The sequence below is a fragment of the Ochotona curzoniae genome, unplaced genomic scaffold (assembly GCF_017591425.1).
Source record: "Ochotona curzoniae isolate NIBS_2020 unplaced genomic scaffold, NIBS_Ocur_1.0 contig_1302, whole genome shotgun sequence".
Taxonomy (NCBI): Eukaryota; Metazoa; Chordata; class Mammalia; order Lagomorpha; family Ochotonidae; genus Ochotona; species Ochotona curzoniae.
Genome location: NW_024465035.1, coordinates 9562576 through 9850933, shown reverse-complemented (window position 1 = coordinate 9850933; position 288358 = coordinate 9562576). Strand labels below are relative to the sequence as shown.

The window sequence follows — 288358 nt, the reverse complement described above, 5'->3', positions numbered from 1 at the left end:
TTGCTGAAATACAGCTGGGATTCAGCCAAGGCTGGAAAAGGCAACTGGAGGAAAAACATCAGCGGTAAGTCAAGAACCAGAAAGGACACCATTTACTAATGGAAAGAAAGCTGTGGCATTTGGTCCAAAAAGAGGGGAAACCTTGAGTGTGTTTTTTGGGCTCACAGAATGTCACCAAAACCAGGTGCTGTGTGCTTTCTGCTCTGTTATTGTGGGGACCACAGCAAGAAAAGATGAGGCCCTCTCCAAATAGCGAATGGACATGTTGACTCTTTTCCCAGGAAGAAAAGCAAACATGGTAATTTTTCTGCTCTTTTCATTAAAGCATGGCCTGAAGGACAGGCACTAAACTGAAGAAAGTAGCTAAAGAGGTTGGCATGAGGCCAGGTAAAAAGGAACATGGTAGCTAGTGCCTTCACTCGATCAGGAGTGACCCCACCAGAAGTCATGGACCAGAGCTGTTCCTGGTTCTTTTGGTCTCCCTGATGGGCCCCAGATTTTTTTTTTTTCATCATTCAGTTATTAAGCATGGTCTTTCAAGAACAACACCTGGACCTAAGACATGTGGAATCCATTGCTTTTCTCCTAGAACTTCAATCAAGTCATTGGTTTTTGACTTCTTGGAGCTATTTCTGGCAGGATAACAACCACTCTATAGTTTCTGAAAGGGCAATTTGAGTTGGGTCCTTAGGGCTTTTTCTACTTCTACTTTTGGATTAGCAACCTAGGTATGGGGTCCTGATGGTGTCTCAGATTTGTGCCTGTGGTTTTTGTGCCTGGATCAGCTCTGTTGCGGGGGCACAGTTCAGAGAACCGTCCACATCTGGAAAGAATGGGGTTATAGCTCACGAGTGCAGTTGGTTACAGACACTTCTGAATGTTCCCATACTAGGATTTCTATTGGGAATTCAGAGAACGCCCACTTGGTCTGACTTTTCTTTTTATGTAAGGAAGTGGTTCTCCAAGAGAGGCCTCTGGTGGTTGTGAGCTAATTGCAAAATGTACCTCCTCTCATCAGCTTTCATTTTTATGTACCTCTCACTAGTAATTCATAAACTTACAATTAGCACCAAGCTCTAGCAGACAGAGAACTTCATTTCCTCTTCTCCTAAGAGACCCAGCCATGATGCTATTTGGCCTTTCTCCTTTGATTTATTTTTCCCCCTAGTGAATAGATTGCGTGACTTAGATTGCACTGTGGTTCAAGTATGAATTAACCACAGCTGCCACCAAATACATTCTGTACATCTCCATGTAAATATCCAATTCCTGTTGTAACCTAGTTTGTCTTCCATTGGAAAGCTGAACTGAGTGGGACATCAGTCTTATGTCTCAACCAATGGTCTGGAACTAGAAGGGTTAGGAGGCACTAGCCCAAAAATAATGGAATGTAGGCAAGCTAACAAGGTTTAGGGCTCAAAACCAGCTAGGGCCAAGTCTTGCTCAGGGCTTCTGTGGACTGGTCTACAGGCAACTGCTGCACCAGGGGACTTCTAAATTTTGAAGTCCAGTCTGTACCTGGAACCACAGAGTCAGCAGCAGCCCCTAGATTGCATCTGCATGGCAGGTGATGGCAGTTGCCCACCCTTGCTGTAGCTCAGGCAACAGATAATCCCTGCCTTTGCGAGACCATTGTTGCAGGAATTGGATCCCGCGTGTGTAAACTTCCTAGTGTGTGGTGACAGATACTCCGTAATGTGAGCTTGCTCAAGGTCCCCATTCAGCCCCAGGCCTGAACTTAAACATGTGGGAGGGAAGTGACATTCTCCTGATAGGAAGTGTCAGTGTTCCAATGAGCTGGTCTGGCCTAGCTCAACACGTTGCCGTTTTTATGGCAAAATAGTGCTCAAAGTCTCTGGGGACAGTCAAACTTAGGTGTCTCTCCTTTTTTTCTATCTCCTCCAGTTCCCCATCCTGCCGTCCCCCAAAGGTACCACAGGATTTCACGCAGGTGACTGACTCCTCTGGGCTCCCTGTTGCCTCATGTGTAAAACAGGAACACAGAAATGCTGATTTTCAAGTGCTACTGAGGAGGTTAAGGAGTTAACTGATGCCCAGCTCATGCCTGGCACCATTGCAGGTGCTGGGCAAACTTGAGTTCTTTTTTCCCACACCCACCTCATTCTAGTCTGGTTCCTTGTTTCATTTAGCACTTACTAAGCTCCATCTAAAGACAAGTGCAGTCCCCACCTTCATCAGGACCCTTTCTGAAATAAAACATTCACAGGTTTTCATGTAAATTTGTGATAACTACTTTTTGGACTTCCTGGACTGTGGTGATGGACTAGATGAAAATAGGTAGAAGAGTAGGGACATGATCCAAGAACTGTGGCACTGAACAAAGGGCCTATATCCCACAAAAGACATGTTGGGGATCTGGGACTGGAAGAACTCAGAAGTGGTCTTACACATCAGGATATCAGAACAACTGTCTGCCTGGACAGGAAACGTGAAATGAGACCTCCTTGCCCACCACATAGAAATACATTCCTGATGGGAGTGAAGATGTGTCTGTGAAAAGTGAACTTTACAGTACTTTTATAACCCTAGGTACAGACCTGATTTCTTAGACACGGCAAAAGGAGAGCTGAACTCAAATGAGAAGATGAGTACATTTGAGTTTCTCAACATGGAAAACATCTGCAAATGCCATAAAAGGATTCAGAGAATAATGACAGGTGAGGAAAGTGTGTTTTTGGCAGTTCTAACAGATGAAAGGTTACATTCAAAATATATAAGGGATGATGCATTCAGAAGAACAAAGCAAACCACCCAATCAGAAAAACAAAACAAACAAACAAACAAAACAACCCAGCAAACGACACATACAGGTAGGATACCCAGAAGGTTGGCTCAACAGTCAACAGAGAAAGGAAAGTCAAACCCCAGAGAATTCCTGTAGCATTAGTGGAATCAAAATGGCAGACAAGACTGAATAGTTAAGACTGTGGCTGAATGGAGCATGCCTGCAGGAGTGCCTGCAGGATTGGTGGGGGCAGTTCCCCATCAGTCGCAGCTCTGTTACTGATGATCTGAGCGACACCTGCAGAAGTTATCGCCACAAGCACTCCAGAAAGATGCAGCATCATCTTTGGATGATGGAACAAGTTGGAAGCAACTTGAAGGGTCATCGAGAGGGGAATAAATCCACTGAGGAATGTCCACAGGGGGAGACATAACAGGGCAGTTCAAGGAATGAATGGGGCCTCTATGTGCCCACACGACTTAAACTCAGTGCTGAGTGAAAAGGACAAATTACAGAAAGATGAGTGTTCGCGTAAGATGCAAAATAATCACCCAGCCACACTGGCCACTATTGATTACACATATGCATGCAGTAGATGTATGGACTAAGAACTAAAAGGATGCGTGAAGTTCAAAGTCATGCTTCTGGGGCCAAGGATGAGGTTAAGTTAGAAACAAAAGAGCCGTTCAGTGTATCTATGATAGAAATGTCAACCTTTGTTCATTTCAGGTGTGGGTATACTGCTGTGTTTTTTTTTTTTTAGCCTATTTTGTTTAAAAAAAAAAACCAGTTTTTTAAAGCAAATAGTATCAGAGCAGGTGAGATTTTAAAGTTATTTTAAAAAAAACTGCTTGGGAGCAAAAAAAAAAAAAAAAAAAAAAAAAAAAAAAAAAAAAAAAAAAAGAGGGAGGAAAGAGAAGGAAAAGGGACTTGTTCTGCCAATCCCTTGAACACCCAGAGCTGCAAGGTCGTGGGCGAGGACTCGGCCCCCTCGGCCACTGCAGGCTGTGGCCTGCTGCCACCCCACACGGGCTTAAGATTAGCAACCAGAACCAGGAACTGCTTCCATTCCTCTGATCTCTTAGCAGCTGACAGCATTATCTAGCTTTGCTGCTTCTCTCTTTTCCATTTAGTAACTGAATCCATGCCAAAACTTGCTTTTCCTTATCTCTAGAAGTTTGCAAAAGGATTTTTATTACGGCTCACATAAAATTACCTTGCTATTTATTTTTGCTTTAGACTTTTTAAAAATGTCATTGATTTATACTAAAAATCCTGACTAGCGTGGGTGAATTCAATTTTGCCCCTTCTCTAAAAATTCCATTGTCAACACTGGTGTCCCTTAAGTGCCCACTGCACACCTGCCCTGAGGTTGTAAGACACACTGACAGGCCTACTCATACAATTTTATTGTGTTATCTCAATTTATAGGAAGCGGCTCTCCTTTAAAGCACACTGCGATCTAATTACATGGTCACAGCCAAGGACTTAAATATATAATAGGACCAATAATTCGTTAGTAAGTGCATGGATATGCTAATCACTTGCATAGATTAGAATTGCTACGGAGTTAAAGTTAAAGGCAATGAAAATGGACCCATCAAGGTGCAGGCATCTTTAGAAACCACATTTGAATAACCATAGCCTTAATAAAGTATTTTACGCTCCAGTACATTTGCGACTGGCCAGCGATTTGCTTCTATGGGGTATAATGCTCAATAATAAAGCCCAAAGATGAGAAACTTTATCACATAATTAAAATATTCTTAGTTCCATTACAGATTGTTCATGGAGGGGTTTGTTTGGGGAGGGGATGTGAACTTAATTTTAATTTCTCACTTTTTTTTTCATATTATTTAACATAAGCAACGTCACAGTCCTCATTTGCTGTCCTTCCTGCAAGAAAGCATGAAGTGGGACAGTGGGACACCTTTTTCTATGCCCAGCACTTAGCAGCATTCTCTACATCACCCATGCAAAATTTTGCATTCTATTTACTGTTTAAGAAGATGAAACTTGACTTCAAGGATGTGCTTTTATTTCATCTTTTTGCTCATACCTGATGTTTTCAAAGAAAAAAAAAATCCAGGAAAGAACAATTAAAGCTACCCAAGGGAACATGCTCCTTTGCGCCATCTCTCCAATTCAGTGTTAGAAAACGTTTGGCTGAATGGTTTTTAACTTCCGGGGCAGCCGTGTCATGCAGAATACAGCTATGGCTTGGCTGCTTTAAGGTAAGATGCTGCATTGCTACTAAGGAGCTCAATCCCAACCCCGCACTGAGCACCAAGGAGCCTCACAGATACCTTGCAGCTGAAAAGCAGAATGTTCCCATTACCTTTCCCGCAACCCTCAGCTCCTGGGTACCTTCTCTTTCCAAGTGGCAAATCCTTAGGGTTTGTGGGGACTTCTTGCTGGCACAGTCACCATTCCTGTACGCTCCAGGGGAGATGGAGCCAGTGGTTCCTGCTCTTCTGCGTGCAGTGTTCTGGCTGGCTGAGGAACTGAGCTTTGCCCAGGCTGTGCCAACGTGAGTGGGGCAGAGATCAGGGTCCCCTTCGCTAACAGGAGGCCACCCATACCACATGCCTTGCCAGGCTGAGTCACCACAGAAGAGACTGGGGCAAGCCTGAGATTCCAGAGCACACTGGCTTTTACACCTGCTGCCTGTGCAGCCGCCCTAGTTGAAGTGCAGAGCACCCATCCTTGAGCAGGCTCACTGACTGTGGCTGGCATTGCAGACCCGAGAGGGACTGAACTGGGTCTCAGGCCCAGAGCTCTGACTCCAAGCCTACTCTTTCTACCAGCTGATCCTTCACCTCATTATACAGCTCTGCCAACCATGGGAAGTCCCTAGCTACAGACCATGACTGGCTGACTGCCACTTGCTTCGCAGATCACACCTGCTGGAGTGCTGCCTCCTGCGCACAGCCTTTGTAAGGATGCTGAGCTGCAGCTCCTTTCTCACAGATTTCTGCATCATCCAGCGGATGACACACACAGTCGGGCGGATGGCAGACAAGGATTTCCAGTTCTAAAACTGCTATCTACCAACAACTAACTGTGTGTGTTTGGGAACCCTGTGTGTTTCTGCTTGCCCTTAGTAAAAATGCAGCATAAATACCTGCTTAGAGTTGATGTGATGATTGCAGCAGTTGGTGGAAGTGAGTTGCTGGTATATGGCAGAGTGGTCATAGGTTCCCCCCATTTCCTTCCCCTGCCACACTCTTCTGAAAACTTACATTGCAGATCCGGCATGATGGTTCAGTAGCTAAATCCTTGTCTTGCATGTGCTGGGATCCTATATGGGCACCAGTTCATGTCCTGGCTGCTCTGCTTCCCATCCAGCTCCTGGCAGTCAAGGATGGCTCAAAGCCTTGGGATCCTGCATCCATATAGGATACCTGGAAGAAGCTCCTGGGTTCTGGCTTCAAATTGGCTCAGCTCCAGTAATTGCAGCCACTTGGGGAGAGAACCAGTGGATAGATGATCTTTCTGTCTCTGTTTCTCTCTATAAATCTGACTTTCCAATAAGAAAAAATACATCTAAACAAACAAATAAACGAACAAACTTACATTGCTTTTCCAGGTCCTGAGGGAAAAATACTGAATATTAGTAGCTGGCTAGTGCCCATTGCTTTTGCTTTCTAAATTGCAAACCTTTATTGATTTGGATTCCATTCAGCCTTAGATGGAAATGGAGACAGGAATGTGTCCTTGTATCTGTACTTGTCTGGTCTGTCCTCCATCCCATTAGGCTCTCATATGCACCAATGGGTGCTGCAGCCTAGCTCAACACAAGTGAAAGCACTATGCTGGTGGGTGCTGCCACCTGCCTAGCCAGGCCCACCCCTAGCCCTGGTTCTCATGCTCACTGATGGAAGCTGTATCCATCAAAGGGGTGTCTATATTTTCCCTACTGGGCCCATTCCCAGTCCCAAATCTTACACTTTCCAGGTAGTACCATAGTCTAGCCTGACAGGACTTGCCCCCACTCCCAGAACTTGCCAGCTAATGCTACCAGTTCTACCTGCCTGCTTCCAGCAGTCTTCAGAGGGCCACTGATGCTGCCCTCCTAATGGAGGTTACTGGGATTGCTTCAACTGGGCTGCAGTTCCCACTGGTGTATGTGAGGGTTAAGTGTGTAATGGGCAGGATTTAGCTGGTCTCCAGCACCTTTTGGTTTGTATATGAGATGGGGCTGGGGACAGAATTGATTAAGTGACTGCAACTACCAATGTGTATGTGTAGGCTAATGTGGGTGATAAACTGAGCTGGACCATGCACTGGCTGGCATACACAGGATTCAGGTCTGGGGTCATCTCAGATGAGTTTTGTTTGGGTCCTTCCAAATGGACTGCTGAACTCAAAGCTCCTACCATGGGAATGATCATAGGATCTGTTGTCTGCTTATGGAGTCATTCACTTTCCCCTAGCTCTCAATCCTTCCTACCCTATGTAATCCTTCTTACCCTATGTAAATATCATTAGAAAAATTGGCTCTGGTTGGCATTGTGGTGCATAGTGTTGTAATAGCAGCAGCACATTTGGGTGTCCTGACTATTCTGCTTCAGAACTAGTTCCCTGCTATTGGCCTTGGAAGAGCAATGGGGAATGGCCCAAGTGTTTGTGCCCCTGCTACCACATGGGACATACAGATGGAATTCTGGGTTGTTGGATTCCTTCTGGTCCAGCCTTGGCAGATGAGGCCATCTGGGGAGTGGAAGATCTCTCTTTCTTTCTCAGTCTCTCTCTCTCTTTCAATCTCCAGCTCTGACTTTCAAATAAAGAAATAAAAAAAAACCCCCAAAAACCAAAAACCAAAAAACAATTGGCTTGACTTTGCAGCAGCCTCCTTTCTGCTCAGGCACCAATGTCTCTAGCATCCGTGGCCAGCACAGCGGAGGAGGGCAGCCTCAGTGGCCCTCTGAAGACTGCTGGAAGCAGGCAGGTGGAACTGGCAGGCTTCTCTCCTGCCTTGTTCTTTCTCACCAGCAACACCCACTCAAAGCAAATACACAGCGGTTTATGAATCACTGAGCTATGGCTCCCTGCAGGGAAGAGCATTTGAACAGAATACAGTAGAGGGCTGTTGTCAGACATGAAAAGCCAAGTGCAGCCACATACTTCTCACACAGCTCCCCACCCAGGCAGAGGCTGTTGAGGGCTTTCTTTGACTGTCTTAGATCCAATTGTCTTTTTTTCGTCTCTTTATTTTGTCTGCTCTGTGTCATTTTCACACTTTCTTTAAAAAAAAAATTAAAGATTTTTTTTTTTTTGGAAGGGCAGATTTACAGAGAGAAGGAAAGACAGAGAGAAAGATCTTCAACTGCTGGTTCACTCCCCACGTGGCTGCAATGGCCAGAGCTGAGCTGATCTGAAGCTAGGAAATTCTTGCAGATCTCCCACGTGGATGCAAGGTCCCAAGGCTTTAGGGCATCCTCTACTGATTTCTCAGGCTACAAGTAAGGAGCTGGATGGGAAGTGGAATAGCCAGGACGTGAACTGGCACCCATATGGTACCCATTGTCATATGGGATCCTTGTGCAAAAATTTAGCCCCTGGGCTATTGTGGTAGGTCCAATAGTCACACTTCCACCTTCTCAGGAAGGAAAGCAATCCTGTGGCCTCAGGAGCTGGGTCTGCCTTGGCCCCTGCAGGTGCCAAGCATCCCCACAAACAACACTCTCCCCTCTTGGTCTGGGCCCTCCATGGAAGGCTTGGGAAGGCCCCCTTAGCTCTCTGTTAGTGAGGCTCATTTATAGCTCTCTATACTTCCTGGATTTTATTTCATGCCTCAGCTTACAGCAAGGTTAACACTGTCATAAAATGTAAATACTGAAAGGTGACTCAACCAAAAATTGTGATGCAATTATGTTGGGAAATGGGAGGGGAGAGTTTGGGAGTGATGGCAGAATGGAGGGAAGGGAAGACGAGGTGAAAAAAATGCCAGGTTGTCATTTTCCTATTTTAGGAAGTAGCTGGATGATATCTACAATGGAAAAAATCAAGAAATCAAGGCTTTCAATTTATTATTTAGAAATGTAAGTGTAGGGACTGGAGTGATGCTTCAGTTGGTTAATTCTCTACCTACAGGCTCCTCCACTTCCCATCCAGCTCCCTGTTTTTGGCCTGCTAGAGCAAAGGATGGCTCAAAGCTTTGGGACTCAGTACCTGCGTGGGAGAACAGGAATAAACTCTTGGGTCTTGACTTTGGATTGGCCCAGCTCCAGCTGTTGCAGCCATTTGGAGATTAAACCAATGGACAGGCTATCTTTGTCTCATATCTCCTTCTCTCTGTAAATATGCCTTCCAAATAAAAATAAATGAATCTTCAAAAAAAAAAATAAAAGAAATGTAAGTACAGAGACCAGAAGACATAGCTGGAAGCTTTACAAATGGTTATCTCCAGACAGCAAGATGGAAAGGGAGAGCCCGGTAGGACACGAATGTCTCCCATGATTAATTCTCAGGCACTTCTTTTGTTCTTGCTTAACATTTATTTGGACTTGAAAGAGAGAGGGAGCTATATCATCCATCCCCTGGTTCATGCCCTAAATGCTCACAACAGCTAGGACTGGGTCAGGCTGAAGCCAAGAGGAGCTCAGAACTCAAACCAGGCATCCCATGTGAATGGCAGAGACTCCAACACCGCAGTCACCATCCGCTGCCTCCCAGAGTGTTCCCCGGCAGGAAGATGGATGGGAAGTAGAGAAGCAGCAGCAGGTACTCTGATACGGGGTGCAGGTGCTCCCAGCACCAAAGGCCCATCCCCAGAACATGTTCTTCAGAGTAGAGCACAGGAAGACAAGCTTGTCACTGTCGGTCCCCAAAGAGCAATGATTTTGCAACAAAATGTACATAGGAAGACAATGTGATTTGATGGACTTCCTGCAGCACCTGCTGCCCCACGCCTGACATGTTCAAGGGAAAGCTGGGTGACCTGCAGCAATATTCTAGAAGGAGGCAGAGGGAGATTAGACAAGCTTCCCTCCAAACTCTGTCCAATGATGAGTTTAAGTGGCTCTGAAAGGTCCTAGACCTGGGTTCATTGCACTGCTGCTTTACAATCCTTATGCCCCAGACTGAAAGAAAGTGTATGACCACTCCATGCACCTCCTCAGTCACAAGGGACAGGACATTTGTCAACTGTGATCAGAGAAAATTGGTGGGTACTGCCTGGTATATATTAGCTTTTCACTCTGTCATCATTACTGCCTACTTGTTAAAGATTGAGAAAAAGTATGACTCTCACCCTGACACCAGGGAATACACCTGCCTGGCTCGGCGCACTGAGATTTGTGAGCTCTTTTGATGCTCAGGAAATCCCTGTTTCACAGGAAGTGGCCTGGCTCTGAACTCACGGAGGAAGTGTGAAAAGTCCAATACAGGTTTCTCAATGAGCTAACCATGTGTAAGGCTTGCTTACGATCTTGAAATACATGTCCAGCCAGAGGGCTGGCATGGTGTGTAGCTAGCACTCAGCCCTTGGCTCTGAGCCTGGCTCAGCTGCATCTCTCTCTGGATTGGGTTCTTCATCACCAAGATGGGGCCAACCCCAGCAGCACCCAGCACGCTTCCAGGGCGGCAGGATTCAACGTGACTGGTCTGTACGATGAGGACACCACCAGGCTCCGGAAGCTGGGCGACTGCAAATGGTGAGGGCACTGGTGATCTCGCCAGCCCCTCATGACGTCTTCAGGTGCCCAGGGACAGGACAGTTGTCAACTGTGGGCCATGCTCTGAGGCTGCTATGACAGTGCCGGCTTCACTCTATCCCAGGCTTCCCTGGGGGCCAGGAGATGGCAGCCAGAAGCAATATAGTGTCCGGTTTTCTTGGTTATCTCTGCAGAAGAAAGCTATGAACTCTTCTGGCGGCTGTTTCTCCAGCCCAAAAGTGTCTCAGGAGCCCGAGCCACCTGCCCCTTGGTCTCATGGAGCCCTGTTAGCCAGGACCACAGTTCTGCACCAGTGTCTGCCAAGAGGATGAGAGTCCTCTGACTGGCTTAATCAAGACCACGTAATGGACACACCCCAAAGCCCATGGTTGCCTTAGAGAGGGAAGAAGAACCACAGAGGACACCTCAATGGCTGCAACAGCATTCACACACACACACACACACACACACACACACACACACACGATCACTGGGCAGATCCGACAAGCAGACACAAATGCAAGCCCCTGGCATGGCAGAGAGCCACAGCAAAAGTCACTTTCCTTCCAATTACGTAGTTTCTGTCTTACACAGGAAGTTTAAACACTTTTCTGAGAGCAGAAAAATTGACTTTAATCACATTCCATGGACAGAGGTACACTGTGACACTGCTTGATTGTGTCGTCTTGCAAACATCACAGCACGTGCTTTTCCCCACCGGGATGGTGTGGGTCAGCCTTTCGAGGTGGCCTCTTGATGCAATCACCAGACGCAGTCAACACAGGATGAACTGTGCTGCTGGCGTGACTCAGCACACTGTGTCACAGGGCGCTTTCTTTTTAAATGAGGAATACTCTCTAAAATGATGAGAAAAGGTGTACTTTTGAGGACACATGAGCTTCTACCTACTCATTTACATACTATTGAGTGTCACGCACTGTACGTAATTGTGCTGCTGTATAACTGGCAGGGCGGTAAGTGTGTTCAAATCAGCACCACCACACATATGCAACAGTTTGCATTATTTCTGTATTGGTCAGTGATTGAGCACAGGCTAAGGGCCAAAGCAGGCACTTGTGTGACACACTGATCCTCCAGGGGCAATCCTGGACCACTGACTCCTTGCTAGTCTTTCTCAGACCCCCACTGCACTCTGAGCCACAGTATTCCTTTCTTTCTCTTTTCTTCACAGGGCTCAGACCATCACCATGGGCTGAAGGCTTCCTTCTCCTGGCCCAGTCCCTTCCCCTGCATCCTTCACCAGAAAGGTATCCATCTATCACTAACATGACTAATTCTGTTCTTCCTTCACTTCATCCTTGGTTACTCAGGATGCCAAATCTTCCTAACTGATAATGTTGGGCCTTGGCTGGGGCTATTCCAAGTTCTTGGATCCAAGCATGAGAGAATCCCAACCATGGAGTAGTGGGATTTGTTTCAAGGGATAACACACACTCAACCTGAGTGCAGGTTGGAGTGGTTTGTTTGGAGCAAGCAGTGATGCCCTGACTCAATACTCGAGCCTTGGCTGGGGCTTGTTTCTATGTCTCCTTGTGTTGGGAAGCCCAGAAATCTCATGGTGTCTCTGCATAGGGCTGCAGTACACACATGGCCATCATGGCATCCTGCACTCGGTGGGGAACAGGTGCCGAGCCTTAGGTTGGACCTGCAGGGATGGGGTGGAGCATGGAAGGGGCTGGGTTTGTGGGTGCAGGGCTGCCACCCTCAGGCTGCCAGCGGTGACTCTGTCTGTTTGCTCACTAACTTCTTGCCTGCTCACAGAAATGTGGCCTTGGACCTTTGTTTTAATGAAAGAAATGCTTATGATAGAGTAAATCATTAGTTCAGATTTTAAAGTGTCAGAAAAAAAAAACATATACTTTCCTTCCAGATTGGAAACTAGTTAAGAACTAGATCTAAACATTAACTTTGTAGACAATGGTTCCCCGATTTTCCACTGAATGGATCTTACCCATCTGTGCTCACTTGGAATAGCCCCCTATCTTCCTCATTCTGTTCCTCTCCCCCACCACCAAGGGCGGCTCCCTCTGGGAGGAGAGCCCAAGAGCATGCTGCAGTACAGCAAGGCAAGGCCAAGTGCCAACCCTTTCCTGCAGATAAACACTGGCCAGTGGGGCAGCTGTGCCTCGCCTTGCAATGATGAGTCACTCCTCCTGCCCCCGGGTGGATGGCAAGGGGGTGTGGAGGAGGTGGAACCTATCCAGGGCTTCAGAGAAGGAGACATTCCTGTTCCCTGAGCCTGCGGGACAGAGACAGAGCAGACACAGCCTCTTTCATTATTGAAATCACGTGATCAACATTTGTTACATGTCAGATGGGGAGAAGGCAAAAATGCTGACGGCTTCCCTTGGCCCGAAGTGAGCTGATAACCAGACAGAGCCGTAACTTTATGGCCATGGCTCATGCATAATGCCAGTGGATCCACTTGCCGTCTCACCCTCTTTCTTGATGCCCTGATTTGTCCTGTTGACTTAAAATTTTATCGTTACGTACTTCTATGAACCACTGTAAATCCCTTCTGGATTTACATAACAAGGTGTGTATTCCTATAAGGCAGCATCTAAACAATTCATATTAATACGTGTAAGACTTTCGCTCGTCAGCCTGGGTTCAACAACTACTTTCATTATTTTCCAATCTGCAACCTGGAAGCAAGTGTGTGCCTCGATTTCTTAATCTGTAACTTGGACGTAATGTAGAGGTACTCTCCAGCATCATGCCTGGCATGGTGAGGCCAGGGGTGGTTTCATGACTGGAGACACACCTGCTGGTCCCACCACTGGCAGCAGGGAAAGGGCAGTACTTGAACTGTAGTGGTAGTCACAGCTTTGGTGCCTCGGGGCTTCCACTGGCGGGGAGGAGAAAAGCCAGTCTGGAGAGAAGGATTGTGGGACTCAGGGAGAGTAGTGGATCCAGGATGAGCTCTAGTCTTCCTTTGGCAACAGCTGAAGAGCAGTGGGGGTAGGAGCCCAGGGGCGCAGCGTGGCTGCACAAAGGATTGGGGGTGCAGGAAAACAAAGGTTCTGTGTTCCCCCAAGTCGGGGTGGGGGAGGAGTTGTTTTTGTGTCCTCGGGAGGTTCAGGTGTGGACAGGTGGGCTCCAGTGCTTCTCCAGCACAGCTGCCTGTGGTGAAGACGAAGTGCCTGGAGCCCAGAGTGTCTAATTTAACGGGGGGGGGGGTGTGCAGGGAGAATCCTCCCTAAAATATGCAAACTGCCTGGGAAGAAAGAACAGCAAGCCAGAGCTGAAGTGTAATTCTGCTGCTAATCCTGTCTATTATGTGTAAAGAATATGAACCACTGGGAGTGTTGTGAGTTTCTTAAAAGCCCAGAAATTCAATCGAAACTCCCCCCGCAAGAGTACCTGGGCCCCTCTTGTTTGATGTTCAAATCATAATGAGATTTTTCCATTACCCTGAAGTAGGCACCTACAGGTTGCTGCGGAATATTCCAGAACATCAAGTGAGAAGCCACCTGAACACACAGGTCCACTTAAAGCTATTTCCAATGTCTTCTGGAAATAGAAACACCCATAAAAATGTAGCCAGAGACCACAAGCACCCTTGAAAAGCCCTGCCTGGGATACTGAAGGTCTCCACCTCCTCTGGATGCTGCTAATTATGTAACTTCCTTCACCGTCAATCACAATGAACAGGCTGAGAGATGAATCACTCCTTTTACTGTAATGACAAAGCATGAATTACCATAAAGACTTTCAATCTCCCAATTTCAAAGCACTGCAATTTGATGGAATGTGCTTGTCTTTTTCCACCTGTTACAACACTGTGTTTTGGAAACTTGCTGGGGTGGATGCTCAGGTGAAAACCTAGGTCCCAGCCCAGGGCAAGGGAGGCTCGTATGCCACCGCAGCTGCAGCTTCTCACTCCCTCGGATGAGCTGGCGAGCTTCATTTTTTATATTGGACTTCACAACCATTCCTATGAGATATAGTGGGGTCAACAAGACACGGCAAGGGCTGGGTCCCAGGTGTGTGACTCTGGTGGGCTGCAGGCAAGGCGGCTATACATTGCCTGGACACCTGGGCACCTGTACGTTGCCCACACTCTCCTGGAGGGGGCGGATTGGGCTGTGAAATTCATCCTGTTCTGCAGCGTCTGTCTGGGATCTACCGTTCTGTCTCTGCTCCTGGTCAAATCAAACAGGCCAGCAGGATGGGCAGTTCTTTGGGTTTATTTCCTGAGCTCCCAGTGAACTCCCCTTCCTACTTTGTTGCTGGTGCAGTTCAGACTGCTGCTTGCTGAACGCCACTGGGGTATCAGTCACTGCAACACCACACTGTTGTGTCCGCTGTTTTCCTGTGTCTGGCAGTCTCCAGGTCCTCTCTACTGTTGTTCTGTCCTCTCCTATTTCCTGGAATGTGTCCTCTCTGCTTCACACTGGCTAATGTGTCTCCATCCTTATCCTATTCTGTCATCTTGATTCTCACATTAGACACATTATTAGAACTATATTGATTATTGCTATTTTTTTAGAAAATGAACTCATAAGACTCAGGCATTATTGTCCCACTTTCTTAAAAAATGTAGCTTTGCTATCCTCAAAGAAATATTTCCTAAATATAATTAGTTCATTTTAACAGAATTGACAAAACAGTTTTTGAGTAGAGAATGATGCTTCTGTTTGAAAATGCTACATTTGAGTGCCTTTCGATTTCAAGTTGCATTGTAACCAAACTTGTGCTGATGTGAGGGAATGTCTTAATTCAACTCTTTGTTGCAGTTGGCGACAGGAAGGACAAAGCATTCTTGGGAGAATTAATAAAGCTTGCGGTGATGCTCCTAAGTTACAAATCATTGGTGCTATCCAGCAAAGTACTCAGCTTGAAAATTCCATTTTAAAGACATCATTTCTTGTTTGTTTACCATTTCCTATTTCATGCAAACATTGGAAAACCAGCATAGGAAGCCCCATCCTCCTGGGACTTGCCTTCTTGCTTGTTTCATATCTCCTCCCAGCTTGGAAACACTTGTCATGTATTTGTGATATAAAGTGGCAGTGAGCTGCCTACATTCTGTTCTGATAACCCTGTGGGGTGGTGAGGAGGAAATATGTGATGTTATTGGAAATGCTAAGAGGCAACCAGAGCTGGCATGGCACAAGTGCTTCTTTCTCTAGGGAGATCCTCAAGTCATCTCTTTTCTTCCTGTAACCAGCCCCTAACGGGTTTCTTAGCTTTCAATACTCTGCAACCATTGGACATCAATTCAGTTAAATGTTGAAATGGAAAACAAAAGTGTGTGTAGGACAGGACTTCCAGGGTGGTGAAATTAGAAAGTAACTGACAGTCCCTGAGAATTATTCAAAGGACATACAGGAAATGGAGAAAAGGCCACTGAGGAAAATCTGGTAAACCTTAGTGAGAAGAGTGAGAGTCTGTGGCGTTTGAGCCACATCCTGCTTCTTTACCTGCTGCCTCTGGAGCCTTCTCTGCAGTCTGATAGCATTACCTACCTCAGGTTTTCTGTTCTGGGCAGGGGTGGCCAAGAACATGAGACTTCCTCTGCCCCTAACTTCCCACCCGAGGCTACATGTTCACCCCAGGGAGGCAGGTGCATGTCCCGGTGCTGTGGTGGCAGAATACCTATCGCAGGCAGGGCAACCTAGAGGTGCAAGCTGAACTCCAGTGAAGCAGGCTGTGAACACCGGGGCCCTTGTTGGTCCCACCATACCCCAGTTCACTGGCTCCTGGCACCATACCCCAGTTCATTGGCTCCCTGCAGTCGTGCAAAGGTGCTGTGGCAGGGAAGTGCCGGTTGTAAGGATAGAGAGCCCAGCACAGAGGCCATGCTGAGGGAGTTGTCAGAAACCAGGCAAATCTCTGCAGCAGTCATGAAGAGGAACTGATAACTCTGAAACTAGGACAGTAGTGTAGGAGCCAGAGCTGCAGAAGCAAGAAAGGGACAGCCAAGAAGCTGGTTCTCTCTGGGAGGAGGGCTGTGCACTGGGCTGTATCCACTGGGGCTTGACCTAGCATTCTGCAGGTCTCAAGAGACTCTGAACGCAAGGACGCTCCACTAACCCTAGGGGCTCAAACACAGCCTCCAACAAAACACTGAGAGGAGGAAGCCAGGCTCACAGGCAATCCTTCATGCGTCCCTTCCAGCCTAGAAGACTGCACACGTCAGATTTGTGCCCTGCCAGGAAGCACTCACTTAGAGAGAAGCACTCATAGAACTTTAAGACCAAGGGACAAAGAAAGCACCTCCTATCCAATCATGCTAGGGACCCCTGAGCCCCCGGCATCTAACAATGAGGGGCTGAGGGTACTCAAAATGCAACCTTTGCCCACTAAGTGGCTTATATTAGAGAATCAGGTCAGAGCAACCTGAGGCTGGATGTCGGAGTACACAAAGAAAACACGTCACAGATGGTTTTTGTCAACTCGCTGAACAAGCATGGGAATCCCAGTGGTTCCTAGGAGCAGCACTCCCGAGGGCCGGAATGGTGTTGGTATCTACGGTTGCTATAAAATGTGAAGCACTGAGACATGCAAAAGTATGACTCATACACAAGAAAAAAGCAAGCAACAGAAACAATCTTAGAATGAGTCTAGACAGAGGACCCAGAAGACAAGACTTCAAAAACAGCTATTAATCAGAATATTCATGGAACTAAAGCGAATCATGGTCAAAGGAAGTTGAGATGTCAGCACTCCACATCAGAGTGTCTGAGTTTGATGCCCAGCTGCAACACCTGCCATTGCAGACTGGGATGCAGCAAGGCAGACCCAAGCAGTTGGGTTCCTCCCACCCATGTAAGAAGCTTGAATTGAGTCCCTGGCTTCTAGACTCGGTTCCAGTCCAGCTGCAGCTGTTGCAGGCTTTTTGGGAGTGAACCAGAAGATGGAAGCACTCTCTCTCTCTCTGTCTATAAAATGAATATATTAGTTAACTAAAAAAGAAAAAAATTGAGAGAGATATCCCTTATGAATATAGACATAAAAATTCTGCCAGCTTTTTAGTCTCCCTGTGGTGGTGGGAGCACAAGCTGGTAGGTATGCTAGCAACTTGAATTACATATATTAAATACGTAAATCGCATGGCACATTAATCATATCTCATTAAGGCTGTGTTTTTTAAAAAAATCAATGAATATTTTAAGAAAGAACTAATGGTCGATCTTCAAAATAATATCAAATGTTAATATTCCTTACTCAGAAATGATTATAACTGGTATGAGCACAGTATTTATGGTTCCAGATGAAAACTTTCAAGGGAAAAGATGACAAGTGGGCACAGGTGGCATGAATTTAGTCCCACTGACTGCTACCAGACAAACTACAGAAAGCGTTTCTGGAAAACGACAAATTAAGAAAAAAAAATCTTATTTGTCTTAAAAATAACACAATTACCAGGAAGCTGTGGGTTTATATTTGGAGAGATCATTTTACGTTACCAGTTCTTGCTATGAAACGAAATCTCTTTCAACTAAAAATTCTGGCAGATTTTTTTTCTCCCTCGTGGGGATTTTAAAATTTTATTCACATGCCTTTTTAAAAGAAGAGAAACTTCTTTGTAAACATGATCTGTTTCTCATACTTTCCAGGGGCTGATTATATCCACATTTTTAAGCAGATGGTGGCCGGGGATACTAACAAAAAGAAAACACATTTTAATTTCCTTTATTAAATCGAGGTAGGAAGATAATCTTGGGATGATTAAATTACAGAACTTAAATAACTCGTTCCTTAGGAAAGTTCTGGCCAAACCCACAAAGCTATTTATGTAGTGACAATGGAAACTAAGCGGCCACAGGAAATGGGGAGAAGGCGCATCTTCTGCACAGCGCCACCTCTGCTCACTTTGTGAACAGCTCCGGATAAGACAGCAACTGCAGTGTTCCGGACGCACACAGCCGGCTGGAAACCTCACAGGCAGTGTTCTCCAGCTCCGCGCACTTAGCACCTTCTCGGTGACCACGGAAGGAAACACCGAGGGTTTCCTCCATTTCCCAGCACTGTGTCCGAAGAGCAACTGATCCCTTCTTCCAAAGGTTCCTCCACTTGATGAGGTTTCCTCGCTCACTTCTGGGCCGTAGCTCTTCTCTAACAGGACTAGCTGTTTGAGTCTGTCAGGTAGGACAGTGCCTTCATGTCTTCACGGGATCAATGACATCTCCCTCGTTGCAGGACTGTAAATACTGTTTCCTGTCCACACGCATAGGAAGGATGGAATATCCCCTGACCTTTGTCCAATCTGCTCTGAGTCACAGGATTTTTTGATGCAACTGTGGATGAAGCCCAGCCCCATACATCTGAGGCTCTTGCTGCCCTGCAGGTTGCAGGTTCACAGGACGGATGGAAGTAACTGAAGAAACAGACCCATGCCACAGGAGAGAAAAACGTTCTGGAATAGAAACTGAGACTTGCCTAGATTTTTAAGACCGCTTGTCTATTCAGTGTTTTGGGAATTTATAATATTCGAATGGGTGAAGGAGAAGGCATGGTACCAGTTGTGCAGTAAAGCGTAATGTTGGTTCTGTTTAATAGGAGCACACTGATCAAGCCTATTCTTGTAGATTCTAGTAAGATCCGGTTGCTAAAAGAATCACTCTCCTTCAGGACAGAAAGTTTCCATTCTATTGTCCGGTCTTCTGGACCTGTGGTAGAGGGCATGGATATCTCAGGTTGCCTGCTTATGCTTGTGATGTGAACTGACATGACTGCTTCGTGAAGCAGGATTTTTATTCCTCCCTCCCCCTCAAGTCCAGGCAGACCTTTGCAACTTCCCTGACAGGAAGAGGTGGAAGAGATTCCATGTGATTTCTGAGGTCACAGAAGGCAACCCAGGTAACATCTGACTCCCTGGTTTTCCAGCATCAGCATCAGCTGTCAAGTACTTGAGTCCCTGCCATCCTGGTGGAGACCCAGAAGAAACTCTTGTTTTTCGACTTTGGCCTGGCCCAGCCCTAGCCATCTGAGCCACCAGGGGAATAAATCAGCAGTGGGAGATGTCTGTTTATCTGTCCTCCTTTCTCCATGTAACTCTTTTAAATAAATAAATCCATAATAAAGTCAATAGAAAAATTGTGACCTTTTTATGGCTTGGGTCACTTCATAAAAATGATTTGCATGTCTCATTGAGACTGACTCTCCCAGTACCTGGATCAGACATGCACTGATTTACAGACTAATTAGTTTATTCATTCTTTTTTTAAGATTTATTTATTTATTATTGGAAAGGCAGATTTACAGAGAGGAGGAGAGACAGAGAGGAAGATCTTCCATCTGATGGTTCACTCCCCAAGTGGCTGCAACAGCTGGAGCTGAGCCAATCTGAAGGCAGGAGCTCTTGTGGGTCTCCCATGTGGGTGCAGAGTCCCAAGTCTTTGGGCCATCCTTGACTGCTTTTCCAGACCACAGGCATGGAGCTGGATGGGAAGCGAGGCCACTGGGATTAGAACCGGCACCCATATGGGATCTTGGCGCGTCACATTCAAGGCGAGAACTTTCACCATTATGCTATCAGGCCAGGTCCAGTTTATTCATTCTTTAACCAGATGACTGTTGGGCAATTGTACTGTAAGTGTAAGAACAGAATATGACACCAAAACTTCATCTAGTTTAATCAGCCTGTCTTCAAATTTAGCCTCTAACAGTCATTAGACTGTGCGAGTTGATGAAAATCATTTAATAGCTTTGTGTGCCAGACTACTTGTCTGTAACTGGGAAGAATAATAACTATTTAACATGCTTCGGGAGGTTTGAAGGTGCTAACACAAAGAAGCATTCAGCTTGTATATTCATCATTCTTCAGCCCTATGTAACATTACTAATATGTAACAGTGTTTCTTAAATCTCAAAGCAAATATAGTAAAGCACTAATATTTGTTAGCTTCTTCTGCTGCATTATGGTTGATATCTAGCTATATGTTAGAAATAATTGATAATTGATAAGAAAGGTATGGTGTCAGTTCTAGAGCAGTTCACTTCAGGCAGGTAGAACAGCAACAAATGTAAAGTGTGTCTGCACGCAGATGCCCTTCAGTGAGCTTCCTCTAGAAGGGAGAATAGTGTTTGCTTTGGGAAAACAACCTGATAAGCTCTTTGGACTTGGGGTTGAAGGTTGGACCTTAAAGGCTGGGAGCTGGAAGCAGTTCAAGGATCAAAGACACAGAATTAAGCTGCCCTGCAACAGAAAGTGAAGGGAGAAAAAGAGGAGGAAGAGATATGGAGGGAGGCTGGACTTCTGCTAAGGTGAAGAGGTGTGTTTTTTGGAAGGCATTCAGCAACAAGTTACAGAAAATGAGCAAGGGCATAGATAATTCAGTAGCAAGTTCTCTCTTCCACGGGAAGTTGGGTTTTGGTGATGGTTCAATAACGCAGATGTGGCCATGGGAACATGCCTTATAGGCCTCCAGCCACAGAGAAGGTAACTGACCAAGACCTCAACTCTTTAAAGCCTGTTGTAAAGTTGGTGCTGAAGCTAGTCTTCCAAGGGGCAGCTCCGAGCAATGGGTTAAAGCAGTGGGTGTACAAGGCAGACTGGCTCCTGGGAGACCAAATTTGGTCTAAAGACTTTGTGAAGGTTCTGAGGAATTTTGCTTAGACTGTAGAGCACTCTCAGATGCTTCTCTCATCCTCTCCTCTCTTCCTCACTTGGAGTCACACTTGCTCGTAATCAGCCAGCTTTTCAGTCTCCAGCTCGCTCCCTGTTTTACCTCACATATAGTCATATCCCTTAATAAAAATCCTTGCCATCTTAAATCCCATCTAGGCATCTGCTTCTTGAAGTACTTAAACTGGTACAGTTGGTAATGCTAAGATTCCTTTGGGCTTTACCCCATGGAAAATGTATATTCATGGGCTGGCTCAGGGGAGAGAAACCTAGGGTACAACATGATCTGATCGTCTATGTGGTGAAAGTGGACCCTGATGGACCCAAAAGAAAGCAGGAAGCCACCAGTGGGTGACGACAGTGGACTTAGAAAGAAGCCAGTGAATTTGCTCCCTTCAAGCTGTAAAAATGAACCTAAGAACCAACACTCTACTCTGTTTACTATACCTTCAGTAACAAACTGTTCTTTGTCTCTGGTCTAGGAGGTTTTTTTTTTTTAAAATCTTCTGCCAGAATTCAAAGAAACAGTGGCAGGCTAACTTGCATCTAAGGTAAAAATTTCAGACCCTTCCCATTATCAACAATCAAGTAACCTGTTTCAATTACAATCTAGATAGTCTTTTCCCTTAGTCCTACACATGAATCTCACTGCTGAGCCAGTCCTTCCTATCGGTACACAGCATTGCCATCCACCTGCTTGCACAATCCTGAAACCTGAGACTTGCTATTAATTTCCACCCACATGCCCAAGCCTCAGCAAGTCGTGTTGGCTCTTCTTCCAAGAACAAAAGGGCAAACCCACAAGAGCTCATCGGGCCTTTAGAAGCAATGCTAATATTACCACAGTCAAAGTAAGTCAGTTGCCTGACCTAAGTTAAAGGGGCGGGGAGGGAGATTCACTTCTTAGTGAACAGAAGTGACACAACAAGGGTATAGGTACACAGGGAAAGTGATCAATCTAGGCATTCATTGGACCTATCGCAAGCACTTCTTTTCCCCCCTAAGGAAGGATTTGTTGTTCAAAATATTCCACAGATACATGTCATCTACTCAGACTTCCAAAGGGCTTTTATGGTGAAACTTTCCAGAAGAGGGTTATTTGGTCCCTGGAGTTGTCAGCAGAGCTGGAAATAAAGCTTTTCCTGGGGCCTGTGTGCAGGAAACACATTTTTGCGGCAGTCAAAACCTGATTGTATAAGATGCATCTCACCATAAACCCTCTCCCCTCTGCCTGGAGACTGGCCCAGGCACAGACATTGCCAGCAGGAGTGGACACTGAGTCAGTGTTTCTCAAAGCCTGCTTAGCTCATCACTGGTTGTACGTGAAGCACGTGCCGATTTGACTCAAAAGGAAAAATAAACGTCATTTTCCATCCTTCATTTTGTGTATTTATTCCAAAGGCAGAATTGCATAGAAAGCCAGAGAGTTAGAAAGGGAGACAGACAGATAGCTCTTCCATTTGCTGATTCACTTCCCAAATGGCTGCAACTGCTAGGGCTGAGCCACCTCAAAGCCAGGAGCCCAGAACTTGACTTGGATCTCCCAGGTAGTCCAGCCATCATCTGCTGCTTTTCCAGAGGCGATAGGAAGGAGCCAGATTGGAAGAATAGCCAGGACTTGAACTGTGCTCTGACATGGGATGCCAGCATTGCAACCTGCCCTGCTATAGGACCTGACGCAATGGCCTAGTGACTAAATGCTCACTGTGCATGTGCTAGAATCTCATATATGTTAGGAATTTTCACCACAAACCCAAGATGCCAGACACAGCAAGTCACGCAAGAGGTCTTTATGCCAGCGGGAGAGCCGACCACAGGGAAGGGAGAGAAGCAGAGGGCAGGAGGCAGGGGTGGAGGGGAGAGAGAGAGAGAGAGAGAGAGAGAGAGAGAGAGAGAGAGAGAGAGAGAGAGAGAGAAAGGTCGGGGGCTGTGAGACCTATAGCAAGGTGGTGGTATTGGGAATACAGGGCCAGGAGGGATTGGTTTATTTCTTGACGGACTTGCCAGAGCTCTTCTGACATACTCTGAAGAATTCTAACAGTTCTCCCCAAATTTTATAAAATTGTTCACCTTGCTGCTTGTGTACATGCAACAACTGCGAGACTGATTTTTCAGTACTGCTATAAATGCTGTTGTCAGATAGGGCTACTTGTTGCTATCCTAACATGACCTAGTTTCTCCAGGTTCTGTGCTATCGGGCTCCTAGCTTCCGTTTCCAGGCAGACCTTTTCAAGAGACCCTTTCACGGGGAACTGAACCACTGGACACAGTTTCTCACTGAGTCTTCGTCATGGGTGTCTGTCATCCCCATTCACTGGATGAGCCATCTGTTTCCCCTTCCATGACTTTGGGCTTGGCCATGTGACTTGTTTTGGTCAATGGAAGTTAGCAGAAGTGATACTAGAGAGGTCAGCAATGAGTTTGTGCCCTGGGTTTGTCCTCTCCTGACTTAGACCCACCATGGGGAGAACTTCCCCAGAGGAACCAAGTACAACAGACTTGGGCCCAGTGCGGTGAGGACCCAGGAGCAGGGAACTACTGTCCAGCCAGGCCAGTCTGACTCACCAGTAGACACACAAGTGCGTTTTGGGTGGTAAGTAACAGCTAACAACGCTTCCCTTGAAGCCTACCCTTGCTCTCTGCTTTCCCCCTCCCAACCCTTACAGGTTTCATCATGAGTTCTTCTCAGTACACAGCAAGCACCTCTTTTACAGTTCTTCTCTCAACACCCCCTCCCTCTGGTGTCTGCTCTTTCCCCCGGACTTTGCTACAGCTTCCTGAGGACAGGAACTGTGTCTTGGTCCTCTTTGCATTCTCTACATAGTTAGTGCTGCCTTGAATTCTACTTACAGTCTATTTCATAATTTTGGCTTTGTGGGCTCTGATAAGAAATCAGTGTTTCATACTGCTGTAGTAAAGACAAACAGAAAAAAAAAAAGCACACACACACTCCAAAAATAAAAAAAAGCAAAACCCAAAACCACTCTTTTTATTGAGTGAGGTTTGTATTTTCTCTGGCAGATAACCTCCTTGGTTTATTGCCTTTCACAAGAGAAGCTGACACCACCCAGGGAGAGGACCAAGCCTTGAACACAGGCGGGGCAGCCATTCTCTTACAAGCTCCACTTCTGCCAGGAATTGCATCTTTACACAAATACTTTTTTTTTTATGTCTCCCTTCTGACTTCAGGGGTTCAACTGTCAGTTTTGAAAAGACCTGATGGGAAAGCAGGACAGTAAAAATAGAAACAAAATGAAGAATGCTCTTCCGAGGAGTCACAGCAGCCACAATCCCTGGTTTCCCCAGGCAGCACAAGACAAATAAGTTGCTTTATTTTTATTTTAAAGGGATAATGTGGAAGATGGCTCACTGGCCTTCCATAGCCTACCTTCTCAAAACGACATGCTACAATCTTCTTCCATGGGCTCAGTGACACTTTCGGGGCTGGCAACAGTTGCTAGGTCCCTCTGGTGCACCTTGTAAAGGGGTCTTGTTGGTTTTCCAGGTGGCTGCCACAATTTGTGTGGTCTATACCTCTTCCTGCATCCCAGTCTTTGCTAAACATGCTAGATCAGAGATCACTAATGCATTTGTCAGCTGTGGAGACAATTCCTGCGGCATTCACAGCCCTGGACATCATAAAAGCAGCAAATCGCAGCAAGTTCTTAAAATGGGCAATGAAAGTGGGAAAGAGTAAATGAGCGTGAGCCAGAAGTCCTTGCCTTCTGCCTGCCCAAGGAAGAGGCACTCAGCTGTGTTCTGTTCCTGTCCTGACGCTGTGTTGGATTTAAATGCCACCTTCTGTAGGCGCCTTGTTGAGCAGACACATTCTCTCGTGACAGCGTCAAAGCTTAGCCACATCCAAGGAACACCTGGGCCTGGGACAGACATGCATTCAGTGGCAGTTCATTTACAGAGCTGGCTGGAGAAGACTTTAGTCATTACTGGCATGTGAGATGACGTGCACGTCAAGGTTTTGCATGCAGAATTGGGGACTGTGATGATACAAGTCAGACGGAGGTCAAGGAGCCCAGGGCTGCCAGCTCCCCGCCCCGCTCCCCCTCATCTCTCTTGCCGGTAGCTGGTCGAGACCACCACTGCCGACCACAGGGATGTTTGGCAAAAATAAACACAGAGTATAAAATCAATCCTAATTACAACAGAAAAGGAGTGACTGCACACAGCAGCAGTTGGCAAACTTTTCCTGTTCAAGTTTGGATTATATGTATTGTATAGGCTAGTGCGCCCTTGTCACAGCCATTCAGTGTTGTCACTATTTTCTGAGGGCAGATTCAAAGGCCAAATAGGCATGCTCATGTTCCAGCAAAACTGCCCACACAAACATGCAGCAGGTTCTAGTTCGGGGCCCCTTACAGAGTGTGGCCTGAGTACAGAGTCATTCATGCGGGGAGCACACAGGGATATAGGATTTCCTCTGCTGCTGGCACAGAGTGCAGAGACAGGAGCGCTGAACTGCTCCTGCTTCAAACTTCCCATGGACTCTGAGCAGCTTTGGGCAACAGCCTGCCCTCCTCTAGGGCTTCAGGAGGCCTGAGGTGCGACCAGGAGCACCAAGCTCCCTGGGTGCTGTGTGGCTGCCACTGCCAACACCTGGAGCGGCAGGACCTCAGTGTCCTGCCAAGTCCTTAGGTCCCCTGTCTGCTTCTGCACCTGCGCCAGAGTGGTGAGTGCGTTCTGCTAATGGCACACTCCTGTAACCAATTTCAGGGCCCTGCTCCTGGTCTCTGGTCCCTGGGTCCCATCACCCCCGACCCCTGCAGCTTCACACAACAGCCACTGTATGTCAGGGTCCCAGGCACTTCTGCCCTGGCAGTGGTGGAGTGCTGCTGGGCTGGCACTGTGCAGGAGAGGGCTCTGGTGGGGCCATTAGAGTGCACACTTTTGCTGGCTTCTTCCTTGGCCAGTTCCTGCTTTCCTGATTTCCTTCCTGGGACTCTCTTGGTGGTGCCCCTCGCCCAAGGCCTGCTGGGCGGTGGTGGAGGGGCGTGAGAGCTAAGCTTAGCCAATCCGAAGCCAGGAGCTTTCTACGGATCTCCCACATGAGTACAGGGTCCCAAGGCTTTGAGCCATCCTCTACTACATTCCCAGGCCACAAGCAGGGAGCTGGATGTAAAGTGGAGTAGCTGGGACACGAACCGGTGCTCATATGGGATCCCAGTGCATGCAACGTAAGGATTTAGCCACTGAGCCATCGTGCTGGCGCTGGCACCACCGCTCTCTCTCTTTTCTTTTTGTTAAATAAACTTATTTAATTCTGTCTCCCCCTCACACTTCCACTATTTTAAGCGAGAGAGACTGACGGCCTACCTTCTGGCTCACTCAGGGCTTGGGAACCCACAACTCACACCAAGTCTCCCTCGGATGATGGAGGCATGCCCCACCTGAGCCCACCCCTGCTGCCCCCACCCCAGGGTTTGTCATAGGAGGGAGCTCCCTGCGTCCCATACAGGCCTCCATTGAAATGCCAGTGGATCTCACCATGGCCAGGCTCCCTACATGGTTAGTGAACTTCCGTGTGAGCTTTTGCCTGGCACATTGGCCACTAAGCGTTCTCAGTTATAATCCAGGCAAGAATTTCTCAGGGCCTTGAGTTCAGGGTCAGGATGGCTGCCAGCATCCCATATGGACACCAGTTGGGAGTCCTGGATGTTCTACTTCCAATCTAGCTCTTTGCTTGTGGCCTGGGGAGGCAGGGGAGAGGGCTCAAGTTGTGGGTGCCCCCTGCACCCACATGGGAAGCCTGGAGGAAGCTTCTGGCTCCCAGCTATGCCTGACAGTAGCCATTTGGAGAGTGAATCAGTGAAGGGAAATTCCTTTTCTCTCTGTAATTCTGTCTTTCCAATAAGCTCAGTCTTTAAAACAAAACAAAACAAAGCAAAACAAGACAAACAAAACCCCAACCAAGTGTGAACTGATCCTCAGCTGAGTCAGAACAGTCTGGGGGCTGTGACAGGCAGATGCTGCCACTCCCAGGACTTGGGAGCAGCTCTGGGGTGGAGATTCTGCCCCAGTGCTGCAGCCGGTGGTCCCGAGGGCACAGTTAGAGAACCACTGGTCTAAAATATGGGAGTGGCCAAAGAACACACCTCTACTTTCTTCTCAAGATGGTGAGGAAGTCAGAGAGGGAGGAAAGCTGGCAGGGGACATGTCTAGAGCTTCGGTGGGGAGTCCTTGTACCTGAGATTCTTGCCAGAGCATGTTGCACGTGGAGAGGGCAGCAACTGTAATGGCCTGGTTCTCTAGGGCACAGCCCAGGCTACCTTGCCCTCCACCAAATTCTCTGACAACCCCAGCAGTTAATTAGCACTGTTTGGGGGCCTAGGTTTAGAAACCTGGCAAGCAGCAGTGGCCTCAAGGCTGAGACGTGGGTAAGGAGGGAATGAGCCTAACTCCTGCAGGTGAGAACATGCAAATCAGGTGTGCTTGGCCATCATGCACATCCTCCCAGCAGCCCAGAGCATGCGAGGAGGGGTTCCCACAGAGAACATGCTCCTGCCTGCACTTGACCAGCTGTTTTGCATTGGGTAGATTGTGCTTTCTACATTCCACAGGAAGGGCTGCATGAGAGCTCAGAAGATTTTACGTAGGGTTAAGAAATTTCCATCTTCACCAGTTTGCATTTGCTCTTACTGAGGTGATTCAACTCCAGGCCTGTTAGAAGAGAACTGAATGGACCCTGCTGTGGGCTGGGACTAGCACATCTTCAGGAATGAGTTCCCATCTTGGAAGTTTGGGGGAAGATTTGGGAGCTCTAAAAAGGAGAAAGTGCTCCTACCTCACACACACACACAAAAATCCAAGAGATAAGAAAACTCATTCCCTCATTTTGATGTGGGTAAAAGAATTCTGGGGGATTTGAACTATACTTGTGTCTCTACGGCATCTCACAGAAGTAAGAAACCCAACACAAGAATAGCTGATGCTGAGCCAAGCCAGGCAGCATGATGTGTGTGTGTGTGCACGTGTGTGTGTTGTGACCTCACTCTGGCCCTCACCAGCCAAAGGGACAGTTCTGGGACGGGTGGTGCAGCTGTTGCTGTCATTCTGTGAGCAGGTAGATGCCGTTGGGAGCTGCGCTTGGGGTGGGAACAAAGTGGATGGTATCTGAGAGGAAGTCATCTTTGGAATCCAGTAGTCCTGAATCGGCCATCCCATGTTCATCTCCCTTAGACAGTCATTAGTCACATTGTAAACACACAGAAGACACAGCTTGCTCTGCTAAAATGGGGATTTAGAAACAAAATGCAGAAACACAAGTAAGTGGTAGGTGTTTGAGCCAGGGGTAGGGAGGTGGGCAAACAAGACATCTCATTTTCGAACCTCTATTGATGATCTTAGTGGCCACCCTCTTTACACCCCCAGATGTCACTTCATGCTCACTGGCACTGCTAGCGTGGACGTGACAAGGGGTGACAAGGTTGTATACGAATTGGAAGCTTTATACGTTGCTGACATGGATGCGAAAAAGTTTAACTGCTTGGAAAATGATTTGGAAGTTCCCCCAGAGTTAAACACAGTTACCACATGACCCAGCAACTCTACTGCTGGGTATTCGCCCAGGAGAACTGAAGACATGTCCACACAAAGCTCGCACGTGACTGTCCTTTCAGATTTATTCATTGTAGCCCTAAAATAGAAAGCAGCACAAACGTCGACCCACTAAGGAGCAGATTACTAAGACACGGGGTGTCCCGTCAGGAATGTTTCTCAGCACACAAACAGCACGGAAACATGCTTGGTGAGAGGAGCTGAACACAGAACTGTGGCTTGGTGCCAGTTAAGTGGCATGTCCAGAAGAGGTGAGCCCAGGGAAGAGGAAAGAGATGAATGGCTGTCAGGGGTTGGCAGAGGCAACAGGAAGTAAATGGCTTCTTTCTGGATGATGGGGTGTTCTGGAACAAGGTAGGGGTGGACCTAGAGGCCACCGAATTGTACCTTCTTGAGAAGGTGCATATTATGATGTAGTTTAAAAGAACACGTTTATGCTGGCGGTTTCAAAACCCCAGTCATTCATCATTGTGACAACAGCAAGTTCTAGTAATGCTTTTCTTTTTCTTCTAGTGAAATCCATAACAGAAAAATGCTATACCTATCTACACTGGAATGCCTGCAATAGTAGTTTGTGTCTGTCTGTCTGTCTATCTATCTAAATATATAATGAAGAAGCGAGATGTTTCCCTTTTAGTTGAGTTCATCTCTTGAAGAAGGGTTTGCTGCATAATCAAGTTCCTATCTTAAAGATGGACTTCAACATTTCCTCTGATTTTTAAATATTCCAAATGCTCATTTTAAAGATTTATTTTTATTATTTTTTCATTGGAAAGGCGGAGAGACAGAGAGGAAGATCTTCCATCTGATGATTCACTCCCCAAGTGAGCGCAACGGGCCGATACTATGCCGATCCGAAGCCAGGAGCCTCTTCCGGGTCTCCCACGCGGGTGCAGGGTCCCAAAGCTTTGGGCCGTCCTCGACTGCTTTCCCAGGCCACAGGCAGGGAGCTGGAAGGGAAGTGGGGCTGCCGGGATTAGAACCGGCACCCATATGGGATCCCGGGCGTGCTAGGCGAGGACCTTTAACCACTTGCGCCACCGCGCCGGGCCCCAAATGCTCATTTTAGAAATTAATGTTCAAGTGGAGAAAGTATAAGCTTATGGCTTTAGAGTTGAAACTCCTGAAGTCCTGTAGAAGTCTGTAAAACAGTATCACATAACTGAATTGGTGCTCTGAACAAATAGGAGGAAATTCTTCAGTGATTAAAAGAATTTCTGGGTCAGGGTGGTGGGGAGGGAATGCTAGTGCTTTGCAGTAAAGTGGCAGGTTAGGGGGGCTGGTGCTGTGGCATAAGCAACTGCCTGCTGCACCAGCATCCCATAGAGTTACTGGTTACTAGAACTAATACTATTACTACTCTACCTCTGATCCAGCTCCCTGCTAATAAGCCACAGGAGGCAGCAGAAGCTGGCCCGAGTGTTTGGACCCTTGGAGCCCTGTGGGAGACCCAGAAGAAGCTCCTGGCTCATGGTTTCGGCGTGGTTGCTGTGGGTATTTAGGGGAATGAATTAACAAATGAACAACTTTTTTCTCTCTGTGTGCCTCTGCCTCTGCCTCTTCCTCTTCGTAACTTTACCTTTCAAGTAAGTCAATAAATCTAAAGCTAAAACAAAACAAAACAAAAAACAGACCAAAAAAGGTGCAGGTTAGGATGCCCACATCCCACCTCTGCATGGCTGGGTCCCCTGTTTGATTCCAGCTGTTTGTCAACGCAGAGCCTAGGAGGCAATGACTCCGTTGGGTCCCTCCACTCAGGTGCAAAGCCCAGATTGAGTTTCTAGTTCCCAACTTTGGCCCTGGTCAGCTCTGGCTGTTGTGGATTTGTGACTTGTAGATAGTGTGTGTGTGTGTGTGTGTTTGCCTCTTTATTTCTTTTTAAAACTTCTTGCCGCATTCACATGTATTTCAGCAAGTGAGAGCAATATAAAAATATTCTGACATTTTGTGTGTAGGGTTTTTGGTAGGTATTATTTTAAAGAATGATTTTACATTCTGTGTCTTCCAAGCAATAAAATATTGTGCTTTACTGTCTCTAAAGAGATGTGCCACATACATACATTCAAAACATGGTTATCTGAAATCAATAAACATTTATGGAAATGATATAAAATCACCCAGTGAATGCGAGTTTGTGCTCACATTACCTACACAAAACGTTTTTCATTTACACCCTAAGACGGTTATAGCTCTGCTTCTTTTCATTTATGTGAACTTGACATGAAATAAACCCACTTGCCAGCAAGCAGGAGTTGCGTGGAGCGACCATGGGAGCAGATGCGTGTGTACCGGGAGAGCTGACACCCACACACTCCTGAAAGAGGGCGCTCCTCCCTCCCATGCTACACTGCAGTGAGCAGTCCTTCCTTTTTTTTTTTTTAATCCCACCTTTCTGCTTGAAAAGTTTTATTGCTAACATTTTAAAAAAGCTCAGGAGCAAATTGTCCCAGGTTTCTCTCTCTCTTCCTCTTTCATGCACAGAACTTGTTCATGGTGCTTGTTGCTGCCTTAGGACAATTTGGAAGGAAGGGGTGGGAGTCTCCCTTGCCTTCGTGCTGGCTCTGATGAGAGGCAGCCTGTGCTGGGTTTAGGGCCCTGAAATCATCTCTGAGCAAACTAGCTTGGCTAAGCCTCTGCCAGTGACTTCCTCCTAGGTTGTAGTATCTAAAATAATAATAATAAAGACAAGCGGGTCACCCTAGAAATGCCAGTTCTCCCAGATCACAAGAGTCTAATCAGGCAAGGGGAGGCTGACTCCCCGGGGTCCTTTGATCTGCTTTACATGGACCCCCCCACCTTCTGCCAGATGCAGGCTCTGCAGCTGTGTTGCACCTGCAGCTTTGCACATATCTGCTGGACCCTCCAGCTGCCTGTAGGCAGGCCCACCCTACTGCACCCACCCTGGCATGCGGGGGGCAACAGTGCTGTGGCTGCGACATGGTTGGAGGATGTCCCTCAAGGTCCATATGCTCAAAATTTTGTTCCTGTTGTGGGGATGTCAAAAGTAAAGCCTACTGCAGGGTGATTAGGCGATGAGGGGCTGTGCCCAGCAAAGATTCGTGGAGTTCTCATGGGAGCCCATTGAACTCTCACAAGCAGGCACTGTAGCAAAAGAGTGAATCTGGGGCAGGCATTGTGGCACAGTGGGTAAAGCTGCCTCCTCTGATGCCTGCATCTCACCGGAGCTGGTTTGAGTCCCAGCTGCCGTGCTCTAATCCAGCTTCCTGCTGATGTGCCTGGGAAGGCAATGGGTGATGAATGGCCCAAGTCCTTGGGTCCTTGCCTCTCCTGCAACAGGGAGATAATGATGAGGCTTTTGGCTTTGGCCTCGTCAGACGTGGCGGATGCAACGATCTGAGGAGTGAATCAGCAGATGGAATAATATACATGTACACACACACGTAGATTTTAAAGAGAGTCTGTCATGTGGATCCCAGCTTCCTGTCTTGCTGCATGCTCTCTCGCTCTCACCTGCTCTCTCTCCCCAGTGACATCAACATAAGGCAAGGCTGCCAGAAGGCCTTGCACGCCACTGGTGCCATGCTCCGGAATCCTCAGACCGTGAGCTCAAGAAGCTGTTTTGCTGTATAAAGCACCCAGCCCCGGCCACTTTGTCAGAGCAGCTCACCTGGGGTGGCCCTCAGCTGACACAGCTGCCCACCGCCTAGGTGAAAAAAAAATCCGCAGATGCTCCTGAGTGGTGCACATGATACAATAGCACATGAGCGGCCTACAGAGAAGGGGATAGGCATTTGCTCTGGCAGGTGGGCTGCCTGTTAAGATGCCCCCGTTCCACACGGGAGCACCTGGGTTCAAGTCCCAGCTCTGCCTCTAGACTCCAGCTTCCTGCTTATATAGACCCTGCGAAGCAGCAACTGATAGATAGTTCAAGTACTTTGGTTCTGGCCACCTATATAAGCGACCTAGACTGAATTTTAGGTTCCTGTGTTTGGTCTGGCGACTGTGAGTAGCAGATGGGAACTCTAGGTCTCTGTGTCTGAAATGAATCAAAACAACAGAATAGAAAGTATCCTACGAAAATTGGCACATCCCCTCTCCTTGCCCCCTGGCTGGACGTTTCTCGCTTACTCCCTTGGCCCTGAAATGAACTTCCTCTCTCTCTCAGCTACAGGACCACCTGCTCATTCTGGAATCCTTTATGGGACCTCCCCAGCCCTCTGCCAGCAGCTGGGGAAAGCAGCTGTGCACACAGCGGGCTGTCCATCAGCAGTGTGTGCGGCTGGTGCTGGGCTGGGACCTTACTGGGAGCCAACAACATCAAAGGCACAGCATCTGCAGGCTGGAACTGGGAGGGGGAGGGCGGGCAGTGGCTGGTATGCAGCTGGGGAGCAATTTTTTCAGGTCTGTTGAGTATAGGTTCCCTTACTGGACTGCAGGAGCTGGTTCCTTCTCTGCCTATGAAACTCATTCAGAGTTTGTACTAGAATTGTGTTTTATGCTTATACAAGAAGAAAAACGCAGGCAATGACAGACAGCAATGAATAATAATAACAACAGTAGATCTTATTTACTCAGTGATCCCTGGGTGCCCAATGCTGGACTTAGTATTGAAGCCAAATTTTCTCCTTTAATCCTCATAAACTCATTGAAATTGAATAACCTCCCTAAATCTAGACCAGCCAGGAATTTTCATCTTGACAAAACTTATCTCCGAGTCTGCTCTTCCATCAGATGGCCTTGATGGAAGAGCAGGATGGGGGATGGGGCCACCAGGATGAAGATCCTGGCTTTTGACTTTGGCCTGGTCTCACTCCAGCCACTGTGGTCATTTGGGGAGTGAGCCAGTGGATGGAATCTTTCTCTTGTTAACTGCGCCTTTCAAATAAATAGCATGGAATCTTAGAATAAAAGAGACCTCCTGCATCAGACGTCCTGGGTTAGAGCCCTGGCTCTGGCAGCTCCTGCCCCAGCTTCCTGCTGATGGAGACACTGGGAGGCAGTGGTGGTGCAGCACGCGGCTGCGTTCTGGAGAACTCGGTCATGTTCTTGGCTCCTGCTTTGCCTCTAGTCCAGCCCTGGCCAATGCGGCATTTGGGGAATGAACCATCCATGGGAACTCATGTGCCTGTCTGTCTTTCTATGTTTCTCCAATCTATAAAGATTTATATGAAAGAAATGTTAGCCATCAAGTAGCAGTAAATTATTGTATCAGGATTGGAATATTTATTGAGATTTAAAATCTATACATTGGCCAATAAAACTTACAAATTGCCATTAGCAGAGTCCTCGCTTATTTTTCTTATAGAAACAGCGAATGAATTCAAAACGTAAATAGTAAAGACCTCACAGGACAGCCTTTCATCAGAATTTGTTGCTTTAGATGATTTTGAACTTATTTTCATTGTATTAGAAAGGTAGAGTGAGAGAAAGAAAGATAAAGACAGAGAGAGTATCCATCCTCTGGTTCACTCACCAAGTGCTCACAGTGGCCGGGGCTGTAGCCAGGAGCCTGGAATTTCATCCAGCTTCCACAGAGGAGAAGGGGCCTCAGGACACGGGCCAGCACCTGCTGCCTTCAGGGCGCACATGAGCAGGAAGCACCTGTCCCCAAGTTAATTTTAGAGCAGAACAAATGCGTCAGATGTTCACGCGGGTGCTTTTGTTCCCCCCACCCTGGCTCTGGCTGTGTGCCCTGCTGTGGTTAGCCACAGCCTTCAGCTCCAGTGTGCAGTCAGCAGTGAAGTCAGCGGCCTCCATCCCAGCCCTGCCTGCAAGTTCGAGTCTCCCTGCCAAGAATGCTTCCTCGCGGGGCCTCCATTTCCCTTCATGCTTTGTGACCTCTCTTTCCTTTCTCTGGCTCTGTTTTACTCTGAATGGTTCAGTAGGTACAGGAAATTTAGACCAAACTGCTGCCTGAATTTGGTGTGTTCCCCATGCTGGCCTGCAGCTCACATCTGACAACCTGGCTGGTACCCACCCAGCTGCTGGATGGTGTCAACCTTCTCCGGAGCCTAAGGCTGCTCCTATAACCCAGAGCTGGCTAGAGTCCATCCAAAGCCCTCCACCACGAGGCCCCGGTCCACTCCCAGCCTGGGATCCTGTGATGCCCAGCCTCTGCTCCACCCCAAATAAGCTGACCTCTTCACGTGCCTGCATCCTCTGCTGAGCTGGAAAGTCCACCATGCCTTGCACTGTGCTGCCATGTTGCTGGGTTTACAAGGCTGCCCTTACCTCTCCTGGGTTTCCATTTGCTCCCTTCTCCTTTCTGTACTCCTTCATTGTGGGAAACCTGCTTTGTGTTTGAACACCAAGGCTTCTTTGCTCCTGAAGAACCCACTGTACAGGAGGACAACGCGACTCACCCAGCGCTGCCTGCTGCTAGATCGTTTGGAAGCAAATCCAGATTTCATCACAAACATTTCTAACAGATCTCTGAGGATCCTTTTTGAAAGGCAATCACAAATGCTGTTTTCACGCAGAGTATCACACAATTAACCATTCTTTAAGCTCGTTGCTTTTTCTAATTAGCTAAGAAATTTATTTTTACTTTAAAAATGCTATCTAAAGGGAACAAATGTATTTTATGCATATAGTTTTAAGAGCATGATACTTCCCATCCTCCCTCTTCAATCTTTTTCCATTTAATTTGTGTGACACACTTCAGTTTATTTCATAGCAACAAACCTAACTCACTACTAAATAAAGAATTCAGTAAGTATCAATTCACTGCTCAAGAGTACAGACAAGAACTATAAACAATAACCACATCTCCAAGTGTCAATGTCACTTTTGCATGTTACATTTTATTTGTGCTCTATATTGGCACAAATCAGGGAAAACGTGTTTGTTGTTTGAGGACCAGCTTGTTTCATGAAGCAGAATGGTTTGCAGATGTACCCATTTAGTTGCACAAGGCAGGATTCATTCTTTTTCTTGGCTGAGTAGTATTCCACTGTGTGTGTGTGTGTGTGTGTGTGTGTGTGTGTGTGTGTGTGTGTGTGTGTGTTTTGCTCTCAAGGGCAGATAAATGGCCTAAAACACAGTGAATTCTCCTGGGTATCTAACCCAGAGGCAGGTGCTTCAGGTAAGGTCTTCCCCTTCTAGCCCCTTGGGGTCCATGGCAGCTGTGGTTGGGACTAAGCCTTCAAAGCCCAATAGTACTCCTGCCTGCAGCAGAAGACCACTCTGCTTCTGCCAGTATGGGCCCAGGCTCACAAGGTCCGGTCAGGCTCCCATTCTGTGCAGAATCTGAGGGAGCTGGCCAAGTTAGACACAAGGCCCCCTGACTTCTGGCCTGGCTTAGTTTCCTCCAGTGTGGCTGATGCCCGGGATGGCATGGGACAGCCAGTGTTCCAGCTCTGCCCCTCTGCCTGGTGTTGCCCTCCTGCCAGGCTCCGGTCTGGGAAGGGAAGTTGTCCCTTCCCACCTGTGATCAGGCAGTTCTGCTTCTCTTTCATCCTGGATTGCTTTTTGCGCAACTCTCTCCTGCTGCTGACAGGCTACACAAGTGACATAAGGGCTTAAATGACCCAAGATAACCTTTGTGCTACAAAACCCAGTTTTACAAAAAAAGTTTACTCTAAAGTTGGAGGGAGAGAGGCTGGGCAAAGGTCTTCTAACCAATGGTTCACTCCTCCAAGTGGCCCATCTGAAGGCAGGAGCTTTTTTTTTTTTTTTTCGGAAGGGGCTGCCCACACAGGTAGCCCGAGAACTTGGGCCATTGCTTTCCCAGGTCATTAGCAGGGAGTGGGTTGGAAGAGGAGTAACTAGTATCAACCTGTGCCCACATGGAATGCTGGCATTGCAGGTGGGAGCTTACCTGTCGTACCACAATGCCGTGACCACTGCTTCCCAGGGACTTCATTATCAGGCGGCTGGAATCTGGAGCCAGGTCTCAAATCTAGACTATCTGGGGGTACTGAGTATGGGGTACTGTGTCTGAATCAGCATCATGAACACCATGTTTAACCACCTAATTCACTCCCCCAAAATCTTGCTGCTAGGGGTAACGTCACCTAGCATTTTTTTTCATATTATATTTTAGTGGGAAAAAATTACAGTGCATTCTCTCTTAGCTCAAGGTACTCAATTTTTACCAAATTCTTTTAGAAAATTAAACAATAAAAGTATGTTCATTACAGCTAATAAATAACACCACAAGGGTAGATAAGTCTAATTCACATATATAAGGGACTATGACAATGATTTAAAAAAAATAATAAGCTTAGGGCCCGGTGCCATGGCCTAGCAGCTAAAGTCCTTGCCTTGAACACGCCGGGATCCCATATGGGCACTGGTTCTAATCCCAGCATCCCCGCTTTCCATCCAGTTCCCTGCTTGTGGCCTGGGAAAGCAGTCAAGGACGGCCCAAAGCCTTGGGACCCTGCACCCGCGGGGGAGACCTGGAAGAGGATCTGGGCTCCTGGCTTCAGATTGGTGCAGCACCAGTTGTTGCGCTCACTTGGGGAGTGAATCGTTGGATGGAAGTTCTTCCTCTCTGTCTCTCCTTCTCTCTGTATATCTGACTTTGCAATAAAAAAGTTGTTAAGTTTACTTATCTGAAAGGCAAAGCAACAGAGCAGGATCTCTCTTTCTCTCTCTCACTCTAACACACACACACACACACACACACACACACTCACACACAGAAATAGAGACAGAAACAGAGGCAAGCAGCCATCTTCCATTGGTTCCTTCATTCCTGCTTGTGCAGGCTGGGACTAGGCTCTTCATTTCTCCTGCCTGATTGACACCCACAAGGCAACTAGGGCTCCTGTGAATGCGGCACACAGCTCAGCTCTGCCCTATGTGATAACCTGCCAAGACACAGTTGTGGCCATTAAATTTCCAAGTATGTTTTTACCTATCTGATGTTCAGGTATCATTTCTGATAGGATTTTAATATAAAGTGTTTTCGGATTAAAGGTTGTTGCACTGGAATGGGATAAAACCATTATTCAAAATTTAGTTCAGGGGCCATTCTGCTGAAAAACGAATCCAGCGCTCATCATGTGAGGACAGTGTGGAGCGTGGTGCTCTGTCTCTGGCTGTCAATCCCAGCTTCCTCCCAGGCGAGCGCATGTGTCAGGTGCAGTAGCGTGAAGGTTAGGCTTTCAGAAAGCAAAATAGCACAGCCCATTGTATTTTAAAAACATTCCCAACATTATGCTGACCTGCCCCTTAGGGCATAAGCTAATAATTCTTCAAATTGTTGATGCATGCAGTGACATGCTGAGTGAAGAGGCTAGACATAACAGGGCACATTGATATGACATCCAGGACAGACAGACCAAGCCAAGGAGACAGAATCAGCACATGTTCCTGAGGTCAGGGAGGGGCCTCGACAGCAGAGAAGTGCGGAGGAACTTTGAGTGAAATGTTCTCTGTCTCGTTCTGGGTGTTGTTTACACAGGTGTATGCAACTGTCCGAGTTCATTTCACTCAACATCTGCGATTTGTGCATCTTATTGTCAGTTTAAACAGCTTGAAATCAACAACAAAAAAAAGTCAAGAGTCTCTTAAATTGTTATGAAATGTGTCCTTGGATAAGCCAGGGGGTTGGAAGGTCTGGGTTTGGATTCTATTTCCACAACTCCCTTGGGCAAGTTAATTGACTTTTCGTAGCTTTAGGTTTCTCACCTGTAAACAGTGGTGACCAGCTCGTGAGGGTGTACATCTGGGCATGTTAAGAGAGGGGTCAGCGTTGTGGTATGGTAGGGTAAGCTTCTGCCTTCATGGGAGGTATCCCATATGGGAATGGGTTCAAGTCCTGGCTACTCCACTTCTGATCCAGCTCTGTAACTCTGCCTTTCAAATTTAAATAAATAAATAGCTGTTGCTCATGGACATTTGCTGAAGTCCTTCCACTGACCTCATGTGGGCACTATTTCCCCCTGCCCTGTGACCCCAGCTTTAGGTTGTCCATTCTGTTCTCAGTTCCATTAGTGACTAACAATGGCCTTTCCCTGTCCCTGTCTTTTATCTCCCTGCACAGCTCCTGCCTCAAAAATCTTTGGTGTTTGCTTAGTTGGGTCCTCTGCCTGCAGGTTCTCTGCTGGAGCTGGCTGCCCTCAGACTGTTGTGGTACCCCCACCTGGCCTTCTTGCTCATTGAAGCTCACCTGAAACTCTCTAACATGTGGTTCCAGAATGGCCCTCACCCTGGGCAGTCCTGTGTCTTTGCTCATGGCAACTTTTCCTGGAAAGACTGTTGCTTCCACCATCTTCACAGTCAGGAAGCCTTCTCCGTGCTCCCTTCAGCGGGCAGTGACTCCCCCGTCCAAACTCTTCTACTTCCCAGCTATTTCAATTGTCTTTTTCCATCTATCAAGATCATCATCTGGTGGCTGATTGTGGTAAGTGTGATCTTTGTGTAGTACATAAGGACTCTCCTTCCAATGGGGTTGCCCTCGTGGCCACGCACCTGGCGTGTCCTCAGCAAGCAGCCAGTGTGATGTTTCTCCAAACTCCGAGGTTCTCCCGGGCAGGTCGTCCTCAGAGACCATCAGGGGGCACTCCTCAGAGCCCAGGGCAGACCCTATCACCTGCTAGTGACAGACAGGAAACCCAGTGGGAGGGGTGCTCATCAACTTGTCCTTGCCACAGCAGAGGAAGGAGCTAACAATGCTGGAGGCTTGCAATCCCAGACTAGGTCGTCCCTTGTGAGCTGTTTGGTGACAGTGATGGACCGGAACTGGAGAAGGGATGTCTGATTGGAGCTCACAGCACAGGCAGGGCTGCTCCCTCTGGATGAGCTGGGGAAGGGTCTGCTGTGTGTCTGCTCCAGGTGCAGGAGGTTGCTTGGCTGTGGTAGCGCAGCTCCTACCTCCCTGTGCCATTCTCTGTGTGCAAGTCCCCACTTTTATGAGGACATGAGTCACATCGGATTAGGAACCTTACTCCAGTATGAACTCTTCTTAAGTGATTATATCTGCAAACCTCACCAATTCCAAATAAGGCTGTGTACTGCAGTTCTGGGATTGAAGACTTCAGTACCATTTAATCTGCAACTCTAGGAATTCCTTATAACTCAGTCATTTATACAACAGACTTTGTGATTGTTTTCCTGAGTAAGAGACCACCATACTACTATTTGCTAGTAGTTCTTACTATTTCTTACTTAATACCATAGTACTCTTTACCATAAATGGAAAAATCAGTATCGTGTGGCATAAGAAAGTTCATGGTAAATATAGCATGTAACACAGAAATAGCATAATGCACAGGACCTTTCGAGTAAGGGCTGGGCAGTGAACCACCCCTGGGTTTGTGTGGTCTTTGTTCTGAAGCCTCTCGGGAGCACCGATCCTGCCTAATGCGCTCAATTCAAGTGAATCCACGGGAAAGGAGCAGGGGAGTGATCGTGTAATTTGATCCTGCCTGAAACACCACTGTGTGCCAGGAATGTGCCTGCGCGGGAGTTATCAATGTATCAATGCCTCATTTTATGCAACAGAAATGTGTGCAGGCCAAATTGGCTGTGAAGTAAATAAACATTCCTTTTCCATGGAGTTTAGCCATAAAATGACTGGGAACCTTTTCACGGGAATTGGAAAAGAAAAAAGAACGAACAAAGAAGAAAGCTCGTGCCAGGAGCCTGTCGGGAATGGCCACTGCCTCCCACCACTGCTCAGCAGCGCAGGCAGCCTTCAGCCTCTGCAGGCTGCCTCCTTCCAGCCACCTGGATTGCAAGGACTGCTCTCACTCCCTCCTGCCGGGCGCTTCCAGCGTCCTTTGCAGGGACGATCAGTCAGAGCAGCTGCATGCTGCACTTTGCTCGACCTGAGGTCTCCATGGCTCGAGGCTTACCATGCTGTAGGTGCAAGTCCGGGATCTCTACAGCTTCCTGGTTCAGCCACCAGCACATTCACAGCAATATGTGACCTGGTCAACTCGGGCTAGGAGATGGCCCAGCGTAGCAGTGGTTTGCTTGGAAAGAACCTGGATCTTAGGCCTGGCTTGGTCACTCAGGAGCTACAGGGCTTGCCTCTAACACAACCTCTGGGGTTCAGTTTGCACATCTGTGTGATCCAGGTGACCACCCTCACCTTGGGGCAGTCACAGGAAGGATTAAAGCCAATTCTGTGTACACAGATACACATGTGTGCATACATAATCTTAAAAGGTGCAAAGAAAGAAGGTCTTATGAAAAAACTATACATGAATTTCAAATTTCTTGCACAAAAATACAACGATCCTTTAAACTGTTTCCATGAATGGTGTATATGTATAAACATACACACACTCCATGCTTTGTGCTGTTTGCTGAGTAAATCTTCAGCAGGTGTAGTCATTGTGATAGTAATAATAGCACAAATATGTAATCTTATCTTTTTAGTTTATGTAGGTTACCTTTTTACTTTATTATGAAAATGAAATAAAATGAAAATGAATCAACGAATGAAAAATGAAGCCCTAAATGTTCTGTCATGGAAAGCGTGTGTGTGTGTGTGTGTGAGAAAGAGAGAGAGAGAATACCTCACCCAGGGACCAGTGCAGTAACCTAGTGGCTAAGGTCCTTGCCTTGCACGCACTAGGATCCCATATGGGTGCCTGATACTGTTCTGGTGGCTCAGCTTCCCATTCAGCTCCCTGTTTGTGACCTGGGAAAGCAACTGAGGATGACTCAAAGCCTTGGGACTCTGCAACCACGTGGTTGACTCAGAAGAGGTTCCTGGCTCCTGTTTAGGATCAGCTCAGCTCTGGCTGTTGTGGCCACTTGGGGAGTGAATCATCGGGTGGAAGATCTTCCTCTCTGCTTCTCCTCTCTGTATATCTGATATTAAAAAAAATACCCAATTCTGCTGAATGGCAGGTCCAGGTTGTATTTCTAATCTACAGATAATGAACATCCCCATATGCTGAAAACCTCTTTTTGAGCACATAACATCACCACCCAGGAATGTTCAGCCCAGGATGTCTTGTTACTTTGTTAGTGACACAGAATGTGGTTGGGGCTGTGGAAGGCGTGTCCTGGCTCTGCTGCACCTGTTTGTACAGTGATGAGCAACTAAGTTTGTCTTCTCTCGGAGTGGCAGGAAGGTGTAAAAGAAAAGATCTGGGATCCCAAGGTCCTTCCTCGTAGTTGGGTGGTCTTTTGCGTTTGTTTTCTTCATGCCTCTCTCCAGGGCTTACCCTAGGATTGGAGCAGGAAGTAGATACGGAGAGGCTGGCATGTGCCAGCATGTGGGCGGTTCTTGGCCTTCTCTCCCAGTCCTCAGTGTTATCTTTACCAGCACTTCACACTACAGAATTCTCCCCATTTTCAACACCAGCTGAGAGCAACAGAGGTGTAACCCTGGAATCACGTAGCAAGGATCCCTTCTGCTCAAACTGGAAGTTGATCTGTCCTGGTGACTTGACTGACCCTATCATCAATAAGTGAACCTCCACAATGAAGTGTGCTGTGCAGTGTACTCATGCCAGGCCACCCATTGCTGACTTTGTCATTCCCTTGTCTGTGGACTGCTCCCTACCATCCCCTACCCCTCTGGATGGATTTATAGGTCTGCTACTTCAACAGTTCCTCAGCAGTATCCTTGATTCTCTTGTCTGCTTTGGCTGCTCTCCACCCATGTAGCCAGCAGTATCCATTCTTGGTGGCCTTGTAATTTACATGTGTCCTGGGTAGCTGACTATATTGGCAGAGACACACAGCTGGCTATTTCAACTTCCTTCAGTTCAAGAGCTCAGACTTCCATGCGGACACTCAACCCTGGCCGGCTGTTCTACCAAGTTTCTATGAAGTCTCTGCAGAGATGACCAGTTGATACTGTCTTCTCAAGCATCCCGTTCCCTTCCTGTCTTAGCAGGTGATCTTGTTTCATTTTTATTCAAGAAAGGCAGAAGCTGTCATCTGTGACTCTTTCATCTTTCCATCTCCAAATCTCGAATCAACAATGCTTGCTAGCATCTGTACCAGCCCACTATAGCCTTCTTCCTGCTGTGACGGAGAAGCCATTCTTCCTGCCACAGCTCACTGCCTGGTGTGCTTCATCTTGGCAGCTTCCAACTTTAACGTGTGAGGGAACTGCCTGGGGAGAGGACATGCCCATCCCATCTTCTGTTTCCAGGTCATCTCATCATTATAGGAAGACTCTAGCATCTTTTTATCACTTTATTGTAACATTTTATTTGAAAGGCAAAGAGACAGAGAAAGACTGATGTTCCACTCATTGGGACAGTGAGGGCTAGGCCAGACTGACCCTAGGAGCTGGGAATTCAGTCCTTGCCTTCAATGTGGGAGGCAGAGGTTCAGCCACTTGAGCCACCACTATTGTCTCCAGGACTGCATCAACAGGAGCCTAGACTGAGAGCAGAGCTGGGAATGAGACTCAGGCTCCCTGTGTTCTGTGGGCGTCCTGAATGGAGCCTCAACCGTCGCACCAAGCGCTCACCCCTCTTCCATTTTCAAAGCCCCTCGCTTAATCAAGCCTCTTTCAAACTACCACTCCAACTTCTCTATCTCCTATTCAAACAATTCCCAATTGAAAGAACTTTCTGCTTATGCTACTTAGACCATAGTCTTATATTTGCTTTTCCTTGATTACTAGTCATACATTATTACATTACATTACATTATACTGCACACGTTACATAATGTTATATCCAGCGATGGCAAGTTCACTTTCATTGCCAAAATTTTAAGCTTACTAACATGTCACACAGAAACTACATTCTTTTTCCTTTTTATGTAAGGCTTACTCACAGTTACATTTAAAAGTTTCCTTTTTTTTAAATTTGGAAAATTATTTTCCTATAGAAAAGCAGAGATGACAGCTGTGTATTCAGCCACACAGTATGTTACTATTTGTCATACTCATTGGTTATGTGGTCATTAAAAATACACAAAGTGTTAGTGATAAAACGGAAAGATCTTCTCTGTGCATCCTTAATGGAGTTGCCTCCTTTTCTCAAAGGCCACAGTCATCGTGAAGCTGGGTCAAGCATGTGTCAGGCTAAGATCAGCTGCCAGGGTCAAGAACTTGAACCAAGCAGTGGCTGAAAGAGAGTGAAAGTAGACTTTGTCTCCTGTGCACAGACCTGCGTGGTGCAGCATGCAAGGCTGGTGCTGCAGGGTTCTGGGACCTGGCATCCAGACTCCTGCCTCGAAGCTCTAGCATCCAGTTAGCTCAAGGCAGCAGTGTCAGTTCCCACACCTCAGTTCCCAGGAGGAGACTTCACTCAGGAACAGCCTGTGACCCTGCAGTTTCCTTGGTACACATTTCTGTTGGGGACATGTTCAACAATTCCAGCTCTATCTTTCCGTAATTACCTATATCTTACCTACTGATGACATTCTTCTGGCACCAATGGTCCATTGCTTTGAAAAGACATATTTCCAAGTATGCTAGAATGTCATCTGTGGACTTTTGCAGAGGACAGAGGTGAGTCATGTCATTCACTCACAAGGTTGGTTGTGATTTCTTTATCTTATTTATCATTCAAACTCTCCAAGTGATTTTATACTCTGATGATTCCCAACTTCCCATCTCTGAAATCCTGCACACTGAGCTTTGCTGAACAAGAAACCAATCCCCTCAATGGCTAGACGGTTCTGTTTGGGTGTCCTCAAGGTATTTCAAGCTCAACATGTTCCAGACTTAACTTTGCTCTGCTGCATTCGCTTCGGGTTGTCCCCATCAGTATAGTCAAAAGTGGCTCAGCAGCATCACGCCTATATTCCAGACCACTGGGATGTGTAAAGCGGCAGTTGGGGGTGAGCGGCCTAATTTTACAAGATGACATTGGGCTTGGCTCCTGTCACCCCCATTTGTTTCTGTACGCCAGGCAGTTGTTCTATGGCTGTGTCTGGCTCCAAGGTAATGTTAGTTACTGTTGTGTGACTAACCACACTTTCTGTTTTAAGTCAACGCTTTTTGGGTTGCTTGGTAATTAGAATTGGTTGGACAATGTGTCTGGTCTTGGTTGGATTGATGGATGCATCTGCCATCAGCTGCACATTGGGTAGGAGGTTCTATTGATTTTGGCTGGGTGCCCTCTTACGCTGGGGGATTGGTCTAGGACTTGGATGTCTTTATTACATGGCCTTTTGTATTTTAGCAGGCTAGCCTGATGCTTACTTGTGAGATGTGGAAGGGTTCCGAGAAAGTGGGCAAGAACACAAGGCTTACAGAGGCCAACACTTGAAACTGGAAAGATTCTTCTACCAAACTTTACTGAACAAGACAAGTCACGAGGTCACTCAGTTCACAGAGTGCGGAAAATAAGGATCTACCTTTTCATGGAGGAAGCTGTAAGGAACATGGGGCTTGGGAGGAAGGACTGGTAATCTGAGTCATTTGTTAGGGAGACTGACCAATGTGGTTTCCAGCTGGGTGGCCATGTTCCCTGCTACAACTCCAATGGTTTTATTTATAAAGGGAGGAAAATGGGGATGGATGTTAAGGATAATTTATAAAGTCCGGCTTAGAAGGAATTATAGTTCCCTATTCATCTTTCCTAAATGGAAGATTACTCTAAATCTCTGGCCATAAATAATAAAATTACCACTCTGACAAATTTTCTGAGCTTCTTAACCAGTGCACTTGAAAAAAAATTTTTTTTTCTTGATTTTATCTGCCCAGCAATTTACTCTTTGACTTCTTAACCCATCAAATAAATCAAGTATAAATTGCTCACACATTCTGGGGACTTAATAATACAGTCTTTGAGATATTTTACAGGATCTAACAGAGCAGTACCTTTACATAAAAATCCATTTTAAAATATATACTCATTTAATAAAGATTTTCTATGAAACCCCATAATTTTTATACTTACTGTTTCACTCAGTTTTTAAAAAATTCTAGACATTTACTATGCATTATTATTTTCCCTACATCCAGCAGCCCAAATCTGGTCTGACAAGTACATCCTGCTATTTTATTACACACCACGAGGAACACATGGGAATTTGAGGATTCTTTAATACAGACATATGTTTTACATTGAAACAGAAATGCACAATCATGCTTGCATTTAGAATAATTTCCTCATTTACTGCTTAAAATGACTGGGGCTCCTCGGGGATTAATAGTAGCTTCTGGCATTTCTCATCATGTTTCTAGTAACTGTCCATAAACATTTCTTTTTAAGTCACAGGACGTGGGATCTGTTTGGTGTGAACATAAAGTTAATTGTTGGCCTAACGGAAGGAGACAAAACTGATGAAGTTCATGACAGTGGCCACCTTCCTTTATTTGTCTGTCAGTAGTTTCAGTTTTAGAGTGAACAGACAGGGAGGAACCAATAGCTTCTTTTGGGCATTTCAGCACAGGGCAGGCTGTGCCAGGCGTGTGACCTCGCACTGCCCCTTTGTGCTGGGCTTGCCTAGAGGTTGGGGTAGAAGGTGCCTGCCTAGGGGGGTCTTCCTTATGCTGAGTCGCTTGTAAAGCATGTTACTGCTCTCTCTCATGAGCTTGACAGGATTTCCCAGGAGGTCCGAATGTACTGGAAAGCAGCAGTGATTGTCATTCTGAACTCTGACCTCTGGATTAGATTTTTAAAAAGATGAATGGGAGAGAGAGATGCTGAGTGAGAGCATGGGACTAGAGGAGAGTGGATTCAGGGGTCAGCTTCCCGGGCAGGGTTTCTTATGTAACCAGATGGAAAGTCCTGACACAAGCAGTTCTGGAGCAGCAAGGGTTGGCCCTGTTTTGACTTTGTGAATTTATAAGCAGGTAAAAGGTATCAGGGGTAATGTATCTTCTTCCTTTCTCCAATGGGGGAGCGGCACAACAGTTTGAAAGATTCAGAAATGCGACCCTCTCTCCATAGACCACTCATTCAAGCCCCTCTCGGAGCTGCACAGGACGCCCCAGGCTTGACATGCCCCATGCACACAGACCCAGAGGATGGGCGAATGCGCTGGCTCTGCATCTCTGAGGGAAGTGGTGGGTCTCCCGGTTGCTCAGTGTACTTCTGCTCCAAAGCGTCAATGTGCTTCAAGGAAAACACCGTCCTCAAGGAAAATGTTTCTTTGGGCCAAACTGCCCACTGTGTAGTTCTCAGGACTGCTGAAATTCAGTCCAGCACAAAAGCTGGATTTCCAGGGTTGAGGGGGTGCCCGAGCCACGGGCCTTCTTCGTTGTAAGGTAATTTCAATGGCAGTATCAGTGCTCATGTGAAAGGGCCAAGTAAAAGGTTGTTTAATACAGAAGGAATGTTCCAGGGTGAAGGAACCAGACAGCTTTGCATGGAGTAGCATGGAGGTGTGGGACAGAGAAGAGGCCCAGCTGTATTTGGTCCCTTGCTGGTTTTTCTTTTATTTGAGCGAATATATTTGAGAGGCAGGGAGAGAGGTGGAGAGAGATGCAGACAGACTCAGGGGTCCCTGAGTGATGTTTTCCCAGGGCTGGTCCAGGCTCTGTGCAGCACTTCCAAAATGAGAAAGCTGCTTCCTGCTACTCAGTCTCCAATTTGATTGCAGTTCCACATGTGGATGCTTTGTCTGTTTACTGAACACAGCAAAACCTCACCACACAGAGACTATAAGGGCATCAAGACTAAGTTATGCCAACATGTTTACAGGATGGCCTTGTAGGTAGGAAAGAAATGTTTGTGATCTCCTCCCCAGCCACCCATATATGGGAGAGAACATTGAATAATTATATAACAGATACATACTTTTTTCTCAATTGGAAAATGGGGCGCAGGGTAACACTCCTCTTAGATTTCGCCCCAAGAATCTCAGTGTCATCTGTCCTTCGGAGGACCCAGTTTTTCCAGTAATGATAATGTCTATGAGGATACCAATGGTACCTAATAAATAAGAACATTTTGCTAAATTGTTCTATCATGGGCCCTTACTCCAAGTGTTCACCTTCTTCCTTTGTTTTCAGGATCTGGGCACGTGCTTTTTCATTGAGAAGCCCAGGATCTGCTTTTCAGGATAGGCTCTGTGGGTTCACATGGAATGCACACAGAAGAGTGATGGCATATTCTTTTTTCTGCCATCTGATGCCAAGCTCTGCTTTGCAATTGTAGTCACCTGTGATTTATGGCAATCACATTTTGGATTGGAAACAAATGTTTCAGGAGCGTTTGCTTTGATACATTCAATTCACTGCTCCCATCACCAAGGTGTATCAAGATGCTGCTTAGCAGGTAGGATGAAATATGTTTTAAAGAAAATTGCTTTTTGGGCCCGGTGCAATAGCGTAGCGGTTAAGGTCCTCGCCTTGAACGCTCTGGGATCCTATATAGGTGCCAGTTCTAATCCCAGCGGCCCTACTTCCCATTCAGCTCCCTGCCTGTAGCCTGGGAAAGCAGTCGAGGACGGCCCAAGACTTTTGGACCCTGCACCTGCGTGGGAGTCCTGGAGGAGGCTCCTGGCTTCAGATTGGCTCAGCACCAACCATTGCGGCCACTTGGGGAGTGAACCATAGGACGGAAAATCTTCCTCTTTGTCTCTCCGTTCTGTGTATCCACCTTTCCAATAAAAAAATACATAAATCTTAAAAAAAACCCTGCTTTTAAAGTCTGCTTCTGCATGAGAACTGGTTGGAGTTCTTAGGGGTTGCCCTAATAAGGCCACAGTAACTGGTGGTATGTGTGAGGACTGGTCTGTGGTGGGCTGGCTGGGCTGAGTCGCAGCTTCCATAGCTTTGGGTGAGATATGGGGCTGAGGCAGAACTGACAGAGCTGCACTCATCAGCATGTGCATTTGCCGGTGCAGGTGAGACTGCACCTATCCCTGTACCGGCTGGAGCACAGAAGAATCAAGTCTGAACTCGTCCCAAGTGAGTGTTTTGGAGGGACTCTGACTGCAATGCTGAACTCAGACCCAGCCAGGGAAAATCTACAGGATGAGTGGTCTGATCTTTTGGAGTGCACGTGTTGGGGCTGAGCCTCCTCAGCTGCTGATGCCTGCGTGGTGGACAGCATGCACAGATGCACATGGGGGACATGACAGCCAGCTTATGTAGGCCAGCAGAAGACATCAAGTGCCTCGCCAGAGGATGGAAAGCAGAGCAGGTTGGACTACTCTCCTGATCAAGCTTTGCAGCATGTTCCTGGGTCTGTGGATGCACTAAGGTAGACACTGTCAGCCAGGAGATCTTGGAAAGATTTTTCTCAACCCTGGAGTGATGAAACTGATAGTGTCTCAGGGCTATCAAAACCACTAAAGTTAATACTCTTGAAACACTCTTCCCCACATCAGGGTCTCTAGGGCATCATCAAAGGACGGCCCCCTATCCCCATGAACTGATGTAATTTGGCAGCAAGGAACAGGCCTCTCCCTTTCTTCCCCTGCAGATACAGGAGAAAAAATGTGTCCCACCCACCTTCCTTCATACTTGGCACACCTAACCGTAATCAGAGGCCCACATGAGCATGCATTCCTTTCACCTATGTAAACAATATCAGAAATAAAACTAAAAAGTAACAAAAAAAGACAAATATACTTTTACTTATGCCTATTATTATTTTTTTTTGTTGTTCTGCTTGCTGACATCTTATCTTTGTGTATGCGCCTTTATTTTACTTTAAGTTCAAAGTAACAGAGAGAGAGATCTTTGATCCACTGTTCCACTCCCTAAATGGCTGCAATGACCAGAATGGGGCCAGTCCAAAGCTGGGAACTAGAAGCTTCTTCCAGGTCACCCACATGGATACAGGGTCCCAAGGACATGGGCCATCTTTCACTGCTTTCCAAGGCTATTAGCAGGAAGCTAGACTGGAAGTGGAACAGCTGGGGTTAGGAAGCTGTTGGTGGAGGATGTGCCTACTATACTACTGTGCCAGCCCCAACAGCAAGGGCTGTTGCTGTCACACACATGAATGGTAATCTCATTTGACATTTGTTAACTTCATGTGACTGAGGACCACCTATATACTCTTTACTTTTTAAAAAAAGATTTAGTCTTTTTTTATTGGAAATTCAGATATACAGAGAGGAGAGACAGAAAGATCTTCCATCCACTGGTTCACTCCACAAGTGGCTGCAATGGCTGGAGCTAAGCCGATCTGAATCCAGGAACCAGGAGCTTTTTCTGGGTTTCCCATATGGGTACAGGGTCCCAAGACTTTAGGCTGTCCTCAACTGCTCTCCCAGGTCACAAGCAGGGAGCTGGATGGGAAGCAGGGCCACTGGGACACAAACTGGTACTCATATGGGATCCCAGCACATGTAAGGTAAGGACTTTGACTACTAGGTTACCGTGCCAGGCCCCTATATACCCTTTAAAGGCTAGGGTGAGGTAAGTTATTATGGCTGGCTACACTATATATTGTGAATAAATAATGCCTTTCTTCCTAATCCCCAAACTAGTGTTGTATAACACCTCTGTGCTTACTTTCTGTCGGAGTGCGTTTGGTGTTACTGTAACAGACTATCCAAGATTATATACTTTATGAAGAAAAGAATTTCTTACAGCTCTTCAGGGAGGCAAATCCAAGGTCAAGGGGCCTGCATTTGGTGAGGGGTTGCTGCTGCATCATCTCATGATAGAGGGCGGCGGGGCCACAGAGCATGTGAGAAGGACAGAGACCGATGAAAGGGGGCCTAAAGCCTTTCTTTTTCTTTTACATTAGGAACCCATCCCTGCAGCAATAGCATTAATCCATTATGACGGCACAGCCCCGGTGACTGAATCAGTTCTTTTTCTTAATTTTTGCTTATTTATTCCTGTTTCTTAGCACTGTGGCCCTGGGGATCAAGTTTTCCACACAGGAATGTTAGGGAACACATTCAAGTCACACCACTTGGCTTTGCAATACAACGAAAAAGCTTACTACTTCTGGGACCGCTGTCTTCAATGCACTCCTGCAGATGAATGGAGGGAGCATATCTGTTTATTGCAGTCTGGCAACATATGAGAGCCACAATCTTTCTGAATGATTCAAGGTCAGTAAATACCGCCAACTCCTTTCTCCATGATGAACTGTTTAGCTTTAGTAAAAAAAAAATCTGCCAACATTTGTTCAACATGGCTACAAAATGCTATAATGTCCAAACGTTGTGAAAAATTTAGGGATATTAAGGTAAGAAAATTATTCCTTGAGAAATGTCATCTCATGAGTTCTAGCAAAACTATTTATGGATTTTTGGGTGTCAGATTGCTTCTAAATATTATTTTATAGGCATGTTCAAAAACATACTGGAGTTATATTGTCTGCTAAAATCAAAGATTTCAAGTAAAATTACCGTGTTATCTGGAATCTCTCCTAAGAGATGCTCTCCTGAGCGTTTAAATTTTGAGAGCAGGATACCTTTATTTGTCATGAAACATTCAGAGATCATGAAGAGAAGTTTTATAGCTACTTTGGATCACAGACATGAGAGCTAACATGCCTTGTGCTAAGGCGTGCACAGCTTTGTGACAGCATTCCTTCTGGAGTTGGTGTAATCTCTGGTCCTCAGTTACCACACACGATCTGAAGTAGAGCAGATACGAAATGCAGACCATAATACAGCTGACAAGCTATTTAAAATAAGTGTCCAACAGTGGTTCTGGTATGCTGGAAAACGTTTTCAAATACAGCAAATGGTAAAATTATTAAATAGAGAAACATATCTGTAGACACTTTGGTTTAAAAGTAGTATTCACACTTCTTACAATATTTTTCTTTAGGATTTATTTTAAAACACTTAACAACAAAAGTATATATTTTGAATCGGATATCTAAAATTATCACATATTCAGAAGTGACTGACTTATGTACCTGCAAATCTCACTGTCTAGCAGTGAAGGCATTGATGGTTCCATAGCTGAGACCAGGCCTTCAGATACAATGTGTCAGGTGAGAGCAGAAGTTTGAGTGTTCCAGTATATGAAAATGGTTCCACTTGGCTTCCCAGGCCTTTTGATGACAGGGGACCTCTAATGAAGGCAGAAGGGGCGTTGCTAAATGTAACTATGAATTGGGCTCAGAAGGCACTCCGATTTGCATAGGGCCACATTTTCACTGTTTGTAACCAGAGTACAGCACTTGGCTCACTGCATTAAAAAATAAAATCAATAAGATCATAGGAAAAAGAAACAACAACAACAAAAACAATAAAACTAGAAGTTTCTAGTATGCTGTGTACCACAAGGAACATAGACTTCTGAAAACAGGTTGGCATTTTGACAACTGCTCCACTCAGACCTCGCCTCTGCCTGTTGGAGTCACACAGCCAGACAGACATTCTCTTCCCACTGCACATGCTGGCTGGGCTCGACACAGTTGCTTACTTCTTCCATTAAAATTATCGAAGAAAACAAAACAAAGCTCAAAAGTCAGTCATTTGCAATAATTCTAAAGGAAAAAAAAGAGAAACCTGAAAGTGACAGAACATAATGGTCAATGTAGACTTTCACTAGATGCTATTTTTAGAGTCAAATCTTTTAATTGTTGAGTAAAGTGGGTTGTAACAGCCGATAGTTGAAACAATGGTGATCTACTGAACTAACCACAGAATTGTCAGGATCCTCACAACTGGAGGAATCCCACAGGCCAAGCAATTCAGCTGTAAAGAAATATCAAGGGTATGAATGAAAAATGTGCTTGATCTTGTAATTGAGACAAGACAAGCCTCGTTTTATGAGCAGGTGCTGTTTGGTCACCAGGACACAAAGCCAGAGTGCATTTATCGGCCACAGTGATTTATTGAGTGCTTTAATAATACAAGTGTACATCAACTGATCCACAGTCAAAAGTGGCAGGTCCCTAAGAAATTTACAAGCACTTTAAGTAAATCAAAATACATATTATTTTGTTCAATCCAACAGTCTTCTGTGTGGGGGGACAGAAGGCTAGTGATAAACAGGGTCTCAGTAATGCACAGTGATTCTCATTGAAGCTTTTGTACAAAAACTTGTTCCCAGTAGCATGCACCCACCAATAAAGACTTCAGTACAAAAAATCAACCCTAAGCACTACATTGAAGTAGAAACGAGATATAATTCTGAATTTGTTTTCCCAAAGATCACATAAAAGAAAAAAAATTCATAACAAAACAAACAACAACAACAAAAAAACAAAACCACACAGTAATACAAAGCTTCGTAAGAAAGCTCTTACTATTACAGATCCAACATTGTTTGCACTGAAAACAGAAGTTCCCATCCATGTTGAGGTGGGGGAAAAAATCCCAAACCTTTCAAGTTAATAGAAATCAAAAAGGGAACAGAACGAGAGAAGAGAGAGATGGGGAAAGAAAAGGAAGAAAGGAGAGGGTGGGAGGAGAGGAAGGAGAGATGGATGACATACCATCACAAAACAGTTCAAAATTTAATAAAAACAGGGAAGTAAGAACCAAGGTCTGGAGGGGCGGGTGGGCAGGGCTATTGATGCACTTGGTGAATGTGCTTGCACAGGTCCGGCAGGGGCGGAAGGTAGCAGGCCCCTAGGTGGCGTACCGCTTGGTCCACTGTCTGGCCATCCGGTCATGCTCTGCTCTGTTGGTCATGTACTGTGTGGCAATGCTGCCCACCAGAGGGTCGGCTGCAAGAGAAGCAGAGTCAGGAGTCAGCAAATACCAGTCATGGCAGGAGTGTCCAGAAAGCTGATCTTTCATAAAGGGGCAGTTAAGGAAGAGGTGAGAAGCTGCTGTTCCAATGAGGGTCAAGGCCTACAGCAGCAGAGCCAGCGATTGGCTGCTGAGAGCTCACTGCATGCCAGCTGCTTGAGAGTCACTATTCTATTCCTTGACAAGTCTTTCTGTCCCCACCATACACATCTCATTCTGCTGCCATTATCTTCAAGTCCACTATTTTTTTGAGAAAAGGCGCGTGGGTTGCGGTAGGGGGTCTCCAGGTCCTAGATGAGATCTCAAGGTAAGAGCTGGGGGTGGTTTGGGCAGTCTCTCTATGTGGGGTAAAGGGTGGGTGGGGGGCAGGACTCATGCCCCTTGTCACCTGCTCTGAGCCTAAGCTGAAACCAAACAGCAACTGTTAAGAGCAAATGAGATTGGGAAGGGATGGTCTACTGCTTTGTCAACATTTGGTAATATAAAAACTCTTACAGGTCATTACAAAAATACCGACGACAGATGTTAACAATAGATGACACTCATCACAGTGAAACATGCCCAGGAATGTTCGCAGAAGACACAGAAGGAGTTGACACAGGAGCATACTGGTGCTCAGGCTGAGTAAGGCACCTGCGCTGGGTGCGGCTGGGCAGGGGGCCAGGTTCTCTATGCAAACATGGTCAGGATCAGTGATTAGTGAAAAAAAAAAAAAAGAAATTAAACAAAGTAACGGGTTCCTGGAGGTCTCAGACTCTGCTTCATTTCCCTCCAATTCTCTAATTTCATTTTTCTCTCTTGTTTTTATTCGTCCTAGGGATCAAGACTGAAAAGGAAAAGCAGCAGTTGATCGTTACAAGGAAAGTGGAGAATAGACCGGCAGGTTGCTGCGCTATTTTTAAAGACTTATTTACTTGAAAAGCAGACTGACAAAGAGATAGGGAGAAAGAAAGAGGATCTTCCATCAGCTGGTTCACTCTGGTTCACTCCGCAAAAAGGCTGCGTGAGCTGGGTCTGGGCGAGGCTGAAACCAGCAGCCAGTAACTTCATCCCAAGTGAGTAGCAGAGACTCAAGAACTTGAGCCATCACATGCTGCTTCTCTGATGGACTGGTAAAGATTCTGATCAGAAACACAGCAGCCTGGATTCTAACTGGTCCTGGAGTATGAGATGCAGGTTTCCCAAAATCCATGGTTTAACTACTGTGCCACAATGCCTGCTCCTGAACTATTTATAAGGACAAAGAATATTCTGCTTTGGTTGGTAGGTGGCATGAAAAGAAATTACATTGATTCCTGGCACTGTTTCTTTCTTTCTTTCTTTCTTTTTTTTTTTAAGAAACACAAATAGAAATGGCACAGTATGATGGAAAGGCGGCATGGGCTTTGATCCAGGCTGGAGTTTTACTTCTGCTTCTCCACCAGCTGAACTAAGTTACCTTAGGTTAATTAGCCTCTGTGTATGTATCTCAGTGTTGCCAAATGCAAAACAGGACAGTATAGGAACCATAGCTGGTTACAAGAATTAAATGGATTAATCCTTGCAATGCATGTAAGAATTGTTTTTTTTTTTTCCCCAAAATGAAGACAAATAAGCATTTGGGTACATCTTTCAAAAACATAAGCCTGATTGTCATCTTTGAGACATTCTCTTTAGATAAAACACAGTAAACATGGCTGCCAAGGTCTCCCCTCGTCTAGATCTGCTCTTTCTAATCTCCTCCACCCATTCTTTAACTGTCACAGTCCACCGCCAGCTTTCTAAAGAAAGCTCATGCTAGCTCCCCCAACTCAGATAACCTTTCTCAACCTCTCTGCCTGGCACCTTCTGCACATTTTTCAACACTCACTGTGAGTACAGCCTCCTGGGAGTGTCTCTCAGGAGTTTTGGGACTCTGTTTCTTTCTTGTCAGTCCATACCATCATCATCCCGCTGCTAATATCATTCCTGAGCCATCTGTCTACTTCTCTCTCTCACTGGACTAAAGCCTACACTGCACCTCAGCCTAGGCAATAGAGACCAATGCCAATCAAGGCCCTTCCCTCTGTCATCTGTGTGTCCCTCTTGCTAACCCTATGTTGGCTGTCTGGACGCATGGCTGGACGGACAGAATACACAAGGCACACCAGGACACAACGGCTATAAACAGCACAGTAACTGAGCTGCTCAGGCGTGTTCTTCTGTAGCACTAGCATTATAAAGAGATTTCATCCTCCACATGGATTATTTGCCAGTTAGTGACAGACAGCAGGGGTTCTGGATGGCTTTCTTTTACTTTTCTGCTTTTTTAAAAAAGTTAATTATTTCAGTGCTGGAATTTGTTGTTTACATTTTTATCACTTGGATTTTTCAAGGTTATACTCCACTGCTTCTCCAGATGTCTATTACATCTGTGATTAATATTCCCCTTTAGCCATTCACCAAGTCACTGGCATTTCCCAGGATTAGACTTGCAGTGAGAAGCAGTGGCTTATTTTTCTCTCTTTTATAACACTTTTCTTACCTGGTTTGACCTAGCTTAAATCTTTGAGTACATGTTGGAGTGTTTGTGGTCCAGTGCTAGTCAACAGAGTGTGTATTTTATACTTTTGGTAAACATTGCCAAATGTCTCTCCAATAAAAAGATGGACCATTTACTTTGTGGATATTTGCAATCAAAACTGTATCATTAGTTTTTAAAAACTTGGCCAAGATAACAGAAAAAGACAATCTGACACTACTACATGTATGTCATTTGATGCTTCCTGAGGCTTAGGCTTCTTGGGATGTTGGTTTGCCATTTATGTTTCCTCTGTGAGTTATGCTCTTGTCCATTTCTTTCCCTACAAATATGAAGGAGCACCTTATATAAGGTCAGCTTTAGCCTCAGTGTTCAGTCAAAATCTTTAGAAAACTCAGTAGTCAAATAGCCCCATCCATGTCGGTCTAGTTTTACTGAACTTGTAGAGACAAAGACCATGTAGGCCAACAGTATATCCAGTAAGTGTCACATCAAAACGAGCAGGTATTTAAGTGCTCAAAATGTGTGCAGAAGCCACCTCACAGCTGGCATGCTAGAGACACCACACTGCAGCATCTTAGGGCCATCCTTATAAAAATTCACTTTTAATAATACAACTACAATGTTAAATTCTTAAAAATAAAATGCGGCAGTCTTAATTGTATTCATTTCATGTTAAGATGTAACTTTACCTTACGCTTTTCACTGTTCAGTGTTCCAACAGAACAAATTCAGTGCCCCTTGAAGGATAGCACCATTCATCTGTATGTGGAGAAAGATTTTGTCCCAGAATATCATCTGTGCTTTAACCCAGTTTATGATGTTCTTTGCCACGTGTAAGTTTGAAGTTCTTAAGTAATCCAAGCAGTCAATCTTTTGCTTTATTCTTTGCTCCCCCACCCCTCTTTTTGGTCTATAAAAAATCACTATAGCTCTGTCAGAGGTTGTGACACGCTGTCACATTAGTCCTCACTGCATCTCATTCTTTTTCTTCACTAAAATTTGTGCTTGGAGAACTTTAGTCACACGTGGAACAACTAAAGCTCTTTCAGTCCAGGGATGTTCAGGCTCATCTGAAGAATGTTATCAAGATTTAAAACTATTGAAAGAATCAGAATTCCTCAGCGTCTACTAATTAAAAATCAAGTAGTCAGGACAAAGTCGGAATTTTACATTTTGAAATGTGGGAGAGCCAGAATACTAATTACATTTCTAATCCAACCAGAAAGACGAAGGCCTTTGAAAACACGTTGGTGTGTCTGCATTTGACTCAGAGCGATTCAGAAAGAAGACGCTCATTTGCACAATTTAATCAAATGGTGGATGTTATTAGGCTAGATCTAAAATTGAGAATGCTAAATAAAGCTGCACACAAGTCCAGCAAGATGTGTTGTTACTCCAGGGTTAGTAACACGGGAGGCAAGAAGTAGCCCAAATTCTAAGCAGACATGGATACTTCCCTCAGGAATTCTTCAGAGGAAGAGGTTGCAGCCAGCTCTGGCAGTCTATCACAAATTGTGCAAAAGGAGAGAGGAAGGCTGAACAGGAAAACTGTGCTACCACTTGCAGTGTGCTGCGGTGGAGTGGGCCAGAAAACTCGAGGAGCAGATGATGGTTCCTCCCTCTCAAAGTCCTAGGAGGAGAGTGCCAGCAGAGCTGACGGTGTAGACTCAGGGCAACTGCATGGAGTGCCAGCAGAGCTGACGGTGTAGACTCAGGGTAACTGCATGGAGTGCCAGCAGAGCTGACGGTGTAGACTCACGGCAGCTGCGAGGGGGGAGAGTGCCAGGAGTCATCGCCGGCTGGAGATTCACATCGGGTGTGAGTGGTTGGGTGGCTCTTCCCTGCTTTGTCCCGTGACTGAGTAGAGACAGGCAGTGGCAAGGAGAAACCTGGCCTTTCCTTGCTATCCTGTTAGTGTCCTCTGGAGAAGGTAGCTTGCAGAGTAAGGGTGGGTGGGTCCCAGCAGCAGCAGCAAAAAAGACTTGCAGGAAGGTGCTGTGTGAGAGGGGCAGCATGCTCTGTGGTCTGTATGCCAGGCCATTATTAAGAATTAAGTCGCACAAATGTGTGGTTAAATAAGTGACACTAAAAATAAAGGTAACATTTAACATACATCCATTCCTAAAAACACTGCAAATTTTTATTAACACCATCATGTATGCTCTTAGTGATGTCAGGAAGAAAACAGTGCGCTACTATAGATATTGCTAATTATACATTCAGTAAGAAACGTGATGGAATGACAAATACTACAAATCAGAACTTGATTTATTGTCTTGCCGACAGTCTAGATTTAAGGATGTGATGAGAAAAATGTTGACAAGGTATATTAAAAATCATATCACATAAGAGTCCTAACTTTGAGAATTGTACAGAAGTTGAAGTACACTCCAACACTAACACTAAAACCATCGTAGTCCCCGCCACCCTTACCTGCCAGCTGTATGCTTCAAAGGCCTGGCAGTGGACGTCTGAAGTCAGACAGCACTGAGCCCTAGGAATTCTGTTTGTTTCAAGGCCCCGCAACAATGCCACATAATACCAGAGTTAATCCGTCTATGTTTTATGCCCTGGTAGCTCCTTTCCTTTCCATCACTATTCTATGCTTTTGGATCATTAATAAAATAGGAGTTACCTGAGCACAAGCACTGAGACACCATGATAATCCAATAACCAAGACAACTATGAAAGAACTATGGTAGGTAGTGCATTTGATCTAGATCTGCTGGACAAAGAATGATTCACATCTTGGTGGGGGTTGGGGGGACACAGGGGAACACTATGAGAGTCCACCATAGTACTTGGAATAACACTCTTTAAGATGTATGAATTGCTTATCTTTGGAATTTTATTTTTGTATATGAAAAGATTTACTTATTCTCATTGGAAAGTTGGATTTACAGAGAGAAGGAGAGACAGAAAGATCTTCCATCTGCTGGTTCACCCCTCAAGTGGCTGCAGTGGCTGCAGCTGAGCTGATCCGAAGCCAGGTCCCAAGCAGGGAGCTGGATGGGAAGTGGAACAGCTGGAACACGAACCAGTGCCCATAAGGGATTTTGGTGTATGCAAGGTGAGGACTTTACCACTAGGCTATTACACTGGGCCCTAGAATTTTATTTTTTGATGGAATTTGGCATTGAACACTTTCAGATCACAATGGGCTAGATGTTAATGGAAACCATCAACTCCACCATTGGGGTGGACCATTGTGTCTGATTTGGTAAAGTTGCTGTTACAACACTGATTAACAAGTCAAGTTTTGACAATCTTTGTTTCACTTTCGCGACTCGGTTGGTTAAGCTACTGCTCGGGATGGTTCCATCCCATTCTGGGGGCCTGGGGGGCCTGGGGGGCCTGGGGTCAGGAGCTGTCTCTGCTTTCGATCGGTTTTCTGAGAATCACGTGTCTAGGAGGCAGCAGGTGAGTTTCTGACACACACACACGAGACTGGGATGGAGCTCCTGGCTCCTGGTTTTGGCCTGGAGGACTCCTAACGCACAGAAGGAAGGAAGAAAAGAGCACCAGCTCTTGCCACAGTAAGGCCTTTAAAATGATACTGTATAGGGTCGAGTGCTGGGCTCACTTTCCGGCTCAGTGCCTGAATCCAGCTTCCTACCGGGCAGCGACGGCTCCTGTACTTCCATCCCTGCCGCCCACACTGAAGACCCGGGTTGAGTTCCCGGCTCCTGGCTTTGGCCTGGATCAGCGGTTCTAGGCGTTTGGGGGAGTGGGCCAGCAGCTGGGAGCGCTTTCTTTCTGTTTCTCTCTTGGCCTCTTGAATAAATAATAATTGCAAAGTGCTGAGTTATTTAAGCAGAGACATTTTGTCCGCTATGTGACAGAGAAAAAAATAAGCTGCTTACTGTGAGATTTTCTAATTCTCATTTTAAACTGAATTTGAAATCTTTTCTGAGCTAAGCTGGACTTCTTTAGCCAGATGGCCCCTGCAAGCTCCCCAAAGTGGATGTAGGTCTTTGATTACAAATCAGGCCTGTGGCACTGGCCTCAGTAACCTGCTGATCTCTCTTACCTGCACAGGCTGGCTGTACAACCCCCATACTCCTCCCTCTCCCCCCCAACTTTTAAAAAGATGCTAGATATTTATTTCTGACAAAGACATACATTTCACAACAGTATAGTAATTCAAAATTGGTCTTCTTTCTAAAGGATTGCATGGTGAGGTGAAACCAGCTTGTGTGGAGTTGACCTCTGCCCTTCCCATTTGACTAACCCCTGGCCTATTTCCTCTTCCCACCCTCAGCTCCTCCTCTCCAAGTCGAAATGTTTACATGCCTTGAGTCATATCAAAAAGTCACAATCACCTTAAGTGTCATCTTTTCCACAGGGATACACACTTTCCAAAAACTATAAAGAGAGGACAGGTTAAACAGAAAGAAATGAAATTACTGCAACATAATGAAAACAAAAGAGAAAATGTGCACATGCAGGTACTTCAAAAAGTTCATGGAGAAATCAAATTAAAAGTTTATTTTGCTAAAATAAAAGATTTGAAATCATTCAGTATTTTCTCCATGCATAACTCTTCCATGAGCTCTCTGAAAATCAAAGCTGGCACTCTGCACTGTCAAGACTCAAGACTGTGTCTGCTATATAAACGAACCTTTCCAATTCTTGTCAACCTGGTTTTGACCACTGCTTCTCATGTCACTAACTGTGCCATTCTTCATGGGAATTTGATACTCGTTGGTGTTTTCACTTTCTATTTTAGCCTTCACTTTATACTACCTTAATTCTTTCTCCAAAATTCATTAAAGGCAAGCACATGGGCTGAAGAAACACGGCCTGACTGTGATCATGACCATGATTAAGTGGACAGGACCATATTCTCAGACCCATGAATGATGCTGACAGAATTGTACCCCTGCGGGCATTAACTCACCATTAGTTCAAGACTGTTCAAACCACAGAAACTCAAGGGTTACTCTTAATTCTGCATGAGATGGAACGTGCTGAGGCCCTGCTTTAAAAAAATGTGGGAACAGAGTCACACGTTTCCAAATGTAATGCTCCATTTAGAGTACTTTTGAGAGGTTGAATTTTGGTGTTAAAATTGAATGTGTAACAAGCAATAAGTTATATGGATACAACCATTTAAAAATTTTCAAAATAGTTATTTTTATAGCAGCTTTATAGAGTTTAATTCATTCCCTTGCCCTGGGAGATTTAATGAATGCTTAAATCAGCTCCACCTATCTTTCTATAACTGGCTACATTTGTTCTCAGTGTAAATACACTGACTAGATTTGCATAGTGATTACATGTCTGGAGCTGTATTTGGGGGGTGGGGAGGAGGCAGTGAATAGACCCTCTGCCCCTAAATGGGAATGCTTCACGTTTGTAAGTACAATTCTATTTCACTTGCAAATTAGGTATCATTTGTTCTGCAATGTTTTCCTTATTTAAATAACCATTCTTCACACATAAACACAATGATTGCTCTTAGGAACAATGGAAAACCCTATATTTTTGCAATGTTGGATCAAACCTCTAAATTTATAAGTTTTGCTCCATATGTCAGAGGTCATAAGAATAAGCTTTTGGTATTTATATATGTTATATTGTCTCACCTAGGTCTTCGAAAAAAACAAAGCAGCAGCCCTATGGACACTATTTCGATTATGGCTTGTGGTAAATTTATTACAATGGAAACCTGTTTTATTTTTGCATATTTGCCAATGTTTCACTTATAAAATACTTGTGCTGCAATTTCCTGCATACAATGTTAAACTGCCAATTTTAAATTTATTAACTTCTGGGAGGGATGCAATCCAAATAAAACAGGTTAAGCACTTCACTGAGAAAAACATCACATAATATGATCTGCTGAGTACATCTGGTTCAACAGCAATAAACATATAAGGGGATGGGCCTGGTGCAGTATCTTAGTGGCTAAAGTCCTCGCCTTGCACACATGGGATCCCATACAGGTGCCAGTTCTAATCTTGGCAGCCCCACTTCCCATTCAGCTCCCTGCTTGTGGCCTGAGAAAGCAGCTGAGTACAGCCCAATGTCTTGGGACCCGGCACCCATGTGGGAGACTGGGAAGAGGCTCCAGACTCCTGGCTTTGGATTGGTTCCGCTCCGGCCATTGCAGCTGCTTGGGGAGTGAATCAGTGGACAGAAGATCCTCCTCTCTCTATATCTGACTTTCTAATAAAAATAAAATAAATATTAAAAAACATATAAGGGGAGGTGTTTCTCATAACAGGTGCAGACTAGCCTTTTGGCTTCTAAATCAAAACACACCCACTGTGTGAATAGCAGTGACTCTATTTTAACTTGCAGATTAGGTTCAGTTCATACCTACTGGACTTTACATATTTAAACTACCAAGTTTAGCACAGTCATAAAATTCAGTTATAAACCAAAACAACACCGGACAGCTACTCTTATAAACATAACAAAAGAGTAAACATTAGTATTAATATAAGTAAGGTTTTTTTTTTCTAATGTGAATCAAGTGCTAAGCCACTCTGGTTCTCAGTCCATGTTAAATATTTCATCTAGATTAATTCTAATTGGTATGACAAGCAGATATTTATGTACTTAATTCAACACTGTACAGAAGGTTAGAATAATAAATAAAAATTGAAAAGAGAAAAGGGATGTACAGACTGCTCATGACATAGCAGGCAGGGTTGCTGAGATTAAACATGATTATCTTATGTTTCTGGAGACAAGTATTTAAAGTTTGATTAAAATGGAAATGAAAATTAGCTTAGTAGTATAAATGTACGCCTCATTTGTATTAAGCTCCAGTCTCTAGTACAGTTATTCTGACTCAGGGCGGGCACCTCAGAGCTCTAGTGTGGAGGGTAACAGGCCATGGTTAAAGTTGAGTACATGGCAGAAAAAACAGACATTTAGTTCTTTCCATGCCCAACTGTTCTCTAGTCTTTCCTGCCCTTGGGAATAATGTTAAATGCTTAATGAGATGCTCTTGGATTCCTTAAAAGGTGTATGACTATACGAACAAGTCAATCTTCAATTTATAATGAAGTTATAAAACAAAATAAAAGTGAGCAATTGTTTCTCTAGGGATAACATAATAAAACTTCAGTGCTTAACTTCATTAGCTGGCTACTTTTATCCTGTCAAAATCAAAGTCCAGGAGGCTGTAGTACATTCAGCACTTACCTGCAGCAAACCACCACTTTACGTTTGTGCTGACACCTGTTTTACACTGGCTTATTTTTCTGGTCTCCTCAGGATTTCTCAGATGACACTAGTACTTACCACACAGGATGGTGTGTAATTCCTGCTATTAACCTCCCATCTACCACCAGTTAAAATCATACTGATGTCCTAAAGATTAATCACCAACAGAACTGTGCTATAAAAAAAATCTGTTGATAAGCGGATCACCTTGAACTCTCTTTTCTTGGAGACCGATTTCACGATGGTCCAAATATCAGAGTCTGGATGTGCTGGACAGATCTGCTTTTACTAAGTCTGAGATGGAGGCGTTAAAGTAAAAAGACACATATATAACTGTAGATTTGCTTATGTGTGTATGTTTTTCGTTAACTGTATATCTTCAAAAGCTTAGGGAAAATGTGCATTAGGAAAAATATGCATGAATTTCCAAAACTTTCTGTACCAAGTGAAACATCTTAGTTTCATGCTTCTATGAATTTTTGGATGGGCATAAAAGCAGCAGTAAAGGGGCAGTATCACTCTGTATTTACAGAATAACATGCAGAACAGAAACGGTTAAGTTTGAGATGAGCTTGCAGTCACGGTGAAATATTTAGGCAGTCAGGTTTTGTTAGGGCATCCAGGTACTGGGGCTTTCAGAGCACACATCTCATTAGCTGGAACTAACCCTTGCCCAGCTACTACGACTGCCATGCCTTTGATTAAACGATGTATGGTACGACCTTCAGAGGGTATCACTGTAGGGAATGACAACGGGAAATGCGGCAAGTCAGCCAGTTGACATGCATCTCTAGACACAGGCTGACCTACTGTGTTGATGTCAATATTGACAAAAAACTAGATTGCCTTTCTAATGAAATCTGTCAGAACCCATAAATTCCAAGGTAGGCTACTTAAGTGTGCCTAGTACACAAGACAGTAGAGAAATACATTGACAGAATGACTTGTTAGAGATATTGTTACCTTTGAAAAAGTTATAGGTGCATTTGCTAAGTTCCTTATGTTTGTAAAACTGTACGAACGACTGGAAATTTGAATCTCATCAAATGTATTAAAGGACTGGTAAATAAAGGAAGGAATAATGCTAAAACTAACATAAGAACCCAGACCTGGAACTTGCTGGAAGGAGTGGTATGAGTGACTGCAAACAAAGAACCAGGTACTAAACAAAACCAGTAAAATTGAATTGTAGACTTGTGATTGACACAGCTTAGAAACCTGCCCCAAGGAGAAATATCTGCTAACCAGAAGTACAATGACCAAGAGCAAAAGAATAGACAGAGGCACAATGAATATGACTGAAGACTCCCCTGCAAAGGAGCAAAAGTCTTTGCCAACCTCAGAGTTACCTGAGGAATACATTGGGAAAATTGGGGAATACAGAATTCAGAAAACTCATTATAAATTTTCTTACTAACAACGAGAAGCACACATAGGAGTTCAAGGAATTTAAGAAATATGTCAGACAGGAAACAGTAACATTGAAACAAAATCAAGCCAGACTATTTAACAGATTTAAGTGATTAAATCTGTTATCTTAAAGTAACTTTAGATTAGTTTCTCCCTGAGATACTCTTCAGCTTTCATCTTTGAAACGCCAGCATGGTTATGATCAAGGGGATTAAAGTCAAGACAATGTTCATGAAACTTTAGAAAATAATGGAATTTAAATGTAAGAATTTCATATAGAAAATATTACTAATATATACTGCAGGATTAATTTTGATATAAATGCTCTGGTAGTTAGAAGACTACCGAGAGGTGAACATTTCTGTGGATGAGCTGCTGCATGCTCACAGCCTGGAAGGAGCATCACACACTGTGTCCAGACACACTGGCATTCATGCACCTGGGCACTTACAGTCATGTCTGCTTTGTGCCCTTTCCTAATGACAGATTTTTTTGGAATTGTAGAGTTACAAAACTTCTTGGTGCATATCCTTTTCTTAGGCCTTCTTTACCTGGTACTTGCAGGAGAGCAATGATCTTAATTCGGTTAAGCATACTTATGCATACTTATGAAATCCAGGTCCAGGTCATGTCAATCCCCCGGTCTCCTGGGTGTTGGCACACGACTTTCAGTGCTCTTACTGACTCAAAATTTAAGTATATTTTTGTATTAGTGTGCTGATGATGGCATATAAAATATCAAACACTGAGTAGTTTAAGGGACAGAAATTTACTTCTCATAGTTCTGTAGCCTGGGAAATATGAGTTCAAGGTAAAGGCCAATGCAGTTTTCAGTGAGGGCTCTCTCGAGCTGCCTCTAGGTAACATGGCTGAGACAGCTCTCTCTGGAGTCCCTCCTTATCCTCTTGGATCAGTGCTCCACCTTACCCTTAGTTAGTGCTCCACCATTTAACCTTAGTTACCTCTTCATAGGTTTTACCTACAAATAGTTACAGCCATATCAGAGGTTAAGACTTCCACACGGTAACTTTAGAGGGACACAGAATTCAGTTCACACCCTTAATGGGTGCCCCCTCTGATCCTAGGATGACCTACAGGGAATCAGGCTTAATGTTTTTATTAACCTCTCCTGCCACTCAAGACATCTTTGTCAGTCGTCCTTTGCAATCTCCCATCCCTCCCTGATGATCACTTCCCAGTGGCTTCTATTCTCTATAGCCACACACTCATCAAAATCCAATGAAGCAACATACTATCTTTGCATTTTCTCTGTCTCCCATTCACTCTCTATTATAAATGGCTGGAGAAGCAACTCCTACAATAGCAGTGATAGTAGCCATTGTAGAATATCCTATTGTGCCTGTTATAGTTCCTGTCAACTAAAAATATATTTTGAGTTGACTGCCTGCAGAATATTCCAAAATTACAGTAATTAATAATTGTGATGGTTATCTACTAATAAGACAATTTTAGCAGACTAACAGTGAACAGGAAAATCATTTTTATGTTCAGAGACCTTTAAGAAATCTGTGTGAGGGAATGTAAGTGAAAAACTGCTAAATAAATGGGTTAGATAAGATTAATTTGAAGAGATTTCTTCCATCAGACACTCTTTCACAGACTTGCAGAGTCCTGTTAAAGTACTAAGAGTAAGATACCCAAGAGCTAGAAATATTTTGAACATCTTGGAAAAAAAAAAGCAAGAACCCTGGAAGTAGATCCCATACCAGCAGTTATATGACAATACAGGAAAAAATCTCCTCCCCAAGTGCAGGAACCTAAGGCTCTATAATCATAAGAACTATTTCTTTCATCCAACCATAAGCTTGCCAATCTTAAAACTGGTTCCCAGAGAAGGCTGTGAGTCTATAATATGCATGACACTGTATGCTACCAAAGACTGTGTGATGAAAGAATCAGTTAAGAACAATTGTACATATGTGTGAGAGAAATGTGCTCTAAAGCAGCTTCTGGAACCTTCCCCACTGTTGACATGAACTTGGGAAGGTGAAGTTATCAAGTTCTCACACCTTCTGTCCTTGCTCTCTTATCTCTGTGCTCCCATATCTCTGAGCTTCAATGGTAACTGGTATCTTGGTAACTGGCAAGTCCACCTGTCTCAGCTAGCTCCCACTGTCACGTTATGTAACGGTTTGGCTCTGGGTTACTTTTCTTTGTTAACAAACTCTTATTAGCTACTGGGGGCCATGGTTCGATGCGGTTGCTTGTGGAGTTGTGGCTGCATGTGGTTACTGGTGAATGTGGCTATGTGTTAAGTATGTAGATCTCTCTCTCACGTATCTGACCTTTGCCATGGATTCAAAGGAGGGTTTCTTCTGTGCTCTGACCACCACGGGGGGAAGTACCTGTCCCTTGTGCATGTCTCACCTTCACTGTGAGAAAAGGAGAAATGAACCCACAGGCAGTTCTGAGTTATTCTCAGACCTGATGGAATCTGAATCTGCTTGTGCTGGGCCCTAAGCCCTAGCAACACACTCACACAGAGCTTTGCTCTTTCTCTTCTTTCTACCTCTGAGCAGACTACTAGGGTCCTCTGAAAAGGTGAGTTCAAGGTGACAAGACATCTGTGTATGGGGCAGGTGGAAGGGTGGTAGAATATACCGTGTGGGTTCACTTATTGAGCCGTATATGTCCGCTACTAAGGACCCATTCTGGCAATGGGAAAGGATGAATCAAAAAAAGGGCTTTACTGCTCTAATTTGTCCCTACCCTGTGCCTCCATATTCTGAATAAACCCTGTTGTGAGTATACACTTCTCGGCTGAAGGGACAGAGACCACAAAAATGTTGATGAAACTACTCATGGTTCTCTAACAGGGTGGTCAGTGGTTTCTAATTGCAGCATACACATCCTGGCAGAACAGGTATCCCCAGGCAAAGGGCTTTAATCTGGGTTAGCTTGGCCTTCATGGTGAGCCTAAATACTAACACTTTAATTTCCTCATGAACAGGACCTTAGGGGGTGTGTGTGTGTGTGTGTGTGTGTGTGTGTGTGTGTGTGTGTTTTAATTTGAACCTACCCCTCTTCTCTTTTTCCCTGGTTCTGGGACCAAATGAGAGTTTGGCTGTTTGTTCAACAACCAGGTGATCATGCTTAAGGCATGCACGTGGTGGCCGTGTGCAGGCTGCGCCTCAGCAGTTTCACACAGAGACCACGGGTGAGTGGGACGATCTGACTGTCAAACAGCTCAGCTGAGTCAGACTCCTGAAGTTTAAATCCCAGGTCTGACCCTTACCTGGACAAGCTACTTAACCTCTCTAAACCATTTCCTCATTTGAAAATTGCAGATAATATTTCTGCCTGCCTCACAGGGTGGCTGAGCAGATTAAATGAGAAAATTAATGAGAGCTGCTAAACACAGCACCTGGTACACAGTGGGCTCAAAATGGCCAACTGTCACTGCTGTTGTTATTATCACTTGGTGCTTATCATCATAGCCACCTGAGTATTAACACTGTGCTTCATCCCATTTCTGTTTCAGTGGCAGAGCGGGTGTGCTTCTCCACTCTCCTGGGACAACCCATGAACCCAACAGATTCCTTTGCAGGAAAAGCTGATTGGTGTCCCTGGGGGAGATGTTTACAGAAAGTACACATGGAGATTACTACTGTCCAGAACACATTTTGCCATTTGACAGATATTAAGCATACAGTTCAGTGGCATTAAGTACATTCAAATTGGTGTTGGATGGTGAGTTTTGAAAGGCAACATTTTATGGCTTTACCAGGAATAATCTCTAGGCCATTTCTCATCCCCTGAGTCTAACGATGATCCTGGGTACGGCCAGGAGCTGCCTTGGTGATGTCTAAGGAACTATGTGCAATGTGGTATGACACCAAATAGGCTCCACATCTTGGTACCAATATTTAACTAAGACTTTGGTTTAGGTTTCTTCTTATGACAAACGGTGACTGGTGGGAACCCAACAGTGGTCATGGGGATATATCCTCAAGACATGAAGTCAGATCTAATTTTCCTCTCCAGAATCACAAATAGAAAATGCACACTGACATATTTTCAGGGGGTGGCATGCCAGCACAGGGATAATAATGTTGTCACTTATTTGACTACTCAAATGGCACAACGCCCACTGCCTCTGCATCTATTTAAGGAATGTTAGGCAATGAGGATTTAAGAAGAAATTATCACAGTCATCTTTTTAGAAGACTTAGAACTTCCTTCTCACAACACACACACACACACACACACACACACACACACACACACACACACACACACACACACACACACCCTCGCCCACTGATTACTATAATGGCAATGAACATCACAGGGATGATCCTTTAAAATACATAGTACACATTAAAAATAAAAGTTACCACTTCTCCAAAGGCATTCCAGTTATCTGGCAGGAGGATCACAAAGCAGCCAGAAGCTACAGCTCCTCCTCAGGCTCTTGCCATGGAGGAGCCTGCTGGCCCATGTTCACTCTTTCTTATCTGGGCATCTTCAGGAACGCCCTTGCTGGCAGCGAGGAGGAACTGAAGCAGCACTTTTCAACTCCCTCAAGAAAGTAGAAATGAATTCTTTGTTCATTTTGAAATGTGTTAGCAGTGATTTCCTACCAAGCTTCTAATTCTTTGTAAATTTAACATCGCACCAGAAAACAATAAATACACATTTTACTAATTACTGGTGAAAGAGAAATAATTTTGAAAAGTCAAATGGAAATTCCTTATGTTTACTTAATGAGTTATTGGTGACTGAAGTGAAAGGAAAAGAATTGATGCTTTAAAAGCATAGAGGGGCTCAGAGAATGTTTATAAAGCACAACCAAGGTAATAACTACGTAGGCAGATTGAGATAGCACAGCAGCTTGCACATTACAACAGCCTACATAGTTTTTCTTTCCTCCTTAACATTTAATGTTTTTGCTCTTGTTAAGCAAAAGAAAGACACACTTTCTAATTCTTAAAGGATCCACACTGCATGAAATTAAAAACGGAATAAACTAGTTCATATTTATTTTAAACTATTTCAGTAATGTACTTAATGTACTGAAGTTTAATTTTCATCTTCCATTTTCACTTGTTTAGGGGTTATGAATTCTATTTTCCTGCTTTTAAAATGTCTGGTAATACCTTATTAGATGTTGAACATTATAAATGTTGCAGTGTTGCATGACAGAATTTTTTTGTGTTCCCTAAAGAAAGTTGCACTTTATTCTAACATGTTGCTTAGTTATTAGGAACTATTTGATTATTAAGGCTTGTTTTTTCAATTCTCTAGAACAGGTCCACTGTAGCTTTCAGTCTATAGCTCATTTATTAGCATGTTATGGGAAAGGCATTCCAGGGAATCCCTGTTGAGATCTCTGGAGCTTTTCTCTGGGTTTCTGTCCCACAAGCACCAATCTTAGACTCTTCTCTGCATCATCAGCTCAGCTGGAATGCCAGGGCTCTCTCCCATTTCTCTTTGATTCTGCTGTGGTCTGGAAACTGCCTCCAGGCTATGAGGTGGGGTAACTGTTAGACTCATCTCATCATTTCTCTTCTCCTAGGGAATGAAGTCTAGACTGTCTGTTTTCCAGTATCTACTTTTCTAGTTGCTAAGGGCAGGTGTTTTAGTCTGGTTCCTCATGGCCAAAAGGAGAAGTCTATTTTGAAGTGTTTTGGAGTCACTAAAAATAATCTAGAAATAATGTGTATCTAGGACGTATGACTGCTTATGAAAGACTATACTATTGCAATGATATGGGGGAAATAAGTTGGGGGAAGGGTATTTGGAGAGGCAATAGCAAAATCCCAGAGCCTATGGAACTGTACCATAAAATTAACGGTAAAATAGAGGGGGAATATAATGTGTATCTAGTCTAGTAATTAAATCCACTTACAGCTAGCTATAAACACAACTAGGTTTCACTCTTCCATCTTAACTACACTGCACCTCAGGAGTTTCCTATCCAGTAGCTCTCCTGACATCCTATTGACTTTTTTGGCCTGATACTTACCTCTTTCTAAAGAGGTAAGAGCTAAGGTACACCAAAGGTGGGGATTTTTTTTTTTTAAATTTTAAACAGGTTTGAACTTGAAATAGGCATTTACACTTGATCTTAGCCAAAAGGCCGAGAAGCGATGAAATAGGCATTTACTTTGGGAGTTCTTCAGCCAGACAGGGATGCATAAGGGGAAATAGTTTGCACATTAATGGGCACCAGGAATTAAGCAGTGGACTTACAACAACTCATTTTATAAATGATACAGGATAATCCTAAGTGTTCAAATTATCTGGAATTTAAAGATAGATGCCTGAAGCAAAATGAAATCATTAAGTCAAATTTGAGTTAGTATTCATTCTTATTGGCTTTATTTACTGAAAAGAAATTCATCACAATGGAAGCGCTAAACTCACAAATTATGAAGACGCCACCTAAGGATGTCATCCAGGTACTGAAGGTCACCACGACTTCCTCCGGACCTTCAGCTCAGTGCACCCCATACAATGCTGTCCTTGTCTTCCACATGGTTACAAAGGTTGATGCACATTTTTTCCCCTCACAATAATGCAGCAAGCTAGGGCCACAGTACAGCTTTCAATATACAAATGAGAGCACTGTCTAAGATCACCAGCTACTTGGTATGAGAGCTGGGTCAAGACTCCAGCTTTCCTGATGGCATCAAAACTTGGTCTGATTTGGTCTCCTTTTTAAAGTACATTTTAAAATGTTAAGATTAAAACTTCATGCTGTGCATATGATCTGTCTGGCAGGTGAGTTTAGCAAAAGGCATCATAAGGTTTGCTGAAAAGAGGCACGCTAGGGCATGTCACTATGACTTTGAGGAATCATACATAAATGCAGGAAGGTCAGGGTCACAGCTTGGAGCTTAACAATATAAAACCCACACTATGTAACACCTCTAACATTTTTATTTGAGTCCTTGCCATACATACACAGAACAAAAGAGCTTAGAACATCAAAATGAAGTCATGTGTGTGACACTGCTTTGGCAATGTTATTTACAAAAAGTACAGGACTTCATATTTAATTCATTCAGCAAACTGGTTAAAAAAAAATTTAGCTGGAGAAAGAGGCCATGGTGTTAAGAAAGTATGTAATGACAGACCAGCAAGAACACCAACACTATTCATAGTGTTCAGACATACTTCCAGGGTTGACACTTTAGTCTTTTTCAAGAACTAATGGGGACATTCTCTAAACTGAGGGCCATTAAATTGGCACAGGAAATGAAAGGAGATACATTAAGGTTATACTGGGGTAACTTAAGTCACATGGGTATAGAGACAACAAATAAGTCATTTTCAAATACAAAGATTAGAAAATGCAGCTTGGGTTTTCTATTTTGAAAAAAAATTACACTGGATGTAAGAAAGGTTAAAAGTAAAGAGCTGAGAGCAACAGGTGACAAAATAAGGGTAAGACAAGAGAAGATGCAGAAGAAACAGCAGGAAGCTGGAAAAACAGACAAAGGGTTAGAGAATGAGAAAAGAGACCAGAAGGGAGGGCTGTTGAGGCAGACAGCAGACAGCTCTGCCCTGAAGACGTAACTGCACCCTGCCATGGGTTCTGGCTCTTACAGAACACAGGGACACTTTGGCAGCTCAAAGGTGGAGTTTGTAAACATTTACTCTGAAAACACAGATCAATTGTGTGCACACTACAAACTACAGGAATTGGAGCAAAAGGCAACAGAGTACCCTGGGCCAATGGGACAGCACAGAGATGAGCCAGAAATGACTGGTAGAGGGTGGGGATCCCCAAAGGTTGAGAAACACAGCTCCCTGTGCTGCTGTGGTCTCTGCTGTGAATGTTGACCTAGGTTATACTATTTATTCTATAATCTCTGTAGAGGCTCTCTTTCTTCTGATCGCTTTTGTATTATAAGCCCAAGAACAGCTGCTTTTTTTTTTTAATTTTTAAAGATTTCTTTTATTTTTACTGCAAAGTCAGATATATAGAGACAAGAGGCAGAGAGGAAGGTCTTTCGTCCAATTATTCACTCCCCAAATGATTGCAAAGGCTGGAACTGTGCCTATCTGAAGTCAGAAGCCAGGCATTTCTTCCAGGTCCTCTATGTGGGTGCAGGATCCCAAGGCTTTGGGGCGTCCTCCACTGCTTTCCCCGGCTACAAGCAGGGAGCTGAATGGGAAGCAGGCTGCCAGGATTAGAATTGGTGCTTATATGGGATTCCGGTGTGTTCAAGGCGAGGCTCACCCAGAACAGATTCTATAGAAAGTAGCATGAGCAAGCTCCTGTGAGAGTTTGAGAGAAAGCCTGAGGTTCCCATTACTTTGGTCCTTTCTATTTGCGAACAGGGCACAGCTTAAGACTTAAAAACAAAAAACAGGTATTGCTCTTTCCCGTCTAACAAAAGCAAAAAACAGCCTCATTAACCAATTCTCTAAGCAAAACAATTCTTGAGAGTCCATGTCTTCACAAAAGGGCCTCCTCAGTACTGGGAAGCTGATGTCAGGGGTCCCAGAAAGTGGTGTTCTCTGCAAGATCAGCTGAGAGGGGAACCTGTTAGACACAGGGGAGGTGAACTGACATAGACTATCATGTCTCTATCCGGCAGAAAAGAAATCATGGCTCCAAGCTTTGGACCCCTTTGGAGGGCATGGTGGGCGATCAACACTTGGGAAAGGTGTTTGAGACGATCAAACTCTAATATAAACACATAAAGGAAACTACATGGTATGTTAGTTACAAATCAGGCACAGGTGTTTCTGGCAATAAATTCCAGTAGGGTAATTCTATTCATTAACAACAAGCTTGCTGTATCAACATCTAAAATCACATTACAGATGTGGGCTGAATAGGGACAGAAATCTAGATCACAAAACAAATGAACCAACAAATAGCACTAAAGTTGCAAGTGGTGAAGGCAATTACCACAACCAGCTACGTAGTCATTTTAGCTCCTCTCACAAGGTATTTTCAATGGCAGAAGAATCACACCTAACATCTCTGTGTGTGTGTGGTGACCAAGAATCTACTGGTTAGCAGGGCAATAGGAACAGGCACAAGAAGTCTCGCTGGAACCAAGCTGCTCAGCCAGGCCTGGCACAGTGTAAGGCAAGGGCCGGGCAGCGAGTGCCAGTGCTTTTACTTAATGAGCAGTTCATTTTTCCACACAAGAGCCACATAATTTGCAATACATTATATAATAATACATGTTATTTTAAATATATTTATATACTTAATAAAATTATTGTACTAGAAACAGAATCCAGATTGTTTTTAAAAAAGCACAAATAAAACTAAAGAAGCAAAAATTTAGCACACATTAATTATAAGGGTAAATATAAAGACTGTGACTGAGTACTAATTTACTGTGCTACTTCACAGCAAAAGAAAAGTGAGGGGGCTAATTTTAAAGAGTGGCAAACATTTTACTTTTCTGAAACTGTAATAGAGCTGTGTATGAAGTTATTAGGGGTACAGGAAAGATGTCTGACCTGAGGGATACAAATGTTTTTTTCCCCCATCATTTTGAAGAAAGTCCTTTTATTCTAAAATATGAAGAATTAATAATTTGAGCTTTAACACTATAATTATCTTCATTTTCATTGCAGGTACTATTTTCTTTTAAAGTGCTGCATGTTAGTTAGGGAGGAATCCTGGAAGGAAGGCGTTACATACTACTTCTTAAGATAGAACTAAACCAAACATCACTTTACCCAAAGGACTGTATAACATAGCAACACATACTGTACCTTACACTAACACATCATTAATGTGACCCCTGCCACTTTAGTATTAGTAGCAACCGTGGAGCAACACTCTGTCCTGAAGTTTACTACCATGCCATATTTAAAAGGGGTTGCCATGAAAATTAAGGGTATAAAACACTATTATACGGGCATGAGATTATTACATGAGGATTATATGAAAATATCTAGCCTATTTAAAAAATCCTCAATAATCTAAAAAACACTTAAGCCCTAACCCCATTTTAACTGTATGCAAGTTTTAAGACTAGGTGAGAAATACAGCAAAATACAGCAAAGTTTCTTATCACTGTTTTCTCTACATTTTGAAATTAAAAAGGTTAACATTTATTTCTGTGAAAATCAGAGAGAAAGAAAGAAAGAGAAAGAAAGATTGATTCCCCACACACTGACTCATTCTTTAAATGACTGCAATAGCTGGGACTCAATCAGGATGAAGGAAAGAATGAGGAATTCAATCCAGGTATTCCCCAGGGGTGACAGGGATCCAGCGTTTGAGTCATCAACCTGCTGCCCTTGGAGGCGCACATCAGCAGGAAGCTGGAGGTACCAGTGAGGCCAGGACTCAGACCCCAGGCACCCAGACAAGGCAGGCAGGCTTCCCAAGCGGTTTCTTAACTGAAATGTGTGAAAAGTCACTCAGGACACTAGTTTAAATGTTTTGCCAACATTTCCTGTATGTTCTACACAGTTCTTCATTCATTCAAACAATTTATTACAAAACGACTAATTCAGCTGACCTCTTAGTTATACTGAATTGGTGAGACTTTATTACCCAGACCGTAGGACATTCCAATCAGAACCCTAAAAAAATGACAACTCTGTAAATGGCCAAAAATATTCAGGAAAGAATCACACCCTAGGGCTTTGTCTTCCTGTTGTGAGAATGCTGGTAGCACTTTACAGCTCAAACCAAGCTGACAGCTGCTAGCTGCTCCCTTAGTCAAGGGTAAGGAAACAGAAGTGAGAAGAAAATGATAAACACAACACTTTATTTTCTTCTCTACTAAATGAGAGCAGTCTCTGCAAAGGCCTTTTTCTTCAGATAACATAGGAGGGCCAAGCTTCAAAGGCATGCTTTTAATGCATCTCATGTACCAGTAAATAAAGTCAAGTTCAGTTTTTTTTTTTTTTAAATCATCTTAAAAAGTTTTTGTAGGTCCGCATTTCTGGGCAATGATCCACAAAGCAGTAATAAAAGCTAATGCTCTTTCACTTGGGCAAATCAGATGTTCAAGGGAGTGACCGGAGAAGGACCATAAAGGACACCCTTGCTGTGCTCATTCTTCATTTATACTTTGAAGCCACCACTCTGTTCCTTTCTTTCTCCTGGAAATTCTGAATAAAAGAATCCTTCACACATCCCACAACTTGGCCATGCAAGGTCTAAACCAACGATGAGGTAACTTCACTCCCCCCCCCGGCCCCCAGTATGTCTTAGAAGACCATCCTTTGATAAAGTTCTGCAAACAACTGGGCCTTTTGGTTTCCACTATTATACTCAGTATCAGTTGCTAGCTTTTTGGGCCACAAACCTCCTCCACATGCCAGGAAATGCACCGGAGATGGATTGTTGGTAGCCAGGGCCCAGCAGCAAGGCTGTCTTTTGGATTGGAAGAGAGCAGCAGCCAACTGCTGAAGAATGAAAACAATTTGAAGGCAGTTGAGAGAAAGAAAGTCTTTTAGTTTAGATAAGGTTCATCAGTAGAGTCTGATGAACTGCTCCCCGTGGGAGACAGCCCAGGACTACTTCCACATGGTAGGGTGAGCACTTGAGGGACATGACACCCAGGGTACACAGCACTGGGCCTTTATATATCATAGGTGTGGGGGTGGGGGAGGGCAGCAGCTCCTCAGTTTTGCACATGCTTGTGGCATGTCACCTTGGTGAGTGTTGACCTGCTGCACAGACTTGGGCATTTCAAACATTTGTGGATGGGAGTGTCTGCTTGACCTTGCAAAGATAGCACTGAGGCCAGGGATGCTTTCTTCTGTTGTTCATGACTCAGGGAGGCAGAAAGGGAAGACAGCACTGGGCCTTGGTCACCTGCTTGGTGTTCCAAGGTTACCAGGTGTTCCTGGCTTGTGATTAGCTTCTTTAGCCTGTGATGCATTCAGCTCCTTCAGGAGGCACTTCTGCTTGGCCCAATGCCAGTTTCCTTTTTCAAAATTCCTAACAACTTTTATCATTGTGGAACTAACCAAGTGGGGAAGTCATCCTTTCACTAGCACTTACAACTCACATTTATAGACAGGAAGGCTAAAAAACGAACGTGCAATTACAGAATGAATTCTGTGAAGGCAGAAAGTCATCTCTTTACAATGTTAATTACTTGGTTTTACTTATCCCTCTCAATTAATTCTCAATTTTTTCTAGTAGCTCCAAAGCATTAATGATATTTTGACTGAACTTATGTTACCTACAGGAATCAATGGAATGAAAGGGGGTAGAATCCCAGGACTGTGCAAGATAATACTGAGTTAGAACCCAAAATCGCTCACAAAAATTTTTAACGTTAACTTACTCTTTTGGGATTAAAAATGCCATGTAGACTAACATTGGCTATTTAGTGTTTATTTACCAACAAGGAACAAAGCATTAATCTTGTATAAGTAAAGCTTCATTTTATCTGGATAGGATGTCATGGGAAGTTAAATGACCCTAAGTGATAACTTATGTCCATAGATGGAAGCGCTGGTTATGAGTGATCTTTTTGGAATTTGGCTTAATTATTCACATGAGATGCTAATTCTTCACAAAGAAAGAAACAGCTTGAAAATGGTAATATGCTGTACCATGAATTTCTATTCTATAAATCTCTCACTTTAGAAGCTGTAGTGGCTACTCTAGAAACTTGATTTTGCATTCCTGTTAAGATAGTTTTGCTTTGAAAACAGGGAGGCTCATCATCTTCACAAATTTACTTGAATTTCAGTTAAATAAACGGTTCTTGGCCAGTTTGTAAGAGTAACAGAATGGGATATGTAGATGCAAGGTTTGCATAGGTAAGAGAGCAGTGGAATCCTTTCACAGTGTTTTTTCAGAAATCTAAGAGTTCAAAGTAGTTATGTTTAATATATATGTAAGTTATGCAAAATGTGCTGATAATGAACTATATGGTCCCTACTCATCAGTAGTCATTATCAATAAGATTTCAGTATTTAGCTACACGATTTACTATCACATCATAACCAGGCCAACGAAAAGAAATCAGAATTAACGCTGAGATACTGCAGACAATTTGCAGAAAAGGATTGTACCAGTTGTTTAAAAAGCAAGTCGTAAGTGATGTGAAGTAGGGATATGGTATTGGAGAATGAGTCATTCTCCTGATGTCACCATAAAGAGCCACTGGGAGCAAATTCCTCTTTTCATCTGCTCCACCGGTTTAAGGAGAATAAAGTAAGCTCTTACCTAGGAAGCTACAGCTGTGCTTACCTTCAGCTTAACGACTGTGTGAGGCTGAAGGTTAATTAGCTGCCATTCTTGGGTCTATTTGTTGCTCTAACAAGGTTTTACTTGAAAGGTGATGTGGGCAGGGAAGCAGCACATCCGTCCAGACCGTCCACATCTGCCTGTGTGCTGTGAGCTTTCTCACCTGAGCTGGCCTGTCCAGCGCTCTGAATGTCTGAAGAGTGGTGGACAAACAAGGACCTCAGGGATGCTTCTGCGGGCCACGTTTTAACACATTCTCTGGTTGCAAAGCTATTAGGATGCCAAAAAGGTTATATCTGAATGGGGCTGCCTGGTTGTTATCAGATTTTAATAGGCCACATTTCTCAAATTAACATCTTTTGGTACATGTGTAATTAAAGATTAAGCTATTCAATTTTAATTTTTATTATTATGTGGCAGGAGAATTTAGTGCAGTCTTTAAATGTACTTTCCCATCTAAAACGATTTTTCATCAATTGTCATCACAATGTTTTTTTCTGTTCTAACAAAAAAAAGGCTCAAAAAGAAAACAGGTACATGCTTTGGGAATAGAAAAAGGAGCAACAGTACTGGTGTTAGTGGTGGTCGACTCAGCAAGTTAGGAAGGGGTGATGTTGGAGTCTTAGCAAGCTCTCATTTGAGGATGGACGTGAGGTGCCTTACCAGGGTTGCAGTCCGTGAGCAGCGAGCAGATGGAGAGGAGGACTTTAGAGATGGTGAGGGCCGGACTCCAGTTGTCCTTCAGGATGTCCAGGCAAATCACACCCTGGCTGTTAATGTTACAGTGATAGATTCTCGTCCGGAAGGTAACCTAGAAGAACAAGGAAAGCTTTCGTGAGCACATAAAAAAGAAAAAATCAGGTAAAATATTACAGGCTACTAGCCAGAATATATTTGCTTTCCCCCTATGCACAGGAGACTCAATCATTGTGTAAAAGCAGTAAATAATACATAAATAATAATCATTTTGGCACAGAGAATGAAATGGCAACAGCAAAAAACTAGACATTGTGTTTCAGATAAAGCACGCTGCTATTTCATGTTCTGACATGGAATTTACTCTCGATGCAGTTACGGGAGTCTTTCCAAGTAGAACACTGACTGTACCTCTGAAAAGTTTCAAAAAACATCTTTGTTGGATTCCACTTGTCATAAGAACTTTGCCTATTAACAATCTTACACTCAAAAAAGCACATGAATACTTACAGAGAGAAAACATTGTACCATAACATAGTTTTAGCACATGTAGTACAGGATATGTAGATAACACTTCTTTTTTATAGAACTCTATTTGTTATTAACTGTATTGGTCACAATCTATCATAGAGTTATGATTTATAAACCATTCCCTGCTTAAATTAAGAAAAAGGCTTCATGGGGATAGACAGTGAGCGACAGTGAACAGGAGTGAGTCAGAGAGTGCGTGCACAGCCATTCACTGATTCAGCTCCCAGATACTCACAACAGCCAAGCATGAGCTAGACTGAAGCTCAGTCACCCATGTGGCTGGCAGGGACCCAAATGCTGCTTCCCATGGTGAACATTACCGTGAAGTTGCAAGTGACAGTGCAGTTAAGATTCCAATCTGGACACTTGAGATATGGGAATCAGGCATCTGAACTAGTATCCCAACCATGACGCCGAATCCCTGCCCCTTTTAATGTGTTATTTTAGAGGCAGTGGTTAACTGGTTGGCCTACTACTCAAATGCTCAAAACAATACTAGGAAACCTGGGAGCTGAAAACTCAACCCAAGCTGTTGACATGCTCAGCAGAGACTTCAAAAATTTATTTGGAAGTCTGAGTTACAGAGAGCAAGGATTTCCATCTGCTGGTTTACTCCCCATTTGGCTCTACATTCAGGGGGCCAGGACAAAACTACCAAGTCAGGAGCTTCATCTGGCTGTCCTATGTGGGTGGCATGGACCCAAATACTTTGGCCATCTTCTGCTGCTTTTCCCAGGCCATCAGCATGGGGTTGGATCAGAAGTGGAGCAGTCAGGATCTGAACTGGCATTCTAGGTGGTGCCTTTACTAGCTAGCCCTAGAAAGTGCCATAATCTTTCCCAGAGAGATTATTCCATTTCTTACTCTCCCCAAATATCGGTAATGCCCAAGACTGTGCTGGGTTTGAAGCTGGCAGTGCAATCCACATCTCCCACGAGTGCAAAGAATCCCATTACTCAAGCCATCACCACTTCCTGCCAAGGTCTGCTTCAGTGGGAAGCTAGAGTCAGGAGTCAGAACTTGGAATCAAAGCCAGACACTCTGATGTGTCTTAGCAGGCTAAACACCTGCTCCTAATTACTTTATTTTTAATACGATACTATTTAGTAAAGTCATCTAAAACTAGTTTAATCAAAACCTGGTTGGCATAAAATAGATTTCCTTCTTTTAATTAATAAAGAAAAATGAAATGACTCAGAAATTTACAATAAATGAGGAGTTAAAAAAAACTAAATATATGCGTTTTCGACAAATGGGTTTTTGTGGTTTGAGACAGATTTTCCAGTAGCATATTCATACATGGATTAAAAAAACCCTGCTGATTCCAAAACACCACAGCTGGAAACGAAAATGACTTGGTGTCTAAACTTAAGAGACACACAGAATCATGTAACTATTCCCACTGTTTTAATTGAGCACATTGCAATGTGTGTATCCAAGTCACAACATAAGCTCCCTTGGTTTAATCCTCTCACAGAGGCATAAGTCTCCCCAAAATCAGATAACTGGTAACAGTTGCTCTTGAACTTCGAATTTAAAATGATTTGAAATTTTAAACTCTGTTTATCTAATAACACATACTCATTAATTAATGCCTTACAGAGGAGACAATTTAACAAATGTCCAGTAAGCCCTCATCTCTTAGAGAAATGATTAATTTCTGCTTTATAGTTGCAGAAGTATCTCATACAGAATGACAATTAATGAGGAAGAACAGCTGACATACCTAATGGAATCCATGTAGAGTATGTAATAAATGCCTGTTTGTAGGACACACACTGTTAGAGGCTGATATAAACACAAACAGAAGGACAATGTTCTTTTGGTGCTTATGATTTTCATAGATCTTTTACTACCTAAGGCCCTTCTATAAGAGGAAACATATTTATAGATTTGCTAAATGTAAAATGGAATGATAATTACAAGATTCCTTGATTTTTCAGGAAAGAAGTAATACATTGTTTGTAGACATACGATTATTTCTTCAGAGATAAATAATCTAATACACATGCAACACAATGCAAAGGATTTGTCATAAGCACCTAGAAGTGCCAACTGATTTTTTTGCACAGCTCACAATAATGCAGAAGTAAAATATTGTAACACAATGTAAAATAAAATAATGACTAATTCTGTTAATGATAGGGTAAATTTTCAGCAATTATGGAGTTGGCTGAATGCCTACTCTCTCGGTGAATGCTATGTAACACACACAAGACATTCTTGGGAAATGGTAGTTCATAAGTAACACAGAAATTTCCAAACTTCCTGGCATATCAGTGAGGGTAATGATATTTCTTCCTTATGCTTAAATCATAAAATTTAAAAATATTTCATGTCTATCACAAGAATAAAAATGAAAAAGATGACTAACATTTATGTGTTTGCCTGACAAGAACCATGATTTTCTTTCATTACATAATTGAACTTCCATATTCACTCTGTGAGTCAAAAGTTTGACTCTAGACTGCAAAGCTAACGAAATAGGGTTTCAACAGCCACCTCAGACTGTGTTCTGGTAAAGTGGGAATGCACATAAAGTGTTTGCTAGAAAGCAATAATTTTTATTATCCCAAACTACCAATCATCTCTCTGAGATTATTGCAGACAAAAAAAAACCAAGTCAGTCAAAACTAAAAAAAGCAACAGCAACAACAAAGACAAAAAACAAACATCTGAGACACCAATACTATGTAACTTTTACATAATCGTTGAGTAATTTAAACATCAGCATTTAGAATATTTAGTGAATGCTCCTTAAACATATGTGGAGAATAAATGTAACAGGAGTGATAGTCATAGCATCAGATAGCTTAGACAGACAGCTAACCAGGAAGCCTGCCTGAAAATTGAAACAAGACCTTTCAAATTTTATTATATTCAAAGGCTTCAGTTTTGTAATAATGCTTGACAGATATTCATAGTATGTGATGATATGAATTCAATTCTTCTTAAAATTGTTTTTTGATACAGTTAAGTTGGCACTGGGGTCTCTCTTCCCCCTCCCCCAAGTTCCTTCCCTCCTGTCTGTTCTCCCCTCCCGTACCACAATGGGTATCTTTTGTGAATTTTCCCAAGTCCATCTTGCTGCCGCTGGAGTGTCTCCCAACCATGATAGAATTCAATTCTAAAATATGAATGGAAACCAAATACATCTTCTCTATAAACAGACACATTTGCAAAAATAACAATTTAGTAAAGTGCAAGATAAGCATAAGCAGATGCCGAGTCTTAAATTCACACAATGACTTTTATATAGCCAACACTGTGAAGTCTTATCTTTGTATACTGTAATAGCCTGACTAGCCCAAAAGGTATGAATACAAGTGAAATTGAAAAAAATTGATATGGAGGCATGAGGGACCAAGTATTGTAGGCAAAGAACCACCAAGACAGATGGAAAAGCCAATTCTGATCTTGGCCTTCATTCCTGGAACCCTGAGGAGAAGAAGATCAGAAAGAAGGAAACACGTGAAAAGACAGAGTGAGCATTCTAGCTCATTGATTTTAGGCAACTTTATAAAGACGGACATGTTTCCCTTTTCACAAACAAACAGGTAAACTTAAACTGGCTCTCAAACTCAAGACTGCAGCCAACTTATTATTTTTTGCTGTGTTGGCAAAGTATTCAAGAGTTTGCTGCCAGTTTTGAAGGAAAATTCAATTTCATGAGGGTATTTTAAGTTTTATTTTTATCTAATTATATCCACATGAGGGTTTGCTTTCCACTGTTTTCAGCTAATTTTCTTGTACCTCAGGCAATCTCCTCCCCCTGGCCTTTCTCATTCTCCATTTTTTTCACGATATAATTTAAGCTACAATTGTGGCTTCCTACAGAATTTCTCTAGTCTCTGTTTCCATCACCTAGGTTTTCTTGCTTCATTCACACACCCGGAGTTTTGGAGCCATACTTTTGGATTTATACTTTTCCCTCTTGAATTCTCTGTAAAACTACTGTCCTTTAAAAAAAAAAAAAAGAGGTTACTTTTTCCTAGGGCTGTATGGAAATATACCTGAAAGAACCACTACAGAAGTCAGTATGGAGAATGCTAAGAAAACTTAAAATTGATCTGCCATACTATCTCATACTATCTTTCTGCCCAGCTATCTCACTTCTGCGAATATATCCAAAGAAAATGAAATCTGCATATGAGAAAGGGATCTGTAATCCTATATTTATAGGAGACATGGAGACAACTCAGGTGCCCACTTCAAAGAGGACTGGATAAAGAAGCTATGTTACAACTACTCCATGAAATACTACTCAGCTATTAAAAAGAATGAGATTCTACCATTTACAACCAAGCTGTCCCAACTTGAGACCATTATGCTCAGTGTCATTTCTCAAAGGACAAATGCCATATGCTCTCTCTAATAAGCAAACTTCATGCAAAATACAAGATCAACAGATACATGCATGTCACCTAGAGGAACCCTGTAATGGAGACTAGTACACTGAGACGCGAAGACACAATGCAGTATGCATCTCTGCTTCCAAATCAAAGATGGATTCCCAATGAAACTGTTATATACATCTTGACAACAGGATGCTGGATTTTGCCATTGTTCATACCTACAATGTCAGGATACACTTAAAACAATGCATTGTTTTCTGAAGGACTATATGATAGCGCCAAAATAAAGGAAAATAAAGGGGAAGTGGGAGAGGAAGTCCCAGAGCCTATGAAGCTGCACCATGCAATGAAGAATTTAATTAGAAAATGGGGGTGTAGGGAAAAATAGCAACAACTCAGAATTGTGTTGGGACAAAATATTTTCCCACCTTTTAATGTTCTATATTGGCTGCCTAAATTGCCTATCCCTAAAGGAAGTCTGAAGTAGTAAAATAAATAAACACTCTATGCTGGCTTTCCTGTTGTCACTGTAATTTGCAACATTCTTTGCATTATAGAAAATTGCTGCAGAATAACAGTGTTCATTTTTTTTTAAAGATTAATTTATTTTTACTGGAAAGTTAGATACACAGAGAGAAGAGACAGAGAGGAAGATCTTTTACATGATGATTCACTCACAAAGCAGCCACAGTGGCCAAAGCTGTGTTGATGTGAAGCCAGGAGCCAGGAACCCCCTCCAGGCCTCCTACATGGGTGCAAGGTCCCAAGGCTTTGGGCCGACCTCAATTGCTTTGCAGGGCCACAAACATGGAGCTGGATGGGAAGTGGGACTGTTGAGATTAGAACCGGCACCCATACGGATCCCTGGCATGTTCAAGAATAGGACTTTAGTCGCTAGGCTACTGCGCCGGGCCCAATGGTGTTAGTTTTTTTAAAAAAAACAATTGTACCACATGTGGGTTTTTCAAAATAGTACTGATGGGGTCTCAGGATGGAGCGTCTCATGCTTGGATCCCAGATGACAGCCACCATGTGCACATGGTGAGTTGTCCCTGGGCCTGACTTGGCTCTTGGGGGCTGCTCCCTTCTGGGTGAGTACACCGAAGGGGGAGGTCTCCGTGACTGGGCAGGCCTGGGGTCCACCCGCCGCCCTCATTGGGCGGTGAATGGGATTGGGGAGGGGTGTGACCTTGGGCCTGGGAGTTTAAACTTCCAGCAGCCTCCTGGCTGCTGGTGGGTCTCAGGACGGGGTGTCTCATGCCTGGATCCCACACGACAGCCATCATGTGCACGTAGTGAGCTGTCCCCGGGCGCCAGGGTGTCATTTGGTGCCAGGCTCTGCCTGCTGGCCACCCAGCCAGGGAGCTTTAGGGTTTTGGTTCACATTCCAGGTGCTCCACTTTGATCCAGCTCCCTACTAATGACCCAAGAAAGACCTAAGATCTTGGGCTCCTGTACCCATGTGAGAGACGTGGATCAAACTCATGGCTCCTGATCTGCTCAGCTCTGGCCATTGTGTCTGTTTATGGAGTGAACCAGCAGATGTAAGATCTTTCTCTCAATCTGCCTTTCAAATAAATAAATAAACAATTTTTTTAAGACAATGTTAGAGTGTAATAACATTCTGGCTGAAGATAAACCAGCTTTTTTTTAAAGATTTATTTTACTGGAAAGGCAGATTTACAGAGAGAAGGAGAGACAGAAAATCTTCCATCTGCCTGTTCACTCCCCAAGTGGCCATAATGGCCAGAGCTGAGCTGATCCCAAGCCAGGAGCTTCTTTTGGGACTCCCAAGTGGGTGCAGGGTACTAAGCCATAGGCTGTCCTCAAAACTGCTTTCCCAGAAGCAGGGAGCTGGATGAGAAGTGGAACAGCCGGGACATGAACTGGTGCCCGTGTGGGACCCTGGTGCATGCAAGGCACTAAGCTACCACGCCAGGCCCAAACTAGCTTATTTTGACTTCTTATTTACTTATTGCTTTGTGCAGTGTAAGCTGCATTGCAATGGTTATGTACATAAGCCTCACCAGTGTTGTACACACACTTGACAGACCTCTTTATCCTGTCCTTTTGGCCAGGATTCCTGGGGTTCTGCTACTATCCTCTGTAGACCTTGGCTCTTCATCATTTGCCTGAAGACCTTGCTGAGTCCTCTGAACTTTCTCAGAAGTTCTTTCTCCATTTTTTGAAGTAAATGCTAGTGAAATGTTACAAATAGTAAAGAAAAGCCCAAGTTTTCCCATTCTACTCAATTTTTAAAATTTCTGTTTCCTTTGCTAACAAAGAAAAAAGATAACTTTAAACAAAGTTCTAAAATGGATTATTAGGCAGACGTTTTCTTAGTATTTCAAGTGATGTTGTGATCAGTAGAATTAAGCAAGGACACAACAAAAACAAATGGCAGCATATGTAACTCCAGTTCCTTTTCAATATAAACTTTGGAGTTAGACTGGCGTGGACATTGTGGCATAGTTGGCTAAGCCACAGCTTACAGCACCAGCATTCTGTGTTGGGAAGGCTGGTTTGAGTCCCAGCTACTCCAGGTCTCCAATTCAACATGCTGGTAATGTGCCTGGGAGGCAGGACATAGGGTCCAACTGGTTGGGTTCCTGCCACCCACATGGGAAACTCAGATGGAGTTCCTGTTTTCTGGCCTCATGCTGGCCTATGCCTGGCTGCTTTAGCATTGACAGTGAACTAGCAGCTGGGAAATCTCTTTGAATCTGTCTTTCTCTCTCCCTGTTGCTTTGCCTTTTACATAAACAAAGGTCTTAAAAGAAACAAAATTACAGACTAGGGTAGTAAAACAGATATAGTACATCTGAACACAGTGTATGATAATGTCTTTTAAAAGTCAAGAGTCTTCAGTAATACAGAATAAGTGTCACATGCAGGTTTTTCACGACTGTTGCTACTGTGTCAGTTAAGATCTCTGATGTGATCACATCATTCTGTGTTTACACACACACACTAACAGTTTCTTCCTGTTCTGGTAGGGAAATACACACAAAAGTCTCAGAAGTCCTCTTTATTACTGTCAATGGCACTGGCCTAATGCCAAAATAAATGTACCAGCTTAGCAGTCATAATTTTTATGTACGTGCAGAAGTTATCATATATGACCAAAGAGATTGTAAACAGTAGGTCCAGAAGCAAATCAGGCTATTGCAAACTTCACTTTGAGTGCATCCTGTGGACAAGAGAGAGAAAATGACTAACTGAATGACAATCAGTTTGTTAGCTGCAGAATGGGCTCAATACACCATTGCTATTTGGTAGATTTAGTAGAATGCTGACATGTCAGTCCACTCTGTCGCTACAACAAAATACCTGAGATTTGGCAATTCATAAAGCAGAGTCATTTTGCTCATGAGTCTGGAGGCTCAGAGGTTTGGATAAATAGTCCTAGCTTGGAACTTTCTTTCTGTACTAAAACATCAGTTCTATTGGATTTGCATACCATTCATATAGCCTCATTTAACCTTACTTATGTCACAAAGGCCCATTTCCAAACATCATAGTTGCATTATATTTCTCAATTTAATTTGAGAGCACACACACACACAGAGAAAGAGAGAGAGAGAGAGAGAGAGAGAGAATTGGTTCAATTCCCAAATGCCCACAACAACCAGATTAGGGCCAGCCTGACACTGAAACTCAGATTTCAAACACATGCTTCACCACTGCTACCTTCCAGAGCGCACAGTAACAGTAAGCTGGAATCAAAAGGGTTGGGACTCAGATCCAGGCAAGAAGTGGGGATTCTATGTGGTGTCTTAATGGTTGTGCCAAATGCCAATCCCAAATTTTTACCCGTTTAATACCTCAACATGGAGACTAAATTCCAATACAAGTACCATTCCAATTTTAGTATATGTGCCGCTGAAGCTAGCACTCAATGTCAGTATCTTAGGAACGCTAAAATCCTAGCACTGGGGAGGATGGAGGGAGGGGCAGGTACAGCTATCTCAGGAGTACAAAGTGGTCAGAGATCGAAGCGATATCTATTAAAACTCATTACTTTTATATTTGCTCTGGCAATTCTCGTGCTTGGATTATGTCAAAAGTATCTATGCACAAGTACACAAAGACAATACTATATTCAGTGAAACGTTATTTATGATAATAAACACTGTTTATGTTTATTGACATTAGGAAATTATAGAGGGATCAGTGAAAGATACTCAGTGAAGTATTTATTATGGCAAAATGCTGACAATAACTTCTATGACTATTATAGGGAGCCACATATGGTACATTACTTCAATGAAATCAAGGTACTTACACAAATTTGTGAAAATAATGCAATTAAAAGTATATCTTTCAGGAACTTTTTGCAGTTATGCTCTGTTGTGGGATAATCTTGAGGAAAGTAAATGCAAAGAGTAAATACAGAAAAAACCAAAACAGGTATTTTGTGTAAAGTAACAGGATTTTAGGAAAGGAAGACTTGACTGTGTATTGTTTAAATGGTTGAATGCTTATTGCATATGTAAGTTAATATTTGAAACTGTTTTTAAAAACTGAATAGTTTCATTTACAAATTAAATCAGTCACAAAAATAATAATGTTTTAAAGAAAGGAAGGAAGATAAGAAACAAAGGAAACATGAAATTAACTAGGAATAAATTGAAATAAACATGTTGGTTTGTGTATTATTTTCCTACTGCACAAACTTTTACTTTATATAGTCTTTGGGGACAGAGTTTCAAATAAATTAGTGGCTCAAGCACAGAGGACATAAATATACAGAATACTGCATGGGGATACATTTGTACTTTGGTAAATACCAAGACAAATAATCATAATTGCCCTTAATTTTGGTAGGAACAGAAACAAAGAGGACTTTGCTTTCTTCACATCAGAAAAGAATGCACAGAGCCATCTGACCAGTGGCAATGACGTGGATTACTGTGTGCTTAGCAAGACCACTTCTGAGCTTAGCTGGTTCAGGGGTAAAGATTCAGGGTTACTGGACTTGGAGATCAGGAGGCCAGGAGTTCTAATCCTAGCCCTGGCACCTATTAGCCATGTGATATTAAACACCTCACTTCATCTCTTTACTAGGTAGTTTCCTGTGGTGCCAGAAGTCTACTCCCAACACAGCTCATTATTTTTGACTAGTTCTGGGCCTGAATTAGTTTGATTGGTTCAGTTGTTCATGTTTTCAGGATTTGTTAAGAAAAAGTAAGTTTTTCTCCTCCTCTTGATAAAAATGGTGTTTTGAAAAGTATTATTGTGTAGGTTTTCCAATATGAACACTCTACATGAAAATACCAAGAACACAATGAAAAGAGGAAACTGTCACTCATGTTAAGTCTTTTAAATTATCAGTTTTTTTTTCATTTGGGAAACCAATTTTGAAAATTGATGGCTCCAAAATTTCAATTTAGGTTGAAAAGTATACATCTGCATGCATGTATCTGCTTAACTCTCAAATCTGGGTCTCTGGCTCCCGTTGTTCTCTCAAGCTCCAGATGTGCAAAGCTGCCAACTGAACCTTTCTGAACACTGGACACTAAGCATCCTCTGTGTTCCTTGCAGGCCACACGTCTACCCGGCCATTCAGATTACAAACTAGAGTCCTCCTGGAAGACTCAATCAACCAACAGCAGATACGGAGGCTGCTGTTCCCAAAGCCACAAGCAGACACTGTTGCTGCTGCTAAGCAGAGGTTGTCAACCAGGACTTATCTCCCGCCACCACCAGGGACCTGTGGCAGTATCTAGAGACACGTTCTGTTTGTCACACTGAGGGTGAGGAGAGAATGTCCTTGATGTCCAGCAGGTAGAAGCCGGGAATGCTAACTGTCAACAAGGCAACAGCTAGCTCTCTAGGACAATGATGAGCGTGCTTCAAATGTCAACTGTGTATACTCTTGGAGGGATGCCCTGTTGGTCATTTCTGGATGTTTAATAGCTGGACTGCTAGGTGGCACATATGTATTTCCTGAATAAAGGAAAGCAAAAGAATTCACGTATTAGTTCCCTTGTTTTAATCCTCACAGCTTAGCCTCAGTGCTTTTCTGGCCTGGGCTACTCTATTCGTTCCTAATTGTTTTTCCTTGTCCTCTATGCTTCCTGCAGCTGCATCTTACTCATTTTATATATCAAAGGCCTGGAAAATAGTAGGGACTCAGTCAATATCTACTTTATAAATAGCCTTAAAATAACAATTTCAAAGGTAATCACTTATAAGAATTGTTGGCAGGGCTCTGCTCCAATAACTGCCAACACGTGGATACTAACAGAAAATTGTTATGAATAGCTTAGGATATTATGATTTTCTTACACACAGAATATTTCTCCATCCTATTCATCATGTGGGAGATAAAATATTTGCTTTCATATGAACCCAAGGTTCACTTTATTTGGTGTTTTCTGTGCATATCCTTATTTCCTACAGGGCAAGGTTTACACAATACCTGCAAAAGGCCGGTTGGTCACATCTTCTCCCTGACTCAGTGACTAGTCAGGATTGCATACTGACTGATGTTGGCCAGCTGGGAATAGAGAACATTCCTTTCTCCCTGGGCCTGCTGGAGCAAGTTTCTAAGGGGCTGCTACTTTTTCAAGATATCATGCTTCAACTACAAGGAGAAAAGAAATCAAGGAAACTTGATCACTTGCCAAAAAGGACTGACGTTTGGTGGGAAGTCTTAAAAATGAACTCAGACCTGCCTACTGTGATCAACCTTGAACAAAATAACATTTCAAATAGCTTTAAAAAGGCACACATTGATGAAAGTAACAAAAGGAGAACACTGCCATTTTCTTCCATATAGAATACAATTTTTCTATCCATTCATCAAGCAGCAAAAAAAATTTGTTTTTGAATGTGCAGCCAATCAATAAAGTGTGCTGTTCATGTCCTTTATTTCCACTCTTTTTTTTTCCTGTTCCATATCTTCATCCTTTCCTCCCCACAAGATTAGGAAAATGGCAAGCCTGAAGTTTCTTCCCACCCAAGTGTCACAGAAGGCTATTCCTTTCAATGCCATCTTAGCGTCTTACTTTCTGGGCTCTATGTTTCTTTCCAGGTTCCCATTCTCTGGTTCCTAGGATGACTGAACAGTACTCTTTGATGTTTTTGTCACACTTGGAGGGTTACCTCATACTTCTCTCTTAGAAAATCTCAGTGAGGACAAACTATCCATTGTACAGACAAGTGAAACTTTCCTTGAAAAAATCACCCTGGTAAGGGGCCGCTGCCTCCTAGGCTGGGCTTAGATACGATCAAGCACATTTAATTTTTTTTTAAAAATTTAAACATTTAAATGTTCAGTACAGTCTCCTTTGTCCACATAACTTCCTTGTGGAAGAAAATTCTTTGTGAAGGAATTTAGGCCCATGTATCCCTCCAGGTTAAGCTGACAGTGATATCAAGCAACACCAATTCCAATCTGGAGTGAGGTCACACCACACAGGGAGGGAATTCCAGCGCTTGGAGGAGAATAACTAAACACTGTCTTAGAACCCCATCTCGACAGCAGGGCACTGATGGGGTGGGCAAGTAGAAAGCAGAAAAGCCGACTATGCACCACCTCCACCAGGACTCAAAGTTTAGGTGGCTGGGCGGATTCAGACTGCTCAGCTTAAGCTGGTTTGCGTTAACAAGCATCTCTAAGGAGACAATGATATAGGTCCCTTCTCCAAAATTAGTGAACTGAATTAGGCTACAGAAAACAGGGAGACAGGGATGCTTCCAAAATACAACTAAAATGAACCTTTCGCAGCCCAATTACTGATTAAATTATAGGAACAGATGACTTGCTTTATAATGTAGTTGGTATTCCTTACCCTGAGCACACAGAATACAATCCTACTTTTCAGTAACTCCTAAACTGAGAGTGGTGGTTAGACACACGATGTATGTCATTTCAAAAGTCTAAAGGCATTGTTTTCATTTGTTTTTAATCATCACATCCTTTGTGGAATTTCGTACAAATTAAAGGAGTGTGAATTCACGTGATATTAACAATACCATAGGCCGGTCATTATACTGAGAATACAATGCTGTTTTGTCATCAGTAAAATAATTTAGAAAAAATTTCTCCTTTAGTTTAGGTCTGGCAACATCCAGCAGTTAGCATTTACTAATCATCACAGATTCAGAGAAAAGCCCCCAGTGCCTCAGAAAGAGATCCTTTGGTAGCAGGGGAGAAGCAGACACTTAGAATCTCTTCTAATGTTCTTTACTCATTGTATCACCACTTTTCTCCCAGCTGTGTTGGAGACTAGTCTGATATATTTATTTTATACCAGAATGTATGGTCTAAAAGCAAGCACAGTTTAAATCCTCTCTGTAACGTGAGGAATAGAGCAAGGATTCTGCTATCCACACCCATTTAACCCCTCTGGGCCACACTAACAGGGATAACCAACAGTTTTTTTGTGGCCCTTGTATGGATTAAAGTAATGTGGCTGCTGCATTGCCAGGCATTGCTCTACATGCTAAGAATTCAGAAATGACATCAAAATAGATAAAGTTCTTTGTGCTTGTAGGGATTAGATATTAACTGGGGAAAAGGAAACATAACAAAGAAATAGATAATGTTAGGAAGAAGTCCACAGCAAAAAATCAAGGATGGTGGTGCTGGTAAGCTTATTGGAAATACAGATTTGTCACATATGAGTCTCTCTAGACAGGAAGTTTGAGTGGAGGCCAGAAGGGAGGAAAGGAATGAACTTTATAAATTTCTGGGGAAATATTAATGTGAGCCAAAGGAAGAGTGAGTGCAAAAGCTAGTGGAAGGAACACGTGTAGAGTATATCAACAAAGGGTGATGATGGTTGGTGACTTGAGAACAACAGTACTTTGTGAACAGAGGGATTTTATAAGGAGCCAGGAATCACTGAAGGTTTTAGGCAAACCAACTGACACCATCTGATTTACATTATGAATGGGTCACTTAACATAGTGGTAAGTGACAAGACAGGAAACTCCCACAACAACCAGGGAAGCTAAATGATGGGGATCTCTAGGAGAGATGATGAGTCATGGCTAGATTCTGGATGTTTTTGCAGACCAAGCTAATGGGGACTAGGCTTGGTTAGGCTATGTGACAAGAGTCAAGGATGACTGTAAGATTTTCAGCCTTAAAAGATTAAAAAAAAAATGGAGGTGCCATTCACTGAGATAGGGAAGACTGGAGGAGCTGGTCTGGCTAGAGATAGTGGGGGTATTTAATCAACAGTGCTATTGGACTTAAGTTGGAGTAGGCAATTGGATGCTCCACTGCAGATATCAAACAGGCAACTCCTTGTATGGAAAGATTTGACCCCGGCCAACCTTGATATTAGTGTATGAACTCAGGTGTTAAAAACGAATTACTTCGTTACTGTGAAAACTCTATGTTCTTTAACCAAAGCCAGAGTAAGTGAGTAGGCTGTTGGATCTCTAAGCGTAAACCACTGCTCTCCCTGAAAATGGTGTGAGGGATATTCACTCATTTTTGGAAGCGACAGCAGCAAGGACAGTAAATATAAGTGCACAACAATAATTCAGTAAGTGTGAAACTACAGACCTCACTGTTGACAAAGACCTATAGATCTCTGGATTTCAAATGGTTGATGTAATTGTTTCTTATTGTAACTAATTAGCTACTTAATTAATGAAATAGCCTTGACCTGTCAATTTAATATAATGAGGAAAATCAAAGGAAGATTTAAAAAAACTAAAGGATCTAAGTTAAACTATTTTACTGTATGAAAGTAGTTAAAACTTAACCTATTAGCTGATGTTTCATTAGAAAAAAGGTTCCTAAGACATATGGATATGCTCTAAACTGATCTCTAAAATGTACTTTAAAATATATTTGATATAATCTGTAATAAGGTTTAAAATTTTTCACAATGATTAATTTCATTCATAGTGATAGATGTATCATGTTCCAGTCTTGCATATAATTTTTATTTTAATTTTTAAAACACTGTAGGCACAAATTTTATGATTCCTTTTTTGGACAATGTCCCCTGTCAGGTAAATGACAAATTTGGATTTGCGCATGGATGGGTTGACTTAGCTGTAATAAATACACAAACATGTTAAATTGTCTGACCTACATTATCCTTGAAATTTTTTTGAAAGACAAGACAAGAGAAAAAGACTGACAGTATTTCCACTGGTCAGTTCACTTCCCCAATGTCCTCAACAGCCAGGGCTGCTCAGAGCCACAGCTAGAAGCTGTCTCTGTGGATTTTTGCCTTAAAACCAACATGTAACCTGATATGTCTGTGGAATCTCTGAGACAAAACATGAAGCACGGAGTGTAACAGTATTTTCAAAATGCTTTTGGTATGAAAAAATTAGGAACATAACACAATCTGTTATTTTTCTTCTAAGTTCCTTAAGTATCCTTGTTCACTTTATTTAGTGTGGAACTTAACAAAGTTGGAATTTTTTCATAAGAAGAGAAATAACTGGAAAATAATATATAAATGTATTCCAATTTCATTAGTGGTCAAATAATGCGGGTTAAAGCACAATGTGATAAAACTTCTCATTTACTGGTTGGAAGAGATAAAAAACGATTCAGAGTTCTCAAAGTTGAGGAAGGTATCATAATAATGTAAATGGAAATGATTCTAGAGGAAAATTTGTTAATCTTTATGAGAAACTTCACAAACAGTGCAAACTCTTTTACCCAGAAATATGCCAATTTATCACCAACAGAAAATATTTACTTATGTACACAAAACATGCAATTTCAAGGTTTTTGCCACATTACTGGTTATAATAGAAATACCGACAACAACATAAGTGTCTGACCACAGGAAAATGATTACTTTTTGGTGTATTTATACAATGGAACAGCACATACCTCTTATAATTGAAATGTAATTATATGTTTGTGGGAAGTAAGTATATTACTGCATAAAAATCTAACAAAAATTAGATAAAAAGCAATTTTGGAGTCATGAAGAATATGGTCCAGTCTCGTAAACTAGATGAGAGTATCCATACATATTTATGAATATGCATATATATTTACATGTGTATATATATATATACATACAAAGCACAAAAATCTCATAAAAAGAGTTTTTTGAATAGGAGCACATATAAAGTTGTCTCCTTTTGTATATCTGTAATTGCTTTTCATTCTATAATGAATATGCAAATTGCAAATTTTAAAACTTCCAATACACTTTAAAGTTTTAAAATACAAAGGTATAGATTTTGAGGACAGGAGTAATTTACCCACAATAAGAATGGGAAAAAATTCTTAATAGAATACATAAAGCAACTTTTACTTGACAAATAGGTATCTGAATTGTAATATAAACATTTATCTACACTAAAAAAATAAGTTTTAAGAAATGTTTAGCTATATTAGTAGCTCACTACACTTTCCTTTTTGGTCATAATATGATTCCTAGTTAGGATCCCATTAAACAGCCAACTTTCCAGAGAAACAATATCATTAGTGGATAAAATTCAACTGTAGCCATGACATCAAGCATAACTAACAATATAAGTAAAGATATAGTATAGAGTATGTCAAACACCCTGAAAAAGCCCAAGGATGTTGCAGATTTAGTAAAAGACACATTATTTATAATGATTACAGAAGAAATCTAATAGGCTAAAAATTATACTGAAAAACAGCCTTGATATTAGAAAATTCAACTTATTTGAAACAAGAATATTAAGTCTCATGAACATCAGGTAAAAATAATTTTGCTTTTCATACTAGCATTTTGACAAAGTCTGAAAAAGATATTATTAAAGTAGCTAATATCTGGTGAAAAAAAAGAAAGAAAAAACAACCAACCAACCAACCAAACGGGTACTGGAGTGTAAGGTGTCCAGACTATAAGCCTGCATTCTCCAAAGGTTCCTTTGGCTAGAAGAGGCTTTCCAAATCCCTGTTCTGCTCTGTAAGCTCTATTTGAGCTCCACAGCATTTACCAGTCCTCACTAGGAGTTCTACATATAAGAATATGGCTGTGTATGAAGAACTATACTATAACAATGATATAGGGGAATTCAGTGAGGGAGGAGGGGATTGGGGAGGGGATAAGGGAAATCCCGGGACCTATGGAACTGTATCATAAAATGATAATAATAAAAAGAGGTAGTAAAAAAAAAAGAAGACATTGAGGAAAACAAATCTCAAGCACAGTCATGCTACAGACTAATCTTGTGGCATGGATATCTACACGAATAACCAATGGCATTGGCATTTGTGAGGTCCAGCTCTAACAACAATTTTCCCTGATATCTACTGATTCCTTGGTTCATTTCTTTGGAGTACTGGGAAGTGTTGCAAGAATAACAACACATGGATAATGTGGAAAAAGAGCAAAGGTGACGATAGCAGAGAAAATAAAAAATAATCAAGACAATCTTAAATGTGAAGCATTAAAAGTATGTTTATTGGAAAGGCATATCTACGGAGAGAAGGAGAGACAAAAATCTTCTAGCCACTAGTTCACTCCCCAAGTGGCCGCAATAGCCGGAGATGAGTCAATCGGAAGCCAGGCACTTCTTCTGGGTCTCCCAAATGGGTGCAGGGCCAAGGCTTAGGGCCATTTTCTACTGCTTTCCCAGGCCACAAGCAGGGGGCTGGATGGGAAGTGGAGCATCTGGGACATGAACCAGTGTCCATACGGTATCCTGGTGGTTGCAGGACGAGGATTTAACTATTAGGCATTCTACCAGGCTCTTAGTCTTGTTTTTAAACATTTACTCCAACCTATAACTCAGAAAAATTGTAATTCCCCCTACATTGAGAAGTTAAGTCAGGGCTGGATGAGCATTCTTTCTTTAGAACAACTCAGAGTCCATATTCTCAGAGTTTCCTCTGCCAGATTAGGAAGAGATATGTTAACAGAGAAGATATCTAAAAATCAGATGTCTGACTTACAGGTAGTAGAAAGGAATATGAAGATGTCCTAAAGTGTGTCATACAGGTGATTTCTCAATGATAATCAGTATGATCAGCAGAGTACCAAAAGGACACTTGACTGAGCTTTTATGATGTGTTTTTACGGTCTCTGTGAGATACACTTTTTGTTTCAGTGCAAGTGAGTAGTGAACCTGGGAGGTGACAAAACTCAAAGCTCTGAGACTGAGGCTAGAAATGCTAGTCTGGTGAGGATTCCTCCCTGTTTGGTCTGAATCTTGTCTCCAGTTAGTCTTGGTTCTTTGGTACCTGGGGCTTGTTCTTGCCCAATATCATTCCCCTCATTACTACCCATAAAATGTGAAGTTTTATGCTATTTTATGATATACACCACAGAAAGAAGGCAACGAAAAAGTATGAGAAAAAGTAGTAAAATGTGAGTAAAAAGCGTGGGCATTGGGATAACCCATGATTTTCTGTATTACCTTTCTTTTTATGTGCTACCAGTTCTGGGAAGCTGTCTATGCTAACAGAATAGACATGCATTTTGAGAGATGTTTATTTAAGAATATAATACACATAAAATAAATATAACTAAAAATGGATGAACACTTCATACTGACCTTAGGGGGTTTAAACGGATAGTCTGGTGAAAAGGTTATGTCAAGAAAGAACACCCCTCCTTCATAGACAGATCCTGGGGGTCCCAATATAGTTGACCTCCATTCATAAATGTTGTCTCCTTTGGGTCCAGCACTGAAATAAGACATACAAATGAAATGTGCTTAGAAATTATATAAAGTTTGGAATTCTTTAAAAAAGTCTATGTATGGTAATAATAAACTTAACAATTACATAAAACACAATAAAATTGTTTATTATGATTCATGTCAGCATCACCATTATTTTGAAGTGAAGTATGTTGTAATTTCTTAATAAAACAGATTTATTTTGCCATTCACAACCATAAGCAAATGGAACAAAACATTCCAAGGTCAATGAGTCAGAGTTAGGAGTACAAATGTTTAGCTAAGCATGAAATTACTTATGAATTCCTGAAAAGGTTGATATGGCCCTGGGCCAAAGAGGTAAAATTTCAGGCCCAGTGTTGTGGCATAAGAGGTAAAGCTGCCACCTGCAATGCCAGCTGGTTCAGTCCCAGGTACTCTACTTTTGATCCAGCTCCCTGCTAATGAATCTGGAAAAGCAGTGGAAGATGTCCTAACAAATTGGGTCCCTGAAACCCAAAAGGGAGACCTGGATGAAGCTCCTGGCTCCTGGCTTTGGCCAAGCTCTAACAGTACAGCCATCTTGTGAGTGAACCACTGGATGGAAGGTCTCATTGTCTCCCTCGTTCTAACTTTGACTTTCAAAAGAAATAGATATTTCTTTAAGGAAAAAAAGAGAGAAAATTTCAAAGCTAGAAGGGCCTTTGGGGAACAGCTGGCCTAATCCCTTTGCTAGTAACTGGGAACACAGGTAAGGCTGGTGGAGAGAGTGAATGTGCATGATGCAGAAGACTCAGCTCAAATACCCTATCCCATGTGAATCTGCCAGTGTCCTTCTCGTGCACTCTGAGAACTCTCCTGGCAAGCAGTGTCTCATTACTGCATTTTTAAAAACTATGACATCTTCTGTCCCTCCACAGAAGTTTCTGGAGGAGTAGATTTGTTTTTCTTTGTCCTTGGGTGTCTAGTAGGTAAGTACTTGTTGGACCATGGCAGAATATTAGCAAAAGCAAGTGAAGCCATATGAACGTTAGCATCAATCACATGTCTCTTAGTTTCAGAGATATTTCACTGAGGAAAAAAATTAGGCTCCCAATAGTCAGCTATTATATTGGCTCTCTCATGTGAACAGAAGGGATTAAAGTAAGGTTAGGATTTAGCTTTCCAATGTTCTTTTTGCTTCATAAAACTATCATCTACACCCAATACCCATAACTAAAATCTAATAAATTCTCATACCCTTCAGCAAAGTGGGCCCCCCTATTAAGGTACTTGGGAAAGATTTTATTTCTTATATTTTGAAATTAGGATTTTATCTACAAAAATGTATTGTTGAGCAGTATATCCGAAAAAGCACCTACAATAATCAAATTTGGATTATTCCTGGAATGAAAAGATGGTTTAATAGAAAATCATTAATGTGATCTGCTTCATTAATAGATTAAAACAAAATAAGAATTCCAATAGGTGCAGCAAAAGGACTCAACTGGGTGTAATAGCTGTTCATGGTGAAAATAAGCAGTAACTGAATTATAATAAAAGGAAATGTCTTTAACTCGATAATGCCCCTCTGCCAAAACCTCACAGTGATGACGATACTCACTGCTAGACTACTACAAGCACTCCCTTCACACCGATCCTCAAAATCAAGATGCTCACCATCTCCAGTTCCAGACAGTATAAGCTAGAGATCACATTCATTAAAGTATGAAAACCACAAAACTGGAAGTCACACGGGTTAGGATGGAAGAAATAAACTACAATATTTACAGTATTTATGTTTACAGAACTCCCCACATCCACTGAACTTTAATGAGTTCAACAAAGTGGTTGATAAAGATGAAGTATCAGTCTTATTTCAGCAAGACAACAACATGACTTATAAAACTGTTACAAATATAATGGGACCTATAGATAAATTTCATGAAAGATAAATGTCTTTGTGGATAAAATGACTTAATTTATCAAGATAGGCACGAGAGTTAAATAAACAGAGAGTATATACAGGGAAACCCAAAATTCCACAATTTCAGTTTTCCCAATATTGAATCAGTCCTTTTTAGAAAATTAAACTTAAGCTGGTTCAAAGAAACTCCTAAAATTTGGATGCACATATTGAAATGAGAGCTGATAGGTGTAGGACACCATTTTTATTTGAAAGTAGAGACTCTGAATTTCTACTATCATAAGCATATAAACTGCTGCAAACTGATACAACATATAAATGCAGAAATTGAAATTTCAGAGTCAGAGTGCAAAGAGTGACATGTCAAGCTGCAAAACAGGAAATAACACTTGGATCATAAACTAAATGACCAACCCTAAGTGTCTATATCATGAGAATAAAGATAAATAATCCATTAGAAAAGACATTTCTGAAAAGAGGAAACACATGTAAAAATTGCTAAATTTCATCAAAATGAAGAAAATGAAATTTAACCTCACAATAATATAGTATTTAATAAAATATGCAGGCAAAAATAAAATATGATACAACCACGTATTGACGAGGATGTGGAAAAATTAGGTTTGTGTTTCCTTACTTTTGATAAGGAACGTGGACTTGCTTAGCTGAATATAATTTTGTTTTACACTGCAACAATTGCACTCCTATATACACCCCAGGCCAGAGAAGCTTTTGTACATATGGGCCTTCTGGAAATTTCCATGGAAGCACTACATAAAATAACAAAACTGGAAACAACACGAATGCTCATTGACAGAAAAATAAATCTACCTAAAGGATTATTTGCAGAAATAAAAATATACACAGTAATAAGCAAGTTTAAAAAATAATACAGCAAGTCTAAAGGGAACATACATACTATTAAACTATTTTAAATGAAGTTTAAAAGCAAGCAAACAGAAAAAGATATTTCTGAGGGACATATAAATGTGGGAAGAGGCAAGAAATGGAGAAGGTAAATTCAAAGGGTGGTTTCCTTGGCGGAAACAGCGAAGTAGCAAGGAGAAGCATCCTGAGATTGGAGCAAGTTCTACCATCCAGACTGTGAACGGATTCAGAGTGTTATCTGCTTCAGCACTAGGTTTCATAATCCACTTAGGAGCTAAACAGGCTCTTATGTATGTTTCACATTTTTGTGTTAAGCAAAAGTATACCGTAAGTCAACAAAATGTCATGTGAAAAAAGCAAGCTGCAATGTGTTGTATGAAGGGTAAAAGATCCTGTATATAAACACCCAGCACTGTTAATGGAGATACATCAAAGTCTTTTTTAAGGAATGGTCTGAAAGGATATACTTAATTTCATGATAGGAGTTCTGTAGGAAAAGGCAGTTAGCTGGACTGGATAAGATGGAGGGGGATAGCGCTACAGAGAGCAAATAAAGCAGAATACAGTTTTATTTCTAGTGTCTGATTTATTTTGTTTCAAAAACAATCAGTCATCACAGTTTGCTAATATATGAAATACATTAATCTAGAACACACACATTCCTGCTCCATCTTCCCTCTCACCTACAGTTCCTGAAACTGGCAGTGAGGCACAGCCACAATATAGCCAACCCAGACAACAGCAAAGCTTTGACAACAGCCTCTTGTTGCCAGGAAAGATGGCTTTCACAAATGAATAATCCACACGCCTATATGTAGAGCTGTAAGTAGACACGATATAAACAGATAAGTTTATCAGAAGGAAGATCTTAAAAAAAAATAAATAATGGGTTTGAAGTTACACATTACTTCAAAGTGGATGGAAAATCAGTTTACAAAAACACACAGAGAATACAGCCATGAAAAATGTGCACAAAACGATTTCTCAAAAACATCTTCCCTGAGTGATGCTGGGAAACCTTAGATGTTCTTTCAAGAATGGTACCCAGTCAGCTACCTAGCACAGGCTAGAGAAGGAGTCATCAAATGATGCTGTCAAAAAAGGGATTCAGAGGAGGAAGACAGGAGCTCTTTTAGCAAGGAGGGCAAAGTCTGCGAATAAACTCATTTGGTGCTCATTCCAAATATTATCTGGCTCTCTCACAATTTCAAGTTTTATTGGTTCTTTGAAGTCAGTCAGCTGTCTATGTGGTTATTAACAGTGAACTAAAATAACACAGCTAATGTATTATCACTATGACGTGTTCATGGTGCCAAAGTATGTCTTTTTAGGAAATACGTAGCCAGAAGCAACTATCTTGGAAACAGATGGATTTTTTTTAAGTACAGTATTTCCCTAATACGCAGACTGAATCTCAGCAATCTGGCCTTCTCTTTCTTAGAAATGCTGTGTCTGTCACTCTCTATCCTGTCACATTTTATGGCAGTGGGTCTCAAATTACACAGCACTCCACTCTGCTCCCATTCGGATATTTCCCAACTGAGACTCCCTGGTGTGAAACTCAAGAATGATACTACATTCTATGCCTTGCTGAGTGGTAATTGGACACTTGTGGCTATGGCAAACTAAGACTGATAGAAATGGAAAATTTATTCCAAATTTTTGAAAACTATGCAAGGGAAAGTAAAATATTTCACTAGTAGCTTAAATGTTCAACTTTAACAGTTATGATGAAATAGTAACATTTGATACACTGGGCTTAAAATATATTAAAATGAATCACCTACTTCTAATTACAAAATCTAAAAAATTATTTAGAAGGCATAGAGATGGATCTCTGACCTGGTGGGTCACTGCTCAAGTTCCTAGAGCAGCTAGTGATTGAGTCAGACCAAAGCCAAGGGTAAGAAATTCAATCTGGGACTCTAATGTGGGTCGCAGGATCTACTTGAGCCTTCACCTACTGCCTTACGTGGAGTACAAAAATAGGAAGCTTGAATTTGAAACAGAGATGATATAGATATGATAGATAAATAGATGGTACATATTTTATATGTATGATATAGAATATTTGCATCATAATTGGTGTCTTAATTGCTACACTGAAGCTTCTCCTGTTCTACCTTTTTTCCCCTCCCCAAAGATTTATTTTATTTTTATTGGAAAGCCAGATAAACAGAGAGGAAGATCTTTTGTCCATTAATTCACTCCTCAAGTGGCTGCAATGGCTGGAGCTGAGCCAATTTGAAGCCAGGAGCCAGGAGCTTCCTTCTTTGGGTCTCCCATGCAGGTGCAGGGTCCTCAACTACTTTCCCAGGCCACAAGCAGGGAGCTGGATGGGAAGCAGGACTGCCAGGACACAAACTGGCACCCATATGGGATCCTGGCATGTGTAAGGTGAGCAATTTAGCCTCTAGGTTACTGTTCCAGGCCCTGTTTTCTTTTAAAATGTGGTTGCTAGGGATCTGAACTTATACCATGTGATTTGCATGACATTTCTACCACACAGAACTTCTCTCGAAAAGAAGCAAAACTTGCTTGTTAATGGTGATGTTTTATTTGTGCTTAACCACATACAATAAGGTATTTTAGACATTAACAAGTACATGAAAAGCCATATACTATCATTTCATTTTATTTTTCATAAATTGTTTGCAGTACCCTTTTTTGGCAGCCACTAGCAATTAAGATGAGAATGAGATTGGAGTTAAATTTTTTGGTTTCATTTGATTTTAACAAATGTAAATCTAAATAAGTAATGCTGGTTAGTAGCTACTATACTGGACAGGAGCAGTCCAGAGGCTCTAGTAACTCATACTGATCACAGCAGTTGTTAACACGTCAGATTTATGTGGATCTATACAAAATGAAAGAATGGGCTTGTATGTACTTTAACAAGATTAAAGATGCTATACACTGTTTTGATGTTTTTAATGATGACTTTTCCCTTAGGTTGACCAAGTAATAGCTGAAGATGCTTGCAAGATACAGTAATGGAGCAAAACATGAATAAGCTCTGGAGTCAGGCGGACTCTGAAACCCAGTTCTGCTATTGAAAACCTGCACAGTCCTGAGAAAGCATGTGGTAGCCCTGTGTTTTATGTTCCTTACCTGAAACGTGGAACCGTTCTAGTAGCAACTTCACAGAACAACTGTAAAATTTTAGCAGAATTATGCGCACATTATTTTCTAAATTGTGCAAAGCTTATGATAGCCCATGGTAAGGCCCCAAAGAGCAGCGGTTTTGGTAGTTGTTCTGTTACTGCAGGTGACACAGGAGTTCACACACACACACATATTCAAAAAGCTATTTGGTGACTTTTTTAAATAGAAAGTTTCAGGATTCTAAGATCAGAAAACAGGCTATTGAGACATGGGTGTTAAGAAAGTAGTAATGACCATGCAATCTAGGCTTATGATATGTAATCATGCAGGACCAAACTTGGGCAATCATCAGAATCCATATCTGCCTCTCAGGAAATCAGACTGTCAGTAAACAGAACATCTATATTTAAACATTAGCATCTTCAGATTTACTTGCAGTATGGATTCCTAAAATTATCAATTCCTTATATTTGTATTTTTAGATTTGAATGTCAGCACTGCAGGGAGAGCGAAGAGGAAGCAGAGGGACAGAGATGTTCCATTGCTGGCTCAGTCCCTACATAGTAGCAACAGAGGGGCAGGGCCAGGTAGAAAGCAAAGCCAGAAGATTCTTCCAGGTTTTCCATGTGAGTGTCAGGGGTCCAACAACCTGGGTTGTCTTCTGAGGTTCTTTCCCAGGAGGCTAGCAGGGAGCTGGATTGGAATGGAGCAGCTGGGACATAAACCAGTTCTCATACGATATGCTAGCACTGGGGTACTGCAGGCAATGGTTTTACTTGCTATACCACAATGCTAGCCCTCCAGATTTTATTCTTAAGAGAAAGAAACACTGCTAACACTCACAGTTAAATTATAAAATAAAAGTACAGCTATGTAAAATCTAGTAAGAGGCAAGTATCAGAAAATAATGAATTGGTAGGGTGTCCAAGGTTGCTGGTAGTAGAAACTCTTGGAGAATCTATGTTGTAAGCTGTGCACAGCTTTCCATACACTTGCCTATGGTAGGCAAGCACAGCTGAAATATTACACATGATAAAAACGAACAACAGGACTAGGCACTCACTGTCCCTAAGATCATTAAATGTTCAAAGTGTACTAAATGTTCTTCGGTGTGCTATGTCACATCTGTGATTTAAGATGAAGAGGTCGTAGGTGTGTTTGCTGCCTCATAAGGCTGACTGTTGAGACAGGTAAAGAGGATGAGTGCCTGGGTCGCACTGGTTCTGGCACCACAGGAAAAAGTCTCCAATGTATTATCACTGTTCCCTTAGCTTTTATGCACCTCAATTCCTTCATAGGTAAATAAGACAATAATAGTATCTGTTTTGAAGGGTTATAAAACGTTTAGAACCCAGACCGAACATGGTAAATACTGAATAAACATTAACTATTTGCATTATTAGTCTAAATTTTGACTGTAAAAGATCAGAATGGCCCTTCTGAAAACTAATATTATAATGGAACAGGTGAACACAAAACGAAATTTTAATGGCAATGAATATTTATCTCATATTATTTAGAAACTCAAGCTTACTTAGAGCAAATGGAGTTGTCTGCTGAATCTTTTGGCCCAGTGAGACTTTTTCCAAGATAAGATAGGGAGGTACAACTGGTTCTCAGTACCCTTGGGGCATCTGTTCAAGGAATTTGAGATTTGAAAATCTGTGGATGCTCAGGTCCCTCACAAAAATGACAGATGTACAACTTCTAAATGCTTTGGGTGACGTCTTTATAATACAATGTAAATAGTGTACAGGTAATTGTTAAACGAGATTGATCAGGAAATAAGGGCAAAAAGTCTATGCTGAATACAGACCCATTTTTTCTCCCCAAATAGTCCTGATCTTCCACTGGATGGCTTCATTCAAGAAGAACCTGAAGATACAGACAGCCAACTATCTTATCTGAAGAACAGTACATAGTTCACATAGGTCCAAACTTCCCAACTTATCCACAGGGCAGGGGGATGACTCAGAGCGGACTGGGAGGGATGGTGGGAGTGGTGAGGAGGTATTATGGGGGGATTTCTCAGGAACCCTAGTAATCCCTTTTTAAACATCAGACTCTATTTGAATTTATACCTTCAAGAGGGGAGGCACAGTGTTGACATATGAATGATGCAGATATACTAAACCTATGTCCAAAGTCCTTTTGGAAGTTAGCCATGAGGATATTGAGTTTCTGGATTACAACAGAATCATGAATGTTTCTCTAATATCAAACTGGAAGGAAAGGACAGGTGCCACTTTTTAAAAAGGAAACATGAAAGGTCATTTAACAAAGATAACTTTTTATTAGAACTCTATAGCTTGTATACACTTTTCTTGCTCTCTTTCGAACAGTTTCCTTCTAATTTAGGGCACTGCTCTAAATTCTTCGTTCTCTTGGATGACACATTATTGTCTGCCTGTCTACCCTCAGCCACTTTAGCTTTTCACTATCCACACGTGAGGCCACCCCTATCAACAACACTGATGGCATCATCAGAAACCTGACAATCATCTTCGATATCTTCTCCAAGTTTCCAAATCCCGTTCAAGCTTGTTTCAGAATTATTTCTATATTCAAATAAATAAATAGGATGTAGTAATTTTGATAGAAAAAAAATCTATTTATATTCTAAGCTCCAAGTAGAATCAGACTGTTAAACTTTTCTTTTTCATAAGGATTATTTCTAGCCCTATTTTATATATATATAGTCTCAATTCCCTAAATTCTTTGATTCTTAAGTGTATTAACTAGCTACAGTGAAATGTCTAAGAAAGTAACTTTACCAGGTGAAAAGGTTTATTTAGCTGAGTTTTGGAGGTTCAAGTTTAAAACATGGGAGCCCTGCTGCTTGGCAGCTGGATGGCGGTGACAGAGCATGTGTGGAGGTAGGGTCACAAGGCAAGCCAGGAAGCAGAGACAGAAACTGGAGGCAAACTCAGGCTGCTCTAACAACTTCTGCTTGAGAAATATTCATTTTGAAGGCAAACCACCAACGACCAAACAATCTACTATTCATGAGGCCCCGTCTCTTAATGGTTCCAATAGCACCACACATATGTATCAATGAATGTTTAATAGACAAGAATGGGATTTGTCACCTTCATCATAGTTTTCAGATTTGATAAAAGATAAAAAAGACATTTAATGAAAGATAAAAGGAATGATCTTGGTTAATTCTATTTGATTTCATGACATCTTATTTTAACGTCTCTACTTCTGCACCTTTTTGTTAACAACATTAACTATTTAGAGAGGAAGAAATGGGAAAAAATATTTTAAACAAATAAAAAATCTATTGTTTACTATAATCCATAATACTTTATTTTCCCACAGCAAGCAGTGCTCATCAAGATGGCACGCTTGGTGAAAAAGCTAGCCTTCTGTAGGTCACTGAGAAAGGAAATCTCTTCTTCTAAGTCCATGAGGACCCTATGCTTCTTTGCTTCTCTTTGTGTGTGTGTGCGTTCAATTTTCCCTGTGTAATTGAAGGCAGTCAGTACATAACAGACTTCAAATGTTAGCAGACATAACTGTATGCAGTCATGAACAGCAGAAGGTAGGGAAACTGGGAAGCAAGCAGGAAGACAACAGGACAAAATGCACATTCTTCCTTTTGAACCTACATTTTTGTAAGACAAATTCATTCACGTGTGCAAAACAAGTTGTAGAATATAAAGAACCAAACTTTATGTGTATTATTAGAAATAAGATTACAATGATAGACTCTGGAACAACATGTAGTTTAGCTTTTAGACAATGCAAAAACAAGCATTAGAACTAAATGAGGTCTTTGGGTTGGAATATTAAGCATAAAATCTACCACTTAAAATACGGAATTATAGGTTTCTTACTCCTTATCCTAGCTGAAAAGGCCTCAGAAATTAGTGAACTGAATGATTCTCCACTCTGTCTTTTCTTATCCTCTCCCATCCTTTTTAAAAAAAGAAATGACCAACGTCAGCAGTGAGCCTCAGCTCTTAAACAGGAAGATGGGGGAAAGAAGGATAATGAGAATAAATGAAACTGCACCTTTTCTACTAAGAATCACTTCTGCCTTTTCCTTTCTTTCTAAGAATCATTTGTTTGAAAAGCAGAATTACAGACAAAGACACAGAGACAAGGAGAGACATTTGGCCTGCTGTAAACTCCCCAAGTGGTAGCAATAACAAGAGTTGGGCGAGGCAGAGGTCAGGAACCAGGAGCTTTACTCGGCTCCCGTGAGGGTGTAGGGACATACGCATTTGATTCATCTTATGCTGCTCTCCCAGGTGCATTAGCAGGGAGCTGTCCTGGGATTCTAACTGGCATTTACACGTGATGCAACATTGCAGGTAGTAGCTTACCCAGTTGCTGTGACATGCCAGCCTAAGAAACATTTCTATTCAAAGCCTTCTTTCAAAGATGATGCAGTAACATGCAAAGCAAAATGTTGTGCCCAAGGACACACTGCATAAGAAAAACCAAGGGCTCTAACACACAGTGGAGGTTCTTACTTTGTCACAACTCGTGCCAATTTAAATACAAAGACTCAGTGAACAGAACCGTGTGATTACGTGTGATTACTGCTTTGATCGATAGCTCTGCTTTAGACATGGGGCTAGCAGCTGGTGTCACAGCGCGGCACGTTAACTTGTTACACACGATACCTGCGTTCCACGTAAGTACTAGTTCAAGGTTCTGACTTCCACTTACCCAGCCCCAACTACTGCAGCCATTTGGGGGACTGAACGAATAAAGGATTTATCTCTCTGCCTTCTAAGTAACTCTACTTTTCAACGAATAAGTAAGTACATAAATTTTGAAACAAACAAAAATTATAAGACCAGAGTCCATGAACAAACAGACCCACTGGCTTGATTTCTTTGAGGGTGTTGGGTGGCAAAGGTGTGTGTGTGTGTGAAAGAAGGTGCTGGGTGGGGCGTATGTGTAAGGAGGATCTGCATGTAGAGCCAGGAAGCCGATTAAGGATTCTGGATTTGGATGATGGCAATGCATATGACAAGAGTCATATGACAAGAAATCTGAGGGATTTCCCAGTGATTGCTGGTGTCACCGCCTAAGCATCTTAACTGGATTCAGTTTCTACCCCTTTAGTTCCTTTAATTTATGAATTTGGATTCATATGTTTGTATGAGTTCAGGAATCAGATGATGCCCAAATCATAGCATTAAATGTAATCTGAAATTATTATTTTTATTATTATTTGAGAGGCAAAGAGAGTGAAAGTTCTAGTATCCACTGGTTCACTTTCCAAATGCCCAAGTCAGTAAGGACTGGCTCAGGTCAAAGTCAAGGTCCAATAACTGAGCTCAAATCTCCCTTAATGCATGGCAGAGATCTGGCTAGCAGAAGTATCACTTGCTACCTTCTAGTGTCTGCAAACTCAACCACTCCAGTTTGTCTTAACTGGCAGCCTAACCACTAGGACAAACATTCACACCTGTAATCTGAAGGTAAAAGTCAAAGAACTGCTATTTCTTGGACTGGCTGTGCAGTCAAGGATGAGCCTGATTTTCACACCTTCATAAGTAATCTGGTAACATGGCTGAGTGCACACTGGAAGCAGAGAAATAAAACACCATGGCGGCACTGATAAATAAATTAGATGGCCTCAGCAGTGATTTCTTTATATTTTGTTTAAGACACTTGCAATTGGCTAAAATTACAAATGTCAATCAAAAAGCAGATTATAAACTGTATAGTCTGTAGAAGACACACATATCCTAACACCATCTAAGCACCTAGCAGTTTAGCTAGCAAGATTCCTATAATATTCAGATGGTTTAATATAGCAGTTTATTTATCAGTACTCTAACTCTGACAGAGCACTTTCACATGTGTCATCTCTAACCTTCACCACACTGTGAGGTAGGATTATTGCTCTCAACTGAAGATGCTCCACTTAACATTCTTCCTACTGAAACCCCTATTGAGTGTTCTAAACTTGGATTTCCTAGTATCTTCCAGGGGCTTTCATGAAGAAATCAATATTTGCTGTAAAAACAAACAAAGCAAAAAAATCCAGGTTTCCAGCAATGTCCACATTGATTTTTACCTCCTGACTTTCCTTCTTGGAGGCTGACACTTAGCTACTGTTAGACTTACGTCATCGGTGTCCCAGCTCCTTCTCTGCCCCCATAATTGTGCTGGTGTTTCTATCATCCTCTAAAAAATTCCTGGTTCTGTAGCTATTTAGAATACATATTTTCAAATGATCAAAGAACATTTTGTTCCTCCCAATGCCCACAAGAGCGGAGTCATGACAGTACTTCTGTGGTCTGTCAGAGTCCACTTAATCAACTCCTGAATTATCTAAGGCTGCCCCTTTGTGCTCCAGGTTCCATGAGAGATTCTGCGGTCTGTCCTGTTAAAACACGAACAGAAGTGACTTCTACACCCAACTTGGTCATTTGCTATTATTCAAAATCCATCAGTCATGGAATCTGCATCAATTTCCTACTGTTCAGATTTCGGCCCCTTCCTTACGAACACAGATTCCACAGAAGATCTGCTATTTAACCACCACAGATTCATAGTAGCCTTTAAAAATCCCTGTCAAAGAAGGGTAGTTTTGAGGGATTTAGCTGTTTTCACTTTTGGTGGAAGTAACTTACACTGCCTGGCCGCACTTTAGAGCCTGTTAATAGCAGGGCTTTTGGTTGCCAAGCAGATTTCATTTATTCACTTCTCAGCTTGCATTAACCTTTGAATAATACAGCAAGCTGAGGCTGCGCTAAGAAACAAACTGAGGAATGAATAATTAAAAATACCTTCTCAGCTTTGGCCATGCCAACCCCTAGCCATCAGGGAGACTTTAATTGTGACTGAACTGAGCATTAAAAAGGCTAATTGTACTCTTTATAAACGGAAACAAATGCTAAGAGCATAGTGTGACTACAAAATAGGTAGTATATGAAAAGCCAAGCTCTGAAAGCACCAAGTAATCAGTTCAAACGAAAAAGGGAAGCCTCGTTCTTGAAAAAACTTACTTCTAATGATGGGCACTCTTAAAGTCTAAGCACAGAAAAAAACGACTTCTATTTATAAAAAGCTATTATTCACTTGATGCAGGTGGACTGCTCGAGCAGCATTTGGAAAGATAGAAATGTTACAGCTAAAACAAAGAGTTGAGCACAGAATACATTACAGGAAAACCCTATCTCTTTTGAAGCCATGAAGCGCTTGTGCCAGCTGGAATTTTTTGCTTTGATGGATTTAATTTTCCTTTGGGAAGATCAAAACCCAAATCCAAATCTGTCATATTCATGTGGTAAGATCACAGAACAGTCATTTCATATACTTGTTAAATGTTGTTAGCATCGGATGTAATTTTCAAACCAAAGAGCACCCTACTTATCTGAATAGTTGGAAACAATCAATTATCTGTCTTTAGACCTGCAACAAAGCCAGGCCTCCTCTGTCCCAGCTCCCCACCTACTGATTCTAAAGGATTTGTTTTTCTTGTTCTAGAAAGTTTTTCCTTAGGCTTAGTTTTATGTTATTTTGCTAAACGTAAGGTTCCTCATTTCTATTCCTAACATTATTTTGCCACTGTCCTTCTGATAATTACTGTTAAAAACCACTTTTTGAAGAGTAAGCCCCAAACGCCTTCTTCCTGTTATTCCTGCCTTTTCAATGTCTCCCAGTGAGGATCAGCCTAGCAGAGAAACTAGTAAGAATGCCAGGGTTTAAGAGATTCAGAAAAAGTGGGCCTGACCAGGCAACAATTATTCCAGAACTGCATAGGCAACCAGTTATCTCTTCAATAAGGTTTGAGCACATATAAGCACAAGAAAATAAAGGAAGAGAAAGATGCAGGAAAGAAAGTAGCAGTGTATTTTAGCTAACTGCCACTAAAATGTAGTGGGACAGATTTAAAGTGTATTGTTAAATATTAAAAGCTGTAGAACTGAATTTTCCTAATGTGCTCTAGTTTAGGCTTTTGAACACAAAGGCTAACTCTGTTTAGATAAAATGCACTGTAGAACATACAGAAAGGGAGAGCAGCTATTCGACACTAACTCTCTGGAGGTGGGTAGGGCTGCAGGGTCGAGGGCAAACTACTCAACTGTAGGATTCTTATCTTACTCGGTGGATACCAAATTGAAGAACAGTAGCTTCACATGTTTCTGAAAATACACATGAGCAAACGACCAGCTAAAGTAATAGGAAAACAGGATACCGATGATGCCATTTAGTCGTTACATTAGATTTTCTCTAACTGCCCTCCACCAAAGGGGTCAGAGGCTCTTGTCTCAACTGCATCCTCAGTTCTGAGTCTAACTATCTACCAAGCGAACATGCTGCTCCACGTGGGGTGCTGACTGCACACTGCCTTCCACACTAGTTACAAAGAGGGTGCCTAGAAGTACTACAGTGATATTGAATTTCCTTTAGTTTCAATAGGATTTTTCCCAGTGAGCAGCATCTGAATGAATTTGAGAGAATAAAGTACACTATAAAGCTTTGGTCCTTTATTAACAGTCTCTCCTCTCAAGAAAAGAGGTGGATTACAGTACAGGCTTTACAAACTGTCATTTACAATCTCACTTTAACAAGCACAGAGGTACTAAAATATCTTCATCAGATTCGATTTACATTTAAATGTAAACCCATGCTTTAGTGTTCTTCGAATTCTTTTCTAAAAGGCATTTTATTTTTACCCACATGAAGACATTCTTAAAAGATCCAAAATGAAATTAATTTTGTCTACTTTTTTCATATTTTTGCTATGTGTCAGATATTATGTCCAGAAAATTCAGCTGTGAATAATTCCAAAATTTTATTCCATGAGATTAACATCCTAGTGAGTTGAAAATAACAGTAAATAAATACTCAAGTTTTTATATATTATTTCTAATAGCGAAAAAGAAGTTGGTGAAGGTAGCGTTTCCAAATTATATTTAAACCCAACAAATCAAAAAACCTCTAAAACACATCATGTACAACTCTGGGGTATTGCTATGTGAAATTTATTCCACAAGTTGTATTTTTTTCTTCTAAAACCTAATACAAAACTCCTGAAGATGTGTTAATGTATGATAAATTGCTTGCTCTGTGTAGTATTATTTTGCTGTATATTCACAGCTGGTTGAGAATTTGCAAACTATTAAGAAAAAACTGTCCCAATTCACGTAAGAGTTCTTTCTATTTCAGGCTAATAATTTATTCCATGCAAATATTTACACTGTGACCAGAGCATGCTAACCATTCACAATATAATTTTTAAATGTTAGGGATCATATCTTTGTTTGGGATAATATCTCTTCTGTTCAGCAGAAGTTTTTAAAACACAGTAGTCTTAATAAAGGAAGCAGTAAGAAATTTAACAAAAAGTTCTAGAGTTAAGTCAAAATTGCAACTGAACATTTCAAATACAGAAATGAGTCAGTTAAAATGTTCTTCCAATTCCATTAGGTGATTCTTGTAAATTTATGCACAGTGTAGGTCTCATCATAATGTTCAAGAAAGAAGTGACAAAACTGGTTTATTAAACAATGAGCATGGCAAGGTTGAAAATCAAACCATGTAGCTTCATTCATTTAAGTATGCCTGGTTTTTAAAGTACATAATTTCTCGCATCTGTTACCACCTAATGAGAATTAGCATCTTAAGCTCCTCACAGGTGACCTACACAGAAACAGCAGTCTGAAAGGACTATCTGTCTTTCAAAAAGGTGAGAGGTGTTTCTGAAATCAGCCGCATACTACTAATGGTACACAAATACACTGCTAATGGTATACAGACTTCAAAGTTCCTAGCAATACAGAATAAACATCTCGGGGCTGGTATTATGGCATAGCCGGTAAAGCTGCTCTTGGCAATGCTGAAATCTCATGTGGGCATCGGTTTGTGTTCCAGCTGCTTCAGCTCTGACCCAGATCTCTGCTAATGGTCTGGGAAAAGCAGCAGAAGATGGCCCAAGTGTTTGGGTTCCTGCCAATCCTGGGTGAGCCCCACACCAGGCTCCTGACCCTGGTCGGTCCAGTGCTGGCCATTGCAACCATCTGGGCAGCAAACCAGTGAACAGAACATCTCTCTGCCCCTCCCTTTCTCTAACTCTTTCAAAATAAATAAATCTTAAAAACAATAAGCAGCACATAAAGTGCAGAAATGACAATGAAGACATTAAGTTAAAATTAATACAAGAGAATGACAGCATCAGGGAAACATTTTTGAATTATGATGCATGTCAATATAATACTTCATATTGAAGGATGCTAATATTGTGTTATTAAAAATGAAAAACACATTACAATGCATTCCAAATAAATTCTGTAGTGAAATATTTATGAAGAACCACTGCTGTTCACGCCTGAATTTACAATACAAATAGCACTGGATGAAAGTACAGTTTGTTATAATTTCAGAAAACTGTATCAGTGGATGAAAATCACATTTAATATAAATGTCACATCATACAGTCATATTACTGTTGAAGTAACCATATTATTGAAATACTTTGAGATTTCAGAATATGCAATTCAATCAAGACATTTCAAGTGTACTTTGTTTACTTTCTATTCAAAATCTAACAAATATGCAATATCATAATTTTGGGAAATATACTATATTAGTGTATCATCACAGATATTTATCTTGGAGATCTGCTGAAAAAACATGAGGTTTTGTGGCTTATTACACCAAATAAAAAGTTTATTTTAAATACTAGGCATGACATTTTTATCTCTAATAGAGAATTTTTACAAAAATTTCTCATAGAGACCAAATTTACTAAAAGGAAATTACATTAATAGCAGACTGCTCAGAGTTCTGTTGTCAATGAGTAGGTATCTATTTCAATGACAACTATTATGAATTAATGACAACTATTATAAACAATTTCCTAATATAAGTACATAAGAATCTTTACTTTTTCAAATTTCTTTGAATCAAGAGTTGAGAACACAATGTCCCTATCATATTACAGGAAAGTTAAGAGATGATGACTCATTTTGGTCAGGCTCAATTTAATATGTATCTTCAGAAAGTTCATGATAAATAAGAATAAAAGATAGACATTTAAAACTATGCATTTTTTTTCATGATAAGCATCTTCCACAAACTTTTAAAAGATTCCCTCATAAGTTAAAGCCAATGATACTTGAATTAAATTACCAAGCAATCTTCAGTCAAGAAATGGGCCAAATCATGCAAAATGGAGCAAAAAACTAGCATGGCACTAATAAAATACTTGTTTGGTAGCTGCATTTTAAGTACTGTCACTAATTACTTGTGGGGTTGAAGGTACATTACAGCAGTGGTTCTGGACTTCTATGAGGTCACCGACAACCTCTCCATCCATTCTGAATATGGCCCACATTTAAGAAGCATCCTTGGGCGAAGGATACAGTGGATGGCCTTAAAAGTACTTCAAGATAACAGAGGCAATGTAGTGTTATTTGAAGTTCAGTATTTGTATACCCTAGTTCTTCCCTTCTGTCAGTCACTGCTATAACAGCCTCAGTATCCTTAAATATAAAATGGAAATAATGAAATGATTTAAATGGCCTCCTATGGAAATTACAAGTACTATCATGAATTACAAGGCATTATAAAACTTCCAAACATATGGTTAAAAGATTGATTCAATACATGCAGTTTAAAAATTAGTAGAGTAATTTAGCAATAAAGGATTTTGTTCATGTATTTGCTCCTCCTTGGAATGTGCATTGCCACATGTACTTCCTCCAGTCTCAGCATGTGCAAGCCTGTATTATCCCTTAAGGCCATCCTCAGAAACAACCTCCTTAGAGAACATTCCCACAGCACCACGGATTTCTGTATTTACCAAAGAATTTTCCATTATTCTTATCAAATCGATAGCCACTACTGATGATCCTTTTCATTGTTTATTATATACCGTAAACCATGCTAAGAGCCTCACGTACAATCCATAAAGTGGGTATCATGAACATTTTACAGAGGAGTAAAACAGTAACAGAGGAAGTAGAGCTAGGATACTGAACTGTGCCACATTTGTGATAATGTTTGAGCTTGTATCTCTAGCTTTCATTTTGACTCCAACCAAGTCAGAGGAAACTGCCATTGAGTCACACCTGACCCAAATAAAAACAGCAACTCTGGGAATGTCGCCCACTGCCCTGCTCCCTAGCACTGACATGTACTGCGACAGCTTAGTCCTTATCTCTCCTTCAGCGAGTACTCATCTGGAAAAATAGAGAAATGTATTACAACCACCTAACCTGACAGGATTTGAAACTAAGAAAAAGAGGGGCAAATTTTAAACTACTCAGAAGAAAATTATCTGGCATAACGTCAACTTTGTTAGGCTCTTTTCTTCTTCCTGCTGTAGGCATTTAAAGCTCAAGGGCGTGCTGAGAAGTGGGAGTTCCATTCTGGGCATCCCATTCTGAGATGAAGAAGTCCTGCATTGCAGGAACTCCACAGAATACACAAGTTAAGCAAAATAATCCCAGCAGCAGGTGGACCTTTATAATTTCTCTCCAACACTTTCTTTGGCCCAAGACCCAGATGATTTGCTCAAAATCAGTTCCTGTGAGAGATTTCAGAGCCACAGTGGGGCTTCTGAGGAGGTCGGGGGGAGGGGTGTCTCCTCAGCAATCCTTCTCCAAGCAACACACTTGCTGCCTCCTCGCTTCCTAGTGTGAATAGTTTAAATGTTTAATAAAGGTATGTATATACTTGCAAAAGCATTACAGTACTGTTACCATTGTCTCATGATTACTAGTTGGACTGAAGATAGTACTGGAGTCCTAGCAAGAGCAGCTAGTCAAGGAAAAGAAATAAAAGACATTCAAATAAGAAAGGAATTAGCCAAAAACTTAGTTTGTAGACAACAGAATTATAATATATTGCAAATCTCAAAAATTTTGCCAAAAAGCTATCAGAAAGCTAGAATAGTAAGCTAATGTATCAATGGTAAGATAGAGTCAACACGCAAAATCCAGCAGCATTTCGATACACCTATAGCAAACTAGCTAGATAGAAATAATGGAAGCAATTGCATTTCTGATCATTATAAAAAAAAATGCTAGGACTCTAACCAAAGAGGTGAAAAAGCTCTACAAGAAAATTAAAAATCACTGATGAAAGAAATGGAGGAGGACACAAAGAAAGGGAAAGGCAACCATATTCATAAACAGGAAGAATCACTGCTGCCAAAAATCAATGATATCCTGCCAGACTAAAAGAACTTCTACACAACATAAGAAACATTCAACAGAATGAAGACATCACCTACAAAACTGGAGAAAATGCAAGTTGTAAATCTGACAAGTTGATTGATTGATATTTAGGACATGTAAAGAATTCATCCAGTAGCAAAACAATAAGAAACAGCAACAAAGCCTAAATAATCTAATTAAAAATAAGCCATTGAATCAAGCATTTATGATTACCAAGTACAATACAAAATGCTGACTATCACTAATTATCTGGGAAATGCAAATCAGAATCACAAGAGGAGATCATTTCACACTGGGTATCATTAAAAAAAAAAAAAACCCTGAAAATAGAACTATCATACACCATACACCCAGCAATTCCACAACTCTTCATGTATCCAAGGCAAATTAAACCCGAGGAGATATCTGCATTGTCATGCTACTGTAGCATTACTGTAAGCAAAAAGTTAAGACAAACTGTCACCCAGTGTGAATACAACGCATATGATACAATGAACTACTACTCAATCATAAAGAATCAATGCTATCATCTGCAACAACATAGATGGAACAAGAGGCTATTACGTTAAGTGAAATACTCTGCGTACAGAAAGACAAGTACACCATCATCTCACTCCTCTGCGGAGTTGATAAAGTGATCTCAAATAACTAAAGGGATTAATGGTATGACAGTTGTTATCAAAGGCTGGGAAAAGGTTAATTAGCAGATACTACTTTGTAGTCAGACAGGATTAAGCACCTCACAGGTTCTGCTGTAAAGAAGGGTGCCTATAATATATCCCGTATTTCTCCATTAACAAAAAAACCACTAGAAAACACATCTTTTCTTTTAAAACACATCTGAACAATTTCACCAGAAAGAATGTCAACTGTTTGAAGAGATAAACATGTTGTTAGTTACCTTTATAGAACATTACAGAATGCATACATGTACCAAAATGTTATATAATACTCTCTATAACGTATGCACAATTTTCACACATGTCAACATTTCAAAAACAATCTCACCACCAAACTTTCCCAAATTTAAATTTTAACAATCAAATGCATAAATTTTAACATTCAGTAAAATAATACAAGGAATTGGCAAAACAAGATAATAATTCCATAAAATATTATTCCTCCACATTGTCTAAATAATGATCTCCATGAGATAAGCAATCACTTCACTTTTGTCATTCTTGGCCATTTCCTTAAAGAAACAAAAAAATATATTAAAAAAAACCCCATTAATATGGCTGAATTAATTAATAATCCATATGATGGCAAGACAAGATGTGATGTAGTTTTTTTTTTAATTTATTATATTTTTATTGGAAAGTCAGATACACAGAGAGAAGGAGAGACAGAGAGGAAGATCTTCCATCTGCTGATTCACTCCCCAAGTAGCCTCAAAGGCTGGAGCCGAGCCAATCCAAAGTCAGGAGCCCAGAGCCTCTTCTGGATCTGCCATGCAGGTGCAGGGTCCCAAGGTTTTGGGCCATCCTTGACTGCTTTCCCAGGCTACGACCAGGGAGCTAAATGGGAAGTGGGGCCACTGGAATTAGAACCTGTGCCCATATGGGATCCTGGCATTTGCAAGGCAAGGACTTGAGCTGCTAGGCTACTGCACTGGGCCCTGTGATGTAGTTTTTAAAATAAACTTTAAAAACGTTAAAATAGTTTTATATGTACAGAAAAACTTGTAGATAGTACAAGATATCCCCATATACTTTACAAGGCTTCCTTCACTAACACTGTATAATGAAAGCAACTTTTAATGACATCCCAATAGTGGAAGGACATTTACTCTCAGCAGGTTAAAAACTATAAATGTAATTAATTTGTAATTTCAGTAACCTACTTACCAGAACTTTGAAACTTCTAAGTACCATCTCATAATTAGTGAGTGCTAAATTTAATGTTTCTGTAATTGTGCTGCACACACTATACTAATGTAGGAAATTTTATAGTCTCATTAAAAAGGACTAATAAAATCAGTTATCTGAATGTGTATAACTACCTTTATTTATATCTATGTATATAGAAGTTACAAATTAAAATATGCAAAGTAAAAAAAGCTACGGTTTTAAATATGACTTGAATACATTTCCTAATATTGTAAACTAATTAAAAGTATATAAAGAAAATATAAAGAATAGACTTAGAAATGAGAATTTCTAGTATGACTGATTTCTTACTATTAGAGTTAGATTTATATGAACTATTGTGATGCAAGGTAAATTTTCTAAGATGTTGCAGAAGTAGAGGTAAGGCACTTTATCTGTAGAAATACTTTGAGACTAGATATTTCAGTTATACTACAGCCGGATTTCAAGTTCTTAGGAGCCACGTGCGGTCAGTACTTACTGTCCTGGAAAGCACGGTTTTGGCATCCTTCCAACACTGCAGGAAGTTGTACTTAATAGCACAGACCTAGACAGCAAGATTGCTCCACTAATTGCATCTTACAGAGTCTTAAATAATAGTTCTAAGTTTTTACCCCAAAAAACTTATTAAATTGAACTTCAAAAATGAAGCAAGGGGATAAAAGAAAACTCATATCTTTTTCTGAAATGTTTAAGAGGATGGAAGGCAGAAGGGCCCAGCCAGGTCTCTCACCAGACAAATGGCTATCAAGAAATGGAAAAAGTGTTGAGGTCCCCAACGCCCTTGCTGCACTCATGGGGCAGGGTGGCAGTGTGCCCAGCGGCCTGGAGGACTCAACTCCAGGGCTCCGTCTCCTCACTGGGAGGGGCCTGTGTGTGGGGCCTGCACACTGGTGGGACCTTCTCCTTACATGGCTGGGGTTCCTGCCAGTGAAAAATGGGAACTTTCATTGTTAGCTAGCTTTGAAACTTTGCCCTTTTGAGATTTTAAAAACTGCTTACTGGATTAATTAAAACAGAGTTATAGGAGATAAACTCTTAGAACTGATCAACCATGATGTGTGACCGATCCTGTCTGCTCCTTAGTCCCCAGGGAAGACAACAGGCAGCTTTCCTGGAACTATCAGCAGCATCTTAGATTTAGTTAAAGGGTGAAAATGTCACATTGAATCATGTGATATTTTTTCTGATTAAGAAAAAACCAAAGACAATTATCTTTTTAAGTGTCAGTAATGGGCAGCGGTGAAAAGAGCAAATATATTCAGATAAAACAAACATCTCTCACCTCATCTATGCTTTTAACATGAGCTTGAAAAATGAGAAGCAAATGTTTGAACTTCATCCACTCACCTTTTCCCTGACCATCCTGCAGTTTGGTACCAAATAGCAATAATGACATAGTCAATAAAAACAATCTGTGGTTGTTACTTTTTTGGTCCAATTTTTAAGAAACCCATGTAAGAAGTTTGTTGATATTTAAAACTGTGACTAACAATAAAAACTTCCCATGATCCCTTTCATTTACAAATGCTTTCTAATCCCATAAAATGTACATTTATTTTTAATTGCTTTAGCTACAACACATAGTTACAATGGAAAATGGTGTATGTGTTCTATTGATGTTCTGAAATTCCACAATGGTTATTCTAACTTTCTCAGCTTAAACTCTGGTAGCCTACTTTATGATGGCAGACCACGACATACTTTTTGGGCAGTTAGGTAAAAGTCCAATTTAGCAGCATCCTATGGATATTTCTGAATGATGGGTAACAACTGGATGATTCCTTAACAACTAAAGCTAAGCTTGTGGCAAATGCTGAGGGGAGATTTCAGCAGAAGTAAACAGAGGGAGCTGTACCCCAAAACCCAGGACATGATTTTCCCCACTAGGTCCTGCAGTTCCTGGATCTTTGCCTGACTTCATACTTCTCATCTCTTGAGTTAAGCTTTCTCCTCTGATCTTGTGCAGTTATGATCCTGGACACGATTTAAGAGATTAGGTTGCTACAAATGTATTTTTCAGTTTATGCAACACTGTCGTTTGGCATAGAGAAAGGAATCCTATGCAGGAAAAATTAGATGATACATTTGAATTTAAATTCTGTCCTTTGAAATTGAAAAAAGAAATTTATATTAGATAAGAATTATCTAGAATTCAAGTACTTATTATCTCAGTAACCTTAAATGTTTTCACAATAGAAGCTAAAATCATTCCTGATTAGATTGCTATCAGATTCTTATGTTAGATCATGCATTAAAAAAAAAAAACTAATTCAGTAGATATTACTAATTGCATTTAAAATTTCCATTATATGAATAAATTTGGCTTGTTGAAAGCTGAGAAAATTAATTTTTGACATCAATATGAAAATTGAAGAGTATATAGTTATACAAAAACACAGTCCAAGACTTAAAATAAGTCCTACAGCAAACATCAAAGACAGGCATTCCTTTCAGGAGTTGACCTAAGTACCTAGGTGTGGGAGTGGAATGTTTCCTGGCCAAAACTTCATTCTCAAAAGATTATGAGGTCACTGACCTCGCAGATCCATTTAAAATTAAATTTTTCTAGACTTCCTGTCTATCATATATTCTCTGACATCCACAGATAAAAACTTCACAATAGATATATCCATTGGGGGGTTGGGAAAGTGGAGAGAAGTGGTTTAGATGAAAGAGAATGATTCTCAAAAATGGAAACTTTGGACCCTGATTTGATATTCACTTTGCTATGTAGTCAGTTTTCCTATAACATCTAAGTCTTATTATTGAAAGACAGGCCAACTATACATAATGATGTTTTAAAGTCTTTTAAAAAAATTAGCTTGAAATATTTGAGAGGGAGGCAGGAAATCAGAGCAAGCACTTTCTGCTGCTTTACTCTCTAAACGCCCAGTGGTCCAGGTTGGGCCAAAGCCAGAACACAGTCTAGGTCTTCCAATTGGATGGCAGTAACCAAGTCAATCAGGTCATCACCACTGCATCAGCAGTTGTTGAAACTTGGCATCATGAGACCAGAGCCAGGAACTGAGCCCATGTCTTCTCATGTGGGGAAAAAACTGCTAATTTTAGTCATCATACAGCTTCTTGCCATATAAAAATATTTTATACCTATTTAAAAAGACTATGTTAGGTCTAAAAGTGATTCTTGATGGTATAAATGATTATTTACTAAAATGTCTTCACATGAGACTTCAACTTTTCTGAATCCCATTCCCAGTCAGTAAATGCAGAACATGCTTCCCTATGTTTCCTCTGAGTTAGGGACAGGACAGATGCAGCAAGCAGGCCTACCTCAGGGCAGGTCAGAGTACTACGAGGAAGAGACGAGAGAGGAGAAAGAGGACTGAATACTTGGCTTTTTCACTAACAGCTGTACACAGCCGTTATACAGGAGAGGCAAGCATTCATAAAAGTCCTTTACATTGGCCCAACATTGTGGCACCGTAGACTGAGCTGCCACCCACAGCATCAGCATCCCATCTGGTGGTCGTTCCAATCCATTTCCAATCCAGCTCCCTGCTGGTGAGCCTGGAAGGGTTGCAGAGGATGGTCTAACACCTTGGGGCTTGTGGGACATTCAGATGGAGCTCCTGGCTCATGGGCCAATAAAAGTCCAAATTATGTTAATAAATACCAGTCAACTTCCAAAAGTTTGTGGCAAAATGCAAATATGTGCTTAAGTGTTTGTTTATTATGGTGCAAAAAGTTTGTTTGAAATTTATGTACATTTTTTCATAATATGTATTTCGCCACACACACAAAAAAATTACACTAACCTTTGCACCAAAATAAACGTACACATTCAATTTAATTTTTCATGTATTTTTTGTAATAGTTGTTTAAAAGTCTTAGAACTAAATTCTAAATAAATGCATAACCAATAATATGAATGCTGAAGAATTTAATTAAAATAATAAGGCAAAGCATCATTAAATTACTTTAAATCAATATGAAATTTTCCTGAACATGAATGTCACATCAATAGTAAACATAAGTGTTTCAAAAGACTTAAGTGGAGAGTTTTATCTTGACACTGTCATTGGTAATTATAAAACATGATATATTGAAAATCAGCTCATAATATTGCCTCCAGTGTAGTACAATTAACAACTGACTTTAAAAATAATAGCTTTCAGTTGTTGCAAATCTACTGCCTTAAAAACAGAATTAGCAACACTGAATTAGCCTCTAACAAGAGGCTTTAAGCCAAGTCAATGGTTTCTTTGTACACAACTAGTGGTATTTCTAAACAGATGGTAGCACATCCTCTGGCCATCAATTTCTTCTTTGATTATTTATCCACCCTCAAGCAAATGGATTCCGCCGATTAAAAAAATATTTATTTATTTATCATTGGAATTACAGAGAGAGGGAGATAACAAAAAGATCTTCCATCTGCTGGCTCACTTCCAAAGCAGCCGCAATGTTCGGAGCTGAGCTGATCCGAAGCCAGGAGCCAGGAGCCAAGAGCCAGGAGCCAGGAACTTATTCCAGGTCTCCCACATGGGCCCAGGTTCTCAAAGCTTGGGGCCGTCCTCTACTGCTTTCCCAGGCTACAAGCAGGGAGCTGGATGGGAAGTAGAACAGCTGGGATATGAAGCAGCACCCACATGGGATCCCAGCATGTGCAAGGTGAGGACTTCAGCTACTAGGCTACCTTGCAGGGCCCAGATTCCAACAATTTTAACAATTCTGCAGCACAATGCTGCCTGTCAACACCAGGACAGGTATTAGTTTTCATTTCAAGCTTCTGAGTACCCAAATGGAACAACACCAGGTCAAATGACTTCAGTGCTTGGAAAGCAGGTCTGAAACCACAGCATTTTTTACAATAGAATTCAGAATCCAGTCTGTTATTTCTTTAGAATGTTAACCAAAGTGTCAATGGAAGGGGTTTTTCAAATAGGCTGTAGGTGATTCAGATTCCTATGCTTAAATCCAGCGGACAGCTCTCTTAGGATTTAAAAATTTAGCTACACTGCTGGGATTCAAGAAGAGCCAGTTTCAGGAAGAAAAGAAAAAAAAATTGTGGAGAGAGAGAGGACAAAGTGGCAGGGAAAACCTTCAGGGCACCCTTCTTTTTTTCCTCCCTCCCTCCCTCCCTCTCTCCCTCCCTCCCTTCCTTCCTTCCTTCCTTCCTTCCTTCCTTCCTTCCTTCCTTCCTTCCTTCCTTCGTTCCTTCCTTCCTTCCTTCCTTCCTTCCTTCCTTCCTTCCTTCCTTCCTTCCTTCCTTATATCCATGTCAAGTAATAACTCTCTTACTTTACACTTACTGAAATTCTGCAAAATAGTCCTTAAAAGTGAAATTTCTAGGCAGTATAAATTCACCTTAAACAGAATGAAACATTTAGGCTGATTTCATCTTTTATCTAAGTCTCACCTTATTTCAAAGTGCTAACAGATTAGTTTGGCTAGTATGATCAATGAACACTTCCTTTCTATCAAGATATACAATTTTCTTCTTTGATGCTAAAAGACTTGTGTTTATACAGTATCAGCCTGGGTCTGTAACTCTCAGAATTTGTTTTGAGCCTCCAGCAAGGTAACATTGGCACAGGATTTTCCTACTCTGGCACTCAGTGGCTCAAAGGTTTCTGTTCCTCTGCTATGGGGTTCTCAGCACCTGCCTGTTCAACTGAGGGGCAGCAGTTCACTCTGTTAACCGGAAACACGAAGTCTTACTTTCTAAGAAGATGAGCTTTCTAAGAAAAAAATTTAATTGAATCTATTAATTTAAAGATGAAAGAGCATGAGAAGTTAAATGATGCCTAAATAGCCAGATCTACTTAATGTCATTAGAATCTGTTTATATCCTCTGCCCCACTTTCTCTCCAAAAAGCAGCTATTTTAATGGCACTACAGTTATGTTTAAAGAAAAAAGAGTCCTTAGTTGGGTATATAGCATGAATACATATACAAAAAAGGAAGTGAGTGTGTGGGTAAGTGTGATGCTAGATGAGAAAACGGTCCTTACTGAATTTCTCTGGTGTATGTGATTTTAATTTTTCCATAGTGAAATGTTACAAATATGGGAAAGTAGGAAAGAATGAAACAATTTTTTATTTTGATTCCAACTACTAGACAGCTTGTTAAGCAACAGGGATTGAAAGCTGATACCAACTTAAAAAATTATTGGTGGCTGAGCACCTCTGCAAAACTACTTTCATTTGTGTAAAATTCAGTCATATTATTTGAACATCTCGGTTATCAGAATACCTTAGCTTTATTTGAGATCAAATTGACAACATTTTATAAATTTAAATGTGAGCCTCAAAAATGCATTAGCTCAATTTGCTTTTTTATTCTTAGATGAAACATTCTGCCTGCAGAAGATTTTTCATTAGTGTTACAATTTGCACACAATTCTTAAAATAATATTTATTGACCCCCCCAGCAACATGCTTAAATTATCTTTTACTATAGAAAGACTAAGTGAAAGCCATAAAATTTAGTATCAGTTATGGTACCTACAGAAAAATAAAAAATATGACTTCAGTTGCTCTCCAACTGGAAGGCTACCCACTCTGTCAGCAGAGAAGACACCCCAGTTAACTGTTTCTTTAAGTGGCTGACCACAGATAAATAAATTCAGTTAGGAAGTCATTTGTACCTTAATATGATAACTGCAATCCTCTATTCTCTTTTCATTAATATTCTACGAGGAACTGTGTAATTTCTCTTTTATTTCTTTGGCTTCTCTGGTTGAATAAAGACATTCCTAAAAGATTTATGTCTTATTCAACTTGGTATTTTCTGTAGAGTCTGGCAGATTAATTGTAGAATTAAAGATGATCAAACATTACTTATCCTTCCAAATTAATCAGGGAACAGAAACAAAAGGGAAATCATTAAAGTATTCATTCATTCACAGCACTCGAAGTATCCCCTCCCACTACAACACATCAGGTCAAACCCTAGACTCAGTCCCTAGGGAAGTGTGACAATTACAAAATGAAGAGTTTTTTTTTTTTTTTTCAGGAAAGATGGAGAGACATACTGCTTTCCACACCCAACATTAAATCAGGCAAAAGCAGAAGCATTAGATTATTCTTGACTTTCTCAAAACAGGCTCCAAAAGCTCTCCAAAAGGATTCGAAAAGGCAGCATCCCAGGAAAACCAGACAGATGATACACAGCCAGTTCAATGCTAGCCTTGGAAGTCACCTCCCCAATTTGTATTTAAGGAGAAGGCAATTAGACATCACTTTTTCTTAAGATTTATTTATTTTTACTAGAAAGGCAGCTTTACAGAGAGAAGGAAATATAGACAGAAAGATCTTCTGTCCGTTGGTTCACTCACCAAGTGGTCGTAATGGCTAGAGCTGAGCCAATCTGAAGTCAAGAGTCAAGAGCTTCCTCCAGGTCTAACCCTAACTTTAAATAACATGTACCTGTAGGTTTAGCCACATGACCCAAGTCTTGCCATGTGGATATGCTTGCCTGTGTCAGTGTTTTCATGGCTACCTACCATCTGATGAGCAGATTTATCATAATTTACTGCTCTAAGTTCCATTGCTAAACATTTATGCTACTGTTATGCAAGGTATTACATGATAAGCCATGGACAAATTTCTTTGCAAGTTCAGATTCACAGAATACACAATAACCAATCACCAGACAGAAAGACTAACAATTCCTTCACAAGCTAGGTTTTATCCCTGTTAAAAATAGATTTATTTGAAAGGCATAATGACAATGTGTGTGAGACAGAGACACAGATAGAGACAGAGATAGAGATGGAGGAGAGGAGAGGAGAGAAGAGGAGAAGAGAGGAGAGGAGAGGAGAGGAGAGGAGAGGAGAGGAGAGAAGAGAAGAGAGGAGAGGAGAGGACAGGAGAGGAGAAGAGAGGAGAGGAGAGGAGAAGAGAGGAGAGGAGAGGAGAGGAGAGGAGAGGAGAGGAGAGGAGAGGAGAGGAGAAGAGAAGAGAGGAGAGGAGAGGACAGGAGAGGAGAAGAGAGGAGAGGAGAGGAGAGGAGAGGAGAGGAGAGGAGAGGAGAGGAGAGGAGAGGAGAAGAGAGGAGAGGAGAAGAGAGGAGAGGAGAGGAGAGGAGAGGAGAAGAGAAGAGAGGAGAGGAGAGGACAGGAGAGGAGAAGAGAGGAGAGGAGAGGAGAGGAGAGGAGAGGAGAGGAGAGGAGAGGAGAGGAGAGGAGAGGAGAGGAGAGGAGAAGAGAAGAGAGGAGAGGAGAGGACAGGAGAGGAGAGGAGAGGAGAGGAGAGGAGAGGAGAGGAGAGGAGAGGAGAGGAGAGGAGAGGAGAGGAGAAGAGAAGAGAGGAGAGGAGAGGACAGGAGAGGAGAAGAGAGGAGAGGAGAGGAGAGGAGAGGAGAGGAGAGGAGAGGAGAGGAGAGGAGAGGAGAGGAGAGGAGAGGAGAGGAGAGGAGAGGAGAGGAGAGGAGAAGACCTCTAACTGGCCATTAATAATCAGGGCTGAGCCAGGCAACAAGCCAGTAATTCCATCTAGGTCTCTCACACCGGCATCAGGATCTCAAGTATTTCATTATCTGCTGCTTTACAGGTGCATTTCAGAGATCTGGGCTGGAAGCTAGCATAGGAATAAACTCTGGTAGACTCCACTACAATAATAACGGGGAGTCTTAATACACCATTAACATTCACGGACAGATCAATAAGTCAGAAACGTAGCAAGGGGGCCCTGCGGCATGGCCTAGCAGCTAAAGTCCTCGCCTTGAACGCCCGGGATCCCATATGGGTGCCGGTTCTAGTCCCGGCAGCCCCACTTCCCATCCTGCTCCCTGCTTGTGGCCTGGGAAAGCAGTCGAGGACGGCCCAAAGCTTTGGGACTCTGCACCCGTGTGGGATACCTCTAAGGACGTCCTTTTGAGAAAATATTTCACAAGCTGAAGAAAAAAATGTCCTCGGAATCCTCGGAACAGTTGGGAAATATAGGAAGCAAACAGTTCATAAGTTAAGAATGCCACTGACTATGGTTCCCTCGAGATCTGGAATGAGCTTTTCTCCTGACGGTCAGCCTCCATGCCGGTCCCACCAGGGCCCAGGCCTTATGGAGGAGCTCTGCCAGGAGAGGGAAGGGAATTAAATTAAATACTCTGGCACAGCTTAGCCAGCAGTTCATCATCAGGGAGACTCAAGCACTGCTGGCTGAATTCTAAAGCAGTTTTCCCAATAAGCTGGACATGCATGCCTCTGGGCAGACACATTTTAAGTTGGCAAGATAATTATTTCCTCTTTTCATCTTCTTTACAGTCAACTCAATTATCATGGTCACAGAAGGTGGGGTTAGAAAGGATTCAAGGGTTAAATGGAATACCCCCATGGATAATCTTTCAGAAAATTCAACTATCAATTTAAATCTCTCTTTCTAACCAATAACTTTTACCCTAGCAGCTCATAAATGACCAAATTCATTTAATCCAAGCTTTACTAGATAGTGTTACTTTGACAGTTTCAACTGGATGCATAATAAAAATCTTAAAATCTCGTACACACTAAGAAAACCTTAAAAATGTGTTCTCATTTTCTTACCCAAAACTCCGTAAGGCAGGCTTTATTCTGTTTAGTACTAGGGAAACTGCAGTTTACACACAGATTTAAGCAGAAATGGTGTGTAATAGCCACAAACTACACCTATGTGGGTCTTCCCTGCTCTCTGCAGTGTTTTTACAAACAGAAGGACTTCAGAAAGGAAATCACAACAAGGAAGGCAGGAAAAGAAAGAAGGGAACTAGAAAATCCACTGAGAAACCTTTACAGATCAAGAGTTCCTTGGAAAGACAGAGCCTGCCTTTTAAATTTTGATTTTACCTTTCAGGCCATCAATATAAAACAGCAGTCCAGTATTTTTAAGGGACCTGGTTTTGCATTCAGACAACTGTCTTATTTCTTATTTTTAAATTAACAAACGCTTGTACTTAGATTTTTACTGAGGCAGGTATAACACTTGTATTGTTTAACAATAACACGATGGTCCAAAGGATTAGACACTTTATCCAAAATTAAAATGCTAACAGATTTAGAATTCAAAAACCAAATCAGTACAAAGACTAAGTTGGTGGATAGGAAGCTTTTATTAAATGAACTGATTATAGTACCATTAATCATCTTTAAGTCCTGGCTTTGTCATTTGAGGCAAATAGATATAAGCTAGATTTCATAATGTTAACCAAGTGGCTGATTAAAACAGCTTGGTGGGAAATGGGCTGTGGTAACTGCCAACTAAAATTTCACTGTATTTAATATATCTGCCACTGTCCCATATAACTTGATAGCACAGAAAAATGACTGCAATTTATAGGTGAATCTTTCCTTGTTGTCACAGGAGTACAAAATATAAACATATCTAGCCTGTCAAATATCTGAAAGCTACAGTTGGCAATTACCTTAGCTACAGAGCATTAAAAAAGAAAAAGCTTTTTAAATTGCAAAAAGATGCCAGTTTCAAAAACAACAAAAAAATCTATACAATAGGTTATCTGGGACTATTATATATTATAAACACACATATAAAACATAACTTAAATATAAAAACAGTAGTAAGCCTTAAATCTTTATTTACATAATTTCAAATGCTATACCTCTATAACAGTCACCCAGGAGACATATTCACCAAACAAAAACAAAAATAGTAAGAAAACACAGCTCTCAATCTCTACTGATACATCAAAAAGTAGATCATTTGCTAAAGAATTAGGATTAAGATTCTGTGGGTTACAGGTTAGAAGTCGAAACTGATCGCTCCCTAATACAGAAATACTCCACTGATGATGGGGCATTCACTCATCTTTGGGAGACAGAGATCACCAATCCATTGGTTTATTTCCACATGTCCAGAAACACCAAAGCCTGGCTGGACAAAAGCCAACTTTAGAGTTCCCCTTGTACGTGACAAGGACTCAACTATCGAAGACATCTGCTGTCACACAGGATGCAAGTTAATAGGAAGTCTTTAGGCTGAAGTGGAGTCAGGACTGAGCCCAAGCCACTCCAAAATGGGATGAGTATGCCCCAAGTGGCATTTTAACCACAAAACCACAGCACAGACCCAACGCAAAGTTTCTGATTGCAAGATGCCACACTATAGAGCTCAAGGAGGGAGAAAGCTATGGAGGACCAATTCAAAACACTGCCAACAACTCTTATTGTAGTCATAAAACACCAATGTTTAATAATCACTCACAGATCTTTTTCATCCTGATACTACAACATGTATTGCTACTGAGTTAATATACAAACTGACTACTGTTTGTGGAATCCAAAAATCATTTTTCTTAGACACTAATGTCGAAGGAGAAGAGTCAAAAGAACAGAGACAGGAGTTTTAGTTTCAGGATTATAGCCTTTATTGGGTTGCATTCACTTCCTGTTCAAGACTGCAGAGAAAACACAACATTAATGGGATGGGAGCAAACTAGAGATAAAAAGGGAAACAATAATGACAGATTAATCAAAGAGCGAACTCCTTAGCTACTGAAATGGCTGAGTAAGGGTCCAGCACAGTGGCATAGTAGGTAAAGCCTCTAGTAACCCACATGGGCACCAGTTTCAGTCCTTCCTTTACTCTACCTCCAACCCAGTTTCATACTAGTGTGTTCGGGTGGACAGAAAAGGACAGCTCAAGTGCTTGGACCCCTGTACCACATGGTAGACCTGAAGAAGCTCCCGGCTCCTGGCCTCAGACTGGTCTAGCTCTAGCTACTGTGGGCACTTTGGCAGTGAAGCAGCAGATCAAAAATCTCTGTGTGTCTCTCCTCTTTCTGTACATTTGCCTTTCAAATAAGAAGAAGTAAATCTAAAACAAATTCTAAAAGGAAAGGATTGAGTCCACATCTTAGACGGTAGTAGTATTGTTTTTATTGTTAAAGTCACTACTATTTTACTATGAAATTCATCACATAAAATCATTCTGAGGTTGAAATATGCTGATGACAGAGCCGGTCTGTGCCTACAGTGCTATTCCAGGAAAGCTAAATAGGTACACTTAGAGCCAAGGAAGACATTTTCTGTAGAGTATCATATCATTTGACAGATGATTTACAAACTAAAGGATGGATTTTAAAATAAGGCCGTGGCAGTTAATGGCAAGCCTCACTTTACTAGATCCCAGAAGCTTAAAAGGTTTGGAAGATACAAGATTTTCATCTAACAACACCCAATCAAATCCTGCCAACAGGCACTTCTCCCAATATTCAGTTCAAGTACCACAAAGTGCAAGTTAACTGGTAACTGTACAAAAATAATTACATTCGTCTAAGAAGTCAAATTAATTTTAGTGTTATTAGATCTTTTCCATCTTTGGATAATTTTTAAAAATCGATCTGAGTACAAAGCATTGATACAGCAAAAGCCAATATCTTTTTTTTTAAGATTTATTTTTATTATTTTTTTATTGGAAAGGAGGATATACAGAGAGAAGAGACAGAGAGGAAGATCTTCTGTCTGATGATTCACTCCCTAAGTGAGCTCAACGGCCGATGCTATGCCGATCCGAAGCCAGGAGCCTCTTCCGGGTCTCCCACGCGGGTGCAGGGTCCCAAAGCTTTGGGCCATCCTCCACTGTTTTCTCAGGCCACAGGCAGGGAGCTGGATGGGAAGTGGGGCTGCTGGGATAGAACCGGCACCCATAAGGGATCCCGGGCGTTCAAGGCAAGGTGAGCACCTTAACCACTGCGCCACCGTGCCGGGCCCAAATCCAATATCTTTTAAGCATATCAGCACACTACTCACTTTCCAAAGCACCCTGCCTCTCAATCAGCCTTCAGCCCATAAAGCCTGAGCTATGTCAAGGCTGGCTGGACTGCACTTGTCCTCTGGTGGGGACCCAAGTATCTCTGATCTGGTTTGGTGTCCAAATTGGCAACTGATGATGGCTCTGGGCTCATCCTTAGTGTCCATGTGAGCGGAACAGTCACCAAGGCTCATGTGCCTGTTCACAAGACAGAAGTTTTAAAAAACGATCGCTTTTTATTCCTACTTAAAAGCATGACCTGAAATATTTATTGTATTATAAAAATATCATGGCTTCATACCAACAGACAGCTATCAGATGAACTATTTTTCCCTATATATCTAATGAAATATATCTTGTTTAGAGATAATTTCCAAATTCTTGAGAGTTGACAATCTTCAGAGCACTATAGAATACTAACTTTTTTTAAAATGCTAAATATCAGCTCCTGGATTACAGTCCTTAAGACACTTTCTACATCTTATCGATCCTGACACTCTTCTATGATATATGCCAGCCACTGACTGTCAAGTACAATGATCTTCCTGCGTATGACAGTATCAGTAAGTTATTTGGCTATCAAGTAAGGGACCAAAATGGGAAAAATTAAATAAAAATGAAGATAAGACTGGAAAGTGGTTCTAATGACATATAATGTGCTTCTCTGGCTATCCTAGCAATAGCATAATCTAAGATGTTATTTGGAGGGAGGAAGGAGATGGAATAGTCTAGTTAAGAACAAAACAGATTCTTCACAGTTTAGCTCAGAGCACAGGTTTTGCAGTCCACTGGATACGGGCTCAAGAAAATCTCCACCTCTTAGAAAATGTTATCTTGAGCAAACACATTCTCCTTGAGCTTCAGTTTCCTTAGCTGAAAGTAGGGGTGACAATCTGACTTAAGGCTCTTGTGAGGATTGTGAGAAAACAAGTAATGTGTTTAGCAGAATACTTGGCACACCCCAAAGTGAAACAGCAAGCAGCAGGTGCTGTGACTTGTCTTGGTTTGCTTCATCCACACCTCTTAACTAGCTTGCACACTGTGTCACGTCTCATTCCTGCTCATCGGCTTTGACTCCTCTGGTACCACCATTTCACTATACTCCAGTCCTGCCTTATATGCTTAGTTGGTTCTATTTCCTAAAATGTTCTTCCCAGGGACAGTACCATGATCATTTCCCTATAATATGCATATCATAGACTGAATATCACCTTCTAAGAGAGGATTTACCTAGCCATCCATTTCCAGGAAACACACCAGTCATTTTTCAGCAAAATACAACTTTACCTCTAGTGTTTTCCCATTTATCTATTTGATTACAGTGTCTCATGACACTCAAATATAAACACACTGAAAACAGACTTGTTCACAGCTCTGTCCTGAGAACCCATAATTATTTTTAAGGAATCAATAAATATTAGAAGGAGAATGGAAAGGAAGAAATGGAGAGGACAAAAAGAGGGAGGTTAGGAAGTCTGAAGCTGTAAAAAAAATATGGATTTAAGACTTTAAATGTTGCTACAATATTATAAAGGATGGTTTCCTATTATTTGAGTACACATTTTACACACACATAAACACACACACACACACACACACACACACACACACACACACACACACACACCCCAACCTCCTTTCTCTGTCCACATGCAGATTCTGGGATGAATCTTGAGTGACAACTAACTGCTGGCCACATGTTCCTATTCGCACAAGACATAAAATCATCCATTACTGTTTTTCCTCTATTAATTAAATGGCTTGCTTCCTTCTTTTTTCCCCTCAATTTCTGCTGCAATCAAGTACGAGTGGTTAATTAAACAGATTGGCCAATGATGTTAACCTCAAGGAACTGTAATTTTGAACAAGACCAGGATTTTCCAAGTTCAACATTTTTGCAAGTCTTTTTCATTTTGCAAATTGTTTACACTTACTCAGATTTCCTGCAAAACAGCAGTTAGTGAAATTTCATCAGACCTCATCTACAGCATTTTTTATTGCGATTTGTATCTGTATACAGCATTCCTTTAATTATTTTACCAATACAGCAATAATAATTCAGAAGAGATATTTTGTCTTTCGTATTCTCTAACGTATTATAATGCTCAAGGGAAAGGAGCAATTAAAAGTGGTCTGCTGTGTAATAGGGATTATGACTCTCAATCAAATGCTAAACAAGCCACAGGATCACATCAGCCAAGGCAGGAGTCACTTCCACATTCATGCTAGCAGCACGTTCATGAAAATAGAAAAACATGATGTAAACATAATAAGCAAAGCATTACTTTAGAAAATGTAAAGTTATTGTTAGTAGAAGAAAACTGAGCTATACCATCTAGCTTAGTAAATATTTGCACTGGATATTTCATGTTAACTTTTGAATTTTCATTTTCTCTCAAATTCAATGTATATAATTTGTTTATCTAAAGACTTTTATTCTCACTTTTCTCATAATTATACTAACATTTTATTTAGTATCTCATTCATAAGTTGCAGCCACGTGGAGGAGTGAATCAGAGGATGGAAGATCTTTCTGTTTCTCCTCTCTATAAATTTGATTTTCCAATAAAAATAAATAAATCTTTAAAAAAAGACAATTTTAAATGTGACCCCACTAGCCCACTAGTAGCATTAGGTGGGAAAAAAGTTTAATATCTGTTTAGCAGTTTGACAAGCCATTTTAGAAGTTTACAAGAATTCACCAGAAGCACAGATGGTATCATATCAAGAATAACAAAGGTTGGAATCTCTGCCACAAGTGTAATTTATCTTGGTTTATTTTTAATAGGCTGTCAGGCATTCCATATCCACTACCACAGCTGAGTGCTTAAAACAATGTGACTAAAAGCAAAAGCAAACACAAATAATTACAATGATAAAGAAAGAAAGAAATATGAGCTACTGAGCATCCCGACTATTTTAGGGCTTTTTGGTGTTTTTTTCACTCTGGTTTGCCATTTCACTTTCACTGAGGATCTTGACCAAAAACAAAACAAAACAAAACAAAACAAAACAAAACAAAACAAAACAAAACAAAACAAAACAAAACACAGAAGGAAACAACAGCCATAGAATTGGAAGACTGCAGTGAATGGAGGAAGATGGGTTTTGCCAAAAACCAGTACCAGAATAGCAACACAGAACACACAAAAAAGCATAAGAGCGAAACGGTCACTTGGGGATGACTCTTGCTTTTTAACCTATGCTTAATTCCACTGGAAATGTGGTCCTGAGTTTTTTTTTTTAACTTTTACTCATTGAATATTATGAACAGTGGTAAAGCAAGTCTGTGAATAAAGAGAGAATTAAAATTGTGATTCAGCAAATACTGAAGACGTAGAACGGCAGAAGAGCATTGAGAAGGCGCAGGGAAGTGAGCGAACTGTGACATTCTTCTTCAAACTGTACGCGTGGAACACTCACAAGCTATTCTTTGTTAAAAAGAATAATTAAAAAGCAAATAACTAAAACATCTTAAAAATGAGTTGATTCTGCTTAGGTTGAATGTGAAAGGCTTACTGAGACATGAGCAAAATCTCATCTAGCTTACATTTTGAGAACGAAGTACTTCGTGCTTTCTGGGCCGAGGACTTTGTGGCCCCTTTCACATGGTCTGACCTGCACACACAGTAATCTGTAGTTGACACACTACCATCAGGCAGAAAGTCCATCCAGGGCATATGCAGCATATGCATGTGAGTATCTAGGTACACCCCTAAGTGTTCGTAGGTATTAACCTCAATTAAGCAGTCTTTCATAATCAGTCACAGACGTACATCAAACATCAAATACTCTAAAATCTTTCCTATCTAAATTATTAGGGTAAACCAATCAGACAAGGTCAGGAAGTAGGACCATTTGTAATAGGGATTATTTTTTCCAACTCAAATGTTGAATATGGGGTGTGACTAGAAAATATAAGATACAAATCATCTCCATCTACAGAGGAAAATACCTACTTTATCTCAGACTTAAAATCTGGCTTCCTAATGGGCAGATGTAAAATGCTAATATATATCAATTCATGATTCACTTACTTACAGCATCCCTGCCAAAATTTTCATTCGACAATAGCTCTTACTATGTGAAAACCCAAACTATGTCTGCCTCAATTTTACAAATCCATGACACATTTCAAATAAATTTAAGACAATAAATGTAGTAGGCAATTAGTTCTGAGAATATCAGGCAAAGAGCTTCATTTTCTATGCTGTATCAAATGGATATTTTTGTTTTACATCTATAGAGCAAGCTCAAACTTTTTAAAATATTTTCTTATTTGAAAGGTAGAGTTACAGAGAGAAATCTTCCACTGGCTGGTTCACTCTCCAAATTGCCACAACAGACAGGGCTAGGCTGGTCAGAAACCAGAAACCAGAAGTCGGGATCATCTTCTGGGTCTCCTACGTGTGTTCAGGGGTCCCAGAGTTTGGGCCCTCCTTTGCTGCTTTCTCAGGCCATTAGCAGGGAGTTGGATATGTGGAGCTGCTGAGACTTGAACAGGAGCCTATATGGAGTTCCAGTCTGTACACACCAATGTTGTGTGTACATACCATAAAACTGCATACAATGTGTATAGAATGAATGTATTTTCTCTAAACTTAGAGGTTCAGATCCTAACCTTGAAATGATATCATAGGGAAGTCCCCTCCCAAACCCCTGTGTGGTGGTGTAGCAAGCTAACCACCAGCCTGAAGCACTGACATTCCATCTACCATTGCTTTTGTTTCTACTATACAATCTAGCATTTCATCAAGTTGAATTTTGGTATTCTCTAGCTTCCGGTGAATGTAAATCTATTCTTCCCTAAAAATATAACCCTTATTAATATAATTTTCTCGTTTTCATATCTTTACTCATATAGCTTAAAAATCAGTTAATGATGTTCTCATTTTGCTTTTAGTGTGGATTAGGATTCCCATCATTTTAATCTAAAAAAATTATTATTATTATTATTTTGCCTAAAATCAAAGTACTTGGCTTCAGTTCCCACATCTACCTACTGACTCCAGCCTCCTGTTAATGCAGACTGTGGGAGGCAGCTATGCAGGCTCAAGTAATTGGAGTTCACACTGCCAATATGGAAGACCTGCACTGAGTTCTCAGCTACTGGGGTGCAGCCATGGGCACTGCAAGCATTTGGGGAGCAAATCAACAGTTGGTAGCTCTGTCTCTTGTTTCTCTGACTTATAAATAAACGCTTATTTTTAAAAAATAAAAAGGTAAGCCACAGCCATACAGCCATTTATAACCTATGATTAGCCATTTTAACTCTGTTATACATACAGCCTTTTGGTCCACAAAGGAACACATTTACAACAGTAGTCTTTTAAAAGCATAATAGCACTAAAAACTTCCTATCATGTAGCAACATCGTAGCAGTCAAAACGTCACCATATGTTTGTGGTAATGCTGGTATAAATAAAAATACTGTGCTGTCATTAAAAGTACAGCATACTTAATTATGTATTCGATAACACTTGATAATTATAATAAATTATGTTACTTATATTTACAATTTTTTGGTGAGTTGTACTGATTCTACTTAGTAACACAATATGCCATATTATGACATCAGCAGCAACACACATTTTGTGTCTACTACATCTCACAACTACTTCAAGGGGCCAATTGGAGTGATTAACTTATACCATCGAGATCTGGGTTAGTACATTCCACGGTGTCTGCCCAACAATGAAACCATCTAACAACTCGTTTTGCGGGGTTTTGTTTAGCAACAGGTAATTGTAGCTTGTACAAGGATGCCACATAGTCAGAGACCTAATTAATTGTTAACAGCACTCGAGATGTTTTCCCGTTTTCTAGCAAAAGATCCTGATTTTCCGTCTGTCACTGTCAAGAATGATTAAAGCCAAAATCCGTATGATGGGCTGAACAGCTGATTCCAATATCAGAGGAAAATTTTTCAAAACATAGTCATTCAAATATTTGGCATATACATTTAATACGTTTATTTCTATTTATTTAAAAAAGAGAGACACAGAGAGTTCATGCTGTCTTCCATCCACTACTTCACTCCTCAAATGAATGCCTGCCAACAACTAGAGTTGGATCATTCTCAAGCCAGGAGCCCGTACTCCACCCAGGGTGCCTATTAACAAAAAGGAGAATCAGAAGTGGGACTTAAAATCCAAGCACTCAGAAATGGGATGTGAATGACCCAAGCTGTGTCTTAACCTGCTAGACCTCTATGCCTTCCCAGATCTATATTTTCCTGTGTACTGACAGAAGACATGCTAATGAAACAGAGTATGTGAATGAATCCATGTCTGTTAAACTGTTTTGAAGGCACAGATTTCATTCCAAACCTAGGTTAGTAAACATATCAAAAGCAGACAGAATGGATTCATGTGCAGGAAAGCTACATCAAACATTAAAGAATGATGCAGCTTTCTGAGACAGTATTAATATTTGCTCTGAAGTTGATCAAAATCGAACCTAACCTAGCATGTGAAATTGAGGCCTGGCCCAGCTAAGGATCATATCAGATCACTTAGGCAGTTTCATCAGTGTCAGCTGTGAGATAACATTTAACATTAAATGACAAGCCAGGATTACAGTGCGAGCCCTGGAGTCTCGCCAATTTATCATCCTGGAAGCTGTGAGGGATGCAGGGTGGGGATACCGCAAACCAAGCAGACAGAAGGATTAGTTTAAGGACGCAGTGAATCACCTCATCAAATGATTAAATAGCTGTATCTTTAAGGTAATAGTCACAAATGAGGTGATTCATTTAAAGCAAAACTACTTAAAAAAAAACCCCTCAAACAACTGTTCACAAACAACAGACAGAATGTACAAAAGGTGAAACTCAAACTCAGGGACAACCAAATACAAGCATCATGAAAAAGACTAGAATCTTTGTTTAAAACCATTCAAACACAGCATTAGGAATACCATCTTTCATTACCATCAAGGTATAATAATTTTTATCACTTTAAGATAAATACAGTTGAGTTTAATTAAAAAAAAGCAAATATCCAAATAATTTTCTAACATAGAAAATGTTTAAATTGTGGCGTTAACTTAATAAGTTTTCTATGACGTGACATTGATGGACACACAGCTCATCTGCCTAGGAATAATTATAATGGTGAAATGTAGAAAAACTTAGTTGAAAAGCTTTATGAAAGTATATAAGTTGTTTCACCAACTTTCCATATAGACAGGTTTCTAATTTAAAAGTAAGTTATGCTCTATCATTTTTCTACGTGTATATATGTATGTGTGTGTATAAAAATAGAAATATATGTATATAAACAAGAAAAAACTCAAGGCATTTTCTCAAAGAAGCAATAAATAATGGTTAGGTTCACAGATCAGCCCATATAACATGATTTTCTAAACAAGGAATTCTTGCATTGAAAAAGAAAACCACTGTAATTCATAGAAGATACAGAATAACAATAAAAAAAGATAATTTGAATAAGAGAATACACCAGTTAGAACTAGTGATACTTTTGTAGCAAAGCCATCAAAAAGAACATGAATCTGGGACTCCTGCATCCTGCATCAAGGTGTCTGGGTTGGAATCCTGGCTCTAGGTCCAGACTAAAGAGGTCAGGAGGAGTCTTTATTAGCTGAGCTAGGCGGCAGCAGCTCCTGCTCCACTCCAGGAGCCACTGTCCAACTGCAGTGCCCCTTTTAAGGCACAATGCAGGGAGGCAGCGGCGATGGCTCAAGCACTAGGGGCTTTGTGGCTCACGGGGATTTGGGCCTGGCTCAATCCTGGGTGCTGTGCACATTTGAGGAATGAGCCAGCAGACGGGTGAACTCTGACACTCTGCCTCTCAAACAGATAAAATAAACAAATAAACCATTGTTTGCAAGTAGGAATTGGGGTAAAAAATAATAGTTACAGCTAAAACTAAAAATGTTGTTGAACTGTTCTATTGTCTGTCTCTTTCCATTACCAGATCAGCTTTGTTCACTACTCTATACTCACAGCTTGGCACTCAACCATAACTACAGTTCAGGCAACGCATAACAGAGAAAAGTGAGGACGTTTATAGAACACTTCTTCAGAAGTGAGGAGCTTCTTTCTAATAACTGTATACATTGATCAGTTTCAGGCACCTTTCTTCTCAGAGACATTCAATCTCACAATAAGGCAGGTCATCAGTACTTTGAAAGGAAAACTTACTGTTAAAATAGGAAATCTATGGTTTTCCCCTAAGATACATTTTATAAGAACATTTTGAGGATCCCTAGTATGTAGATTTCAAAATTCCTGCAACAAAGTGTCTTTTCGTTGTTTGTAATCTTTTATATAAACTACAATATCAGGTTTGCTTGAATCACTGCTACTAAAAATATGTTAGAGGAATTTCAGAGATTGTCAAACAAGATAGGTAGCAACATCTTTCCCTCAAGTAAAATTTAGGTCAAATAAGCTAAGGTTAAACACCAACTATCTCTCTTTGTTTAGTAGTCTTCAAAACTTTGGTCAGTCAACTGAGTGCAACGTTTGTGTTTTTTGACCTAGCTTAACCCTCTGATAGTTTTAACACTATATTCTTAAATATTCATACTGAAAAATAGTTGACAAAAAAATCACTTACACCTAACACAAATGACCACAAAATTCTGTACACATTACTGAAAACAAAAACAAACACAAAAACAACCAAGCTCTAAGAAACATGATTTCAACTTGCAGTGTCCTGCAGAGATAGTTTGCTGAGATACCATGCCATTACAAGTCAGAAAGGGCCCCACAGCACCTCAGGTGCCATTTCAGCTTCCTGCATGTTGTAGAGCAGAATCCAAACCACAGCACAATTCTTCAGCTGAGAAAAAAATCCAGCTTTAAACTTTATTTCTACATGTTTTACTGTGAAGTTTCTGGAATGAAAACATGATGCAATTTTAAAATAAATTTTAAATTGTTCTTTTATACCTGATTTGTGGTTAACTGAGTATATTCTGCTCAGACTATTTTATATAAACATCATGTGTCTGAGCTCATTTCATCTCGTTTTAAGAAACATGTGAGGTTTCCCATTCTTCCTTTTAGTATTTTTCATCTCTAATCATATACTTCACATTGTAGCGGAATGTAAGAACAGCATGGACGCAGTGACTAGTGTTAGGTGGAGCAGGCATTTGGCACAAAGGTAACCCCACGTGGGACACCTGTATTCCACAGTAGAGACCCTGGGTTTGAGTCTTGACTCAGACTCTGATCCAGTTTCCTGTTCACTGCAGGCCATACCTGGCTGGTGGCAGGTGATGGCTAAAGTAATGATCCCTGCCATTCATGTGGGAGACTAGGATGGCGTTCCAGCCTTCTCATGATATGGGTCAGCCTTAGCTGTTGCAGGCACCTGAGGAATCAACCAGCAGACAGAACATCCTTTCCCTTCCTATTTCCTTTTTCCTCCCATTCCCTTTCCCCTGCCATGCTCTTCTATCTCTCTTTACTTCATCCTGCCTCTTTTCTTTTCAACAAAACCAAAAGTTTTTAAAGATGCAAACAGGTGTGATGAGCAGTTATGGGTGCCCTCATTAGCATATACATTTATTTAGAGTTACACAGTCACCAATGGGGTGTATATAAAAGATGCTCAAAGCTTGACATCCTGGAGTTGGTGCTGGGGCATACCTGGTAAAGCCACATCCTTCACTGCTCTACTTCTAACCCACATCCCCGCTAATGCCCCTGGGAAAGCAGTAAAAAATGACCCAAGTGTTTGGGTCTCTGCATGAAGTAGGCTCCTGGCTCCTGGCATTGCCCTGGCTCAGCCCCGGCTGTTGCAGTCCATTGTGGAGTGAATCAGCAGGGTGGAATATCTCTCTCTGTCTCATTCTCTCTTTGCTTTTCACACAGACAAAATAAACCCTTAAAATTCTAAAAATTAAAATTAAGGTTTTTTAAAAAATGTACTAACGTCTTATGGGGTACGCTACTAAACACTTAATATCTGAAGATTTAACTGTCATAAAAATCCTAACAGAGACAAGGTACTGAGACTTGAAACCTTTATACTAGCTGGGTAGAGGGCACGACACTCGCAAACAGAACAGTAAAATTCACATACAACTATTGGATTTCAGAGCATGTACACTTTAAATTCAGATCCTAAAAAACATCCTGCACCAGATCTTCACAATATTTGTATACTGACCATGATCTAACACATAAACACAGCACTCATTAATTTCTGGAAAATGAAAAAAAAAACATGCCACTGATTTCTATAAAATTTCTGCAAACTGTTCAATTTTGATCTTCTAAAGGTAGAAACGATATTGCTCCCATTGTGAAAATACCAGGCAATAATTACTGATATGAACATTTTCACCTAGATGTCAACATTACTCAAAATTATTGCTATAGCAAGAAAAGCCACACAACACTGTGCTTCAGAGGCATGTGGAGCATTCATACACAGCCCATCCTGCCTCAGGGTTCTTGCTCACTGGGCAATCGGTAGTTATCCTTCTTCCAAGTACAAGGATTCTGGGGTGCAGCTGAGTACAGTGCAAATAACATGAAGGTCAAGTGTTTGATTTCTTTGTAGGCTTGTATGCTACCTGTGATCAGAGATATGACACAAGACTCACTGTCAGCCAGTTAGTAAGTTTAAATACTGTACTTAGAGAAAAAGAAAAGTGTGACCAGAAATCAAATCAAGGAGATGCCTGAGGCTGAAGTTATTAAGATCTTGTCATGTAGCTTGGGAATGATTCCAGACACATAGTCTGCCCCGTGAATGACAAATGTTTTCAATAATAAGACTTGGCATGTTATCTTTCCCTGCTCAAGAACATTATGTCACACCTTATCTGACTCCAGATGTGAACTGCTGACCTCAATTTCTGAACTTCAAAAATACATATAAACCTATGAAACACTTTGAGAACTTATGCCATGGAAGTCCACAGTGTCAGCTGCTTATCCAAAGTGCTAGAGCAAATAGCCTGGGTTATCCAAATCAGCATTGTCCCCTAACTTCAAGAAACTTGATGTGACAGCAATGGATCTCATCTGGAATGGTCAACCAGTTCCTTCAAAGAATAGGCACAGCTCAATCTTTAACTGGATTTTACTTTCTACAGAGGTATGTTTTCATCCTAAAGCAATTAAATTGCAATGATTTTGTAACTCACTATATAGTTAATGTATCGCATCTAGCTAGTCCCCCATTCTTTACCTAAGGAACAAATCCATGTAAGATGTCTACAATGAGCAGGCTACAGAGAAGGTCCTCAAAAGAAGCACAATCCATGCTGCACTTATAAGGCAGCTATCCCAACGTGGGGCTAAGCAGTGGTCCGCCTGTCATCTAGTCAATGGGGGAACACGCAAGCTTGGTTATTACTATAGAGGCTATGTGCGATATACATATGAGATTTAAAATTTCTTTTACATAACTACTTCCTTAAAGTGGGTGGACTCTCAAAGAAACATACACACATACATGTGTATATGTTTTAATTTGAGAATCGGACAAAATGAGAACTCACTCACTTAATCTCCTGGGCCACAGGAGCTAGGAAGTCAGTGCAGGCACTCCTACAAGACAGGAACTCAATCCAGGCCTCTCACATGGGGTGGCAGGAGACCAGATAACTGAGTCATCCTCACTGCCTCCCAGAGTCTGTACTAACATAATCCTGGAATAGGAGTCAGGCAACCAATCCCGCTACTCCAACATGGGACCCAAGTGTCTTAACTGGCAACTGAAGTATTAGTTCACACACCTGTCCAAAAGAGAACTCTTTAAGTATTTGCACATTTTAAGTTTCAAATATTGGTCCCAGTGTGGTAACCTGGTGGCTCAAGTCTTCACTTTGCAAGAACCAGGATCCCGTATGGGCGCTGGTTTTAATTCTGGTAGCCACACTTCCCATTCAGTGCCCTGCTTGCAACGTGGGAAAGCAGTTGAGGACAGCCCAAAGCCTTAGGACCCTGCACCTGCATGGGGGACTCAGAAGAAGCTCCTGGCTTCAGATAGACTCAACTCCAGCTGTTGTAGCCAATTGCGGAGTGAACCAGCAGATGGAAGATCTTCCTCTCCGTCTTTCCTCCTTTCTGTTACATCTGACTTTCCAATAAAAATAAAATCTTTAAAAAAAGTTTCAAATATTTTATAAAGTATCAGCAGTGTATCCAAGAACAAAACTATCTTAATTATAGATGGCTGGTCTTGGATCTTTACATAGAAAAATGCGAACAAAATGATGAACTAATAATGGCTGGAGAGAAATAACCCTTAAAACACATCTATATAAATGAAACTACAAGAGTCTACCAGATGGAAAGAAATGCCATACACATTTAACCATTACAACTCACTCAAGCATTTACTATGGCCACACTTACATTGCACGTGTCCAAGGATCTCTGGACTGTTTCTGCCCTCTATTCACTCCAGTGCCTGCTGTGAGAACAGTGGGGTTTCATAACCCTATATGAATTTTTCTGGTTTTTGGAGCAGCTAGCATTCCCATGATAAATTAAATAGTGATATACCAGTTTATAAATCAGCCTCATGTAAGTTTGGTTAGCACAAATTAATTTTCCAGAATTTGATTCCCTCAGGTGATCTGATAAAATTAGATTTCAGTAGAATGACACACACATCAGGACAGTACAGGCAGAAAGTTTCTAATAAACTCTTGTAAATCAACTATACATTTCTCCAGTGTATATCAAGGGGATTTTATGATAAGTTAACTCTCTTATTTTATCACATTCATTGATGCTCTGTTATATCTTAAGGTATCCATGTAGGAATAAAAAAGTAGCTTTTTTACTTTGGCCTTTTATTACTGTAGAATAGTATAAACTACTTCTTTGATTTTTCTAAGGCATATAACTATACTAAAGCTAAATATAATCTTTACATAATCGAGAGCTAAAAAATTAACACGGACAGAAATAATCACATCATTTAGTAGCTCCTAAAGGCAAAAGACAGCAAGTTTCATCTTGAAAACCCAGCAGGGCACTGTGGGTGTAGTTAACATGCCAGTGTTTTGAGAAGGAAGATAATGACTTTTGATTGGCTCATCACTGAAGTTTCATCCTAAAAGGAGATGAACAAACTCAAAGCCAATCTTAACAGGTGCTAATTAAATTATGGGTCTGCAAACCCATATGTTCTAGACTGAGGCAAGGTGAGGCAACTGGAGGCAAGTAACTTCAGTCATTGAAGCCCATCTCTCTCTGACACGGGATTTTACACCATATCCACAACAGCTGCCTGGCTTTAAGTCACAAAATACAGTTTCATTTATTCAATACATATAAATTAAATAAGCAGGATAACTCATATGAGATAGTCTGCCTTCTTTAAAAGTAGACTAAAAGAGGCTGGCACATCATACAAATTCTCTACCCTGTGGTACCGGGATCCTGTATGGGTGCCAGTTCATGTCCCAGCTGCTCCACTTCAATCCAGCTCTCCGCTTACAGCCTGGGAAAGCCGTGTGGGTGGCCCAAGTCCTCGGGCCCCTGCACCCACATGGAAGCCTGAGAACTGGCATCCTGGCTCCCGGTTTCGGATCAGCTTGGCCCTGGCTGTTGTGGCCATCTGAGAGAATAAACCAGGATAGAAAACTCTAATTCTCCTCTCTGTAAAATCCTTCTTTCAAATAAAAATAAATGAATCTTTAAAAAATAAATTAAAAGAAACAAATGTAAAACACTTGTCTTCTATTAAAGACTCCTCAATGGTCATAATCTTTATGAACAACTGGGTACATGAAAAATTTAAACATTTAATTTTATTATTAAATAGGCCCCATAGTGCACACAGAAAATATGTAAAATTAGGAATTCATAAAGAAGTTACATGGGCAAAAAAGAACAATTCCTAATTAGTCTATAAAGATTTTATGCCATTACATTTGACTTAATGTTTTAAATATGAAGCGGTAATTTCACTCAATTATATGGGTGATTCTAAAACTACCATGCAGAAACTATATCACAGTAAAGAGAATCCTCTTTCTAAAGAGCTTTTAAATTTTGTTTTTAAGAACAGCTCATGAGCATTTACATTTTACATAGTTTTAAACATCACCATCACCACAACCACCAGTTTAATCATATATTTACATTTTGGAACTTTTATTACACAACCCCCATGAACTAAGAAGTGTATTTTGTTATGATTAGTGTGTCGAAATAATTTAACATCCACACTTCTGAAGAATGAAAGTCCATGTCATTCTTTAAAATACATATATTTAAAATATATTATATACATATGTATGTGTGTATTATAATATATAGGTTCTAAGACAACAGATGCAATCAAGGTATATGTGCCTTAGTTAACGAGTAGATAATGGTGATAAAATAATATCTAGATTAGTATTCTCCCTGATATCTAAAGGAAGATCACTGAAAAAATGTCTTTGGAACTTTGGCTTGGAACAACAGGCATACACACCTTTGCTACAGTCAGATCGGGGTCTCCCTCAATTGCCTTGCAGAACAAACCTGCTGCTTAAACTCTGGTGTTTTCAGCCCAGGGCAGAGTGCCAGTTCCATGACGACAGCAGTGGAATCCCAGATGAGAACAGTATGGCTGGAGCTGTGCAAAAAACTGCACTAAAACTGGAGGCTGAGGAACTGGGCAGCTGGAATCTGTGTGTACCCCATAGGACAGTGTCCTGTTCTTCCAGTTCTACCGGAATCGCTTGAATTTGAGGCAGCCTTCTCTTCCTTTGTATTTGTAACAACTTAGTATTTTATGCAGTATCCACTCAAAACAGGGTAAAGACAGCTAGTCTTTAAGTTCACCAGAAATCATTGGGGGAACTATTGCTAATGGAGGAAACAGGGATGGAGCAATCTAGGTTTAGATGTCCCTATTCAATGATCTGTTTCTCCCTATCTTGACACTAAAATCAGACTTCCTGAACAGGAGCAGCTGGGACATGGACCAGAACCAATATGGAATCCCGGAGCATGCAAGGTGAAGATTTTGCCACTAGGTTACTGATGGATTTTAAAATAGGAATTCACCCATGTAATTAGCACTCAGGTCAAAAGGCTGAACATGTTTATAATTACAGAAGTTTTCTCATGCCTCACAAACCCATATTATTAGAAGTTTTCATTCTCTAACAAACCTATATTATTAATTAGAAGTTTTCGTTCTCTAAGTTATTCTCAAAGCACCTCCTGCACTATATAAACTGTCATGTCCTATATATTTTATACAGTTTAATAATCAGAGAGTAGCCCTGCATGGTAGCATAGTAACTAAAATGTTTGCCTTGCATGTTTCAGGATCCCATGCGGGCACTGGTCCATGTCCCAGCTGCTCCACTTATCATTCTAGCTCCCTATTTGTGACCTGAAAAAAGCAGTAGAGGATGGCCCAAAGCCTTAGGATCCATATGGGAGAATTGGAAGAAGCTCCTGACTCTTGGCTCCTGGCTCCTGCTCCAGACTGGCTCAGCTCTGGCCGTTGAGGCCAATTGGAGAGTGAACCAGCGAACAGAAGATCTTTCTCTCTGTCTCTCCTCCTCTCTGTGTATCTGCCTTCCCAATTAAAAAAAAAAAAAAGACGCTGGTTGAAATGCCAGCATTCCACATGGAAGTTACTGGTTAAAAAAACAATAATAAAAAATAAGATCAGTCCAAAATTCCCTCTGTAGGAGCTAGGTTTAAATTTAGAAACTAGATAAATATGAAGACAGTTGCAATTGCATCTACCAAGCCAGAATTGGAAAGGTTCACTCCACATGCTCCAGTGCATAAAATGGTAACGGTATGTAAAATGAAGTTTGTCTTCTGCATGTTATTGCCCAAGGAGGCAAAACACAAGACCTTAATGCCTGCCTGTAACAAAAGACAAAGACGTGTTCAAAGCAGAAGCCTAGTATGATGGATGGATGACTAGCTTCACAAAAGCAATCACAAGATTCCTTCGAGCGCATCTAGAGCGAATGCAAAATGTGGCAGTAGTCTCGCAACACATTATGATCTAACAATAGAATAAATACTTAGGGTCATACTGTACCAAAAAGACAGTGAGGTATATATGAAATAGTAACTTTGAACATACTGGAAGCTTTAAAAAGATAATAATTCCAGTGATTTTTTCCTCTTAGTCAACATTAGAAAACAAAATATCCAAGCCTGAAACCCAACTCAGGTTATAAACCTCAAGGCTGCAGATAAGAAATGTATCACGTAGTCACATGTTAGAGGAAAGCTAAAAGTAATAAAGGCAATAAAACCAAAGGCAACAAAGCAGTAGCTTGAGGTATTGTTCAAGAAAGTCATTGTTATTGGAACCACAAAGCAAATTCTGCACTATCTGATGTTGGATTTTTTTTTTTTTAAGATTTACTCACTTTTTAATTGGAAAGGTAGATCTACAAAGAGAAGAGACAGAGAGAGAGCGATCCTCCATCTGTTGGTTCACTCCCCAAGCGGCTGCAATGGCCATGTGCCGATCTGAAGCCAGGAGCCAGAAGCTTCTTCTGGGTCTCCCATAGTGAGTACAGAGTCCTAAAGCCTTGGGACATCTTCTATTGCTTTCCCAGGCCACAGCAGAGAGCTGGATGGGGAGTGGAGCAGCTGGGACACGAACTGGTGGGTACATGGGATCCTGGTGCTTGCAAGGTGAGGACTTAAGCCACTAGGCTACCGTGCCATAAGATTTTTCTTAAACAATACAATTTCTTTGACCAAATCCATGCTCTGTGATAAATAAAATTTTCAAACAACTGGAAATGTGGCACAGATCAATTAAGACTAGCACCTGAAATTTCTGTGGTAACTAACACAGAATGCACAAGAATGTAATTTATGAGTGAGTCTGACATCTTCCTCTAGGCAAATACTCACATCTGAAACGAGAGCACACTGCTACTATCCTTAACAAAGGACCCTGCACGTGGGATACGATCTTTGAAACAGTACAAGAAACGGGGAGAAACATGAAAGTACTCCTCTCTCCCAAGTTTATGAAAAGATGTAAAGGAAGAAGGGCAAAGGAAGGCCCCCCCGCGTGGAACAACTGAGAATGAGGCCTGAGTAGATTACAGCTCCTTCATGCTCATCACGTTCTCCCTGGCACTTTCATACCCACTCTAGATCTCAGAAATAGGTGTACAGAGAAAATAACATACATGAAGGCTCAGATTTTGCTTCCAAAACTTATCAGCTTTTGTCCATGTGCAATTTATTGCATTTGTATGAATCCAAATTCTCCGAGGGATATGAAAGCATTAAATACATAATATTCTGATTTGACAGGAGCAGGCATAAGACTGAACTTAGTTTCTGGCACATAAAGGTGAAGCAATGATGTACCTATTCGTTTTGAGACTTGACCGACAGCATATTTTGTAAACCATTAAGGTTAAAATTGGAGAAAAAAGAGACGCCACAGTATTGTTAATATAACACAGGCTTCACAGATCAGGTATTCTGTTATCTATGGGAACTGTAATAATAACATAAACTGACACTTCATTGCATAATACACACAAACTGGTTAGTCACAATATGTAAATTGTGCAAAAACAAACATTAACTATATAGTCTAAACTGATCTCTTTCTTAGTTAAAAGCCACCATGGCATAATGGGTTAAACCATTGCCTGCAATGTTGGCATGGAATGGGTGCTGATTTGGGTCCGGGTTGCTCTTATTGTGATCCAACTTCCTGCTAATTCACCTTGGAAAGCAGTAGTGGATGGCTCAAACAAGTGAGCACCTGCACTCATTGGGAGACCTGGAAGAAGCTCCTGGCTCCTGGCTCTGCCTGAACCAGCCTTGGCCACTGCAGACTTTTGGGTAGTGAACCAATGGATGGAAGACATCTCCATCTCTTCCTCCCCGCTCTCCACCCCCACTGCCTTTCAAATAAGTAGATAACTTCATTTCAAGCTAATACTAAACATTTCAAAATGCTGCAGGGAGACCTCAAAACTCTGCGCACTTGATCAGCCATCAGAAATGCTGGGATACATTATAGGGATACAGGGCTCTAACTGCAATCTTTCTCTAGTATACTATGAACAGCAATACAATATCTAACTGCAGACTCACATACATCTATCTCAGTTTTTTCCTGAAAGCAGGGTACACTAGAAATTTTCAGTTATGCACAATCTTCAAAAATATAAAGAATTAAGCCTGTTCTCCAGTCATCAATGATTCTGAGCACAAAAACTAAAACACACTGAGAATAGAAAGTACCACATCCATGTTATGAATAGTCTGTTAAAATTTTATTGGTGTTAAGATAAAATGCCACTAAATACAAATTAATAATGGCAATACCACAAGAACAAATTCCGAATCTGCACTGCACTATACTACCTTTAGTGAAATAGTAAACTGGCTTTGTAAGTATGAACACCTGCATAGCTAAAACTTCACTGATTCCCAGTTAAAAAACATCATGTCTCAAAAGCCTGCTTGCACACTTCTGACAACTAAATACGTTTCACTGAAAGTTACGCTGATAAGTGGAATATGTCATTTCCAACGTGTGATTGGAACATCTGAAAGCAAACTCCTGACTGAATGATTTAGTTACAGAGGAAGAGTACTCATCCTTTACTATTCTGGGATACTAAGAATTCGACTGAACCATTTAACAATGTAGGCCAAGTCTTGACTTGAATCCAAGAATATCTTTCTATGTGCTACAAAAGATTTTTGTTGAAACCCAACAGATTGTCAGTTTTTCTTTTACTATAACTGACTAATTTTAAGAGAAATACATTGTTCAAACTGCTTTTTACGGAAAAGGAAAGCAAGTGTTAGTGAAGCTTAAAAATAACAAGGGAGTAGAATGCATTCCAATAGAACAAATGAATCACACAGAACTGCTTTCTGTTATAACACCATGATCAATTCGATCAGCAACCGCTGAAAACCATTAGTGCCGCTGTTAACATGTTTCCCTTCCTGCTCAGTAGTCTAGTGTCAGTTCATCACTTTCCTACTAACGCAGTGCCTGAGGCTCTGGTAAGTACTACAAAACTGAAAAGAATGAATGAAAAAATGAGCAAAATATTTCAGCTGCGAAAATGTTGCTTATGTATTGAGCAGATACACAGTATCAGCTGTGTAAAAAAGGATTGTGAAGAGTCTTGTGAAAGTAATTCAAATGTTCATTACAATAAAGTAGTAGTTTTGATTTTCTTATGACTTATTTTCATTTGAAAGGCAAGATTACAGAGAAGGGTCAGAGAGAGAGAAATCTTCCAGAGCTGGGCTGATCCAAAGCCAGGAGCCTAGGGCCCTAAACTCTTGGGTCATCCTCTCCTAACTTCCTAGACATATCAGGAGGGAGTGGGATGGGAAGTGGAGCGGACAGCTTTCGAACCAGTATCCTATGGGATGAAGGTGCTAAAGGAGAAATGCTTTTTATGGGTCTTTTAAAAAGTCCTGAATATTTTAAAACATGTATTGTGACGTATTTTTATTTTTAGAAGATTAGGTGTAAATTCTTGTTTCATAGTGGCAACTGGTAATTATTTTTATAATCATCAGCTGTTCAGTTTCATGTCTATTTTTTGAAGCATGACAGGCACTTGCAATCATTCTATACTATGGCCCAGAGTAGCCAAATTATTTCTCCTCATTTACGCAAAGCATGTTTATAAATAAATTGCATTTTAGCTAAAAAACAATGTAAATAAATGCCGAAAACAGTGCAGTGATTACCAGATAAAATTTTTTTTCTTAAATATCTCTTCAACATTCAGCATAATGTGTGGGTAAATTAATAGTGGGTAAATTTTGAGTGTGACACCAGTTTAAAATATCACCACAAATTTACGTTAAGTTTGTGACCGTGGCAAAATAGTTAATCTTCTCAACTACAGCTTACCTACACATTAACTGGAAGTTCACAACAGAAAATCCATGGTGTTATCCAAATATTTAAAGATTTTTGTTTTTCCTCCTTTCATCAAATCCTTTTCTTCAGATAGATCAATATTTTTAGTCATTCCCAGCAATTAAAAATGAACTGAAACACACACTAAGATTTCTCTGATTACTACAAAACAGGAAACATGAAGCCATTTCTGGGAACGTCATTTCTGTATTACTTCAGAGCACAGTAGGAAGAGCCACGCTCTCCAGCCTGCAGCTGGTGCCCAGACAGGCGAGGAAGACAGCCTTGCTTCTTGGGTACTCCCCGACACAGGAGGCTCAGAAGAAACTTGCCCCCACTCCTAGTTTTGGACCAGCCCAACTCTGGATGTTGTGGCTATTTGGGGACTAGATCAGCAGGAGGAAGTCTTCTCTCTCCCACCTTTCAAACACACACATATGTGGCTGAAAAAAAATTTTTTTTTTAAATCTACTTGTTTCCAAGATATTAAGATTAAAAAATTCCTACTGAAGTAAATATTCAGGCCATAATCATACCCAAAACAACACAAAATTTAACAGTATTATCTTCTTTACCAAAACAAGCAGAAGACAATACTTAAATAAGGGCTCTAGTTTTTAGATTTTTTTAACTCTGAATTTTAAAATAATTTCAGACTCTAAATTACAAGATCACAATGATTCCACAAAAGGTCCTCATGTGTTCATCCATCTTCACAAACATTAGCATCTTATGTAACCACAGTACAATCATTAAAACCAGAAAGTTGATAGAATATTCCAAAATTTTATCCACAAACTGTATTCCAACTGTGTTCATTGTCCTTGTGATGTCCTCCCTTTGGTTTGGGGTTCCACTGGGTACCCCACACTGCATTACCTTTCTGTCTCCTTAGTCTTCCCTCACATGGCCCAGTTCCTTAATCCATCTTTAGTAATCCTGACACGTTTTAGAATACTGACCAGTTATTTTGAAACATGGCTCTAAATTTGGTTTTGTCTGATGTCTTCTATGATTAAAGTCAAGCTACACATTTAGTCATTGCCACAACATTGTGTCCTTCTCTGTATCTGATATTCATGCAGTTCATTTCTGATATGCACACTTGAACCACTTGGTTGAGCAGATATCTGCTTTCTCTCTGCAACATAATTGGAGAGGCTCCCCTCCCTGCCTCCTATATGTGCCCTCGCTCATCCATGGCCAACTACAGTGTGAAGACAGCAATTGGAAATGTCCAGAAACAATTCATAAGCCTTAAAATGTATATTGTGGTGAATACTGTGGTGAAATTTGGCACTGCTCCAACTCAGTAGGAATGTGAGTCATTTGTCCAACTGTGCATGCTACCTGCCCATTAGTCACTTTGTAGACATATCTTACTTAACAGACTAAATGTCATAAAAACTTAGTGCTGGGCCTGGCACAGTAACCTAGCAGCTAAAGTCCTCGCCTTGCACATGCTGGATCCCATATGGGCGCTGGTTCGTGTCCTGGTGGCCCTGCTTCCCATCCAGCTCTCTGCTTGTGCCCTGGGACAGCAGTTGAGGACAGCCCAAAGCCTTGGGACCTGGTAGAAGCTCCTAGCTCCTGGCTTCGGACTGGCTCAGCTCTGGCCATTGCGGTCACTTGGGGAGTGAATCATTGGAGGGAAGCTCTTCCTCTTTGTCTCTCTTTCTCTCTGTATATCTGACTTTGCAATAAAAATAAATACATCTTAAAAACAAACCAACAAAAAAAGAAACTACTCCTTCAGTAGTAGCTTAATGCTAAGTGACAATGCTTATGTAATTCTGTATTGCCTTAGATCAAAAGAAAAAGTGAATAGAGATCTTTTGATGCACACAGAGAAACCACACATGCATAGTTATTACTTCAGTATATTATTATTTCTCTAAACTCGTACAGTGTCCTGATTTATAAACTATCATTAAAGTGCGTATGTATAGGACAAAGGCATATAATGTCTAACAGTACACACCGTCTCAGGCTCTCAGTGAGTTCCATGGAACACACTCCCTGTGGATAAGAGGGGACTACCAGAGTGAAAACCTCCTGGTGAGACGCTCTGTGACCATACAAACGCCTTGCTTCTAATCACAGAAAGCACGCATGGCTAAACATCATTTAATTCCATTTCCTGAAACTATCCTCATACTGTATTGCCCACTAACAGATGATTTTTGCTTGAAGTAATTATTGTGACATTTCTTAAATGGTGCCTTCCTATCATTCTTTTTGTATTCACTAATTGCAATTATATGGGAAGAAAAAAATTTCCCTTATGTTCTATTTACTTAATTACATCTGGATATGTGTTTCACTCTATGAATTACAACCTATTACTACTATACCTAAAAGTATCTGTAGTTTGACCACAAAGAGCTCCTTAATGCTGGCTCCCTTTTTTTTGACACAGTCCCATTTTTTTTTTTTAAACATTTCCTTACTTCCTGGTACATTCCTCTTGTATTTCTACTGTCATGGTCCTAGAATGAGCCATTTCTCCAAGAAGTCTTAGTTCCTTTTATTGGTGCTTGGCATTCAGAAAACAAGGTGTAGGCATAAAGTCTATTCATTGCCTCTAGGATCCTTCTTAAGAAGCATACACCCTCACCACCTATCTACTTATCTAACAACATTCATACTGATTATGTCAATTTTAATTCAAGATTTATCACAAAGTTGCCTTTTCTTCACTTGTAGATAAAGCATTAAAATTTTTAATATCCACAACCTGTTTTACTTATTTTCTCACTCTTGGAATATACGTAATTTCAGAATCACTAAGTAATGCTATACTTTGCAGTTTGTAATGAGCATAGATGAGCTATATGTTTTAATCCTAAAACACACAAATTATACACACACACATTCAACCACTGGACATTTTCTGTTCAAGGTACCATACCCCAGAGCTAAACAACCGTGATGACTTTAGATTCAGATTCAGTGGTTCAGGATATTTGCACATCCATTAATTAAACAATTTGAGCATTTTACTTTTCATTCTCTCTACTAGCTTTCTCGGAATTTCACATAAAATTTAACATACTGAACAGGCTGAAACAAACTGCATGATCTTGTACCAATCTTTCCAGCTTCATGTCATGTAATATTCCCCTTCCCTTGTTCCAGATGTTCCATCTGTATTAATGCTTTTTTAAAAACTGTCCACATCAGAGGTCTTCTTCATGCTGTTCTCATTGCCCTAAATGCACCCTTTCTCTCTACACTCTCCCGCCCACTCCCAGCTCTGCCTACTTCCCTAGACTTATCATCTGAGCTTCACTCAAGTCTACTTAATTACTAAAGGTAATGTTGTCTTTAACTCTCACAGTCAAGGTTGGACTCTCATGGGAAATCAGTCCAAAGTATTTGGCATTTCTTGATGATAATCTTTACTACACACATTTGTAATTACCTCTTCAAAGTCAGGCTTCACACCAGATTATAAAATTCTGAAGGGCAAGAATTTCTCTGTTTTGACCACTGATATTTTCCCAAGCCTCAAATAGCACAAAAATGTGGCTGAAATAATACTGAATGAGTACCTAAATAAACGAATAAAACAAGTCAAAATACTGCCAAATTGTTAGGCAGATGATGCAATCTCAGATGAGTGATACCAAAATTAACAGAAACTGAATTTTCCAGATATTTTTATTTTTTAAAGATTCATTTATTCTTATTGGAAAGGCAGTTCTACAGAAAGAATCAGAGACAGAGACGAAGATCTTCCATGCACTGTTTGCTACCCCAATGGCTGTAACAGCCAGAGCTGAACCAAGCTGAAGCCAGGAGCCAGAAGCTTCTTCCAGGTCTCCTATGTGGGTACAGGGTCTCAAGGCTTTGGGCTATCCTCTATTGCTTTCCCAGGCCACAAGCAGAGAGCTGGATGGGAAGTGGAGCAGCCTGGACAGGAACCAGTGCTTACAAGGGGAGAGGATTAGTTAATTGGGTCATCACACTGGGCCCTATAATTTTTGTTGATGTGGAGATTTCTTGGTTTTTTTACTCTATCACATTACCTAGCTTAAACTGACAACACGCAAAGCTTTTCTTACCCAATAACTTTAGGAAAGCTAAAATTGGTTGATAAAACGAATCTGGAGCCAAAATCATGAACATCTGAAGCAAAGGCACATACTAAAAAAGCATTTACTATTCCTTTCTCAACGCTTCATTACATTGATTAGATTTGTACAAACCATTACTTATTTTAAATCCAGCTTTGTTTGTTCTGTGTGCTTGTTGTAATTTTATATTCAAGTTCATGCTGCAGCTGGCATTGTGGTGCAGCAAGATCAGCTGCCTCCTGCAATGCTGGCATCACATACAAGCCCCAGTTCAAGTCCCAGCTGCTCCATTTCTCAATCAGCTCTCTGTTCCTGCACCTGAGGAAAGCAGCAGATGACAGCTCAAGTGCTTGGGCTCCTGCACCCACATGAGACTGGAAGAAGCTCCTGGCTTCTGACCCAGCCCAGCCCCTCACAGTTACAGACATCGGGGGAGTAAACCAGCACACAAAATGTATTTCTGTCTCCCCTCTTCTCTGTAACTTTACCTTTCAAGTAAATAAAACAAATCTTAACTAATAAAATAAAATATAATAAAAACATGATGCTGACAAAAATAGTAATATAGGAAGTAAAATGTTCAAATGAAAAAGTGATTATAAATATTTAGATATTTTGTCATGGCCATTGATGAAATGTACATTGCACCACTGAGTAGACTTTTTGACAGAACTTTCAGTATCGTATGAGACAGACAACTGTAACCAAGTGTAACTCAGCCTTTAAATGTACTTTTCCACCATAATAATTTGTATATAAAAATCTGGGAAGGAACAGTTACTTTTATTATTATGGAATATGGAATCAAAAGCCCTTTTTATTTCTCAGGAAGTGATGCAGGAAAAGGGCCACAATCTACTTTAACTGTTTATTTTGCTTTCTTTTTTTTTTTTCTTTGTCTTCATTTCTGTCCCCTTTCCTGCCCCTTGTTGGTGTAACTCTACCTTCGGGGAGCTGGAAATAATCCTAGCAAAGTAGTGATTTCAAAACTGTAACATAAAAGTTGAACAAGATTATCTCTTAGAATGTTCTTTAAAAAAAAAACCCCTACGACATTCCAGGTAGACTTGTGACATTGCAGTAAAGCCACCGCATTCCATACCAGAGGGCCTGCGTTAAGTTCTAGCTACTCTGCTTTTACTACAGGTTCCTTTCGATGTGCTAGGAAAGAAGACAATGGCCAGGTACCTGGGGCCCTTGCTTTCACAGAGCAGATCAGGATGGAGCAGTTCCTAGCTTTGGCCTGGCCCAGCTCTGGCTACTGTGGCCATTTGACAATGAACAGTGGAGGAAAGATCTCTTTCTTTGTCCCCAATCTTCTGCCTGTCACTATGCCTTTGCATGAAATAAATCTTTAAACACACACGATGTCCTTTGCCCACCTTTGCTAATAAGCTAAAATGAGTTAAGTCTTGCTCCAGAGCATGGCATAGAATGATCCAGCCTTGCTTTAGTCACTGGCATCTGAGAATAATGGAGACAGCAAAAGTATTTTGAGGTCCCAAGGAGATTAAGAGTCAAAATGTACTTTTTACTTAGCTCATTATAATTATTGTGACTTATATAGAACAACCATTCATTAAATTTAATTTCACTAGGATTATATTGGTTAAAAGTCAAAATGCACTTGACTTTGCTAGCAGTAAGCAAACGGGCGCCAATGCAGGTTCAGTCAATGCCTACGACACCCACCATCACAGAGCCAACCCCAAACTGAAACATCTTTGTAAAGCCCTGAAAGATGACTGAACATTTGTAAAATCTGAGGGTGATCACTAAAAACTAGAAGTAGAAGCCTAGGCAAATCAGTTCTTCAAAATGGTTAAATTTTCTATAATGAAAATGTGTCTTTAGTATCAGAATGTTTTTAAACTTGGTGTTTAAAATTGTGGTAAAGTACATTTAACATAAAATTTACCAGCATAACCATTTTTTGTTTCAAGCGTATACATCAGTGTCACTAAACTAATTCATCTTACTATGAAACCGGCACCAAAATCCATCTGGAGAATCACATAATTTCTTTTTGATTAATATTGTTCACAACTTCCCCTGTACACAGCTGATCCAGAGCTGATAAAATAATGGAAAGTATCTTTTCATATGAAAAGGATTCACTAATATCACAAAGAGATATTTTGGGAGCTATTGGTGCAGGAAAGTGGGCAAAGCCACTGCTGGCAACACTGGCATCCCATATAGGAGCTGGCTCACGTCCCAGAGCTCCATTTTTAGTCCAGTTTCCTGCTATTGGTCCAAGACAAGCAGCCCAAGATATCCCAAAATGCTTGGGCCCCTGAATCCACACAGGAGACTTAGATGAAGTGCCTGGCTTCAGCCCAGCTCAGCACAGGACATGTGATCTTCTGAAGAATGTCTCCCTTTGATTCTCCCCAACTCTTTCAAATAAATAAAGACTTAAGGAAATGTTAACAAATACATTTTGAGGCTCATTCAACAGAATGAAAAGGAAGGAGGGTGATGCCTAGATAGCCACACACCTGAAAAGCAAATGCTCCCACAATGGTTTAGGCATATCTCCCAGGATCCACGGGTCAGAGTGTCACATGGTATTGATGCCTGTAGGCGGGGCCCATGGAAGATCAGTAGGACGAATAGTAGTCATAAGCGAAGGGCCCCCATAAAGCATCACTGGCTTTATTGGAAGAGGAGGAGAGCCTCTTCAGTCTGGCCAGGTGATAACATGAGTCACCTCAGGAAGAGGCAGAGTATCCTCCATCAAGATGCAGCCTCTCAACTTTCTTAGCCTCCTGAGCTAAATGGCCACACCCTTGTAAACCGCCCAGTTTATGGTATTCAGGCACAGCAACAGAAAACAGATTAAAACACCATGTATTTAGGAATAGTACTCATTTGCATGCATATTTAATATGATCTTCGCCAGAGCTTTTAAGGCCCCATAGCCTCCTCCTTTCTCTCCAATTTGCATGCAATTAGAGTCCTGATTGCATCATAAAGATCTCTATAGGCAGTTCAAGAAGAAAATGTAAAATTAGATGAACTTTAAGCAGAAGAGACAGTTATTCTGGATAATTCACGTTTAACAGAATTCACAGTTTGAAGCATACAGTTGTCTTGCCAGCGTGTGGCTGAAAGGTGTGCCTGTCCAGAAAAGCACATTAAAAGAACTGCTACTGGAAGCTTGAAACAACCAGAAACAACCAGAAAAAGTATACATTTTATCTTAATTAGCAAAATGTTTATAGATATGCTGAATGTTTACATAGATACTTATTAAAATATGTTGAGTCTAAAAGTCACTGTAATTGATTTAAAAAACACTGGAAAGATTTTGTTTCTTTGCCTATCATGTTACTAGAATTTTGCCTGTCATTAAAAAAAAAAAAGCAGGGCCCAGTACAATAGCCTAGTGGTTGAAGTCCTGGGTCTTGCACACACTGGGATCCTATATGGGAGCCAGTTCGTGTCCCAGCTGTCTCACTTCCCATCCAGTTCCCTGCTTGTGGCCTGGGAAAGTAGTCAGGGATGGCTCCGCCCATGCAACCATTTGGGGAGTGAATCAGTGGATGGAAGACCTTCCTCTTTGTTTCTCCTCCTCTCTATATATCTGACTTTCCAATAAAAATAAATAAATCTTAAAAAAAAAACTTTTTAAAGTGAAACAAATATTTTGATCTCTTTGCAAGTACTTAATCTTTTCCTATGAGTTGGTAGCAGTGGTACTCACAAATGCATTCCACATCAACGGTTATTCCCTACCTTTAGTAACAGGGAAGCACCTTCTGAGAGCTCAGAAGATGTAGACTTATAAGCAGGTATTTATTTAAAGCTTCCTCATGACCTCAAAACCCAGAAACAACAAAAAATATTAGTAAGCTTAACTAAAATACTTAAAGAAAACTCAGAAATGGGCACGGTGGTTAAAATATAGGTAAGCAAGCCTACGCCATACATCCTAATGCCTAGAACCAAATTTCCACTTCTGATCCAACGTCCTAGTAACTCACACCCTCAGAGATAGCAAGTGGTGGTTCAGGTTACTTTGGTTCCTGGCTCCCATGTGGGATACCCAGAAAGAGTTCTGATGCCTGGTTTGCTTCTGCTTAGCTCTCTGCAGCATTTACATAGTAGAACCAGCACATAGTTACACACAAGAATAGGTGTGGAGTGGGCCAGGTCACAATATCCACCAGCTCATACAAAGGCTGGGGCAGAGGGGGCAGACTATGTCAGGTAAGAGCCTAGTACCCATTGGCACTTGTGAGAATCTGAGTCTGGGAGTCAGTCTGATGGGGGAACTTGGGAAACTCCTCTGGTGGGATATAGCTCCTGCTGGTGAGCCTGTAGTTCAGGCCTGGGAATAGGTCAGGCCTGGCAAGGTAGTTCCACCTGTTAGCAAGTATGTGGGTTAGTTCTGGAGGTAGGTGGACAGGACAGGTCCAAACCTTAGCCTACTGGAATGTGCAGGAGCCAGCCTGAAGCGTGTGGCATGCCAGGCAAGGCTATCAAGCCTACTGGTTTGCATGAGCCAGGAGTGGGAGTAGATTGGGCAGGACTAGCCTGTAGCACCCCCTAGCAAGAATTGGGACGGGGGTCAGGCCCGGACAGGTCAGGCTGCAGCATCCGATAGCAAAGGCAGGATGGGGGATGGGCGATGCCAAGCTGGGTCAGAGCAACCACTGGCATGTGCAAGATCAGTGGCTGGGAACAGGCCAGGTTGCAGAGCTAAGGGACACCCTGACTGGAATGTGAGGACGAGTGCTAGTGAGTATGAGGGCCAGAATGAGGGCAGCAATCTGGGCTGGACATGACTGCAGTGTCTCTTGGCAAGGATGTGGACTGGGCCTGGGGTGTACCATAATGAGCTAAATTACAGCATTCCTTGGTGCTCATGAGAGCCACAGTAGGTGCAGGACAGACTGGCTAGGTCTTGGCACCTGCTGAACCATGCAAGAGCTGTGTCTGTGTGCAGACCAAGTGTGACTGGACTGTAGAACTCAACAGTAAGAACTGAAATGGCTGAGGGTCAGATGGGCAAGACAACTGTTCCTGCCAGGACAGGATGTAGACTAAGTCAGACTGGCCAAGGACCATCAGTGTGTGTGATATGCCATTGGAGGATTCTGGTGGAGGAGCTTGGGGAACTCCTTTGTCAGGATGTGGTCCATGCAGGTGAATGCAAGAACCAAGGCTGGGAGCAGCTCAGACCAGGTCAAGTTACGGCAACTGCTGGCATACATGAGGCTCAGGTTAGGGGGCAAGCACGATGTTCATAACCCCATTGGCAGATCTGAGAACCAGGATGGGGAGCAGGACAGGCTGGGTCAGGTCACAACATCAGTCAGTCCATATTAGGGCTAGGACTGGGGAATGGTTGGGTTGGGTTATACGGCAATACTAACTAGCATAAGCTGCAACTGGGGCAGACAAGGCCATAGCACCCACCAGCACACATGAGACCCAGTTTGGGGAGGTACAGGCCTGGTAGGTGGGCTGTGGGGCACTCTCCTGCTGGGCCACTGCTCCCATTGGTAAGAGTGAGTACGGGATCAAGGGCAGACCAGGCTGGGCAAAGCTACAACACCTACTGGCCAGTACGTGAGCTGGGCTAGTGGGAGAGCCAGGCTGGGATAACTGTATCTGCTGGTACATGCATGAGCCAAAGAACAGGCTGGTTTGGCTTTGCCATAGCATCAGTTGGCACGTGCTGGGACTGGGGGCAAATCCTGCTAAGTCAGACTGCAAAACCACCTGAAGAGTGCAATATCTTGGACTGGAAATGGGCCACAGGGGAAACTGTGGGCACCTCTCTGATGGGTTGCAACTCCCACTGGTAAGCATGAGAGTCAGGGCTGGGGGTAGGTCCGGCTAGACAGGCAGTGGCACCTGCTGGCATGAGTGTGGACTGGGTAGTGAGGTTGGTTGGGTTGACCTAGGATTCAATGCCCACTGATGATAGAGCTGAATCGGATTACGACAGACTGGATGAGTCTGCTGCACATACAGGCAAGCATAGGAACCAGGTGTGGGGGTAATATAGAGGGAGTTTTAGGGGTTAGTTCCGACTAGGCCACAGCTCTTGCTGGTATACAGGAGAGATGGTGTGGCAGGCAGGGAAGGTCCAAGCCAAGCTTTTATAGTTTAATGGCCACATGATTTTGAATTTCTCTTTTTAGGACTTCGTTTTTTTTTTTTTTTTTTCTTTAATTGGAAAGTCAGATTTACAGAGAGGAGAGACAGAGGGAAAGATCTTCCACCCACTGGTTCATTCCTCAAGTGGCCACAACGACCAGAGCTTAGTCAATCCAAAGCCAGGAGCTTTCTTGGGATCTCCTACGTGAATGCAGGGTCCCAAGGTTTTGGGCCATCCTCCACTGCTTTCCCGGTCCACAGGCAGGGAGCTGGAAGTGAAGCAGCTGGGACATGAACCGTAGCTCATATGGGATCACACACACACTGCAAGATGAGGATTTAATCACTAGACTACCACACCAGTCCCTCTTTTTAGCACTCCAATAACTGATTTACATAATTTTCTTCTTAGAAGTGCCAGATATAAAAAGGTATTGAATAAACAGCACATACAACAATAGCTCTAAAGCATACGATATCACAACATTTCTACACTTTCTGTTAAAGATGTATTTATTTTTTTAATTTGAAAGACAGATTCACAGAGAGAGAAGAAGAGACAAGAGAGACTTCTTCCATCTGCTGGCTCACTCCCAAGAAGGCTACAATGGCCAGCTCATCTAAAGCAAACAGCCAAGTGGCCCCTGTGGGCACAGGGGCCAAGAACCTGGGCCAAACCTTACTGCTTCCCATGTACACTACCAGAGAGATCAATCAAAGTGGAGTGACCAGGACCCAAATTGGCATCTATTTGAGACACTGGCACCGCAGGTTGAGGCCTAACCTACTATGCCACAGTGCTGGTCCTCACTTTGACACTTTCAGAAGTTAAAAGCCAATTCCTTCAGATCCACATAAAGAAGCACAAGCCTTTAGAAGAAGAGAAAACATTTTGATTGTGTAGTCCAGTCTCATCTTTTAAAATGAATTTTTAAAATTCATTAAATTATCACCTTCCTGCTGTCATTTACTAAGCAACTAATCAAGTATACTCAAATTACCAAATGTTTCTTAGAAAATTCAAGCTAAATCATGCCACTACTCTGTTCAAAGCCCCAATCACTTCCAACTTTACATAAGCCAGAGTCCATGCATGGATCCTGCACCCAGGTGGGAGACCCAAAAGAAGCTCCTGATTTTAGATTGGTCATTTGGGGGTGTGAACCAGTGAATGAAACATCTCTCTCTTTCTCCATAAAATCTGCCTTTCAAATAAAAAGAAATAAATCTGAAAAAAAAAATTAGTACCTCTAAGACAATTGATTTCAAACTTCTAAAACGGCACAGAAATATTAGTAAGTTCAATCGGTCTAAACAATCCTTGTGGCAAAAAAAAAAAAAAAAGCTGTAAACTTGTCAAAATGAATATGCCATTTAGAGAGGGAGTCAGGGATGGAAGATCCCCTCCCAACCCCAACAACCACCATTCTTCCCAGCCCCCTCTGGGACTCCTTCAAATAAAAAAGGTGTGTGTGTGTGGGGGGAGAGAATTAAATAGTATAACATTGTCACTGAAACTCATTCAATGATAGTTAATCACTTCTTAGCTTCTGTGCTCTTACTAAGGAAGAAACGCAAGCTCTTGGGCAAACCTAAGTCACTGAAAATGTATTTTCTGAGCCAAGGATACTAATTTGGTCTGACTACGGGAATAGCTATATAAACAAAAATGAGAGGTTTAGAGTATTTTAAAATCCTAAAGATTTATTGCAGAATTTATCTTGTTCAATCCAATTCTAACACATGAAGACACTGAACAATAAAGAAATCATCTCAATTCTGTCTAGTCAGCCAAATCCATATGATCCAAATAGGAGGCATCCAACTCCCCTTCCCCTGCCATTTATGCACCAGTCAACCTATAATGTGGATTCTAGGGCTCTATATAGTTCATCTAAGCACTTTTTATTATGTGTCAAAGTTGTAAAGGCTATCAAAGCATTAAAATACCTATCACCCATTTCCTATTGGAAAATTCTTCTCATCAGGGCCATCTGGATATTTATAACATCATTCCCAGGATATACAAAATTATCAGCTTAAAAATTAGCCTATTAACGGGGGCTAGTGCCATGGTGTTAAGCTTATTCTCTACCTGTGTCTTGGCTGTTCTACTTTCAATCCAGCTCCCTGTTTACAGCCTAGGAAAGCAGCAGAGGGTGGCTCAAATTCTTGGGCCCCACCACCCACATGGGAAATTCAGAAGTTTTTCCTGTAATCAGAAAAGCTCAGCTACAGCTGGTGTGGCCATTTGAGGAGTGAAGTAGGGAAATGGAAGATCTCTCTTCGCCTCTCCTCTCTCTGTAATTGTTTTTTAAGTCAAAATAAAAATACTGAACATTTTTAAATTAGCTGACTACAGATGTACTGAGTTTAAGGTCCAGCTAAGGTTGCCTTGGTAGGGACAGTCTGGATGATTTCACAGGCGTTCTATGGCCCATGACCAGGAGCCTCCATCCCTGTCCTACAGGATAAACACAACCTGGCCAGCAGTGTAGAATAAATTTACTTTTGACGACTCCTGTTTTTCAACATTCACTTCCAAACAATAAGGCCAAAGTTCTTTCAAAATCCTGTTTCTAAAAGTCTGAGAGAGAATAATGAGCTCAAGTAATTGAAAGTATGATATTTGCAGCTGTGAAAAGATGTATAATACTAAGTTCTGGTCTGAAGTACTTATTTTCAGGCCAGATTCATTTAAATCTGTTTATAAACACTTCAACTGGAAAATAATTTCTTACTTCTGAATATTTTAGGAGACAGCCTCCATTCTGAGAGAGCTAGGGAAAGGCTGGCTTCCAAAATGTTTGTTTCATGCCATGTTGGCTGCCCTCAAATTTATGGTATGGCACCACAGGAAATCTACATTTTTAACAAGATTCCTGAGTGTTGCATGCACAATTAAAATCAATATCAATTGCTTTGAGCAATCACTCAATGCAGAAACAGGACACTATGTAATAATTTTAGTTTCGCGAAATAGGGAGTCTCCATTTTTCTAGGACAGTGGTATAGCTTCAGGACTGTGTTCAAATACAGTAATAAAAGTTGAGTATAAATTGATCAGCCCTTGGTTGCCAAAGGCAGTGCTCTCAGGAGAAAATCATGAGCAATCTGCAGATATGTCCACAATTATGCCACGTTTGTGCCAATGGTGGCAAATCATCTGAGCTGTATCTAATTAGCTTGCATACCAGTGGGAATAACACTGAGGAAATTCAACAAATCTCTCCAACACAGCCTAACCTTTAAGTTTCTTGCATGAACTCATTCAGAGCTATTTGGAGAGAAATACAACCTTCCGACTACCAGCTACATATCAACTTTCTGCCTGTTATTCCATGTTTGTTACTTTGGTGAATATAACCACTGCATTTACATTTAATAGTTTTTAACAAAGTCAAGACAGACAAAGTCAAGACCAGAGATTTATGAATGGTTTCGTCCTTCTCAGCACCTGGTAAAAGGCAATGACTATTCATCTATTCAGTGGATACAGTTGGTGTGCACATAGAGGCGCTCAGCCCAGAAGCACCACAGGGTATCACTGAGTATCAACTTTGAGTATCAACTGTTACTCGAGTTCCTGATTATCAAATACTAAAAGCCATTTGTCAATTCTTACCTTAATCACTACGTAATAAAATACTCGCCAAAAATATTTTCTTGTATTCATAAGAGAGGCCAACTTCTATTTTAGCAAAGAAGATTCAGAGGTGAAATGGGAGACCTGGATGGAATTCCTACCTCCTAGTAGCACCCTGCCCCAGACCTAGCTGCTGTGAGCATACTGGCAAAGAACCAGTGGAGAGAGAAGTCTTTCCTCCTCTCTCTCTCTGTTACTCTGCCTTTCAAATAAAGACACAAGTTTCTAAATATATGTATATCACATCACTGATCTATAAATATATATATTACCAAGAAAAGAGCATATGCATCCAGTTTAAATAGTGCACTTGCCAAATGACAGAAGTCTATTTCACAGACTCAAAGATAGAGGAGACTGTTTATTAGAAATTATCTCATATTTTACTTTGCAAATTAGGAAATTATATGCCTCATTTTTCTTTTCTTTCACATTGTAGCAAACTATTCAGAAAAGCTGAATCAAGTTTTAGATGACACCAAACATTTTTATTTTTTCAGTATCTAATTCTCTGATCACTGGCACGTTTGTGGTACTAATTTCCACATCCTTTACTTCTTCGTTACTACTAAACAAGAAACCAACATATCTATAATCCTACAAAGATTACAATGCTGGAAAGACATTTCATGAAATCAGAACCCTGACAACTTTATCATAAACTCCCAGATTGCACCAACTCCTGCTTTACGCTCAAATGTTTTGTCTGAACTTTACAAGCACTTTACAATGCATTTTTATGACATATAAAAAGTATCATTAGCCTATAGAACTTTGTCAAGCCTTTGCCTGAGTTGACATGAAATGAAGCTAAGAGTTCCAACTTGTACCTTACATTTCACAGCAATCACTTCAACAGAATACATCATCTGATTTTAGGTCATCATTAAGCTTTTATTACTTCACAGGACTATGATAATACTGTCTTTATACTACCCTCACTCCATTTTCCTAAGTTTGTCCTTATATAATTTTGTAAAACTGCCTGAAATAGTCTTTACCCAAGTGTTTGGTCGTGATTGCTTTCTGTTATATAGAAGAGGGAGCATTTCCTTTCTCAAATGGAAAAAAGACAGTGATAACATTAACTTTGTCTGAAAAAACAGAAGAGTGCATTCCAGAATAACTTTTTACAATAAATATAATCTGCATTGATTTATTTGAACATTTCTTCTACATAAAAAACTGCTTAACAGTTTGATATTAGTGAAAGAAGCAGATGCTGATGGGAAGAAACACGTAATATCAATATCAGATTCTGTGTTACACATTAAACTATTTACCATTAAAAGACTTCAGGAAAAATATTTGAAGACTGATTTATATGTAAATGCAAACTTTTTGTGTGTGTGTGATTAAGGATACCAGTTTTCTAATACTGAATAAAGAGGTATTTTGTCCTGTTTAGCATTAACTTTGAATTAGCAGATCTAGTTATCATTAGAACTAGTTGTAGTTGGTTATAAAAAACATTTTTCTTTCTCAAACCTGATACCCAAAATACTCAGTAAAATTAAGTAATTTAGAAAAAAGGAGAGACATATATTGTGTTTTAATTTAACCAACTTACAACCAAAAATAACCGTAATCTCATAGATAGATCCAAGCGACAGACCCAAAAGCCCAAGAATAAACAACCTCTGTGGGGGCAGCGTATCTAACGAGAAGTGAAAATGAGAGCCCAAATTCTTTCTTTTACATTTAAGTTTCCAAGAATCAAATGTTAATCCTCTGCCACCTAGCCCTCTGTTATATGGACATGAATTCAGAAAACTTGTCAATTTAGGATAGCTACACTTTTTCTACGCCCTCCAAAAATCACTTTCCATAACACTCATTTGAAGTAGCCTGAACTTTAAACTCAGTCTGATATTTACATAATACTTCATACTGTGACTCTACATCATCCAAACCAGGATATCTGAAGATGAAAATGGGTTGATATTAACAATTATGCAAAAAGAAAAGAGGTCAGAATACATATGCCTCATAGCTATTCTCATAATTATTTCTCCCTTAGGAAGCTCAAGGATATGTGGGAGTTGGAAATTCATTACTGTTTTCCCACAGGAGCATATTATATTAAACAAAGTCTTACATGCTGGAAAATGAACAAATAAAATACAGAGGACTCATACACATTCGACTCTTGGACACAGACTGTATTTATAAGTCTGTGGAGCTACACTTGAAAATCCAATAAAAGAATGAGAATGAAAATTATCTAGGCTATTCAATTAAACATAGTTCAACAAGGATAATCTTAATAGTCACCACTAATCATTCAAGGAAAACTTCCTGAAAATATATAATATACTTCCAGTGGTTGAATAATTTAACAATCCCCCTCCTCCAGCCAAGTTTCAAACTGGTTTGCAAATGTTGAAGAGAGCACACAAGTTGAATTTTTTTCTATTATTGTTAATATTGTTAATTAATGAAATATATTTTACACTGTCTAAATTCCTGCTCCAAAGTGGAGGGACAGAGACAAAAATATAATTTCACTGGGACTACTTCAACTCTTAAAAGAGTAAAATAATCTAATAATTACATTTTTAGTGATCAAAATTAATTTGTACATAGCAGATTCAAAACTGCTAAAGTGTTCCTGGCATTATATAAGGACCTACCCACCCTGCTTCCCATTAACTTTGCATCAGTAGCCCTATTTCCATTAAGATTAGTCCTAATTGCTGGCAGAAAACAGACAGTGTTAAGATATTTATATCATTTCAGTTCCATTGCGGCTTGCTGAATAGACACAAAATCAATCTTTATCACATATGCCACTCTCCATAATTCATAAACTAGGTCAATTGCATAAAACACAATTTAACAGAATGACCGCAAATAATCAGAATCCTCAGAATTTTTTAAAAAATCTTTTCTCAGAAATAAAGATGGGAAAAAAAAATCTTAAAAACCAAGGAAGCATTCCTTAATAATAATTCCATTCTGTAATTTCAGTTTATACACAAGTCATTATCTGCAATAATCAGGATGATACATGTAACTTGTTTTGTTATTTTCCACACCAACAATATAAGGAATCTGCCCAGAATTATTAAACTGAAAGACAAGAACATAGCTTTCTGTCCCATCTTCAAGTATTATAGCTAATACAAAGTAACTTCAAACAACTCATAGAAAAATGGATTAAAAAATGAGTTCATTCTAGTGCAGATTTTTGAGACAGATGCACATGAAGGGTTTTCAGAAAGTTCATGGAAATCCTCATTAAGAAAAAAGTATGTGTAGTTTTCAAAAGTTTCTGTATTCAATAAACTCATCTTTTAATTCTACTCTTCCAGTACTATTTTGAAACACCTTTGAAAACAGGGAAGTAGTCATAAATTATTTGCTAGAAAGGAGAGGAGAAAACCACTGACTTGGTTTATTAAGCCTTATTAACACTCTCTTGGCTCAATTTCTTTTAAATTCCATTCATCTTTCACAGGAAAGTTAGATCCTGCTTAAATTCACTCTCAGGACAGTGAAGAACCTAGCCGAGAGCCTGGCATGATGGCTCAATGGCTAAATCCTCATGTTGTAAGTGCCAGGATCCTATAGGGGCATGAGTTCCTGTTCCAGCTGTTCCACTTCTCATCCAGCACCCGCGTGGAAGACTTGGAAGAAGCTCCTGGCTTTAGATTACCTCAGCTCTGGCTGTTGCAGCCATTTGGGGAGTGAACCAGCACATGGAAGACATTCCTCTCTGTCTCTCCTTCTCTCTATAAATCTGTCTTTTCAATAAAAATAAATAAATCTTAAAAAAAAAAGAACCTAGCTCTGATTTTATTACTAAACAATCTTGGATGCATTTTGACAGTCTCCAAGCAACAAAAGTTCAGTTTTGTTAAAAAGTAAATTAATACAAGATTACAATGAAAGTGCTTCATCTAGGTCACAAATAACCCCATGTGACAAAAAGTAAAGCAAGGATAAACCAGCCTCCTAACCAACTGAAGCCTGCAGAACATTCATGAAGCAAATCAGCACTGCCTAATACACATTCCATGATCAGAGAGCACACATTGTCTTGCATGTAGAATTTACAGATACTTCGCAAGCCTGTATTATTAACTCATCCTTTTACTGTAAAGATCTTTAAGGAGCTCCAGTACTCTAGGCCTTAAGGAGGGGAATGGGTTTATCGCGATCTTCCCCTTGAAGGTGTGCAATAACCAATCATGGACTTAACAAGTAACTGTATCCAGTGATACAGGCACAAAACTGCTGTAAGAAAGCACAAAAGGGGCAGGAGAGAGAAGGAGGCGAAGAGGTGGCATTGAGTAAAAGTGAGAAAAGAGTATGAGCTCATTCAGAGTGGGGAAAGGAACACTAGCATTCAGGGACGGTTAGCTTGTATTCCCTCCCCCCAGGCTAGATTTCTGTTATTGCCAATGATCCAAATGACTTCTCCTGAACTCTTTAGAGCAAAAATCAAGACTTCTGCAACCCCTGGGGGGGAAAAGCTTTTACTTTTGTACTATTTTAGATTTCAGATTTTCAACTAGGAATGTTAATGTTGTTATGTTAGTTTCTAATTCATGAAATAGTTCTGCAGTGAAATGCATAGAGAACACTGCATACTTACATTATTAACTACTGGAAAGCTGTCTTATGTTTTACGGAACTATACGCTTTTTTATTAGAAAAAATTCTCAAGTCTCTATGACTTAAACCTCAAAATTATAAAATTTATACATACAAATAATTATTTAACACAGAAAAATATAAGGTAGTTCTCAACATTTCTGATTAAAAAAAAAAAAACTATACACCTTTCCATGGACGCTTTGAAGTGTGGGGGCTTTGATCTTCACATAAGAAACCTAAGATAGTAAGGCCATAAAAACCTATGGACTCTATCACTTCATCACATGATGGGGTGGACTGCATGAACTCTAAGGTTTACACTCTCTAAACTGCTGATAAAGGCACTCATAACAAATGAACATGTACAGAGACATAACTGCCTTTCATTCCATAAAATGAAATAGAGCTTAAAGACTGTTACACGAAACACTAAAAACAGTACTTGTGATTACCCCTCATTATTAATGAAGAAGCAGAGTGATTCAATATAATAAGCAACACTCAATCTGGGAGAAATAATGGAAATTTCTAAGCTTTCAATCTTCAAACATCTATCAATCACAGCTCAACTTACATTAGAAAATACAGCTAATTGCAAGAACACTATGTCCACATGAAAACATTTAAAAACTTTAAGTTTGTATTGGTCCTTTTAACTGACTCAGAAAACTGGCAACCAAGATGATGGCTTTTCCCTCAAATCAATACCCAAGAGAGAGATGTGCTGGAAGTTTCATTATGAAAAATTACATTATCTAGTGAAATCTGAGCCTACAAAATATTTTTATTTCAAGAATAAATTTACTGCTTGAAACGAAACGTTATTACATTCTTTCCTAATCACTTCAGTGTTCATTCTGCGTCCTGTGTATAGCCACAAAATGCAAGTTACTAAAGAAATATTTTCAATCTTTATGATGAAGAAATGGAAACCTTTTCAGTAACTGACTATGTTAAAAATATCCTTAGCACTAGAGCAAAGGATAGCTGTTTCCATATCCCTATCTTTGAAGGTACTGCTTTAAAAACTATTCAAAAGGGTGGGACTTCTAGCATGGCAGGACAAGGAGTTTGAACAGTCTCTAAAGCCTCCAGTATTTAGAAAAGTAGCAAAAAACAAACAAACAAGATTTTCATTGTCTGCAGAGTAATCAAAGGACTTGTAACAAATTGTAAAACATTCTCTCAAAATCTATATAAACTGGGGTCTGGCGCTAGCCTACTGGCTAAAGTCCTCACCTTGAATGTGCTGGAATCCCATATGGTCGCCGGATCTAATCCCGGAGGCCCCTCTTTCCATCCAGCTCCCTGCTTGTGGCCTGGGAAAGCAGTGTAGGATGGCCCAAAGTCTTGGGACCCTGCACCCACGTGGAAGACCTGCAAGAGCTCCTGGCTCCTGGCTTCAGATTGGCTCAGAATCAGCCATTGCGGTCACTTGGGGAGTGAATTATCACACGGAAGATCTTCCTCTCTATCTCTCATCTTTTCTGTATGTCTGTGTTTCCAATAAAAATACATAAATCTTTAAAAAAAAAAAACTATATAAACTGAACAATAACAGTGGAAAGCCAAGGCAATCGAGTTTAAGACCACACCCAGCCACTCAGCACTGCGTGATGTAGAGCTGTTGCAGGAGACTCACGATTTGGGGCAGAGTGATCATTCTCCACAAATCCGACACAGAGGAGCTATCATGTGATGCTTGCAGCAGCCAATCAACACAGAGGAGCTATCATGTGATGCTTACAGCAGCCAATCAGCAGCGACACATACCACTGACAACCCCTCCATGCTCTGGGAAACCTACACCAGGCAGGTAACAGGAGTCAGGCAGTGCCCATTTTACTCTTGACCACCCTCCACTGGATCCAGCAGGCTGAAGGGAGAGATAGTTTCTAACCCTACTGCTTCAAACTCCTCCACAGGACAGATCCACGTAAGACAGGTGGAGAAAGGAAGCTCCTCATTTCCAGCTCCGGCTTGGCAGCTAGGGAAGGGTCTGAGCAAGCCTCGGAAACTCGCAGTGTCCTACCACTGCCAAAGGTTAGGGCTTGTCTGATCAGATTGTGAAACCAATTCATGCTCAGTGCGTTAATGAAACAAACACAATCCACTAGTGTAGGGGTTGACCCGTGCACCCCTCCGTCCGCCCCCCAAAATGTGAAGTTCCAATCTTACTCCACCCCATCTGCTAATTTGATATTATTAAAAAAAAACTCACAGCAGATGTAACCAAAGCAAAAATTAATGTTATAATCCAGTGTGACTGATGTTGACACAGAAAAGTCGGATACACACAAACAGCAGTGACAGTGCTGGAAAGAAACAGTCATGAGAGAGGAAGCCACGCAGTAAATTACAGAGGGAGAGATTGGAGCGATGCATCTGCAAGTGCAAGGATTGCTGGCAAAAAACCAAATCCCCGAAGAAAGGTGAAGGAGGACTTTCTGCAAGTTTCAGGAGGAAGCATGCTGCTGCATGGTTTGGAGCTTTTAGTCGTCAGAAATGGGAGAGTGAATTCTGCTCTAGTAAACCGCTCCATTCAGAGTATTTGTTACAGGAGCCATAGGAAGCTAACACAGTTAGAAATTAGTACATGCTAACAGGTCAGTACTATATTAATACTAACACACTAATCAGAAGCTTCACAAGAGGGCAGGGGGAAAAAATAGCGAAAAAGAATCCAGACGGGCCCGGCACAGTAGCCTAGTAGCTAAAGTCCTTGCCTTGCATTGGCCGGGATCCCATATGAATGCTTGTTTGTGTCCTGGCTGCTCCACTTCCCATCCAGCTCCCTGCCTGTGGCCTGGGAAAGCAGCAGAGGACAGTCCAAAGTCTTTGGACCCTGCACCCCTGTGGGAGACCTGGAAGAAGCTCCTGGCTCCTTGCTTCAGATCAGATCAGATCCAGTCACTGTGACCGCCTGGGGAGTGAATCAGTGTCAGGAGATTTTTCTCTGTAGATCTACTTCTCTCATAAATCTGACTTTCCAATAAAAATAAATAAATCTTAAGAAAAAAAAAGAATCCAGGTGAATCCACAATATTTCTCGATGATCCAGAAGAGCTATATGTTCAAACCTATACCATTTGAGGAAGAAATAAACATCTTATGCTGTAAATTTGTGCAAATTTAGGTAACCTCTTAGAACAGTGAATTTTGAAAATCTGGTGGATCAAATAATCATTTAAATAAAGACATTACTCAATTAAAATTTTTAAAAGCATTCAAGCCCAGAACCTGTGATGCATTTGAGCGCATACATATATCCTGCTTTAACAGTGGACAGTAAAGTATGAGAAGCATGAACTGCAATGTGAGACTTATGGTTTAAGTCAAGCCTAGAAACGACAACAATGTGACAACCTGAACTTTGCCTACAGGCTCAGGAGGCAAAGGAACTACTAAGGTAATCAGACTGTGCTGCTGCTAGAAATAACAGTAGTGTCCGCTACGATGTGACTGCGGTCTGTACCTGCTAGAAGCTGGACCTCAGTGTGGTAGTACCTTTAAGAAGTAGGGACCCAACTAAGCTGATGACAAAGGTGCCACCATTCGAAGAGACAGCTGTAGCTCTCACTGGACTGGATTCTTCTCACAAAAGCAGGTTGTTGAGGCATCACCACCCCATGTGGCTGGTCCTTTCTGCAAACAGTGGTCTCCCTCTGCGCTGGCATGCTGCAGTGCAGTCAGGAGCGCCTGACCTAAAACAGCCAGGAAGCAGTTAAGATGGCTCTGTTCCCTCTTGGAGTGCTTGGGCTTGATTTTTAACTCTGGCTCCTAACTTCACCTCCTGCCACCAACACAGTTCCTAGAACACAGGTGATGACTGAAATAATCAGGTCCCCCACCACATGTTTGTGACCCTGGTTGAGTTCCCAGATCCTGGCTCTGTCTCCAGACCAATCTGTCTGTCTGCCGTGTACATCTGGGGAGTGAACCAGAAAGTGGGAGGTGGCTTACTTACTTTCTACTTCTCAAGCAAATGTTTCTAATTTTTTTTTAAAAAAATGTCAAGTATCAACTTTGGTGTACCAGCAAGAAAAAAATATCCACAACCATGTGAAAAGCTACTAAAATATTCAAACACTCTTCATATGCTTCTGTGAGGAACAGCATCAGAAAAAGCTAAAGGAACAGCTGTTAAAGAGCTATTTAATCAAGATTTCAGGATCTTTATTTGAAAATATATATACTTCCCCCTTCACTACAATTTTACCACACTTAAATCATTGTCGAGGCCTAGGTCAAAAGGTTCCTCTCAGTTTTGGTTGTATATAAACAGTGAGATTAAATACACACTATACTGAAAATAAATATCAATCCCTCCATGGAGGATAGTGTTCATTGTTCAACAGTAGAAAGGTAATTATCAAGGATTGAAGATAAGGAGGATCCTTCAGAACACCAGGTGGGCTAAAAGTCCAATGTCCTGAGAAGAGTGCTGCCCAAATAATTACATTCCACGGCGGGCTGGGAATTCAAGTCAGACTGAAAACATAATTATACTGGGTGAACTCTGCCCAGCATAACAGGGATAGCAGTCTAATCCTTACCAGAAGAGCCCCAGGAACCTTTACCGCCCAGGAGCGGCTAGGTTCTGTTAATTACCCGTGTCCCTTCAAACTTGAGCAGACCGACCAAACTGTTCCTGAGCTCTGCTGCTGTCTCCTTTGTGACCCTCATACTGTAACTTGGCCTTTATTTCATGACAAATGTGAAGTATTTAAGGGCCATGCCAGCCACTGGAAACTTAGGACTGTTGGGAAGGATTATACTACCGTGATAACAGAATATCAGAATCAGCAGGGGTGAGGGAATTTGGGGAGATGGGAAGGGAAATCAGAGTGCCTATGGAACTACCTCATAAAATTCTAATAAATTTTTCAAAGCATGTGTATTTTACAGATCATATTTAGAAGTACTTATTACTGGAAAGCAACCTTTCTTAATTCAACACTAACGTGTAACATTTACATATGAATTAAACAGGAAATATAAATGACAATAAAAAATCAATTATACTTCCTTCGTGATGATGTTTCTAAATAAAAGTGGGGGTTACTGTTGTGTTTTATTGTTTTAAATCAACACAAAGAGGAACATGTTCTGCGCTGCTTGTTTAGTCTTCCTGCACAACACAGGTCAGGAAAGGCTCTCCCATAACCCTAACGAGGCCTGCAGTGTGGTTTCAGCAACGTTCTCAGTGCACCCCGGCCACATTCGCCAGCTCCAGCTCCTGACGGTTGCTCACTAAAACCTGCCCAAAGCTGCACAGGAAGCTGGGCTCTGCTGTTAACTAATTTGATTAAAGGCAAACTTCAAACTGTACAACCTTTATAAACATTCACTGATGACTAATTATCTTTAAGACACTTTTTAATTGTAAAAGTATCTAGGATTTTAAATTATAAATGGTGTGGCAGTCTCTAGAATGTAACAAAATTAAATCAAAGAAAAGATTTCTGGAAGGCATGGAATTGAGTGTTGAGGATGTGCAGGGATTTCACTCAAGGAGTGAAAAACAAGGCGTTCAGTAGGAAAACCCAATAGAGGAAGTGAAGAAGCATAACTGATAACAAAACACTTTCCTAACTGGCAGCAACAGTTGCCAATGGGAAATATGGTTAAATATGGCAAGGGCAAGATTGCAGGCAAGAACCACTGGGCCTTTGAAAAGAGTGCAGTAGCCAGAATTTTATTTAAAGTAGATTGGTAATGGTTAAAAGAAATCATAAATTGAGAGAGTAGAGAAATTACAGAAAGCAGATTTGGCATCAGGCCTCTGGAAAATGTGACCCTGATTCAAACATAAAGAGAAAGGATAAATTTATAAGGAGAAATAGCAGGGCCAGGAAGATGAATAGAGATAAATAAGCAATTTTTTTTTCAAATCTGAATTATCAGCAAAGTGACTGATGACAAACTGAGACAGGAATTACACCAGGATGAATGATGAATTCAACATATAACATGCTCATTTTAACCTGGTAAACACAAGAAAAACACTACTGAAATTTTCCAGATTTGCTTAGAAATATGAAAAATTATGTGACAAGTCAGACATAAAATATAAAAACAACATCATAAAGTTTACTTTTATACCTATTAATTTCAAAGGCAGACAGATCTTCCATCCACTGGTTCATTCTTCAAATATAACAGCCAAGGCTGGGCCAGTCTAAAACCAGGAACCCATAGGAACCCATAGCTCTATCCTGGTCTCCCAGGTGAGAAGCAGGGACCCAGGGATCTTGGTCATCACCTGCTGCCTGCCAGGCTTCACAGTATCACGAAGCTGGATCAGAAGTGGAGCAGCTGCAACTCTCAACACACACTGCATGTGGGAATCCTAAGTGGTAACTTGAACTGCTGAACCAAAAGCCTGCCCCAGAATCATGAGCTTTAAACCTGGGATGGTTTGTAAGCCGAACTGGCCACTGAACTGCCTTTAATTCACAGATGTGCCTATTTCAAGTAATTGGCTAAAACATCCTTAAAAACAAAACAAGAATTTCATTGTCTACCTTCTATTTAGAAATATTTGAAGCTATGAGAATATATGAGTCCTCGAAGAATCAGATCAAAGATCATAAATCAAAGAGCCAATTAAGCTTGTTTAGATTGCACATGCACACACATTACAAAGTGAAAACACGGCTTTAAGGCAATCCCTAGGAACACTACACAGCAGAAGATCAGGTGCACATTATATTGCAGTCTACAAACACAAATGATGTGAAATATACAAACCACCTAAACCTCTTTCCCTAATCTGGAATGTTTCACATAGAAATCAAGACATCCCATACATCCCTTGATTAACAGATTCAGGGTAAAGACTGTTTTGCCTATAATATGTAAGCCGGAATCACACAGTGATGATTCCCTTTGGACAGAGCTCTCTTCTCCTGTGACTCATGCCTCCATTTACCCCATTCATCCCTTCCTAGTATGAATCTGCAATTTTCAAGTGGAAATAGTAGTTAGGGCTAAGTTTTTGAAAACAATCTAAGGCATGACAAGAAACCAGCAGATGACCAAAAAGGGAAGGGGTGGGGAGGTGCCAAGGATCAGAGAAAAGTACACTGTTACAGAAACAAGAGAGGACGGATGAGCTCAGAGTGAAGTCAGACACCAGAATTTAGCTTGAAGACACTAACATCTTTGAAGAGCAGATTTAGCTAATCTGTAGAATCCATTCCGTGGTGGATGGATTTGAAAAGGACTAGACATGGAAATGGCAACAAAAGAAAGGAGAAAATGGGTGCAAATAGGTTTATAAGATGGTTTTTTTTTTAAACTCTAAATATTTACATGTATTGGAATGGAAAACAAGAGGAAGTAAAGAAAAATGGTTTAAACCCAGTCTCAGGCAGTTGGAAACAATGAAGGCCCCTGTATTAAGCAAACTGGCTTCAAAAGTAATTTTTAAGACAATCATCACTTCATTCATATTTTTGGCTATAGCGAATTTGAAAAAATTCAAAGTAAATAACGATGAAATAAAATTATACGACAAATAATGTAAATGCTGTACTACACAGATAAAGGGAAATGGAAATCAAATATGTTATTTCTTATAATGTAATCTAAGACTGTAATCAGGAAGTGGAGAGGGGCCAGCTTTTTGGTGCAGTGGGTAAAGCCACTACCTGCAGTGCCAGCATCCCATATGGGACCACTTTTGATCCAGCTCCTGCTGATGTGTCTAAGAAAGCAGTAGACAATGATTCAAGTGCTTGGACCCCTGGACCCAAGTGGGAAACCTAAAAGAAGTTCCTGGATCCTGGCTTCAGACCAGGTCAGCTCTAATCTTTCAGACCATTTGGGGAACGAACCAGTGGATATAAGATCTATGCCTCCCTTTTTCTCTCTGTAACTTTCTCTTTCAAATAAACAAATAAATCTTAAAAAAAAGAAGTATAGAAGGGGCTCATGTCACAGTGGTTCAAGCCCCTGTTAATGATGCCTTTATCCCACATCAGAGTGTTAGTTCCACTCTGGGCTACTCTGCTTCTGGTCCAGCTTCCTGTTATTGTGCATAGGAAGGCAGCAGATGACCAAGGTGCTTGGGAGCCTGCCAACCACGGTGGAAGACCCAAACAGAATTTTTGGCTTTTTCCAGTAAAGTTTGGCGGGCTCATTCCTCGGCTTAACATAAAAACAAGAATCCAGGAATTGACTGCAGTCAAAGGTTTATTCATAATGTGAACAAGTGAATGTGAAAAGAAGAAAGAATGGGAAAGCTCTTCCCAGGAGAGATGTGAGAAGTGGGGGTGTCTGCTAAAAGGAGAGAAAGAGACTGGGGTTTCAGAAAGTATGCAGTTTTTAGGGTTTCCCTGATGCTCCATATCTGGGGAAGAACCTTTCCCACTGGTGGTCTCTTACCCATTCAGGAAACACCTGGGCAATTCGTGTGTTGCTCAATTGAAGGAGCTATTTTCCTGGCCACCTGGTGAGAGACAAATGGGTGTACAAACATGGGCAGTGAGATGGTGGCCCAGGGAGAAGGGCAGTTACAAGGCTTGTCCCCAGATGCAACACAAGATCTCACCTGGCTTTGCCCTGGCTTAGTATCTGCGTCAGCAGATGGAAGATTTTCTCCTTTCTCTGTCATTCTGCCTCTCAAACAATTAAAAAAAAAAAAAAAAAACCACTGCAGAGCACAACAACATTGGGAAATCAAAGGTTCCCATAAATAAACCAAATTCATAATGAGACTACATATGCATACAAACCATACTGACGAGGACATGATAAATATTACTGTATTTCCTAATTTAGCCAGACACTGATTTGCTATTGGCTCAACAGCAACTTCTTTGTGTTGATCTATATGCTGTAAATGATGTGTTTTGACCAAGCCCATTTACAGCTTTTTTTCTGAGGACATCCAGTTGAAAATGCTCCACTCAGAAATGAACTCTCTGCATAATTTTCTTACGAACTATTAGTTGCCTAGCATTTTTTCATTCAGTGCCTTCATAAATTACTGAAGGTAAACAAAACATATTTCTATGTTATAGATTATACTTAGGAGTATCATCGCCACAAAACTGTTTCCCAAATCAAAACAAAACATTACTGTACGGCTTCTAGAGTTGAATGCTAAAAATGTATATCATAGCATAAGAAAGTACCCTTCCCAGTTATAAACCTAAAGAAAAAAGATTGTATTAAAGCCAGGTTAAGGGGTGGGGAAGCCTGCAGTAACCGGGGAGCCAAGAACTAAAAGCAGGCCAGATGAACGCCACCCCACAGCTCATTGCCAACACGTAAACGTGACAGTTAGATGGGTCAACACAGTGGTGAGGGTCAGGTCTCTGCCGGAGTGAGAAAAGGGGGAAGACTCTTTCAAAGTGTGCAAGAAGCTTGCTACTGGCCAGAAGGTACTTTTTGCAAGACAAAAGTGCCTTCCCGCCCTTCAGAATTTCTGGTTTTATCAAGAGAATAAAAAGAAGTTACCAATCACAATCTTCTCACAGTTCTTTGTTTTCTCAGGAGCAAACAGGACAGGATTACAATTCTGGCCTTCTGACTGGTTTTGTTCGGCCCTTTTGCTGACTGTTAGCTGTTATTCTGCTCAGCTTCAGACATCCCCCCTCCATTTTCTTGTGTCTCCCTCTCCTGCCTGCAATAAGCAGGCTTCTGACTTCATAAATCCTGCTTTACTCACTGAGTTGTCTACATCAAAACTCCTCTCTGTTGTGAGATACAAACCGAGGTTGCCTCCACCCCTCTGCCTTGCTTTCCCACAAACACTACGCAAAACCAGATCAGGAACACTGAATAGAAGCTAGAAAGAACTCCGTTAACACTGCCCCCAACCTACAGGGCTTCACGGTAACTAACCAATACCTTTGTTCCTTGAAGCTTATGTGGTAAAGACATGAATAATCCAGGACTGTGAGATCTGAGAGGCTGGGTCTGTATTTGTACAACATCATATTGTTTGGAGTTTGTCTTATTCTTTGTTAAAGCAAATGTCACTTTTTCCACTCTCATAGTTACGTCTGGTCTCTAACTACCATCAAAACCAGGACACAAATCCGAACCCATCTCAACAGTCTTCTTTATTGGCAACAGTGGTTAGCCTTCTTACAGAGGTAAGATACATACTATGATTTTAATGGAGCTCATTTGGTCTCTTGCTAGTAAACCACAAGAAGAATATTAATGGATGATTAAATTCTTACGCTTCACTGAATTCTCTATTAAAATCTGTGTAATGTGTCTAGAACCAATGTTTGCTTTCTTTCTTTTTTCTAAAAGACCATGTTATCTCATAAAGTTACAAAGTTTAGCCACATATTCAACAACATGCTAGCACGTGCCAAATGCAACATTTAGCCTTCAAGGTAGTGTTAGACAAAGCAAGATTTCTGTTGGAGTAATATAACTGATGAAACAATCACCTGGCAAGTCCATCTAATACACAGGAGCTGAAATGATCTTGGGTGGCAGTGTGTATTTTTAATCTGTCCATTCCATACGGGCGAAATTGGGATGGTGACAATAAAGGAACTAAATGCTTGTGGAACTGGAACTGTGCCAGGTAGCTAATAATTACAATGACCATGCAGTAACCATACAAGGCAAATACTACTGTCCTGATTTTTAACTGTGACTACAGTGAGGCACAGACAGGTTACATAACTTTGTCCATGTTATATAAAGACTGCAAAGCCATTAAGAAGCAGAGGTGGGACTGTCTAGCTTAAGCACTCAATCACTAAAACACTCCAGCCAGCAGGACAGTATTCCAAAGACTAAGTGCTCACAAAAAGAGATGAATTTTCATGAGCTACTTAAAACATAAGCACTGTTGATGACTTCTAGGACATACTTAGGAGATAGGTTCACAGGGGCTCTGTAAGGTAAGAGGAGAACTGCCGTTTCGTTTACTCCTGAGTTTTACCAGGCTAAGCCTTTGCTTCTCAAAGATAAGGAAGAAAAGTTAAATCAGGTTGGAAATAAGAACAGCACAGGCTTGCCTACTTGTACAGAGGTGCCCCCTCCACATACAAACATCTGCCACTTATAGCACCAACACTGATTAAAAAGAAAACATTTTAATATCAAAAAACATGATAAAGAACTATTCTTTTTTTTTAGATTTATTTTTATTATTATTATTTTTTTTATTGGAAAGGTGGATATACAAAGAGGAGAGACAGAGAGGAAGATCTTTCGTCCGATGATTCACTCCCCAAGTGAGCGCAACAGCTGATGCTATGCCGATCTGAAGCCAGGAGCCTCTTCCGGGTCTCCCACATGGGTGCAGGGTCCCAAAGCTTTGGGCTGTCCTCAACTGCTTTCCCAGGCCACAGGCAGGGAGCTGGAAGGGAAGCGGGGCCACCGGGATAGAACCGGCGCCCATATGGGATCCTGGGCGTGCAAGGCAAGGACCTTAACCACTATGCTACCGTGCCGGGCCCAATAAAGAACTATTCTTAAAGAGAATGAACTGATAATAGAAAAACCTCACTAACACTGTATTATTTTTTTCCTCATTTTGTCTAAAATCACAAATTTGAGAATCACGATTCTAGACCGATAATCTTTGAAGGTGCCTATTTTCTAAATGAAACATCATCAACAGTACACCTGCATATGGTCTATGCATTTTATTGAAACAACTGAGCTTCCAAAAAGTTTCTAAGAACACATCACAATTGTGATGACAACTCCTACAATTGATTTTATTATTGTTATCACTTTTACAGGGGCTGGCAGTATGAAACGGTGGATTAAGCCACCGTCTAGGCACTGGTTCAAGTCTCAGCTGCTTCACTTCCAATCCAGCTCCTTGCTAATGCACCTGGAAAATCAGCAGAAGATGGTTCAAGTGCTTGGGCCAGAGCCACACACACAGTAGACCCAGATGTGATCCCGAGCTCTTAGATTCAACCTGGCCATCCTTAGCCATTTTGGCTACCTTGGAAGTAAACCAGCAGATGCGAGATCTCTGTCTCTCCCTCTCCATGTGTTTCAAATAAACCATTTTTTAAATGTCTTTTCCTGTATTCCTTTTTATTTGTTTTTAGTGAAAAGGTAGATTTATAGAGAGAAGGAAAAAGATTTTCCATCCACTGATTTCACTAAGTGGCTGCAAAGGCCAGAGCTGAGCAATTTGAAGCCAGAAGCCAGGGCCTCTTCCAGGTCTCCCATATGGTTGCAGAGTCTCAAGACTTTGGGCCATCCTCCTGTTTTCTTAGGCCACAAATAGGGAGCTGGATGGAAAGTACTGTAACCAGGAAGACCAGCAATGGAGCCATCGCACTGAGCCCCTTTTCCTATATCCTATACCTTTATGCCCTGAGATTAAACAAAAACAGGATCGACAAGTATTGTGTTGATTTATATACTACTCAACAGCTTCCAGCCAGCCCAGGGGGTGGAGCTGAAATGCAAGTTTTCAATGTGCTGGGTTATATACCTAAGCAAGGATCCTTGCCTGTACGTGCAAGGTTGATCTATCTAGAAAAGAATTCTCAACTGGATCAACATAAATGCATACATTTATCTCAACAGCTCCTGCATCAAGTCAGCAAAAAACCTGCAGACATGAGCAGCAGTCCTGAGGAAACATTTTCAAGTCCAAGAAAATGCAAAATCTGAAGTATTTTAAAGTCTGTAAGTATACATCTAGAATTACACTTTACCTAAAATTTTAAGTTCTAAATAACAATTATGATAATCCTATCCTTTGCTATTCAGAGTGGTTCTCAGGCCTCCACTGGTATCATTTAAGGAACATGGCAGAGGTGAGGACTCTTAGGCCAAATTCCAAGCCCACTAATACAAAATGTGCACTAAAACATCTCCAGGTGATTCTGATCTACATTCAAGTCTGAGAAACACTGATTTAGACTATTAGAAATAGCACACCGTGAACCTTATGCAGCCAGACAAGCTTCAAGAATGGCTCACAATCTGATTTAAGTGGCCACTCATTTATTTTACTGATTTAGAGAGAGACCAACATACAGCTACTGTTGTTTTATAGTTACCAATCTACCTCCTTAGCAGAGTAAATGCATATTCAGATATTGTTGTAACAAAGTGTGCTATCTGCCCATATTATTTTCAGAAGCCACCTACAAAAACCATTAGGTGGCTTAATTGCTGACTTAAAAATACTTCATATTCACTCCTTTGTTAACTCAGATATGCCTTTACAAGTGTTTTCAATGGGTCCTTTTAGTCATTTTGAATACGCATACAACTCCAAAAGAAATATTTTCAAACTTTTATTTACTTATTTGAGAGTCAGAGGCAAGTAAACAGAAAGTTCATTCACTTCTCAAATGTAGCCCACAAAGGCCAGAAGAGAGGCAGCTACTGGTAACACAATCCAGGTCTCAGAAGGCTGGCAGAAATTCATGTACTTAAGCCACTGTCACCCATTGCCTCCTGCCTCCCAGGCTTCATATTAGCAGGTGCTGGAGCCAAGAATCAAACATGAGAATCGAACTCAGCTACTGCTAGGCAGATGTCTGCTATGAGAGAAATATTTTTAAATAGTTTATCAACATTCTTTATGCAAATATTTTACAGAACTATATTTTTTTCCTATAATAATTTAAAATAAAACTTACTACAATTTAGTAAGTAAAGGCACTGATGTAATGCCACAGGTAGGTAACATGTATTCCTTTACAATTTTATAACTTAAATTCAGCTTAAGACACAATAAGAAATTCTTGAACACTTTTATATAACAATATATCTTTATTTTTATAAATAATCCATAACAGACTTGATTCTACTTCTGAAATTTTATTCTACCAATATTTCTTTTGATTTTGATTTTTCAGCAATTGTCATGTTACTGTGGTATTAATACAAAGAGAACAGACTGGCCATTTTAAAACAAAATTACAAACATCTAAAATCCTGAGTACTCATGCAAGTAATCTGTATATTTAAATTTTTGAAAAATAAGAAACAAACATTTTAAAATGACATTTTAAGTATCAGAATCTAGAAGTATATACTATTTATGGTAATTAATGGAATTCTGTGGCATTTTTAAACAGTATTCCTTATTTGCTTTGGTTTGCTACTTTCCGTTGATACATCACATCTGAAACTTCTTATCTGTAAGTGGCAAGGTGTGCAACTGCTTCTCCCAGAAAAGTCTTCTTCTTACATTAGGATAAAATACAAGTTCCAGGAATGTCAGTTCACACTAATAAACTTCACTGTGAGGAGAACACAGAGCTATTCTCCTTGTTCTCTGTTCAATGTTACATTATCAAAAAATTGGGAGGTGGTGATGTATTACATGCTTCTAAATCTATGCTGTGAAAAACTTGAAATTTACTCATATAAATTTTTAAGAAGATGACAAAATTTCAAACACACTCTCAGGAATGTAGCAAAACCTTAACCCACCTGCATATTCAACAATTTTTAACACATCAGTGACTGACCATGTTTTCCAGTAAACTCCCACAACAAAGACAGGTCTTTAGCATACTCGCTAAGATGCTGGATGGGATGCCTGCTTCCCAGACTGGAGTACCTGGATCTAAGTCCTGGCCTTTTTACTCCCAACTTCCTCTTCATACTGGTTCCTAAGAGGCAACAGGTGATGGCGCTAGTTTGAGCCTTCCATGCACGTGGGAGACCAGGACTGAGTGCCCAGCTCCTGGTGGGAGCCCAGCTGCAGCTACTGTGAACCAATCTCTATCAAATCAACGATGTTTCTAAAGGTCTTATTTTAAAAATAGCTAGAAATAATTTCAGCTGGGGTTGACCCATTGGCATAATAGACTAAGCCTCAGTCTACAGCACTGGCATCCCATACGGGATGGTTCATGTCTCAGCTGCTCTACTTCTAATCAGTTCCCTGCTTATGGCCTGAACAACAGTGGAGAATGGTTTAGATCTCTGGGTCCCTATACCCATGTGGGAGATGCACAAAAAGTTCCAGATTCCTGTCTTTGGATCAACTCAGCTCTAACACTGCGATCACTTGGGAATTCGATCAACATTTAGAAGACCTCTCTGTCTCTGCTTTTCTCTGTAGCTCTGCCTTTCAAATAAAAATAAAAGAATCTTTTTTTTTTAAAGTAATTTATCTAATGGCTAGTAAGAGTAATCCCTTTGCACCAGTGAATGATGGATAACTCAAGCTCTGGGACAAATAAGTCATTTGCACAAGTCACAGTGTATTGAGTATCACTCAAACCCCTAGTCAACAGAAGCTCACCTAAGGTTGAGTAATGGAGAAACTGGGGCTTATGAGATGGCTAATGTGAAAACTCTGCTCTCAGCCATCCAAGTCTTGATGATGATCCAATGATCTGAAAAGAATCTCTGCTATGGACTGAATGTGTTACCCCAAATTCATATGCTTGACCCCAAATCCTTACTGATGTGGTATTTGGCAGTGAGGCTATTGGGAGGTATTTGGACTAAGTCAGAGGGTAAGGGTATTGTGATGGGCTTAGTGCCTTATAAAAGAGGAAGGGATTAGTCTGACTCCGTCAGTAAGCAGAGAACTGGAAGACAAGCATCTGCACAACAGACAACAGATCTACAGGTACATGGAGCTCGAACTCCCCAGGTCAGAACTGCTAAGACATAAATGCCACAATCCTTTCCCTTATAGAAAGCAAAACTAAGCCATGATGTAAGAGGATTCTGAACGTGAAACAAGAAAGAAGGCAACATTAGTGGATAAACAGATTCAGTATATATATATATATATATATATATATATATATAAAGCCAGACACAGAGGAGCTATATTCTCCAATATTCATTCCTTTTATTCAACAAATATTTATTGCGTCAAAGAAGTGGTAATACACCAAGGACTGTATTAGGACAATTATGATTATCATCACCAATGAGTGCATTTTTTTTTCAGATGATAATTTTTGAGTAGGTAAGACAACTTGGGTCATCAAGTTGCTGTTGGGTCAACATGCTTCCCAAGTAAATGGCAATTTCTCCAATGCTAACTGCTAAGCATGGAGCAGAAGAAAGACTACAAGCACATGAAAAGGACCAAAAAGACTGCATGCTCACATTCAGTTTCAGTGACAATCTCTCAGAGTGGCACCAATGTGATTTCGACCCATGTCAGCACTTCACTGTCTGGGGAAGGGAGACTACTGGCCTCCGGACAGTATTTCTCAAAGAAGATTAGCGCTATCTGAACTCTAACTGCATACAGGGGTACAACTCTAACAACAGTTGCAAATAAGAGGGTTAATAATAGTAATAAAAAAAGCTTCCCAGAACTTACATCAGGGACTGCTCTTAGTAAAAGTTTAAAACAGGTTATAATAGGTCATTTACTTCAGCACCCACAGCTTACTCTTTCTACATGTTTCATCCTATCACAGTTCACTTTCTTCTCTGAGAAAATAATTTGGTATCATCAGTTGAAACTTAATGTAGTGAGTCAGATGTTTTCTCCTCCAGCCTTATTTGCATTTATGGCTTTCTAACCGAAAATGTCTAGTGGTTGATTTTAACACCACTAAGAGGATAGGAGTACAGAAGAAAGCAGAATAGGCATTCAATGAACTCTCACCTCAACTACTAAACCAAACATGTCAACTCTCTGAAAACTAATGAGTAATATAAGTACAAAAAGAAATAGCTGTTTAAAAAAACACACTTAAAATAAAAACTAAGTTAAATGGTAAGATATTCTACTCAGTGCTCTACCCTAAATGCATTACAGAATAAATAAAGGTCTGATCAGTAAAGTACACATAATTTTAAAATTTTATTTTTATTTTATACATGTTTTTAACAGTGAAGTGACAACTTAGCATATTAAAACATTCGTTGTCACATTATCTATTGAGGAAATAATTATGCTAATATCTCTATAAATAATGTTATTAAAACATCATAAATTACATCTAACATTTGCTATGTCTGGTTCTTTATTACCGAGAATTGGCAATTTAGGTTGTCACAGTGTGTTTACGCAAAATTTACTGCTGAATTATGCCATGGGTCCATTTGTTTTCATTATTTAAACTGACTATAGATTTCACTAATACTGATTATTGGATTACTGTTTACAATTTAATGTAGTTACATAATTATTCAGTGTCTTTTCAATGTTCCCTTTAGAAAGCAAACACTGAATCATACAACTGTTTCTGTAGAAATACATCAAAATAAAACTACACAGACAGCTAAGTATACATGTTTATTAAAAACTCCTGCTTAAGACTTAAAATCCCTCAAAATCACTTCTTTGGGATCAGGAATATTGTAACACTTATGCTACTCTTATGCAATACTGAAGCTTAAATAAGACTGAATAGTCATCTAGCTTCAAATACTCAATGGCAGAATTTGCTTTCTTTTTTCTAAATATATTTCTTAATTTTCTGGATTTAAATTAGCCACAATAGTGCACTAATTAAATCAGAAATCTTTAGTAATATGAGAAAGTTAATATGTATATTTCTCCTACATGCATGTAACCCGATTACATGTTACTATTCAAGGCATCTAAATACATTTGAATTCATGTTTATTTGGAAAATTGCTCTCTGAAATGAAGTTATTCTTTTTCCCAGAATGTACAAACTGATTCATATTATTTACATACCTTTTGTACTCAACACTACTTTGTTACCTTAACTTCAAAATCATCTGATTAGATTAGATATGAACATTCATTTTCTGTTTTATTGGTTTGACAATGTTAAAATACTGATGACAGCTGGGTGATATACACAGTAATATTTAAAAACACTATGCATAAACCTTATGTAATGTTATCGCCATGCCTATTTCCCAATATTGTATAAGTAGTAAGTCCTTAATTTTTATGTAATTAACGACTGTTTTCCTCAACAAAGATATAATGCTCTGAGGCAATATCTTTATTATTTTGTTGCTTCAAAGTCTGTGAAATACTGTAATCAAAAGATAAGTTCATTTTGGTGCAAAAATTCGAAAACCATGCATACACAGTATTTAGAAAGTTCACAGAAAATACATTAGGAAAAAAATTATTGATAGATTTAAAATTGTTTGTGCCAAAGTAAATTTACCTTTTCAATCCATTTTCTACACATTGTCTAAAGTACCTGTGCATAGTCCTAAAGCCCAGAACAGCCTGCACATAAGCATTCACTAAACATTAACTGAACGGATCTAATTAAACCCTCAGGCCCAAGCTATAGCAAACAGCAGAAGTAGAATTAATTCATAGCCCTCTAACTTAGGGCTCTTTTCATGCATATCACTTACTAGCTTTTCATCATTATATTTTTAAAGCACAAACGGGAAAACTATTACTTTGCAATGACTTATTTCTTTAAAAAAAAAAATTTAAGTTTTACAAACTGATCCCAGGAAAAGTAAGCAGAGGATTTGGCTCTTGTTCTCAAATGGGTTGAAAGCTCTAAGATTTACACAATAAACACAATATGTAGACATAAGCGTTGACCTTTGAAGCCTGCAGGAAATCATAACTGCCTGATATCCACACCATCAATTATCGAATGAAAATCTTATTATCAGCGTGTCTAGTTTTTGGTAGTAGCCAATCTTTGATAATATAAATCAGCATGAATTTGAGAAGTCTACAGTGTGAACACAATAGATTTACATGTTGCAGTGAAATAATGAACATTTTAAATGTGCTTTTAGTTTTATATTTAATGCAGCTGATTAAAAAAATTCTATTCCCTCTTCATATTAATATTCTTGCAGGGTACAGCTGCCAACCATAGTTAAATCTGATTAGACCCCATGCTAAGTTAATCAATCTGATAATGTTGGACATGATTAAAAAAGTACACACGCCATGACCATACTGTCTATTCTCAGACGCTCAGCATCAAGGCCTTCATTTTCCCAGATCACTACAACTCCTTGGACTGCTCAATTTTCATTGTGCCCTTTGCATTTTTTTCAATCAAAACAACAACAACAACAACAAAACAACAAAAACCCAAAACTTTTTTCTCTTCCTTAGCAGGTACTAAAAAAATCTTATTCAAGTAAATATTAACATTATAAAGTGATACACATTTTTTGCTAATTTTTACTTATAAAGAAATAATCTGAAGATCATCTATTAAGTACAAAAGCTCATAACAGAAAATTTTTAAAAAAACGTTGTTACCTTTGTATATAATTATTAAAAGCTTCAAAACACCATCCACATTCCACCTTTGTGATTACTAAATAATTGCTGTAATGAATCTTACCTCCAAGCAAAAAGTAAAATGACCACAGATGTGAGCATATAAATCATTATGGCCATAATACCACTGTAAGGAAAGATTCACACACACACACACACTTTCTCTGGGTCACAAGGGCTCACAAGAGCATGCAACCCTCATGGGGGGTCGTCACCACCACCGCATCAAAGGTGGACTAGAACCCTGAAGTAGGCAACCTGCATCAGAGGTTGTCAGTCCACAACACGGAAGCCAGGGAGCAGCAAGAGTTCAGTACCCAGTACCAGGATTTCCATGCCCAATTGGAAGTGAATTGGACTCAGAGTGCACAGGTAAGCTGGACCTAGTCAGGGGAGGGTAATCCTACCAGATCACTCTAAAGCCTCAGGGGCAAGGGGAAAAAAATAACTTACCTATGGCGAGGGTAACAATGCGGATCTAGGCTAGCTGGGATTGAAGCCCCATTAGAGGAATACAAACCCAAGGTAGTTCAGATCCCCCAGCGGGGAGAGCAGGATAATGGGAGAGCCTAACCAAGTCACAGCACCAAACGTTAGGAACGAATGCCTCAAACCTATGCGCCAGTTGCAGTGAGTCACACAATCAGAAGGGCACAGAAACAGAAGCAGGAACAAAGAGGAAGGATAGGAGCATGCTTTTATAGCACAGGGACAGGTACTGGGAGTATGGACCAAGGGCACTGGTAGACAGGGCGGTGGGCAGGGCCAGGGACACGGAGCCACAAGGGATCGGTGGACAGAGCCATCAGGTATGAGGCTGCAGCATATTGGCAGACAACAAAGTTGGAACCTAAAGGGCGTAAAATTAGAGAGCACGAAACGTGAACCTAAAGGGCATGAAACTAGAGAGCGTGAAACTTTTTTTTTTTAAAGGAAACTTTAAGGGAATGGAAGCAGATCTCAAACGATGCGAGGGTCTCATTGGTCTTTGGGGCCGCTGCTTGCACTGCTCCTCACACCTTCAGCCTGACACAGCTCTGGAAAACATCTTTCTGACTCTAACTCTGACTTTCAAACACATCAATCTAAATCAATCAATACATGAATGATCCAGAGAGGACAAATTTTACTCTAATTTTTTTTTTTTTTACATCATAGAATAGGAGTTCCATGCATCTTAATTTCGAAAAGATATCACTTCATGAGAAAAGAAAATTTCAGGTAAGCGCTGTAGTTAACTACAACCTACAGACATAATACCACATATTTTCCATCTACAGCTCTTGTGGACAATACAGGAGAAGGGCACATACAACTAGTGAATTTTAGCTTTGGTTCTAAGATGGGAAAACTCTGCAATCTACCATAAGATCTTTCACTTGAGGAACTAGGTGGCTCCATTCACCTCTTCAAATATGTTATATCATCTAAGCAATGTCCAAAGGATAGTTACAATAGAAGTTAATTCTTAAACATGCCACATAGAAACATGTTAATATAGGCTGTGGCCTTTATACTTCACTCTAAGAAAACAGTACTTCGGTGATTGATTTTCAAATGCTATTTTTTCAAGAAGAAGTAATATATATTTATGTATAACATATAAGCATATATGTGTATACATATATACAAACACACACACATATATATATGTAGTTTACAGTCAATGCAATGTTTTTACCTCATAGTTAGAGAACAAGGAAAATGCAATCCTCTTGTCAGACTATGCTCAAAAAACTTAACTTAAATAAGACATAATAAAAATGAGCACAAGGACAACCAGGGACTCAGTGACGGGGGTCTCATTAGGGAGAAACTTCCCCTCTTCAGTGGCTCTTAGGCAGCCACCCAGGAAAACCCAGAGAAAGACTATCTGTAATATTCACAGCCCTGTTCCATACATGTGATGCCTTCCAGAGTCTTCACTCTTCTGCACGATGAGGCGTGCATTTTAGAAAGAAGATTTCACCCATACAGAATTGGTCACCTTGAAGAATAAAATTACCGGCAATTTTCCATGTGTCAGAAAAAAAAAGTCAATATATACGTCAAAACATTATGACAAATACTTTCTCCATTCAGTTGCATATGTACATTTTTATAAACCACTATCAAAGGAAACAAATTTGTTATAATCAACCCAATAATCTCATTTTTGATAGTTCATTTTATTGTTACTATGAATAAAACAGATCTATAAAGACAAAGTACTTTAAAACTGATCCACTCAAGAGTAGATTGGTAAAGTGGCAGTTTTAAACAGTACATTGAAATCAGCTAAAACATACTTTACAGTTTTCCTTCTTGCTATTATCACTGTTAAAAACTAATTCTGGGGCTGACAGGTGGTGCATAGTACACCAAGCTTCTGCTGTGGTGCCAGCATCACATGTGGGCTGTGGCTTAGGTCTTACCTGCTCTTGCTTCTGGGTGAGCGGCAGAGGATGTCTCAGTTCCTGGGGTGTCTGCACGCACATGACAGACCCATCAGAAGCTCCAGGCTCCTGGCTCTGGAACAGCCCAGCCCTGGCCATTGAGGCCATCTGGGGAATGAGCCAGCAGATGGAATTCTCTCTCTCCACCTGTCCCCTCTCTCTGCCTCACCTTCATTGTACATCTGGCTTTCAAACAAAACTAAATCTCAAAAAAAAAAAAAAGAACACCTTATTTCCCATACCATGACTCACTCTCATATTCTACCTCCAACCACTGCTGACATTTCTCACATTTGGTCCTACTAAAAATATCTATTAGTCACCATCTTTGTTCCCTTTTAGTGTTCACCAGGTTACACCTCCCATCATTCTACGCAAATCTGAAGTTCTTGCTCTTCAGTTTGCTCAAAGGCATGCTCAGTCTTGCACACTCGGCTGTTCTTCCTGGTAGCTCTCCAGTCCCATTCTCATGCTGTGCTTAGCCTCCATTTTCCAGATAAATCATACTTTATCAAGCAGTCGCACAGTAGCATATGTACTCTCCTCTCTTTTCAACAGCCATTTATTTTTAACTGTATTTCGTAACACATTTCCTGAGAAGTTTTTTTTTCAATGACAGCTGCAAAATAGATGGAAGAAGTCTAAATGAAGAAAAGTTAAAATATAGAACACAGTGATTCAGACCAAGGAAACATATATTTAGCTTAGTCATTAAGATGTTATTTGGTGTTTGGTCACCAAACGGAATGCCTGGTTTCAGTTCACAGCTCTGGCTCCTGAATCCAGCTTCCCACCAATGCACACCCTGAGAGGCAGCTGTAACGGTTCAAGTGATGAGGTTTCTGGCCCCACGTGGGAAACTTCAATTGAGCTCCTAGTGCCTGGCTTCCGCCTGGCTCATTACTGTCTACTCTTGGCAGCTGAGCAATAAAGCAGCCTTTTTGGAGCTCTTCCCCTTGCCTCTCAAATACATATTTTTACACACACATATATACATACACACATCTATTATACACACATACAAATCATGCATCTATATATTTATTTATATGTATTTGGACCCAAAGCATGAGATTTTGTAATTCTGGTTATTTTCAAAAATCCTTAAAGAATAAGAAAGAAAATGCAAATGAAGCCATGTATATTATAAATTTTTCCCTCAAAATACTGATACCTTCTTCAAATCAGAAACACACTGGGTAGTGTACTTTTCAGGCTGTCATCTCTACAAAAAATAAAGACAAGCCATTTATGAAGGAAAGGAGTTTATTTTGGCTCATCATTTCGGAGGTTCACGGTTCAATTTCAAGCTGGTTTGGCCATCTTACAAAGCCGAAAAAAGGCAACAGCGGAATGTGTATAGAGGGATGATCACACAGCAAGCAGGACAACAGCTGAGGCCAGAGACATGCACCCCCAATGATCCAAGGACCCACTAAGCCTGACCCGTAAACACCTTCAGTGGGTTAAATTCCCACTAACTCACTACCATCAGTTTGGCTTTGGGACTTAAACACCTACAGAAATTTGAAAGCAATATCCAATTCAAATAATAATATCCAGCACTTGACATCTTGAAACTCATGTCTCTCTCATACATACCATAAAGTATTCCATCCCAATAATTCCAAAGTCTTAGTCCAACATTATTTCAGAAGTCCAAAGCCCCATGTAAGACTCAACATTTGGCTGTGAGCCCCTGCAGAATTAAAAACTTATTTGCTTCCAAAGTAGGACACACATATGGTGTGAATTCTCATTGCTAAAAGAAGTAACAGAGAAGCCAAAAGAACTGATCACACCAAAGCAAAACTGAAACCCAGCAGGGAAGTTAATCTCAAAGGTCTAAACTGGGCGTCCTGAGCATGCACACTGTGCCCAGTAACCCCTCAGAGACTTTACAGGTCACAACCCATATTAAGGTTCTCACAGGCAAGAGAGCCTTCAGGTGTGGCTTCCATCACAGTTCCCACCTGCCCCCACTTCTACCACAGTTCTGCTTGGCACTGCTCTAGTGGTGATTCAGTGCAATGTCCCTTAAAATGTACAAGACATTCTTTGAAATCTAGGTGGAGGGCTTAAAGCCTGCACAATCCTGTGAGTCTCGGCCCACATGGCTATTTTCTGAAGCTGAACATGGTAGTCAACATCTTTGCCAAGCAGGTCCAAGGGGCAGGTCACTTAACCTCCCTAGTGTTTCCACATCAGCTTTACTTCCATTTTATTGTCAGGAGCTTTGCACAGGGGTGCCAGCCCCAGCACAACTCTGCTTTAACTCTCAGGCTTCCTTTGGAATCTCAGAGGAAGCTGTCGTGATCCTTTAACTCACACAGGTATTCTTAACTAAGTGCCTAATGTTCCATCAACATGCAGGCAGAGTCAGAATTGAAATGAATGGCATATTACTCAAACTATACCAGATGTCATTCTAGCAACTTCTGGGAAAGAGAATAAAATCAAAATAGACAGTAATAAAATAAGTAATTTTATATGTGTGTAGATATGTGCATACACATATGTAGTCTCAGACAAGTATATAAAGCTTCTAGGTTAAAATGTAAAAATCAAATTTAAAGTATACTGCATTAAAATACAGAAAAACTAAGAGGGAACTGAAGTAACAGATGGAGTCACTCCTCTCCCACCAGCACGTGCATGCCTTCGCATGGACCCCCGAAAATGTAAAACTGCATAGAAGAGTCTTTCCAGATCATATTAATCTCAACTGTACCTCACTGTCACTCTATCCTACCACGCTAGCACTACCTTGAAAGCACGAGCTTTCTACAGTCCTAAAAACACAAATTAACACAAATTGTTTTAGAGAGGACACAAGAGGAAAAAAGGTCACCTCAAAATTATTACAACACAAGGATTACAAATTAAAGCTTCTTTTCCTTTCAAAGGTTTACTATTTACATTTTACAGACTACATAATAGTCTATTTTATATATACATCTGTTTATACTACTACATGGTTTGTCCATGTATTTGTATTGGATACAGAACATATTCAATGAATAAAGATATCCTAATTTACTTAGCCATCTCTCTCCACCTAACATTATTGTTCATTGAAACATTTTCATTTTTAATCATTTTCCAAAAGTCAGATCTCTGTTACTTTACTGGGTTGAAAGAACATTTATTGAGTTGAGCAAACATTTAGTTGCCATAAAGCACAGTCCCAACATGGCTTTCAATTTCATCGTTCACAGTCCTCCAACAGCACTACGTATGATTCTTCTCTGTTTTAGGTCACATCTGCCAGATTCCAGCAAGGCTGAGCGTTCCGACATGCCTGTGCACTAGCCATAATGTGAATGCTGCTTACGTGTCGCCCATGTCTCTATCACAGCCATCTTATCAATCTGGCATCCTCTATCTGTCTACAAATACATCTTCCAAGTTTATTATTTGATCCTTTTGGCATATCTTCAGGTTATGACTTTATTAAAATTTCTTTTCTTCATAATTTCCTTTAACACGTCTAGAAGTCATCCTCCAAATCTATTTTTTCCTAGTTTAGTTTTCCTTATTCACCTGTAAGGAATATGTAATCTCTGCACAAATCTGTATAATCTATTTCAATACCTTTTTCACAAGCAAATTAAAATAAAATAAAAAGTCTTTGTTAAAAGACAAATACCAGCAATTACTGTAATCTTACTAATCTCTTTATAAGACAATTAAGCAATTAAGACACAAAAGCAAAATGTACTCTATATCAACGACAAGGCAATGTTGTCCACTTGGGTTGCTTCTTTCATTGCAAAAATATAATTCACAAAGTATAAGAAAAGCTGTTTTTGTTCACAGCCAAATTGTCTGTAGTTAAGCTCTACAAGCTCTTTTACACATACATAGTCTGTAGAAGGTGGTGGGTTATTCATTTTTCTAAAGCACAGTCCTCAGATCACTATCACAGTTCTGTAACTGTGGAGCTAAGAACAACTGAATAATTCATTATAATTCACACCCCTGCTAACAATGCTGTACATACAGTATACAAATGAATCACTTTTATTATAGTAATACTTTGGTAGATTTTAGTCAGTCATTAACTCTGCAGCACAAAAGTGTATACAAATGTGCAATTCATAAATTTAGGTAACCAAGATATTACCTGATAAGGAGTACACACACACACACACACACACACACACACACACACACACACACATACACACATATAGACCTCTCTTCCAGCTTATATATGACATTACTTGGCTAGATGTTACAGGAAAGCATCAGTCAATTAGGTCCAAAAAATTCTAATATAATGAATAATAAATAATAAATAATAAATGTGTCCCCTCTGATTTGGGAAATTTATATGAAGGATCAGCTACTACAATTTGCAACTGAAGATTTACATTACTGTTAAAATAACAGCTGTGGAAATTAGATCAATGGTGAGGTTAGAAGTTCTTGTATTATTTCCCTCCAATATTATACAGGCTGAGTAACCCTTATCTGAAATGCTTCTGATCAGATTTCAGATTTTCTTCAGATTTCCAAATGTTTATGTACACATAATGCGTTACTTTGGTGATGTGACCTTAGTCAAAATATGAAATTCATGTGTTTCATAATATACCTTTTACACATAGCCCAACGGGAATTTTACACAATACTTTCAATGCATCCGCATGTTGACTGTTATTCATCACACTGAGACCATATACGCAATCTTCCAAATATGATATCATGTTAGCAATTAAGAAGCAAGAAACTTTGGATTTGAAGGGATTCAGATGCTTGGGTTAGGGATGTTTAACCTGTAGCATTTAGTTCTAAAAGTATGGGATGCTCGACTGTGCCTGGTCCAGGCCAATACTGTGATGTAACAGGCACACCACGGCCTGCAACACTGGCATACCATTTGGGAGCCAGTTTGAGCCCCAGCTGCTTTACCTCTGATTGAATCCTTGTTAATTCTCTTGAGGAAAGCAATGGAGGATGACCCAAGTCCCTGTGCTCCTGCCACCGAAGTGGGAGACCCCAAAAAAAATCTCCTGGTTTCTGGCTTCGGCCTGGCCCAGCCCTAGTCCTTATAGCCATTTGGGGAGCAAACCAGCAGATGGAAGATTTCTCTCTCTTGTACTTGCGTGCATGTGCTCTAACTCTGCCTTTACAAATAAATAAATAATAAGAAATAAGTAGTTTTTTCTATTCTTTTCTACTCTTCATGTAAACCCTATCAAGTATTTTTGGAAGAGCTGTATCTTATATTCCTAAGAAAATATTTAGGATTTTATAATCTCTTCTGCCTACAAAACAAAGGAAGGAGATGCAGATATATTATTTTCATAAGTAGAGTTTATGATAGGAATGTTATGATCACTATCACCAACTTGAGGCAGGCGTCCTTAAAACAAGTACATATTACAGGTACATGGTTTACATGAACACATCAGTACTCTCTTATGACTATTCTATGTGACAGAGAGGCATGTCAGCTTTAGGAAAAAACTGAAAAGTGTGAAAATCTGAATGTAAAAGGTATAACTTTTAGCCCAAGTATTACCAAGAGTGTATAGGAGGTTTACGAAAAGAAATTCAGTAAAATCAAACCATTAAAATATAGAACTAAGAAGTCAAAATAGAAAATAACAGTTCATTATTATCTTTTTCAGAGGGCTTAAGGAGAGGAGAGGTCATTGAGAATCGGAGAAAAGCAAAGGACACTCTCTCCCAGATTTCCACCAGACACAAACAACCTTGCATATCATTTAAGAGGAGTTCATGAACTCCCTGGCTGATGCAAAATGATGAATTAGAAACTCCCGCAATGGAGAATTAGAAAAGAAATTATGCCTATCAAGGACCTAGGCTAAAAGAGTTTCTGAAATTAAAATGAAACATAATCCAAAGCTTTCTTCCAGCCAAAGTAAACACAGAAACACACAGGCTAAATAATTCTCAATGGCTGACAAAAAGAAGTGTGCCAAATCACAAGGAAACTTTTCTGAAACTGAGTTCTTAAAAAATACATCAAATTAATTCCTGTAAAAGGAACACTGACTATCCAGAGACAATCCATCCAACAGTTTTACAGGATAGAGAAGTATTTTGATTTTATCATTTCATAATGAAATAATTTATAAATTATAAAGATTCATGAAATCTGAGGAAATTAATACTGAAATTACATGACTAAATAGTTTTCTGGTGATTTTATTGGATATAAAACTCAATCTCTATCTTACAAAGTTATTCTGATAGAAAATCAGAAAATGTTCACCGAGTGCAAATCTGGTCTCAGAATCAACAAAGCAGCTATTTCCAATAAATTGGAATGGGCACTTGAAATCTTCATACATGCGACAATAATGTAAAATAATTTAAAATCAGCATAGAAGGTTAAAAAATGGCAAATGGAGCCAGGGATTCTAGATCTGAAACATCTCTTATCTACTTGATAGCTGTGTAACTCTGCTAAGTTTATAATTCTGACTCTACTGCAAATTGTGACAGCAGCAGTTCTTATGCAGAGATGCTGAGAATTACATGAGTGCATATAAAAGAAATACCCAGAACAGTGTATGCCTAGTACCCTACTTTAAAGAACTAAGACGGGTAAATCACCTATTAGGGTCAAACATTGTCCAACTTACAGCTATTATGCAAACTAACAGAGTGTCTAACTTACCAACTTTCATGCAATGCTTCAAGAACATCTATTTTTTTAAAAGTCTGTATTTATTTTATTTGAAAGGCAGAGGTACAGACAGATGGACAGACAGGAGGATCTTATCAGCTTGTCCACAGAACCAAAGTGGAGCAGTTGGGATCTGAACCCAGTGCTTATGTGGGATGATGATGCCACAGGCAGAAACAGCTGACTACACCACAGCACCAGCCCAGAAGCTTTTAAAAAAAAAACCATCAGATTTCATTTTAAAAAATCTGAATATCAACATTTATTTTCAATATAACTGAACTCCCTTTAATTTCAGCTAATTTAAGTGCATTTATCCTGAATCAATCACATATTTCCATCTTGCTTCTCAGTGATCAAAATACACGAAGCAACTTTTAAAGAAACTGATTAAATGATTAAGTACTTCTCTATACTTATCTTACTAAATAAGTAGTATTTTCAGAGCCATTTATTTTCAAATGTTTCAGACTGGCTTCTTCTGATCCCATTAATTTTCAACTCACGAAAGTAAGGTGAAATCACATCTTATTCCAGAACCAGTTTCTAAAGGCTACTGTAAAAGGTAAAAATTGCACACACGTAACAGGATTTTAGAACACCACTTAAGTCGACCTACAAGATGCTATGTGTCAGAATGGCCTCGCCACTGCTCCAACACTGCAACAGACCACCGTGGTGTTCCACTGAGCTGATCTATATTATTTCAATAGTTTAAAAATGAGGGTCAAATTTATTAGAGTTGAGAACTAGAGATAAAAGTGCACTTGTCTGACATACATAATGGGCTATAATAAATCAAAATTTTTATATGGCAATATTATCCTTCTTTCAAAATAGAAAACTAAGGCCTTAACAATGTAGAGTCATTACAATTGCCATATGAATACAAAATGAAAAATGACAAGTGAATTTGCAACTGCCTTTATACAAGTTACCCCTTTTAATATAGTGCAGAGGATGGAGGAAGAAATAAATACCAGAATAATTTTTTTAGGCTAAATTCTGTGGGAGAAATGCAATGAAAAGTTGCTTTGTAAAGAAGCCTTTAAGTTGAACCCAATGTTAAAGAAACACCAAATGTTAAAGAAAACTCTGTGAATTTAGGTTTAAATACAGTACTTACAAATACTGACTCACTGGGCCCAGCATAATTGTTCAGTTAGCTGAACTTCCCCTTGCCAGAATTAATTTCCCCCAGCTCCCTGCTTTTGGCCTGAGAAAGCAGCAGAGCGAGGCTTAAGTCTTTAGGACCCTGAATCCACATGGAAGATCAGGAATAAGTTCCTGGGTCCTGGCTTCAGATCAGATCAGCTGTGGCAGTTGTGTACATTTGGGAAGTGAACCAGTAGTTGGAAGAGCTTTCCCTCTGTTTAATCCTCTCTGTGAAAATGGATATATATATTTTTTAAAAAATTCACTCACATACATAAGTCATACATAGGCAAATTGCTGCATGATTTAAACACCAAGATAGGAGCAGGAATTGGACACAGTACTTAGGAAGCTCACGTCCCTAGCAGTGTGCTAGTTCCAATTCCCATCTCCCACTGCACCCTGTGTGGGAGACCGAGATTAAGTTCTGGGCTCCTAGTTTTGATCCGGCCTCAGTCCTACTATTATGGGAATTCAGCAGAAGAACCAGAACACGGAAGATCAAGATTGATCAACTGCTGTATGCCTTTGAAATAAACAAAAAGCAGTTTAATAAAATCAAGTTAAACAATAGACAATAAAGTACCTGAGCAATAATATAACATCAATTTAGTTTTACATCTCAGCATTTAATAAATTCTCTTATTTTCTATGTTCTTCAAAAATTGGCTTTCTTAAAAATATAATGAAATACCTAGGAAGCCTCCACTGTAGTTATTCACTCACTTAACAGAGTGGCTGACCGCCTACTATGTGCCCGGCAATGATCCAGACGCCTTGTTATAACTGATATTACTCTTGGGGAAGACATATACACAACTAGAAGTAGGTTCTTTTCAAAATCTGTTAAATTTTTAATCCGTAACAGGGTTTCCAAGCTCACAATATACTTCATTGCCTCTTGCTTCTCCATTTGATACTTGTTCTTCATTTATCCCTTCGTCCAATCTATTTTTTAGAAACCTATTTTATTGAAAGGCAGAGTAATAGAGAGAGGTGGAGGGAAGAGAGAGACAGAGATCTTAGCAACTGATTCATTTAAGTGTCCAACCTTGAGGCCAATGACTGGCGAGAAAATGAAAGCGTCAGTAAAAGATAGTTCTGAACCCCCAAAAAACGCAATTTTAGGTAGACCAAGAAGAAAGAAAACCAGTTATTTGGTATATCTAACAAAATTTCAGATACTAAGACAAAAAACATGAAAATGCCTTTTAAAACTGTAAAACGCTACTGGAGCATTACTGGCCAAAATTGCATTATTACTCTTGACAACTTCAGTATTCATACTATTATTATTTCAAGAGTCACCTACTGACTGAGTCGATAATTTAACAATAAAATAATATTCCAGTTTGATAAGTTCAATTGTAGTATTGAATTAAATATATCCAATACTCTGTGCCAATTTGGTCATATTTGAAGAAAATATATCCTCTCATGATTTCTGTTTATTATGATATACAGAAAGAAGGGATTTAAACTACATATTTGAAATTTGGCTTTGTGTGACAGTCAATGAGGTATAAGCTCTCACACTCAGTCTTCCCACTATTATTAGCTGGGAGACAATAATGTGACATTTAAATCAAAGAGAACGACAATACTGACGATACCTTCCACAAATGAAAACTGAATATTTCCTTTGCATCTTCTTTCAGTGTCATCTGTTCACCAGTTACAAAGTCTCCTGTTTCAGACAATGAAGTCCTCTGCAAGAGCCATTTTTCACCTATGACCTCCACGTTTATGTAACTAAAACTGTAAAGTCAATAGCTTTCACTACCTCCTCATCTTTTATAGATCTCCAAAGTGTCTAGCAGACTGCTTAGCCACTTTATAAAACCATAATAAAGGTTCAACAGACATTCTGATTATAATTATATTTACATAAAAAGAAAACAAAGAAGCATATGCGAAGTCAGGAAGCTTCCCAGAAAATGAGATGACCAAAGAGTTAAGTCCTTTGCATAGCAATGGCCCCACTGCCAATTTTTATTCTAGTATCAAATTTATCACAGTATCATTTTGCTTAAGATTTGATTTAGCAAATTATAAGTAAAGCTTACACTTCTGGGTTGGGTTTTTCCATTATCTAACACTATATTTGTATAAAAGAACTCAAAGTCATTGAGAACCAATCAAAACATAACACTTTTCCAATATAATCACCCAAGCAAAATTCTCATTATTTTGTTATAACAGTGCAATAGACACTGCAATTAAAATTAGACATTTCAGTTCTTATTACTGAAAAATGTAAGAATATGGCTAAAAGTTCAAGAATCACCCAAAAAAGGCATTATTACAATTAGGAAGTCACATACACCACCATGCTATTTACTAATCTCTGCATGTTTTTCTCTTTGAAGCATTGGTCTGGTACTCAGCTTTAATAAACAAACCCTGTATATTTAATTATGCTGCTACACTAACAATAAAAAGTTGGCCCTCTTCCACTTAGACTGCAGAAAATCTTCATTAAGGAAGCTAATGAACACAAATCCTGAAAAGCTGACTGCACAAAGTGGCATGGAACCTGATAAAAGGAAAAACATGCAAATTATAAAAAGAATTTCACGCAAAACTAGACTCTATCTTTATTTGCAATCAATGTATATAAATACAAATTAACTGAAATATAGTGAAAACAGTAAAGACCATTTAGTTTTGTCTGCTTAAAATTTCAACATAAGTCATGTTCAGTTTAAAAGTCTTAAGTACAATTTTTTTTTAACATAAACCTGTTTCAGATTTATTCCTAGTCAACATTTTTTTTTTTTCCTTAAGTGAAACTCACTGTTTCCTGCCTGTAACATCACCTTAAGCAGACCCTGGCAGGCAGCGGTAGTGACTCAAGCACTTGGGTTCCTTCCACCCACTTGGGAAAGCTTGAACTGGATTCTGGCTCTCAGGTTCAAGCTCCACCCATCCCAGCTGGTCTTTTGGGCATCTGGGGAGTGACACAAGGAATGGATCAGCTCGTACTCTCTCATGTTCACTTAAAATAAATAACTATCTTCACTTTAACTGATGGGACAATAAATTAGAGCTATATAGGTTTAAAATAAAAATCTACCTTAACCCCACACCAGCATGGTTGAAGCATGGAAAAAGTACTAATGGTCAAGCTTATGGATACACAGTCGCAGCTACAGTACCAAGTGATGAGGCAGGCATTAGTGCAACAGGTTAAGCCACAGCTTAAAACAACCTCCCAGTCTTCATGCTGACTTGGTTTGACCCCAGGTTCCAGTTTTCAAACTCCTTCTCATGAGCACCTTCAGGAGACAAAAAGTGATGGCCAAGTAGTGAGTCCCTGAAAGCTAAATAGAAGACCCACATTAAGTTCTAGATTCCTGTCTTCAACCTGTCCAGTCCTCACATAGGAGGTGAACCAAGGAATCAGACATCTTTCATTATCTCTCTATATCTTGGCATTCCAAATAAATAAAAATACACTTTTTGAAATTTTTAATAAAGTATCAAGTGAAAGTAAGTACAGGGGCCAGCAAGGTAGCTCAACTGGCTAATCCTCTACCTTGCAACACCAGCATTCCATTTGTGGGCCAGTTCATTTGATTTCTCCAATTCCCACTCAGCTCCTTGCTTAGCCTGGGAAAGCAGTCAAGGACAGCCCAAAGTCTTGGGCCCCTATACCCACATGGTGGTAGCCTTAGAAGAAGCTCCTAGATCCTGGGTTTGGATGGGCTCAGCTCTGGCCATTGTGACTATTTGGGGAGTGAACCAGCCCATGGAAGATCTTTCTGTCTCTCCTTTCTGTAAATCTGCCCTTCTAGGATAAATAATTAATTCTTTTGAGAAGAAAATAAATATGCATGTACTCTAAGGAAAGACTTTTAAGGCATCATAATTTTCAATTAAAGATAAAACATTCTCTAAATGGGTATTAGGTAGATGGATCAAAATCTGCTACAGTCTAATATATTTACGAATTAGAAAGAGAAGAACTAATCAGGAAAATTTCACTATTAAAGTCACAAAGAAGGCTGGCACTACCTGCAACCTATATGGGATCTGGTTCATGTCCCAGCTGCTCTATTTCCAACCCAGCTCCCTGCTCATGTACCTGGAAAAGCAGCAGCAGCGACGCCCCAAGTGCTTGGGCTGCTGCAACCACGTGGGAGACCTTGAAGAAGCTTCCAGCTCCTACCTTTAGACAAGCAAAGTCCTAGCACCTGACGTCATTTAGAGTAACCCAGCAGTTGGAAGTTCTCTCTGTCTCTTTCTAACTCTGCAGTTAAAATTTAACTCTGTATCTAGAAACATATGCACATGTCATTTTTACCCTATTGTGAAGTTGGAACTTAAATTGTCCTAAATCAGAGACTGTCCACAATTTCAAAAGTGAAACTGTAGTATCAGCTATTATAGAAATGCTAAGAGATTAAAAACAGCAGCATGTGCCCAATCAAATGATTGCATCATCGTTTGTACTACAATTGCTGATCTCCATTACTGCTCTGCTGTAGCACGGAAAGAACTTTTATTCATCAAAAAACCAAACTAGGATAATGTCCTTTCCAGATTTTCTTTGTAGTTTTCTTTAACTTCAATAGCTATTTAATCTTTACGGCATTTCTACTCAATGATAACTATTTTGAAGCAAAGCAGTTGTGGCAGTTATAAGACAGTTGAGATTTTAATTGTTTGTTTAAGAAATGTATTTGCCTAATACCACTGCAGTGGTTACACTTTTTTCTCAGCAGAAAGACTTACAAGTTAGTAAAATGTACTGCTCTGCTTTTCTACATGACAATTAACTTGATCTCTATCTGCAAAATGCTCCACACTGTCAATAAAATAAATTGATCATTACCTAAATCACAAAGTCTAGCAATACACTTAAGTCTATCATCTTTGTGACATTGCAAAGATTGTAGAAACCATTTAAAGCACATTTTCATAAATTCAACAGTCTTTCTGTTTTAATGTACATTTCTGGCTTTGTGGAATGCTCATCACCATACTAGCAAATACAAAAAAAAAAAAAGGATGGTGTTCCACTTCACCTTAAGAAATTGCTTCATAACAAATTGCTACTATGCAATTGGCCTTTATCTGCATGAGACTACTACCCAATCACATGAAAATACATCTTAAAAAATCATCCCTTTTGGGGGCTGGTTTTGTGGCATAAAATGTGAAGACAGTGCAGTGCATGCCAATATCACATACGGGTACCAATTCAAGTCCCAGCTGCTACACTTGTGATTTCTTGTTAACACACCTGGGAAAGCACAGGAAGATGGCCAAGTTATTTTAGGCCCCTGCTACCTACATGGGAGAAGCATATGGATTTCCTGGCTCCTCGCTTCAAGCTGGCCCTAGCTCCAACCATCACAGTCATTTTAGGGGTGAAGCAGTAGATGGAACATCTTTCTCTCCCTCTCTCTAATTCTGCCTTTCAAACAGACTTGGTGAGAAGTATAAGTAAAAGGGACAGTGAGGGTGGTGTCTGAGATGACTGTGTTGCTCTGTTCCCAATCATCGACAAAGAGCAAGTTACTGAGCACTTAATTCTATTCCAAGCACCATTCACACCGCCAGTCCCTTGAGGATAATCACATTCCACTGAGACAGAACACAACACCTGTAATATCAAGGAAATGATGAGCACAGGTAGAGCAATCAGGATAGACCTCAATAAGGTGGCACTTGAGGAGAAAGTCATATAGAAACCTGAAAAAAGAACAATCCACTGGGAGGAAATAGCCGGCATGGAGACCCTAACATTCAAAGCATCTTTGACAACAGGAGCAGTGAAATGAACAAGAGAAAAAAGGGTGAACTTAAAGCGATAAAGTGAGATCTGACCATTTTCCTAGGACATAATTCAAGCTTCATTTTAGAAGCAACATCCTGGCTGTCATTTTAAGAATTAACTAACTCGTACTAACAGAAACAAGGATACTTGTTGGGAGGTTATGGCAAAAAGGAAATTAGGAAATCAAGATAGCTGGGGCCCAAACAGTAACATCGGAGGAAGTGAAAAACAGTTAGACTCCAGATGTATCTTGAAGGCAGGGCAGAAAAGATTTGCCAGCAGAATGTAGGCACAATGAAAAATAAAGTTATCAATGATGAATCCATGGTTTTTAAGGTAAGCTGAGAAGGCAGATATGTTATAAGATGAAAAGACTGTGATCCCATTCTGAGGGACAGGAAAATAAGAGTTTATTTTTGGACTTTGGAAACATGTATCAACTCAAGCTGTGGGCAACTACCTGGCTGCCTTATACTTAGGCAAGTGTTACATTGCTGGAAAAAGCAGCCAGTAGCTGGCAGACATCCAGACCTAGTTAATGACAAATTTGTGTTACCTATGCCAGCATAATTGCTTATTCTTTTTTCTTTTTTTTTGGGGGGGGGGCTTTATCTTTTTTAAAGCTAAACACGGAAGGCAGCAAACAAGGGGATAAAACACACCATCCCAGCCCCAAGGTTAGAGGGCTGCAGATCTAGGGGTAGATTCTGTAAAGGAATTATGGGTTCATTCCTGTGGGATTGCAGCATACATTGGTTTGCATGGGCAGCTGGGGGTGATGATGGGCTAAGACAGACTGGACCTGGTAGGGCAGCTGCTGCCATATGCAAAGGCAGAGACTGAGGACAGATTATGCCAAACAGGAAAATAGCCCCTCATGGCACCCATGACATACACGGATGGGAACAGGCCTGGCAGGAGAACTTGGGGAACTCCCCTACTATCCCATAGCTACCTCTGGGGAGAACAAGAGCTGGTGCTGGGAGTGGGCCAGGCTGGGCTCGGTTGCAGCACTTGTTGCAGCACTTGTTTGTAAATGCCAAGAGTGTGGGCTGGTCATCACAGTCTGGGCTGCAGACCTTGCTGGCACAAGCGTTGGGACTGGGAGCAGGTCTATTAGGGAAACTTCAGGGACTTCTTTGCTCAGCTGCTGCTGCCACTGGTGAGTATGCAATCTGGGACTTCGGGCCAGCCAGTTGGGGGTGGGCCAGGTGGGGTTAGGCTGCCATACCTGTGGGCACTCATGAGAGTCAGAATGGGCACTTTCCAACCAGACTATGCCCCAGCACTAGCTGTGCTGTCATGTGCTAGTCAGGTCAGGCTGGACCACAGTACCCCTTGGCAGGTACAGGATCCGGGGCAAATAACATACCTGACAGGGGTACTGTGATCACTTCCCTGCTAGTCTGTACCTATTGCTGGTAAGCACAAGAACCAGGACTTGGGGAGAGCCAGGTTGGACAGCAGGTGGCATCTGTCAGCATATATGAGGACCAGGTCTGGGGGTAAGTCAAGCTGAGCTAAGCCGTAGCACCCACAGGTATGCACAAGAGCCAGATAGGATGTGGGCTGGGCCAGACTAGGTCACAGAAGAGGATGGTACATGCAAAAACCAGGGCTAGAGGTGGGCATGGAGGTCACCTTGACTAGGTCACAACATCCACTGACATGTGTAAAGACCAGGGCTGTGGTGGGTTGGCTGGGCCTCCTCACAGCCAATACCTGTACAGTGGATACCATGCCCAGATGCACCCAAAGGCCACGACAGCCAGATTATGTACGCCAGCAGGGGATGTCAACTGCCTCACCACAGAATGGAAAGCAGAACAGGTTGGACAATTCTCTTGGTCAAACTTTGCAGCATGTTCCTGGGTCTGTGAATCCACTAAGGTGGACTTGATCAACCAACAGATCTTGAAAGATTTTCTCACCCTGCAGCAACAAAATCAACAACTTCTCAGAATTATCAAAGCCACTCCAGTAACACCCTTGGAATATTCCTCCCCATAGCATGGTCTTTAAAGCATTATCAAATGACTGTCCTCCATTCCTTGGTGCTGATGCAGTTTGACAGCAAGGAGCAGCCCTCTCCCCTTCCTCCCCTGTAGACACAGAAGGAAAAACAAACAAACAAACAAAACCCTGAAACATTTGTCCTACTCACTCTCCTTCATACCTGGACTTTCCCACCCTCCTAATCAGAGGCTCACATGCACATGCATTCCTCTCTATTATGTAAACAATATTAAAAAGAAAACATGGCCCAGCACCATAGCCCAGCAGCTAAAGTCCTTGCCTTGAACATGCCAGGATCCCATATGGGCGCTGGTTCTAATCCTGGCTGCCCTGCTTCCAATCCAGCTCCCTGCTTGTGGCCTGGGAAAGCAGACAAAGAGAGCCAAAAGCTTTGGGACCCTGCACCCACATGTGAGACCAAGAAGAAGCTCCTGGTTCCCAGCTTCAGATTGGCTCAGCTCCAGGCATTGCAGCCGCTTGGGGAGTGAACCATCCAACAGAAGATTTTTCCTCTCTGTCTCTCCTCTCTGTATATCTGCCTTTCCAATAAAAGTAAATAAATCTTTAAAAAAAAAAAAGAAAACAAAAAGAATTTAAAGAGAAACTCTGTATTTCACATCCCAATGGAATTTTGAACAGGTAGGGAGCTGTACCCAGTAGTCAAATTCTAAATGAGAAGGTTTATGTTATAGAAAGCTAAACAAAACTGAAATTTGAACTGCAAAATTAATATTTTACTAGCTAAACAATGTAATAACTTTTCAACACTATTAACATCATTTAGCATATCTTTGTAAATTTACATCATTAAAGCTCACACACTACCAAAAAAATTCACTGAATGCTAACACTGTCTGACAGAATCATAAATTCATCCAGAATACTTGGGTCATTCAGTATACTTTAATAATCACAATTCAACAATACAAAGGCCATACTGGATGTACAATGCTTACAACTGAAAATACTGAAAGATTCTGTGAGATCTTTATCTCTAGCTTTGCACTGCAGAAACAGAAGCCTTACAGTTTCATAATGGCATAAGCTGTGTTGCTGTATGCATCACAGACAAACTCTTTGATCTTTTATTATGGAGAACATGGTAAAACCAGAAGTACTGATAGTTAATATATGCACAATGCTACATAATGCTTTGTGTCATATTTTCCTTACATTGTCTGAACAGCTAACTAGTTCACCAAATAGAAAGAAGAAAATTAGCTGGTTAATCCACTAACAACAGCTTACCAACAATAAGAAACAAAACTGAAGTCCCATGGAAACTAAGTAATTAAAACTCAAGCAGGGAAGAAGTCTGGCACAGCAATAATGACGCTGGTTGGAACACCTGCTTCCCAAATTGGAATACCTGTTTCAAGTTCCAGAAACTGCACTGCTGATCCAGTGTTCTACTAATGTGCACCCCACAAATGTAGTATATAATTCCTCAAATTTTTGGGTCCTTGCCACCCTTGTGGTAGACCAGGAAAGAGTTTCAAGTTCCTAGACTGGTCTAATGCAAGCATGGCTATTATGAGCATTAGGGAGTAAACCAGTGGATGGATGATTCCTCTCTCTTCCTTTCAAATTACACACACACAAAAAAATAAATACAAGCAAAATAGACTTAGGCAAATAAAATGAAAGAAACTGACAATGGAATGTTCTAAAACTAAGTCAGCTACTAGTGAATAAAATACGAATTTTTATTCAATTGTCTTCCTCTTAACTGTTAAGCAATGAGATATGAAGAGATATTACTGAGATGCATAGATTCATAACACATATTTTCAAAATTCAACAACTCAGCTGCTATATGACAAAAATCTATTACCTAAAACAAGACATCATAGGGCAAGAACTTCAAGGAAAAGCACTGGGCAGAAATGGGAACAGTACTATAAAATAGAAATAAAAGTTTAAATTGTACTAGTTAAAAGTTGATCTGATTTCTAACACCTTTTCAAAGAGTTCATTTTATAATTCTGCACATCAAGAGAACAAAACTGTCTTTTCTTCTCAAAGTACAAATAATTAACCAAAGAAGAAAAACCAGCATGTCTCTTAGAATCTCTTCTCTTTTACCAGTACAGGAACGGGCTTATACAGACTCAGTTTTTTTTACAAGATCTAAACTTCAGCAGATCTTACACCTCCTCCTCCTCTCACCCCTTTCACAGGATGTCTTAAATCTCTGAACCTCCATCCAATCATTGACTAGTATTTTTTTATTAGAAAGCTGGATACTTTCATTATGCTGAGTGAAAGAAGTCACACCTTATGTAATTCCACTTATTTGAAATGTCCAGAACAGACAAATCCTTAGAGACAGAAAGTCAATTAGCGGTTACCAGAGCTGGGAGAAGAGAGGAATGAAAAATGACTGCTACTGAACACAGAGTTTCTTGGGGGTGGGGGGTGGAGCATGATGAAAACGTTCTGGAAATAACAACTGTGATGTTTATGCAACTTTGGGAATATTGTATAATAAATACCTCTGAACTGAACATTTAAAAAGGTGAATTTTATGATATTTGAATCAATATGCAAGAAAAAAAAAGCAAAGAAATCTGAGATTTAAAAAAAAAATGAGGCAGGAATTCCACCTACCCCTAAAATTCAATAGTTTCATAACTAGCCAACACATTATTGTATCAGTAGTTAATTTCAGAATAGGATCCCAAGCTAGTAAGAAAATGTTAAATGAAGTATACTTTGTTTGAGAGGAGAGAGGAATGTAAAGTTCATATAAGAAGCTTCTTTTATCTTAAGTGATGAAGCATAAAAATTGGTAAACTTGAGGGAGTACATTTCAGTTGTTCAACAAATTCACCCTGGAAAATCATTTCATCTTCCAGAAAGATATAATGAGTAATTGTTTTAACTTACTTAAACTATTTTTCTTTCTCCAACTGCTTTAGTGATCCTAATCACCAGCTTTCAAAACCAGCCTTTGGGGCCAGTGTGGTGTGGCCAGCTGGACTTCTGCCTGAGGTGCCAGGATCACATACAGGCACTGGTATGAGTAGAAGCTATTTCATTTCCCATCCGGCAGGAGCTGGTGGCCTGGGAAAGCAGCATATCCATAACAGCCTTTTATCCTGTAGTTGTAAGAGAAAATCCCAGCTACATTTCAAGGTTCAGTTTGGGACAGCCTAACCATCCCATTCCCTATTGTTTGCTCCTTTTAACTGTTACCCATATTAGATATGCACCAGATATTATATCTTGTGATATTTGCAAACTGCTTTAGTGTTCTAGGAACTTTAACATACATTACCATATTTGATCCTACAGAGTAAGTGAAATAAATTCAGTAAAAATAACAACTTGTGGCAAAAAATAAAACAAACAGACATTTTTCAAAAAAAAAAAAAAACAGATTCAAATGGCCTACAGATATATGAAAAGATGCTCAGACTCCCTAGCTGTCAGGGAGATACAAATGAAAATCACACTAACGTACCACCTAACTCCAGTGAAGTCGGCCTACATTCAGAACTCTAACAGCACCTGCTGGTGTGGATGTGCGAGAAAAGGTACCCTCCTTCACTGCTGGTGAGAACGAAGGCTAGTACAACCACTAAGGAAGTCAATATGGAGAGTGCTTAGAGAATTGCAAATAAACCTGCCATATGGCCCAGCTATCCCGCTCACAGGAATATGCCCAAGGAAACAAAAACTGCACATGAAAAGGGGATATGTAATCCTGTATTTACAGCAGCACAATCTACAATAGCAAAGTCATGGAAAACAATCCAGATGCCCGTCCAAAAAGGAGTGGTTAAAGAAACTGTGTTACATCTCCTCCAAGGAATATTACTCAGTCATTTAAAAGAATGAAACTGGGTGAAATAAGTCAGTCCCAAAAGGACAAATACCATATGTTCTCTCTAATATAAGGAAGCCATCACGCTTCCAAATGGTTTCTTTTCTCTTGTCGAATTCATCACTGGCTCACGGATCACAAGGTGGCAACATTTTACCCAAGAGGCTTTTGTGTTTTCTTTTCATCTTATATGTGTTAGTTATTTAGCGGCATGCTTTTTCGACTCCATGATGCTGTTACTTTCATTGCTGTTGTTGTTGTTTTAACTTCATATCTGTGGTTGACTTTTTTGTGGCTTCTCATTTGAGGGAATGTATAGTGATGGCATAGCAGAGACTATTACATTCAGATGTGAAGAAGCAATGCAATATGCATCCCTACTTCCAAATCAAAGAGGGACTTCCAACGAAACTGTTGGACATATCTAGACAATGGGATGCTGGACTGTCTGACGTACCAGCAGTGTCAGTGCAGACTTAAATAACACACTGATGGAATCATGACTCCTTACAAAGGATTATTCTATCGTAATATGGAGAAAAGCAATCAGGGGGTGGGATTTGGGGGAGGGGAGGAAAATCCTTTGGAATCGTACCATAAAATTCAAAATAATAAGCTGTTAAACATAAAAATGAAAATAGACACTAGACAGCTGAATGGTACCATATAGCCATTTTAAGGTTTATAGCAGCCAGTTGTATATATACTAAAATTGAGATGTCAATGAAGTAGTTATAGGATGCAGTTAAGAACTTGCATTTTCTAACATATTGGTCACTCAATACCATATTAATTAACCTCATGATGTTGTAAATTTCCATGTTTCTTCCTGTTGTTGAAGCTGTGTAGTAGCTTTTCATTGGAGGGGATATTCTGCCAACTATACTTTCAGACCAAGGATGGTCTCCCAATGAAACTGCTGAATTTATCTGGACAATAAAATGCTGGACCCTCTGCATGGTTCATGTTCACAATGAAGGAATCATACCTGGTTATGAACTGTATTACTGCAACAATATGGAGGAATTCAATATGGGGGGAGGGCTTGGAGAGGGGTTGGGGGAACCCTAGAGCTTATGAAACTGTGTCATAAAATGAAATAATACTTTAAAAATTCAAAATAAATTTTAAAAAGTAACAACTTGCTCAATTTCACAGCAGCAAATCTTACATAAATACTATGTGAGGCATTTAAACTCCAATGAGGATAAATTGCTCAGACTTTTGGTGAAAAATTGATCATGACTACTAGATGAAGTTCATTCATTATACTACACCACACTTCCTTTTCATGCTTTAAAATAATTTTTAAGTGAGTCAGCCTTTGTGCAGAAGCTCTATCTGACACCCCTCATGTCTACTCTACTGAACACTGACGGTGTGCAGTGCTGCTCAGAGACATAAGAGCTATACAACCCAAATGCCTGCAGAAATTAGGTAAACTGTCTCCCACTGAGTACGATTACTGTTTAAAACTAAAGATTAAATTTAAGGGGGCAAAAAACATTATTGGCAAGGAAAATAATCCTAATTCAATTAATGATTGCATAAGTACAAAAAACTAAAAAGCTAACTTAACGATAAGTCAATGCAATATCCTAATAAATTCTCTAATCACCTTCCTTGTACTGTGGGCCCAGGTGATGGCACTTCTATGTACAGAAGAAAACGCAAAACTCTCATTAAAAGCTACTGGCAACCAAGTAATCCAGAGTCACATGCAAGTAAGACGACATTTACATATATGCTTCAATTATCAGAGATAAATAACACATGCAGACATTAGTAACCATGTAAAAATATTTGTTTTTTACATGAAAGATCCCATACTAGATAATGAATAATACAACATGTGATATTGCCATCACCATCCTCAAAATAAATGAGGAAAGTAGATATAGGCAAGCCTTATAAACAACGAGCTTCGACAGCTAACAATTATTGAGTCCTTTTGTGCAGCCACTCCTCTGACCTATATATCAACTCAAATAATTCATAAATAATTCCATGTGATTTTTAGCAATTTAAGAAACTAAAGCCAAGAGAAGTTGTGTGTAACTAGACCAAGAGGATGTACACAGCATGACCAGTAGCCTAGGCAGTCTCGCCAGAAAAAAAGTCCTTGTGAAGTACCTCTTTTAACTCAAGATACAGTGCTGTGAGCACAGTAAGACCAGGGAAAATTTTATGGATGGATATGATTTGAGCTAGACCTTGAAGTTCAAATGGAAGAGATGTACATGTGTAAAAGATGCTTGCTATCTTTGCTCCCTCTGTTTGGCCTCACTATTCACTGGACGTAAGCATGTGTCATGACAGAGGTAGACACTGTAAACATCCACAGGAAATGTGTAAGAGCACACTTAAGCCATTCCTGGCTCTGAGGTTAGCCTTTGCACATCTCCAGAAGTAACACTCAGGACAGCTCTTTGTCAGTGGCCAAAAATGAAGAATGTTATGTTGAACATTTAATTTTGGTGAACACTTAATTTTGTGCTCCAAGAAAAGGAAGCTAGATATACATAAATTGATAGAGTACCAGCAACAATTTTTTCCCTAGTGAGAAACACATTACATCAAGACAAAAACAATAAATAATGACATATGCACAATCAATTGTGTTCAGATTATAGGGGAGAAAAGGACCCATGAGTTTCCAAAATATTCCTAAGCAAGTGAGCCTGATTGGGCAACATGCAAGCAGGCAGAACAGGGCTTCCCAGGAGAAAAGGCTTCCCTCCTGAGTCTAATTACGGAGTCTGGCTGAGTAGCTAATATGGATAATCTTGGAAAATTACAAAAGAAATTACTCTTGAAATCTCAATGTAAGAAGATAGTTTTCCAGTTACTTAATATTTTCCCAGTGAGGAGAATAAGTAATTACTATTTATGTTTTATTCACTCATTTTAGATCAATTTTAGATATGCTAAGAATGGGATGTTCTTTCTTTCCCAACTTCATGAGGATCTCTCTCATGGTTTACCCTCTACCCCAATCCTGGTGTTCTCAGGTTCCTCTGCTGGCCTCTCCTACTCTACACCTCTCTCAAGGCTCTCCACACACAAATTCATCAACTTTTGCAGATTTCAATATGTTTATAACAATTTCAAATTGTTATTCCCAGGGTGCCATTGAGCTCCAGTCTCATGCTAAATTGCCTGCTTTACATTTTCACTTGCATGTCACACAGACATTTCATAATCAACAAATCCAAAACAGAACTCTTGATTCTGCCCCATCAAACTACTCATCAATCCCATCTGAAACAGGCATCTAAGTTACCAAGAGACTCAAACTCAACCCCTCGAGTTTCCACCTTTCTTTGAGCACTCACTCCAACTCTGTCATCTACCTGTAACCCAGCTTTTTACCAATTCTCCTAAAAATATACCTCAGGAACAGATGCTGTGAAGTGGCATGTTCAGTCACTGATGTACTGTATTCTCTATGAGAGTATTTGCAATCAAGACCCTTCTCTGCTTCCAATCTAGCTTCCTGTTAACATACACTGTGGGAGGCAGCCAATGACACCCCCAAGAACTTAAGGCCCTGTTACTCACATGGCAGACCCCAACAGAGTCCCCAGCTTATTGCTTTGGCCCAGCCCTGCTCTCAGTTACTGCAGGCACTTGAGGAGCGAACCAAAGATGGAAAAATCAAATAGTCCTGTTGTCACTCAGTTTATCTCATTAATCACTTAGCCTAGCACTACAAGGAGTTGTTTTCTGAACACTCTAGCACCTTACATACTCTTTCAAGAATATGATACTATCTTGCTGTTTCCCACGCCCCAATAACATTTGGATCTATCCCTAAGCCATCCTATTCATCTCTGACCAGCTGCTTTATTAACCATGGAGGCTATTCTTATCCCTGTGATAACTCTTACCTCTTAACAGCATGGCAAAATGAATTCTGGCTCCCTCCTGCACTAGTCCAAGCTTAATTCTGAAAAGCACTTAGAAAAAAGAATATCTAAGCCCTTAGGATCAGTAGGGCAACAGAGACTCCTCTGCTTTCCAAGCCTCCAACTGACTGTGGGGCATCAGTCCCAAAAGTCCTCAACTATGTTTAACTTAAAAAATTAATGCTATAAATACATAAATATCAATTTAAATCCATTTAATCTCCTATCTTTAAAAAGTTCTTACTACAGTAGAGGCTCTACTTTGTAAAAGTAGATTAGTCAAAATTCTCTAGGGACCAGTGTTGTGGCCCAGTGGCTTCAGCCAGGGCTTGTGACACTTGTATCTAATTTCAGAGCACAGGTTCACATCTCCACAGCTAGGCTTCTGATCCAGCCCTCTGCTAGTGCACGTGGGAAGGCAGCAAACAACGACCCAGGTGCTTAGGCCACTGCCACCTATGAAACCAGGAGGGCCTTCCTGGGGCCTAGCTTCCACTTGGCCCGCCCTGGCTTTGAAGGTCTTTAGTGCAATATACCAGCAGATAAAAATTAATTAATCAATCAATCAATTAACCTCTCTATCAATGCACCTTTCAATTACATAAGTCTTTTTAACCCTTTTTAAAAACTCTGGATTCCCAACTCATAGGGAAAATGAAAGGGAAACTGAAGATCATGCTTGAATTTGAATACGTAAATTCAATTGAACAAACTTTTGTCTAACTGAGCACCAATCTGCAACTGTCTTCTACACAAAGGACCAAAATTCAGCTGAAGAAAAATCTATCAAAAACCTCCAAACCCAATCATGCGTCTTTAACTGGATGATCACAAAACTGCATTTAATTGGTCATATTTCACTCCAAAAGCTTCACTTAAAATGTTGGCAATTCAAGAAAAATTTCAAACATGGATAACAATGACATCAGAAGATATATGCAGTTCTAATTTTGCATATAAAAACTCTGTTAGAACCAACCCACTGATTCTCAGGCCAGTGAGCTCAAAAGTTAAAAGAACTTTAAAATAGCTTTAATCCACTTAAAAGGTGTTTGCATTCAGATTCAGCCCATACATGAATTGAGGAAGTCAAAAGAAACAGTTTTTGAAAACTACCATGATTTTGTTTTTGTTGCTTTGTTTTTGAAAAGGCAGATTTACAAAGAGAAGAAGAGATACGGAGACAAAGTTCTTCTTCCCACTGATTCACTGTCCAAGTGTCCACAATGGCCTGAGCTGAGCTGAGCTGAAGCCTAGAGCTTCCTCCGGGTCTCCCATGTGGGTGCAGGGTCCCAAGGCTTTGGACCATCCTCTACTGCTTTCCCAGGTCACAGGCAGGGAGGTGGATGGGAAATGGGGCTGCTGGGACATGAACCAGTGTCCATATGGGATCCCGGCATGTGCAAGCCATTGAATCTTTGCACCAGGTTCTGCATGACAAACATTAATGATGTATTTATTTACTTGAGAGAGTTACAGAGAGAGAATCTTCCCACTCACTACTTCACTCCTAAGGTGGGTGCAACAGCTGGCACCAGGCCAGACCAAAGCCAGACGCTAGGAACTTCAACCGAGTCTTCTACGTGGGTGACAAGGATCCAAATATTTGGCCCATCCCCTGCTGCTTTCCCAGACCATTAACAAGAAGCCGGAGCGGAGCCAGCACCCATATAAGATGCTAGCATGGCAGGCACTGACCACTGCTATGCACAACACTGGCCCTTCTTACCTGCTTTGTAACAGCTATATTTATATAGTTGATACAAGCTATAAACCCTGAATTTGGTATTTCAAACACTTTACTCATTATAATATATTCAGAACATCATCTGAGATTTATATTCCATGAATACTTTTAAGTACTCTTTATTTTCATCTGTAGAAAATTATCAATTTCCCATTAATGCTGATAATGGGAATATTAATGCTGATAAGAGTCTGTTATCTGAATATTGGAGACTACTTCCGAGGTTGTCTTTAAGTTCTCTTCCTCCTTGTATGCAATGGTAACTTAAAATGAGGCTCTTTTGGTAATATAACAACTAAAGGTACTTGAAGATAGTTCAAACTATTTGGAGTCCCAGAGGAGCCTTACAACCACTCAAATTCAGAGTAAAATTCAGATATATTAACAAATGATCCTAAATACAAAATATTCATTATATGACTTTTAAAAATTTCTGAAGTGTGACACTAATGCAACAGAATAATACATTTAAGCAATTTTTGTTGTCTCTTAAAATACAAATTTATGTGTTCTTTCCCCCTACTTTAAATCCCAATCAATTTCAAAGTCAAATGATAACAACACTTAATATCACTTATAAAGAAAGCTACTACAGTAACAGACAAGGGTTTTGATAAGAAAGCAAGTCTTTTTGGGTCAGCCCAGTGGCTCAACTGGCCAATCCTCTGACTATGGCATCTCTTACGGGCACCAGTTCATATCCTGGCTGTCCTACTTTCTATCTAGCTCCCTGCTTATAGCCAGGGAAAGCAGTGGAGGATGAGTGGAGGATGACCCAGAGTCTTGGGACCCTGCACCCATGTGGGAGACCCAAAAGAAGTTCCTGACTCCTGGTTTCCGATTGGCTCAGCTCCAGCCACTGCAGCCACTTAGGAAGTCAATCAGCAGATGGAAGAACTTTCTCTAGCTCTCCTTCTCTCTGAAAATCTGCCTTTACAATAAATTTTTTTAAAAAAATTCTTTTTAAAAAAAATCATGACAAACCTTTATATCTCAATCTGGAGAATGCAATAGTTAATCAGAAGTATTTTTGTCTAACCCTGGCCGACCCAGGTCAAGAGGATCTAACTCTCATACCCTTTCAGTGTTCATTCTAGACCATGTCTCCCTCTTCCAGGAGCTCAGCTACTGTCATTTCCCCTTCCACAGACTCCCTGCTCCCTACTTAGCCCCGCAGACACTAAAACCACAACTGCTGGCTGGGTTCTATTTGCCTAAATTGAGCCTGACAACAAACTGTCAAGTATTTAAGACAATGCACAGCTGTGTCACTAGTCAGACACCTTGCCGTTGCTAAGCTAAGCAAAGATTTCCTTTCGGTACTTGCAGCTCAATCTGTCACCTTCCTCTAGACCATCATTTAGATGCAGGTCTCACATCACTCTGCTTTATCAGGTCACCGAACTAACACTGCCCTTATCTAGAAATAATGGTCAGCTTTACCTAGGTCTGGACAGAAATTTCAAAATAAACATCTATTAATTGGTAAGATTATAAATGAATCAGGCACTCCACAAGTGTCTTTTTATAGTGGTGGCTTCTTCCTTCTGTCACTTGCTATTTTAAAACATCAAGTTCTTTTTGTAATTCTAACATTTCAGAGTCCACAGATAATCTGCCAGTAAAATTAAATAAGCCTTAATTTTTCTCCATTAATATTTTTTTTCTAATAGTGCAAGTAATAGATTTTCCAAGCACAAAGAGGGGAAGATCATGAGGGTTCTGAAGGTTCTGAACAGTCTGTCACCACAGTTTGATACTCTTAAAGGCATCTAAACTGAGCAAATCAGCATTTAAAATATTTCATTCAATGATTAACTCAATTTATAATAACATTTAATTAGTGGTAATATGCTTACTTCTTGACAGTTTCAGGTGAGTTTACGAAAACAGCATGTTATAACCCAGGAACTATCCAATTGCTAGGTGTCAATTCATGTCCCTACCCTCCCATCAAACTGAGATTTCCTTAGACATCTGCTTCACCCTACCTATGTTAAAGATTTAGTAAGGAACAAAATTACAGACTCACAACTCGGGTATGAACTGCTAGCAAACAAGCTGAGTGTGTTAAGGTATGGCAACTGCCCAGTACAGGTTCAAACAGGGCAGAGAGGCAGCACAATCCACAGGGGAGAGAAGCCACAGATAAGAACATGCTCATCTGCCCAGGGACCAATAGCTGCAAAATAAGCTCACAAGGTTCCCTCCACTGCACACCTGAAAACCCAGACTGCTTTCATTCCTCTAGAAGTGGGCACTCATCACCTCCAAAGTTACCCGTTGTTTCTCTGGATTTGTGTGCCTTCTTAATTAAGCAGAAAACAGTTTCCCTCTAACTTTAAAACAATAATAAAAAAAAGACTAGCAATGCTAGTTATGCTTCCTAAAATCATACAGAATCAGTTTAATCTCTTCTGCATTCCATGGCTCTGAAAACAGTTACTCCAGCACCTCACCTCTCCAAGCAAAGGAACCCCAGTGCTTTTCCTGGATTTGTTTTAAGATAAAGAATTGACAGAAAGACATCTTCGATCATTGTGTTCACTACCCAATGTCTGTAGCATTCAAGGAATAGAACAGGGTGAAGCCAGGAGCTCAGAACTTGACCTCAGTCTCCAAAGCAGATGGGCAAGGATCCAAGTGCTTGACCCATTACTGCCTTCTCCAAAGTGCACATCAGCAGGAAGCTAAAACCAGAAATGGAGCTGGGATTGGAAGCCAGGCTCACTGATACACGATGCAGGTGTCCCAACCAGTCTCAGTGATTAGGAAACCACTAAACCAAATACCTTCTCCTCCAATTATTTTTAAATGCACCTCCCACATAGCAATGCATAAGAATGCCTAATCTTCCCAGTTTTGTGAATTTCATCTAAATTTTCTACGTGCACAGAATGTATTCATCCCACAGATAAAATAAGAAACACATTGCATGATCCAGACTGAATATCAGTGTTGGCTTTGTCATTAAACAGTATGTCCCTGGGAAAGTTCCATTTTTCTCTGGGCTGCAGACACTGCTGTATCATAAAACATTCTCCTTTCAATCACCTCTGAGTTTGCATAAAACAATAAACTGCAGTATCATTTTCATCCCACAAAAAAGTTCAAAATCAATATTTGGTCAATTAATATTTCACTACAGAGGTGGGGGAAATTCTGGCCTGTGGACTTTCTAAAGTCTCACAAAGTCATATGGTCTGGCCTTGCCAAAGCAACTTCTAGCAGGATTCGAAAACCAGTAACTCCACAGAAATCTAATTTTTAAACTGGTAATTGTGTGTGGCCCACAAACTGATCTTGTATATAACTAAATGGCCCATGGCACAGAAAAGGTTTTCCACCTCAGCTTTATATTAATAATGATCTTCCCCACAGTTAAGGAAGGCACTGTTTGATACTATTAGAAACAATAATATGTAAGTATATCTGACTGGTAGAATGTTAATAGTGGGTTGGAGGGCAGATAAATACAAAAGTGATTCTGTAGGATGTAATTATGTAAGCATGGACATATGTATGTGCTCATACAGAATAAATCCATGACCAAAGGCATCATTAAAAAGGCCAAAATAGGCACAGGCAAGTGGAGCAGTGGTTAGGGCACCACTTGTCATGCCTATCTTATAACAACAGAATTCCCCACTTTGAGGTCCAGCTCTGCTCTTGTTCGCAGTTTCTGGCTACTCCACACCCTGAGAGACAGTAGAGAGGGCTCAGGTAGTTGGGTTTCTGCTGCTTGTGTAGCAGAGCTGAACTGAATTCTTGGCTCCAAGCTTTGTTCTAGCCTAGTTCCATCTGCTGTAAGTATCTGGAAAGTAAACTACTCTACACATACCCTCTCTCTGCCTTTCAAACAAAAATAATAAATTTTAAACTTAAAAATGGCCAAGACAACCTGACAGCTTACTCTTACTGGATATTTAAATAAGAAGTCATTTTCCCACAAAGCAGACAGTGTGACATAGTGTACTGGGCCATCACTTGAGACACACACTCTCCTTACTGAAGTTCCCAGGATCAAATCTTGCCGCCTCTTGTTGCTAATGCACCCGGGAAGACAATGGCTCAATACTTGGGATCCTGTCACACATGTGGGAGAACCAGCTAAAGTTCCTGGCTCTTGGTTATACATTGGTCCAACACTCACTGTTATAGGCAGTGGATGGAAGATCTTTCTATGTCACTTAATTTTTCAAATAAACACATCATTTCTAAATTATTTTTTCCAGGTCTGTGCTGTTCCATAGACTACCAAGCAGTCACACATGGCAATTCAAATTAAAAATTCCGTTATTCACCTTTCAAACACTCAACAACAAATAGATCCATATGGCCAGGGGCTACTATACTGAACGATGCAGACACAGAACACTCCTGCACAAGAAACTGAGGCAAGGTTTTTCTACACTGCTGTTTTACATCTAGTTCACAAATGGCAACAGCAGGGCAAGGCCTCAGAGCACTTGAGTGCTAAAGTCTGAAACATTCTGCTGCTTACTCACTGTGTGACCCTGGGGTGAGCTGAGTCACTTAAACCTCTTCAAACCTGTCTTCCCCATCTATATTGTTCCTAGATATCCTCCAATATATCTTCAACTCACACGTGGAAAGAAAAACCTGCTGATTTTTTCTGTCCAATCTTTACCGGCTGTAGTTCACCTTCTTCCTAAAAATTTTTACCCAATTATGGAGGTCAGCCTGGTGGCATTGTAAACTAAGCCTCTAACTGCAGCACCAGAATCCTATATGAGTGCCAGTTCAAATAAATATTAAAAAAAAAAAAAATAGAACTTGGCCTGGTAGCCTAGCGGTTAAAGTCCTCGCCTTGCACGCACCGGCATCCCGTATAGGCACCAGTCCGTGTCCTGTCATCCACACTTCCCATCCAGCGCCCTGCTTGTGGCTTGAGAAAAGCAGTCGAGGACCACCCAAACCGTTTGGACCTTGCACCCAAGTGCAAGACCTGGAAAAGACTCCCGGCTCCTGGCTTCAGATTGGCTTGGCTCTGGCCATTGTGGCCACTTGGGGAGTGAATCAACACACAGAAGATCTTCTTTCTCTCCTCTCTGTATATCTGACATTCCAATAAAAATAAATATAAAAATTAAAGTCCAAATTTAAAAAATTAAAAAGATAAAAATAAAAATCCAACCACATCATTATATCTTAGTATCTGTCCTCACAAAGATAAGGATACAGTATTGTTCCCATATTTACTTACTTAAGATATGCTTTAGCAGTATCAGGTCATACTAGAACTTGAATTTAACTTCATTGCTAAACAGAACAAGTTATCCTCTAGATGACAAAAATTTTAATTACAATTGTAATCTTTAGATTGTCTGGCCCATTTGTTACCAGCTTTCTACTAGCACCAAGGAAATATAAATGAACACAATGGCATTCACAGCTTTAAGAGTGTACCTTTGCTAATTAGCAAGGAATTGAGAAAGCCGCAACATGCAGGCACATAAGGAGCACCAATTCTAACTGTCACGAGTTCCACAGGTCTACAGCATGACTTTTTCACGTATGTCATCTGGCTAAGCTAGTGTATTAAGATTAGCAGCAACAGTAGCCAACAGCACCTCAATCTCTGCTGGCGGCACCAAAACGCCTCTGGTTCTGCAGAAGTCTCAGGAGAGAGCCTTTGCAAACATCATAGGTCAGCTATGATACACGATACAGACAGCTGAGGGCAAGCAAAATACATTCAGATGTTCACAGGCAATCCTCCAGGTATATACTGAATTTCACCCCCAGAATGTTTATTTACTATACCTGCAGCTTCATAGACTATGATTTCTGAAGCAGAAACTATTAAAGCTGTGTATTTAAGCCAAAATGTAGAAAATGTGCAACACCATTAAGATAATTTTAACCCAGCTTCAAACATAAAGCTGTATTCTTCTTTTCTAGCTTATTCAAGGATGACAAAAAACCCTGAAAGTTGCACAAGTATGTATTTTCTATAAGAACATATAATTCAACTTATGAAATCATTTGTAGTTACGCTTTCAAAACATTTATATTTTTCAAAATCAGAAAAAAACACCTAAACAATTATAAATTCCTCCAAAATGCTTTACATAAACATATCTATCTGCACTGAATGATGTAACTCAAGGAGACATTATATTACCAATAGATTCAAGTGACAGATCTGTACAATACTTAAACACATGCTTTAATAAGATTCCATGAGCTGCTTAATCAGACATGAGTAGGAGATGCACCAAAATTCTGAAGTTCCATCTCAAATCTGATAGACACACAGAGCTGGACTGCACTAGTCAAAGTTCCAGGAAGAAAAAGGATAAACTGCATTCTAAATGGAATGAGACACACCCTTATCCCCACCCAGACACCAATAAATTAAATATTTCTCCACTCTGCCTGCCTACCCAGGTGAACCCACAGATGTTTCCGCACACATAAAGTTGAGCTGTGACAGGAGATTAACTGCTCCAAAAAAGGCAAGGGTTCCGAGAGGCATGTGTGCTGGAAAAAGGATTACAAAAGGAGAACTAAGGAAATTTCTTCTGAACTAAGATATGTGATAAGGAAGAGGCTCTAGTTCCTTCTATTTGGAAAACAGCTTTAGCTTGTTGATTTTTGCACATTAAGTCATTAGGTCACACATGAAAGCAATGGAAAACTTCTAAAAATCAACCGCAAAAGCACTATGCATTAGCTTTGGTCAAAAATAAGAGAAGCTACAATTATACCTCACTTGTCTTTCTAAAGATAGTAACCACATTTTCACTGAACTATATGGGCAGATTTACTAGAAACCACATTGAAATATTTGACACCAAACAACCTGAAGACCACAGTAATCCACTTAACAAGCATACCAAGTATCTCATTGAAGTAGCACCGGCACACAGAAAATGTCAAACTCATCACCACTTAGTGATCAGCCACACAACAGAGGAGCCTCTGGATGCCAACGGGCGCACTGTGCAAAGGGAAATGATCTTTCTCTCTGCCTGACCCAGCCCGAGCAACTATTCTGGAATCAACAAAAGCAGCCAAAGCCACTGCACACTTAACTTCAACGGCACAGTTAGAGGATATCCAATCTCCAGACCACATAAGCCAGAGAATCAGCCAGAGTAGCTCTCCTTCCTGATGCTGTCTGAAAAGTTTGTGACTTCTACACTTAAGTGTGAAAAACTATTGTACATGTTTAGCTTTATTTGTAAAGAAACTTACATTTGAACCAGTAACGGCACCATTAACTAATAAAGTCCTGTGAAAAACCAAATCTCCAAATCTCACATGACACTGTATTTATAAACTCTTCTTTTTGGCTTTAAATAATGTTTTAACAATTTCTTTAAGTAAATAATAACTGTGATATTAACTCCTTTCCTCAACCTCTCAAGTCTTTCTGCATTTTACCATACTGATACAACCAGAGATGAATTATTGTATGTATTAATCAAAACTAAATTATTTGACATTTATCAGAAAATAAAATGCTCAATAGCAAGGTGAAACAATCTACATCGTATTATATGTGAATTTCATTTAAACTCATTAAAACAAAGTATTTAGTTTATTTTGCCTATAATGTAATAACTTAAGCAAGGATACCAATTAAATTCACATACTTAACAATTCAGTTGTTTACAAAGGTTATGAAAATACATAATATATCTTTAAAAGACTCAAGCTATTACAACAAGCACTATTTTCTAAAAAGAGATGTCAAATGTAATTCAAACTGGAGTTTTTCCAGAAATCAATCCATTTACATGAATTTGCCACCATAAGCTAAGCAACAATCTGTTATCTAAAACAGCTTTGATATTAATAGCTTTAAATGTGATGAAAAATCTCACATTACAGTTTTATCTAACAAATTTCTGCTCTATCTGAAGCATCCTTTAACATAATTATCCCAAGTGCATATATACATATGCAAAAAACTATGTAAGATTGACCAAACATGATAAGCCTTATTAAAAACTTTACTAAACAAAACAGTTCTCATCTAGTCAAATATCAATATAACCATCTGCAAAAATGTTTACTGTTACTAATATTTATAGTTAATTTTTCACATAAAAATGAGATCCATAAAATAGAAACCATATCAAACAAATTCTACTTTCATTCAATGTTATAAACATTTTCATTTCACCTGCCCTCTCAACTTTCACACATCAGGCTGCCAATTAAAACGATGACAGTTTCATGTTGGCTTGGTTCCAGCACTGACCTAATATCAAAACCAAAATAAATGCCTTTAAAAAGTCAAATAGCCAACTTCCAAATACTGGGCCAGACCCAGGACACAGTATAAGGCAAGAAGCAATTTTTCTCTACTTTTCCTATGCACCTGTACAACATTAACCACTCTCAGACAAACACCTTTACTTCCCATAAGTAAACACTAACCAGAAAATGGGAGGCACATGTTTTATAACATGGCCTCAAATTACCAATTCTAATATTACCAATAGCCATGAGAAATAATGTAAACCAAGAAGAAACACTGTTTAATGTTCTTACACCTTTAAAAAAAAATCTATTTTCAACAAAATAACTGGACAATGATCAACTAGAAAATATTTAGCCACACTATTATTCCATAATATAAAAATCATTTAATGCCATAACACCTCTGCCATTAAAGAAAATTATATTTATTATCCTATCAATTCATATGCTGTTATTCCATCACACTATTTTGGGCAACTCCATTTTATTACCACAAACATATTGCTGAATATGCTATTTCTGTTCAGAGACAACAAGCATCATCTCCACATCCATTTAAGCCTAATTAAGCAGATTACACCAACAATTTCGCAGAAGACCAAGAGTTCAAACACTCTACAAAAAATATACATAAAATCCTTAAGTACTCACCTACAGTTGGGAGGAGGGTCCAATGTAATTTCTGCAAGTTCCTTCTGAATTCTTTAAAATAAAAAAAAAGAACATTACATTAAATGTTTTTCCTCTTAACAAAAAAATCTATCTGACTCTGATATACACTTCCTTTCTTTTCTGAGACCAAAAAAAAAAAAAAAAAAAGAAGAAGAAGAAGAAGAAGAATAAAGGGCGCTTCATACTACCTACGTCAATACTTCCAAAGGCCAAAGTGGCCAGGCCAAGGCTGAGTCGGGAATCCAACTAATCAAACAATTACTGCTACTTCCCAGAGTCTATCTTAGCAGGAAGTTGGAGTCAGGAACAAGAGCTCAGCATCCAATCCAAGTATTTGGATGTGGGATATGGGCATCTTGACTGCTAAGCCGAATACCTGACCCATTTCACTTAAATTATATGTGCAGACATTAAAGTGTAACATTTAAGTACTATACTTAAATAGCATCATTCCCTTTTCAGCATTTTAACTTGAAATACTAATACAATATAAAACAACATGTAGTTTTTAAAGGTAGCAATTTGGACATGAGTGCCTAATTCTACCTACATGGGCAGGCTCCTGAAGATCTGGGGATGCAGGATTACAGGGGGCCTGAGAAATGGCACTGGTAGGGTGTGCAGGGAACTGGGGACTCATGCCCAGGCAGGCAGAGCAAGTTGGGGGCAGGGGAGATGAGAGATCTAGGTTAGCATGCTGGCATGGTGTGCTGGCGCACCAGACTTGGGAAACTGTGAACATGCTTGGATCTTGGGTAGGTGGAGAGGTAGGGTCCCATGCCAACATGCATGCCAGGAACATGGGTCGCTGTTGTGTGGGCAGAGCTCCTGGCCAGCACACCCACCAGAAGATTGGGCTTGGGAAAACCAGGCTGGGGAACCCGAGTACTCCCTAGGTGTACTTGGCCTGAAACTGTTATTCAAATACACAAGATACTCCTTCCCGAAGCTTAAGTTAGAAGGAAGTTGGGCTTTCAGGCAGGACTTTATTCCCACTGCATAAGACTCCTCCCAATATTACAGAAATAATTACTATCATGTCATTGCATGAGTTTCATACTGGGAAAAAAATTAAAGTGTGGCTCTCTCCTCGTGTCATTTTCTGCTATATTTTTAACTCCATCTAGCAAGCTGTGCACGTATTCAAAGGCAAACGGAGCTGCACTGTTTTCTAAGACTATACTTAGCAATCTCTCAACTATCATTCATGCATTATTAGTCTTTGCTAAATCAAATAAAAATTCTCAAAACCGTTTCTTCTCCTTGTGCATTAGTTTTTAAATATAAGTCCATTAACAGCTGGATGCCTCTACTCTGGTAATTATTGTGATACTATATGGATGATAGCTGACTAAAGTATCTTAAAAAAAAAAAACAAGAATCTGAATAAAAGCTTTTGTACTCACAATTTCATTCATGTGTTTTGAAGACAATAACCACAGCTACAAGAGCAAGTGGGGCTCTTTCAGTAGGACTGGGAACAACTTATTCATAAGATACTGTATGCTACTAAAGTAATTTTTCTTTCCTTAAAATTGTGACTTAAAGTTGAAGAGCATTATGAATCAGAACAAGATTAATAAACTGGGGGGGGGACCTTTCATTTTAATTGTGTTATGCCATTAATTGAGTCCTTGGGCAAAAACACCACTTGTACCGGCTCACTGTCTCCTTCTGTGCCTCACTTTCCTATGCTCTAAAATAAAGACGTTAAGTAGGACAAACTCTGCACCTCTTTTAACACAGTCTAATTTCCTTCTAATATATATTTGATGATACATTCATACACTATCACATCATATGTCCATATTAAATGATAGCTATCTCAAAAATGAGATCTAAGAGAACAACTTGTATGGATAAAATACATAAATGTAGCTCACACGAGTGAACTACACTTTATTGTAAAAAAGTATAAAATGTATAAAGATTACACAAAAGTGAGCAAGAACCTCAGAGCATACCCTACATCCGGGACTTGGGGAGGATGGGAAATTGGGTGGGCTTTCTCCCTTAATACCCCTCTTTAAACATGAAGGAAACAATATGGAAAAGATAATAGTCTTACACACTTTCCTGTAGCTCTTGAACCTTTTTACCCTAATTAACTATGTAAAGATTGTCAAAATATTAAAAAAAAAAGTTTACACAAAAGTATAAAATGTCCCAAACTAAACGGGTAAGGGCTGACACAATGGCTCTGCTGGCTAATCCTCCTCCTCTAAGCACCAACATCCCAAACAAGCACTGGTTTGTACCCAACTGCTTTACCTCTCACCCAGCCTCTCTACTCGTGGCCTGGGAAAGCAGTCGAGGACAGCCCAAAGCCTTAGGACCTAGCACCCATGTGGGGGACCTGGAAGAAGTTTCTGGCTGCTGGCTTCAGATCAGATCAGCTCCAGACATTGAGTCCATTTGGGGAGTGAACTAGCAGATGGAAAACCTTTCTCTCTGTCTCTCCTTTCCTCTGTAAATCTGCCTTCCCAAAATAAATAAATAAATCTTGAAAAAAAAGACATGGATAAATTCAAGATAAGCATGGCAAACTACTAAGCATTACACACACATCCACCTCCTACTCATTCAGGACCCCAAGTGAGAAGGAGGGAGACACGGAAAATGTAAAAGCAAATAGACAACAGATAAATATGGGAGTAGTCACCAAAGAATGAGAAAGCTCAGGGCTATTTCTGTGAGACAATGAGGGTAGACATCAATCAAACAAGTTGAGCAGGTGCGGAGTATGTGAAAACTAAAACTCTGAAGAGGATAGAGTGAGAACAGGAGTATTAAACTGCAGAAAAGCAGAAAAAGGTACAAAAAAAACCCCATCCATCACATATGAAGCAAAACTGTTGTCAAGAGACAAACATTCAGGAAAAAAAAAAGAGGTTATGATCTGGTTTCTCTAAACACTGCCTCACTGGGCAGAACGGGGATCATTACATTGGATTCACAAGAAATCTAACCCCGACGTGCTGTTTATTATGGCATTCAATATTTACTTGTAATAAATGCAGAAACAATTTGTTGGTCTTACTTATAGACAAAAGCACAGAAGATTGCAGTTGCACTAAACAACATAAGTGATATTAACCATGGACACGAAAGAAACAAAAGTAAGTGCAACTAACAGAAACCAGCTGAAAGCGATGAGATGGAAGACCTCAACAGTATCCCATTCTGAAAGGGAACCAGGAAACGCTGCCGAAATTTGAATCAATGAGAAACAGGGACTTGTACATATTCTTTCATGTATAAAGATAACAAATAATCCTTTATAATATCACTATCATTAACTGTTAGGAAGCAAATGGGATAACAAACTAAACACATATTTAAGAGCAGGGAGTCAAAAGACATTTTGTTAGCAACTCGACAAACAAGAAATAAGTGCATTAATTACAGAGATGCACAGAGTCAACATAAAACCAAAGGTGGCTAAAACACTTGGCTTTACAAGACTCAAACTGGGGTGGTTGGAGTGTACAAAAAACTGTCACTTTCCATTTAAAAAAAAGTCTATTGCTTGATCTGATATTAGAAAGATAAATAACTTTGACAAATTGTTTTTAAACTCAGATTTCTAAAGACTATGTTCAAACTATCAAAGAAAACTTTTTAACATAAAAGAACTTCTTTGGAATTCTCACATAACATATCTTCCTTTTTATGCTTATACTGCCCCTTTTGGTTAAATGATATTTTTCTGTTCATAGCATTCTACGACAGAACTTGAACCCCTCCAGATAACTATAATTCCAAATAGATGTTATTGAATACAAAAGGTAATTTACTGATAAATTCAACAACTCTGAGCAATGGGTCAAAATATTAAAATATATTTTGAGCCATTATTATCTTAAAATGGTAATATTTCTCTTGACAGAAGATTACACTAAGAATTGCCATTTAAATGACTGTATGATGTCCTACTGTTTTTAATGACAGCAATTCAGTTCTATCCCAAATGTTGTTATCACGATTTGTATTGAGTTTCCGAATCTTGATGTGTGAAATAAGGAAGGTAGTGACTTCAGGCACTTGTTCCTTATGGTGCACAAATATTTTGAAATGTCTCAATAACTGCCACTTACAGATGATGATCTTAGATGACTAAAAATGAAATAAATATTCTATAATTTGCTAAATAATACTCTTATCAATTTCTATTTAAGAGAAACTAGCTGGAGTAGGTGTCGGGCACAGTAGTTAACATACTACTTGGCACAACTGGATTTACAGTACAGTGTAATATTCAGTTTGCTTCTGTTTCTGAGGCCAGTTTCCTGTGGACCTGCTCCTTGGGAAGCAGAAGGGGAAACCTCAGGTAGTTAGAGCCTTCCCACCTATGTGGGAGACTGTGGTTGAGTTCCCAGCTTCTGACTTAGGCATGGCTCAGGTCTGACTGAGGAGAACAAACCAGAAAATGCAAGACAGGGGGCTGCGTGTGTGTGTCCCTCTCTCTGCCATTCAAATAAACAAATAAGAAAGTGTTTCAAGCTAACTAAGACTATGTGCAATGTTATGGCAAAAGACTGAGGCAATTATCTTGCTAAATCAAACAAAAAGACTTCTTGCTCATCAGAACTTTTAAGACAACATTTTAGACATTAACCAACCAGACAATTGACTAAATTTCCAGACACTGCCACTTCTCAGGTTACTGTGATACTAAAGTCAGCAACTTAGTTCATCACTAAGACATGTCACAAACAAAGCACAAACTGAACTTGAGTTTCTACGACCTCCCCTAACACCTTAACTACTCTGGAAAAAACTTACATGTAAGTATAAAAAGGGCATTGTGTTAGAACTATCATTTGCTCAAAGGAGCAAGGTGAGTGTTACCTTAATGATCATTATTCATTCAGATTTAACTGAAAAATACAGTATCAACATTATTATGGACAACAGAGAAGAGAGGAAGCATTCATTTTTAGTTTTCTTGGATGACAGAGAGAGAGACAAAAAAAAAATAGACAGGCAAGTGAATCTCTGCACTGGCTCATGAACTCAATGCTTACAATAGCAGGAGACAGGCCAGGGTCCGCAGCAAAAGCCAAGAATTCAGTCCAGGTCTCCCACCTGAGTGAGTGAAAGGGGCCCAAACACTCGTGTCGCCCCTGCAGCCTCCCAGGGTACACGCTGGTGAGATGCTGGAGTCGGAAGCCAGAGTCAAGAAATGAACTCAAGCATGCTGATGTGGGATGTGGGCACCTTCACCACCAGGTCAGATGCTTAGCCCCAAGCATTCATTTCAAAATTAACAGAATGGATTAACAGTACTGAACAAAGTAAAAGCACTGCACAAGCACACGCACAACACACACAACTATACATCTTGTGTTAAAGGAAATTCAGTTATTCATTCTAAGCCTAGAGGGCTATGGATCTGTGGACATGGAGATTCACAAAGGTTCTTTCTCAGTAGTTATTTTAAAAAAAAAACCATCATACTTTGTGACTTTCTATATACTCCTATCATCTGAATTCCTGTCATCTAAGAACCCCTTTTATTTAAAAAATAAACATTTTTTTTTAATTTGAAAGACAGAGTTATAGAGAGAAAAAGAGAGAGATCTTCCATCCACTGGTTCACTCCCCAGATGACCACAATGGCCAGGGCTGAGCCAATCGGAAACCAGAAGCCAAGAATTTCCTCCAAGTTGCCCATATTACCTCAGGGGACCAGGAACTTGGGCCATCTTCTGCTTTCCCAGGCTATAACAAGGAGATCAGCCAGGACATAAACCAGTGCCCATATGGTATCCCAGCACTTGGAGGTGGGGGATTAGCCAACTGAGCCATCACACCAGGCCCTATTTGGTTACTTTTTAAAATGGAAGATTTTTCTCTCCTTCTCTCTGTAAATCTGCCTGCCCAATAAAAGCAAATAAAAACCTTTATAAATAAATTAATTAAAAAATAAATTATGCACTTAGAATCAATATAACAACAAAATATTGTAAACAGCAGTAGTACTTCATTTTTATGTGAAAAACAAACTTAGATGTGCTCATATGCTGAAAGTTCACACCAGAATTTACCTATAAATGTAGTAAAACCTTAGACTCTAAAACCAAATATGAGTCAAAGGACAGTATTGAATTGTGTGTCCAATAAAAAGTACAATGTCTACTGTGAACAAAAGTAATTTGAAATCAATGTGATTTAAAATTCATATTTACAGAATATGTCTAGACTTGGATGATACAGCATGATCAATTCAATGAATATATCAAAATTGATATTTCACTGAAACTAAACTCATTGATCAGTTTAGTCAAAATCACCTAAATTTATCATTGCACAGACCAACTATGCACATACAAATAAACTAATAGGCCTTGATAAGAATATGCCCTTGCTTTAAAGAAACAAGTTATTGCCAAAAAGCAAAGATATAACTTTAACCTTTATCCTTACTCTAGAAAAAGACAAAGGTTAATTTACACTATTGTTTAAGGACTCATTGAAATGTTTCCTGTTATACACATCACTACTCAGTAATACCTCAAAAACAAGTTTTCACAAAAACACATTTCCACACCACCAAATTATTCTGCAATTACAGCATCTTTTACAGAATAATCAAGCTTCTGTATGTAAAAACACTTTCCTGGAATTACTAGAGAATATATCACATAGAATAATATATACTATGCAATATATTATATCGAACAACCAGCACTTAGTTATTTTGAGTTTAACAATAACATTAAATTCTCTGAGGCTAACATACACCTCATCTTTTGAACTGGATTCAAAAAAATATCACACTGTAGGTTTTAACTGGCACAAATTTTGGTTAAGGGCTTTTACTATGAGGCACTTAACCCTTTTATCACATTTAGTCCTCATGACAACCCTGTGAAAAGAGCACCATTTTACAAAAAAAAAGAGAGAAGAGAGAGAAAGGCTGAAACTTAGACATCAAATGGATTTAACTTAGGCATTAAATTTATTTATTATAAAATGTAATCTTGGCTTCTGTTTAGCTGCATCTTAACAACTACAAGTTTGGGGAGGTGAAAAAGCAGCAGATAGATGAAAGTTCCCTCTGTGTGTGCCTTTCAGAAAAATAAAACAGTACTTTTAGAAATCAGTAATTAAGAAATATTTTTATACTAAAAATAAGCAGTAAATAATTTAGTCATTTCATACACTGTCACCCAAAAGCCACCAAAAAAGCTCACAGAGGAAGATCATGAGTCACAGTTGAAACACTTCAGATCCACAAGAATGAATTTGCCAACAGGGATTCTTTGAGACAAAAAAGCAGCAAATCAAAAGATACTTCCTCCTCTCTCCAAATGCAATCACACCACTGTGTCCACTGGGCCCTGTCCTGGACTCCACACACACCATCTCTACACTTGCTTCTAGCCCTTATTTTCAAAGGAAGAAAGAATGTTACTGCTACAGTTTACTTCATGAAATTCATCACTGGGGCTGAATATATAACCCGTACTTCCTATAGACATTGTGGTAAATGATGTACCTGAAAATTTCATATCACAAACAGTATACCTCCTTTCACAAGCCTCTAATTCTTCACCCCAAAATACGATTTTGAGGTACAGAAAAGGCCCCATCAAGCTGCTAACTGGCAGGCCCATGATTGAGCCAACAGGCCCAGTAGAACCCCACTTTCCAGGGTCTGGTGAGCCCATCTTGTCCCCCTTTTCTAATAAACAAAAGGGGCTTGTGGGGACTAAGATCATCTCCTCATCTAAGATGCACTTGGACATCTCACAACCTCCTTCATTTCCTCTTGGTGCCACGTTTGCCCTGCCTTTTTCACCCATTCTAACTGCATTCCCATTTACCAGCAGCTAAGCACTCAGTGTTGAGGTCAGGCCACAGCAGGATGAGCCAGGTGAGTCCCATGGACTCCTGATTTCATAGCAAAACCAAACTGAACCCTTTCCCCCACACTGGCACATTCCAGTGCAGAAGTCTTAACGGTCTAAAGTTCGTGGCTCTCTGACTTTCTCCTGCAACAGAGATCAAGAGTCAGCATCACAGCCCCCAGCAGGTTCACCTGAACCCTAGACACCCTGGAGAAGACTGCTGACCCCTCGCCATCGCTTGAACATCTCTCTTCAGGAGGCCTGAGAAGGTTCTGACCCCATCCCATGGACTGACCAACTGACCGGGAAACAAGGTCTATCAGCCCAAAATGAGTTTTGGTCTTTGGAAAAGGAGTTCCTTCTAATCCATATCATCCAATAACATATGAAGCTATCCCTCAGAATTGAGATGTTCCACTGTGCCTGAAAGTCATGCATCATGAGAATAAAGTGAAATCAACACCTACAGACTGCTTATACTTACAATTCCAACTTGATGTTTTTAGTAAGTGTTAAAAATAAGAACATAAAACCACAGGATCAGGAGAAACTATTAAATTTACCTTCCAAATGATATCCCAAGAAATACTGTATCACATAACACTACAAAAATGAATTCCTTCTAAATCCCAACGATATGTCAATCATCATACTTCCCAAAATTAACTATTCTCTAGGAAAAACACACACAAAAAAATCTGATCAAGACTGATCCATTGCCTCAGGTAGTGAAATCAAGATGTATTTGCTAATTCCAGCATTTCTTACTTTCAAAGAAAGTAGTAGAACATAAGGTCTCACTCTACCACTATTTCAATAGATTCCTAATGTTTAGTCCTTTCTAATCAATGGGAAAAAGTTTTTATGAGCAAGTAAGTATAAATTAACCATCATACATTACAGATATGTCTATATAAGCCTAACACCATAGGTCTATTTTATGAATCTGCCACTCAACTGATTTAAAAATCAAAAAGTTTCCTACAATTAGAAACATATAAAAGAAGTCATCATAAACAGAAATGAAAAAATCCATGAACTTCACTGCCCCCATGAGACCATAAAAAAAAAAAAACACCCAGAGACTAAATGCGTCAGAAAAGCAAATCTGAAGATGATAACATTACACCAAAAACAAAGTTACCGTTTAGCACTCGTTGACAGTTTAGCAGCTGTCTTGCTGGATATTTTCCCCTCCTTCTTCTTGGGCTGTACTTGCTCTCGCTCTGGCTCCTGCTGGACACTTTCACGCTGGTCTCCATCAGAACTTCCTCCACTAGTGCTTGGACTGTCATCAACTCTTGGTGCCTCAGTGGACATTTTAGACCCTGTATTAAAGAAGCAAGAATTACTCAGTTGCGGGGAGGACTACTGTAATGCACTTCCAGAAAAGAAAGTGAACCTAAAAAAAAAGCAAGTACAACTCGGTACAAAATGGACTGAATCAGTCATTTACAAAGCAATGATGGCAGTTAGCAAAACTTTTCTTAAATCCATTGAAAACATGCTGGGTCGTGAAAATGTAAATCACTTTTTTATTTTAAGATTTACACATTTTTCATTGGAAAGTCAAATTTACAGAAAGGAGGAGATACAGAGAGAAAGATCTTCCTTTCTTTGGTTCACCACCCAAGGGGCTGCAACAGCTGGTGGAGCAGAGCCAATCCAAAGCAGGAGCCAGGAGCCAGGAGCTTCCCCCAGGTCTCTCGCATGGGTGGAGGATCTCAAAGCCTTGGGCTGTCCTTGACTGCTTTCCCAAGCCACAAGCAGGAATCTGGATGGGAAGTGGAACAGCCAGGACATGAACCAGTATTCATGCAGGATCCCGGCACAGACAAGGTAAAAACTTTAGCCAGTAGGCTACAGTGCCAAGCAAGAAAATGTTAATTTCATACACAAAAAAGTTCATATCAAAATTATTAACACTAGCCAAAACATAAACAGTTTAAATGTTCACTGACAAATTGATTTTTTTTTTGAAGTGTTATATACTAGGGCCAGTGCAATAGCTCAACTGACTAATCCTTTGCCTGCAAGCACTAGCATTCCATATTAATGTCCCAGCATCTCCACTTCCCATCCAGCTCCCTGCTTATGGTCTGGGAAAGCCTTGGGACCCTGCACCCACATGGGAGTCCCAGAAGAAGCTCCTAGCTCTTGGCTTCAGATCAGCTTAGCTCCAGCCATTGAGGCCATTTGGGGGAGTGAACCAGTGGATGGAAGCTCTTTTTCTCTGCCTCTCCTTCCCTCTGTCAATCTGCATCTCCAATGTAAATAACTAAATAATAATAAACGTGGTTTATCCTCAGTGGGTTAATATGTAGTCATTAAGGAGGAACAGTGTTCTGTATCTACATGCAACACAGAAGACTATCGAGTCAAAGCAGCCAAATGATCACAAACTCTATGATTCCATTTATATGAAATATTCAGGATGGGTATTCATGAAGACTTAGATAAGGGGCCAAGAATCAGGGGGAAATGCAGACTGCTGCTAAGGAGTACAGGTTGAGGGAAAATTTTTAAATTAGATAACAACATTGCACATTCAAAAGGCACAGCAACACAAGAGATTCACTCCCCAAACAGCAGCGGCTGGGCCAGACTAAAGCCAGGAATCAGGAACTACATTGGGTGTCCCACATGTGGTCCATCACCAACTGCCCTCCTGGGAACAGCAGCAGAAAGCCTGACCGGAAGCAGAGCAGCCCTCCAGAGCCTCAAACCAGCACTCCATCTCAGAATACCGGCTTTGGGGATGGCAGCGTAAACCACTGTGCCACAGCACTGGCTCCCAAAGCCAGAGTTACACATCTGAAAAGGAGGAACTGTATAATATGTGAGTTACATCTTAATAAAGTAGTTATTTTAAAAAGAAAAAAAAAAGTGAATGAAACGGGGTATCTAAAGGATTGCAGGCCTACTCTTAACACCTAGAATTGTACAAGACGGTTGATCCCACACAGTGAGAATTGTGGACTACTAAGCAAGCCACCTTGCTAAGTATCACAACAGAGAGTAGCCCAAATAGCACAGGTACCGAGAAACAAGGGATACCTTTATATATACACCCAAGCTCTACAATCCTCAGGCCTGAACTGAGGTTCAAAATCCTCCAGTAAACTGGGGTTTTAGCTAACCTCCTTGATAACATCAGCACATGCTGTCTACAGAACACGTGTGATCAAATAAACGCTGAACTACCGGATAGTGTCAGCACTGGTTCAAGCATATACTAGGCAGTCAAGCTTCACAAGAGACCGAGACAGTAGTCAGACACCAAGGAATTCATTTTTCCCCCATCATCTGAATGACATGTCCCTCAAGGTTTGCAAATTCCCTTTACTCTAAGTTCATGTTCCCCAAGCAATTCTGATTATCAGCTCGATTTCTTTTATACCCTAATACCTATGCAGCTGTTAAAATCTAGAAACAAACAAAAACCCAGTACGTGAAAAGGACTATCCTCTCCTCAGTGTCATCCAATGTCTGAGTCTGTTTATTATGAACTCATTACAACCAGCTCGATGTTCTGATAAATCCACAATTGGACCAACAAAAGGAATGCTCTACAGACCCCAGAGGGCCTTGTATTCACTGTTGTACAGTCATCTCACCATCACCTGGAGCTCCATGCGGAGACCTTCTCAGACACTTCCTCAAAAAGCCACCTGTGTTCTAAGAAGCACCATTTATACCTTTACAAAATCAGAATAAACACAACAAATTCATTTGAAAAGGATACTTCTCATTACCCTTTACTTGAAATAAAATTTGCTAACATGACCAAGGATGAAGATAGGTAAAAGATATCTCTCCTTTGTTTCTCATTGACTAAAATGCGACATGACTAAAGACTAACATAACTTTTTCTAAACCAAAGTGATTCTGGAATACAGATCTCTAACAAGGTGTCCAAAAAAAAAATTTTTTTTTTCTTCAAAAAAGCACTACTACTGAGTGGAAGAATCTGCAATCACAGAGAGGTGAAGTACTTTCTCCCATGTAGAACAAAAATACACCCACCCAAACAGCTCTGCACGTCAGGGCTGGGAAATCCCAGCACTCTTCCAGCTCTTCTGCGGCTGCCGAGCATTCATCTCCACAGTGTGACATCTTTTATGAGCACTAAAGTCACTTAATAGAACACTGAAATTTTATATCAGTCTGCTTCACATCCAGCTCTAAAAATCACATTCTGCTCCCCCCCCCTTTTTTTTTCATTCTTATTCCACTTGAGATGATCATGCTTGGATTTAACACTAGTTTTCTTTTTTTTTCAGCTTAGCCTTATCAGTTAAAGTATGTCAAAGTTTAAAACACTGTCAGTCTGTACACAAAAGCACGTGAGAGCAGATGTGCGTGGGCGTGAGAAAAGGAATAATTCTCAGGCAAAGGCACTCCGACGCAGCCAAAGTACTACCAACAATATTTTAAGAAATGTGCAATGAGAAAGAAGTCATTTTATATATCTTAAACCTGAAGTGACCCATTACAGGACAAATAAATGGGAACCTAAATTAAAATTATGTTTTAGTGAAACTGCAGTTTCAGCTTAATACACTGTGACATAAACTGCGCCTTGAGTTTCAGTTGTACGTATTAGCTATAAAGCTTCACTCTTTTCAGTATTTTATTTATATGCATTACACACTATGTAGTAATGCCATGATTATATAACTACTTAAGTACGACTCAATGGCATAATCTGAGCCATAATCTAAATTTCAGATGTTATAGATGACTCCAGAACAGAAAGCTAAAGAAAAATTAGTCTGATGACAGAACTATTTAAAATACCACTTCAAAAATGCCCAGAGGGAAACTGTCCATAGTTTCAGAATAAAGGGGAAAAAATCCTTGTTTCTACTTCTGACCTAAGATACCTTATTTCATCCAAATATTAACCTACAAATGATAAGTTCATCTCACTAATAAGTACTACAGAAACTTTAGAAACAGTTTTCTTATTTCTTTTTAAACTAAAAGTAAAGGGACTTCCCACTGACTTTTGTTTTCAGAATGGCTAATTACAGGAAAAGCATGAAAAAGAAAATATTGTATCACTCAGGTGCAATAAATTTTTAGGAAGAAAAAGTAGCTGATGAAATACTGTAATTAGTTACAAGTATAAAATCAGTGTCTTGTCTCTCTAATGCACAAATGAATAACAATGAATTAAAACTTGTTAATCATTATCTTCTAAATTAGCATTTTTTGATTATCATTAAAAGTAAACCCTAAATAGCTAATCTGATCCAATTACCAAATCTAGAGGAAAAGCGAACACAAGTCTCAGGGTTATAAACACAGAACTGCTCTCTCAAATAAACAAAAAGCATAAGGCAGACGCTCCTATACCAGGCATTGCATCTGAGCCGCATTTGTATTAGTGATGCAATGTGTACCAGTCAGTCCTGGAAGTAACACTGCACAGCGAACATAAATAGTCGATGATTCTGTCATAAACAGTATTGATAACATAAAAGCAATCACACTCACTTCCTAAACCCAGATCACTACGCAGGCAGGCTGGACAATCCTGTTCCATAATACAAAACAGCCATAGTCAGCATTTGTTTCAGCTTTCCTAAACCAGAAAACGTCAGATTCTGTCATCCGTATCACGCTGTCTTCTTACGTTCCTAAACTTTTCTAATAATGTGAAAGAATGTATGCCCTATGAATATACACGACACCTGGCAGTCCCCAGCTTTTAACACACCTGTGAGGGTATCTATGGGGGCAATGGGGACACGCGCAAGGAGGAGGGAGAAAGAGAAGGGTCCGCTGTGTCCCGGGAGAGAAGGGATGGGTCGGGCCAGGAAAACACTCCATCCTCAGCACCAGCTCACCCCAAGAGCCAAGGAGAGCATCCAGTCTAAGACAAATATTTATTCCTAAGCTCTAGACACAAGCATGACACATTCAGCAACACACTCGCAGAGAATCAAGGAGTAAAAACGAAAAACCTTAAATCTTGTCTGAACCTCCGAGGCCAATGTCAGAACAGGTGCTGGTTTTGTGCTCGTAAATTAAAAGATGCAAGGAGGTTCTTGGAAACACGCAAATGGGTCTAAAAGCCACTGAGGCACTGGATGCTATCTTCCTAAAGCGGCCTTGATTTCCTCAAGCGAAGATGGATTGGGCATTTTTGCTTAGTCTTGGGGGGTGGGGGGAAGCCACAAGAAACCACGTTTTATCTTCATTAGAAGTGGGAAAGGGCAAAAGGATCAAAATATTTCGGGGTGGGGAGGGAGAGAGGACAACATTTGGGGTGGCGGGAGGTGAGGGGGGTGGGAAGCAGCGCAGAGGGAATTCAGTTTCAAACCAGGCCAGTGGAGGCTGCAGAGAAAAGACCGGAGAAAAATGGGATTCAGTTCCACACTGTGACAAGTACCAGGCATCACAAAAGACCAATGCAACACACACACACACACACACACACACACACCACATCAGGACACACACAAATACACCCCCCTACAAGGTCTTCCCTGGCGGGCCACCGGGGTGCAAAGGCGGTGGCGACAGTGGCAGAGCCAGACCTGGCACTCGCCAGGAGACACACCATGTGCAGCAATTATGCAATTAGGGAAAATCGCAAAAGATCAAGCCGGGCACTTTCCACCGTGACATTTATCCTGTACTTTTTTTTTTTTTGCACAGACTTAGTTCCAGGATGCAGCTGGGAGAGAGGGTAGGGGCCAAGCAGGGTGGAGAAGGATGGGGAACTGAGAACGGAAGGGGGTAGAAGAAGGACAGGGAGGGAAGAGGCACAAGGGGAGAGGTGTGTGTGGGGGGGGAGGGAGGATGGGAGGAGGGGGAGGGATAGAAAGGGCGAGAATCGGGGGCAGGAGGCTCTCGGGAGGGGGCGCCGGGCACGGGGCACTCCGGGCCAGGAGCAGGAGGCAGCCGGGGGTTCCGGAGGTGCTCCCCGAGACCTGAGGCGCGAGGGCGAGCTGAGGGAAGCCGAGGGGACACGCCGAGGCAGGCCCCCCCCCCCCGGGCCCGAGCGAGTACCTGAGGGAGGGGTGTCCTCGCAGGTCGCGGGCTCCACACGCAGCCGGGAGGGGGAGGGCTGCGCGGCGAGACGCAGGACCGGGCTGCGGGGGGCCCCCGGACACGGGGTGCTCCCCACCGACCCACGGATCGCCGACAGCCGGACCCACGCACCCAGCACCCGATCGCCCGCCCGGCCACGCCTGTCCCCGCCGCGCTCGCGCCCGCCCGGACTCACCCTCCGCGCCCGCCGCTACCGCTGCCGCCGCCGTCGCCGCTGCCCGCGGCCGTTCCAGCTCCGGCTTTCCGAAGCTGCTGCCCGCGGCCGCCGCTGTGGCCGCCTGAGTCCTGTGGAAAGTGAAGCCACCACCTCCGGGAGCCGCCGCCGCCGCCGCCGCCGCCGTCAGCCGGCCGTCCGCGCGCGCGCCCGCCAGTGCGCGTGCCCGAGCGCCCGCCCGGGAGAGACCGCGAGAGCGCGAGCCCCACGTCGGCCGTGCGGGGCCGCGCGCCTCCTCCGCCCCTCCCCCCGCCGGCGCGCGGCCCCGCGAGGGGGCGGGGGCCCGGCGCGCGCACGAGCCGGCCGGCCGCCTGAGGGGCGAGCGAGCGAGCGAGCGGGCGGCGCGCCAAAGTAAAGTGACAACCGCGTCCCGTGCGCCGACCCAGGTGGGCCCGGGGAGGGGAAACCGAGGCTGCAGGGCCGGCTGGAGGGAGGGGATATGGGGGCCTTGACGGGCGCGCGCATTCCAAGCAAACGTCCGCTGAGGCGAGGCTTGTCCCAAGACGGTGCAGGGGCCTTGGAGGGCAGCCTGGGAAGCCTTTAACCCGCGTCCATGGCGGCCCTTGACCTTACACTCACCTCAGAGCTTACACGCGCAGAGGGCTGTTCCTGGTGACCCGCCAACCCTGCCTCGTGCACGCGTGGTGTCCACGGGCACCCAGGAGAGGGAAACTTGACGGTGACCTCGGAGGCTCTCTCGGGCTGAGCCTGCAACCCCAAGGTCCTAACTGCCCTTTGGCTGCCTGACCCAGGACGCTCACCAGCAGCTAGCTGGGGGATCTTCACCCCCGGAACGCTGTGCCTGCTTTGCAAACTCACCTTCCGCAGGCATCCCGCCCTAAACCAAGCGCTCCCAAACTCTCCTGCGGAGAGACCTTAGAGCTGAGAGGGCCTAAGTCCTGCCCAGGCGGGGCTGAAGAGGGAAGCCCAAAGAAAGGGGCAGTAGTCTTAGTATCTCCTGGGTCTCTGGAGAGTGCCCTGCTCCCCTAAGGAGCATGGCAGGTGCTCTGTGCATCCCCTAGCGCCACCGCCATGGAGCCGTGGGCTGTCTGCAAGAAATCTCTTCACAAAGGCCCCCAAGGACAAGAGCCATCCCAGTGCCTAGAGGTGCACATTTGCTGAACGGCTTCTGCAAAGAGTTGACTGTTACTTGTCCAAAGCAGGTTTTTGACATCTAGCCTGTGGAAATCACCACTGAGGAAAAAGCTGGGTACATTCTTGGATGCCGGTTTGATCTGTCGCTGAGGAAGAGCAACTGGCCCTCTTACTCATAAGCTCTAAAACAGACCTTGCCAGATTGGAAGTTAACATTTTCTGGGATTGTCAGTCACATGGCCGTCACTCACGTGGTTCAGCGTGTTAGTAGGTGTGTTGCAACATGAACAAGAAAAGCTGGCCTAACATACACCATGTTTGCTTTCTAAGACTACAACTAAATCATGTCTTTCACAGACCAACGCTTGAGCATAATGCATTTATCCCATGAAGTGCTTTCATATTATTCTTTTCAATTTACTGATTACATTTTGAGAATTCAGAAATTTCGATGCCTCTGCAGCTACTTAATAGGATAGATGACAGAATCCCAATTTTTCATGCTTTTTGGCAAATAATGCTATGTGTGTGTGCCCTGTTTATATCCCACTTATTGTTTACAATGACGGCTTTATAACAAAGCATGCTCCTACTGCAGAAAATGTCTAAGTTGTTTTAGAGTCCTTGCTCCTTGGCAGTTAGGAGCCAGAATGCCATAATGTCACTGTGGAAAGAATTAGAAGGTTTCTCTGCTTAATTACTAAGAGTGTGTGTACTGCAATACTTTGTCAATGGATCTTTTAACTGTTGTTTGCTGTTCACTAACTTAAAAAAAAAAAGGTTTAGTACAAGTCACACTTAGTGTCTTCCTTTGTTTGAGAACAGGCACTAGGCACTAGACACATAACATCAAATAGAAGACAAAAAGCCACATCCACATGGCATTCCCTGTCCCTGACCTTCTGTCTACACTCTACGTTCAATTCATCAGAGAATTCTGTTGGCTGTGCTTTCAAAAATAGAGTTGCAAAGTGTCCACTGCTTCCTGCCCTCTCCCCATGGCTTGTGGCCTGATCCAATCCACTGTCATCTCTTAATTCTGGTCTCCTAGGCAATCTCTCTCCTTCCCCTACCCTCTGTACACACACACACACACACACACCCCAGTCTTGGTACTCCTTGTCAGCACAGGTTAGGTTATGTCTCCTTAGCGGTTACAGGGAGTGTACATCCTAGAGCAACAGCCAAAGTTCTTATCATCACTGCTGACCTGCCCACCACCTCCCACGAGGACCCCTCTTATGTCATGTTGTACAACCTCACTCACCTTCACCTGCGTCAGCCTCACTGGGCTCGCTAATACAGACCACACCAAACATTTCTCAGCCTGAAGATATCTATACCTAGGGTCTCCCATCTCCAGAATATTCTTCTGTCCCAAACCTCCACCAGAATTTATCCTATTCCTTTGCTTTTTTTTTTCTCTCCACCATCCTCACCTGTTTATTTTTGTCTTCCCCTCCCCTTTCTTCTCCTTCTGCCTCGCCCCTACCCCATATAAGCACCTTGAGAGAAAGGATTTTATCGAACAGGATTCACTGCTGTGGACATTCAGTAAATATTGATTGAGTAAATGAAACTGAACTTGGGGCTGCCACCATGGGGTAGTAGGCTAAACCTTTGCCTCTGACAACAGTATCCCTATGCCAGTTTGTGTCCCAGGTGGCTCCAAACCTGATCAGGCTCGGTGCTTATGGTCTGGGAAAGCAGCGGAGGATGGCTCAGGCCCTTGAACTCCTACACCCATGGGGAAGGACTAGAGGAAGCTCCTGGCTCCTGCCTTTGGATCAGTTCAGCTCAGCCCCAGCCATTCCATTCATTCTCTCTCTCTCCCTCCCTCCCTCCCCCTCTCCTCCTTTCTCTCTCTCCCTCTTTCTCTCCTTCTTCCTGTGGCACTGTCTTTCAAATAAAAGTAAAACAAGTATTTTTTAAAAAATGAAACTGACCTCTTTCAACTGATGATGTTATTGACTTTATTCTAATTTTTTCAGCAACAGGGATCAGCACTTACCAAATCCTAAGTTTGTGGCAAGACGAACTTCTAATCACTTTGCGCACACTAGTTCACAGTTGCAGTAAACACTGCAGTTTCATCCAGTTAGCCTCAGTGAGGGACACGACACAATAGCCTAGTTGACCAAATCCTCACCTTGCATGCACCAGGATCCTGTGTTGGTGCCATTTTGTGTCCTAGCTGCTCCACTTCCCATCTAGCTCCCTGCTTGTGGCTCAAGAAAGCACTAGAGGATGCCCAAGACCTTGGGACTCTGCACCTGCATGGGAGACCCAGAAGAAGCTTCTGGCTGTTAGCTTCAGCTTGTCTCAGTTCGAACTGTTGCGGCCACTTGAGAGAACCAGCAAATGGAAGGTCTTTAGCTGTCCTCTCTATATATCTCCCTTTCCAATAAAAAATGCAGTGAGACACGTAAAGAGGTTAAGCCACTTGCTCATAGAGTGGCAGACTTAGATTAAAAATTAAGTTTGACTCTGAAGTATGAGCTTCAGGTTCCCCCTTGAGTCCAGAGTTGGATTTTTATTTGATTTTTTAAGAAAAAAAAAAAAGGTAGCTCACCATTCATAGGGTGCCTGCCCTGGATCATTAACTATTCATCATGGACTCAGCTGCTCCTCATTCTACATTTCTTATCTCTGGAATATAATACAGAGCATACAATGCCTACCCCATGCTCCAAACTGATAAATGAAACTGTATTTTTGAAAGGTTCTTCTTATGGCTTTGTTACTGCTAGTTTTGTGAGGAAGCAGTTACAGCAGATTTTTCAGTTTGGATGGGTGGGTGGTAGAGAAGGCCCCTCTTGGGCAACTGGTCTGGATTTGAGCAAAATCCAGGGAGAACCTCGTAGCTTGTGTGAGAAGCTTCTGTTTTTGTTAGGCACCAGGTGATCAGGGGTTACTAAATATTTGAGTTACACCTCCTGAAAGAAACATGCTAGAGCATGTTCCAATAATAAGGACTGAGAGACTGGGGGTGGAAAACAACCATCTTTTGCTTATAATCTGACTTTTTTTTAAAAAAGGGACACAATGGGAACCTGTGTTTACCTTGACTATTTGGAGGACGACAGTGATAAGGGAAAACTGAGGTCTAATCAGAGCCAAGTCCCTAAGGATCCCAGTGTCTAGTCCAGTAGTGCAAAAAGGTATCTACAGGGTGTTTAACAAATGTTTGCAGCATAAGTGAATAAACGATTGAGTTTCAACGTCTTATCTGCAGTGTCCCGAAAGATTGAGCTAGGAACACCATGCTGAATCATTCCCGAACTTTTAAATAATATGTGTTTGTTTCCCACCACTAAGTTTTGGGGATAATTTATGATGCAGTAGTAGATAATTAACACCTCTTGCACTCTGATCTCCTGGGATGAAGTTCCAACTGCTAGTCCTCTTCATATCCAAGATGCTGCTGCTGTGATCCTTTCTAAAGCAGAGTCCCTAGAAGAGTTCCTGCGTCCAGCAGCACAGAGCAGCTTCAGGGAGTGCTGAGATGGGAGTGAAGGCCTTCAGAAAGCTCACAGCTCCACAGTGAAAACAAAGGAAGTGATTCAGGAGCTCTGTCTGTGGACAGCACAGACACAAGGGAGGTGCTCCCTTGAAATATCTGTCAGACCCGGAAGGACAGTGACGTAGAGTCAGTTTTGTGGTGCAATTAAATTGTGAACCAGGATTTCTTCACTATAGTTATAATAATGTTGTTAGTACAATTAGAATGGTTTCTTTTAAGATTTATTTATTTTTGTTGGAAGGTCGGATTTGTAGAGAGAAGGAAAGACAGAGAGAAAGATCTTCCATCGACTGGTTCACTCCTTAAGTGGCCACAATGGCTGGAACTGAGCCGATCTGAAGCCAGGAACCTGGACCTTCCTTCAGGTCTCCCATGTGGGTGCAGGATTCCAAGGCCTCCTCCACTGCTTTCCCAGACCACAAGCAAGGAGCTAGAGAGGAAATGGAAGAGCCAGGATATGAGCCAACAGCCATATAGTATCCTAATGCGTGCAAGGCAAGGATTTAGCTACTAGGCCATCTCGCCAGGCCCTAGAATTCTTCCTTAGTTGTTTCACTAACCAAATAGCTACAGCTTCCAGGTCTGGGCAGGGTTGAGATAAAGAGGCTACAACTCCAAAAAGGCTCTGCATGTGGCTACCAGGGACCTAGGATTTGAACCGTCACCTATTGCCTCCCAGAATATGCTTTTCAGGAAACTGGATTAGAATTGGAAGCTGGTAAAGCTGCAGCCTATGATGCCAGCATCCCCAAAAGAGCAGCTGCTCGTGTTCTGACTGCTGGGTTCAGATCCAGCTGCTTGCTAACGGCCTGGGAGAAGACGGTGCCATCCCCTTGGGAGACCTAGATGAGTTCCCAGCGTTGGCCTTGCCCATCCCAAGATGTTGTGACCATCTGGGGAAATGAATCCACAGTTGGAACATTCTCTTTCTCTTTTTCCTCTCTTTTGGTAACCCTGCTTTTTCTTTCAGGTCTCCCACGTGGGTGCAGGGTCCCAAGGTTTTGGGCCATCCTCTACTACTTTTCCAGGCCACAATCAGGGAGCAGAATGGGAAGTGGAGCAGCTGGGACGTGAACTGGCATCCACATGGGATCCTGGGCATGCAAGGTGAGGTTTTAGCCACTAGGCTATTGCATCGGGACCGAGAAACATAATTTTTTAATAACAGCTTTGTTGATACATAATTCACAGTCTGTATACTTCACCAATTTAAAGTATGATTCAGTGACTTCCAGGATACTTACGTATTCAGAGCAGGGGCAGTATATTTGGAAATGAGGGAGAATATAGAGTCGTCTGATTTTTTAATTCTGTCTGTCCTGAATATGAATGTATATTCAGAGATTACTTCAATGTATCTCATGTATTGCATATATTATATACATAGATTCAGAGATTAATCAGAATCAAATGACAGAGAAGACAAATGTCAACACTTGAGTTTCTAGCATGGTCCTAGGCAGGTGTTCCCTCAAACACTGACATGTCCCTTATATTGGTTGAGTCCTCTTGGAAACAAGCATCAAGACAAAAATAGACGTGTCAGAGATTGATCTATTCGTATAAGAAAGGTAAAGAGCAAAGGGAACAGGAGTCAGCAGGAAAATCCTTTGGGCTACAGTGCACACTTGGCGCCCGTGAAAGGAGAAAAGGAACAATGTGGCATGGATTGGAAGAGCCTCAGACTGAAGTGTGGCTCTGAACATTGGTTTGGCCTTGCAGAAGAAAGCTCAGGGCAAGGACTGCACATAAACAATGGCCAAGGAAATGCCAGAGCCTAGTGCTTCTGTCGCCTGCTGGGTCTGTCTGCAAAGATCAATGCCTTGTTCAAAAGCTCAGGCCTGTCTTGTGGTACTTAGAGCTGGCAGCTAGCAGCTACTGGAACTCCTCAGAGCTGACAGTACAGTCTTTCTTGAAGTGACCTGAACTATGCATGTCCACTGCTGGATGCTCCCCTTGCACCTTTATCATCACAACTCCACTTTCACCAACACTGCTTGATGTCTACCTTGGGTTTGTTGGCTTGGATGACCTCCTTCACTCATGCTTGTGGTTGCTACTTCCGCTTTAACTTGGGTGATGGACTCCGTGCTTTTTATTATATTTGATATGCTGGGCAGAATTCTTCTTTGTGTTCCCTGGTTGACATCCTCAAGTCCCTGCTGTCACTAGACTGACCACTGAGACTCAAAACAAGTGCCTGAGCTCCTCAGGGCTTTAGTGTTAGAGCACAGGACGGACTTCCTTGTCATTCCTATCATTTCTCTTCTTCAAAAGTAAGAGGTTGGATGAGTGTTCGGCACAGTGGGTAAGATATTACTCAGGGACATTGCATTCTATCTCAGAGTGGCTGCATCCTCTGTTTCCTATACAGCTTGGTGTTAATGCTCACCCTGAGAGCTAGCAGAGGATGGCTTAAGTATTTAGGCCCCTACTGCCCATGTGGAAGACCTGGATGAGCTCGGGCCTCCTGGCTTCTGTTTAGCCCGGCCCCAGCTGTTTTCAGCATGTCGGGAGTGATCAAGTGGCTGGAAGGTTTCTATCTGTCTATCCCTATCTTTCTGCCTTGCAAATAAAATGAAAAATAAATAAAAATTTAAAATACGAGCAAAAGATTCACTCCAGTTTGCTCTGAAGAATACATAAGAATTCCAACAGTTGCTTTTTTTTCTAATCTGTTTGAAAACTACATCCCTAAGGAATTATACACTTGTAACCAAGGTTCACACAGAAGAGCTAAATTCAGTTATCTTTGTTTATTCAGAGGAGAGAACAGCCACAGGTTCTCTGTCCATTTATCTTCAACACGAGTTTACAATGGGCACTGCAACATGAGGCTTTTAAGTCACACTGTCAATTATCCATTGTATGTATGTGTAAATATTTTTGTATGGTGTACTTGTGGTTTGTTCTTAATCTGACTGCAAAGTTATAATACTGGGTTACAAAAATTATTTTGCAAATGCCATCAGAAAGCCATAGCATATCCTCTCCTGCCAACCCCAATTTAGAAGCCATATTTTCATCATGTAAGTGAAACCTTACAGTGAATGACCAATCACATTGTTACTGTTAAATTACAAGAATACCTCTTTTAGCTATACTGGTTGGTGTGTAACCATACCAAATAAATCCTTAAATGCTCTTTACATTTTTAATGAAGTTATTCACACACATATGTCTTTCTCTGCCCTGTTCCATGAAACATTTTTCCATTTCTTACTTTTATTTAATACTTTCCCCCACAATCATCCCTTAGTAAAAATGAGTGGTATAGACAAGAGGAGGGTAAGAATGAAGGACTATAGCCGGATCTAACCTATCTCAACTTTAGATATGAAAGATAGTAAGTTCACGAAAAGAGGCATTCTGAGGAAACTCTATGGATTTAAAACATTTTTTGCAAGAATAAGCTTCTGATTTTTTGTATCTCCGCAGAGTTCTTGGAGTGCTCACATATGTATGGAGAGTGGTAGACAAGTCTTTAGGAAAGAGTGAGATGTTTACACTTTTTCACTTTTGTGTATCTATTTTAATAATTTGAGTCAGAGAGATAAAAAGACACACACACACACACACACACACACACACACACACAAAGAAACATCCATTTACTACTGAATCCATGAATGCCTACAACAGCAAAGCTGAGTTGAGACTAAAGCCAAGAGTTAAAATTCATCTCCCACCTGGTTGGCAGAAACCCAACTGCTTGAGCCAAGGGAGAGATTAGCAAAAAGCTGGACTCCAGAGCAGATCCGGGCACTCTAAGATGAATCTCTAAGACAAATGCCCACACCACAATATTTAGTTGAGAGAGCAAGGAGATTCCTAAGAAAAATTGACCTTAAGAAAAAAAGAATAGAATTGTTTAGGGGTCATTACTGAGTTTAAATAAGACATAGTCTCTGTTGATTCTTGATTTTTCAGGCTCAAATTCTGTGGACTTTAACTTATGTCCAGGGGGAAGAAAATTGATGTCTAAGAACTGACAGTTAAACTTGTCCACAAAATCTGTTTGAAAATACATGCAGTTTAACACTCAAGAAAGGGAGAGAGTCAGGTATCGCCATGTCAAAGGGATTGACAGAGTGGGAAGCATCAGTAATCACAGTGGCTTGGCCCAGTGGTGCAGCTTTTGCCCAAACAGTCCCTGGCCCAATATTGCTTAGAGCTGGTCTGTAGAAGACCCTTTAGCCAGTGATGGGGAGAAAATCACCACTTCAGATTCCAATGGCTTTGGATGCTTTGGCGAATGCCACTGCCTATGACAGCCAGGAATAGAAAAGAAAACATGGACCGTGCTCTGGCTGCCTGTGAGAACACAGCTGGTAATAACTAGGGCGTTTGAGGTGCTCAAATCTCTACATTCCGGGTATCTTCTATCATTGTAAAAAGTTCCTTCAAAGTAAAAGAAGGCTGGTTTGTACAGATCCTATAAGAAATGAGACAGTATTGGGATAACAATTGACATCAACTCCAAGTTTGTGTATCCTAAAGTCACATATCTACAACAATCGCTGCATGGAACTACATAAACAGTCTCAGGTCATAAATTTTCTGTAAAACTTCCTCTTTACTGATTCAAGGTGCATTCATGGAGAGATTTATCACCCACTGGCTTACTCCCCAGTTGCTCTAATCATGATGGTAAGAATCTTGCAGGACAATCAATGCAACCACTGTCTGATTAAGAATTTTGTCCCCAAATTTCACTTGAATGTCTCCTGCAACAGGAGTTGCCTACCTCCTTTGCTAGTTGATTCTATCTCTGGACACCTATGCCTCTCTTCACCCAGGTACTGCACCCCTAATTCTTTTCTTCTCCATGCTTTTGTACAATGCCAAGGGACCTTTTGTAGAAAAGCTCTTTTATGATCTAAGAATGCTAAATTTAGGCCAGGATTTGATTCAGCAGGTCCTACCAACGCTTACTATGCTCACATCTCATATCAGTGTGGTTGGTTGAGTCCTGGCCACTCTGCTTTCCATCTAGCTTGCTGTTAAAGCACTTGGCAGATAGCACAATGATGACATGAGTACTTGGAGTCCTGCTACTTGTGTAGGAGGCCTGGATGGAGTTTCTGGCTTCTGGTTTTGACATTGTCCTATCCTGCAAGCATCTGAAAAGCAAATCAGGGGCTAAATCTATCTCTGTGTCTGTCACTCTGCCTTTCAAGTAATAAATCTTAAACAAACAAACAAACAAACAAACAAACAAAACAGATAAAAGTGCTAACTTACTCCCTGAAGTAAATATCTGCCTTCTTAATTTGTCCCACAAGTAACACTGATTTGTGATCTTTTGCCATTAGGTCACTGTCTTCCAAGTGCATTTTAATTGCCTGTTTCCCTTAGGATATGGTATCAGGATGGAACACAATATTCCAGGAGGAATCAACTGATCTAAGCACAACAGAAATCCAATTGTCACCTGCTATCCTTACCCCAGGAGTTTTCCATTCCCAACTGCTAAATGTCATGTAATGCCTATGAAAAGGATGGACATATTGCTCTCCATGTGTACACTAGCTTAGGAATGACAGAATAAAACATTTCAGGGGACCACAAGCTCAGGGGACATCCTTGGTGAATCAATTCCCTGCATCCTGAATCCTTACCTCCTTAATTAGCATGCACCCCTCATCCCTAAGACCCATAGAAATAATGTCAGCATTAAAGAACAGTCGTAAATTTTACCTCTCCAGAAACTCCTGATTGGTCCCAAGAATACGGGCATTTAGGTTCCTCAGAAGAAATCATTGTTTCTGAAATTATATCATGTTTCCACTTTGGTAGTATAAGTTAATTCTTTTGGAAGCTCTCTAGTTGAGTTTTATCTGCAGGGTTTACACAGCAGCAGATATTTAGGACTTTTTTGCAGTTAGAATTTACTTTTTTAAAGCAAGAAAACTTCGTTAAGTAAATACATTTGCATTTATACACAGAACATGTTCTGGCAGAGCCCTGAATAATCATTAATTCAAGCATGGTTGACTACACAATACAGCTTCATTACACTTTACACTATTAATGGTTTGTTTACTAAACTTCTTTCTCTCCACATCACAAGTGTAACATTCCCAACATGTCCTGTATTTTTAATGTTTTTCCCTAATAGCTGAGTTATGCATAATCATGCCCTTATTTGTGTCATCCTTTAAAGTATCAGGCTGTTTCACACCTCTTTACCTTTAGGTATTGAGATTGCATAACAAACTAATCCAAAACCTGATGATTTCAACAAAAACAACCCTGTGTTCCTTTCTTTTTTAACCCCTTTAAGCATTTTTAATTTTCTTTTAAATATTGTTTACAGAGTAGAGAGGTCTGCATGCCCATTAAAGTCTCCGATTAGGGTGGGGAGAGGCAGATATGAGGGAAGATGGGTGGAACAACGGTTTCCGTTCTTTTTTTTTTTCCTCTCCTGTATGTGCAGTGGGGAAGAGGAGAGGGCTACACCTTGCTGTCGAACTACATCGGTACCTGCGGATGGGGGATAATAATTTGATAACACCCCAGAACCCCAATGTGGGGAAAAATATTTTGAGGTTACTTGAGTGTTTTTGGTAGTTCTGAAATATGTTGGCTTTATTGTACCAGGGTCAGGAAAATCTTTCCAAGCTCTGTTGGCTGATCAGGTCCACTTCAGTACTTCCATAGACCCAAGCAGTGCAGAGCTTGGCCAGGAGACTTACCCAGTCAGTTCTACTTTCCTTTCTCTGCTGTGGCACTCGAGATCCTCTGCTGGACTAGATGAGCTGGCTGTCATATTCCCATGTGCATCTGAGCGTGGTGTCCACTCCACTGCATGAGCATGAGCATGAGCAACCGAGGAGGCCTTGTTCCAACATGCATTCCAAGATCAAACCATACATCCTCTGTTTTTCTCTGTTGCTTGTACACTCCTGCTCCTGCCTTTCATGTTTACCACCAGGAGCTTCAGCCTAGCAGGAGAGTACCCACAGTTGCCCTACTAGGTCTGCTCCCAGCTCTAGATCTCATGAATGCCAAGTATTCTACAGTCCAGTCTGACATAGTCATACCCAGTTCCAGCACTTACAGCAGGTGTGGTGGTCTAGCACAGCCAGGCCTGCCTCAAGATCCAGCCTACATGCCAGCTATGTGTGCTGAAGCCCAGCTTGTCCCCAGTACCAGTTTTCATGCCACCAGTGGAAGCAACAGCATAGCAGGGGAACCCCTGAAGTTCCCCTTCCAGGCCCACTCCCAATCATGGGTCTTGTGCATGCCAGCGGGGGCTGAAGCCCAGTTTAGTATGGTCAGCCCAATCCTTCATCCTGGGACACACTGGGTTAAGCTGTTGTTCGCATTCCGTCTCAGTATCCATTTGAGTCCCAGCTACTCTGCTTCTTAACCAGCTTCTTGCAATGAACCTGGGAATGCAACAGAAGACAACCTAGGTTCTTGGACCCTGCCATCTATATAGGAGACCAGGATGGAGGTTCTACCTCCTGGTTTTGGCTTGACCCATCCCTAGCTATTACAAGCACTTGGGAGAGTAATCTAGCAGGTAGATTTCTCTCTCTCTCTCTCTCTCTCTCTCTCTCTCTCCTTTTCAAATAAATAATCTCAACATTTTAAAAAAGAAATTCAGATTCCTGAGTCTCCTGATTAAGATTCTGATATAGTTGTTCAGGGACCTATGTTTCATTCTAGACAGTTTGAAATTCTCTTTCCATAGACTACATTTTGAGAAATATTTAAGTGTTCCATAAGTAGAATGAGAAAGCATATTTTTGATGTGTGTGTGCGTGTGTGTAAGTATATGGAGGTTGTGTCAGAGGAGCCATGAGAGCTAGATAAGGTATTAGGTATGAGGTTTAAGGCTTTCTAATATAGGAAATACAAGCCTTGCTGCTTATCACACTGACCCAGACCTAGTTTTAAGGATTCTTCTCTTCACTACCCTATGCTTGAAGTTTTTTTTTTTTCCCAAAGCCCATCAAATCAGCAGCAAACGCAAAACATTTGCTGGTCTATCCACCTAATCCATCATAGCACAATACAAAAAGATGGGAAGAGACGAGGGTGGATAAAGGAAATCAATACCTGTTTCCCGTTCTTTGCCTTAAGACCCTTTGTCCGGTTTCAGTATGTCTTCAACAGAATAAGAAACATCACTTGAAGTCCCAACCAAAATCAGATAAGACATCATGAGTCTCTTTTTTTTTCTGCAGATAAAAAATTTGAATTATCACAGTACCAAATTGTCTCAAGGTTTTTAGTTACTAGAAGTATTTGTGTGCTTCACAGTAAGGTACAAACTTAATTATAAGGTACTCAAAAACAAAACAAAACAAGCATTTCTACAATGGAATGTTAAGCAATTTGAGCAAAAGTTGAATTACAGATATGCAGATCCTGCATGTCTTCCAATTCAGATTGCCAAATCTTCATAAATTTTGATATTAAATTTTATGCACCTGATTAAATCTAAATATGTAAAGTTTGTAGAAAATAAGATCCTATGATATATTTATTTGGATGCAAGAGAGTTTGACATCTATTTACAGTTTTTTTTTGATAATCTACGGTTTTCCATGAGCTTTTAAAAGTACCTTTGTATTTATTTATGCTTTGCACTCTGTTTCTTGGAGAACAGAAAGATCTAATTCATTAGCAGTTTACTAGCACATTGGTCTCACAAAATGGTCTTTGTAAAATGTTTTACAAATTTTCACTAATTTAAATGGTCTTCATTTAAAAAGAAAGCAGTATATAGATCCTTCATTTAGCAGGAAATTATATGCATATTACACTGATGCTGCATTTTTAAAGCAAACATAATACGGATCAGTGAAATAAACAACAGAGCATTTTACTGTCAGTATGATATCAAGGTTGCTGCTTAATTTCACCCCTAAGTCATTTCTTTAAAGCGACTATCTTCTGAAAGAGCATAAAGACTTTTCCTTAACCTTTCTAAAGATGCTTTTGTACTATACTTGCCGACAAGATCAATAGAGTTGTAGGAAACCTTGATGTGGAGAGAGTGAAGCCCTAAAGAGCAGGTCTAATAAGTTCCATGCCCACGTGGTAGCCCCATGTCCCACATGCTGAAGGAGATCCAACACTTGAGTGTGATTCATGCTGGCTTCCTTTCATTTTATCATTAAAATACCAGACTTGTACCCCAAATTTTCTGCCACAAAAGATGAAGTTGTTGAATATTTAAGACTTTACATACCAGAGTATCTAAAAAAAGTTCACAGATCATGGAATTTAAGGATAAGTTTCTTTTGCTGAAAAAAAAATTCAGGCTGAGTATTTTTGTAATACACAATTTCATGAACTTGTCGAAGACCCTTCTTGTGCATGAATGTAAAACTTTTTATATTGAAAGAAACTTATCTTTTAAGATGTTTATTTATTTATTTATTTGAAAGGCAGAGGCTCACCTTCCACTACTTTCCCAGGAACATCAGCAGGGAGCTGGATTGGAAACTGAGCATTCAGGATTCCAACAGGTGACTTAACCTGTTATACCACAACACCTGTCTGAAAACTTATCTTTTAATTACACTTCTGTGAACTATTTAAAATATTTTCTTGGTTCTTCTATTATGGAACTTGACATTTTTTATTAGATTATATAATATAGTGGATTAAGTGGAATTTGTTATCCCAGCATCCCATATTGGAGCACCAGTTCGAGTCCTGACTACTCCACTTATTCTAGTTCCCTAATAATATGTGCTTGGAAAAGCAGTAGAAGTATCTGGGACTCTGCCATTCATGTGAGAGAAGTGGATGTGCAGTTTCCAGCTCTGTGTTTCATCCTGCCTCAGCCCTGATGGTTGCAGCCATTCAGAGAGTTAACCAGTGGATGGAAGATTTCTCTCATGCTCTGGCTTATTTCAAATAAATAAATCTTTATAAAATAAAAGGGGAATATTTAAAAATGTATTTAAAAATTTATTTTGATAATGTTTATACAGTTGCTTAGGATGGGAAGGGTTGAGAGTTAGAGGAAGGTGGGTGAACCCATTCTTTCCAAAATTTATTTTTCTTCTTCCTGTATCTGGGGGAAGGAAGGAGAAAAGAAGAGAAGTTGCACCCAACTCCCAACTGCATTAGGACCCTGGGATGGGGAACAGCTACCCGATGTTATCTCAAGATCACCGATGTGGGGCATGCTCTGAGGGTTCTGCTCAAGAAGTTTCAATAATTCTGAAGTGGTGTTGATCTCACTGATGCAGGGATGAGGAAATCCTTCCAAGATCCATTGGCTGCCATAATCCATCTTAGAAACTCCATTCACCCAGATGTTTGCTATCAACATTTGACTGAAGTAGTTGTCCAATTTGTTCTACCCTCCTTCCTCTGTTATGGTACCAGATGTCCTCTGTAGGTCCCAATGAACTGCTACATCCTCCACGTGGATCTGGGCATACCATTCACTCCTTCTTAGCCAGTGAGGAGGCCAAGTTCTGACATAGGCCTCTAAAAATCCACTTCAAAGAGAGGTGTAATATTCTTTTTAAAAAAATGTTAAGTGAACCACAGTTAGCTCTAGTTGTACCAACGATGTTGTATTTCATTAATCTGCATTAGGACTGCCCTGATATAATAGTTATTACTTGTTCTTGAGAGAAGTGTAAATGTATATTTTTGTAAGTATTTGCCTAAAGGGGATTGTGTTAATTATACTAAGAAAAAGAGTGATAAGTCTATTTGACTATCTCATTTTCTCATGCTGGTGCATAGATGTGACAAGGAGTTGGAATAAATGGGCTTAGTTCTTGCTTGAGAAATGATGCACATGAGGTTTATTTGAGACTTATAACCTAGTCTTTAGGCTGTGAATTCTTCACTGCAATCTCCCTTTACATTTAATGCACATGGGATCCCTGCGTGTTTTAATTCCTAGCAGAAACAGCACCTGTGTCTTTGTTGAAGCATCAGCCCCAAGCAACTGAATTCTAATCTCACACAGGGTATTTGGAAATCTGTGGGAATTTCTGCCAGATGTGCAGCATCACCAATGGCTAATAGATGCAAAGGTATACATAGGCCAGTTCCCTTGCTTCCTGTTAAACATGTCTAAGGGATACCTATGCTGTCCCCATAGCTTTCCCATTGAGCTGAATCAAAGGGATAGCTGTAGGACATTGTATGAATATGCCTTGCTTGTCCTCTGTTTCCTGGTCTCACATCTCCTTTCGCTAATTATTTGTTTCATTCACATTTCCTAATAATCAGTTTCATATGAATCCCCATTTGAGGGTCAGTTTCTGGGGATCTCCTCCCAAGATTGATGGTTCACTATAGATTCCTGCAGTTCCTAAAACTGTATTGTGATAATCAGACCACACATGACTTTAAGATGGCTACCATCTTTGGGAAGGAAATAAGAGATTTTCCTCTTGGTGGTGGACCAGATCTCTCATTCAGCTCCTAGGCATCCAGTCCCCCAGCTTCTGGGAACCTTGCAAACTTACCCCAACTTACCCCATCCTCTGCAAATTGTCACGGGGCTGATAGAAGTGAAGTAGCTTTCCAAGGTTACACAGCTTGTAAGCACTAGTGGAATTAGTCTCGTACCATCTGGGTTTAAATGTGCACCCCTTTGTGTTTATATATAAGACATCCAAAATGTTGGCTGGATTTTATCTTCAAAGTTCAATAGTGAGTTAATTTTTTAATTTGAGAGACAGAGAGGATATCTGTCCCCTGGTTCACTTCCCAAATGCCTGTAATAGCCAATGCTGGGCCTGAATAAAGCTAGTTAGCTAGTAGCCAGGACCTTAATCTAGGCCTCCCATGTGGGTAGAAGGGACCCAATTGCTTAAATCATCATCTGTTGCCTCCCTGGTGTGCATTAGCAGACAATTGGAAGAGGGAACAGTGCCAGAGCTTGGTACCAGGCACTCCAATATGAGTTGCAGGCATCCCAACTGGTGCATCAGACACTTGCCCCTTAACAATATTAAGACAGTAGCATTGGAATCAGTACCCAGAATGAGATCCATAGCAACACTATGTGCTCCCAGGATACACTTTAAGTCAGGAGAAAGTTTGCATTATGGACTGATGATGGCACTTCCCTTGAGAATTGCAGCTTTATGGGAGAACTTTCATTTGCTGCCCAGACAAGTTTCTGCTGACTATAATTAATGACAAAAGCTGTACATGCATATGAACACACACACACACACCAGATCTGAACTCTATTCTTTTCATTATCTCATGTCAGACTCTCTCAACCTATGAGCAGATAGGACTAAATTAAAAATGTTCATTAAGTTATCTAATGTGCCTAGCTGTACTATAGCTGCAGAAAATGAATGGGATTATGCCTGTTGTTTTGCCAGATATAATACAATGTTAATAACGAGGAAGACATAATCTCTTCTGCTTTGAAGCCTTGGGAGAAAATTAATTCTGAAGAAAGTATTTTAGATAACATTTAAAATTAGGTCTATAATATTTTATTGATATTTACTAAACACATTTCATTAGTACTGTCAAGATGAGAGAGGAGGTAGTACAACGGAAAAAGAAAAGGTGACAATATAGATTGGTTGCTAGGAATGAGAGAGTGTGAGACTGATAAGGGGGCCAAACCTGCTGTTGATTGGTTTCCCCAATTTAATTGCTTTTCTGACCTACTGTGGCAATTCTTCTCACTTGAATTTAAGAAGATAATAATAATGCTGTGTCAGTGCCCAAGAGAACATTCCTATTTCTTCTCTGCCAACATGATAACCACTGGCAGTGACAACTGATCACTTGAAATATGATTAGGGCAATCAAGGAACTGAACTTTATCTTTAATTAATCAAAATGTAAGTTTAAATGTCACCTGTGGCCAGAGTCTGCTGCAGTGGATCGTGAAGCCTCAAAACATGCAAGGTAGAAAAATGTTTTAAATCTTATTTTTAACATTGTTTACATAGTTTAGAGGGATGCATATCTATGTGGATCTCTGGTTAGGATGGGGAGGGTAGAGGCATGGAGGAAGGTGGTTGGGACAAATATTTAAATTCTTTTTTTTTCACTCCTGTATCTGCAGGAGAGAAGGAAAGAGGGGCCACTCCTTGCTGTAAAACTACATCAATATCCTGAGATGGGAGATAGTCATTGGATGAAGCGTTAGAGACCCTAATGCGGGAAAAAAAAATATGCCAAGGGTGTTACCAGAATGGTTTTGACAGTTCTCAGATGTTGTTGATTTCATTGCGACAGGGTTAAGGAAGTCTTTCCAAGGTCTGTTGGCTGACCAAGTTTGCTTTAGTGCCTCTACAAACCCAAAACTTGCTGCAAACCATGGCCAGGAGAATTGTTCGACCTGTTCTGCTTTCCAGTCCCAACACGTGCACTCCAACAATTGCACAGGCCAAGTTCCATTGCATGCACTCCAAAATCAAACCACATATTCTGTGATTTTTGCTGTGTCCGGAGTCTGAGTCCAGGGATCTAGTTTGGGAGTCCCACAAAAACACCTCACCTTGGGTGACCTCAGATTGACTCTTGTGGTCTGTCACCTGTACCAACCAGTGTAGGATTGGGTGTGGTCTGTCATCTGTACCAACCAGTGCACATATTGGTAAATGGAGCTGCAAGGTCAGTTCTACTCTCACACTAACTGATGGGTGCTATGGCCTGGCCCAATCCAGCCCTCCCCAACTTGGCCCGCATCCCATCTGGCTCTCTTGCATACTCATGGGTGTTGCAGCTTAGCTCAGCCTGCCCTGCCCCCACACTCAGCCCATAGGCATGCTGACAAGTGCTACACCCAGTCTGACCTGCTCCCAGCCCCAGGTTTCACACTCAGCAGTGGAAGCTGTAGCCCAGCAGAGGAGTTTCCCAAGTTCCCGTCCCAGACCTGTTCCCAGTCCTGGAACTCATGCATACTGGCATTTCTGTGGCCCTGCTTAGCATGGTCTGCCTTTAGTCATGGCCTTTTATGTGCTGGCAGGTGCTGCAGGCTGGCCCAGTCTGGTATCCTCTCAGCTCCTTTTTCTGTGAGTGTCACATGAGTTCCTCAGTCTAGCCTGGCTCAGCCTGTTACCACTCCCAGCTCTCAGAGCAAACCAGTGATGTTGCAGTCCCACAAAGAAAGCTCACAATTCCCCCTAAGAATCTGCCCCTAGATCTGGTTCTCTTACATTCTGGTGGGTGCTGCAGCCTAGCCTGACATGGCCCACCTCCATGCTCCAACACTTACAAGCAGGTACTATGGCCTAGCCCTGCCAGGCATGTCCCCAATGCTTGTGTGTACTAGTGAGCAAGAGGCAATGCTATTTGCCAGCCCAGGTCTCCCACTGAGCAGGTGCCTTGACCTGACTCAGACAGGCCCTCAGGTTTCCTCCCTCTAAATCACCTCAGCTCCATTGCCCACCTGCAAATGCAGTTGGCCCCATCCATGGAAGATCCCAGAAGCCATTCCTGCTCTATCGAACATGCTGTCAGCTGCCTGTACTCCAATATATCCCCAGACACCCATGCCCCAGGCAACCTAGGGGCTGGGGTGATGTGTCCTAGCCTGACAACTCCTTCCTTCCCAAAATACCCACGTAGAAAGAATAGCTAACTATGCTGACACACTGTGATAGTTAACACAAATTTGGCAATAACCAGGCCAGAACACTCACCAGCTACTGCCCAAGGACTTGCCTAAGGACAAGGTAGAAATCTATCTATGAAAGTCTTTCATCAGGATGTCTTTGAATTCAATTAAATTTTACTTTCCAATGTACATTAGGAAGAAGGTGTTTTGGAAGCAGAACAATGGGAACATGACCTGGAACTCATATGAAATGCCAGACATAGCAAGCAATGGTTTATCTTGCTGGTTCCCCAGTGGAATCTTGACTACCAAGCCAAACACCTATTCCCAGAATTCATTTTAGTTACAAAAATATTGTTCTTTGGGTTGATCAGTGTGAAGCCCATTGGGAATATGTATTTCACTTACTATACATTATTTTAACTTATTAAATTATCAGACTAAGCTAATAAAAAAGTTTCCATTATAAAATGCCCGTTTAGAATCTGAGGCACAAAAAATTGAAGTCACTTCTTCAGACTCACATAGAAAGTACAGATCCAAAGACAGGACTGTGAGTATGGGTCAGTCTTTGCTGCAGAATAATCAACTGTCATAAATTAAGAGAGGTTCTGAAAACATTACAAGAAGAATCAGATGTGGGGAAAGTTTGGAAGTCTGAGGTAAAAACAGCAATAACACCCACAAAGCTACATATGGCTATTTAAACGTAAATGCATAAAATTATAGAGTTAAAACTTCATTTCTCAATCTTACTAGCTACATTTTACATACTCAAAAGCCACATGTGGCTAGGAACTGCTCTAAGCAAAGTACTTGAACATTTGCACAGTCACACAGAATTATCTCAGACAGCCCGGAGTCTAACGATAGTTCAAGGATAGCTGTATCCACTTGACCACACGTTGTGTTTTTCCCTGTGTAAGGCAAGTCCCTTTTTTCTTTGTCCCCCAAACTGCCACTAGAGCCCATTATTTTTGTGAGTGCTCTATGGAGTGAGTATAAACTGAAGAAAGGCAGTATTTCTCACTCAGGTAAGCAAGACACAGCATCTGGATATACTTGAAAAGCAAGAGGCTGAGACATGAAGAGGAGACACAAAGTTTGAAAAAGTCTCATTGGGGACCAAGGGAGCTGTAGTTCCTATAACCCATGGGATTGGGAAGAGTGGTCATGATTTGAACCAGTTCTTAAAACTAAGATTTGTAGATTCAGTGAGCTCCTCCCTCCAGTTGTCTATATTCATATAACTGCTTTGATACTGTGAAAAAGAAAATTCTATTCTGTTCTGTTCTGCTTTTCTAAAAGCCACGATTTATGGTTGATTTGTGTCTAGTCATCCTGCTATTGACTTTAAGTCACCACACAAGTAGCATTCCTGGCTCTGAATAATAATAGTGGCTAACAATCCGAGAGTAAAACACTATTTTAAGCACTTCATATGTATTAAACCTATTTAATCCTCAGATCAACGCAATGAGATGGTTTTGATTATTATCTCCAGTTTAATGGAAACAAATCTAAGGCACAAAGAGATTAGATAACTTGCCACTGGCCTTGTAATAAATGAGAGAGGCAGGATTTAAATGAATTTGTCCCTAGATGTCAATAAATATCTTTTTTTTTTCAGTTGTCAGGTAATTATGCTGACTTACTGCTTGTTGGCTCAGCCACTGAATCCCACCCTTGTGTGTTGGTTTCTCGGCTACTTCATGGAAGGCAGATCTGACTCTGTGGCCAAATTTTATTTATTTTTATTTATTTGAAACACAGAGAATGTGAGAAATAGTGAGGGGAGTAGAGAGACAGAGATACACAGAAATCTTTCATCAGCTGGTTTACTCCCCAAATTCTTGCAACAGCTGGGGCTAGCCCAAGTTAAAGCCAGGAACCCAGAACTCCAACTGGGATCTAACTATTTGAACCATCACAGCTGCCTTCACAGAGCCATCACAGATGCCAGTGCTTCAGCTATGCCTCAACTATGTCACAGCTCTTGCCCTGCAAATAAAGTTTTACTAGAACACAATAAGTCATAACCATTTACCTTTACGCTGTGATAGTTGAATAATTGTAGCAGGGACTGTGTCTTACAGTGTCTAAAATACTCTCTATCTGTCCTTGTATAGAAAAAAATGTTTACCAATTCCTTGCTTAGATGGAGTTGTAAACTGCTGAAACAATTAAGCAGTAATTTCTCTGTGTGATTGGTTATTGTTGCATGTACCATTTATTGTGTGTTTGTCTTAAAATTGCTTCAGTGTTTTTGAATAATATTAGAATTACAAAATCAGTACTCTGTAACTCTTGTGAGTCAATGGATCTAGGCAAAAATTCTCCAGTAGCAATAGATCTAGGCATTGATAATTGATGAGTAATACACAATAGTGATGTCATGCACAAAACTATGCATGTATGACTATGCTACTGTCCTGAAAAAAAGCAGATATTCAAATGGCTGCGGTTATGGACCTAAATTGAGAAAAGCAATCTTCATCTCTTTTGGTACTTACACACACACACACACACACACACACACACACAATTCAGATCCTAAAAATAAGATACTCAGAGACCCAAGCATGTTTCATCAAGGAAGTTGTTGCCTTTCCTCTGATAGTATTTTGGAGTATTTCTTAAAGTGTTTGAATCCTAGTCAGACATGCTTTGCATCCGTTTGGTCAGTCTCATTTCTGATGGCTCCTGATAGGTAGTTAATGTAATTACATCCATATAGTGATGATTCATATATAACCTAATCTCCCAAATATATGGGCAGTACACAGGATACAGTTTAATATTACCAGATTTTCTGAAGGACAATTATACTGCTGATTTAGTGGCTAAAGTGGAGGGGAATGCTAGAAATTCTTTAAGGAATCCAGGGTTCTTATGGGCTTAAATGAGGTAATCCTGGAGTAGTTGGAAAACTTAGTGCCAAGGACTTGGCTTTTCTCTTATTATGGGTCACTTTAGATTCACCTGTCTATTTTCTCTAACCTAGCAAGCTGACCTTAGAAAATTGCTAGGAAAATTAAAGTATTATGTAGAAGAATTTTTATGAACTCTGTAACCCTAGGTAAATAGAAAAGATCATTGTCTAGTGCCATTCATTTTGCCAATGAGCTAAATCCGTTTTTTAGCAGTTGCCAAGTTTTTGAAATGTTGAAAGAGCTGGTTGGCTTTTTCTTTCTCATGTCCAAAAGCAACAACAACAACAACAAAAATCTATTTATTCAAAGGGCAGAGTGACAAATATGGGTTGCAGACAAGGTCTTCTATCCACTGATTCACTCGACAAATGTCCACAGCAGTTGGAGCTAGGCCAGACTGAAGCCAAGAGCCAGGAATTCCTTTTGAGTCTTCCATTTGAGTAATGTGAATCCAAGAACTTGCAACATCGTCAATGCTTCCCTGGTGCGTTGGCAGGAAACTAGATTAGAAGCAGACTACCTGGGAGTCTGACACTCTTATGTGGGATGTGAGTACCATGATACCCTGTACTATTTAGCTTCCTTGGAAATTAGGTGATTTCACCAAATCTCGGCTAGTACCATCTTCATCCAGGGCTTGACAATCCATACTGTTTCTTTAAGTTCAAGTAGCTTACTTCCTATTCATTTTTTTTTTTGTCTCTAGGAAGCATGAAAGGAGGGGAGTTGGACGTTATGTCATAGGGAGGATGCACAGAATGAAAAAGAAGCAGGATTTCAGACCTGATTCCTTTAAGAAATGGTATTTCTCTATAATTTGGCTGAAGATGGCAGAGCACAGTCACATGGAAGAAAATATGAGTAAGGGACTGGCATTGTGGTGCAGGTTAAGCCACTGCCTGAGACCAGTTCAAGTTCTACCAATACCAATTCAGCTCTCTGCAACATGCCCTGGAAAATACGTAAAATGGTGCCCAGGGCCCCTGCATCCATCTGGGAGACTTGGATGTGGTTCGAGTCTCCTCACTGCCACTTGGTCTGGTCCTGTTGCAGCCACATGGGGATTGAACCAACAAAAAACCTCTTTCTCATTCTCTCCCCTTTTCTCTGTCACTTTACCTTTCAAATGACCAACTAAATAAGTCTTTCTTTCAGAGAAAATATGTGTAGAATTGAGAATGTGTGAGGGAGAAAGGAAGAGAAGGTAGCGTGTTTCCAAACTGACACATGCTGGGGTTCTCCATAGCATGATATTTGAAACCCAAATGTTGTTTCTTGGTTTGGGGATGTCCCTGGTGTCACATCAGTCCATTTTCTCCTCTGAGTTCTACACAATCCCTAAAAAGTTCTAAGCACATGGCAAGAATTCAGTAAGCATCCATGAAATGAATAGTTCTTCCATTAGAGCTGGAAAAAAAAATTGAGCATTGGCTACACATATTTCTTCACTTCTGCAAAGGAGTTGATAGCTCAGAGGAGGACAGAACCATTAAAACAACATTGTGAATTCCATCCAGGTTTGAGGTGATTAATTATCATCCTGCTTTCTCTGCCTTGGCCAGACACCCTAACCACTTTTAAATGTTCCTTACAGCTTGAAAATACTGACAGGCTGAAGAGCAGACTAAGAAACCGCCATTACTGTCTAAAAACTTACAGGGATGTATTTCTTATTCCTTTCTTCAAAGCAGGATTCTTGCGCTTGTATACAGTCTAATTGCGACTCACAGCAGAATAAATTTAATTGGTGTAGCCTTTCCACCTTGTCTGCCTCTAAAATGCATCCATGCATAGTTTGCTGTTGTGTTTAAAGCAATTTCCCCAGAGATCATTGTTACACTGATTTTCTGATGTTTTCTATATTAAATATTATACTTGGCAAAGAATATAGACATCAATATCATAGTTTTTAAATGATATGATACATGTAATTTACTTATGGTAAGCTGAACTAGATGAGTTAAACTTGAGTGATCCAGGCAGTAATGGTTTTACACACACACACACACATACACACACACACACACACATTGGTAATTCAAGTCGCATAGATGCAGAGCCTGCGATGGGGATTGTGACCTGGATGATTTATTGTAGCAGCGCTCCCAGCAGAGGGGAAGTGCAAAAGCAGGACATGGAAAGGACAGGAACTAGGCAAGCATGCAAACTCAGCTGGAGATTGCCTTAGCCCCTATCCCAAGGGGGAAGAGCTGAAACACAAATTACACCACAAATTCAGATGGCCCTGGGGGCAGGAAGGCCAGTGCCAGTTAGTCATTGGCTGGGCTTGTCCCTGTAGGGAACAGCCGTGTATGGGGTGGCCACGAGCTTATGGGTCAGGTGGTATCAAGGGGGCTGAAGACAACAGGAGAACAGACAGTGCCCTGCAGCAGGGCCATGGGAACAAACAGAAGTCCTGGAGGGCAGCAAGAGCCCCCCTGTCTGTCTCCAGTTGAATGGTTAGGGAGTTTTGGAGAATCAGTGAATTTTGCTGTGTTTTCCCTGACCACATTTTTCTAATAAAAAGAAAACCAAGGAGAAAATTTTAGAAGTTCAGGAAGAACTTTCCTGCCGCTCAAAATAAATTTTTGATTCTTCATGAATTTTCTTTTGATAAAATAATCTTGGACATTGTATTTTTTTTTACTTCACATTCCTTTGGTTTTTCTAAAGTTGATGAAGCTTGGAGAATTGACTATACTGAAGCAAATGGCTCAGATTAACACTTTGGCATGAATTGCAGAAATATTTATTGCAACCTGCAGATAGACCTGGCAATTTGAGTTTGCTTGTTCAAATTTTGACTGTATTGAAAAGTAAACATTTAGATTATAAAATACTCTATGGTTTAGTTGCTACATAAATAGTGACAATTTAAGTACTAGCTTTCCAGATGCAGATAGAGAAAATGTTTACCAGCATCAACATGACAACTATTATGTCACAGCTGCTTAGTAAATTCTGTCAGCCTGAGTATGAAATGAAGCTTCATATTTGAATACGACTGATGACAATTATTTGCATTAGATAGGATTGAAGCATTGATGGTGTCGATGCATAGATTTTCTTTCTTCAGCTAAACAGAATACATACATACATACACACACATCTATGTATAATACCATTTCATATCAATTTTGCTGCTAACACCAATATGGAAATAACATTTATTACTAGATGAGGTGAAGGGAAAAGAAGATTAGAATTTGTACAACATTTTGCATGGGGCAACGTGTTGAACTTTGTAAAAATTACATATTATCATGCTGATCTTTTTTTACTTTTAAAAACAATCTAACGATGAATGCCTCCTTTGAAGGTATTATTTGCTGCTTTTCACTTTATATTAAACTGATTATTTCATTATGCTAGAATTCTTTTTTTACAGGTGTATACCAAAAATATGATGCAAATGAATGTATGAAACAAATTTTAAGCATGCATGGCACAGTCCAAAAACAATAAATCCCCATGGAAACATAAAGACAGATGCATACCAGGACTCAGATTGGAAGATTTAATTTTACGGTAGAATTTATTTATTTTCATTTTATTTGAAAGGCAGAGAGAGAGAGAAAGAAGAGAAACAGAGGCTGAAATATTTCACCTGCTGACTCACTGCCCAAATGTCCATGAGAGCCGGAAAGGACCGGGAGGTGGTTGGCTGCGATGGTAGTAGAAGAGTTGGGACTTGAACCAGGTACTCCCTACTATGGGACATGGATGTCCCAAGCAGGAGCTTAACATGCTGCAACAAAGGGCTCACACCTTTGTTGTTTCCGGGATGTATTTTCTTGTGGGGAACATAGATCTAGTTCCTTAGAAGAACTATGAAAATGTCTACATGAGTGAGGGCAAAGAAGAATTGGGTGCCGTGGAAACCAAACTGGAGTCTATAAAATTACAGAGTCCCAGCACAAAGTGGCTTTGATAACAGCACAATGATGGTAGATTTTCAGGGTTGGCAGAATAATGAAATGCAATCTGTGGGCATTAGTAAGGTTCCTGGATGACAAGAGTACATCACCATGACAGAAGGATTCCAGGGACAATCAGGAAGATTGTGGGTGAACAGTTCAGAAGGGCCTGGCTTGGTAGCCTAGTGTCCTCACTTTGCACGCACTGGCATGCCATACGGATGCCAGCTCTAATCCCGGCTGATCCACTTCCCATTCAGCTCCCTGCTTGTGGCTTAGGAAAGCAGTCAGGGATGGTCCAAAGCCTTGGGACCCTGCTCCCACGTGGTAGAAACAGAAGAGGCTCCTGGCTGCTGGCTTCGGATCAGCTCAGCTCCAGCCGTTGCAGTCATTGGGGAATGAACCAGTGGATAGAAGACCTTTCTCTCTGTATCTCCTCTCCGTATATCTGCTTTTCCAATAAAAATAATTAAATTTTAAAAAGAAAAAAAAAGAGTGCACTAATGTGTAAGGCAGCGGAGCTTTCCCCGAGGCTCAGCATGAGGTCTTGGCTGCTGTTGGAGACCTCCTGCAGTTTACAACCTAACTGGCATCCTCACTGTGTACTTAAAAAACAAAAGCAAAAATAAAACATTAAAAACACTAAATACATAAGCATCGCTTTATGGAACTGGATCTGTGACTTGGTTCTGTGTCCCAGGCTATCACCAAGACCCATGCTCCAAGCACTGCTGCCTCCAAGTGCTGGAAAACCTAGCTCAGAGGTTGATCCTGCTCTCTGGGATCTACTCCAGTGCGACTCAGTGGCCACTCACAGAAAAATCCCTCTCCCCACTCTTCCTTCCCACTGCCCAGAGAAAGAAGTCAGAGCTTTACATTTCAGAGTTACAAAAGGGGACTTTCCAGGCAGCCTGCCCCCGCCCCCCCGAGAATAGCCAGGAGTTTCCCTAAGGCCTCACAAGAGACATCAGGTCTCTGAAGTGGCAGCAGTGGGTGAAGAAAAAGCAGTCAGGGTGGGTAGCCCTCCTGAGGGAGCCTGAGCTGGCAGATGCCAGAGTAGTTCTGGGCCTAAGTGGAAATCATTGGTGTGCAGATGAAGGGTGTGCTTGCAGGGTAGGGTGGCAGGTGACCCCTGGGGGTGCTCAGAAAATGCTCTGCTCCATAGCTTTTCACTCACAGTTAAGCTTTAGTAAGGATAAATGCATGCACAGTTTTACCACTGGGACCTCACATGTGCGTAAGATGATGAGTCAGGCAGTCTTGAAACATCTCAAGGCAAAAACGGGCGTTCTTCTGCGTGTGTATGCATGTGTACATGCACAAGTGTGTGTGTACAAATGTATGCCTGTGGGACGATGTGTACCGCTGCATGTGTGTGTTCATATACAGGCATGTGTTTGTGAACATGCACACACGTGTCATCTATATGTAACATGTACTTTGTGTGTGTACATTTGTGTATGTGTGTGCATGCACATCTCTGTGAGTACGGAAGGGTGACCTGGGAACCCTTATTCATTTGTTTTCAGAGTGTTGTGATCGAAAGGTTGCTTGCTTCACCATGTTATACATGCAATTTAAATTTTTATAACTATTTTTAACTGAATATCCTCACAAAATGAGCAAGAATATGAAGCAAATTTCACAAACAGGACTCCACTCAATGCAAGCACAAATAATCAACAACAGAGCCAATCACGCTTCCACTCTGAGATAAACTCTTCAGTCACGTAAGAGATAAAAATGATGATGATATAACTAGCTCTGACAAGGTTAGACAAAATAAATTGTTGCTATCAAGATGACTATATGAAATAAAAATACCTTTAGGGACAGGCTTTTTGTTATAGCAGATAAAGCTTGCTCCCGGTGATGCTGGCATCCCATTTGGGTACTGGTTTGTTTCCCAGCTGCTTCCTTTTTTATCCAACTCCCTGCAAATGGCCTTGGGAATGTAGCAGAAGACGGCCTATGAATATGAGTGCCTGACACCCACATAGGAGACCTGGATGAAGCTCCTGGCTTCTGGCTTTGGCCCGGCCCACCTCTACCTTCTATTGGATCCATGTAGTCCATGAGAAGTATCTGCAACACTACCACCCGGGAAATGCAATAATTCTAGTTGCTGCCTTCTTTTTGCCTTCCACGGAGAATGAACTGACTCACTGTTGATACTCACCAGCTGCTGAATAAACTTTGGTCTCTCTTTCAATCTTTCTTCATCCCCGATGTCCGATTGATTTCAATTCATTGTGACTTTATTTCTTAAGCCATTCTCAAATCAGTTTCTTTACACATTTCCTTATCTTCATTTTGTTGATTCAATCTTTCATGTTTTCCTCCTTGATCTGTCTTGTTCTCTTCAAACCTCACCCTCCACATAGCTGCCAGATGATTGATCAAAAAATGAAAATGCATTCCATAGCTATACCTGTATAAAAACTGTTGAAAGTTCCTCACTTGATCAATTGCCAAGTTCCTTATTGTGTCCTCAAAGCTCCTACCTTACCTAGTTTGTGTTGATTTTCCGAGTTCCCCACATGTAGTAGGCAAGCACCATTTTGCCTTGCCTTTTGCTGCTCTGCTTCTGTTGGAAATGTTTTCTGCTCAGTATGCTGTCCTTTCCTTCCTTCAAGTCATTCATTGACCAAGACCAAGCTGTGTTGCAGGGAGAGCCCACCCCAACCTGTCTTCCCACTGTCTTTGAGAGTTAGGAGCCCGCTTTCATCCTTCCAAGTCTCTCATGTCACTATCAGTTCTGATACTGCATTTTCTGTGAACTTCCCCATACCAACAGGTCTGTCTCTCCCGTTAGACTGTGCTTCTGGGAGGAAGGACAGTGTCCCCCACCCCACTGTTTCCTTTTGTTTCTTGCATATTCCTCAGATTGTTGTTCTATAAGCAGCATGATTCTCTCCCATGAAACTTTGAAAAAATACCACTTTTGCAGTTGCTAGATATCCACTTTCCTCATTTTTCATAAAAGGAACTCTTTTTTTTTTCATTTGGGGAGTCCTGCTTCTCTACAATCACTCCATGTGGATCTGATCCATATTTTGGCTCCAGAAGTGAGCATTTGTATGGTCCAGGACTAAACAATTAAATGAGTCTATCCCCTGTCGAGGAGGAGAGAACTCCAGTTAGACCAAGGAGAGATTGCTGTGGAACTTATGTTGGAAGAATTGTCAAAGGGACTCTTTCTAGTGGTGTGGCTAACAAGAGAAAATATAAACCTGGTGTTGCTGCTGGCCAGGATTGGGGAAATCCCACCTGGGAATGATGCCAAGTCAGAGGAGAAGAAAATGCACTGACTGGGAGAATTTGATTCTTAATAACCCTGGATCAAGTCAGACCCGAAAATAACCTAACTCCAGATTCTTAAATTTCTCAAACCAGCAAAGTTCTTCCTTCTCACCTCTTGACTTGGGTTTAAGGTAGTTGGGTTTTCAGTTATTGCCTACACAAAGAGTCCTAGCAGTAGACCCTGCAGTGCTCGCAACATGAGTGGAACTACTGCTCCTCTGGATGACCAAGGAAGATGCCTATGAATGTACTTCTTATTAAGGCTCTGTTGGCTTAAGTAAACACAGTGTGACTGCCTAAACTGTGGGAGTAAGAGTGGTTGCAATTTTAAATAGGCTACACTGAGAAACTATTATTTGAGTGGAGACTTGGAGAAGGATGGGGATATACCATTAGATATTTGAGGTAGAGTATCTGAGGCAAAGGAAACAGCCCGGACAAAGTGTCTAATGCAACCATGTGTTTGGTGCCATTTATGGAACCACAAAGAGGTCAATGTGACTGGAATGAAAACAAGGGAGGGAGTGTAGAAGGAGGTGAGACAAGGAGGTGAGTGGATGGGGGAAAGATAGTAGGGCCTGTGCCATATCCAACTTGGGTTTTAGTTTGAATAGCATGAGACCTCTACAGAGAAGTTGATGCAGAAACAGAATTGATTTGACTCAGCTATTACAAGGATTACATTGGCTGTAGAGCTGAAAGTCAGCTCTAAAGGAGCAAATGCGGAAGTAGGTTCAACACCAGAGATGCTGGTGGTGTGGATCAGGGTGGTGGAGGTGAAGGTGAGAAGCGGCTGTAAACCTAGGTGTTGTTCAGACTAACCTGTCAGGCGAGAGGCAGAGTACAGCAGAAGAAGCAGAATACATAGCCCTCGGCTGGCCCGGGGAAACCAGGTGGAGCACTTTTGAGGGGAGTATAAACAGCTCTGTTCATGGGACAGCCCTTGGGTGTTGCAGTCAAGACACTCACATCCTATATCGCAGAATATCATTTATCAATCAAATACACTTGTTTTGATGAAGATGTCTTCCAATTTCTTCCTTCCTTTTTATTCTCTTTGCCACTATCATCTATTTGTGGTCTCAATAACTTTTCCTTTTGCCTCTATGCCCAAATGGATCTATTAATTTGCACTTCAGTCCTCTGTCACCTCCCATTCTAGGTAATATTAAAAATGGAAATATTAAAAATGGTTATCTGAGTGTATATATACAATACATATATATATGCTCAGTACATATATATATTTCAAGTAAAGTAAATAAATATTCAAAAGAAAACACATTATTTACCTCTCCTTTCTTCTCTCCATTCCTAAGAAGCCATAAATTTATTTTGTATTTTATTTCTCTCTTTTGGATATTTCAAGCAGAGGGAGTAATTTAGGTTGAGGTAGCTTTTTGTGCCTGGCTTCCTTTACTTGTCAAAACATTTTGAAGGTCTATTTGTATTATTGTAGTTTGGATCAATACTTTACTCTTTTTATAGTTATGTTTCATTGTATAGATACACCATTTTCACTACTTAGATGTCTCAGTCTAAGTTGACTACATGCATTTCAATTACTTTCACCATTCAGGTATTACAGGCAATGTTGCTATGGATATTTGTTTTCATTTCTGTTAAATTATATTGAAGAATGGAAATGCTGGGTCATAAGGAAAGTCTACATTTAATTACTTGGAGAACTTCCAGATATTTTTTCCAAGTTGTGGTTTTGGAAAAGCACCTCTTAGGAGAAGCTGACACTTGCTTGCATGCCTCCTAACCCCCTTCTTCTTATCCCATTTTACTCTGTTTCTGTGCTCCTTTGGCCCTCACACGCTGTGGGGAGGCTGTAGTGGACATGTCTGCTGTTATCTGCATGGTCTCCTCTTCTTTTCTCTTCTTCCTGCAGCTTCAGGCTATTGGCCTAAGTAACTGTGGTCACTGAGAACAGTGTCAAGAGGTAGGAACATGGCCCTGCTCAGGCAAACCAGCACCAATTCTTCAACTTCTTGAAGCGCCATTGGGCAATAATTCTATTTCCAAGGGAATTCCTAAGCTGGTGACATGTGAACCTGGATCTTGTTATCATCATAAGGTGAGAAACTACCTTTGGATGAAATCAATGCAGAGCAAAAGAACATTCTAAGGTGGAAAGGCGGACTGCCTGTTGACTTGGTTTCTTGAAATTACACTATACCAGCCGTGCATTTCCAACCATAAGCTCTTGTTGTCATTATGTAAGTGAACCAAAGTAACAGTGTATTCCTTTATTCCCTGGATTTCAAGTTTCTGATGGTAGAGACCAGATCATCTGTTCAGTTTGGCACTTTCCCATAGAAATTGCTCATAGCTGTTGAAGGAAGGAAGGAAGGAAGGAAGGAAGGAAGGAAGGAGGAAGGAAGGAAGGAAGGCAGGCAGGCAGGCAGGCAGGCTGATCCCATCTCTTGCTGTTTTTGGAACTGTATCCTATTGTTTAATGCCAGCAACAGGATTTTCCCTATACGAAGAAAGAGACTGGGCTTTCTTGTGTTTGATTTCCCCAAGCTTAAGATTGAATTAAGCAGTTTTATGTGGGAAGTGGGTACCAATCAAGGATCTATGGTTCCTGTCTTTAGGGTCCTCTTTGGACATCTCACAAACTGTTGGAGAAAACTAGACCAGTTTGGTTTTCACAAAGCAATCAATGCAGCTGCATAAATAGGTCATCTGCCACCGCATGTTGTGATTTATTTTTATGTAATTGACTTTCGGGATATGGAAATGAAGATCTGTTTTTCTCATTACTCAGGAAAGAAGAGAATTTATTTTTTATTCTAACTCTTTAAATATATGAACCCAAAGTTATTTAAGAAATAAGTAGGGATTTTCATAAGGAGGGTCATGTGGTAGAACAAATTCAGACAGGCAAGAGAGAATAGAGTAATCTCTACTGCCAAAAAAAAAAAAAAAAGAAAAAAAGCCACTGTGATTAATAGGAGTATCTGGAGTGGAGACAGGTGTTTTAGTGTTATCATTTGCATGTTAAATGTGTGATAAAGCTAGTTATTTGTGTTTGTCCTGCCTTGCTTATATAGCACAATTATGACAAGTTTTCAAAGCACCACCCAGCCCTACCCTTGAGACACACTAAGGTAACGTGAGATAGAAGCTTTGCGAGGCCCAAAGCTATAGAAAAGCTGCCTTCTGAAGCCCTGGAACCAAAGAGCACACATTGGAGTCCTTTTCTCTGCACAAAGTTGAGATCGTCACTGCCTTGCCTAGTTGTGTGTGCCCTGCAGACTGGTGAGACCAGAACAGAAGGACCTAGTGAGAAGGCAGGGTTCTCCTTTCCAGTTGTCAGTTGGTATTTTCTTATCAATGCATTAAAATCTTTTTCTTTGCAAGTCAATGTCCCGGGAGAATATGATCTAACCCCAATGACTCATTTGAGAGATTCTTTAGTGTCAGGAATGTTCCTTAAAATAGAAGGGGATTTTCACTTTGAGGGCAAGAAAGCTTTTCCTCCTTCCCTTTAATCATAGAGGTTATGCTGTCCCCAAGAAATCCTTCTTCTCATGCCACTTTCTTATATTAAAAATACCCAGGGGATCTCACTTTATTGAAAGCATTTCTGTACACATTCGATGAAAGGATGGGATTTTGTTGTTAAAAAAAAAAATCACACTGCAGTATTCCAGTGTGGTTTCTGCATATGGGGGTCTATCTAGTGACAGAGTCTTCCTCACAAAATGATGGTGAAAGCCTATTGCCTCTTGTAAAGGGTGTCACAGCACACACAACACAGTAGAGGACTTTTTGTGGGCACTGATCCAGAAACCATTATGTCCCTGGGGATACTGTCTGGTTTCCTCTGCTGCCCCAACTGTGTATCTTCTTACAAGTTTTCATGTACTTACCTACATACTCCGTCTTCTGTCTCCTAACTCTCCTATTCACTTCCTATCTGCAACCAACTGCAGACTTACAAGGTCTTTTCACATTCATGGACTTGAATTTCCTTTGAAATATTGTGTGTGTTATCTGTGAAGTCTTTATCAGTTCTATAATTCCTTGGTGCCTTACCTAGGCTTCTGTGTTCCAATGATTTGACTCTGGTGTTAATTCTTGAACTAATCTTGGAATTTAGTTCATTTGAGACAAGTGTCACAAGCAGAAATGGCAGGAAATGGTATCTTGATGTTTTAAGTGCAGGAATTAGAAGCTTATGAATCACAATGAACTTGAAATTAAGTGGTGGAGAAGGTACCCTTTTATCATTTTGCTTGAGATGCCTCCTATCTAAAAGGCAGTCAGAATCATCTGGTGGGGGGGTGTCAAATAAGGACTGCTAGGGATGTAATTATGAGGTGCTAAGCAAATAAATAATGCAAGGAAAATGATAAGATTTGTGACACCCCATTATGTAAAAATTACTCTTGACATTGTATTGTCTCTCCAAGGGTCAAGCCTCCCGAGTGTCTTACTGGAAGTCTGTTCGCTCATACTGGGAGTTCTGAAATCACCCCATCACAAAGTAAAAGCAAGTGCATCACTCATTTTAAGAACTTCAGCAAGCTCAAAGTCATCTCTAAGCCTCATGCAAAATGGTAGGTGTCCTAAGAATATTTATGTTATTTTTCAGAAACTTTTCTATTCAACATTAGATATTTATAGTACCTTTAAACATAGGAAATTTTCTACTTAAAAATTGTATTAGAAAGAGAACAAAATGTTTAGGTGAGTGGGAAAATGATCTCCCAAGTTTTTGTTTTGCTCCGTTATTGCCTTTACATAACCTCATTGATTTCATTGTATGATGATACAAATTAGAGATTAATTGCTATAGTTTGGGCAAGTATGTGGCTATTAAGACAGATCGAAAGTTACTTTGAATGATATTTATAACTGACCATAAGTTAAAATACTGAGAGGACTATCATTTTTCCTTTAATGTAGAATATTACAGGCTGCCCGATGATCAGAGAAACCACAGACTTATCCACAAAGTCAGTTGCAGCTGCCATTAAGGTCAATAGTTCATATTTTAAAGACTCTGAGAGCATGGCATGTGTTTGTTGAGCTGGTGTTTAAAAACATTCATAACTACATATTCCCAGGACACAGGTATTAGAGCAAGTCTTGTCAACTTTCATGCACTTTCATGACAGATTGTTTTTCTTTTCCACACAAAGGATTCACGGCTGATTCAAAGCTCAGAGCAGTTCAATAGCAGTTATATGATACCATGACAAGTTCTATCTAAGCTTGTTGAAAAATATTCCTCAGGGAATGTTTCAAAGAATGGCACGCAGTGACAACTGGAAGGAAACTGCTTTATTAATAGTTGGAAATTCTTACAAATTCCAAGCAGGTTGCACAGTCTCTCCTCAGCTGAGCTATCTATTATGGTTAACATTCATCTCTAAAGCAAGTGCTTAATGCTCGACAAGCATTAAAGAATAATTTCCTGCAAGCCAAGTTTTATCTTAACGTACGAGAAATAAATTGACATTAAGCAAACAGAAGCAGAAATTGCCCTCTGATCAAGAACTGAGTACTCTAAAATGTGAACAAGGTGGTTTGGGCTTAGGTTTTTTTTCCCCACAATCTTCCAGATGAGAGCGAGTATGCTCTCCCCTACATTTCCCGCTCGGTCTTGCTACCCCATTCTTCTCTTTTTTTTTTTTTTCACCGTCTCTTCTGTTTTCCCATGACATTCCATTTCCCTTTCCTTGGCAGCTAGCTCTTTCTCTTTTTGCTCCGTGCTCTTTTTGCCCTGCTTGCAGTATTCGCTTTCTTTCCTCAGTACTTTCAATCCCCCCTTTCATCTCCTGGCCAATGCTGAAATCATTCCTCCCTAACTGAGCCAAGCTGATTCAAATGCAAGGACATGAACCGGTGTCTACAGAAAAAAATTAGTAAATTATGAATTTTCCTTTTGTTCATGCAGGCAGTTACAAGAAATAGAATGTTAACTTTCTGATGTTGCACCTTAATCAGAGTTTCGGTTTGTTTGTTTTATTTGTTTTTACACAATACATTACATATAAAACATAGAATTGAGTTAACTTTTTAAAAACCAAATTCTATTTCATTTACTAGTGACTATTGATAATGATTTAAACTCGGTCTATTAGGTAAACAAGCAAACAATTAACTCATTTGTTTGAAGGATAAATGGCAGATAATTCATGACTAAGTAAATTGCCGTTCATTGCCATGGTCTATTAACTTAAAGCTTTTGAAGCAGTAATACCTCTCAGGTCAAACTCTTTTCCTATCAAACAAAAAGTGAAACACAGGAACTGAGATGATGCTATGCTAGCCACAGTTGGGTCAATGCAACCTCATCCCTGCATCCTTTAGCACTGCCAAGGCCATGGGCAAGGTCATCCCTGAGCCTATTGGGAAACCCATGAGTGTGGCCCTCAGATCTTCTATGTGCCCACCTGCAACACACTGTTATGCATCTGATCTACTGTCTTGAAAAAGCTGCCAAATGTGATAACAACACGAAGGTGTTGAAGCAGGCAATAGAAAGTCCGCTGAAGGACATCAAGCTACACTACGGACCAAGTTTTCTTCTGTGACTTTACCCTCTCCCCTCTCCTCTCCCCTCAATGCCTGCAAAGACTACTTTAACAAGTCCGTTTCCTGACAGAGTTTGATAGAGAAACTGACTATAGCAAAAGGATGGTGGACTTTCTGCTCCATGTAGCCTCCAAGTAGGTAGAGACAGCTAGGTCCAGTGAAAACGCCAGAGCAAGAGAGAAATCCCCAACTCCTGGCCAGGGCAGCGATGGGATTGGGAGCAGTTCCTTGCCCCTGATGAGTCTCCAGTAGAAAATCTCCCCCTTTCACAGTTTCCACTTCAGAACTCGTGGGGAGAGGAAGGGTCTAGGAGCCTTAGCCTGTCATATTAACACCAACAAAGTTCTCTGCACTCCCCCTCAAGACAATCCCACCTAGTAAGGTATAGATGAGCTACAAACACAGGCTGTCTGGACACTAAGGAAGCAATAGTTTTATTCTGCTTATGTTGGCTCCTAGAAAGCAAATATTGAAATAAAAACACTGATGTTAGCTTCTGTGTCTCCATGTGAACCAGAGGACATTGCCTTTTCAGAAGGCATGGAATATTTAATTCTGTATCCTTTCCCCTAAGAGTCTTAATACTAATATTTAATTCAAAAGATAAACACTAGAACTGTGAAATTAGATGATACTACCCTGAAATAAGAAAAACTGTGGCATGATTGTAAGAGTAATATAAAACACTTAGCTCAGTGCATAAAGCTTGCTGATTAGATATCCTCAAATTTTTCTGTTCAGTGAACAAGTCTTGTTCGCTAGGGTCTCAGCAAGAGAGTCTGCTAAGCAATGACATATTCCTAAGTCATCACAATATATTAAATGTCCTGTGTTGGTTGTATCACAATGTGAGTTATTATATTAAAAATGTCTCATATTATTTGAATCAGAAGGACAATACAATAAAAATACTGTGAGTTATTTCATATATAACTTTGTAACAGGATACTATTGCACTTGTACTTTACTATCAGTTACCGCTATCCTTGTATTATATTTAATCTATAAATTAAATTATATTATTAATATTTCTAACTAGGGGAAATACAGGATATGTAGAATTCAGTGCATTTTAGAGCATACACTAGGGATTTTTTTTTGAAGATTTATTTATTTACTTGAAGGGCAGAGATATGAGGAGACAGGAGATTGTACATCTACTGGTTCACTCCCCAGATGGCTGCCAGAGCTAGGCCAGAACAAAGCCAGAGACTGGGAGATGCATCTGCGTCTTGCATGTAGGTGGCAGGAGCTCAAGCTTGTGGGGACCATCATCTGCTGCTTTCCCAGGCACATTAGCAAGCAGCTGCATCAGAAGCACAATATCTGGGACTTGAATTGGTGTTCATATGGGCTGCTGGTGGTGTAGGCAGCAGCTTACTTTGCTGTTCCACAGCACTGTTCCCCTATTGAGGTCGTGAAGATTTACCCTGGAAAATAAGGCAAGACAACTATAATGAATTCATTTAAGCACAATTAACTTGAAAGTGACAGAGCAGAACATAGTGGTAGCAGTCTTGGGAGTAAATATTTAACCCAGTGGTTAGCATGATCATTTTCCACAGTGGAGGAACCGGGTTTGAGACCTGGTTCTGAGTCCTAATTCCAGCTTCCTGCTAATGTAGACCCTGGGATGGTGGTGATGGCTTAAGTGATTGGGTTCCTGCTTATGTACCTGTGAGACTTGGCTTTGAATTTCTGGCTCCCAGCTATGGTCCTGGTCCAGTCTGGTTATTGCAGGCATTTAGTGGATGAACCGGTAAGTGAAAGCTCTCTCTTTTTCTCTTTGTTATTTTGTTTCTCAAATAAATAAATTTAAAAACTTGCTCTTGGGTCCAGCACAATGTCCTAGCAACTAAAGTCCTCACCTTGAACATGCTGGGATCCCATATGGGCACTGGTTCTAGTCCTGGCAGCCCCGTTTCCCATCCAGCTATCTGCTTGTGACCTGGGAAAGCAGTCAAGGATGGTCCAAGGCCTACGAATCTGGTTCCTGACTCCTGACTCCTGGATTCGGATTGGCTCAGCTCCGGCCGTTGCGGTCTCTCAGGGAATGAATCGAGAGATGGAAGATCTTCCTCTCTGTCTTTCCTCCTCTCTTTATATCTGACTTTGCAATAAAAATAAATAAATCTTAGAACTTGTTCTTATTTTTAAAATAGTGTTGTGTTTGTACTTTGCATAAAAAGTATGTATATTCATTTCTGTTCATAGTTTTATCTATCTTGGGGAGGATTTTTGGTTTATTCTTTCTTGATTTTAAAGTATATGATGGTTTACCTGTTTCTCTGTGGTGTATGTTGGAAGTATTGTTCATAGCTTGCCGTTTATCTTTGCCTTCTTAGGTGCATGTGTATTTTGCATGCAAACATTCTCTATTTTTAATGTTGTTGGTCAGATTTATCAGGCCTTTTTTATTGCAAGCAAATTTTTAGTCATACAAACCTTTCCTAACAATTCAGGTTGATGAGAATTTACTTAAAATTTCTCTAATATTTGTTTTATTGTATTTTTTACATCAAGATTTCAAAGCTATTTGTAATTTAAATTTATGTATGTCAATCTGGTTATGATTTTTTCCCTAATGGTCATCAATTATCCTAGCAACATCTATGAAAATGCTTAGCTTTGTCCCAAAGAATATCACTTAGATCATATATTGGATTTCTATGTTTGGACCAATTTCTGCATTCTGGACTTTCTGTCTTGTTACACTGGTGTGTAGCAGTACTGCTTTAATTATCATACAGAAAGAAGGAGAAACAGAGAAAGGTCTTGTGTCTGTCCACTGGTTCACAAATCTTTCTTTGTGGAATGCTTCAATAGATAGCAGAACAGTCACTTATCACAGCTTTTCCTTTTCAATGGGCTTTTTTGGGCTATTTTTGTGTCAATTAAAAATTTCACATAGGGCTGGCGTGATGATGCTGCAGCTAAATCCTCACCTTGCAAACGCTGGGATCACATATGATCACTGGTTTGTGTCCTGGCTGCTCCAATTTCCATCCAGTTACCTGTTTGTGGGCTAGAAAAGCAGTAGAAGATGACTTGAAGCCTTGGAACTCTGCACCCATGTGGAAGGTCTGGAAGAAATTTCTGGCTTCTGGCTGCAAATCAACTCAACTCTGGCCATCGTGAAAATAGACAGATTTTTCTTTGTTAAAGAACACATTACTTAAGAGCCAGGCTCACCAATACTCAAAATGTCTATTGAATTAATGCATTGGAGTTTGTGCTTACAGGGACTTAAAAGACAGTGCTTGCACTCCCATGTTCACATTGTGTATTGACCATTATTGGAAGAATAGGGGAAAATATGGATTTTTTTAAAGTCTGGGATAGTTTCCAAACCACACACTTTGCATAACTAAATCCTCTTCCTCCCTCCTGATTTTCCGTTTTTCTCTCTTCCCTCCTGCTTTCCTTTCTGCCTTCCTCCTTCCTTGTTTTTCTTCCTTCTTCCCAGTTGAAAGCCAGGCTCATCTCGTACTCAAAATGTCTGTTGAATTAATGCATTGGGTTTTTGGTTTAATTTTCACACTGAAGTGCATATCCGAATCCCTCGGACACCTGCTGAAATAATTCCCGATTTGGTTGATGTACCTCAGGGACCACAGTTTTGCTTCCACCAAATTTCCAGGTGCTTGTACGACAGTTTGAGAGCCACCTAGTCTATTCAGATGTGAGTCAATTTTCTCAGCCAGGAGACAGAAAAAGTTAATCATTTGAACAATGAGAATATCTTATGAAGAATTTTAAGCTAAATATAAAATTGTTAACAAATGAGCTTGAACGTTCCAAGGAGGTAGCAACTGCCAGTAAGCATCTACCAAACCTGAGACTCGGGAAGCCTAATGGTTGGAATTATTAAAAGTTGGAAAATTTAGAGAGGCTGAATTCTCAGGTTTCCAAGGAGAGTGCTGCTCTGCTGTGTCTGGGGGCATGAAGGTGGGGCTGGGAGCCTGAGAAACTGTCCTGCAGGTGGTACAGACTGTGTAGTGCAGGGATGTGCAGCAGCTGCTGGGGGCAATGCTCCCTGGAGCAGAAGGCAAACGGGAAAGAGTGTGTGCCTTCAGCTGCTGCCACCAGAGCGGCTCCCTTTATTGCATTGTGTACTGTGCAGCTTAACAGCAGAGCCAGATGGCAAAGAGAGGTGGTTTGTAAGACCCCAGCTCAGAGCATAGCAGACTGGCTGTGTTCTGGAGAAAAATACCAAGGTACAGGAATACCAGAACTTTGACTATACATTTTGTGAAATTTTCTTTCTTTCTTTCTTTCTTTCTTTCCTTCTTTCTTTCTTTCTCTCTCTCTCTCTTCCTTCCTTCCTTCCTTCTTTTCTTTCTTTCTTTCTTTCTTTCTTTCTTTCTTTCTTTCTTTCTTTCTTTCTTTCTTTCTTTCTTTCTTTCTTTCTTTCTCTCTCTCTCTCTTCCTTCCTTCCTTCTTTTCTTTCTTTCTTTCTTTCTTTCTTTCTTTCTTTCTTTCTTTCTTTCTTTCTTTCTTTCTTTCTTTCTTTCTAAAATTGATTGATTTTAGAGTAACAGAGACAGAGGAAAAAAAAGGAGAGAAATCTGTCAGCTGATGCACTGCTCAAATAGCTGCAACAGCTGTGGCTGAGCCGGGCCGCGTCACGTGCTGGCAGTTTCACCACAAGTGCTTGGCCCATCTTCCACTGCATCCCCAGGTGCATTAGCAAGGGGCTGGATTGAGATGCAAACAGCATTTTTATAGGGTGCGGCCCTCACAGATGGCAGCTTACTCCTCTGCCTCATCACACCAGCCCCAGAGATCAGCTTTCTGGAGGTGAGTCATTAGGAATCAAATGGGTTTAAAGATAACAATTTTGAAAAAGAATACTACGGTTGAAGGTTAACACTGCTTGATTTCAAGACATCTCACGAAATGGAAGAAATCAAAACACCATAATATTGACAATAAGTTAGATCAATGGAACATAAGTATGCTCACATTTGTCGTGACCACTGATGTTTGCAAAAGATGTAAAGCTGTGTTCATTGGAGAAAGGATTCTATCAACAGATAGTAGTAGAGTCAGATCTATCACAAGGAAAAAGAAGCAGAAGGAAATGGGGAGAGATTTGGAGACAGAGAAGGAAATGGAGAAGCAGAAGGAAAAAAGATGAATAGGAAAAAGGAAGATGAAACTTTGATACCTTGTGTCTTACACAAATATTAACTTACAATTTGAGAGTTAAAATTATAAAAGTTCATTGTTACTGTCAAAACAGTGTTACAAATCACAAACTGGAGGAAATATTTGTAGAGCATATGTCTAACACAGAACCTGTACCCAGAATGCACAAAGAATTTTAAAGGTTCAGTAATAAGAAAACAAACAATCCAGTTAAAAATAGGCAAAATATTTTAACACCCCCTTCACTAAGGAAAACATAGGGATGACAAATAAGAATGCAATAAGAGGCTAAACATTATTAGTCATTAGTGAAATATAAGGTAAACTATAAGTGAGCTTTTGCTATTTACCAACTAGAAATTCTAAAATTAAATACTGACCATAGTTAACGTTAGAATGCACAGATGTTAGCATTTTAATACATTTATAATGGGAATATAAAATGGTACACTTTTACAAACAGATTGGCAGTTCATTAAATCATATAGCATACACCTGCCGTGCAATCTAACCACAGCACTACAAGGTATTTCATCAAGAAAAAAAAAAGGAATTTTTCCAAACAAAAACTTGTGCCCGAATACTCACATTAGCTTTATTTGTGATACTCTCAAACCAGATATGACACAAATGCCCATGAACAGACAAATGAAGAAACATTGACATATAGATACAGCTACAAATATGAATGAGCTACTACTATACACACTAGAGCATGGACAAGTCTTGAAATAATTCTGCTGCGGATAAGAATCTAGATAAAACAATATAAGCAGAAAGATTTAATTTTCAAATATTTTAGATAATGTAAACTTCAGCTAGTGACAAATCAGATCAGTGGCATGGTTGTAGCATAGTGGATTGAGCTTCAACTTGTGGCAACAGCATTATCTACCACAATGCTAGTTCAGTTCTGGCTTCTCTGCTTCCTACCTAGCTCCTAGTTAATATGCCTGAGAAAGCAATGGTTGATTGTCTCATGATGTTAACCTATTAGTAACCCTAGGAAGTGAATTGCAGAGAGACGCACTGATGATGAAAATCTGCAAGCATTATTGGGCAATCTCCCCTACCAACCAAGGTAATGGTATTTTGGTAACTTGATTTTTAAAAATTTTTTTTTAATTGGAAAGTCAGATACACAGAGGAAGATCCACCATCCAACAATTCACTCCACAAGCAGCTGCAACAGCCGGAGCTGCACTGATCCAAAACTCAGAGCCCCTTCCACGTCTCCCATGCAGGTGCAGGATTCTAAGGCTTTGGGCTGTCCCTGACTGCTTTTCCAGGCTGAAATCAGGTAACTGGATGGGAAGCGGGGCTGCTAAAATTAGAAATGGCGTCCATATGGGATCCTGGCATGTGCAAGACAAGGACTTTAGCCACTAGACTACTGTGCCGGGTTTCATAAATTCCTTAAATTAAGCTAAGGTACTAATCAATTTATTGTCACAAACAATATTGGCATCTTTGTCTTTAAGAACTTGCAATTACTGCAGCGACATTTGAATACGTCTCTCTAATAGTCTTCTAGAATTAGCATCAATTTTGATTCGGCAGAATAGAAAAGCATTAATAGAATAGTAAGCTAGAGTTACATTCTCTCATTTCCTATAGGATCTTTCTTCTTGTCATGCTGGCTGTGACACATTGGTCTGTGGACTTAAATATCAACTTCAAGAATTCCTGTATATCTAGCCTCCACTTACATGTTAACACTTCCTGGATATGCTTATGGATGGTCTGGTCAAATTAGTATGACAACTACCTTCTGGAACAACAGCTTAGTTGCTCCGTGAGACATTCTTTGTATACTACTAACTTATATCGGTAGATTATAATTTGAATTGAGGTTTTCCAACAGTTCGCTTCTTCACCTCCATTCAAAATACTGACAGAATTGGAACTACCATGCAGTTAGTTGTGCAATTTGATTAACTCAAAGAAGTCATTCAATGAGAAGCTCTAAAACTTACCACATTAGAGCCCACACACTTTGCAATGTAACCTGACATTTTTACTGACAATAACTCAGGGTATACCTAATCAAAAGCTTGTTTTTCAAGTTTTTCTTTATGACGTTCCCTGAAAAAAAAAAATCAGAGCAGACATAAAGCAAAAGATCTTAACCCTGGTTTCTAATTAGAATCACTGGACAGTCTTCTAAAAACTGCTGATGTTTATCTCTACCTTGGAGTATCAATGCTTTCTGTGAAATTGGTGGTCTTCAGGTTTTTGTACTTGTTTAAATGATATGGCTTATGTGTTAACTGATTTTTGTATGCTAAAAGTCTTGGTCATGGTATATAATTTTTTTGTGTGTAGAGCTAGATTCAGTTTGCTACTGTTTAATTGAAGATATTTGTTTTTGTATTCATAAGGTGTATTGATTTGTGGTTTTCGTGTAATGCTTTACGATTTAGTGTCCAAGTAATACTGAGCTCATAGAATAGGTTAGTTAGGAAGTATTCCCTATTCTTCCATATTTTGGAAACATCTGTGAATGATTGTTATTAATTTTTAAAATGCTTGGTGGAATTTACCTGTGAAGCCATCGGCACTAGCGCTTTCCTTGTAGGAAGCTTTTGAATTACTGATTCAATTTGTTTGCTTGCTACAATTTCTTTGATATTTTCTATTTCTTCTTGAGAATGTTTTGCCAATAGTGTCTTTAGTATTAATGTCTTTCATTATCAATTTCAGGAATTTAAGTGTTCTCTTTTTACTCTCGGTCAGCTTATTTGAATTTTCCCGTTTTTGTTGATCTTTTCAAGATATTAACTGGTTTTATTTCCTCTCTTGTATCTCCATTTTTGTTCTTCTTTATGCCTAATCTGTATCATCTAATCTCTATAATTTCCTCTAATAAGCTTTCTACATTTATCTTAAGATTTTCTACAATTATACAATAGTGTTTGTTTTTGTTAAATTATATTTGAGAGTATCTACATAGAAAATCTGATTTATCCTTTTAGGCCTAAAGCAAATTCTTGAATAGATTTCCTAACAATAAATTATGCCCAAGTTACTTCTAAATTGTTATGAGACAAAGGAAATGAGAACATTTGTTTTTCTTAAAATTTTTTTTTTGGAGGGGGGAAGTATTTGGCCTAGCAGTTAAAACATAACTTATGATATTTGCATCTCATATAGGATTGCCTGGTTTCTAGTCCCAGCAGTGATCCCATTCTAGCTTCTAGATAAAACGTACTATAGGATCAACAGTTGATGGTGTAAGCAGCCAAGTCCTTGCTAAACTCATGGAAGACCAGAATTGGGTTCTAAGCTGCTGCAGTTAAAGGTGGAGCCAGAAGTTACTGGTAGACAACAGGCCAAGCACTTGCCTCTGCCAGTGATTACAGCTTAGGAACGGGTTAGATGGTGAAGCAAGGCAGCACAATAGAAAGTACAGACAGGAGTTTGGGAGTGTACAGAGTGACTCTAACCTCCCTGCCCCAATCCTGCCCCCAACAACCTGGACTCAGCACTACCTTGAATGCCTAGAATGCCTGCCTACTCAATGCTACCTTAAATCCCGTAGGTCTCCATCCCCTTGAATGCCTGTTTACCCAGCACTGTATTAAATCTCCTTGATCTTGACCCCCTTAAGACCCACTCACCTAAATAAGCTTAGAGACCTCGGGTTTAACTGTGAGCTCCGCCAGTTCCCTGAGGCACTGAGCACTCACTTGGAAGCTATAAAGGTGCTTCTTCCTTTGTTTTCTCTCTTATGCTCTGCTCTTTTCTCTCAGTGTCTGTCTCTTTTTGCTCCCACTTTCTCCCTGCCCCACAGCTACTTCCCCATGTGGAAATAATGACCTCTGTCATGTGGCTCACTCACTGTGTCCAGTGTCTTGGGTTTGTGGTGAAAAAAAGCTAACATCGGTGCTTTGGCTGGGAAAGGAATCTGAGTCAACTGCTTGGAAGGTAGCTACAAAGAGGGGTCTTCATCCATTTTCTATTGCTGTAACAAAATGCCTGAGACTGGGTACTTTATGAGGAAAAGAGGCTTACAGAATGACAGATTCAAGAACATGGCAGCCACATTTGCAGAATGCTGGTGAAAGCCTCACACCTTCTTCACACAGGGCAGGTGATATCACGGTGGGCGTTTGTGTGAGAGGGGCGGTCCCAAGGTAAGACAGGAAAAAAGGCACACTTTGACTTTTGAGGAAGCTAAACAGGATTCCAAGAGAGCAATCTCCCTCCCTAGAATGTACCACTAGCCACTTCACATTGGTCCTCACCTTTTAAAGACCTCATCACCAGTTAACATGCCACAGCTGGAGACCAACATTTCAGTGCATAAACCTTAATGGAGGGCGCATTAAAACCATATCCAAACGGGGCTTAAAGTACACATGGAAAATTGTGAATGGAAACTTCTGGAGATTAGCAGAGGAATCTTGACAAGAGATACAGCTTTTAAAATCGTATAACTGGCTCCTTATGCTTAATCCTCCCACAGCCTTCACTTCTAGGTCACAGAGTCCTAACATGTTTAGATGATGTTTCCATCTTTTCCTGCCTGACACCTATTGCCCGAGCTAGATATCCACTTGCTAGATTTTCATGCCGCCACCTCCCAGTTGTCTTCCTGAGTCTCCTTTGCTCTTGTTACTCACCAGTGTTTCAAATGAAGAAGGTGGATTTCCACAAAGCTCCCAAAGCAGTCTTTCTCACATGCAGATTGGATGTTGTCATTCCTTCTTTTCACACGGCTTTCAAGAGGAAGTACACATTTCTCTTCTGAGAATTCAGGCTTTCAAAGGATTTGCCACCATTTTCCTTCTTATATCACTCACTTTCATCAGAATGCATTTGCCAAAACTGGATAGAACCACCTGCAGGTCACTGAAGGCACTATGATGCTGAGTGTTAACACAAAAATCTTTTACATTGAAATAAGTTCAAACCTACAGAAAAAAAATGCAAGATGAGTACAAAAACTTTTTTTAAAACCTGGATTTATCAATTGTTAGCATTATACCATATCACATTTGCTCTGTTATCTATCTTCCCACCATTTATCTATTTACCTAGAATGATTTGTTTCCCAAACAATTTGAGATGAGTTGTAGACATTTTGCCTCGTTTATCCCTAACATATACTTCAGTGATTATTTCCTAAGAACACAAATGTAGGGAAATTATTTAGGTGACTAACTTTAACATTGATGAATAGTGTTACCTGTTTTAGAGATCTCATTCAAATTGTATAAATTATCAAAGCAATGTATGTGTGTCTGGAATCTCTCCTTGCATGTAAGAACTGCTGTGTTCTGTGGTCTTTTTAAATCTGGGCTGTTGCGGATTTTTCATGCTCCCAAGGCATCTCCCAGATTTGTCCACCTGCCAAGAATTCTTGTCTCTCCTTTCATCATCCAGTTAACTCTTGTCCCGTTAAACATAACCCTTACAGGTCTTCTAATGTGATTTCCTACAAATCTCCTTTCCTGTTACACCAAGTGAAAACCTCCATCCCGGTGAATCTTCCCACTTCACTTATCTGATTTATCAGGCACTTCAGAGTGAGCAAAGAGGCTTTATTCACGTTCATATTACCAGTGCCAGTAAAGTCGTTAGGATTTTCCCCCATTAACCCAAGATGCCAGACACAGCGAGTCACGCAAGAGGTCTTTATTCTGTGCAGAGAGAAGTGTCCACATGGAAAGCAGTGAAGCGGGAGGGGGCTTCTCTTGCCATAGTGACAAGAGGGGGTTCCATGGGAAGAGAGAGTGCTGAGAGCAGACATGAACATGGGATCACGCCTTTATAGCCTGGGATCGGGGTGGGGTGGGGTGGGGTGGATAACATGGGACCATGAGGGATTGGTGGATGGGGTCGTTAGCGGGCTGTGAGGGATTGGTGGATAGGATTGTCAGGGCCGCGGGAGTGGTAGATGCAGTGGTAGGTAGGTACTAGCGAAAGGGGTCACAAGGGATTGGTGGATACGGTCAGCAGGGGGTGCAGTGAGGTTACAGCGGATTGGTGGGAAAAGGATTACGAAGTTACAGCACATTGGTAGAGACAGCGTTGGGAGTTTACAGCGGATTGGCGGACAACAAAATTTAAACCTAAAGGGCAGGAATCAAGACCTAAGGGAAGCAGATATTTAAAATGATTCTGAGTCCAAAATGGCAAGAGTCTTTAGGGTGATGTTTGAGTCACTCCTCACAAAAGTGTTTAACAAGCTTGGTCATATTTCAGTGCTGTCAAGGATGAATGTTTGACCCTCATACCCAAAGAACTCCTTCATATTGATAAATGTGTAGGGAGCAGGGCTGGTGGGGAGAAGAATTGCTATCATCCATTGAGAAGGCAACTGGTAGTTGCTAACAAAATTAGGATTTAAGAAAAATTTAAAATGCTGTTTCAGGGGGCTATACTCCATAATGAAACAGACTAGCACTCGAAGATAAATGTGTAAAATAGCTGATGATGATATCATTATTGCAATAAAGTGCCAGACAGTTTTGATGTTGAACAATAGAAGAATAATCAGCTATAATGTGGAATGTTCAACCAGTTAAAATCCAATGGATATTGTAGTACCTTCACATAATAAGATGGAATGAATTGTAGCTAAAAGAAACTAAACACAAAAGGATGCCAACTTTATGATTTGCTTGTAGGAGATTATAAAATAGGAAAGTCAGATTAATGGCAGGTCTAACTATGAAAGGCACAAAGGGAATTTTGTGGGTGGATGGAAATGTTCTGTACTTGTTTCCTAATAGAGATGTCAGTCAATCCTATGGATATATGCACTTGCCAAAACCAATAGCATTGCACATTTAAGATCTGTGTCTTGATAATGTTGCAAATAAAAATGAATGTGCATGGCCCTTGTACTGATTGTTCTGCTGTGTATTCCCCAAATATCTGTACATAGGAATATGTGTGCAATTAAGTTTGTCATAATAGTATTGATTATATAAGATGAGAACAATCACCAAAAGCTAGGAACTCATTCTAAATGCTCATTCTAGAGAAATTGTTGGATGTGTTTTGATATAATCATAATTCTGCAATAGTTTCAGTAACTATTTGAAGCAGCAAGTACAATCTAAGGGCTGGTGCATTGATTCAACTGGCTAATCCTCTACCTTCAAGCACCAGTGTTCCCTATGAGTGATGGTTTTTGTCTCGGCTGCTCCATTTCCCATTCAGCTCCTTGCTTATGACCTGGGGAAGTAGTAGAGGGTGGCATAAGTCCTTGGGACCCTGCATCTGTGTGGGAGATCTAGAAGAAGCTCTTGGCTTCTGCCTTCAAATCAGCTCAATTCTGACTGTTACAGCCACTTGAGAAGTAAACCAGTGGATGGAAGATTAAAACAAACAAACAAACAAACAAAAAAGAATAAGTATAGTCTAAATGTACTAATCTGGAATGGTGTGCCATTTATTTCTTTAAGAGACAAAGAGAGCAGTTCACAGCCACTGGTTAACTTCCCTATGTTTGCAATGGTTGGGACTAGATCAAACCAAAGCCAGAGACTGGGAACTTATTCTAGGTGTCCCACATGGGTAGTAGCAACATCAAGTACTTGAATCATCCCTTGTGACCTCTTAGGGAACCCATTAGCAGGAGGTTAGAATCAGGAGTGAAACCTGATATTTCCAATCCTATCATTGTTTTTAATGGCAAGTAGTTCCTGTTCTCGGGCTGTCTGGTGTACCCCAATCACCATTATCTTCATTAGCATATAAAGACTCATCACATGGTAATTCCAAAGATTTTAGGACCTAAAGATTCCCAATTGTAGCTTAGGCAATGGCTAAAGACCAAATACGTATTCAACAATTCTGCAGAAGGAAATCTGGGGAAAAGAAATCTGAACGGAAAATGATTGGGAAACTCATTTATTATTGGTCTGAGACATAGAGTGTGTTTGGTGCAGTGCCAATTGTCACACATTCCAACTGCTGTTTGCTTTTTTGTCCTTTGTCCAATTGTTCTTTGTGGAATCAACTTTTGAATGTGCCATATTAATGAGTGGCACTAGCTCTTCTGGAAAAAAGAGCACGTGAGGAAGACTGGGAATACTTCAAAGAAAATGGGATTAAAATATATTTATTCTGATGCAAAAAGTTTGAAATGTATGTGCAGTGTTTTTTCATAATTCATGCTTTCCATAAACCTTTTGAAGAGCCCTCATACATGTGCTCCTATTGAAGTAGAGCCTGTGAGTAAATCAGTAGCTTACAATAAGTGAGGTGTTAAATTAGCACATGTAATGACTTTTGGCAATTATATTTGTGTTTTGGGGATAGACAAA

At 40.8% G+C, this 288358-nt stretch overlaps 1 protein-coding gene across 1 annotated transcript; it reads right to left on the bottom strand.

The window, feature by feature from the left end:
- Positions 1-52104: 52104 nt before the first annotated feature.
- Positions 52105-239111, bottom strand: LOC121144931 (ubiquitin-conjugating enzyme E2 E2). Its single transcript, XM_040963585.1, has 6 exons — positions 239025-239111; positions 232929-233112; positions 223908-223958; positions 96300-96432; positions 77908-78055; positions 52105-52962 (listed from the first exon to the last, which is right to left on the bottom strand). The coding sequence occupies exons 2-6, from the start codon at positions 233102-233104 to the stop codon at positions 52865-52867; spliced, it is 606 nt and encodes a 201-aa protein (XP_040819519.1). The 5' UTR covers positions 233105-233112; positions 239025-239111; the 3' UTR covers positions 52105-52864.
- Between the last annotated feature and the right edge of the window lie 49247 nt (positions 239112-288358).

What these genes read in the sequence shown, in the direction of transcription:
- LOC121144931 (XM_040963585.1), bottom strand. Translation starts at nt 233,104, where the DNA reads ATGTCCACTGAGGCACCAAGAGTTGATGACAGTCCAAGCACTAGTGGA. An exon ending in GACCCTCCTCCCAACTGTAG is followed by an intron (nt 96,433 to 223,907) that starts GTGAGTACTTAA and finishes GTCTTATTTCAG; the next exon opens with TGCTGGACCCAAAGGAGACA. An exon ending in GCTCACGGACTGCAACCCTG is followed by an intron (nt 52,963 to 77,907) that starts GTAAGGCACCTC and finishes CTTCTCTTGCAG; the next exon opens with CCGACCCTCTGGTGGGCAGC.